Here is a 288358-nt window from a genome sequence, read left to right on the forward strand (position 1 = left end):
AGTCACCAAATCCACATACCTGACTTTTTCAACAGATTAATTTCCAGATGAGTCTCATCCCAAGCAGTGGAGTTAGCAGTGGAGTGTGGCCATGAGCTTTGTGGTGATTGTGGCTTGTGGAGGTTTTCAGCTGCCTGGTCACTGTTTCTCCATTTGGACGGATTTTGGACTCACCAGCACACTTTGAAAGTTCCCGGATGATTCAACCTGGCATGGGGTCGGAAGCAGCTCTGCCACTTGTATTAATATCGCCTTCGTATTAAGTTATGAGTCTATGGATCATGGGCAGTTTATGAGCTTATTTGGCACCAGAGGCAGTTCATGGGTGTGACTGCCTAAACATCCGAAAGAATAGGGAACTGGAGGGAGGTTTGTGAATTTGTGAGAGGCCAGAAATTTCAGTCACAAAACCCAAAAACCTGAGTTTTCAACAGATTAATATCTGAATGAGGCTCATCCCAAGCAGTCGAGTGCGACCGTGAGCATAGCAGCGATTGTGCAGTGTGGAGGTTTGGGGATCCTGGGGTTCTGTTACTCCTTTTGTGTGGGTGCTGAACTCAACTGATCCCAAACAGTGTGCTGTGGAATACTCAACTTGGCAGATGAATCATCCTGGTGCAGGGTCTAGAGCATCTCTACTCCTTGTAGATCTCTTTTAAAATATATTTATGAGACTCTGGATCATGGGTTGTTAATGAGATCATTTGGCACAAGAGGCAGTTTATGGACATGACTGTTGAGGCTGCTAGAAAAACAGGGGTGTGTGGGGAGATAGCCCATCCTTGATTTGGTGAGAACCTGTTATTTAGTCAAAATGTGTTATTTAGTCAAAATGTGTTATTTAGTCAAAATGTGTTATTTAGTCAAATAACACAAATAAATGTGTTATTTAGTCAAAAATAACACATACCTGAGATTTTCAACAGATTGATTTGTGGATGGGTCTCATACCCCTGACCCTGAAAGAGCCTCCAGTGTGGCATCGTTGGGAAGGATGAGTAAAGAGAGGCTTCTAAAATCTCAGAGCTAAAGAAAGCAGATGGAATAGAGAAGGGATCACTATAAAAATGATGGCTGGAGAAACCAGTTGGGATGGGAGATGCATGACAAAAGTATATAATGACCAAACATGAAGACCTCTCAGTGTCTGTGTTGCAAGCTATAATGCCCAAAAGTAGTGAGAGAATATGGGGAATATTGTCTGCCATAGAGGCATGGGGAGAGTAGGAAAGAGGGTGGGGGTTACCAGGGATATTGGTGGTGAATGTGCACTGGTGGAGGGATATGTGTTTGATCATTGTGAGATTGTAACCCAAACATGAAAGCTTGTAGCTATCTCACGGTGATTCAATAAAATTTAAAATAAATAAATAAATAAAATCTTAGGGCTAGGACAAATGGAGACGTTACTGAGACCCCTCAGAAAATTCAACCGTCAACGGGACAATGACTGATGATGACTGATGATTTCTGGATAACGTTTGTCCTGAGCAGTGGAATGCATCCATGAGATAGCAGCGATTATGAACTGTGGAGCTTTTTGGCAGCCAGGGCTCTATACTGCTGGTGCTGGGTTCATCCATTCCATTGCAGGATGCCAAGAAGAGTCAGCCTCATGTGGGTTCAAAGCAGCTACTTGTTAATCTGTTTTGAAATATATTTATGAATCTTTGGATCATGGCTGATTAAAGAGCTTTTTTGGTCTGCTGATGCTTCTGTAAGAACAGGGAGATGCCTATCTCAGATTTTGTAAGAGCCTGGAGATTTCAGTCACATACCTGCATAAAAAGTTTTTCAACAGATTAATTTCTTTATGAGCCTTGATATGAGCAGTGAAGTGAGACATGAGCATCACGGTAATTGAGACGTATATAGGTTTTTCGGCTTCTGGGGCTTTGTTTCTCTTTTGAGGTAGGTGCTTGCCTCAACTGCCAACCTCCAGTGTACCCTGAAGACTCAGGCTGACTTGATCTCCTGAAGCATTTCTGCTACTTGTTGATCTCTTTCAAAATTAATTTATGAGTCTCTGGGTCATATCCTGTTAATAACCATTTAGTGCCAGAGGCAATTGATGGGCATGAGAGCTGTGGATTTTGGGAGAATAGGGATTGTTGGGAGGTAGCCTATGTGAGGCTCCTTTACAGACTGGAGATTTTAGTAATAAAACCCACATATCTGAATGCTTTGAACAAATTTATTTCTGTGTGATGTTCATACTGAACGGTTGAGTATGAATATGATCATGGCAGCAATTGTTGAGTTTGGAGGTTTTTTGCTTCCGAGCTTCTATATATGGGCAGGTGCTCAGCTGACCCAGTCCTCTCTATAGTGCCCAGAAGAGTCAGCCTATTTCAATATCGGAAGCAGATCTGCTACTTTTTGATCTTTTTTGAGATATATTTATGAACCTCTGGATAATGGTCAGTTAATGAGCTCATTTGGCGCCAGATGCAGTCCATGGACATGAATGTCTAGGCTTAAGAATGAACAGGGAGATAGGAAGAGGTAGCCCATCCCAGATTATGTGAAAGGCTGGAGATTTCAGTCACAATACCTGCATAAAAGTTTCTCAAAACATTAATTTTCAGATGAGACTCATCCCAAGCAGTTGTGTGGAACAGTGGAGTGTGTTCATGAGAATGGCCAGGATTATGGAGTGTGAAGGTATTTGGCTACTATGCTTCTGTTTCTCTGTCTTTGGAGGTTTTGGTCCCAACCACCCTCCTCCAGAGTGTCTGAAAGACTCAGCCTGTCACGAGGTGGGAAGCAGCTCTGTTACTTGATGATATCTTTCAGAAATATTTATAATCCTCTGGATCATGGCTGTTTAATATGCTTATTTGGCACTAGAGACATGACTTCCTAGGTATCCAGAAGAATAGGGAGATGGGGGGTAGCCCACCCCCAACTCCATGAAAGCCTAGAGAGTTTAGTCACAACAACCATATACATGAGTTTTTCAACAGACAAATTTTTGGATGAGCCTTGTCCCAAGCAGTGGAGTGCGGCATGAGCATACATGAGCATGCAAGGTGATTGAGAAGTATGTAGCTGTTTTCAGCAGGTGGGGCTCTGTTTTTGTTTTTGGTGGGTTTTTGGCTCAACTAACCTCTTCCAAAGTGACTTGAAGACAGCCTTGCCTGGGATCTGGTAACATCTCTGCTAACTGTTGATGATTTTTGAGATTAATTAATGAGTCTATGGACCATGGCCAGTTTTTGAGCTTACTTGGTGACAGAGGCAGTTCATGTAAATGACAGCCAAGGCTTCTGGAAGAACAAGGAGTTGGATGAAGGTAGCCCATCCCTGACACTGTTAGAGTCTCTAAATTTCAGTCACAAAAGCCACATACCTGAGTCTTTCAACACATCCACTTCTGGATGAGCCCCATCCCAAGCATGACATCAATTCAGATGTCTAGAGGTTTTCAGCTGCCGAGGCTCTGTTTATCATTTTTGGCAGATGATAGACTAAATCAGCCCCTTCAGGGTGCCAGGAAGAGTCAGCTTCAGGGTGGAAAGCTGCTCTGCTACTTGTTGATATACTTCAAAATAAATGTATGAGTCTCTGGATCATTGCCAATTAAGGAACTTCTGGTTGGCAGAGACAGTGTTCAGGCATGAGTTGTGTGCCTTCTGGAGGAACAGGAATATGGGGGAAGGTAGCTTATCCCCAACTTCATGAGCAACTGGAGATTTCAGTCACAAACCTGCATACCTGAGTTTTTCAACAGATTAATTTCTGCATGACCTTGTCCTGAGCAGTGGAGTGCTTCCAATAGAATGGCAGCTATTATGGAGTGTGGAGGTTTGGGCTGCAAGGACTCCATTTGCTTGTCCAGGTGCTCGGCTCCTCAAACCCAATCCAGAGTGCCCCGAAGACTCAGGATGCCGCGGGTTCCAGAAAAATCTTTGCTACTTTTTCATTTCTTTCAAGATATATTTACGAGTCTCTGGATCATGGCTGGTTAATGAGTTTGTTTGGTGCCAGAGGCATTTCATGGGTATGACTGCCAAGGCTTTGGAAGAAACAGAGAGATAGGGGAGTTATTTCATCCCAAAATCTTTGACAGCCTAGAGATTTTAGTCACAAAACTCACATACTTGAGGTTTTCAATAGATTAATTTCTCGATGAGGCTCTTACCAAGTATTGGAGTGAGGCTGTGAACATGACGGCGATTATAGTATGTGGAGGTTTTCAGTTGTGAGGGTTCTGTTTCTCTTTTTGGACTGGTTCTAGGCTCAACCACCCACATCGAGGGTGCCCCAGATGACTCAGCCTGGCGGATGAATTAGTCTGCCTCGGGGTCCAATGCATCTCTTTCACTTGTTGATATCTTTCAAAATATATCTATGAGACTCTGCATTATGGCTTATTAATGAGCTTATTTGACACAAGAGGCAGTTCCTGAGCACATCTGCCAAGGTCTCTTGAAGAACAGGGATGTGGGGGGAGGTAGCATATCCTTAACTCTGTGAAAGCCTGAAGATGTCAGTCAAAAGAAGCCACATACCTGAGTTTTCTAACAGATTGATTTCTGGATGATGCTCACCCCAAGCACTGGAGTGCGGCCGTGAACATGGCTGTTAATGTGGAGTGTGGAAGTTTTGGGCAGCCGGGCTCTACATTGGAAAATGCTAAGCTAACCGACTTCCTTCTAGGTTACCCAGAAAATTCATCCAGCTGTGGGTTTGAAGCAGCTCCGCTAATTGTTGATCTCTTTTGAGATAGCCTTATGATTCTCTGTATTATGGTCAGTTTAAGAGCTTATTTGACACCAGAGGGAGTTCATGCACATGAGTACCGAGGTATCTAGAAGAAAGAGGTAGATAGGGGTAGTTAACCCACCTCAACTCTGTGAGATCCTGGATATTTCAGTCATGAAACTCACATACCCGAGTTTTTCAATAGATTAATTTCTGTGCGAGGCCCTTTCTGAGTAGTGGAGTGTGGCCGTGAGCATGCAGAGATTGTTGCATGTGGAGTTTTTTGGCTTCGGGGTGTCTGTTTCTCTGTTTTAGCGGGTGCTGGGCTCAACCACCCCCATAGAGGGTGCCCTGAAGACTCAGGGTAGCAAAGGGTCTGGAAGCATCTCTGTTGCTTGTTGATCTCTTTCCAGATTAATTAACGAGTCTCTGGATCATGGCTAGTTTGGGGCAGCAGAGGCAATTATTGAGCATGAGTGCAAAGTATTCTGGATTGAAAGGGAAAAGCAGGATGTGTACCCCATCCCTGACTTTGTGTCTCACAAAGTATTTCAGTCACAAGAACTATATACCCAAGTTTTTTGACAGATTAGTTTCTACATGAGGCTCATTCCAAAAAGTGTAGTGCAGCCTAATCATGGCAACTTTTGTGGAGTGTGAATATTTTTCATTACCAGGGTTCTGTATCTCTTATCTCTTTAGGGGAAGGTGCTGGTGTCAGCTGTCCCCATCCAAGGTCCCCGGGAAGTCTCAGTCTGGAGCATGAATCATACTCGCACAGGTTCTGGAAGCATCTTTGTTTCTTGTTGATCTCTTTCAAAATATGTTTATGAGTCTCTGGATCATGGCCGGCTAATGAGTTTCTGTGGCAGTTGATGGGCTTATGTGGTGCGAGAGGCAGTTCATGGGTGTGACTGCTGAGAATTCTGGAAGAACAGTAAGATGGAGGGTGGTAGTCTATTTCCGACACTGTTGGAGTCTGGAGATTTCAGTCACAATATTCACATACCTGTTTTTCAACAGATAAGTTCTGGATGAACTCCACTCAAGCAGTGGAGTGCTACATGAGTATGGCAGTAATTGGTAAGTGTGGAGGTTTGCAGCTGATGGGACACTGTTCTGTTTGTGAACTGGTGCTGGCATCAACCGCCTCCTTCAAGGATACCCCAAAGATTCAGAATGCGTGGGTTCTGGAACGGTATTTGTTATTTGTTGATCTATTTTCAGATATATTTATGTCTTTGGAGATGGATGTTTAATGAGCTTATTTGTTACAAGAAGTTCATGGGCACGACTGCCAAAGTTTCTGGAAGAATAGTAAAATGGGGGAAGTAGTCCAGCCTTGACTCCAATAAATCCTGGATACTTCTGACACAAAACACACTTGAGTTTAGCATAAATTAATTTCTTGAAGAAGTTCATCCTGAGCAGTGGAGTGTGGCCGTGAGCAAGGTGGCAATTGTGCAGTATGGAGGTTTTTGGCTACTGGGGCTCTGTTTCTTTTGAGGCGTATTTTGGGCTCAAAATCCCGCAACCAGGATGCCCCAGACTACCCAGCCTGGCAGATGACTCAGATGGAGTCCAGAAGCATCTCTGCTCCTTGTTGATCTTATTTTGAAATATATTTATGAGTCTCTGGATCATGGATTGTTAATGAGATTATTTCACAGTTAATAAGCTGGCTTGGGGTAAGAGGTAGTTCATGGGCGTAACTACAGAAAGAGATGGGGGAGGTAACCCATTCTGCACTTCGGGAGAGCCCGAGATTTCAGTCACAATACCCACATATCTGAGTTTTTAACAGGGTAATTTCTGGATGTCCCTCAACCCCAGCAAGAAGTGCAACATGAGCATGGCAGCAATTGAGAAGTGTGGATGTTTTTGGCTGTTGGGGATATGTTTCTCATTTTTGGGTAGGAAATTGGCTCAAACACCACCCTTCAGGGTGCCCCAAAGATAGCTTGATGTGTAGTCTAGAAGAATCTCTGCTACTTGTTAATCTCTTTTAATTTATTTATGATAAATTTATATGTCTCTGAATGATGGCCATTTATTGAGATTCTTTGGTTCCAGAGGCAGTTCATGGGTGTGACTGCCCAGGCAGAATAAGGAGATGTGAGGAGGTAGCACTTCCCCGACTTTGTAAGAGCCTGGACAGTTCAGTCAAAAACTGAAAATACCTGAGTCTTTAAACACATTGATTTCTAGATTAGCCTCGTCCTGAGACATGTAGTGCTACATGTGCATGGCCACAATTCAGGTATGTGGAGGTTTTTGGCTGCCAGGAGAGCTCTGTTTCTCTGTTTGGGCTGGATTGGCCTTATCCACCCCCATCGAGGGTGTTTCAAAGCCTCAGGCTGGCATAGATCCAGAAGTATATAGGGTACGTGTTGATATCTTTCGAGATTAATTTACAAGTTTCTGAATCATGGCCTGTTAATGAGTTCTTGGGCAGTAGAGGCAGTTCTTGAGCATGAGTCCTGAGGCTCTGGAATAACAGGGAAATTGGGAGTGGTAGCCTATATCTGACTCTGTGAGAGCCTGGAGATTTTAGACAGATTAATTTCTGGCTAAGGCTCAATCCAAGCAGTGGGGTTAGCAGTGGAGGGTAGCTGTCATCTTGAGGCCGATTGTGGAGTGTGGAGGTTTTTGGCTGCCGCAGCTGTTTCTCTTTCTGAGTAGGTGTTGGGCTCCACTGCCCCCATTCAGGGTGCCTGGTACAACAGCCTGGTGGATGAATCAGCCTGGTATGGAGTCTGGAAACATCTCTGCTACTTGTTGATCTCTTTCGAATTATATTTATGAGACTCTGGGTGATGGCTTGTTAATGAACTTATTGGAACAAGGGGACATTTCATGGGCATGACTGCCAAGGTTTCTGGAAAAACAGGGAGATAGGGGGAGGTAGCCCATCTGTGACTCTGGGAGAGCCTGGGGATTTCAGTCATAATAACTGCATTATAGTTTTTCAGCAGATTAATTTCTGCATGAGCTTCATCCTGAGCAGTGGAATGGAACATAAGCATAATGGCAATTTAGAAGTGTATAACATTTTTGGCTCTTGGGGTACTGTTTCTCTTTGGGGTGGATGCTTGCCTCAACTACCCCTCTCCAGGAGACTCAATCTGATGCAGGATCCTGAAGCATTTCTGCCATTTTTAATCTCTTTTGAAATATATTTATAAGTCTTTGGATCATAGCCGGTTGATGAGCTTTTTGGCTCTATAAGTAGTTCATAGGTATAAGTTCCATAGCTTCTGGGGAAACAAAGATGGAGGGAACTAGCCCATCCCAACTCCCTAAGAGCCAGGAGATTTCAATCACAAAACCCACATACTTGAATTTTACAAGAGCTCAATTTCTGGATGATGCTCATCCCGAGCAAAGGAGTGTGGGCATGAGCATGGCAGTAATTATCGAGTGTGGATGATTTTGGCTGATGGGGCTCTACATCAGCTCAACCACCCCTCTTTGGATGCCCAGACGAGTCAGCCTAGTTCAGGGTCTGTAGCAGCTCTGCTACTTGTTGCTCTGTTTCGAGATATATTTATGAGTATCTGGATCATGAAGAATCGTTCCCCTCAAGCTTTGGTGCTTTGCTGGATGTAGCCTTCATCGGGCTTCTCCCTTTCCTATCAGTGTCTCAGAATATCATCCCCACCTCCATTACATTAACGTTGGATGAAAGGACATGCTTCATGAAGTTCTTTGAGTCATAGTTCAAATCTTGTTGCTGAACTCAGAGAGTTGTAGGGACACAGAAGTGTTACTTCCCTCAAGCCATGACACTTTGATAGCCTCAGGCTGCAAGGGGCTTCTCCACCGCAAATACAAAGTGGACAGTGGGGTTGGTTTTCAGTGCTTCACAGAGGAAGTGAAAAGTGCACAGAGAAGTTTGAGGGAAACTTGAGGGGAACAGCACTCTTGCATCCCAGGAAGCTCAGGTAACAGAAATAGGATTTGAACTCCTACTCCAAGAACTCTGTAAAGCATGGCTACTCTGTCAAAGAATATTTGAAGCTGTGGGGATTACATTCCAAGCCACAGACAAGCAGCGTAGAAGCTCCCCTCCAGCAGACATCCAGAGGAGCACCAATACCTGAGAGGAATAACTCTCCTGAATCCTTAGAGGCAAGGAGAGCAGCGACGTGATATAAAATATGACTACAGAAACCCCAAAACACGTCGCCACTCACCTAAAGCAGATTGGCAGCGATGGGTATGGTTTTCAGAGTCGTAGACAAGCAGAGTCAAAGCTACCCTCTAGCAGGCATCCAGCAACGTGCCAAGGCATGAGGGAAACCACTCTCTTCTGTTATCAGAAGTGCTGAGAGCCTTGATGGAATTTGAACTTAGACCACTGGAGCTCCTTCAAGCGAGATACCTCCTCCACTGCTAGAACTGTGGCAGTGTGGTTGCTTCTCTAACTCTCAAACAGATAAGGTACAAGCAGTCCTCCAGTAAGCAAAGTGCCAAGGTTTAAGGGGCACAAATCTCCCTAGAAGCATGAAGAGCTGAGAAGGGGTTTGAACTAAACCCAGGAACTGAGCAATACATAGCCACTCCTCCTATGGAAGATTCACAATGATGGGGGTGGGATTTGAGTTACAGAGAAGCAGGGTAGAATCCCCACTCTAGCCATCCACATCGCATCCAACAATGTGCCACCGCTTGAGAAATACTTCCTGGCGTCCCTAGAAGCAATGAGAGCGGCCATATGATATGAACTTTGACTACAGAACCTCTCAAAAAGCATGACCACTCACCCAAATGTAGATCAGTAGCAGTGCATTTGGTTTTCCGAGTCTCACACAAGCAGCGTAGAATCCCATGTACATCAGGTGTCCAGTAAATTGCCAAGGCATGAGGGGAACTACTCTCCTCCGTTGCTTGAAGTGATTAAGGCTTGGATGGGATTTGAACTCTGACTCCAGGAACTCCTTGAACATTAGGCACCTTCTCCACCAGTAAAACGGTGGAATTGGGGCGATTTTGCCCAGCCACAGATAGGCAGGTTAGAAGCTCCTCTCTAAGAGGCATCCAGCAATACATCAAGTTGAGGGGAACTCTCCTGCATCCCTGGAAGCTCGAAGAGTTGCTATGGGATATGAACCCTGACTTAGGGACACTGTCAAAGACTGGCCCTCCTTTCACAGTGGTTTAAGGTGGTTTTCTGAGCCTCAGAGAGTCTGGGTAGAAGCCCCCCAATAGTCTGTGTCCAGAAAAGCGCCAAGGCTTGAAGGGAACAACTACTGCATCCTTAGAAGTCCAGATACTTGCAATGGGATTTGAATTCTGACTACAGAAACTCTGACTACATATGGTCACTCACTCCAAGGTAGACCAGCATTGTGGGAGTGGTTTTCCAAGTCACAGACAGGCAGGGAAAGAGGAACCATCGTGTAGGCATCAAGCATATTGCAAAGTCTAGAGGGGAACAACCCTCCTATGTCCCTACAAGCACAGACATCACTATGGGATTTGAACTCTGACTCCAGAAAAACTTCAAGCCGAGGGTTCTCCTCCACTGTAGAATAGGGGCGAGATGTGGGGTTGGTATTCAGCACACTGGAGAGGAGAAGGGAGAAGGGAGAAGCCCCACTCCAGCTGGCACCCAGCAAAATGTCAAGACTTGAAGGGAGCAACTCTTCTGCTTCACTAGAAATGTGGAGAGTAGCAATAGCATTTGACCTCTGACACCAGTAACTCCATCAATATGTGACCCCTACCCCACAGGTAGAAGGCTGACAGTGGGACTGGATTTCTGAACCATTGACAGACAGGATAGAAGGTCCACTCCAGCAGGCAACCAGCAAAGTGTCGAGGTTTTAGAGGACCAACTTTCCTGTCTCCCTAGAAGTCCAGAGAACTTAGATGAGATTTGAAATCTGACTCCAGGATGACCTTCAACTCAAGACACACCATGGCCACCCTCATAGTTAGGTCAGTAGAAGTGGGCTGTTTTTCCCAACCATCCAGAGGAAATGACTAGTGCAGGTAGGGGCCCTCCTGCTGGTGTCAGGCAGCATAGCGCTAAGGCTTGAGGACAACAATATTCCTGCCTCCCGATAAGACTGGACAGCTGAGATGGGATTTTAACTCTGATTCCAGAATGACCTTTAATGCGAGTCCCTCCTGTACAGTTATATCAGTACAGGTGAAGTTGTTTTTCCTAAACATCCAGAGGAAGTGAATAGTGTGGGTAGAGGCCCTTCTGCTGCTGGAAGACAAAGCACCAAGGCTTAAGGGGAAAAACTCTCTTGAGGCCCTAAAAGTGCAGAGCATCATTGGCATTTGAACACAGATTGCAGAAACTCTGCAACGTGTGGCCATTTCCCAAAAGGTAGATAGCGGAGGCGCTGGTAATTTTCCAGCCAGGGAGTGGCAGTACAGAAGCCCCCCTCCAGCAGGCGATCAGGAAGGCACCAAGGCTTTAGGGTTATGACTCCTGTATTCCTAGAAGCGTGAAAGGCAGCAGAGGAATTTGAACTCTTGAGTCCATGAACTTCATCAATTCAAAGCCTCTCCTGAGTCTCTAGAAGCATGGAGAGCTCACATGGGGATTTGAATTCCTACTATAGGAACTCTGTCAAGGGGTGTCCTTTACCTCCCCCCCCCAGTAGACGTATGGAGAGGGCAGTTCCCGAGCACCAAGAGGCAGGGTAGGAACCTTCCTATAGCCTGCATCTAGCAAAACACCAAGGCGTGATGGGAAAAACTCTCCTGCATTTCTAGAAACATGGAGCATAGTGATGGATCTTTGATCTCTGACATGAAACTCCTACAATGCGGGCCACTTTCACAAAGCTAAATTAGCAGCAGTAGGGGTGATTTTTTTGAACTGCACAGATGCAGATTAGCAGCTTCCCTGCAGCAAGAGTCAAAAAAGTGCCAATGCTCTAGGCGAACTACTGCCCTGCATCCCTAGAAGAACCGACATCTGTGTGGGGCTTTGAACTCTGATTCCAGGAACTGTGTCAATGTGTGCACCCTCACCCACAGGTAGACCAGCATAGACAGGATGGTTATAAGAGCTCAGAAAGGTATGGGAGAATCCCCCCTACAGCCTTCATCCAGCAAAGATCCAAGATGAAGGGACCAACTCTCCAGCATCCTGAGAAGCACTGTGAGTGACTGAGATTTGAAATCTGACTCCAGAAACTTGGTCAACCCGAGGCTCTTAGAACACAGGTAAAATGTTGGCAAGGTAGTTCATTTTCAGAGCCATAGTAAGGCAGTAAGCAAGAGGAGAAGCCCCCCTCCAGCAATCATCCATTCCAGAGCCAATACTTGAGGGGAACAACTCTCCTGCATTCCTAAAAATGCAGAGTACATAAAAGATTTGAGCTCTCACAATAGTAACTCCTTCAATCAGAGACCCCTGACCCACAGGTAGAAAGGTAGCATGGGTATTGGTTTTCTTTGCTACAAAAAGGCACTACTAGCTTGGGGAGATGCCCCTTGCAACCAGAGACCAGCAAAGCACCAAGGCTTGACAGGAACAACTCTTCTCAGTATCTAAAAACTTGAAATGCAGAAATGGGACTTTAACTCTGACTCTAGAAACTCCATAATCCCACAGCCATTCCCATAAAGGTGAACCAGAGGTGCTGAGGATTGATTTTCAGATCACAGATAAGCAGACATGAGGAAATCACAAATGCTCAAGGGGAACTACTCTCTTGTGTCCCTAGAAGCACAAATAGCTGAGAGAGGATTTGATCTCTGACTCCAAAGGCTTAGTCAAGGTGTGGTCAATCTCCAAAAGGTTGACAGGTGGCGGTGGAAGTGGTTTTCTGAGCCACAGATATGCATCCCTACAACTGTGGACAACAGCGAAGGAATTTGAATTGTGTCTCCTGTGACTCCTACCCCCACTGAAAGACTGATCTTGGTGAGGGTCATTTTCTGAGCTGCACAGAGACAAAGGAGAAGTCCCCATATAACCTGGGTCCAGTGAAGTACCAAGTTTTAAGGGAACAACTCTCTGACATTCCTAGATGCATGAAGAGCAGAGATGGGATTTCAACTCTGACTTCAGAAACTCTTTCAATGCGTTGCCCTTCACCCACATGTAGACCATGGGTGGGCAAGGTTTTCAAGCTGTGGAGCAGTAGCCATGAGCATGGGAAGAAGCTCCCATGTAGCTGCTGCCCAGACAAGTGCCAATCCTTCATGGGAACAACTCTTCTGAAACCATAGAAGAGAGGAGACCCAAGATAGGATTTGGACACCAATTAATCTCCCCTTCCGCATTCTCTTAGTTCTACATCTTGGCCCTTCATGCATAACTCTCACCAAGATATCCTTACTACCCAACTCACATTTGGCCAATAGTCCATTAGCACCTACCCCAATCATCATACCCCCCCAAATTCACCAAAACAATGGTGAATGCACGAATAGATATATAACCCCCAATCTAAAAATAATAGTAAGTTCAGGCTAAAGAACAGTTGAAAAGTTCCATGAATCAGCACTGGAGGTCCCACATATGTTATACAGGAGCATCAAAGATAAAGGCAATATCCTTGAAGGGAAAAGAAGAGACTGTCACCCACCAAGCTTCCTCAGACTCCTCTCTGGCTGTGACAAGAACGCTGGTAGTGTATTGAAAGGAACCACCTCCAGATCACAACAAGCACAATGAGAAAATAGCGCAGAACTACACCACAAAGGGTGGAAAAAGATAAAAGCCCTGAAACCCAACAAGAAATATCCAAATACATAATCTCTCCAATAACAAATTCAGAGAAGAAAAGGTGCGGATGTTAATGAGCTAAAAGAAACAGTGGAACAGACATCTAATAAGCCACAGGAGGATATGAGAGGAGGAAAAAGAAAGCTAGAAGCAAAACGTCATTAATAAAAAATTTGGTTGATGAATTAAAAAACTCAATGGGTAAAACTCAATGAAAAATTCAAGAGTAGAATAACAACATCTGAAAACAGAATCAGTAAGCTTGGAGATAAGATGCAGAAAACGACAAAGCTATAGCAAAAGATGGAAAAAAGACCTCAAAATAACTCAAGGGCAGCAAGAGAACTATAGTGTGGATTCAAGAGGAACAACATAAGAATCAACATAATCCCTTAAGACCTGAGAAAATGACCAACAAAAGAAGCCCAAACCATGAAAGAGGAAGAAAATGCTAAAACTTAGAACAGAAAATTGTTTAGAAAAAAAACTATCAAAAAGATCAATGAAACCAAGAGCTAACTATTTGAAAAAAATAAGATTTATAAACCACTAGCAAGATTCACAAAGAAAACGAAAGAACCATAATAAGCACAATAAAAAAGGAACGGAAGATCATTATACAGAAAGCACAGAAATTCAAAGGATCATCAGAGATTATGTTGAGAATATATATGCCACTAACAAGAGAACCTATAAAAAATGGATAAATTCATATAACACGTGACCAGACCTATCAATATTGAAAAAAATGAAATGAAATCAAAGATCTTCCCAAAAACAAAAGCCCTGTCGAGATGGATTCACTATGTGAATTCTGCCAATCCTTTTCAAGCTTCCCAAAGAAATTAAAGAAAGAGAAACACTTTCAGTTTTTAAGAGGCAATATAATCCTGACATAAAAAGCAGTCAGAAACACCAGAAAAAAAAGAAAATTACAGGCCTATATCCCTGAAGAATACAGATGCAAAGATTATCAACAAATTACTAGCAAATAGAATCCAACAATTCATCAAAAAGATCATACACCATGAGTAGGTAGGATTCATTCCCGGGATGCAAGGTTGATTTAACATTCAGAAGTCAATCAACATAATACACAATATCAATAAAAAAATGCTTTCAACAAAATGGGATTCAAAAGAACTTTCCTCATTATAGTCAAAGCTATCTACCACAACCCCACAGCATGCATTATCCTCAATGGGGAAAAACTAAAAGACTTCCCTCTAAGATTAGGTGTGAAACAAGGTTGTCCACTCTCGACGCTACTATTTGTCATAGTACCAGAAGTACTTGCCATAGCAGGCAAAAACAAAAAGATATCAAGAGCATCCAGTTAGGAAAAGATAAAGTCATGCTTTCAATATATGCAAATAACATGATATTATACTTAGAAAATTCTATAGACTCAACCAAAAAGTTCCTAGAAACAATAGATTTGTACAGCAAAGTGGCCGGTTATAAAATTAATAACCAAAACTCCATAGTTTTCCTATATACAAATAATGAAAAAGAAAGATATTTTTAAAATTCCTGTTCACAATTGTGCCTCAGAAAATCAAGTACCTCTGAATCAACTTAACTAAAGATGTGAAGGACCTGTACAAAGAAAATCACAAAACATGACTCCAAGAGATAAAAGAGGACATGAGGAAATGGAGACACATACAATGCTCATGAGCTGGGAGGATTAAAACTGTCAAAATGGCAAAACTCCTCAAAACATACAGATTCAATGCAGTCCCAATAAAAATACCTCTGTCATTTTTCAAAAACAATAAATCAAACACTCCTCAAATTCATATGGAAAAATATACCCCCACGATTAACTAATCCAATCCGTGGGACAAAAGAAGATGGGAGCATCACATTGCCCAACTTCAAACTGTACTACAAAGCAGCAGTGATTAAAATCGTATGGCACTGGAGTAAAGACAGACATGCAGACCAATGGAATAGAGTTAAATATTCTGGCACAAACCCTTACATATATGGTTATTTAATATTTGATAAAGGAGCAAGTAATATGAAGTGTAGCACGGAAAGCCTCTTCAGCAAGTGGTGCTTGGAAAACTTGGCAGCTAAATGCAAAAAAATGAACTCGGACATCTTTCTAATGTCATACACAAAATCCAGATGCAAATGAATTAAAGATCTTAATATCGAATCTGAATTCATAAGTTCCATGGAGAAAAAACACAGCCAGAACTCTCCTTGACATTGAAGCTAAAGGCATCTTCAAGAAGAAACACCAATGACTAAGCAAGTGGAAACAAAGATAAACAAATGGAACTACCTTAAACTAAGAAGCTTCTGTACCTCAAAAGAAACAGTGACTTCAAGTACCTTGGAATTAGCTTATCTAAGGAGGTAAAGGACCTGTATAGAGAAAACTGCAAAACACTACTCCAAGAAATAAAAGAGGACATGAGGAAATGGAGACACACCCCCTGCTCATGGAGTGGGATAATTAACATGGACAAAATGGCAACAATCCCTAAAACATTATATAGATTTAATGAACTCTCTATAAGGATACCTTTTTTTCAAAGAAATAGACCAAATAGTCCTTAACTTTATATGTGACACTAATCCCCCATGGATAGCCAATAAAACCATGCACAAAAGTCAGATCAAAACAGATTAACAATCTCAACCTGAATCTATAAGGTACATGGAAGAAAACATAGTCAAAACAATCCATGACACTGAATCTAAAGGCATCTTCAAAGATGGACCACCACTGAGCAATCAAGTGGAAGCAAAGAGAAACAAATGGGACTATATAAAACTAAGAAGCTTCTGTGCCTCGAAAGAAATGTTATCTAAGATACAAAGACAACCATGGAATGGGAAAAAACTATTTACCCAATACCCATTTGATAAAGGGTTAATAGCAAAGTTATATAAGACCCTGGTAGAACTTTACAAGAGAAAAATCCAACCCATAAAAAAATGGGGAGAAGAAATCAACAGAAATTTCCTCAAAGAAGAAATTCGAATGACTAAATGACACATAAAAATGCTCTACATCACTAATCATCAGGGAGATACAAATAAAAACAGCAATGAGATATCATATTTCACCACAGATCCAAAATAACACATCCAAAAGGGTAAGAAAAACCAGAGCTGGTGCAAATGCTGGGAGAAAGGAATTCTCCTTCATTGACTGGACAGCCTTTTTGGAAAACAATATGGATATTCCTCAGAAAACTAGAGATTGAGCTCCCATTTGACCCAGCAATACCATTTCTGGGAATATAGCCTGGGTTCCCAAAAACACACTGCAAAAACATAATCTGCACTTCGATGTTCATTGCAGCACTATTCACAATAACCAGAATCTGGAAATAAACCAAGTGCCTGATCACTAGATAAAGAAACTATGGTACAGGCGCACATATGCTACCTGAGTCCATGTGCTGTTTATGCCCAGGTGACTGAGCACATGTGGCACCCACATCTCACTTCTTGAGATGTGTAATTTCATGCTTTCATATCTAATTGGAGGCAAATGGTGCCAATGTCACTTGGACCCCTTGCACTCTCCCAAACCCAGCTCTAATGGCAGAGCCTGGCAAGCTACCCATGGCATATTCAACATGCCGAAAACAGTAAGAACAACAGTCCTCATTCCCCTGATCTGGAAAGAGCCCCCAATATGTCATCGGGCTACAATAGCATGTGATAGGGACAAATGGAGATGTTACTGGTGCCCACTCTAGCAAATCAATGAACAATGGGATGACAGTGATACAGTGATATCTAATGCTGGGATATGTGTAGGAGCTCTCTTCATCCTTGGAGAAGCCCCAGTTCTTTCTTGAATGCATTAATCTCTCTCATTTTCTCTCCATCCTTCCCCTTCTTAAAAGCCTCCAAATAAAACACGATTTTATTTCAAAATAAAAAAGTAATTCCTAGGACCCTGAGCACCCCAGCCTTCCCCCCGTCTGGACTGCCACCCTAGTGGCTGGCACGCCACCCCCACGGACCGTAGCCATTCTGTCTTCCAGCACAGGTGTGTGACGTCCCCTCTCACACTCTTCCCGCGTGCCAGCCTGCTCCTCAGACCCTGAGCACCCCAGCCTTCCCCCCTGTCCAAACTACCGCCCTAGTGGCTGGCAAGCCCCCAAGCACCGTAGCCGTTCTCTCTTCCGGCACAGCTGTGTGCTATTGTGGGGAAAGGGGCATGGCCTAATCTTCAGGGGCGTGGCCTAGGCAAAGTGGTTGTGGCCTTTTTTGGGCTGCAGATATTTTCCTAAAACCCATCAATATGTTGTTTCATCTCAACCTTCATTACCTATGTCATGTCCAAGAGTAACATCCTAGCTATCCGTAAACAGTAGGACAATAAAACACAAGACTTCACATAAGGAGTAAAGGAACATCTGAATGGGAGGCCATGTTCTAGAAGGGGAAAATAAAAATGGAAGCACCATTGACCGAGCCCATCCAGAATCCTTTTTCGTAACAAGAGGGAACAGGGATACTGATCTTCAAGGTCCCTCTTCCATACCACCACAACAACATGAAGAAACAGTGCAAATCCCAACCACAAGCAGAGGATGATGAAAGGAGTCCAGAAACCTCAATAGGCATTTCCTGCAAACTTGAGCTCTCTGATAAGGAATTCAGAGATGAAGTCCTCAAGATGTTCAATGAACTCAATGGAAAGATTGACAACATAAAGGAGGACCTGACAGAAACAATACAACAGACAACAGATATAATACGGGAAGAAATGGGAGCAGAAATTAAAAAAAAAAACTAAAAAAAAATGAAGGATTTGGTAGATGAAATAAAAAATTCTGTGGCTGCCCTCAATGACAGAATGACGGGCAGCAGACGACAGAATCAGTGTGCTTGAAGATGAGGTGCAAGAAGCCTACAGGCAACAACAAACAATGGGAAGAGACCTCAAAATAGCTCTAGGTTGACTCAGAGTCCTAGGGGATGATTTCAAGAGGAACAACATTAGAATCATTGGAGTAACAGAAGGACAGGGAACCAACCCCAACGAAAAAGTCACAGTCAAACAAATTATTGCTGAAAAGTTCCTAGAGCTGGAGAATGCAGGCATCCAGATTCAAGGCACCAGAAGAGTGCCAGCAAAAAGAGACCCTAACAGAAAAACCCCAAGACATATCATAGTTACAATGATGGATGTCATGGATAGAGACACAATACTGCAAGAAGCAAGGTCGAAGAAGGAAATTGCATACAAATGAGCACCCCTTAGTTTCACAGCAGACCTATCAGAGGAAACCCTCCAAGCCCGAAGGCATTGCTGGGATATAGTGAAAAAACTCAATGAAATGAACACTTCACCAAGAATACTTTATCCGCTAAACTCTCATTCAGACTCGAATGAAACAATATTTTGGGGATAAACAACAGCTCAGGAATGTCATAGACTCAAAACCAAACCTAAAAGAAGGACTAAAAGGGCTATTGTAAGACTAGAAGAACCCCTACAAGCACACCAAGCCCTTACACAGAGATGGTGCAAAATCCTATTACAATAATCTCTCTTAATGTCAATGGTCTAAATTCGCCAATTAAGAGAAACAGGGTGGCAAAATAGATTCAGAGACTGAGCCCAACATTCTTTTGCCTGGAAGAAACGCATGTGAATAAAAAGAACAAACACAGACTCAAAGTCAAAGGATGGAAAACAATCCTGCAAGCAAACAACTCTCTCGAAAAAGCTAGGCTGGCCTTACTAGTATCGGACAACATAGATTTCCAGCTGAAAAAGAGTAGAAAGGATAGAGAAGGCCATTTTTTATTAATCAAGGGATATGTACAGCAGGAAGAAATCACACTCCTAAAGGTGTACGCAGCCAATGACGGACCAGCCAAATTCCTACAACAACTGCTAACAGACCTTAAGAAGGACATCTCGAGCAAGACAATAGTAATTGGAGATTTCAACACTGCCCTATCACCCCTAGATGGATCAAGAAGATTAAAATCCACCAAGGAAATACTGGATTTGAAGGAAGAAATAGAAGAGATAGGGCTAATAATCTATACAGGGCTTTTTACCCCCCAAAACTGGAATACACATTCTTTTCCAGTGCACATGGAACATTTTCCAGAATAGACCATGTGCTGGGACATATAACATACCTCAACAGGATCAGGAAGATAGACATTGTATCAGCTATCTTTTCAGACCATGATGCACTGAAGATAGAAGTTAATCACACACAGATGCAGAAAACCAAATCAAACACCTAGAAATTAAACAACTTGATGTTGAATAATGAGTGGGTCAGGAAGGAAATCAAGGAATAAATTAAAAGGTACCTGGAAACAAATGAGAATGAAGACAAGAGCTACCAGAACCTGTGGGCCGCAGCTAAAGCCGTGTTAAGGGGAAAATATATAGCTCTGCAAGCATTCCTCAGGAAGGAAGAAAGGGCCCACATAAATAACTTGACTTCACAGCTTAAGATTTTAGAAAAGGACCAAAAAAAGGAGCCCAAATCAGGCAGAAGAAATGAGATACTAAAACTTAGGGCAGAAATCAATGAAACCAAGAGCTGATTCTTCAAGAAAGTAAACAAGATTGATAAACCATTAGCAAGACTCACAAAGAAAGAGAGAGCCCTTATAAACAGAATCAGAAATGAAAAGGGGGACATCACAACAGAAACCAAAGAAATTCAAAAGATTATCAGAGACTACTTTGAAAATCTCTATGCCATGAAACAAGAGAACCTAGAAGAAATGAATAAAAAAATTCCTGGATTCCCACAATCTCCCAAGGCTTAACCAAGAAGACCAGGAATACCTGATCAGTCCTATTAATATCAAGGAAATTGAAACTGTAATCAAAAGTCTTCCCAAAAACAAAAGCCCAGGTCCAGATAGATTCACTAGCGAATTCTTCCAAACATTTAAAGAGGACCTATTGCCAGTTCTTCTCAAGCTTTTCCAGGAAATTGAAAAAACAGAAACCCTCCCAACCAGTTTCTATGAAGATCATATCTCCCTAATATAAAAGCAAACAAAGACACCACAAAAAAAACTACAGGCCAATATCCCTGATGAACACGGATGTAAAGATTCTCAACAAAATATTAGCCAACAGAATTTAATATCTCATCAAAAAGATAATACACCATGACCAAGTGGGATTCATCCCGGGGATGCAAGGATGGTTTAACATTTGGAAATCAATCAACATAATCCATCATATCAACAAAAGAAAACATAAAACCATATAATCATATCAATAGATGCAGAGAAAGCATTTGACAAGATCCAGCACCCATTTATGATGAAAACTCTCGCCAAAATGGGTATAGAAGGGACCTTCCTCAATATAGTTAAAGCCATCTACTACCAGCCTACAACAAGCATCATCCTCAATGGGGAAAAACTAAGAGCCTTCCCTCTGAGATCAGGGATGAGAAAAGGATGCCCACTCTCTCCTCTCCTGTTCAGTATAGTACTGCAAGTACTTCCAATAGAGGTTAGGCAAGAAAAAGGTATTAAGGGCATTCAGGTAGGAAAGGAAGAAATCAAACTCTCACTATTTGCAGATGATATGGTACTATATTTAGAGAACCCTAAAACCTCTACCAAGAAACTCTTAGAAACAATAGATTTGCATAGTAAAGTTGCAGGCTACAAAATCAACACCCAAAAGTCCATGGCTTTCCTATACTCAAATAATGAGAGAGAAGAAAGTGACATGATAAAAGCAATCCCGTTCACAATTGTGCCTCAAACGATCAAATACCTTGGAATAAAACTAACTAAGGAGGTAAAGGACTTGTATAATGAAAACTATAAAACGCCACTTCAGTAATTGACATTGAAGCCAACGATATCTTCAAAGACGACACGCCACTGGCCAAGCAAGTGAAAACAGAGATAAACAAATGGGACTACCTTAAGCTAAGAAACTTCTGAACCTCAAAAGAAACAGTGACCAAAGTACAAAGACTGCCTACAGAATGGGAAAGGATATTATCCCAATACCCATTCGATAAGTGGTTGATATCAAGGATATGCAAGGCACTGGTTGAACTCCACAAGAAGAAAACTGCCGACCCCTTCAAAAAATGGGGTGATAAATTGAACAGAAACTTCCCCAAAGAAGATATCCGAATGGCTGAGAGGCACATGAAAAAATGCTCGACACCACTAATCATCATGGAGATGCAGATCAAAACAACAATGAGATACCATCTCATACCACAGAGACTGGCCCACATCCAAATAAACACAAGCAACCGGTGTTGGCACAGATGTGTAGAGAAAGGGACTCTTCTTCACTGCTGCTGGGAATGCCGACTGGTTCAGCCCTTTTGGAAAACAATATGGACGATTCTCAAAAAAATAGAAGTTGAGCTCCCATTTGACCCAACAATACCACTCCTGGGAATATACCCCGGAGAGGCCAAAAGGTATAGTAGAAATGGCATTTGCATGTCTATTTTCATTGCAGCACTGTTTACAATAGCCACAACCTGGAAAAAACTGGAGTGCCCAAAAACAGATGACTGGTTAAAGAAACTTTGGTACATCTATACAATGGAATACTATGCAGAGGTTAGAAAACATGAAGTCATAAAATTTTCATATAAGTGGATCAATATGGAAACTATCATGTTGAGTGTAATGAGTCAGAAAGAAAGAGACAGACATAGAAATATTGCACTCATATGTGGAATATAAAGTAGCAGAGAGGTACAAGCTAGCGATGATGCAACTTCTGGCAGAAATTCCTCAGAACTTAGTTACTAAAATACTAAAATACAGAAATCCAAAACCTCGTGGCCGCTATTGTGGCCACACAACTTCATATCTCTTCATTCTCAGCAGTGGAATACAAATTATCAAGTGCTTCCTTTCCAGCAGGTCCTACGCTGAGGGGAGACTCCAAACATTAATAGTGAGTTTTTTGTTTGAATGTAACAAAGTAAAGAGAAAGTAAAGTGAAATTTATCAACTACACAGGCTGGGCGGAGGCTGGGGGAGTGGGGTGTGTGTGGGAGGTTTACTGTGGTTCTTGGTTGTGGAGTATGTGCACTGGTGAAGGGATGGGTGTTCGAGTATTGTGTACTGTGACTTAAGCCTGAAATCTTTGTAAATTTCCACATGGTGTTCAATAAAAAAATCAATTAATAAATAAATTAATAAAATGAAAAAACTATAGTATATCTGGTCAATGGAGTACTACACAGCTGTTAGGAAAATATTAAGTCATGAAATTTGCTTATAAGTGGATGGACATGGAGCGTATCATGCTGAGTGAAATTAGTCAGAATTAGAGGGACAGATGTAGAATGACTTCTTTCATATGTGAAATATATATGTAATATATGAGACTAATATCACGACCAGAGCAAACAGGGAGGGGCAAGGAGGCCTGATTAATGTTTGGAAGCTTGCCACAAAATTAGGGGGAGGGGCGCAGGTCAGCTAGGATAGAGAAGGACAATAATACTTGGAGATTATCATTTTGGACAGGAACTGAGTGTTCAAAGTAGATAAAGGGATATATCTGATGACGTCATTATTTGTATTGCTATTTGTATTGCAAACTATAATGCCCAGAGTGGGAAGATAGAGGGGGGAGAGAGAGACAGAGAGAGAGACAGAGAGAGACAGAGAGAGATAAAGAAAGAAGGTACCTGCCATAGTGGCAGGTGGGGGGATGGGGGTTGGAAGTGAAACTGGAACCATTAGTGGTAGGAAAAGTAGACTGGTGAAGGCATGGGTGTTGGAACATTATATGACTGATATCTAATCACAAACAACTTTATAAATGTGATTCAATTAAAAATAAAATTGAGGGGCCGGAGCGATAGCACAGCGGGTAGGGCGTTTGCCTTGCACGCGGCCGACCCGGGTTCAATCCTCGGCATCCCATATGGTCCCCCAAGCACCGCCAGGAGTAATTCCTGAGTGCAAAGCCAGGAGTAACCCCTGAGCATCGCTGGGTGTGACACAAAAAGCTAAAAAAAATAAAATAAAATTGAAAAAAGAAACAGTGACCAAGATACAAAGACAGCGCACAGAACAGGAAAAATTATTTATTTGACACCCATCTGATAAGGAGTTAACATCAAAGATATTTAAGGCCCTGGTAGAACTTTACAAAAAAATCCAACCCCCTCAAAAACTGGGGAGAAAAAATGAACAGAATTTTCCTCAAAGAAGAAATACAAATGGCCCAAGGCATGTGAAAAAATGATCAAAATCATTAACCACCAGGGACATGCAAATCAAAACAACAATGAGATACCATCTTACACCACAGAAACTGGCACACATCAAAAATATCAGTAACAACAAGTGCTGACATGGATGTGGGGAGAAAGGTTTTCTCATTTATTTTTGGTGGTAATGCCAACTGGTCCATCCTTTTTAGAAAACAATATGGATATTCCTCCAAAAACTAAAAATTGAGCTCCCATATGACCCATCAATACCACTTCTGGGAATATACCCTGAAAATGCAAAAATATACAGTAGAAATGACATCTGCACTTGTATGTTTATTGCAGCACTGTTTACAACAGCCAAAATCTGGGGAAAAAAACCCGAGTGCCTGAGAACAGGCGACTGGTTAAAGAAACTTTGGTACATCTACACAATGTAATATTATGCAGCTTTTAGAAAAAAATGAAATCATGAAATTTGCATATAAGTGGATGGACATGAAGAGTATCATGCTAAGTGAAATGAATCAAAAAGAGAGGGACAGACATAAAATGACTGCACTCATTTGTGGAATATAAAGTAACATAATAGGAAACTAACACCTAAAAACAGTAGATATAGGAGCCAGGAGGATCACACTACAGCTTGGCATCCGGCCCCACTTGTTGGAAGTGGGTGGGAGCAGCTGGGATAGAGAAGGGACCATTAAGTAAATGATGGTTGGAGGGGTTGTTTGGGATGGGAGATATGTGCTGAATGTAGACTATGGACCAAACATGATGTCCTCTTAGTACTTGTATTGCAAATCATAACACCCAAAAAGAGAGAGAGAGTAAGAGGGAATGTGCCTACCACAGAGGCAGGGATGGGGTAAAAGAAGTAGGAGAGATACTGGGAACATTGGTATTGGAGAATGGACACTGGTGGAGGGATGGATACTCGATCATTGTATGAATGAAGCGAAACCATGAAAGTTTGTAAGTCTGTAACTATATTTCACAGCGATTCAATAAAAAAAATGATATCACTGTCACTGTCATTGTCATTCTGCTGCTCATTGATTTGCTCAAGTGGGCACCAGTAATGTCTTCATTGTGAGACTTGTTGTTACTGTTTTTGGTTTATCGAATACATCACGGGTAGCTTACCAGGCTTTGGTGTGCATGCAAGATACTCTCGGTAGCTTGCCGGGCTCCCCAAGAGGAGCAGAGGAATCAAACCCGGGTCAGCCGCGTGCAAGGCAAACATCCTACCCTCTGTGCTATCGCGCTCTAGCCCGTAAAAAATGATGTACATTAGAAATAATTATTTGCTATAGAATACAAATTTCCTTATTAAACACCAAAGTAGGCAAAATTGTTTTGAATCATATTTGAAATAAAGAACTATTTAAAATAATGTGGACAGGGGCTGGAGCGATAGCACAGCGGGTAGGGCGTGTGCCTTGCACGCGGCTGACCAGGGTTCGATTCCCAGCATCCCATATGGTCCCCTGAGCACTGCCAGGGATAATTCCTGAGTGCAGAGCCAGGAGTAATCCCTGTACAGAGCCAGGTGTGGCCAAAAAAGGAAAAATAAAATAAAATAATATGGACAGAAGGGCAACAACTAGGTATGGGGGTAAAAGATATTGGATATTTTTTGTAGGAGTTATAGAGCTTTCAGCAATTAAACTATTTTTCAAGAAAAACAATGAGATATCATCTCGTATCACAGAAACTGGCACACATCAAAAAGAACAGTAACAACCAGTGCCGGAAAGAAAGGGCCACATATGGACTATTGGTGGGAATGACAACTGGTTGAGCCTTTTTGGAAAATATCATGGGCATTCCTCAAAATACTAGAAACTGAGCTTCCATACATCCCAGCAACATCGTATCTGGGAATATACGTTGAGGACTCAAAAACTCACAACAGAAATGCCATCTGCATTTCTATGTTCGTTGCTGGACTATTCACAATAGCCAGAAACTAGAAACAATCTGAGTCTTCAAGAATAGACGATTCGATAAAGAAAATATGGTACATCTACACAATGGAATACCATACACAACAAGAAAAAATTAGGTTATAAAATTTGCTTATAAATGGAGGAACATGGAGAGCATCATGCTGAGTGAAATGGGTCAGACAGAGAGGGACAGACATAGAATGATAGTACTAATTTGTGGGATATAAAAAAACATAGTATGAGACTGTTAGCCAAGGACAGTAGAAATGAGAGCCAGGAGGACTGGTCCATGCTTGGTCAAGCTTGCCACATATGGTGTTGAGAGGGCAGTTAGGATATAGAAGTGACCAGCATGACAATAATATTTGAAAATAATTCCTCTGGATAAGAATTGAATTTTGATATAAGTGGATCAACATGGAGAATATTATGCTAAGTGATATGAGTCAGAGGGAGGGACAGACATAGAATAACTGCACTCATTTGTGGAATGTAAAGTAACATAATTGGACATTAACACCCAAGGATAGTAGAGATAAGGGTCAGGAGGATCACTCCATGGCTTGGAAGCCAGCCTCACATGTTGGGGGAAAAGACAGCTGAAATAGAGAAGGGACCACCAAGTAAATGATGCTTGGAGGGCTTGCTCGTGGTGTGAGATGTGTGCTGAAAGTAGACTATGGACCGAACTTGATGGACGCTTAGTGCCCGTATTGTGAACCATAACACCCAAAAGGAGAGATAGAGTAAAGGGAATGTGCCTGCCACAGAGGTGGGGGGAATGAGGGGGTGGCGGGAAGGATACTGGGAACATTGGTGGTGGAGAATGGACACTTGTGGAGAGATGGTTACTCGATCATTGTATGACTGAAACGTAGTCACAAAAGTTTGTAAATCTGTAACTGTGTCTCATGGTAATTCATTTAAAAATTAATAAAAATTTAATTTAATTTAATTTAATTTTTTAAAAAGATCGAATGCTGAAAGCAGGTAAAGGGATATACACAATAACCTTTCAGTACCTATATTTCAATCCACGAATCCCAAAAGGAGAGAGAAGACTGCTCTCCATAAAGGTAGGGGTGGAAGGAGAAAAACTGGGGACATTAGTGGTGAGCAATGTACTCTGGTGAGGGACAGGTATTGAACCAATACATAGTAGAAACCAAATCATTAATAATTTTGTAACTGTGTATCTCATGGTGGTTTAATTTTTTAAAAAAAGATTAATCACTGCACTATTTCCCAACAAAGTTTTCAAAATGTTCTTTCTTGTGGGTTGAATTGTGCCCCCCAAGTGATATCTTCAGGTCATGACCCCCATAATCTGATAATGTGATCATATTTGGAAACCAAGTCTTTGAAGATATGACTAAATCTAGCGAATAAGTAAGTTTGATACTAAACTTGTCAAATATGACTGTTCAAAAGTAATCAAATATGACTGGACAAATATGTCCTTCTGAGGGAAAAAGGCAGAGACACAGAGAAATAATTCTACATAATGATGTGAGGCAGGAACTGGAGTGATGCATCTATAAGCCAAGAAATGCCAAGATTTCTCACGGTAACTCAATTAAAATTTTTTTTAAAAAATTAAAAAAAGAAATGCCAAGGTTTGCCAACTATCATCAGAAACTACATTTTTCCCTGAAGCCCTCAGAAGGAACATACCCTGCTGATAACTTAAATCCAGACTTTCAGTTTCCGGAACTTTAAAATAAACAAAATATTTCTGTGGGCTTTTTTTAGCACCCCACTTTGTGGTACTTTGTTATGGTGGTTTAGAAACCTGCTGGCTCAAAGCATGCATTAAAGCCTGAAAATTTAATCCTCAGCATGATATCACCAGATGTTATTTCTAAGTAACTAGAGGATAATTATCACTCAATAAGTTGAAACTCACATTCTAGAGTGTCCAAAAATAATGATATACAAAGAAGCAGAAAAAAGAACCACAATGATTAATTGATCAAAACTAGCCCTAGAAATGACAGAATTGATAGTAGCTAAGGATATTTAAAACTTTAAAAACATTTTATTGTATTAAACCACCATGATTAACAAAGGTATCCATAGTTGAGTTTTAGACATACTGTTATGATGGAAATTTATGACATGCATCTTTAATTTTGTAATTGATTTATATCATGTACTTTAAAGAGATATTTTGATTGTGAGAAGAAATTTTTTAAATACCCACCCTGCTTGCACTAGAGATGAATTTCCCTGTTCCAAGCCAAGAAAATGCTGATTGTAGGACACTCTCTTTAACAATATTGATAAAATACTATCATGTACATGTGACCCCACATTGCTTGAGCATAAAGCAAAGTTATGATGAGTTTGCAGTGATGCCTTATAAAAACTGGCTCTTAGAGCCCTGAGCTTGGTCTAAGGCTTCAGGTGCTTGCTTAGCCTAGACACATCAGTCTGATCAGCCAGTGTAATAAAGACCTTCTTGTTCTACCACCATGGATTGTCTCAATGTCCTTGATTAAGTGAACCCCCCCTACAACATTTGGAGGCCCCACCAAGATATTGGAGACATTGAGGCATTCCCTGGCTCACTGAATGTATGAGACCTATAGGGGAGGCACCCTCCCACAGATGCTAAGAGCCCCAGGGAGTCCAGCTCCCCTGACACCTTGCTGATGACAGAAGAGGCCGCATCTGGGTCGTAATAATTAATTGGGGTGGGTGGAGTGACAGCACAGCGGGTAAGACGTCTGCCTTGCATGAGGCTGGCCCGGGTTTAATTCCTCCACCCCTCTCGGAGAGCCCGGCAAGCTACCGAGAGTATCCGGCCCACACAGCAAAGCCTGGAAAGCTACATGTGGCGTATTTGATATGCCAAAAACAGTAACGAGTCTCACAATGATGGCGTTACTGGTGCCCGCTCGAGCAAAAGACTGAAACTCAACCATGAAAGCCTTATAACTGTTGTAATTGTATCTCAATGTGGTTCAATCAAAAAAAGAAAAAAAAGGAACAAATCAAGGTTATGAACAATATTAATTGATAAAAAACTTGAATGCTGGGGGAAAAGAATAGAGACCTTGCCTTCCTTCCTGTTCTCTCTCTTCTGCCGCTCTTCCATGAACTGAAATTCTGAATGCCTATAAGTGTGCATTTGCAAACATTATTTGCCTCAGGCTTGATTTTGTAGCCCCACCGCTTCAGCTATCGGGTATGAGTGGGCTCTGAGTCCATCGCAGTGACAGTTTCTAGCATAATGGTGACACATCTGCCACCTATTCAGGGCTTATACGAAGGAACCTCAGCTAGACACACCAAATTCCTGCAAGAAAGCCAAATGGCTGAGCACCTGATTGTGCTGCATAACATGGCATCCCTTCCCTTGTCTGTCTTAACTGATCAGTTCATGGAAGTTCATATCTGCATATACCACTAACCATGTATTTTGCTTTACTTCCACTGCTTTTGCAGCCAGCTGTAGATGCTGCAGAGTGGGAACTGACATGCTTCCCAAATTGAATAGACGGGTGGAGAAAGACTGATGAAGCCAGGACTTGGTAAGTGTTAAGAAATAGCACAAAAGGAATGTGCTGCCACAGAGGCAGGGGTGGGAAGGGCCAGGGGAAGGAGGAGGGGTACTGGGAACATTGATGGTGGAGAATGGGCACTGGTGCGGTGATGCATATTAGATCATTGTATGACTGAAAGGTAATCACAAAAGTTTGTAAGTCTGTAACTGCATCTCACAGTGATTCATTAAAAAGCAGTAATTAAAAATTTAAAAAATAAATAGCATAAAATGCAAAATGTTTAAGCTATTAGACAACACCTGAGATTTTCTTATTTAAAAGTTTGTTTAAGGGGCCGGAGCGATAGCACAGCGGGTAGGGCGGTTGCCTTGCACGCGGCGGACCCGGGTTCGATCCCCGGCATCCCATATGGTCCCCCAAGCACTGCCAGGAGTAATTACTGAGTGCAAAGCCAGGAATATCCCCTGAGCATCGCTAGGTGTGACCCAAAAATTAAAAAAAAGTTTGTTTAATTATTATAGACCTTCACTGTCACTGTCACTGTCATCATGTTGCTCATCGATTTGCTCAAGGGGGCACCAGTAACATCTCCATTGTGAGACTTGTTACTGTGTTTGGCATATCAAATACGCCATAGGTAGTTTGCCAGGCTTTGCCGTATACTCTCGGTAGCTTGCCGGTTTCTCTGAGAGGGAAGGAGGAATCCAACCCAGGTCAGCAACATGCAAGGCAAATTAGCTACTTTGATAAGCAAAAATACAAAACTTCTTTTGGGCTTCCTCTATTTGGAGAGGGAAGCATCAATTGGGCTCTCAGCAGCCTTTCCACCCTGGTCCCACCATGGAGACTGTAGCTAACCTGAGTCATGGACCCTACCTTTCTTTCTATTAAGCTATGGTGAGACTGCCATTCAAAAACTCCTTGCCTAAAGAAACAGTGACCAAAATATAGAGCGAGCCCACAGAATGGGAAAGATTATTTACCAGTACCCATCTGATAAGGGATTATTGTCCAGAAATACAAGACACTACTAGAATTGTACAAGGAAAAAACCAAACCCCATCAAAAAATGGGGAGAGGAGATGAACAGAAGTTTTCTCAAAAAAGAAATACAAATGGCCAAAAGGCACATGAAAAAATGCTCCACATCGCTAGTCACCAGGGAGATTCAAATCAAAACAACAATGAGATATAATCTCACAATACAGAGACTGGCACACATTCAAAAGAGCAAAAGCATCTAGTGCTGGTGTAGATATGGGGTAAAATGGACGCTCTTTCACTGTTGGTGGGAATGTCTACTGGTCCAGCCTTTCTGGAAAACAACATGGACAGTCCTTCAAAAACTAGAAATTGAGCTTCCATATGACCACACAATACCACTTCTGGGAATATATCCAGAGGATGCAAAAAAGCACAGTAGAAACGACATCTGTACCTATATGTTCATTGCCGCACTGTTCACAATAGCCAACATCTGAAAACAACCCAAGTGTCCTAGAACAGATGATTGGTTAAAGAAACGTTGGTACGTCTACACAATGCAATACTATGCAGCTGTTAGGAGAGATGAATTCATGAAATTTGCTTATAAATGGATAGACATGGAGAGTATCATGCTAAGTGAAATGAGTCCGAAAGAGAGGGACAGACATAGAAGGACTGCACTCATTTGTGGAGTATAGAGAACATCACAGGAGGCTGACACCCAAGGACAGTAGATACAAGGCCCAGGTGAATTGCTCCATAGCTGGAAGACTGCTTCATGAGCAGAGGGGAGAAGGCAGATGGAATAGAGAAGGGATCACTAAGAAAATGATGGCTGGGCTAATCAGTCAGGATGGGAGATGCATGCCGAAAGTAGATAATGGACCAAACATGATTACCTCTCAGTGTCTGTGTTGCATGTCATAATGCCCAAAAGTAGAGAGAGAGTATGGGGAATATTGTCTGTCATGGAGGTAAGGGGAAGATGAGAAAGAGTGGGTATACCAGGTATATTGGTGGTGGGGAATGTGCATAGGTGGAGGGATGAGTGTTTGAACACTGTGTGATTGTAACCCAAACATGAAAGCTTGTAACTATCTCATGGTGATTCAACAAAAAAAATTTTAAATTTAAAAAAAAAAGAAAGAAAAGAGGACATGAGGGAAAAAGTATCCTTGCCTGCTAAGAGATTGTTTATTGAGTCATTCAGAACCAGATAAACTTAAAATGGTAATGCTTCTCACTGTGTTGATTGTCCATAATTTAGCTTGCTAGCTTTGTACCAAATGAGTTCTTTTCTGACGTACTTTGGCTGTACTTCCATTGTTAGAGGGTCAGAGAAACAGCCAGTGCAAATTGATTGATTTACTATGAATATGAGTGTGTGCGTGTGCGTGCATTTGAGCGGTCACTATGTTCATAGTCAATGTGTCTGTCTACGTACAGGAAAATTAGATTAAGAATGAAATCAGAGCAGGAGCTCTTAAAGCAAGTTGCATCATCAATAAAGGTCAGATGTGAATTCATGTGTACCAAAATTTAGAAATACCTGGTATTTTCGAGGATTTTTGAAATTTAGATTTTTAATGTTTCTAGTTTTTTAAGACCTCACCCTGATACTTAGTGAAAGTATAAAAGTAAAGGTAAAACCCCAGCCCCCTACCCTTAAGGACTTCTTTTTTTTTTTTTTTTTGCTTTTTGGGTCACACCCGGCGATTCACAGGGGTTACTCCTGGCTCTGCACTCAGGAATAACCCCTGGCAGTGCTCAGGGGACCATATGGGATGCTGGGATTAGAACCTGGTTCTGCCACGTGCAAGGCAAACACCCTACCAGCTGTGTTACTGCTCCAGCCCCTACACTGAAGGACTTCTTATTTGCATACTAGTGAACAGATTTTTCCTTGATGCACTGGGAGGGGGTAACTTTAAAATATTAACAACCTGGAAGTCTGCCTCCCTTGCAGACTTATTTTTTGTTAAAAATAACTAAAATAGCTAAAAGTGAAGATAAATAATTGCAGTCAATATTTTGGATTGAATTCCTAGTATATATGTATATTATTTGGAAGAAATTTAGACTAATTTAGTCTTATTTATGAGAGAAATAGGTTAATTTTTAAAGTTTTAAATTTTTATAGTAATTAAATTTAATAACTCTTGTGAGACAAGTTTTTCCAAGACTAAACTCTAAGAAAATTATGGATTGGAAGAAATGGAAAATGGACATACAGGGTCTTAGAATTGATCCATGAGACATTCCGTGATAATTAATCTTCTCCATATATATTTTAAATTTATACCTATTTGGTGTGTTAGATTTCATGACAAGCATTGTCACTAAAAATGTTTCTAGCATAAAAGTTATATGTATTGACTAGATTAATTTAGTTAAAGGAGAAATGAGTAAAAAACTTGGTATAGTTAGGAACTTTTGATTTTTGAAACTTTGGAAGTTCTTATTTTTAGTTATTTGGTATGTTTATATTTTAGACACCATACTTATAACATTAAGTTGTCACATTGTACCTTGGTAAAAGTTTAGAAAATATCAGGTCTTATGGCCGGAATTCCAGTTCAGTCTCAGGAATTTTTATCATGTGCTTATTAAATGAGTCTGCCCTGACACAGACAAAAAATGGACCATTGTAAATACTCAAGCAGCTAGCAAGTTCCCTATTTTAAACTTTAGTGGTTTTTTAAAATGGAAAATTGGATAAAAAGTGTGGGGAATGATATTTTTATTAGTTTTCATATTACATAAGATATACGTTATCAATATTTTGTTTTATGTCAAGTGATTTTTCTTTTATGTCAGTTTTATGAGTCTCAAACCTAGTCTTGTTTTTTTTTGCTTTCTTGATCACACCCAGATATGCTCAGGGGTTACTCTTGGCTCTGCACTCAGGAATTACTCCTGGAAGTGCCTGGGGGACCATATGGGGTGGTAAGGGTCGAACCCGGGTCGGCTGCGTGCATGGCAAACACGCTGTGCTATGGCTCCGGCCCCAAACCTAGTCCTGATATTAAGAGAACTTCATGGTAATCTATGTGAGTATTTAAAACCCTCTAATATCTGATTTTCTCAGAAATTAAAGCTTTACGATTAAAATGTATACCCCGGTTAATTTACATTGTGGAACAGACTTTTTGTCTAGTACTCTGTAGCATGAGATCTTTAGGCCATTTGCAGAATAGATCAGATGCCACATGTACAGAGAGGTGTGCAACAGTAATAGCAAAAAGAAATACTTTATCCAGTACTTCTGAGTTCAACTTAGTCATGCCAAAAATTTGAATGGTGTTTAAGACTTGACTTTTGTTATTTTTGAAATTAAGATCTGTAACTTCTGATTTACCAGTGTTTTCAGACCTGTTCATGTGCTAGAATTTGAGAAAAAGTGGCTCTTTTTGTAGGTCTTTAAGTACCAACATTGTTATAACTATGTTAAATCTCTGGTTAAAAAGATGAGTCCTTGTGTTCAGACTGTTATGTTACTGGACAACATTTCAACTTGGGCTCCTCACAGAATGGGCTCCACTTAATGAATAAAAGGGGGAACAGTATTACTTCCATCCTCAGGAGTAAACCCTGAAGGAAAGTTTGAAGTTGTTGCTCCTCTTGCATATGTATCTGTGCCTTTGTTGGGCACATAACAACCTCAAAACTGCCTTTCCCAGGAAAAGTGAGAACTGGGAATGGTGAAATGCTACTGTCTTATGCTCATTAGAGTTTTGAAGTTAGAAGAACTAAAAGTACTGAATGCTTTACGAATAGAGAATATCAGGAGAAGAAAATATGTATTTAAAGGAAAAAGGGGGTGAAAATTTAAAATATTTTGGTAAAATATTGGTATTTTGACTTTAATAAAAGAATAATATTTAGGGGCAGGAGCGATAGCAGAGCGGGTAGGGCGTTTGTCTTGCACACGGCCGGTTCGGGTTCGAATCCCAGCATCCCATATGGTCCCCTGAGCACCGCCAGGAGTAATTCCTGAGTGTAAAACCAGGAGTAACCCCTGTGCATTGCCGGGTGTGACCCAAAAAGAAAAAAAAAGAATCATGTTTGACCTTTAAGGTGAATTTAAGTAATTTTAAAACTTCCCCCCTCCTTCCTAGACTATGTTATTTTTATGGATTGTTTTAAAGATATAAACTTAAAATGTGAATAGAACTACCTGAGATGTGTATTGGAGATTGTTCTCACAATTTAAAAACAGAAGCCAGGACATCATCTGTGTCAGAATAGTCTGATGGACGTATGTCAACATGGTCCTGATTTTAAATAAGCATAATCTCATTTGCAAACTTGAGTGCTTTTGGCAATTGTGTCATTTTGATTAAATGTTCAGTTAAAGAATGCTTTGTTACTTAGAGAACCCAAACCTCTATGAAGAAATTCCTAGAAACAATGGACTTGGATAGTAAAGTTGCAGGCTATAAAATCAATACACAAAAGTCCATGGCTTTCCTATACAGAAAAACTGAGAGAGAAGAAAGCAACATGATAAAAGCAATCCTATTCACAATTGTGCCTCAAAAGATCAGGTACCTTGGAATCAAATTAACTAAGGAGGTAAAGGACTTGTATAAAGAAAACTACAAAATGCTACTTCAGGAAATTAAAGACAACATGAGGAAATGGAAAGATATCCCCTGATCATGGATAGGAAGAATTAATATTGTCAAAATGGCAATACTCCCCAAAGCATTATACAAATTCAATGTAATCCCTATAAGAAGACCCTTGACATTCTTCAAAGAAATGCAGCAAGCACTCCTGAAATTCATATGGAACAATAAGCCCCCAAGAATAGCTAAATCAATTCTTGGGAAAAAGAAAATGGGAGGAATCAACCTCCCCAATTTCAAACTCTACTACAAAGTGGTAATAACTAAAACAGCATGGTACTGGAACAAAGGCAGAGCCCCAGATCAATGGAACAGGGTTGAATATTCTGACACACTCCCCCCAAATATATGATCATCTAATCTTTGATAAGGGAAAAGAAATGTGAAGTGGAGCAAGGAAAGCATGTTTAACAAATTGTGCTGGCAAAACTGGACAGCTATATGCAAAAAATGGGCTCAGATCTCCACCTATCACCATGTACAAAAGTCAAATCAGAATAGATTAAAGACCTCAACATCAGACCAGAATCGCTAAGGTACATTGAAGACAAGGTCGGCAAAACCCTCCACGACATTGAAGCCAACTGTATCTTCAAAGATGACAGTCCACTGGGAAAGCAAGTGAAAACAGATAAACAAATAAAACTATCTTAAACTAATAAGCTTCTGCACCTCAAAAGAAACAGTGACCAAAGTACAAAGAAGTCTACAGAATGGGAAATGATATTTACACCATACCCATCCGATAAGGGGTTGATATCAAGGATATACAAGTCACTGGTTGAACTCCACAAGAAGAAAACTGCCAACCTAATCAAAAATGGGGAGATAAAATGAACAGAAACTTCCCAAAAGAAAAATCTGAATGGCTGAGAGGCACATGAGAAAATGCTCTACATCACTAATCATCAAGGAGATGCAGATCAAAACAACAATGAGATACTATCTCACACTACAGAGACTGGCCCACATCCAAAATAAAACAAATGTGACTGGCATTGGCGCAGATGTGGGGAGAAAGGGACTCTCCTTCTCTGCTGGTGGGAATGTCGACTGGTTCAGCCCTTTTGGAAAACAATATGGACGATTCTCAAAAAAATAGAATATGGACGATTCTCAAAAAAATAGAAGTTGAGCTCCCATTTGACCCAGCAATACCACTCCTGGGAATATATCCCATAGAGGCAAAAAGGTATAGTAGAAATGACATCTGCACTTGTATGTTCACTGCAGCACTGTTTACAATAGCCACAATCTGGAAAAAAACGGAGTGCCCAAAAACAGGTGACCGGTTAAAGAATCTTTGGTACATCTACACAATGGAGTACTATGCAGCTGTTAGAAAAGATCAAGTAATGAAATTTGCATATAAGTGGATTGACATGGAAAGTATCATGTTGAGTGAAATGAACCAGAAAGAGACAGACATAGAAAGATCACAATCATATGTGGATTATAAAGTAACAGGATGGGACATTAACACCAAGAATAGTAGAGATAAGAACCAGGAGATCTGCCCACAGCTTGGAAACTGGCTTCACATGCTGGGGGGAAAGGCAGCAGAGACAGAGAAGGGAACACCTAGTAGAGAATGTTGGGAGGACCCACTCGGGTTGAAAGCTACATACCAAATGTAGACTATAGACCAAACATGATGGCTACTCAAAACCTCTATTGCAAACTACAACATCCAAAAGGAGAGAGAACAAAAGGGAATGCCCTGCTGCAAAGGCAGGATGGGGTGGTGGGGGTCGGGGTGGGGGTGGTGGGAGGGACACTGGAATCATCGCTGGAGGAGAATGGGCACTGTTGGAGGGATGTAAACTAAATACAAACATGAAAGTTCATAACTTTTTAACTGTACCCCATGGTGATTCACTAATAAAAATTTTAAAAAAGAGAATTCTTTATAATCATTTTATGAAAGTTGTGTGAAAATGCATAAGATTATAAGGATTAATCTTCTAAGAATTATTGATAAGAAATTATAATTTTTGCATGAGAATGAGCAAACTATTAACAATGCATATAAATTTAAACAATTTTATTTGAAAGCATAACATGCTTGTTTTAAGTGATCTAAAAAACTTTTGTGTAGAAGATTGCATTATGACATAATTGAAATATTTGCTTTTCTCTCTCTTTTATGTGTTTGTATGTTTAAATTTTAGGGCAATGTCTTTTTTGCATAGACACAGAAAGACAGATAATGCTATGCTTATTTAATTTATGACTTGACTCCAAAAAATACTATTGTTCAGGCTTTGACATTGGAGGGTCTAAAGGCCTGAAAGAAAAATAATTGGTCAAGAGTCTAGTCATGGAACAGGCTCTGACGCAAAGAAAGCAACTGAGAAGAATTATCTGAGGTTGGGAAAAAGTAACCTGGCTTGAGTACTTAGTCTGGGAAATATGGCAAGATATTCTCAGAAAAAGCCACTTGCTCTAACTCTTTTCCTTGAGTCCAGAGGAACTGTAACTGTGTATCTCAATGTGATTCAATTTTTAAAAATTAAAGGCTATGGATAAAAGGAATCTATATTGGGAGCCAGAGAGATAGTATAGCAGGTAGGGTGTTTGCCTTGCACATAGCTAGCCCAGTTTCTATCTTCGGCATCCCATTTGGCCCCACGTGCACAGCCAGGAGTAATTCCTGAGTGCTAAGCCAGGAGTAACCTCTGAGCATTGTGACCCAAAGAGCCAAAAAGAAAAAGAATCTATATTTCCAACTGTTTATGCAAACAATTGTAAATATTTATCAATAGTAAATTTAATGTTTTTGTAGTTGTTCAGTAGATTACCAGTAGAGAGAGCAATCTTTCAGTAATTTGCCCTTTTGTATAAATTAGAGCCTGCAGGAATGATTTAACAAGTGTTACTTAGTAGGTTCATTTAAAGCACACCCAGCAGATTCACCGCTAAGGAGTTGTTATTCCTAAATGAATCCCACCAAATCCACAGTGTCCCCTCTGCCCAAGGATTTCCAGATGCCAGAGAGGCTTCAGTGCTACCCAATTAAGTCCTGGAAGCTTTCTAGCCAGCAATTCACAAGTGTAAGGAATGCAGCACAAACCACGAGTTCTGGTGTGGTGCCTCTCCATCTTTGTAGCATGTTCCCGTGTTCCCATTGACTTTAGATGTCACATTAGCCTGCTACTGGCACATAGCACATAGGGCAACGCCCCTGAGGATTGGGACTTGATAGAAAAGACAATTAACCTGATTTCTTTGACCGCCTAATTTCAGTTGAAATTAGCAGGATTAGCAAGACCATAAATTCTCTTGCTGCTTGGTTTTTAAAGTATAGATCTTATTTTTTTGTTAAATTGATGTTAATGCATACCCATTATAGCCCTATTCTGCTGACCAAAGATGTCAATGAGTCACTGAATTGATATCCACCTGAAAAGGGTTGGGAGGAGTGTTATGATGGAAATTCATGATATGTGTTTTTTATTTTATAGTTGATTTATAGCATGTACTTTAAAGGGATGATTTTGATCTTAGATGGAAAATTTTCAATGATGCCCACCCTGTCTTCATTTGGGATAAACTTTCCAGATCCAAGCTAAGAAAATGATGATTTTAGGAAACTCTCTGTAACAAACTGATAAAATATTACCATGTGCATTGCTTGAGGAGGAAGCAACAAAGTAATGATGAGTTTGCAGCAATCCCTTATAAAAACCAGCTCTTAAGACTCCTGAGCCTGTGTAATAAAGACCTCATTGTTCTCCAGCCATGAATTGTTTTGGTGTGCTTGATTAAGCAAACACCTGTTACAACAATACAATAGTTCAGAACTGATCTAACCACCAGTGCCAACTTCCCTCCACCATTTTTTCCAGGTTCACTTCCCTATCGTCCACCCCATGCCTGCCTTCTTTATCAGTGCCTTTTTAAGTTTGGTCATTAAAGTTTGGTTCTCATGGTCTCATTGTTATTGATTCTGTGGTTTTAATATTTCTCTCTACTACTCCTCAACACCATAGATTACCTGAATCCCCCTACTCTTTCCCCCATTGCTTCCCGTCTGTCTCTTCTCCTTCCTCCTCTCATTTTTTTCCTTCTCCTCCCTATGTTCTGGGGCCAAGAGTAATAGAGGCACTCCCCCTTTAACCATTGCTTTCTCTCATAGCTGTATTCCATACTTCTGAGAAATAAGAAAAAAAATTAAATGTATTAAATGCATTTATATATAAACCCAAAATAAAATTTGAAAGATAAAATTTTAACTGCCTGAGTTTAAAATAAACACACTGGACAAAGCCAGAGAGAGTACTGGGGTTAAGGCACTTGCCTCATATGTGGCAAACCTGGTTTCAAATTCTGGTACCATATCTGGTCCACCAGCACTGTCTTAGATGAATCCTGAGCACAGAGTCAGAAATAATCCTTAAGCACCACCAAGTGTGACTCCAAAACAAAACAAACAAAATACACTGGTTTGGTTCAGTACACAACATGATTTGTGAACTTATAGCAACAGAAACTTTCCATAATATATCACAGAAAATTGAAAAAAAAGGAGTAGAGTACTATTGAATTCTAAGTCACTCATTAGTGGCATTATAAGCATATATTTGGAGATCCCCAAAGAGAAAAATAAGGAGGGAAACAAAAAATGAATGTGGCAATTTACCAAAATAAAGCCAGTTGGATTAGCACCTTCCACCTCTGTCAAGCAGGGTCAGTCACAAAGAACGAGATAGACATTGTGGCTTGTCCAGCTTGCAGACTAGTCTCTACAACACCAAATATGGAAATAAGCTGTCCATTTAATAAACACACTTTCTGCTTTCCCACCTTGGCTTCCCTGACTCCAAACACATGAGCCACTGTTTCCATTAACAAGCACATTAAGAACAATTAACAGGTACATCAAGAGCAAAGGCTGGGATAGCTGTGTTCATAGGATGATAAACTATCAGTAAGCACATTTAATGTTCAACATTGAAGTCATAATAATCTCCTATTTTTGCCTTAGCACACATTTTCAGCCAACATTGTCCAAACTAAACTATAATATTAAAGTTATGGTAATATCTTATTCTATTCTTACCTAAGAACACATTTGCAACCCTCATTGTTTACACTTAACTAAACTTGTTTTTCCCAGGGAACTATCCCAGCAGTATGGTTTTTATTAAGGGAGGAAGACTTCCCACAAATAAAATTAATGGAAAATAATAAAATTTGATGACCCCTATAATCTCAACAAATCCAGAAAGCTAAAAAGTCAAGAAAACAATGCGTATTTATATAAAATAACATCAAATCGCCATGATGTTAACATTAAATATCTTACAATTTTGTCATTTACGTCTTAATAAAAGTAGGAGGGGCAAGGAAAATACAGTGCCAAGGGATATAATAATCAAGTTTCTAGCCATCCAAAATGAAAATATTAGAAGGCTATTTCTTTCTGACTACATTGAGGGAGAACTCCACCCCATGGCTATCTTTTAGCTTCTAACGATAGCCAGCAATCCCTAGCATTTCTTACCTTGTATACATTTCCGGTCTTTGTCATTTTTGCAGATCTTGAGAAGAGGTGTGGGAGAAGTCACTCTCAACAACAGAGTTTGAAGGACCATACCCTGGCAGGTATTGAACCCCAGGCTACTGCATGCAAAGCATGCATACCTACCCTTTGAGCAATCTCTCTAGTCCACCTTTCTGAGGTGGGGTGGGGGGACTGGGTCACACCCAGTGATGGTAATGGGTTATTCCATGCTCTGTGCTCAGGAGTGATTCCCTGGAAGTGCTCAGGGGAATATACGAGGTTGGCCACATGCAAGGCAAGCTCCTTACCTCCTATACTCCATTTTCTCCAGCCCACATTTCTTGCCTTGAAGATGTATCACTCCACTGTTGTCTGCATTCTTCACATCCTCTTGTTTGTGTCACGTATGCTTTCGTATATACACACTGTCTATTGTATTTAGGGTCCACCTAAATCCAAGATAATCTCATCTCAATATTTCCTAATGTAGTTACAATAGCAAAGACTACAAATAAGACTACATACAAAGATATTGGAAATTGGTACTTGGATGGAAGTGAGAAGGTGCGGGGGGTACCACTGAAATCTTACTACAGGTAAGGCTAAATAACACGGCACAGATCAAACTTTTAAATAGAATAAATTATTTCTATTAAGCTCCAGAGTGAGGGAAAAGACATCCAGGGGACTTCTAGTCGTTATTTTGCGGGGGAGGAGTCATTTTTAGGGATGCTTGGGGGACCACTTGTCCTATCCTTACTCAGGCACTACTGCTCTGGCCCAAGTCATGGGAAATTTGCATGTAATCTAGATGTTCTATGTTAGAGAAAGGTTGAGTAGTCAGACAATTCTACTGAAAGAACAATAAAGATCCTGTCAGCAGACCAGCTTCCAGAATTCAACAGGAGGGCATACTGAGGGAAGAGGCTAAAATTGTTAGAACTGGACACAAGTGCCAACAGCTAGGTAGTGTCAGTAATGAAGATAGTCTAGGGAAGCTTCAGGAGAAATATTTTAGGGGGTAAGGTGCTTGTCTTACATGTAGTCAACCTCTGTTTTATCCTCTGGTCCTCTGAGCACTGCTGGGAGTGAGTTGTGAGCACAGAGCCAAGAATAACTGCCTAGAATTGCCAGGTGTGATTCCTTCCAATTGTATGTGTGTATGTCAAGTATATGTGTGTATTTGGTGGTACAAAACAACATACATACAAGCATATGTATATGATACATATGTATAAAATATACATCCAGTGTATATATGCATATATGTGTGTATTTTGTGGCCCAAAAATAACCTTAAAAATGCCATGTAGTATTGTGAAGAAAAAGTCATAAATGGGAAATTTAAATCTCCAAATCTATTCATGACAGGGTGCTAAATATTATTGTAGCAGCTTGTCAGTCACTAGCAGTGTGACACTGGGGATATTACCAAGTTATATGCCTTGGATTCATCAGTGGAAAAATGAGTTTGCTAGGCTAATTTCCCAAAGCCTCAATGACTTGGTTCAGAGTATTTCAACTTTTTAATAATAGTGTTAACAGTCATGATTTTGGTGCACACAGTTATAACACCTCAACACACCAAAGTGCCCAAGTCCTCCATCAATGTCCTTATGTGCCTTCCAGTCCAACACATTATTCTCCTCCTAACCTCATTTGGCTTTCCTTTCTGCAGTCAAAATCCAAAGGATTCTTTTTCAGAGTAAATATTTGCACACCACACATCAGATAATTGGCTAATGTACCACATATATAAAGCACTCACAAAGCTTAATAACAAAGAATAACTCCATAAAATAAACCCATTTGAAGAGGACATAAATAAATATTGCCAGGAAAGGGACACATATTTCCAGTACACTATGAAAAAAGTGTTGTCACTTTTTAGGAAAGTGTAACTCAAAATGACAATGACAGGTTATCTCTCATTAGCCAAAAAGACTGGAAATGATCTATATGGACAGGGATGTAGTAAAAGAAAATGGACTCCTCATTCACTGCTGTTAAGAATTCTGTCTTGTTTACCCTCTATAGAAAATAGTATGAAGAGTTCTCAAAAACTAAGAATAGAGCTTACATATGACCAAGATTTGACTTCTTGCACATACCCCCTCAAACCAAAAATATTAATTTTAAAAGTTATGCACATGCCTATGTTAATTTTTATCCTTTGTAAACTAGCCAGAAAGAAGCCAAATGTAGAGCAGATGAATGTTCTTGCACATACCCCCAGAACACAAAAAAATTACCTTTAAAAGATATGCACATGCCTCTGTTCATTGTTTTTCTTAGTAAAATAGCCAGAAAGAACCAGAAAGAACCCAAATGTAGAACAGATGAATGGATAAAGTTGTATATATTGCAGTTTGTTGTAAATTGGATGGAACCAGAAGGTATCATGTTAAGTGAAACTAGCCAGAGGAAGAATACTAGACGACCTCACTGATCTATGGAAATACCATATGATCTGAATTATCTGTAAAAAACAAGGGGTACAGACAGGGGATTTCAACCTGACTTCTCACATCTGGAATCTCATCTCATAATTCCTTATTTTCACTCTTTCTGTAGGTATTGAATACATCTTACCATCTTCCGGATGGAACTTCTCCTAGCCTCCATCGTTCTATGGATGGGGGTGTGTCCTGCTTATTTTAGTACTTCCTCTGTTAACATAGTGGTTTCTATAGAGCAAATATTAATTAATGTTTGGCAAATAAAATGTCAGTGTGCAAGGTGTTTCACTTAATAAAATTAACTTGAACAAACCAAGTAAATCCAGTTATACAACTTTTAATTTTACATAGTAGATATAAATTGTTAAGGATATCCAAAACTTAATCTTCTTTTACACATTTTCTCTATTTTCTGATGAATTATTTTACATTTCCATGGATATTCCCAATCCATTCCAATGTTATCTTGTTCCAGAGATTCAAGATATATTTGTACCTCTGGAATACAATTAAATGAAAGGCCTAGCAATTTGTTTCATATTCATACCTCTTATCATACTGAATGAAGCCAATCAAAATGAAAGGGACAGATATGGAATGCTCTCTTATGTTGGATGAAAATACATAGCAAAGCAGCAACAACAGCCAAGGGCGACAAAACTTGATAATTGGTCAACAAAACTGATTTTACCTGGGGTGGAGGAAGAGAGGAGGATGAAAGATGCCTTTGGAACATTAGTGGAGGGAAGCAGGCACTTGGTGGTGGGTGTGGTGTTTGAACAAGGTATGCATGAAACTATCATTGACAGTATTGCAAAAGACAGTACCTTAATAAAATGTAGTATTAAAATAATTCTATCTTAAATTGATAAACAAGACAATAAATGTGTAAACAGTGTCACTCATAAGCTTGAATTCTAAAGTTGGTAAACAAAGGAACAGTAAAAATACAAAAAGGGAAAAAATCGTCTATTCATAACAGTAACACATCTTTATACATGCTGTTCTCCCTAGCCTGAACTTGACCCTGTTCAACTTAGAATATTTACTGCCGTTTTAAAGTAAATTCACTTGGAGGCTCATTCTTCAGTTGGGATAGGAGAATCTGACTAATATTTTACAATGAGCATGGCAGTAATTTTATCTTTGGAGCCACTGAAAAATTCAACTTACTTTTCCTCATCTTTTAAGACCTTCTCATACCAGAATGAGAAGGAAATAGGGTCAATCACTTTTATCTTCATCAAAAATTCCAAAACGGTTTTTTTTTTAATTTCAGCATAGGCTCTTGGGCCCCACAGGAATTCATAATGTGGAGGATCACTATTAAGCACCTGACGGTACTCTAGATAATTATCCAGAACCCAATCTCTCGTAAGGAGTTGCTTGGGGTCCCCATAAATGAAGTGCTCCCTCTCAATATGCACCCCAATAATATCAAGGAAATCCCAAATATTTTCCTCAGGGGCACAGTCGCCCTCTATGATGATAACACCCAAGATGATTGTCAGGAGACCATTTTTAGGCATAATTTTATGGTCACTGAGACAATCATCATAGGTGAGACTAAGTGCATTTATAAGGACATAGGAGTGAATAGTGGGGTTCACTTCCTTCACATCAATGCCAGAGATCACCTCTAAGCACTTGGAAGCTTTCTTAAAGATCAAAGGGAATCGCTTCTTGTAATTTTTAATGACAACCTTCAGCATTTCCTCCTTTGTGACGATCTCCTTCATTCGATACTTGAGGATCATGAATTGCACCAATTCTGTCACCTTCTCATATATTGGATCTTCAAACCAATATTCAGTGTGCGGTGATATCTGCAAGGAACTGGCATCCTTATCTTCTTGGCGGCTCGAACCTTCATCTGATGTGTCCAAAGATGGGCTGGAGGACAGGAGGTTCAGAGGACTCTGGAGGAGAATTTAAGGTCACAAGAGCAGGAATTTCCTGATTTCCTGCTTCTCCTCCTCTTCTTCCTCCTCCCCATCTTCTCCCTCTTCCCATTCTTCTTCCTCTTACTTCTCCCCTCCTCCTCCATGTTCTCCTCCCCCTCCTCTGCCTACTTCCTTTCTTTTCCCTCCTCCTCCCTCTATCCTCCTCCTCCACTTCCTCCTCTCCCTCCATTTTTCCTACTCTGCAGCCTCCTTCACCATCTTCTCCTCCCCCTCAGTGATTAGCATCACAGGAAAAGAAAGATGGGGGAGCGAGATCAGTGTGACTGAAAAAGGTGAATAAATGAAAGGAAACTGAGAAGAGGTCGTGCTCTTCCTCAGCTATGGGCACCTGTGCCATCTCCAGGTCTGATATGTCACTTTGGATCTGATAACTTGATGCAAATGTCCAGTGTGGATGCTTTGAAGAGTGACAGGATAACTCTTGCAGGAGGAAGCCAGTAGAAATGTGATCAGGAGACAGGATCTAAAGGCCTAGGGGTGAGAGAGAAAGGGTCAGTGGCCTCAACACAGAAAGGCATCTTTATCTCTGAGAAAGGTCAAATGACAAGCTTCTACTTTAAGGGATTCCCAATGGTCTCACAGAGCTGTCTTAAAGGATGGTTTGTCTTCTTAGAACCTGTAATATGAGAAAGCTCCTCATGGGAAAGCCACCCAGCATAGCCCCAGGCTTCCAGAATTGTCCATAGGAGCGTAGAATAATATTCTGTGAAGTCTCTTTTGTTCAGAGTTGAACAACGCTCTGTAGCCTCTCAATAAACCAACTAAACTAAAACTCAGTAGCAAAATACTTACTTTGAAGGATTAAATGGAAGAGAGGGAGTTAATTTATATATATATATATATATATATATATAGGGTTTTCATCCTCAAAACTCCAGATATATTCTTCTCCATTGCACATGGGACATTTTCCACAACAGACCACACACTGGGACACAAAATACCTCCACAAAGTCAAGAGCATAGAAATCATCCCAACTATATCCTTAGACCATTATACACTCAAAGCAGAAGTTAATCACAAACAAATGGAAAATCAACTCAAGACACCAGGAAATTAAATAGCTCGTGACTTAACAACCAATGGTCAGAAAGGAAATCAAAGAGGAACTAAAAAGATTCCTGGAAACAAATAAGAATGAGGACACAACCTACCAGAACTTGTGCACACAGTAAAAACACTGGTAGGAGGAAAATTCATAGCTATGCAAGCATTCATCAAAATAAAATGCCTACATAAATTACTGAACTGCACAACTTGAAAAACTGGAAAATTACCAACAAAAGGAGTCCAAACCAGGCAGGAGAAATAAATAATAAAACCCAGAACAGGGGCTGGAGCGATAGCACAGCAGGTAGGGCTTAATATAATTGGGAGGATTAATATAATTAAAATGGCAGTACTTCCCCAAAGCATAGTACAGATTCAATGCAATCCCTATAACGATACTCATGGCATTTTTGCAAAGAAATAGATCAAACACTCCAAATACAACAATAAGCATCCTCTCACTCCCAAATATCTAAAACAATGCTCTGAAAAAAGAAGATGGGAGGCACCAATTTCCCCAACTTCAAACAAAGCGGTCATAATTAAAACAGTATGGCATTGGAGTAAAGACAGACCCTCAGATCAATTAAATAGAGTGGAATCCTTTAGGTACATGATCAGTTGATCTTTGATAAGACAAGTATAAAGTGGAGCAAGAAAAGCCTCTTCACAAACTGGTGCTGGGAAAACTGGTCTGCTACATGCAAAAAGGAATGAACCTATAATGACATGCAAGAAATTAAATCAAAATTGATTAAAGACTATGATATCAGACCTGAATCAGTATTTGCATAAAGGAAAATATAGACAGAATTATCCATGACACTGAAGCTAAAGTCATCTACGAGTACAAAACACCACCAACCAAGTCAATGGAAGCAATGATAACAAATGTGACTACATTAAAATAAGAAGCTCCTGCACTTCAAAGGACATGATGATTAAGATAAAAAGATAGCCCACAGAATGGGAGAAGTTATTGATGCAATATTCATCTGTAAGTGGTTACTATCCAAGATATATAAGGCACTGGCAGAACTTCACAAGAAAAAAATCCATCCCATCAGAATGGGGGATAAGAGATGAACAGAGACTTCCTCAAAGATGAAATACAAAGCAGCCATGTCCACGAACCATCTTCGGCACCATATAAGCTCATCTATTTGCCTCGCTCCAGAGACTCATAAATAAATCTCAAAAGAGATCAGCTAGCCTCAAAAATCTTTCGAACACCTGGCTCATGGTTGAGACATCTGGAACATTCTGAAGGGGTCAGGACAGGGCCTGCCCAAGCAAAGCCATGGCAGACATTCTCTCCACACTCTAAAGTCACTGCACCCATCCAGATTCCATGTCGAGGTATTGAGTCTCACTGAGAAAGTTGCCTCTCCAGAACTCAGGTATGTGGATCTCTATTCCTATCCTAATGACTTTAAGCAAAGACATTATCAACTACCTTCTCAAACCACAATGCTTTGGAAATGGAACCGAATCACAAACATAAAGTAGGTCAAAACACAAAACACTTAAAAGTTAAAGAAATTAATACTAAACAACCAGTATGTCAAAGAAGAAATCAAAGGAGAAGTCAAGATATTGCTGAAAACATTTGAGAATGAAGACATGACTTATGACATGTAGGACATATCAATGCTGTACCAAGAGGGAAGTTCATAGGAATGCAAGTATTCATGGGGAAACAAGAAAAATCCTAAATAAATAACCCCCCACACATCTTAGGTTACTATAAAAGGGCTAAGAGAAAACCAAAACAAGCAGAAGAAGGGAAATTTAAAAAATAGACCAGATAACAAAGAATTAGAAACACACCAAAAGAGATCAGTGAAATAGTGCTGTTTTTTCAAAACAATACCAAGGTTAACAGATCAATACACTCAGAGAGAAAACTCTAAAAACTGCATCAGAAATGAAAGGGAGACAGGAGACATTAAAATACCATAGAAATTCAAAGAATCATCTGAGATTACCATGTAAACCTTTATCCACAAATTGGAGAGCATAGACAAAAACTATTACTGGGAAAAAAAGACATGTATTCTTGGGCTAGAGAGGTAACACGTGGGTAAAGGCGATTGCCTTGTATGTAGCTGAGGCCGACTCAATACCCAGTACATAATCTGACTAATGCCAGTAGAGATTCCTGCCCAGGGTCAGAAGTAAGTTCTGAGAACCTGGGGTGTAGCTCAAACAACCACTCCCCTACAAAAATACCCAACAGGCCAGAGAAATAGTACAGGAAGTCAGGAGTTTGCCTTGCATGGGCTGCCCTATAAAAATATATGGTTCAGGGGACACCACCAGAAATAACCCTTAAGCACAGAACCAAGAGTACACCCTGGGCACCAATAGGTGTGGCCTGCCCCACCCCACCCCCCAAGTACTGCCCCATGTTACTTAACATTGCCTATAGCTCCTCAAAGCTAAACAGGCCTGGGGTCTGTCTTGCCTGCCATTGCTGGCAGCTCCCCTACTTACCTCAGGACCCACGTGTCCAACCAGAAAGTTTGAGCACCTGTGATTCCGAGGAAAGTATTTCTCCACCCAGCAATGCCCCTGGAAAAAGCCTCCTCAGTGGTGGGGGGGGGGTTCCCCAACACTTACCACCACGACTTATACTTCAGAACCTTCCTTTTTTTTCTTTTTTTTGGGTCACACCCGGCGATGCACAGGGGTTACTCCTGGCTCTTGCACTCAGGAATTACTCCTGGCGGTGCTGGGGGACCATATGGGATGCTGGGAATCGAACCCGGGTCTATCGAGAAAGTTTGGGCTCCTATGGCTACTAAGGGAAGCGCCCCACCCCCTTGGGGAAAGTTTCCCTGGTGAAAGCCCCACTCTTAGCTCAGGTTTCTCAGTTTGAACCCCAGTAAGTTTTACTTTTGTCTAAGTTCTGACATAAGCGCCCTCTCGCAGAGAAAGCCTCTGCGGTGGGAGTCCCATATTTTCACTTAAGGTCCTCGCTTTGTAGCCCCCTAGTTCCAGCACTCCCATTGTTTTTTTCTTTTTTCTTTTTGGTGCTAGCATCACATCCAGAGGTGCTCAGGGATCACTCCTGACAGGGCTCAGGGACCATATGGGGTCCCGGGAATTGAACCCAAATCAGCCACATGCAAGGCAAAAGTCCTATGCGCTTCGGCCCTCCTCCCCAACTTTTAACATACGCCCCCCTCACAGAAAACCTCTGCAGCGGCCGGTCACTCACTTCTACCTCCGCGTCCTCACCTTCTAAGCCCAGAAAGTTAGGTGAAAATGCTTCGGGCAGAAGCGTTTCTGGTTCTTATGAGCATAAATATTTTAGGTTTCGTTTTGGGCCACACTGGCTGCGACGAGGGGTTTATTCCTGGCTCTTCGATCCGAGGTCGCCACTGCTGGTCTAAGCTGATCCGACGTGGTGCCTGAGAGGAAGTTCCCGACGTCAGAGAGACAGAAGCCACCATGTTCACCTCCAAGGCCAGCCCGTTTGGCGCCCATGGTTTCCCGCCTCACGGAGCGCCCCTCCCCCACCCCCACCCCCACGCTCCAGGGTTTCAACATGTCCCCCTTCTACCTCGGGGGTCCTCGCCTCGAACCCAAGCTGGCATAAGCGCCTCTCTATAATGTGACAGAGGGGAAGGGGGAAAGCCCCCCGCTTCCACCTCTAGGGCAGTACCTGGCTTGCGCTCCTCTGCCTCTGAAGAGAAGCGCCCCAAGAGAACGTCTCGGGGATTATGGCGCCTTATATACCCGGCTGTATCCGGGTATCCGGCTGGGACATCCCAGGGTGGTAGGGACTTCACGCGCGACCTTAGTTCCCCCCCACACACCCTCCTCTTCTGCAGTGGGAGGGTCCGGAAACCTTCTTCCTCCCCATTGGCCAGGCCTGGGATCCTCTCGCAGCTGATTGGAGGCCCCAGCATGGAGACTCCAAGACCGAAGTCAAGTGACAGAAGTTTCTATGGAGCCTGCTTGGGCCTCCCCTGGTGGACGATAAGGACACGAGAGAGAAAGGACTGTCCGTACTAGGAGCTCCTTGTGCTTTCACTCGTCCTTCACCCTCCTGCCAGGCAACACCTGCTGCCAGTCTCACTTCTACAACTCAAGTGAGACGCCGCAGATAAGGCGTCTCCTCGGACTTCCAAATGGCTCGCAGGGACCGCTAGCCCTTGACCTGGTTTTGAAACTGTATGCAAAATCTTAGCAGTGTCTAAAGTTTATCTATGTATACCGGACAGGAGAAAAAAAAACTAGATACTACGCCATTCCGTCTATTGTTCGAAACTCCATCAGAGCACAGAGAAATTCTTAGAATTCTCTGCACAGCTAATATGATTTCCAAAGAGTATTCTTTTTCATAACTAATGAAAATGTTGCTAATAGTTTCACATTACAGTGTCCTTGCTATCGATTTTTAGAAATCAAAGTTACCTTAGAATCTTAGTTGATAAAAATATTTGCCATCTTTTATACTGATGTTTTTCCTCATTTTTGCATCTTTGATGCAGGATTTTTTCCCTCTGCATTTTTTCTCTGCATTGTTTATTCTCAAATTCATATAGTTAAGCCTTAAACTCCAGTATCTTATAATTGGACTAAACTTGGATATAAGATTTTAAAGGAGGCTAGAGCGATAACACAGCGAGTAGGGAATTCACCTTGCACGCGGCGATCCGGGTTCGATTCCCAGCATCCCATATGGTGCCCCCGACACTGCCAGGAGTAATTCCTGAGTGCATGAGCCAGGAGTAACTCCTGTGCATAGCTGGGTGTGACCCCGATAAAAGCAAAAAAAAGGCTTTAAAGAGAGATACTACAGAAAGTAAGACATTTGCCTTGCATGCAGTGGACCCGGGTTTGGTTCCCAACACTGAATGTGTTTCTCCAGTACTGCCAGTGGCACTCCTGAGAACAGAGACAGGAATAAACACCTCTCGGTGTGGCTCAAAAACAAACCCCAAAAAATTAAAAGAAAGAGGTAATTAATTGAAATAAAGTCCAAAGGTTGGGTTCTAGAGGTGTTCTGCTGCCGGGGCTCCGCTCGAGGCAGGAAGGGAAACTCAACTCACTCCCCTCCAAGGGGCTTGGGTGAAGACAGCCAGGAGCGGGGGCAAGAGTCTCTGCCTCGCTCTCTTCCAGGAGCTTTATTTTAATCTCTGGATCGTGGCTGTTGATGGGATTACATGGCTGGCGGTGGGGGGAAGGTAGCTTGTGGGTGTGGCTGCCAAGCTACTAGAAAATGGGTTATCTGGGTGGAGGAGGCCCAGTCCGAATCCCAGCAGGCTTGGAGATCTCAGCCCTGGGTCCTGCACACCTGGGTTTCTGTGCTAGTTCTTTCATGCGTGAGGCTCGTCTGGACATGTGGAGATTGGCCTTGAGCATGGCAGTCTCTTGCCCGGCCCTATAATCCCATCAATGGCCAAGATTCAGAGACTGTAAAACATCGCTCCCCGGAAACAACCTCTTAAAGCCTAGTTCTCCCTCTCGGAGAAACTGGCAAGGTACCGAGAGCATCCTGCCAACACAGCAGAGCCTGGCAAGCTCTCCATGGCGTACTTGATATGCCTAATACAGTAACAGTGATGGGTCTCATTCCCCTTACCCTGAAAGAGCCTCCAATGCAGCACCACTGGGAAGAGTGAGTAAGGAGAGACTGCTAAAATCTCAGGGCTAGGACGAATGGAGACATTACTGGCGCCTGCTCGAGCAAATTGATGATCAACGGGATGACAGTGATACAGTGATACAGAAAGTCCTAAGAATGGACTCTGGTCCACCATGACTGGTGTCCTTATAAAAAGAGATTGGGGCATAGATTCACACCAAAGAAAGTTTATTTAGGAGCTGGAGAGATGGCACAGTGGGGAAGGCATTTTTCTTGCACACAGCCTAGCTGGGTTTGAGCTCAGGCATCACATATGGTCCCCTTAGGCCAGCCAGTGCTGACCCCAAGGATAAACCCCAAGAATAAAGAACCAAGAATAAACCCTCATCACAGCCAGTGTGACCCAAAACAAAACCAAAAAAGTTCATGCACAAAAAAATGCCACCTGAAAGCCTAGGAACCTGAGAAAAAAATCAAACATGCTCACAGCATTTATCTTTGAGTTTCAGCCTCCAAAATTACAAGGATATAAATTTCTTTTTTTTAAGTCCCTCAGTCTGTGACATTTTGTTACAGCAGCCATAGGATACACTCCTTTAGTTTTATAATGTAAGAATTACAATGAAAATTATTTTCAAATGTTGAACCATGTTTGCATTCTTCACACAGTATGTTGAATATGCTATTAATTTAAGATATTTACTATATGAACAAACTTGGCTCAAGTGTTATTTTATGGGCAGTCCTCATATGGTTTTAGAATGGAGAGCAAATCTAGAAAAAATATTTGAATGAATATCCATCTTGCATGCTATAGAAGAAATTGCATAAAAGACTGATTTACTTTTCAGTCACCATTAGGTATATTTGACCTTCAAAGTTACTTTTCTTGAAGCATTCAAGAGTAACTTGAGTTTGGGTTTCATGTTTTGTTTTTATTTTTTATTGGTCTTCTGTGGTTTATAATGCTATTTTAACAATGGTTTCTCATGAATATAAAGTCTTTAGTTTGAGTTTATTATTCAATTAAATTTCTCTACTTCTTTATAAACCAATTTTGTCCATTTTAAAAAATAGTGGTCAATTTCACTTACGATTTCAAATTTAAGGCATGGTATCTATGATTTAAAAAAATAGACAAATACTATAAAACATACAAATGCTATAAAACATACTCACCAGTAACAATACCAGTATCATGAATCTGACAGCATCAGCAATCATTAATGTATGTATGAGCACTCTGATTCAAAGTATACCTTCATAACCCACCCATCACTGCTGGTTGAATAAGGCAAAGTAAATTCCAAAACATCACACCATTTATTGTCCAAACATTTCTGTATGCATTTTTTAAAAGATAAGGTCAAAGATGAAACTTCTGGCCCACACAGCTGGGACAGGATGACAGGAACTGCTGGGGTACAGCTGGCATGTCGAGAGAAAAGTACAGAGTACAGGGATCTCATCCATGCGCATCTGGCTATGGATGGAGATTATGGAGGGATAGAATATACATGGGACAGAGAGAGTGTTGCAGGGACAAAATCTGGCCATCATTTTTGGGAGGCTGCGTAGGACAAGACAGGGAGGTTATAATGGGACTGGGCAGCGTCAGAGACAGGACTGGGGACATCATTCATGGGTAAAGGAGAAGCCTAGATATCTGGGGAGGAACCTGGACCCATCTAATTTTTCTGTATGATAAACTTATTTTTAAATCTTCTGAGTTTTATATGAAAATCTTTTATACAATTCTCAAGAAATCAACCAGCGCAGGAAAATCCACTTTTGCACCAACATAACAAACAAACTTAAAAATGTTCTTGTCATCAGAATCCACTCTCTGTCCAACACAGCAACCAAACTTAAAAATGTGCTTGTCAGGCTGGAGCGATAGCACAGCAGGTAGGGCATTTGCCTTGCACACGGCTGACCCAGATTCGATTCCCAGCATCCCATATGGTCCCCTGAGCACTGCCAGGAGTTAATTCCTGAGTGCATGAGCCAGAAGTAATAGCTGGGTGTGACCCAAAAGCAAAAAAAAAATGCTTGTCAAGGTGGCAGGCTAGGGATGGAACAATAGCAGAACAGGTACAGCACCTGCATTGCAAATGACTGACGCAGGTTTGATATCTAGCATCCTACTATGGCCTCACAAGCCCTTTCAGAAGTGATACCTGAGTTCAGAGATGGGAGTAGCCCTGAGCACAACTGAGCATGGCCCAGAAAATAAAACAACAAGTAAACAAACAAAAACAAATTGGTGTCAGGCTGGAGATGATGATGAGGGAGGTGAGGAGTGGGTAAGTGCACCTGGGAACCCTAGTGGAAGGAAATTAACACAGGTGGTAGTATTGGTACTAGAACATAGCACTGTAGCACTATTGTCCCGTTGCTCATCAATTTGCTCGAGTGGGTACCAGTAACCTCTCCATTGTGAGACTTGTTGCTACTGACTTGGTCATATTGAATATGCCACTGGTAGCTTGGCAGGCTCTGCCATGTGGGCGAGATACTCTCAGTAGCTGTCCAGGCTCTCTGAGAGAGATGGAGGAATCGAACCCGGGTTGGCCGCATGCAAGGCAAACACCCTACCTGCTGTGCTATACCTCCAGTCCAAATTAGAACATAGTAATTCTAAAACCTAACTATGAATAACTTTGTAAATCAATTTTTAAATAAAATTTAAAAATGTAATAATCTTTTACTAGAATATAAAAAGATGAAATATAAGTAATTTGGAAGAGGTTTCACAGCCTATGGGTATTTGTTACTAATTATAGAGGATACTTAAGTACTGGTGTAGTTGAATATATTTATATTTAAATCTATAAATTCATATATACAAATATATTTTATATATTCATTTACATCCATAATAAGCAAATATAGTTAACTACTGGTGAGAGAATTTAGTGTATTCCAGAATGTGATGAAGTTTAGTACTAGAAAATCTGTCACTGCAATTGGCCAGGCATATAGCAGCGAGGGAATATCCAGGAAAATAAAAACCATGATACATATTTAACCCAGAGACAGTTTAATATGGAGAACTGGTTATACAAGTGATGGAGAAACTATATAAGGAAGGCTTGGGAAACACAATAGTTAGCAACCAACACCAAAAGCCACTTCTATGTCTAGGCATATAGGACAAAGAGATGAAACTTTTAAACTTCTTTTTTATTTTTGCTTTTTGGGTCACACCTGGCGATGCACAGGAGTTCCTCCTGGCTCTGCACTCAGGAATTACTCCTGGCGGTGCTCAGGGGACCATATGGGATGCTGGGAATTGAACCTGAGTCAGCCGCATGCAAGGCAATGCCCTACACACTGTACTATCGCTACAGCGCCAAGAGATGAAACTTTTAATTGAGACTAATTGTTGGGTTCAACAGAGCTCGATGGGGCTGGAGCCAAGAGGATATGTGGCTATTAAGGAGAAAACTACTCAATGCAGGGGAAAGAAGAGAAAACTGCCTACTTTATTCTCCTGAATTTTATCCTCCTTTTGACTGTCATATTCTCTGAACACAGGTGGCAGCAAAATATTCATCAGTATTAATTTATAATATTATATTAAAATATAATATATTACATACTATAATATTTAATATTATATAATAGTATAGCTTATATATTATCGTTTATATATAAATATCACTGTCACTGTCATCCCATTGCTCATCAATTTGCTCGAGCAGGCACCAATAACATCTCCATTTTGAGATTTGTTGTTACTATTTTTGCATATTGAATACACCACGGGTAGCTTTCCAGGCACTGCTGTGTGGGGAGATACTCTCAGTAGCTTGCCAGGCTCTCTGAGAGGGGCGGAGGAATCGAACCCGGGTCAGCCGTATGCAAGGCTAATGCCCTGCCGCTGTGCTATCGCTTCAGCCCATATATATATATTTAATATATAATATATATTATATATTATATATAATATATTATAATATATATAATATAATATATATTATAATAATATATTAATGTATGCTATATATTATAGTGTAATATAGTATTTTATAGTATATATAATATAGAGCACACAACAAGTGAGGAATAAACTCAAGAAAAGTATATCACACTTCCATATTAAATGAGAGAAAACATCTACATTGATACAAAAAAAAGGGAACATTCAGAAATGGATCCTGTCCCCATCCTTAACCTTCCAAGTTTAGGCAAGTTTAGATACTCTTCACTATACTCTTATACTCCTATGTTAATTCTTTCACCATAGCACAAATTCTCAAGTTGCAATTGTCTGTCTTCTCCATTTAACTGTGAGCTCTCTGCCCAAACCATGCCTCCCACTGTAACTATAATAGTTTCTGAACTATACTTGGATCAGTATGTACACTGTAAGTATTTTGGATTGAATCTTTTGATTTACCAATGTATTAAGTTATTAAATAAGAGATTTAATTATTATAACTTTTTAACATGTAATTCAATTTTTTTAATTTTAATTTTCCTGATTTCCATAGCACTCAAAGGACATGACTGCACAACTATAAACACAGAATTTGATTATGGTAACTACTTCCTTCCATCTAGTCCAATTACTCTTACCTGAAGTAATTAGCATCAATTACTCTCTCACCTAAGATCTGCATCATTCTCATTATCAATCAGTGTATTAGGGACCTAATCTTAGAAATGTATGAATACTGTAAAGTGAAGAATCCATGGAATGTATATGTTGATAGCCTCAAGTAAAAGGTCTTGAAACATTAGTTTTGTTTTTCTCCACAAATCATTTTAGTAATGGAATTTTCTCAAAAACAGTGAGTAGAAAATAGAACCATTAATCTCTGAGATTGACAGAATATATTTCACTCAGGATTTAATAGAAAAATAGACAAGACTACCTAGACTGGGTGTCCTAAATAACCTTAGTATTACATGTCTATCTAGCTGGAATCAAATTCTCTCCATAATACACTATTCTCAACATTTACATCATGCAATCATAGGTTCACAGCATAGAAAAGGAAGCCTGAAGGGCATCGGTATACTCATCCATTGCAGTTTTAGACACACTGTTAGAAAGTTCTTTACATGAATTCTATGCTTGGTCTCTGTATAGACACTTATTCATCGGTTTTAGTTCTACTTTTTGTGGGGGTCACAATAAGTGTATATAAACAAAAAAACATATGACTATCCCTTCATATGTTTGGAAAAGGTCAACAGATCCTCCTTACGTCTTTCTTTTCCAAAATAAATAAATGTCTATCAGATATCATAATGTCTGAGTAAAAATTTACATTAGCACTGTAGCACTGTCATCCCGTTGTTCATCGATTTGCTCAAGCAGGCATGAGTAACATCTCCATTGTGAGATTTGTACTGTTTTTGGTATATTGAATATGCCACGGGAAGTTTGCCGGGCTCTGCCATGCGGGCGGAATACTTTCAGACCTTGCAAACTCTCCGAGAGGGATGGAGGATTCAAACCCGGGTCGGCCTCATGCAAGGCAAACACCCTACCCACTGTGCTATCGCTCCATTCATATTTACATTATCTGTGATTAAATATTTATTTCTGTGATAGTAGCTACATTTCAAGTGTTCATAGCCATGTGGAAGCTAGACGCACTGAACTGGAAAGCACTAATAGGGAACAGTTTTCATCTTCATCAAAAAAGTATCATTGGTCCAGGTTTAGACCTTTTATTATCTAAATATCTTCTTTCTGGAAGCACCATCGTTTTGAAAATTTTCACATTTTTCATTGTATTGCTCACTATTCAACCAGAGAAGCAGAAATACTATGATCCAAGTCTTCACATGGAAAGAGTGTCCTTTTATGTGAGCTGTAATGATTTGTAAGCTTAATTTCTGCTTCTAAGCCTAAGGATATTTTCTTAGTGTTGCTACAGCAGTTTTCAAGACCAGAAATTCTAAATTACTTTAAATAACTATAATAATGGTCTAAAATGGCTATTATAGTGTCCAAGAATATGCTTCTATTTTCTAAAAAAAATATGATAAAATTATTGCTAGCACAGTGGGTAGGGCATTTGCCTTGCACGCGGCCAACCCGGGTTCTATTCCTCCGCCCCTCTCGGAGAGCCCGGCAAGCTACCGAGAGTATCTTGCCCGCACAGAAGATCCTCGCAAGCTCCCCGTGGCGTATTCGATATGCCAAAAACAGTAACAACAAGTCTCACAATGGAGAAGTTGCTGGTGCCTTCTCGAGCAAATCGATGAGCAACAGGATGACAGTGACAATGACAGTGATGGCTCAGACAGCCTCTATCCTGACATTCAAAGAAGAGAATTTCTATCTATGCATAAAATAGGGCTAGGCTGTGAGGACAGATGGTTAAGTCCACCTACTTTATACAAAGTACTGCTGCTGTTGCTGCTGCTACCACAGCACAGGTGTTGCCATACCACATACCCAATCTGAGCCCAGATTCCAACTCTCCAAACTATTGGGTACCTTAAATACATTAGACATGTGTACATCTATATACCAGGCACCATGACATACTTAATGCCTGTCAACCACTAAAGCACTAGTTTGGAACGCACGCCTAGCACATCTATACGGCTCATGCACATGTTTTATGGTATCTCACATTCACTCACAGAATACGAGCAAAGAAAAACCTATTAAGAAGTTTGAGACATCAACGAGAGATCATTGAACCAAGAACAGGGCCTTTCTTTTAAAAAATGGGGATCTATGCATCTGCACATATCAGATATGAGAGAATAATTAAATATTCACTTCATCAGAAAATATAATTATAAAATCTGTATTAAAATTCTGTAGTTTTTCTGTATGTAAATAATGGACAACAAGGAGAAATTAAGACAATATCATTTAAAACTGTGTCTCAAAGAATTAAATGTTAAGGGGGCTGGAGTGATAGCACAGCGGGTAGGGCGTTTGCCTTGCACGCAGCCGACCCGGGTTCGATTCCCAGCATCCCATATGGTCCCCCAGCACAGCCAGGAGTAATTCCTGAGTGTAGAGCCAGGAGTAACCCCTGTGCATAGCTGGGTGTGACCCAAAAAGCAAAAAAAAAAAAGAATTAAATGTTAAGTATAAATTTAACATGAAAGGCAAAAGATACAACTGAAAACACAAAATTCCATCACGAAACCTAGAGCAAGAGATTAAGGTATAACAAGACATTCCATGTGCTTGGATAGGGAATATTAAAATAGTCAAAATTTCCATTTAATCAAAAGCAATAACTAGCTTTAATGCAATCCCAACCACAAAAGAGTTAAAATAGCTGAATCCTGCAGTACAAAGCAAATAGAGTTGATGTCACCTGACTTAAACATTCATTTCAAAACAATGATAATTAAGGAAACTATTTATTATTGTAATAAAATAGGCATGTGAATCAATGCAAAACAATGAAAAGCCTGAAAATGACTCCTCCAGTCACACACATATCAACACTTAGTCTTCAACCAAAGAGCCATGACCAAGCAGTGGAGGAAGGAAAATATTGTTAACAAATGTTTCTGAGAAACTGAGTAGCCCCATGCAAAAAGATGAACTGGTTGACTCTATTGAACCATATAAAATTCAAAATAGATTAAAGAGCTGGAAAAAATATTTTATGACATTGGCATTAGGGATGATTTGGGAAAGTCAACCCCCAGGGCAACGATAATAAATTCAAGCATAAATAATGGATACTATATCAAATTGAAAAGCTTTATCATAGCAAAGGAAGATTTAAGCTATGAAAAATTAGACTATGAAATGGGAGACGTCTGCATACCATGGATCCAGTTAGGGATTAGTGCTCAAGCTATACAAAGAGCTCATACAATAGTCATTACCAATGACAAAACTCTATTAAGAAGTGAGCAGAAGAATATTTTTTTGCTTTTTGGGTCACACCCGACGATGCACAGAGGTTACTCCTGGCTCATGCCCTCAGGAATTACTTCTGGCTGTGCTTGGTGGACCATATGTGATGCTGGGAATTGAACCCACGTCAGCCATGTGCAAGGCAAATGCCCTACCCGCTGTGCTATCACTCCAGCCCTGTGGGCAGAAAATTTGAATAAATCTACAGAAGAGTTGAATACATTGAACATACACAAATGACCAATAAGCATGTGATAAATGCTCATCTTTACTGATTATTGGGGAAATGTCAATCAAAGTACAATGAAATACCCACCTCCAACCTGTGAGAATGGCTTATACCAACATGAAAGAGTGAGGATTTGCAATAAAAGTACTCTAGCACATATGGAGTTCCCTTTTGTTTATTTTTGGTTTGTTTTTATGCTATATCCAAAGGTCTGAGGAATTACTCCTGGCTCTGTGCTCAGAGATCACTCCTTGTAGAAGTCAAGGGATGATATGGGGCACCGGAGATCAAAACTGGGTTGAATGCATGTAAGGTGAACACACTATACTCTTTACTGTCTCTTCAGTTGTGAGGTTTTCTTAATAAGATAAAAATGGAGTTGCCAAATCCCAGGGAGATAGCTCAAGGAGGTGGAGCACATGATTTCCAAGCAGGAATTCCAAGTTCAATCCCAGCACTGTATGCATACAAAGTACAGTCAGGAGAGACTCCTGAGCACTGTTCCAGGAGTAATCACTGATCACAGAGTGGTGTGGCCCAAACACAAGCAAAAAATTAAAGCTATGTATACCATATGATATAACAACCCAACTTCTATGTATTTTTCTGAAGAATATATAAAATATATCTAACATATTTATTGCAGTATTATTTATATTAGCTAAGATACAGAATCCACTAAAGTGCTGCCCATCCGGATGACTGGATATTGATTATATATACAATAAAATACTGTTCAGCTATCTGTCAAAGAAAATTTTTCCCTTTGCTACACAATGCACGGAACTCAATATGATTATTCAATATAGAATGTTAGAAAGTAAAAGACAAGTGTTGCATGACTTTACTTCTGTATGCAATATAAAGTAGCAAGATAGTGAATTAATTAATAACATAAAATAAAAATAAATCAGTGGATAATGACAACAAAACTAAAATTAACTGGGAGAAGTTTGTAAGGTTTGGGAGAAAGGATAGATGAGGTTTGAGAAAGGGAAATGGACTTTGTACTTTTCTGACTAAAAAAATGACACTATCACTGTCACTGTCATCCTGTTGCTCATCGACTTGCTTGAGCAGGCACCAGTAACATTTCCATTGTGAGACTTAATGTTACTGTTTTGGGCATATCGAATACACCTCGGGTAGCTTGCCAGGCTCTGCCATGCAGGTGAGATACTCTCATTAGCTTGCCGGGCTGTCTGAGAAGGGCGGAGGAATCGAACCTGGGTTGGCCGTGTGCAAGGCAAACGCCCTACTGCTGTGAAAGATGAAATAAAATATAATATTTCCAAGTAAATAAAATGTACATATACTGCTTTTTTCATTTAATGAGATGGAAGAATTAGTGAATTATACTTTATGACATGTAAAATTAACAAATAATGATTCACATCATGAAAAATTGTGACAAGAGGAGACCAATGAATCTCAAACTCTCAGCTAATTACAAAGATAAAAAAATGATTCTAAGAGTGAGCATGATAGGATGATTGCAATCCACTTTTTATATTGACCCCCTTTGTTCACTTCTAATAAGGATCTAATTACAGACATGAAAATGATTCAAATAAAACAAGAACCCTAATGCTCAGCAACAGACAAGTGAAAAGGAAATTGTGTTATGTGTGGGTGTATATATGTACATACACAATACAATACTAACCAGCTATAATAAGCAATAGTCTTTCATCTTGTAGTTTGCTACAAGTTTAATGGACCTGGAGAAATTAGAACTTCATTTTAAATGAAGTGAGTCAAAAAGAAAATGGCAAATATCAGATGATCTCTCTCATATATGAAGTATAGAGAAAACAAAGCACGGGATTAGATGATCCCCAGTGGAAACAATTCCTGAGATATGGTCAATAGAATGTGATCCGAAGATGTTAAGGGAAGGAAAGGAAGCTTGCAATAATGATCAGGGGGCCCTGGAGCTCTGCTAGTGGGCACTGAGCAGCAGCACTGCAAGAAAACTATCATCATCATCATCATCATCAACATCATCATCATCATCATCATCATCCCATTGATCTTCGATTTTCTCGAGCAGCCTCAGTAACGTCTCGTCTCCATTTATCCTAGCCCTGAGATTTTAGAAGCCTCTCTTTACTTGTTCTTCCCAACGGTGCCAATTGGAGGCTTTTTCAAGGTCAGGGGAACATGACCCATCATTGTTACTGGTTTGGGCATATAAATATGCCACGGGGAGCTTGCCAAGCTCTGCTATGTGGGCAGGAAACTCTTGGTAACTTGCCAGGTTTTCCGAGAGGGTGAACTGGACCATGAAGAGATAGACATCTTATAGCCTTATCACAACAAAATAATAGATGAAAAGCTGGAGTGGGTGTGTGAGCATTAGAATCCCATGCCTGACCCTTTAACAATCTCCCAGGCAGCACCACAACTAAAACCTAAATAGAACAAAACAAACAGGGACAAAAGTGGCCTCAGACAGTCAGGCAGTCAGTCACCCCTGCCAGGAACCCTATCTTAGGGTTCCCTCCTAAAACAGCTTGAGACAGATGGTCCTGGAAGCCTGTGCACTACTGTCACTGCATCGTGTCATCCAAAGAATTACCGTATATTCAGAAACCCACATGTACTTTCAAGAATTATTTATATTTCATCAGTTTATTTATACATAAGAAATATGAAGGTTGGTTTTGAGTCTATTGAATGTAATCAAAGTAAAGAGAAAGTAAAGTGAAATTTATCAGCTACACAGGCGGGGTCGGGGGCTGAGGGGTGGGGGAGGTTTACTGTGGTTCTTGGTGATGGAATATGTGCACTGGTGAAGGGATGAGTGTTCGAGCATTGTATAACTGAGACTTAAGCCTGAAAGCTTTGTAACTTTCCACATGGTGATTCAATAAAATAAATAAATTTTTAAAAAATTTAAAAATTAAAAAAAGTAATATGAAGGTTGGAACCAGAAGCTCTGATCTTCCTGATACCTTTGTAAAGTATTTTAATTATAGAGCCCACAGACCTAAGCAAATGAGAAGTTAAATAATGTCTTAAGGACAGTATTAAATCAAGGATTTAATGTTAAATGGTACAAGACTTTAATGCTTATATTTTTGCCCAAATACATGCCTACTGGAGGACTGGTGTGTTATGATAGGGAATTAACCAAATAATATGTTTTCTCTAGTCTTTCCTTTTTCTTAACCAGAGACAGAACATTCTTGTTTTCCTCTAGCACAAAAGAATACATTCTGAGGCTCGAGCAATACCACAGCGGGTAGAGCATTTGCCTTGCACGCGGTTGACTCAGGTTCGATTCCCAGCATCCCATATGGTCCCCTGAGCACCGCCAAGTGTAATTCCTGAGTGCAGAGCCAGGAGTAACCCCTATGCATCGCCGGGTGTGACCCAAAAAAGCAAAAAAAAATTGTTCAAGAAAACAGAAAGGTGGATATTGCTTTAACCTAATATATTCTTGGAACCTAATTCCCTTCATAAGCAAAATATTTTGGCCGTGTGTTATTTGTGGCAAAGTAAATGGGGCATTCCTAGTAGTTATACTTGGTGATGTTTCAGGAGATGATTAGATTCCAAGTCATTTTGTTTCTTTTTTATTGGGAATGGGACACATCCAGTAGTGCTTCAGGATTACTTGTGTTACCTGCTCTGGGTAAGGGATCAGTCATAGCACAGCTCAGGTTGCCCAGGACAAGCAGGTGAAAAGTGTAAGCAAGCATTCAACCTGCTGTACTATGTCTCCAGTCCCTCTTCCTTTTTAAACTGACATTTATGTACCATGCTTAAAATAGTATTAAAATTTATGCTTTGAGAAAACAAAATTGTTTTACTTCTACCACTGCCAAAGTGCCAAAGACCTCTTTCTTATATTAAAATATTCCTTTCTTGTGCCAGAGACACACTTCAGGCATTCGCCTTGCATGTGGCTAATCCTGATTCGATCCCAGACAGGCTAAGTAACGCAAACACCACAGGGAGTGACCCCTGAGCACAGAACTGGGAGTAAACTCCAAGTACTGCCATGTGTGGCCCCAAATCTCCCAATAAAGAAAAATAAAGTAAATTAAAAAGTAAAATTCCCATTCCTGTGTTGATGGTGGAGGAATCAGGAAAAAAATACTTTTCTTAAGCACAACTCTTGCTAGTTAAAATCAGGCTTCAAAAATACCAAGCAACTTAGCACGGTGTGATAAGCAAGCCCAGGAAGAAATAATGTCAAACAAAAATGGACTGCTCATCAGACTCCAAATGAACATCATCTTTCAAGGTTCAGCTCAGATGCCACTACTTCCCTCTCCATTCTTTATAGTTCTTCCTTACCTACATGCTCTGGCAGTACTTTGTCTTTCTAGACACTTACAGTTTGCCTGGGCTTGGCATCGTTTATTGATCTGTGAGCATTCTCTTCTAGATTACACATTTATCACATCATTCAACACATGGTAAGTACTCCAGGGTAGAATGCAAATAAAATAGGAACACTAAAGATTGCTCTCATCATCAGAATGTCAGTGTCTCCTCCACACAGGAGTCACTGTGCTAGAAATCTGGCTTGCAGGGTGCTGGTCAAAAGTGACTGATGGAGAAAAGTCAAGAGCAAGGAGTCTTAAGGAAGAACACATCCTAGCTTCATTCTGTCACGGGCATTCTATCAAAAGCTAGTACAATCTTAAAAATTTGAACACACTGGTTGTTTCAATCTTTGAACACTTCATTCCTGAGTTTCCAGCTCTACTAAAATGTGACATTTCCTATTTCTTAGAGCATAGTGTGAAAAATCTGCTCTTTTTGCCTCCAAGTTTAGTTTCTATAACACACTTATATAACTATAGCTAATATATTTTCTTTAAGTGTACTCCTTTCAATTTGTAATTATTTCTGATATTTTATATAAAATTACTTAGTGATGAAACACTCTATTTCCAACTCTATCTTTAGGTAAAAGAGGAAGTAAATGTACAGGCTGCACATAAATCCAACATTATGAATATCTTCTGACAAACTGAATTTTCAACAAGCAGGCAATTTTGCTATAGGTACCAGAAAACATAAAATTTTCTAGAACCCCTAACACATCACATAGACAACAGAAATGAACTCTGGGCAACTATTTCCTCATGAGGACAGCACACAAAAAGTATAAGGGGACAAGGCAACAGCTCCAAACTACCTGAAATATCAAAGCAGCTATATTGGGACAGAATAATAATTTCAACTCCTACAAGTGTCAGAATAATAAAAAAGATTATTGAGGTAATTATTAAATAATCACTCTACTTTTACATCTCCATACTATTTTCAAGATTTCAGGATAAGACTTTAACTCATGAATGCTATTGAAGATAAGAAAAGTGAAAAAATGTAAGGAAAGCAAAGTAACCCAGAATATACCTCCCAGGGATAAGAATCTGTAAAATAATTGGACTGGAAAGATAGTAGTGTGGGTAGCTTACTTGTCTTGCACTTGGCAGACCTGGGTTCTATCCCTGGCACCACACATGACGTCCCAAGCCCCCGCAAGGAATGATCGCTGAGCCTATAGCCATGAGTATGCCCTGAGGACTATCAAGTGTAGCCCTGAAAAGAATAATTAAAAAATAAAACTTTTGTCATGGGTATCATTATAGGGACTGTAGGTGAAAGGATATATATGATAACCTTTCAGTGTCTGTGTTGCAATCAATAATGCACAAAAGGAAAAAGAGAGAGAGAAAGAGAGAGAGACGAAGGGAGGGAGAGATGGAGAGAAAGGGAGAAGTCCCTGTCATAGAGACAGGTAGGAGTGAGTGAAACTGGGGACACTGGTGGTGGAAAATGTACACTGGTGAAGGGATGGGTGTTAGGACATTATATGACTGAAACCCAATCATAACCTACTTTGCAATTGTATCTCACTGTAATTCGATTTTTAAAATCTAATGTCAAAACAAAATATATTGCTGTAGTTCCTCTGGTTTTTGGTCCATTCAGCTGCACAAAATCTCATACTGAATGCATCAGTTGAAACAGGAATAAGGGGGCCTGGAGAGACAGTACAGCAGGTAAGCCTTGTAAGCCTTGTAAGCCTTGCCTTGTAAGCCACTGACCTGGGTTCCATCCATGACATCCCCTGTGGTCTCTTGAACCCACCAGGAGTGATGTCTGAGAACAGAGCACTGCCGGGTGTGAACCAAAACCTGGTTAATAAACAAACAGAAATGAGAAAAGTAGGAATACAGTCTGCTCCAGTGCCTGGGGAGCACATTGACGCCTGGAAACCTCCCTGTACATGGCACTGCCTGGTAGGCAGCACTGGCAGCCTCTGCCAGTTTAAATTACTTCAGGCATGGTGTGCTGATTGGCCAGGAAACGAGGACCCTGCCAGACTCTGCCAGAGAAAAGTCAGCCCCAGCACCCAGCCAGCACAGACGCATTAGTATCCCGAAACTATAGTCTTCACACACCTCACTGTAAGGAAAGGTGGCAAGCTACAGGGTCATGATTCAGTGCCAGGATAACCCCTATTAAGTCCTGGCAACTAAAATTGAGAAACTAAATCTACACCTGCGTATCCCACTGCAATACCTTTTACACAATAATGGAAATAGTCTGAATAACAGAGGCATCAACAACAGCCTGCCTGCTAATGTAAAATAGTGAGTCAGATCAGTATTTGGATCATTGGGGATTTATAGCTTCACTGTCAGTACCTACACAGCTCTAATAACAGTGGGAAAACCAAGGAATTCAGCTGTTTGGGCAGACAGGGACAGAAATCCACAGAAGAACTTAAGTTACTCAAAGCTCTCAGGCCTGAAGGAGGAGGACCTCAAATCAACACTCCGTGTAATGGCAATGGAGTGGTGGAGAAATTCAATCAATTCAAGATATCCATACAAATGGAACTGGAGGGTCAGGAAATAGTACAGCAGGTAGGGTGCTTGCCCTGCCTGAGTTTGACCCTGGTTGAATCCCCGGTATCTCAAATGATCTCCTGAGCACTGCCAGGAGTGATTCTTGAGCACAAAGCCAGGTGTAGATCCCTGAACATCAACAGGTGTGGCCCCAAAACAAACAAACAAATAAAAAAACAAGTGGAATTGGAGGAGCTAAAGAATACTGTAACACACCACAGAAACAGAATTTGAATGCAGAGAAACATATCAGACATCTTGAAGACAAATCCAACTCATCAACAACAATGAAGCGGCAAAAGTAAAATAAAAAGTAAAAGAATTATTAAAAGAAAAAAAGTAAAAGAATGAAAGTTACTTAACAGCAAGGGGAATAACCTCCAAATTATAGGAATACTAAAAGGAGAGGGAAAAGAGAAAGGGAAATAACAATTTGTGGAAAAGATAATAGGTCAGAACTTCCTAGTCTCTGGAGGGAAGCTTCTGCACAGATTCAAGAGGCTCAAAGAGTAATAAAAAAATAGACCCAAACAAACAACACCATCACTCATTGTAATAAAAATGGCAAGACCCAAAAGAATGACATACTACTTAAAGCATCAAAAGAGAAGAAAAACCCCAGGTACAGAGAATTAACATAAGAATGAGAACAGACCTCCCATATGAAGCTGCAAGTCAGAAAAGAGTGAAATGACATATTGACAAATACTGGATGATGTCACTTATCTGTAGTATATCCAAGAATAACAGGAAAGGGAAAACAGTTCTCCTGTTTACGTATATAAATTACAGGTTTCCCTACTACCCCCAAATAGAGAAATCTCATTCTAATTTGGTATTATTATTAAATTATATGGAAAGTTTATTTTTGCCAGACCAAAATAATACCTACTAAGTCACAGAAAATGGGAATGTTTAATTTTTTGGTAGTGTGGGAAACATACAGCACTATTTATTTCACTCTCTCCTCCTTCTTCTACTTCTCCTTTTACTGTTACTTTTTCTTTTCTCTTTCCTCCGTTTGGTTTTTGGGACACACCTGGTTGTGTCAAAGACTGCTTCTAGTTTTACATGTGAAGGACAGTGCAGTGCCCAGGATGGAAAACGGGCCTCCAGCATCCAAGTATGTAGCCAGACTTGAGCTATCTCCACAGCCCTTTCTTTTGATTTCTTTTATCATGGTCTTGCTGCTTTCTCCATATTTTTAATATAAAAATTAAAAGTGTACAATCATTACCAGTACTTGTGTGTGAAGCTGAGATGATTTTTATTTTACATATATTTAAGTACTTTTGTTGTAGTCATTTTCTTCTTTCTTATTAAATGCATAATGAGAGCCTGGAGTGATAGCACAGCGGGTAGGGTGTTTGCCTTGCACGCGACCGACCCGGGTTTGATCCCCAGCATCCCATATGGTCCCCGAAGCACAGCTAGGAGTAATTCCTGAGTGCAAAGTCAGGAGTAACCCCTGTGCATCGCCGGGTGTGACCCAAAAAGCAAAAATAAAGAAATAAAGAAATGCATAGTGAACCCTCTGACAAATTTCTAGTTACCCTTGATTTGAATTAGCATGATACATTTTTTAAAATTAACAATCTGAAGAAATGCTTCTATTTTTTTAAGTTTTTCCAATTTTTTTCTTTTCTTGCTCACACCTAGTAAGAATTTTTAATATTTTGATACTTCATTTTATTTCCTCCCTCCTTCTCACCCCTCTTCATTGTTGTTATAATTATATGCCACCACACAAACAGACACACATACACACACAGACACACCTGGATGTGATGCTTACACACTTTTACATGTGGCACTTGTCTTGGGTCACACATCAGGTTATGGTGCTTACATATTTAGATTCAGTGCTGAGCCCACTGTGTGCTCTTTTAGTTTCAGTGCTTGCACACAGGTTTTGCCTCAGTTTGCTGTCTTTGTTGAAGCACCAAGTTATGACTGATGCTTCCTGTCAGTTGCTTTGGTGCTTACACATGTGCTCATGATTCCTGGCCACGTCACTCACAGCCCCTTTTGTGGTGCTTACCTCCACCTGACTGCAGTGAGGCAAGAAATTTCTTGTAGCACTGGGAATGGCAGGCAACAGTGCTGTCAGTATTATACTCTGCACATGTGAGACACGAGAGATTTGAACTCATAACCACATGCTTGCAAGGCATGTGTTATGATCCCCTGTGCTATCCTTTCAGTCCCAGTAAGATTTATTTAATTTTTCTAGCAGTGCTTAGGGACTATGCTGTGCTATAAATCACCTGGAAGTTCCTACATGTTCTCAACTTTTTTTTGCCCTCCTTCTGGTCAAGTGTGATTTATTTTAGACACATTTATTATATCTTTCTAATGCTTTTGATTGAATAATTTTACAACAAAACTTTCTTTTTGCATTTATATCTCATTTGTTTCCATGACACTTTACTAAATAATTATAGTAGACTTTATTAGAATATAAAATATTTGTGAACTGAGATAATTTTTGATAAGCACACAGTTAAATCAGCTGGGAAAAATACCTGTTAACAAACAGGTATGAGCTTTCCAGCCATGAGCTTTACATGTGCCATGACTATTTTGTTTCATAGAGGAATGAGAAACTATCCAATCAAAGAGCACCTACTAGAACTACTCTTTCTTTATGAAATTAAGAAAAATAAATGCAAGGCATAGAAGCTACCTTTAAGTATCAGGACTTCAGGAACAGTCATTGTACTATGTATTTTGAGAATGGCATTTTAAAGGCTTTGGTGGGGTAAGAAATTGTGATAGTAACAATATGTTTGACATATTTTCTGCAGTTTGTTTTGTAATTGTGAAATATTTTATATATACAAAAATAAAAGTGTTTATTATAATAAACACTTCTGTACCGCAGTTCAGGATATAAAATAAACATTTTAGATGTAAGTGATAGCCCCTGTCTATCTTTATGTATCCATCTGGTTCTAAGAAAGAATCATGGTGTGACAATCAGTGTGGGATCATTCCAGGAAAGTTTTAATTTAAAAAAGACTATTTACAAATATGTGGGTGTCAGAGAACCAGAATGGGTAGTACAAAAATTCATAGCTAGTTCCAACCACACTGGTACCCACTCATAGGTATAAAAGGAAAAATGGCCTGGAAGAGGAAGAATAATCATGTAGAACTGGCCACTTTGACAATGTTAGAGTCCTCTGATCAAGGGACATAATTAGAGTCCCAAGGATGAAGCCAGGAGGATATTGTCTTCTCTCTCTCTAATCTCCTACTTCTGTCTCCAGTGTCTAAATCCTGTCTGAAGTCACAGAGTGTAGAGAACCCATTGAAGCAATTTATCCATGCTCATCTCCCCAGGCAGAGAGCAGAGTGGAATGAACAGAGAATTAGCTGGAGTGAAAGACACCAGCTAACTCTGAACTGAATGAATTATTACCTGTTATAATTGCCTGTTACATTTCTTTATATGCTATAAATATGAAAGTTTTACATGTTAAATTATTACATGACATTAAAATTTTTTTTTGGCTTTTTGAGTCACACACAACAATGCTCAGGGGTTACTCCTGGCTCTACACTTAGGAATTACTCCTGGAGGTTCTCAGAGGACCATATGGGATGCCAGGGATCAAAACGGGGTTAGCAGCATGCAAGGCAAATGCACTACCAGCTCTACTATCACTCCAGCCCATTATATAGTTAACTTATCTCATCCCATTTCCTTCCTCCTTTCACTCCAGGTATCAACAATATGGATTTGATATTCAATATTTCCATTCCAATCTGTATACTTTTATTATACTTGTTTATGTCAATATGCAGTACTAAAAAGTCCTATTTTATTGGTTTCTGAACATCATAATCATACCATATTATTGTAATGATTATAAAGTAAAATAGAATATTATCTAACCTGAATATTATTTAACCTGATCTTTACTAAAGGTACTTGCCAAATATTTGAGAGTGATTTTTGTCCTCAAAGCACATGGTAAGATTGACTTTCTAGTGCAATTAAAGTTCAATATGACTATGTGATTTTCTTTGAGTAATAAAAAATGAGTGGAAATAATATATGTCATTTGCAGCCAGAAAGATTCAAGAACTTCTGTGCAAGTCACTTTATTTGCTCCCCATTGTTGAAGGGATAGGTGAGGCATGTGATGGAATGAAGCTTATAGCAGCCTAGGACTTTGACTTTCCCGTAAACAGTAGTCCCAGTGAATCTGTGCTAGACATATCATGGCTTTGATCCAGTGAGATTTGACAGTGTTTATTGAAATAGCCTACAGCCTACATTATCCAAACAAATACACTGCTGTGGTTTGAAACTGTGTATAAATGGTATCCTATTGGAGGTACAGTGCCCCCCAGCAGGTCAATCTGTACCTGCTTGTACCTGCAGGGACAGTGCATCAGCAGCCTGGTGGTGCTTTTGATACCCCAGAATTGCCACTGTGCCTCTGGTCAGACCCCAACAACTTGGGACCAAATTTCCTGAGAAATTAAACAGCCAAAAGTTAGATATGTGAGAGTAACACCTACAAACCACCTCCGGCTCAGCTACACAAGCTCATTTTTCAGTCTTGCTTCAAAGACCCATAAATAAATCTCAAAAGAGATCAAAAGTTGATCTCAGACCCGTGCAAGGCTGAGCAGATTGGGGTAAGTCAGAGGTGGGCAGGTTAGTCTGGTGCCTTCCCAAGCAGAGCCGCCAGCAGCCGCTTGCTTCCACAATCCAAAATCGTTACCATACCCCTGGAGTGACTCCACCATTTCAGGATGGAACTCAACAAGATATAATCTGCTGAAAATTCGGGTATGCTGGTTTTGTGAATGAAATCTCCAGGCTTTCTCAGATTTGGGATGGGCTAACTCCCCCAACTTCCCTATACTCCTGGAAGCACTGGCAGTCACACCCATCAACCAACTCCAGTGCCACCATTGAAGCTTTTCTACTGGCCTTGCTTCAGAGACCCATAAATAAATTCTCGAAAAAGATCAAAAACCGCAGTTAATCTCGGACCCACACAAGACTGAACAGACCAAGGTAAATTGGAGGGGCTAAGTTAGCCTGGTGCCTGCCCAAGCAGAGACCCTGGTAAGCGTTTGCTTCCATGTCCACACCACAAAGCTTATACTTCATCCTACCTACCATCCTGATAAAAATATTGAATGGTGGAATATTGATAAATACTGAACAAACACTATGACCTCTTAGTACCTGTATTTCAAACCATAACGCACAAAAAATAGGGGGAGGCTGGGTTTGGGGCAGTGGGCTATTGGGGGTTAGTGGGAGGGAAATGGTGAACACTGGTGGTGGAAAATGTACACTGATGGAGGAATGGGTGTTGGATCACTGTATGGATGAAACTCAATCATGAACAGCATTGTTATGGTCTATCTCATGGATATTCACTAAATTATTTTTATTTTGTTTTTGATGATTCCTTTTTATTTTTTTATTTTTTAGTGTTTTTTAAATTTTTTTAAAATTTATGTTATTGAATCACCAAGTGGAGAGTTACAAAGTTCTCAGGCTTATATCTCAGTTATACAATGCTCAAACACCCATCCCTTCATCAGTGCCCATATTCCACCACCAATAAAAACAAAAACAAAACAAAAACAAAAAAAACCCAGTATACATCCCACCCCTCACCCCCCAACCTCCCCCCCACCGTGCGTGACTGATAATTTCACTTCCTTTTCTCTTTACCTTGATTACATTCCAGATTTCAACACACAACTCACTATTGTTGTTGGAGTTTCAAAACAGACTCACTATTTTTGTTGGAATTTATCCCCCAAGAATACAGCTCAATTGACAAGGAAATATTTGATAATAAGTTTTCCACTGATGAGAATGAAGAGATAAAATTTTTTTAAAGTAATGTGGAGCTCATGCTTGCTTCTGTCAGCTTATTCAGTGGCTGAATAAATTGTAGTTCTCTTACATTTTAAAAAACGGTATCCTACTATATTTATCATTCAGTAATTTATTTTTACTTAAGAGTTTTGAGAGTCTCCATGTTAATATACGTAGCTTTAATTTATGACATGTAATAATTCATTTAGTTCAGAGTCAGGGAGATAGTACCAGGGAAGGTGCTTGAATGTGGCTCACCCTGATTTGATCCCAGGTATTCCGTGTAGTCTCCCAAGCCTGACCAGGATTGATCCCCAAGTGCACAGCTGGGAATAATCCCTGAGCACCCCCAGGTGTGGCCAAAACACAAACAAAAGAGAAATCAAGGAATTTATTAATCTGCTCATTGAACACATCAGATACTATTTTTTCAGTAATAATGTTAACAGGAATCTTCTGGTACTTTTGTCTGTGCAGGTGGGCAGGAATTTCTCTAGGGGATACACTGAGGAAGAATAATATACTTTTAAGCTTTTCAAAGAAAAAGATTGATGGGAGACTTTGAACGTGTGAACCATAGTTTCTATCAAAAAGGTTTTCAAAAATCTTTGTCCCTCAGAAGTGTGACTTTCCAATTCTCTGAGAAAACTAAAAAATGTGCCAGACCTTGAGAATACCAAAGATAACCTTCAAAACTAGAGAGTCCCACTATAGAGAGCAATGGTTACACAAAATAGCACCAGTTATTTTTAAAAAACACTTCTTAGCCAAGATGTAAGAACTTTCCAGGCCCCACCAAAGATAATTGCTCTGTTTCTTCTTAATTTACGGCAAATTGGAATTTCTTCTTTATTAAAGATCTTCTGCTTGTCAAGGTTACATACATTTGAGGCCTGTGTTTTAATGGAGGAAATAGCAAAATAGGTTCTGCCTGACTTGTTGATGAGTTCCTTTTTCATAGATGTGTTGGGAAGTAAAATTATATTCTTAGTTGTAGGATAGCATTGGTTTGTCCTTCCTTGCTTGACACAGGGACCTTCGGTTTAAGTGCTCTGGAGATACTCCTGTTTCTGTTTATCTGTAAACTCTTCTCCCCAACGAGTTAATCACCTTTTCCCCTGATCAGATTCTGTTAACTTGTAAGATCAGATCCTTCGAAGGACTCTTAACTTGTATTGTGAGTTAGTGTCTTTTGCATAATTTACCTTAAAACAACATCCTTTCTGTATGGACACAGGAAGACAGTTAATATTATGCTTTGTAACTTGGGAGTTGATTGACTCCAATAATATTTACTCTGGGCATCTGCTTTCTCGACTCAGTTGCCTTAGTTCCTAAAACCCCAAAAGCAGGGTCCTGATGAGGGACTGAAAGGACCCAGGACAAGCTGTGAGCTACCGTGGCATTGAGATGGGTCAGGCCAAATCACCACAATACTCAACTATGAGTTGAGGGCATGATCATGGACAAATGCTGTCATAATCCAAAGGCAACGACGAGATTAGGACCCTGCTAGGGTTAAGACTAACCTGGCCTGAGGACTGTGGTCTGGGTTATATAGTTAGATATTCTCAGGAAGAGCCAAACTTTAAGTCTAATATGTCTCTTACTGTGCTCATACAGAATGACATTGTTAGAAATATTAGAAGTAGATTTACTACAACTATTTAAGTGGATTACTGGCTGAGGAAAGAAGAAAGCAAGGGGCTGGAGCAATAGCACAGCAGGTAGAGCGTTTGCCTTGCATGCGGCCAACCTGGGTTCAATTCCCAGCATCCCATATAGTCTCCTGAGCACCTTCAGGAGTAATTCCTGAGTACAAAGCCAGGAGGTAACCCCTGTGCATTGCTGGGTGTGACCCAAAAAGCAAAAAAAAAAAAAGAAGGAAGTGACACACCCTTTTTTGGATCCCACCCTTGAGCTGATCTACTAGTAATCTAGAGTAATCTCCTTAGATGAGATTTTGCCCTTGAGAAGTGGTTTTACCTCTCTTCGTTGATGTGTTAATGTTCAGACACACCTTTGTGTTACCATCCTATGTAATTGCTATATTAACTAAGACTGTAGCAGAAGTAAAGGGAGAAGAACAGAAGCAGGGAAGACATAGAAACAGAGCACAAGGCAAAAGAAGTGAGAGCGAGAGGGGCTTGGGAGAGAGAGAAGCAGAAGGGCTGAGAGACAGAGGCAGAAGGGAAATGGAGATTGGAATAAACTGCAATTGATACCGACCAGCCTGTCACTCATTCCTTCCTTCACCTGCTCATCTCCATCAGCCTCCCTGGGTGGGGGAAGTGGCATGAGACTATCGAATACGGGCGGGCGGGAGAGATAGAGCCCCACTGCCTCTTTAGTGACACACTTAGTCACTAGCAGATTTAAAAGTATTATCAGCAAAAACAATTAGTAAGTAAACAGTGAGTTGTCAGTCATAGGTCAGAGACTTAGAACATGGAATTACCCATATTATCCTTCTCATTTTCTACCTAGATTACTAATATTAAACAATCACTATTGATAAGAACCATATGAATAATGGGATTGATTCTCTCACCCCTACCACATTCGTTACCAGAGAAACAGAAGCATTCTGAAAATACTTGAATGAGAAAGAATCCTTCAGTGTATGTCTTTGGTGTCTTTGGAACCCACCATAGAAATATCCTAAAGTCAAATGTGTTGTTTGTGTAGGTAGCAATTATTCCAGTTTAAAATATCAAGGACAGGGGCTGGATCTATAGCACAGTGGGTAGAGCTTTGGCCTTGCACATGGTCGGGTTTGATTCCCAGCATCCCATAGAGTCTCCAAGCAATTCCAGAAGTAATTCCTGAGTGCAGAGCCAGGAGTAACCCCTGTGCATCGCCAGGTGTGACCGAAGAAGCAAAATAAAACAAAATAAAATAACAAGGACATAGATATGATATGTATTTGATTGGCACATATGATTCTAGAGTACAATTATAAACATGCCTATAGCAGTCTCCAAAAATGGGAAAAGCAGATTATAAAATGCTGTGGTGGCCTACGTAGGTTTTATAGTCTGCAAAATGGCAGAATCTAAAATGATATATATAAAAACAGCAAATGTTGTCCTCTAAGTACCAGAATCAAGGATGTTTTTACTTTTTTATTCTTACATATCTAACCTACTGTTTCTACAGAATTATTTCAGATTCAGAACATTTGAATGTGCTTATCTCCTTCGAGATGGGAAGGCCCGCGTTCCAGATATTCTTTTCCTTCCCTCCCTCTTCTCCTCCCTCTCCAAATAATAAAGAAGGTGAGTTAGAAAGTTAGCAAGTGGGGAATAAAAAAATTGTTTGACAAAGGTGAACTCATACAAAGGCTTTTCCCTTGAGAGCCAAAAAACGTTTGAGTACAAAATCACTGAGATAATTCCTATGCAATTTACAATTCCAGTTGATGGCATTCTAGGAACTAGACAAGACCAGTTACAATGGGGTCCTGTGCCTGCATTTTTTAGCATATTGTATGAATGTCAGATTCTTCTCTCAATGATTGTATTAATGAATATTTCCAACCTCCTATCTCCAAAATGCCAATGCGGTCTTTGAGAAGTCAGAATGTTAGAATTTTCTAGGAAACCACAAAACAGGAATGTTTTCTTCCTACTTAATTTACCGCTAACTTACATTGCTTCTTTATTGGTAACATCATTCTTATCAAAATTGCATAAACTTGAAATATGTGTTTAAATGGGGAAGGAGTGGCAAAACATGTTCAGTCTGACTTTTTTAAGACCAGCTTGAAACTCTGGGGGAAAAATTAGTTCTATCTTTTCTACTCCAATGCAGAAATGACTTGTTTTAGTTATCAAAAGTACAAATGGGCCAGAACTAGAAGACAAGTTCCTCTTACAGAAAATGGGTGTCCATGCCAGCTGCAAATCCCTGTTTGTCCTGCACAACCTCTTCTCACTAACTTAATCCCCTCCCTTTATGTCTCTGATGACATGCCTTCATCGAAAATGTCTGCATGCCATTTCCCTAAACAAAACCTTAGAGGTAGGAAAACCCATGCACAAATCCCCTAACGGTACAGAAAACCAGATTTCCAAAGAAGGAATATATCTTGTGCAAGGTCATGTAGTAGTAAATGTTTGATCTGATTTAAGACTCATATAATAGCTGAGAGTTTAGAAAACTCGCCTTGGGAATAAAAGACAGGCTTCAAACCCCAGCTTTTCATTCCCTTTGCCTTTGCTTGATCAGCAGTAAATGGAAAGAGCTCATGTCGTTGAACTATGGACAATACAATAAGAGAATACATGTTTGAGCTTTAGCACCCATTGCCTGGCTCTTAGTAGAACCCCCAAAATGGCAGCAGCTTTATTTTTGCTAACACTTTGTTAAGATCTTTTTACAGCTTTTTTCCTCTAGACCCTTGCTGTAAGCAGATATTTTCTAAGAGGAGCTCTGATCTTTGAAGATTTCTGGTCACTCTGGTGCAATGAAATATCACTCATTAACCTTAAGCGCATTCGGTAAGACCTGTCTCTTTGCTGCTGACATACTGACACTCGTTTTAATTGGAGTTGTGAAGTACTCAGTGCAGCTCTTCTCTTTCAAAGCATTTCAGTTGTAGTCACTCAAGTATATTCTGACACCTTGTGATTTTTAAAGCCAATAAATAATTGCTCAATTTCCTCCTGAGCTTTGATGAAATGTCAAAACCATTTTAGAAATGAAAGAGAATTGTGTGAAGGGTTTGTCAGTAGCCCACTGCATCAACATTACCTTGATTTCTAGTCAAACTCAGGGTGATTTAAGGAGTACATTTTAACCTAAATTTATATTTTAATTATAGTAGTTGGAATATGGTGTTTTCAGTGACTGCTTACTCTTGTCTGAGATTAATTTGGATGACACAGTCCATAGTAATTAGAACCAGGAGAATATACAATGGGGAAGGGTTACTTAAAACCAGGTAATTTGAAAAGGTGTTTCTAATAACTTCAACATCTTCTCTAAAATATTTTGGGTAGGGTAGTGAAAAATGATCACATATTAGAAAAATTCCCTCTCTCTGTCTTGTTAGATTGCTTTCTAATTGGAATTTTATATCACTATAGCCATGTACTCAAAAGTATGTAGCAAAGGAAAAGGAAAAGAACTGCCAACAGAGAACCTGGAAACTCCAGCATCTCAAAAAATTAAGAACTGAATGCATTGAAATGCAGAAGCCCCAAACCACACATCACTCCTGGCATCCCCCCATGTGCTGTCTCCCCTTGCTGTTATAATGGCAGAGAAAATAAAGCTGTCAAAGGCACAGGTGCAGCCAGCTATGATGTAGAGAATCAATAATGTCACTCCCAGAGGAGTTAGGTAGTTTACAAAGTCAAATTCTTTCTACATCAAGGACTGCATGAAATAAAGCACCCTCTTTGTAAGTACTCATAATATATATATATATATACATATATATGCATATATATCCCTACATGCCACCCACATGGCAGAGCCTGGAAAGCTACCCGTGGCATATTTGATATGCCAAAAATGGTAACAAAATTGGACCTCATTCCCTTGCCCTTGGAAGAGCCCCCAATAAGGCAGCTTTGAGAAGGATGAGCAAGGAGAGACTGCTAAAATATCAGGGCCGAACTAGGCTGCCCAAATGAAGGACTAAAATGACTCTCTACACTTTTAACGCATGAACGCTGGCATCAGAAGTATCCATCGAGGACCTGATGGTGCAAGCACAGAAGACCAAGTAAGAAGTCATTGGATTGGCCAAAACGAGAAGGCATCAATCACATCACATCGTTTTCAACACTGGAGAAGAACTGTTGCTCAGGATACATGACAGTAGATGTGTCAGTGGTGTTAGTGTCCTCGTGAACACGAACTTGGCCATGAGCATTGATTCATTCGAATGCCTAACAACCTGAATCAGACGCTTACATTTGAATAGGTGTGGCTCATTGTTGGTAGTTTCTATCTTCATCATATACACACCAGCATCCAAGTACAATGAAGAAGAAATTGAGAAGTTCTACATGGAGCTAGAGAAGTTTTATAAATAAGGCCACACCTTCTACAAGGACATTGTTGATGATTTTAACACCAAGAGAAAACCGAGACGTTCGCCTGAAGAACTTTACATCAGGACCGATGGCCTATAATGGAATGATCAGGGTGAGAGACTGTCTGAGTTCATCATGTTGACAAAGAACATCTATGGTAACGCTCAGTTCCAGAAGGCCGTATCTAAATGTTGGACATGGGAATCTCCCAGTGAACAGTTCCACAATAAAATTGACCATATCATATTCAATCGACAGTTTTGCCTGACCAGTGTCACTGTTGTCCCAAAATTCCATAGGAGATCAGACCACCATCTCCTTCATGTGAAATTGTATTTCACGCAGCAGGGAGAAAGGGATGCAAAGTTTAAGAAGAGAACTCCCAGAATGAATACCAACCGGGAGCTCTTTGGCACTATTGCGGCAATATGTGAAGAGGCCATCATTGACAACATCGACGAGGAATATAATCAACTGCTTCAGCACCTCCATGATTGTGTGAGAAATGCCGAGAGAGAGAAAGCAAAAAAAAAAAGATGCCTGTCTTCGGAAACTCTTGAGCTCATTCAACAACATGGTTTTGCGCGAGCCTCAGGCAATCACAAGATAATGTCCGAGCTCGCATAACTGTGCAGAGAAGCGATAAAGGAAGACCTCAAAGAGGGAAGAGCAGCAGTGTTGGCCAATGCGACAGAAGCTGGCCTGTCCTTGGATTTATCACATCTTCCAGAAGGGCAATGGAAAAGGTTATGCACTATTTCAACTCTGATCTCTTTGATAGCCACGTCCACCTGCCCACATACCAAATTCCACAGGATGGATTTGTCATTCTCAGCATTCTCCCTTCTGAAATCCAACAGGCCATTTCATCAGTAAAGAAGTGTACAGCACCCGGTCCAGTCAAGGTCAGACCAGAACACTTGAAGAATCTGTGGCCAGTACTCCTCAATACGAGTGGCTCAGCTCTTCACAAGCTACCTGTCAGAATGCAAGGTTCCGCCCCAATAGAAAACCAGCAGGACCTTCCTGTTGTACAAGAAAGGAGACATCCACGACATCAGCAACTATTACCCGATTTGCCTGTTTTTCATCATCTACAAATTATTCACTGGAGTCATCCTGAATAGGATTGGCAGAACACTAGACAAAGGACAACCTTGCCAACAAGCCGGGTTCCAAAAAGGATTCAGCACAATCGACCATATCCACAAGGTCACCAAGCTCATTGAGGTTTTGCCAGAATTTAAGATGTCACTCTGTCTAACGTTCATTGATTTAAAGAAGGCCTCTGATTCTGTTGAGATTGAAGCGATCATCGAAGCTCTAGCCAAACACGGCATTCAAACTCAGAACATCAGGATCCTCCATGAGCTGTATTATGGATTCACCACCAGGATCTCACTATTCTACAAGGAAGTGATCATTGACATTAAGAGAGGGGTTCAGCAGGGTGACACCATTTCACCAAAACTCTTCAGTGCCACCCTTGAGAATGTCATGTGATGACTGGAATCGGAAGAGATGGGAGTGAAGATAGACGGTCAGCAACTACTCCACCTCTGCTTTGCTGATGACATGGCTCTAATAACACCATACATTAGCCAAGGGGCACGAATGCTGGCCGACTTCCACCATGAATGTTGAAAGGTTGGACTACATCTGAATCTCACGGAGACAATGTTCATGAGAAATAGACTAGTTCTTGATGTTCCATTTTCTCTCAAAGGAATGAAAATCTCCAAAAGCAGCAGTTATGTGTACCTAGATCAAGAACTCAACATGACAAATGATCTGGAACCTGAGCTGCGCAAGAGGGAGAGAGCGGAGTGGAATGCCTTCAAGAGTGTCACAGATGTTGTTGAGAGGATGAAGAACCTCTGGTTCCGTGCACATCTTTTTGACTCCACCATTCTTCTTGCACTAACATATGCGTCAGAATCCTGGACCCTAAGAAAACAAGATAAGTCCACTATTCGGGTCTCCCAAAGAGAAATCGAAAGAGCCATGCTTGGAATATCACATTTCACTCGAGTGAGAGAAGGAATTCAGAGTTCTGACCTTCATTGGCGATCAAGGATCAGAGACGCTGTCTCATTTGCCAAGGCGTTGAAAATGAGATGGGCCGGACACTTAATGCGATTTGGAGATGACAGCTGGACTAGAGCTGTTACGGACTGGATTCCATGGGACATCAAAAGAATGCATGGCGCCCACCTATGAGATGGTCAGACTTCTTTGTCAAGACTCTGAATGAAAGGTTTGAGGCTCTTTGTGTTCCTGGAGCCAACAGATGCCATTACGCTACACTAGCACACAACAGTGATGAGTGGAGACATTACTGGCCCCCGTTAGAGCAAACTGATGAGAAATGGGATGACAAGTGATGCAAATTATATATTTATATATAATATGTAGTTAAATTAGATATAAGAAATCTAATCACATGGTAAAGAGAGCCAGAAACTGCAAATCTTCAGACCTAACAATTCACTAACTCTGTGATTGTTCTAATAATTTCAACAACCACGTGGCCTTGGAAAAGTCACATTGCCTTCCCAAGTTCATTATCTGGCACACAATGGAAATACTTCATGGGTTGAAGGGTATGTGAAGATGTTTTGGCAATTTTGAGGCATTAAAAAGAGTGATCATTGTAATAAACATTAATTCCCTAAATATTATATGTTCAGCATTAAAAGGAGACAAGGAAAATGATTCTTGTTGAACCCTGGCTTCCTGGTGCTTACAATACCGAAGGGAGAAAATATGGCTAATGTCATTGAAACAAATAATTGTCAATACTCAACAGTATATACTTAGCAATCTGAGTTTCTGAAGTACATTTGCAAGAATCCTCTTGTTTAAGCCTCACAAAAGAATGATGAGGCAGGGATAATTATTATTGTCATCACTGCAGGTGGGGTAAAAGAAATTATTTTTGCAATACTTGCCTAGTGAAAATGGGTAGGGGAGACTCTGGCAGAAAATAAAAATGACATCTTCTAATTCCTAATAAAGTACACTTTCTTTATTCATATGGTTTAGTCTCCTCAATAAGCTAGGTTAAAAGTATAGGGTCTTTAATATCTGTAGAAGTTAAGAGAAGGGATTAATGAGGGATGAAAATAATTGAAAATAATAAGAAAGGTCAGAGAAATCAGTAAGTAGGGACAGAGCTGAAAGCTAGGTAGGTTTTCAGCATGCAGAGAGACCAAGAGAGAGCATTCATATTAAAATTCCCTGAGAAAGGGAGTGGGGGGATGCCTTTCAAGTTACACACAAAAGGCCCTTTAGAATTTTATATGACTCTATTCCCACTCTGCTTCAGAATCACTGCCTTGAGAATCACAAAGAGAACTATTTGCCTCAGGTCTGTAAAGGCAGAAAAAGGAAAAACCACAGAACCACAGTCTAAGTTCCATATCTGTCTTTCATAAGTGTTTATTTGCCCTTGCCCACAAAACAGGCTTTCCTTTTGTTGTCAACCTGAAGTCATATTGGCTACACTTAATACCAGTAAAAATTTTTGGTAGAATTGAGAAAATTAGCATACAAGTCATAAGTGACATCTTCCTGATAAATTATTTATGCATTATTAAGTTAATGAAACCAAATGATCTAATATGATCACATAGCTAACAGTTGTTGAAATTCCAGAACTTCCGTTTACAGCCTGATTATAAGCAAACTGGAAAGAGAAACAATATTAATCACACTATAAAAATTTTCTTCCATTTCTCAACTAAACTTTGATAAACAGAGCAATTACATTTCAACTGGAGAGACATGGATTATAGATATGTTTTCTAGAGGCTGTTTAAGGTAGCACTGTATTGTAACACTGTCGTCCCTTTGTTCATCATTTGTTCGAGCGCGAACGGGCATCAGTGACATCTCTATTGTGAGACTTGTTATTGTTTTTGGCATATCGAATACATCACAGGTAGCTTGCCAGGCTCTGCTGTGCGGGCGGGATACTCTCGGTGGCTTGCCAGGCTCTCTGAGAGGGACAGAGGAATCCAACCCAGGTCGGCCATGTGCAAGGCAAACACCCTAGCCGCTGTGATATTGCTCCAGTTCTAGTTGGCAAAATGTACATCTACCTCTTCAACATTGAGAGAAATTCCCACAATGCCTCATTCCTGGGATTTGCCAAGCCAAACTTTCAACCTTGCCATAAAGTGAGACTACATCAATGAGAGTAGTTTTGGTGTAGAGAGTCAGGTAGTTAGGATGTATTTCCTGGGAAATAATGGTATCAGTAGCTCTGAAGTTGCAAAAAGTCAAGCCTGTGGAAGACAGGAACCAAAGCCTGATAAGACTTTCACCTGGCCAGCAACAGACCCAGAGAAGGCTGGACACGCCTCCCACCCCAGTGAAGCTCCAGTAGAAACAAGAAATCAGGAAAGGAATTTCAAAGAAGAGCATCACCACTCCAAACCCTATCCACCTTGGCAATCCCTTTAGCAATGGACTTTGACCTAGGTAGAAGCCCCTAGTGGGGTAGGTGGGAAAAAACCTATAAAGTCCACCTTGAACAAAGGAAGGGAGAGCATATGCTGCCCAAGCCCATGTGCTGCTTGTGCCCAGGTGGCTGAGGACATGTGGATCCCGAGCACATGTGTCACCCACATCACCCCTCTTGAGATGTGTACTTTCCTGCTTTCATGTCTAAAGCTGGGGTGTGTGTAGGGGTCTCTCCACCCTTGGAGAAGACCAGGTTCTCACTTGAGCATGTTACTCTCCACTCTCTCCCACTTTTCTCTCCCTCCTCCGCTTCAAAATCTCCAAATAAAATCTGTTCAAATCACTGCTTGTCTACTCCTGTAATTCTTTTCTGTGAGGCAAGACAAGAACCCAGTAAGCCTCAGTCCTGGGGTGGCAGAGGTGGATGGGGAGAAAGTGACCCTCTTTCTCCTCCCCAGTTCACATAAGCCAGCCGTGGGGCTCAACATCAGTTTGAGGTGAAGCATATTGATGTATGGCCCGGACTGCAAGCAGTCTCAAAGCACTCTTCATGTGCTCTCTAGTGTTTCAATGGAACAGATAATTCAAACTGAATTTTTGAAAGGCATGCCAAATTGCTAAATGACAGTAAAAGTCATTTGCTTGCTGAGATGTTCCATATTGGAGCACATCGAAAGTCTGAAATGTAGTACAGACAAGGTTGATGGCAGAGTTCAGAAGATAGCTCTCTTGTTTGAATTAGGTATGGATGTGAACCTGGACAGAAGTTGTTGATTTCAAAAGTGAAAAGACAGCCCTCACTATTTTGTTTCAGGCCTATACAGGTTCTCTCACACAAAACTGTACCTATGTGGGGCTGGAGCTATAGTACAGCGAGTAGGACATTTGCCTTGCATGCGGCCAACCCAGGTTCAATTCCCAGCATCCCATATGGTCCCCTGAGCACCACCATGAGTAATTCCTGAGTGCATGAGCCAGGAGTAACCCCTGTGCATCGCCGAATGTGACCCAAAAAGCAAAAAAGTAAAGCTGTTCCTATGTGAAAAGGATCACAGAAAACATGTGCCAGACACAATAACATACTAGACAGTTACACTATCACTGTTTTTTCTTTGTTTCAATCTGATAGTCAGCTGCACAATTGAAAAGGTGCAGATAGCATGACCATATGAGCATATTAAGAAGTACTGCAATTGACTTTTTATAAGGTTTTTGTTCAGCTTTTCTATTAATACCATAGTTTAGGAATTTACAGATACTGTTAATTATTCAACTTGAAAATTAAATTGTTGGGCTGGAGAGCTAGTGCAGTGGGTAGGGAGCTGGCCTGGGATGCAGCGATCCAGTTTCAACCACTAGCACCCCATATGGTCCCCTGAGTCCCACCAGGAGTGACCTGTTAACAAAGAGTCAAGAGTAAGCACTGGGTGTTGCCCAAACCTTCCCCCTCAAAACAAAAGAAAGAAAATGAAAGTAAAATGCTCTTTCCTTCTCTTACCTGTTTCAGGAAAAACTGAGATACTGTTCTGAGGTTTCTGGTATTCTATTTAACATTTGGTGCAATTTGCAACTCCTACACTTCTTAGGATTTATTTGGATTTTCTCAATAGTTAAAAATCAGAAATATTTATTAATAAATTAGATGGTGACATTGTAATAAGATTGATAGAGACATGATGTCACCCAGAGTTCTGATGTATAATCTCTATGTTCATCAAAGTAACTTTAATCATTCTCCTTTTCTGGCATCATCTAACATCATTTACTTGCCATAGTCAAGTAAATAAAACTTTGTTTGAAAATGAAGTTCTGGAAGGAAGGAAGGAAGGAAGGAAGGAAGGAAGGAAGGAAGGAAGGAAGGAAGGAAGGAAGGAAGGAAGGAAGGAAGGAAGGAAGGAGAGAGAGAGGGAGAGAGAAAGAGAGAAGGGGAGAAGTAACTCAAGAGGGAAAGAGACTTGAAGATCACTGGCAGATTACAATACTAGTCTAAGTCATTAGTGCTATGAATTCTAGTTGATTCTGCTATGGATATGCTATGTTCTCTTTACAGCTCTTTGTCTGCCCCCTCTTGCCCCATACTATCAGACCATAAAGTACTACAACCAATCACTCCAAGTCTTAAGCTTCCAACCCGTATATTCATGCGTTTAACAAAGATTTACTGAGTATGTCTTTTAATTCAGAGCTGTACCTGGTGCTGAAGGTATAGTGGTAGAAGAAGAGGTATGACTCATGTTTTCATAAGGCTTATCATCAGAGGGAAGTTCAGGAAATAATCTGGTTAAATAAGCATAGTGGTGTCAAAAATAAAAATGCCAAACAAGATAAACTTGAGGAACAGAAACAAACTCTAACACTTCATGAAGTAGAGAGTTCCCATTTGGGGAACTGCAACATTTGTCAAAAGGCAAGAAACTTTGGGAGGAGAGAAAAGAACAAGGATTTCCTTGTATGTGGGTGACCAGGATACAATTCTTAGCACTACAAATGGTCCCTTGAGCACCTTGAGAGATCCTTGAGCACAGAACTATTAGTAAGCCATGAACACAGCTAGGTATGGCTCCAGAAATCAATGTCCCAAAGAAAGAATTGAAAAGGACAATATCAATAAAAGTGTTAATTAGCTGTCATATAATAAATTTTATCTGGAGTATAGAGCCCATGGTTGGATTGGTGGTCAGGGATTGCCGACTGGATATACTGTTTTGGCCTAGTGGAGCATAACAGGGGGATAGAAACATTACCTAAGGTTAGTTTTTGCTGACGTGACACCACAAAGTGCTAATTTGAACCTAGAAATATTTTTCAACTATAACAATAATCTCCTATCTCACAAGATAGGTAAGTTCAAATAATATAATTCCGACAAATAAGATTTGAAAATTTGAAGCACTGGTCAGCTTTATGTGTTGAGCATAAAAGTTTAGTTTTTCACTAACATTAGCTGTTTTATTTTTTATGTAACTCAAAGTACCCTGAAAATAGAGATCAATTTTAACCCTTTTTAGAGTCTCTTTATAGAGATAGATATAATGAATAACTTTTAAGTTTTCTCTCTCTCCATAATGATATTTGACCTCTGGCCTTCTTTTATACCTGGAGAACACTAGCACTTTACAGCCTATAAGTTTCTTTTTTTTTTCATTTAGAATTTTTTAAATTTATTTTTTAATAAGTGAGTAACCGTGAGGGTACAGTTACAAATTTACCCATCTTCGTGCTTGTGTTTCCCTCATACAATGTTCGAGAACCCATCCCTCTACCAGAAGTAATGAACTTTGCATATAAGTGAATCAACATGGAAAGTATCATGCTAAATGAAATGAGTCGGAAAGAGAGGGACAGGCATAGAAAGATTGCACTCATCTGTGGAATATAAAATAACAGAGTAGGAGACTAACACCCAAGAATAGTAGTATATAACACAGCCTATAAGTTTCTATCCAGTGTTACCAAACCCTGCAATTCTATTTCTCCCTGTCTACCCCTCCCCTTCAATCTTCATATGGCTTATTCCTTTTTATCTTGGATATTTCAGTATAGGTGTTATGTCTATCTTTTTTTTTTTTTGCTTTTTGGGTCACACCTGGCAATGCACAGAGGTTACTCCTGGCTCGTGCACTCGGGAATTACTCCTGGCGGTGCTCAGGATCATATGGGATGCTGGGAATTGAACCCGGGTCGGCCACGTGCAAGGCAAATGCACTACCCACTGTGTTATCGCTCCAGGCCCTGTTACATCAATCTTTAGTCAGAATTTCCCTGCCATCCATAAATGGGTACTTTCCTGGATTTTTCACCAAATCTGTGTCTCGAGTTAGATAGTCCAAGTCTTAGTACATTTCATTTCTTTTATAATGTTAACATTCAGCTGAACTCATTTCCGTGTGCCCTGCACATCTGTGATTCAGTCAGAAATGTAAGTTGTGACTGCGCAGGCAGTACTCTAATTCTTTAGGTTAGAAAGACAACAGTTATTTTCATTACACTTTCAGCTACTTTATGGTACTCTAGTTAGCTGATTCTGGGGCTAAAACCTGCAAAGATATATTTACCCCATGCCATGACTTCATCCAAACTTTAGCTCCTCCACTGAAAGAGTACTCTGCTTATGTTCACTTTCTTGTACTTCCAATTACCCACAAACTTAATCAGTTTATTATTGTTGTGGGGTCAGTAGGGACTGCTTGGATCTAGCAGAAGTAGCATTCTCAGGGTGACTTTTTTCTCTTTGAGTCTGAACAGAGTGTGAAGAGTATTGATTCCATTAATTCTGAAGGTTTGTGGCATGGGTACTATAGCTCAATAATGGGAAAATACAGTTTATTTATGGTTAACATTAAAAGAAAGTGTGTGATTTTCTCACTTCTGGTATTCTAAATAGTATGGTGTTATTGGAGCCTGAACAATAGTTCTTGAGTAGGGTGTTTGCCTTGCATGCAGCTGACCTGGGTTCACTCACTACTATCCTCCCAAATAGTCCCTAGAGCACTGTCAAGAGCTATTCCTGAGTGCAGAGGTAGGAGTAACCCCGGAGCACCACCGGGTGTGACCCAAAACCAAACAAAAAGTATAATGTTATTAATTTCATTTTATTGAAATCCAATGGAGTCATTCAAGAACTTTGTAAGCATACTGTAGCTTGTTATATGTTATGTACTTGCAATCACTCAATCTTTTCTATGGATATTGAGTGAACAGATGATTATACTTTTTGATATTTTGAGATTTATCATTAATATCAAATTGGATAATAATCCATTATTGATTTAGTAATTTAATGACTGTGGGTACTTATGTAGCCATTCCCAGTGTTGGACAAATTAGAATATTCCCATTATTTTTCTATCTGTTGCATTGGCCTCACCTCTGCATGTATTTTCTTTTTGATCTCTTAAAAACGATTTATATAGACACAAATATCTACCCTTATACTTTAGTTCAGTGAGAAATTGATTAGTGATGTCTGCCATTGATATATAATCACAACTGATTAGTGATGTCTGACACTGATATATGATAAGATACACTTATGACATGCTAACCTTATTATAAGACTGGAGAGATAGCACAGCGGGTAGGGCATTTGCTTTTCACGCGGCAGACCTGGGTTTGATTCCCCCGTTTCTCTCAGAGAGCCTGGCAAGCTACCGAAAGTATCCCACCCGCATGGCAGATCCTGGCAAGCTCCCCATAATGTATTTGATATGCTAAAAACAGTAACAACAAGTCTCACAATGGAGACGTTACTGGTGCCCGCTCAAGCAAACCGATGAGCAACGGAATGACAGTGATACAGTGATACAGTGAATAATTCCTGAATAGTGTAACAAAATGTATTTTAGGGAGAGGAGAGGTAGTATAGGAGTACAAGAGTTAAGGCACTTGACTTGCAAATGGTCAACCCAAGTTTGATCTTCTGCACTACATATGACAACACCCCTCTCACCACCACCACCACCAAGAGAGCATTGCAAGGAGGAATCTCTGAACACAGAGATTGCAATCAGCCTTGAGTAAACCGGATGTGATTCAAAAACCATATATATTTATATATATATATATATATAGAGAGAGAGAGAGAGAGAGAGAGAGAGAAAGAAAGAAAGAGAGAGAGAATCTTCCATCCACCAAGGCAAGCCAATTTGGGATATTTCTATTCAAATAATTCATGGTCATTTTTTTCTATAAAATATATCATTCATAAGACTTAATGAATCTGAGCTCTCAGTTGCCCTCCTTAAATAGTTTCAGTATTAGAACTTTATGCATTACCTCTGGGCACTGTAGAACACACACCCTCATATATATGACCATCTAATCTTTAATAAGGGAGCAAGAAATGTGGAGTGGAGCAAGGAAAGCCTCTTTAACAAGTGGTGCTGGCAAAACTGGACTGCTACATGCTAAAAGATGGGTTCAGACCTCTGCCTAACACCATGCACAAAAGTCAGATCAAAATGGATTAAAGACCTCAACATCAGACCACAATCCATCAGCTACACTGAAAACAAGGTTGGCAAAACCCTCCACGACATTGAAGTTAAATGTATCTTTAAAAAAATTATTGAATCACCGTGAGATACAAGCTTTCATTGCTTGGGTTAACAATCACACAATGATCAAACACCCATCCCTCTACATGTGCACATTCCCCAACATTCCCCACCACCAATCTCCCTGGTATACCCCCCCTTTCCCCCTCCCCCTACCTCTATGCCAGACAATATTCCCCATACTCTCTCTCTTCTTTGGGGAATTATGGCTTGCAACACAGACACCGAGAGCTCATCATGTTTGGTCCGTTATCTACTTTTGGCACATATCTCCCATCCCGACTGATTCCTCCAGCCATCATTTTCTTAGTGATCCCTTCTCTATTCCATCTGCCTAAAGGCATCTTTAAAGGTGACACACCATTGGCCAAGCAAGTGGAAACAGAGATAAACAAATGGGATTACATTAAACTGAGAAGATTCTGCACCTCGAAAGATGCAGTGACAAGACTACAAAGACTGTCTACAGAATGGGAAAGGATATTCACCCAATACCTATCTGATAAGGGGTTGATATCAAGGATTTATAAGGCACTGGTTGAAGTCCACAAGAAGAAAACATCCAACACCATCAGAAAACAGGGCAATGAAATGAACGAAAACTTTCTCAAAGAAGAAATTCGAATGGCTAAAAGACACATGAAAAAATGCTCTACATCACTAATCATCAGGGAGACGCAGATCAAAACAATGAGATACCATCTCACACCACAGAGACTGGCCCACATCCAAAAGAACAAAAGCAACCGGTGTTGGCACGGATGTGGGGAGAAAGGGACTCTCCTTCACTGCTGGTGGAAATGCCGTGAAGCCCTTTTTGGAAAACAGTGTGGATGCTTCTCAAAAAATCAGAAATTGAGCCCCCTTTGACTCAGCAATACCACTTCTGGGAATATACCTTGGAGATGCAAAAAAAGTATAGCAGAAACTACATCTGCATGTATATGTTCATTTTAGCACTGTTTACAATAGCTAGAATATGGAAAAAAAAACATGTGCCTGAGAACAGATGACTGGCTAAAGAAACTTTGGTACATCTATACAATGGAATACTATGCAGCTGTTAGAAAAGATGAAGCCATGTAATTCACATATAGGTGGATCAACATGGAAAGCATCATGTTAAGTGAAATGAGTCAGAAAGTGTAGGACAAACATAGAAAGATTGCGCTCATTTGTGGTATAAAGTAACAGAATGGGAAACTAACATCCAAGAGTAGAAGCCAGCCTTACATGCTGTGAGAAAGACAGTCCAGATAGACAAAGGACCTCTATGTACAGGGTGCTAAGATGGGACGCTCAGGATGGGAGATGTGGGCTGAAAGTAGACTATAGGTCTATAGTCTACTTTCAGTAGAACATGATGGCCACTCAATACCTCTATTGCAAACCACAACACCCAAAATGAGAGAGAAAGAGCAAAAGGGAATGCCATACCACAGATGCAGGGCAGGGTGAAGGGATGGGGTGGGAGTGGTGGGAGGGATGCTGGGACCATTGGTGGTGTAAAATGAGCACTGGTGGAGGGATGGGAACTCGAGCATTGTATGACTGAAATGCAAGCACGGAAGTTTGTAAGTATGTAACTGTACCTCACGGTGATTCACTAAATAAAATGTTTTTTTTTTTAATTGGCAAAAAAAGTACAGGGCCTGCAGTGAGTTCATAGCTTAGAAAATCTAAAAGTATTCTTGTCCTCTTTCTAAAAATAGAGATAAACATTCTTGATAGTATGGGCATACATGCTAATTAGTCAAAAGTATCAAAATATATTGCTTCCAAGAAAAATACTGATGGCAGTTAATAAATAATAATTAAATTATCCTTTTCAGTAATCAGGAAAAGTTTGAATAGAAAAATGAATGACTTCCCACAGTTGACTGAAAATGAAAATAAGTAGCATAGTAAAAAATATGTTTGCTTTAGAGTCAAGCTATTTTTAGGACTCCGTCCTTGCAAATATCCTAAGATCTCCTAAAAAAAAACTATAAAAGGAGAAGAAAGAAGGAAAAACTGCCAGGCATAGCTCCAAGTACTTAATATGAATAAGAATAAAAGATGTTTGAGCTTGGAAGAGATAGAACAAAAGGCCCCCTCAAGTCACTGTCTACATAATAATACTTGCAAAGCAACCAAACCCAAAAGCCAACTCTTGAAGAGCCCTGATTCCCTTAATTCAAAATATTGTCATGAAGTCCTGGTTACCTGATTCCCTAAATTCAAAATATTGTCAAGAATTCCTGGCTAATTAAAAAAAAACATAATAAGTGTCCACTACAACTTGAAAGATCTAAGGAAGTACATCTTCACAGAAAGAATAGATTTCCTGGGATCAGAGATATAGTACAGGACTAGGGCCCTTGCCTTGAATGTGGCTGACCAGGATTTGATCTCCTACATCTCATGTAATTCCCTGAGACTGGCCAGAAGTAATACCTGAGCTCCCCTGAGCCTGACTACGAGCGCTAAATCTGAGCACAGAGTGAAGATGAAGCCCTGAGCACTGCCAGGTTTGCCCCCCCGAAGAACAAAAGAAAAAGGGATAGAGTTTGCTACTTTGCTGTCTTCTGAAGGTAGAAGTCACCTAAGTTTAAAGATTAAATTGCTTAATTCTAAATAAAAATTGGCATTATCAAAGAGAGTGACATGGTTCAAAATTTAAGACAAATTTGAATAATGAAAATAAGATATCAATTTTCCAAAATAAGTGGCACACCCCTTGTCTATTAACAAAAAACAATTTTTATAAAACTACTTAGAATTTGGCTCACATGTTGACAATATTGTTGATTCTTATAGAGATTTTGTTTTTGGTTTGGGGGCCTCACCCAGCTGTGCTCCAGGCTTACTCCTGGCTCTGTGCTCAGGGATCACTCATGGTGAGACTAGGGTGTGGTGCTGGCAACTGAACAACTGATTCTTGGACACATCTGAGTATCCTAGTAAGGAGGGTCTTACCTGCCATGTCTCTGAAATTGAAACTTAAAGCTAGGCATCCTTTCTGGAGGAACAGTTGGGATGGGAGATGTGTGCCGAAAGTAGATAATGGACCAAACATGATGACCTCTCAGTGTCTGTGTTGCAAGCTATAATGCCCAAAGGTAGAGAGAGAATATGGGGAATATTATCTGCCATAGAGGCAGGGGGAGGGTGGGAAAGGGGGGAATAACTGGGATATTGGTGGTGGGGAATGTGCACAGGTGGAGGGATGGGTGTTTGATCATTGTGAGACTGTAACCCAAACATGAAAGCTTGTAACTATCTCACGGTGATTCAATAAAATTTTTTAAAAAACTGTAAAAAAATTAATAAATTCCATTTAATATTTTTATTATTAAAAAAGTTAGACATCCATGGAAAGTATCATGCTAAGTGAAATGAGTCAGAAAGAGAGAGACAGACATAGAAAGATTGCACTCATCTGTGGAATATAGAATAACAGAGTAGGAGACTAACACCCAAGAATAGTAGAAATAAGTACCAGGAGGTTGACTCCATGGTTTGGAGGCTGGCCTCACATTCTGGGGAGAGGGCAATTCAGAGAAGGGATCACCAAGTATAATGCGGTCGGAGGCCATGCGGGGAAAGGGTGATGCGGGCTGAATGTAGAGTAGAGACTGAACACAGTGGCCACTCAACACTTTTACTGTGAACCACAACACCTAATTAGAGAGAGAGAACAGAAGGGAATACCCTGCCACAGTGGCAGGGTGGGGTGGGGGGAGATGAGACTGGGGAGGGTAGGAGGGATGCTGGGTTTACCGGTGGTGGAGAATGGGCACTGGTGAACGATGGGTTCTCAAAATTTTTATGAGGCAAACATGAGTACAAAAATGTATAAATCTGTAACTGTACCCTCATGGTGATTCACTAATTAAAAATATATAAATTAAAAAAATAAGAACAATAAAAAAAAAGTTAGGCATCCTTTAAAGAAGCATTTGCTAGTCCACTTCAATCACCCACCAATGAAAGAAGACTGTCCAAGGTTTTAATGTTGAAATTTAATTTTGACACATCAACACACAGTTTCTTTTATGAAAGATGACAATGGTAGAAAGTCTTTGAAAAGACAAACATAATTACGTTCCTAGAAGCATTGGAGAAGGGATGGGGATAAGGGTATCCTGTCATTATTTTCAAAACTTGCAATACAAGTGAATTTTTAAGCTATGTAATGAAATATTTGATTACAAGCTCATTTTATAAAATCAATGTCAGACACAATAATCTCTCACTGCATGATCAATAATGAGCATTCACCCCATCATGATGAACAACACCTGCATAGCCCCAAGAAACACCTTAATGTCTGATTAGGAACCTGAGTTAAAATTTTGATTCTGCCAGCTATTGGCTTCAAGCTTTACTGTATCACTAAATCACTGTCGTCCCGTTGCTCATCTATTTGTTCAAGTGGGCACCAGTAATGTCTCCATTGTGAGACTTGTTGTTACTGGTTTTTTGCATATTGAATACACTACGAGTAGCTTGCCAGGCTTTGTTATGCGGGCGGGATACTCTAGCTTGCCGGACTCTCTGAGAGGGACGGAGAAATTGAACCTAGATCGGCTGCGTGCAAGGCAAATGCCCTTCTCTCTGTGCTATATCATCATCATCATCATCATCATCATCATCATCATCATCATCATCATCATCATCATCATCCCATTGATCGTTGAGTTTCTCGAGCGGTCTCAGTAACATCTCCATTCTTCCAAGCCCTGAGATTTTAGAAGCCTCTCTCTACTCGTCCTTCCAACGATGCCTTACTGGAGGCTCTTTCAGGGTCAGAGGTATGAGACCCAGCTTGTTACTGGTTTTGGCATACTAATAGACCATGGGGACCTTGCCAGGCTCTCCCATGAAGGCAGAAAACTCCCAGTAGTTTCCCAGATTCTCCCAGAGGGAGAACCCACACACCTGGGTTCGTCTGCCAGTTCCTTCATGCATGAAACTCGTCCGAACATGTGGAGAGGGGCCCTGAGCATGGCTGTGGCTAGGCTCCAGAGGTCTTTTGCCACCAGGAGCTTTGCTCGGGGTGGGGAGGGAAGCTGGAGCTCATCCCCCCTGAGGAGGCCCCGGGGAAGACAGCCAGGCGCACGGGCAAGAACTCTGCATCGCTCTTATTAGCATTGGTTTTATTACATCAGTGGTCAGCAGTTAGACAGCAGGTACCAGTCACAGTTTGGGGTTCTTTTCAAGAAGGGTGAGGTGACCCCTCATGACAGGCCATATCCAACTGCCCAGTTTCTTATCTAGGTGAATCACTCAACTGGGAGTTTACCAGAACCTGCAAGTCCTGCCTCAGGGAAACAGAAACTGAGGTCCAGTTGAGACTTAATGTTAGCTGCAGATTGTCCTGGCATCAGTTTTGCCCTCACATAACCATCACTGGAAATGCAGTGACTATTCTAGAGAGCTTGAAACTTGGGGACTCTGGGGGCCAGGGTTGTGGCTCAGATAGAGGGGACAGACCTTGTGTGGGGGAGATTGTGGGTCCTATTGCCAACACCATCAGGTGTGGCCCTGGTATCTAGCACTGCCAGGAGTGCCCGCTGTCCTGCAAAGTGGAAACAAAGAGGCTTTATATGCAAGTGACTCCAATTTACGTAGTTAAAGCAAAGCTCAGAGCATCTACTTGCAATTCACTGTGAGATTGGGTTCCTGTCTTGTATACGTGCACATTAAAGAAACAATAGCCAGTACAGACTGTGACATTTTGCAAAGGGGGGGAAATAAAAGAAACAGAAAGTATTTATGTGAAGAGTACTGAAAAAAGTGTCTCCTTAGCATAAAGCCTGCAACTACAGTACAAGTGAACTAAAAATCTAAAGCCATCTATTTATGTAGTAGATCAGCTTTAGTAAAGCATAAGTAGTTTTCTACTTATGCTTCAACCTTAGGCAAGGAATTTCATTACTCAAAGCCTCAGTTTCTTCAACTGTCATATGGTATTATTAGTGAAAATAAAGGCACGAATGCCATGCTCTTTAAATTATCTTCAAGGCATATGAAATGAAATACACCTTCAAGGAATACCACCTTCTAAACTAAGCCTCTTTGTGGGAACTTGTATCTCCCACAATCCAAGCATTTTACAATCCAGGTATATCGGATTCTTTGCCATGTCTCAAATGCTTTCATACTCTCCTTTGACTCGTTAACCCTTCCCATTTTGCCTCTTCACACCCCATATCACCATATCCACCTATGGCAATCCTGCCCATTTCTATTTGCTCTACTCAAACCACACTTCACTTTGCAGGTTTCTCTAGATTTTATCAGGGACAAGCCATCTCTCCTTCCCCTAAGCTCCAATTGGGCTGTGTAACTACTTTGATTACATTCCTTTGAATGAGTCTCCTGCAGACCAGTTTTTTAAGGACTGTGAAGCAGACTCAGCTTGAGTGCTTGTTGGCAGTTCAGACCCCAGACCTATGAAATCAGAAGGTCTTCAGGTGAGTACTGACAACTGGCCTTTTCAAAAGCTCTTCAACATATTCTTAGGCTAATTGAATTTCATTCAGAATATCCATTCTGAACTGAGCATCCTTCTACAACATGCATACCTTATTCTTCTTCCCCCTCTATATCTGTTGTCCCAAATACAGTAATTATACAATGAAAGTGTGAAATAACAAATTAATGTAGTGTTAAGTGGATATTGGAAGACAAGCCATGACTGTAAATAACAAGAATTTTATAATTCTTCAATAATTTGGTTTTCAGTGAATTTTATTTTAAAGCCATGGGAAAGTGCCCAGAGTTCCTAAGGATATCACAATGTGTCTTCCTTCCTTCTAGTCACACTTCCTAATCCACTATTGAATTTTTGGAAACAGATAATTAAAGGTGTAGCTTTTAAAATCCACTATACTAGAAAAGAAACCCTGAGTAGCAATTTGTAATCAGGGTGATAATGTCCCTGCCTTTTATACCTACAGCTTTTAATATCTGTGCCTTATACTTAATTATGTGCTCCTCCTTAATTTACTGACATTTAAATGGTCTCAAATTAGATTTCCTGGAGCACTGTTCCAATAAGTAACTTTTAAAGATAATTCAGGGTTTCGTTAGTCACAAATCATGCCACCGGTAGCCACTTGCAGCTTCTACAACTTTCTGAAAAATTATCCCATTTAAAGAATGTTTTCCATGTGGCTAGATTCTTTGTAAGCATGCACATAGCCATCTAAGAGTTTATAATGTAGAATAACATTTCTTAAGTATAACATAATAGGTAGGAGGCCTCTTTTTTATCCTTAGCGAAAAGCAGGCTGGAACACTTTAAACAGATACAAAAACGCTTTTAGATATCTATCTTTTTGCTGTTTGTTTTATTTTTAAAGAATCAGATAGAATTTTAGATTTCTAATGTAGAGATTTTCCCCCTTACCTGAAAGTACAAGATTGCTATGGAAACTTCAATAAGCTAAAAATGTGTAAAGCAAAGAAGCACGTTCCCTTCTTAGACATAGAAAATATGGCAAAGGGGGTGTCAAACGATAGTATATATTGTAGGGTGTTTTCTGTGCATGTAGCCAACCCAGGTTTAATACCCAGCACCCCATATGTCCCATTAGTTACACCAGAAGTGATCTTTGAGCTCAAAGCTAAGAGTAAGTCCTGAACATGGTCGGCTGTGTTGTTCCCCTCTTCCCACAAAAAAGAAGAAAATCTGGAGCAGGATCCCAGATCCAAACACTAACTTATCAAATCATACCACGTAGCACATCCTAAAATCATTCTCATGCCTAGGGATGATCGCACAGATACAAGACTGTATACAGTTGTTTCAGGGAAGGAGAGCTTGGTAGTGTCAAAGCATTCTCCATGGCCCTGGCTGCAGTGAAACCAAGCAGGTTTAATGTTTTATTTGTACTTTCCAACTTCTGTCCTAAAAGTAGAAGTTCTCTTCCAATTTCCTCCAATTAGCAATAATAAGGACGAGTGTAGGTCTGGTGTAAAAGTGAAATGTGGCAATGTATATTTTCAAAAGCAGGGAAGGGCCATCAAGGTAGTATAGGAGTTAAGGCACTTGCCTTGCATGAAGCCAACCCAGGTTCAATCCCTAGCACTGCATTGGGTCCCTGGGCACAGAGCCAAGAGTAAGCCTGAGTACCTCCAGAGTGTGTCCCAACCCCTCACCCAAAGAGCAGGGGAGATCTATATTCTTTTTACAAGTGTCATTACATATCATCCTCAAAATATCCCTATGAGCTTAATAGACTTATTATTATTCATTTTTATAAAGGAAGGAAACATTCTTCTCAAATGATTTAGCTCAAAGCACACCATTAGGGCTTTAATCCAAATCTTCTGGTAGTAGAAAGCACATTTGTTGATCTGTACCAGAGGTTCTCAAACTTTTTGAATGACCAAAATTAGAACATATGTTGTTAGGGCCTAATTAGGCACTGGTCTACACTGTTCAGGAACATAATTTTATACACTTTGGCCATTCCAACTCCTTACATGTGCCATTATATCTCTCTTACAGAGACAGTGAGATCACATGGTATAAGCAGCACCAACTTCACACATGTATAAACCAGACCAACCTCCTATATACCCATTTGGAAAGGGATGACAGAGTCCAAGTTTGCTGTTAGTAACATGCCAAACCCAGAGCCTTCTCTCCAATCCTACAAAGGTAGTATCCACAAGCCCTGACCTGCATAGAAGGGGTCCTCTAGCGTAGATAACATCTAATTACTCTAAAATATGATAAATACTCATTTGTGGAATAGAAAATAATATAATGGGAGACTAACACCCAAGGATGGTAGAGATAAGGGCCAGGAGGATTGTTCCATGACTTGAAAACCAGCCTCACATGTTGGGGGGAAAAGGCAGCAGAGATAGAGAAGGGACCACCAAGTAAATGACACTTAGAGGGCTCACTCAGGATGGGAGACGTGTGCTGAAAGTAGACTATGGACTGAACATGATGGCCACTTGTACCTGTATTGTGAACCATAACACCCATAAGGAGAGGGAGTAAGAGGAAATGTGCCTGCCACATAGGCGGCAGGGGGAATAGGAGGGGGTAACAGGAGGGATACTGGGAACATTGATGGTCGAGAATGGGCACTGATGGAGAGATGGGTACTCGATCATTGTATGACTGAAAGATAATCACAAAGGTTTGTAAATCTGTAACTGTATCTCACGGTGATTCATTAAAAAATTAAAAAGTGAATAAAATGTGCTAGATAATATATCTTCCTCAAAACTCATGGATTTCATTATATTGCAATTTCATCAGGATTCAATGCACTAGCTACCCAAAAAGAACACTAACTCATCCTGATTTTCTCTAAGTGAAATGATCAGATCCAGGGAAGTGGTGGTCTCAAGGCAAGTAATCAAGCTTTCAGAAAACCAGCTAGAGAATTTGGCATATATCCCCTAGAATTTGAAGAACCTGGTGCGTGCTGTCTACCATGACAAAGCTACCTCAAAAGTAAATACTTCTGCTATACACAAGAAACAGGAAATGTGTGAAAGAAGAGAAAAGTAGTCAGTTCAGAGGGTTTATCACTTATGGTAGACAAGGTACAGAGGGATGTCCCTGTGGAAAGAGTGACTCCAGAGAACCCTGAAAACCACTTCTCAAGAGGAAGTACAAGCTTTAAGTCATGGAACACACCCAGAGCGTGTCAGTGCAAATTTAACATTGTCCCAGTCAAGTAAGATATTGCTCAGTTCCTTCCAGCTATCATGTCTGGAGCATCCAAGTAAAGCCAAAAAATAACATAGTGGATAGAACAGGAGGAGGGCAAGAAAACAAGGAGAACAAGGAGAAAACGCAATCTATGCCCCTGGTGAAATCTATTCTGGACTGTCCAATTCTTTATTTAGGAAAGAAGGACTTTCTTCCCCAAACCTTCCTCCTAGCTCCTTACCCTTCTCTCCCCCACCCCACTGCACTGCCCCTACCTAATGCTGCCAGCTGATGGCCCATAATCAAACAAAAAATATCTAGCCTCTTCATCTAACATAAGACAACTCCAGTTGGTAAGTTATTTCAGCTTCAGACCTCCCATTCATATACAGTTGACTAAGAACTTCACTCCAGGGTAGAGCAGGTCAACTCTTCCCTATCCAATCCTTCTTCCCCATCCAAGCTCACCTTTTCTAGATTTACTTGCTTGGTTTATTTATTTCTCCTCAGTGTTTCAGTTATCAAGTCTACGAGCCCATTTTGATTTCCAGATATATAGATGATATCAATATAGCTGTACATATAGATATATAGACACAGAATTATATGTAGGCTCATTCTTCCTTTCTAATGAACTTTCCTCTTAACACCAGTTTTGCTATGCCCCACATGTTCTGTTAGCTTGTGTCTTTATTCTCTTTTGTTTCTAGGAATCTTCTGATTTCCTCTCTGACTTCCCCTTTGGCCCATTTTATGTTCAGCAGTGAAGTGTTTAATTTCTAAGTGTTTGAAGGTTTTCCTGTTTTCTGTTAGTGAGGAACTTCCATTTTCAGTACATCTTGGTGGTCTGAGGGGATAGTTAATATAATGTCTATCCTCTTGATTTTACGGAGGTATACTTTATGATTTAGCATATATCTTGGAGAACATTCCAGTGCACCGGATAAAAATATGTGTTCAACTTTTCACAAAAGAAGAGCCCTGTGTGTGTATATCTGCTACACACACAGGGATTTACATCTCTTCCATTTCTTCTTTAAAGTGAGTGTTTCCTTATTCAGTTTTAGTCTGACTTATCTATCTAGGGGTGACAAAGTAGTGCTGAAGATTTCAACTACTAATATGTTGCTGTTAGTATGTTCTTTAGGGTCTAAGTATTTTTATGTTCCCTCATTATGTGTATAAACATTTAGGTGTGCAAGTTCCTCCTGATATATATTATGTACACATACATACACATAATACATGTATATATATGCCTTCTGATCATTAAGAAATACCCATGGTTGAAGTTTGTTTAATCTGAAGTTTATATGACATAAATATGGCCTATGGCCATGACCATCTTTATAAGGGAGTAGTTTGTTTGAAATATTGTTTTCTAGCCTTTGATTTTGATTTTGTGTTTGCTGTAATTGTTCAAATGTGCCTCTTGTAAGCGGCAGAAAGTTAGGTTCAGTTTTATGATTCATCCTGCCCATCTGTGTCTCTTGTCAATACATTTATGCCATTGGCGTTGAGTAAGATCACTGACATATAGCTATTTGCCATCTTTCTGTAGAAGTTAGGTGTGTTTGAGAAATTTATCTTATCTTAAAGAAGCCCCTCCAATGCTTCTTGTAAAATTGAATTCAAGGCTATAAAGTTCCTTAGCTGTTGTTTATCCATGAAGCTTTGTATCCTGACATCAAATCTGAATGATAGTCTAGCTGGATAGAGTATTGGTGAGGTGTTCATTTCACTGAGTTTTTAAACTACATCCCACCATTTTTTTCTAGCTTACAGTATTTCATTTGATAAATCTGTTGTACTTTAGGCAAGGATTTATTTTTTAAAGTTGAGGCAATTTCCTTAAAGGACTGATGCTGTGGTATGGGGAGAGAAGGGTAAGGGACCAGTATGAAGGTCAGGGGGAGAAAGTCCTTCATTCCTAAATGAAGAATTGAACAGTTTAGTATAGATTATACTGCTGCCAAGGCCTTTCACTGATTTTTTAAGTTCAACTACTCAACTCTATTTCTGTCACTTCTTATTATCATTTTTTCATTTCTGACCTCATGCTTTCTTATATTTACATCATTTTTTTCATTTCTTTTTACTGAATCACCATGAAACACACAGTTACAATGCTTTTCATGATTGTGTTTCAGTCAGACAATATTCCAACACCTAGCCCTTCACCACTGTACATTTCCCACCACCAATATCCCCTAGTTTCGCTCAGGCCATCCTGCCCCAAAACCTGCCTCTAAGGCAAACACTTTGTTTTCTCTCTCTTGCTCTCTGCCCTCTTTCCTTTGGGGAATTATGGTTTGCAATACCGGTACCAAAAGGTTATCATGTCTATCCCGTTATCTCCTTTAGCACTCAGTTCTTGATCAGAGTGATTATTTCCAACTATCATTGTCATAATGGACTCTTCTTTATCCAAACTGCTCTCCCCCACCCCACTTGTGGCAAGCTTCCAACCATGGGCCAGTCCTCCTTGCCCTCATTTCTACTGTCCTTGGATATTAGTCTCATACTTAATTTTTTATATCTCACAAATGATGCACCATTTTTTGTGATCATCAAATATCCTCAGTATCATCCCTAAAGTACATATCTCATAGGTCATGGAGCTGGTTAATACTGTTTGAACCTTCTGGACTACTATATTCATTATCTAAGCATGGTGCTGTTCTCCATTGCTTCCCACTCTGTCTGTTGCAGTGGGAAGCAATGGAGACTCTTTCTAGTTCAACAGTCATGCTCTCCTGCCAGAGAACTCTGAAAGAAACATCTGGGTGTTGCATCTTCCTTCCCTATTGGAACTATCCCAAGCTCTATTATTGTTTCTGACTAGTTGCTTAGTTTCAAGTGAGAATTGCAGGTGGGCTTTCAGTGCCATTAACCCTAATCAGCTGTAGTTTAGGGTTCTGTGATTTCTTACTTCCACAATTATCTTTGTTCCTTTTGCAGAAATAGGTGATTGGAGTTAGCAATAAGCTAGTGCTAGTGCAGAGTGGTTGGGGGCAGCCAAACCATTCTGTTGTGAGTTCAGAGCAAGAGTCCAAATTGTACACCCTGGGGAAATGAAGGTATAAGAAAGCAGTGCCAGAAGCCAGGCCCCCTACCGGTTCTTTGTGCTGGGCTTTCTGAGAGAGGGCTGGAGCTTGGGGAGGAGGACACGTGGGCCAGGCCAGGAGCTGAGACCAAGGTTCCTATCTGGATGGTGCAGTTCTGACCTGTAGGAAGTTGTAGGCCCCAGTTCTGGTGAGTGTCTGTGCAGCTTGAGGTCCAGGAGGGGAACCCCACTGGTCAGTCAGCCAGTTAGGAAGGCTGCTGACTGGATAAGATACTTCTGACCTGTTGGAGAGGGGAGGTGTGGGCTCGTGCCCAGCATGCATGGGGCCTTTCTGTGGCACGGCTGGAGCTTGGAGAGGGGAATGTGACTCATCAACTGAACTGAAGTTCCAGTTTCTGGTACTGTTGTACAAAGTTACTGCACATCCCCACCAGCAACATGCCTATGACTCTCCTCTGCATCACTTATGTTACCTCTAACCCAATGTTTCTTCCCTCCCACCCATCCCCAAGTGCATGTTAATTGATAGTTAAGGTTTTAGTGCACATTTTCACCTATGTCCTGAATTACTACCAGTCAACCTATTCATTCTCCACACCCACTCCCTCCAAATTCAGCACGCTCAGGTCTGTATTCCAGTATCTGAGGTGTATTATGGTTGATATTGTCTATACCTTTGATGTTTCTCAATACACCATGGATAAGTGAGATTTACCTGATTTGTCCTGCTTCTGGTTTGCTTTGATCAGCAAAATAAACTCCAGCTCCAGTCTTGGATCCATCATGAAAAAGACCCAACTATTAGGCTGAAGTGGGTACGGCACTAGCCTTGTATATGACTGACCTAGGCTGGATCCCTGGCACCATATATGATTCCCTGAGCACTGCTGCAAGTAATACCTGAGCACAGAACCAGGAGTAAGCCCTAAACACTACTGATGTGGCTCAACCCTGTACCACAAAATGACCTAGCTATTGCAGCAACATAAATGAAACTGCAGGACATCAAACTAAGTAAAAAAATAAAGACAAACACCATAATGACAGAAAAAGACAAATACTATATGATATCATTTATATGTGAAATCTAGAAACATAAAAAGAGCTTGGAGAGAGGATAGACTGTTCATTGTCAGAGGCAGAGGGTGGGGAAAAGAAATAGGTGAAGGGAGTCAAAAGATACGTTTTTATACTGCATAAATTTAAAGTTATAAAATAAATGTCATGCAATATACATCATGGTAACTAATAGAGTATTTAAATTCCCTATTGTATATTTAAAATTAATAAGAGAACATTTAAAAAGGTTTCCATCACATGAAAAATATTTGGTAATTTTATATGGTGGTGAAAAAATACTTTATATAGTATTCAAATATTGAATCATTAGGTATATACCTGAAACTACTATAATGTTAAATATCAATTATGTCTTATGAAAAAGGACTCAAGCAAGCCTGATGTATATATGTAGAGCACTGCATTGCTGTCCCGTTGTTCATTGATTTGCTCTGGTGGGCACCAGTAACATCTCCATTGTGAGACTTGCTGTTACTGTTTTTAGCATATCAAATACACCACGGGTAGCTTGCCAGGCTCTGCTGTGGGGGCTGGATACTCTCGGTAGCTTGCCGGGCTCTCCGAGAGGGACGGAGCAATCGAACCCAGGTTGGCCGTGTGCAAGGCAAATGCCTACCCGCTATGCTATCATATATTGTACTTTAAATCCAAAATTATAAGAAATATATCCTCACTTGATAGCATAGCTACCTCAAATTGCAATAAGAATTCTGAGCATATTCTCAGTAATGGGATCATCTGCAGAAAGAAATGCATATTCTCAGCTGGCACCTAAGTTCTGGTATGTTTGTTTTCCAGGCATTATCTGTCCTGAAAGGGTAACTGCATTATCTGAGGGCTAACTCAGGAAGTCTATGAAAATGAAATAGTCTATGAAATGGGAGGCACACCTGGTAGTGTTCACAGGCAATGATGCCAGAAGAATAGCAATGAAAGTATTTGAGGCAAAGAGCATCACACTGGGCTATATGCTATACGGCCTCTGTGAATTATCAATTGCCCAAAAAGACATTTGGGAGCCTGTTATGCTCATGCTATTGGAACACATAAAATATCACCCCATTTCCAGTCCCATAAAATGCACTTGTTTTATTAAAATTATATACATATATAAAAGCTTCATATAAAGCACAACAGATGTCTGCTTCCGGAAGCAACAAAATGTGGTTTAGGCTGAAAATTATTTTATATGCACTATCTAGAGTAGAGCAGAAACCTCAACAACCAGCAGAAAGGTACGGAGGGTGACAAAGAGCAGAGAATTGGATGAGTTGACAACCAATTGTGTCACTCTTTTTCCCAGGGAGAACCTAGAATACCTAAATATTATTCATATTACTGTGGCTCTAAAATATAAATCCAATATACACAAAAATAAATTTATAAATGAAAGTATATTTACAGTCATGTACCTTTCCTTCCCACAAACATGTATGGTTTAGAACAGGATGGTGTCTATAAGTGAAGTCTTGAGTACCTACTAGAAAAAGTGGGGCTAGGTTGTAGATAAACAGTGTCATCCAGGGTCATCACCAACTCATAACCATGACTTTCACTTTTTTTTTCTTTTTGGATCACACCTAGCTATGCACAGGGGTTACTCCTGGCTGTACACTCAGGAATTACTCCTAGTGGTGCTCAGGGGACCATATGGGATGCTGGGAATCGAACCCAGTTTGGCTGTGTGCAAGGCAAACGCCCTACACACTGTGCTATTGTTCCAGCCCCAACTTTCACTTATTTTATTCTATTTTATTTTTTTCGCTTTTTGTGTCACACCCAGCAATGTGCAGGGCTTATTCCTGGCTCTGCACTCAGGAATTACTCCTGGCAGTGTTTGGGGAACCATATGTGACTGAACCTGGGTTGGATGCATGAAAGGCAAATGCCCTACTTGCTGAACAATTATTGCTCCGACCCCATTACTTTTATTTTTTGCTTACCAATTACTGTCCTAAGTTACCCCTAGGCAAACCACTCCTGTATTTTTAAAGTGTTCTGATTCATTAAGAAACAACATTGTTCTAGAAAGCACAGTACAATATTTAATATCTCCATTGTGTGTAAAGCTTTGTAGGAGAGCTCAAAGATGCTCTTACGTTGGCTGCAAAGAGAAACTTCTGAAACTAAACTACAATGATAATGAATAGAATTTGACAAAGAACTAACAAAAAGGAGGTGTTTGTTTTTCACAGAAATGTGACACTGGGGGGCTGGAGTGATAGCACAGCGGGTAGGGCGTTTGCCTTGCACGCGGCCAAACTGGGTTCGATGGTCCCCCGAGCACCGCCAGGAGTAATTCCTGAGTGCAGAGCCAGGAGTAACCCCTGTGCATCGCCGGGTGTGACCCAAAAAGAAAAAAAATGTGACACTGTACCATCAATTTACCCTGTCTCCCAGGGGTTCCAAAAAGCAGCTAAGATGTCAGAATATGCCATTACCTCTTACTATTTCTGTCTCCAAATAATGAATTCAGTTATTTCAATTATATTCTTCTCTATTGGGCAGGGTAACTAATGTATTATTTTAAAAAGAAATTCAAATTAAAATACCATCATTTCTATAATTTTGTATTATTTTTCATCATTGCAAATAATAAAATTTGCAGAAAGTGAAACACATTTAGTCTCAACCACTTAACTTGCTCAATACCAATACTAAACTTGTGGACACAGTAGCCCACTAGAAGGCTGATTCTAAATAACAACTTAATTTTATTACACGGTTATTAAGAAAAATCACAATCCAAATTACAAAACTCATTTTTTCACATTTCTGAAAGATAATTGTTACTGGTCATTTCAACCTCAAAATTTGAGAGAATGGGATAGTCTGCACACTCTAATAGTAGTTGCACATAGATCCCAAGAGAACAATTATAAGAGAAACTCATTGTGGTAGAAATGATGGGTACTTCTTGCAAACTCCCTTGGTGTCATTTTTGATGTGATATGTACTGACTATAAAAATTGTGAGGCATGATTGCAAGCCCTCAGAAGGAATCTTCCTCTGCCTTTCCACAGTTTTAGAGCTTAGTCTAAAGAGGTGCTAATAGTGTTAACCTACAAATTCCAGGAAAACACAGCTGTCCAACAGCTTTCAATATGGTTTGGAAAGCTGCTTCACAGCTCACTCAACCAGGCATCATGTTCAAACAGTTTATTTCCTACCCAATGAGACCTACTTAAAGTGGGAATCCAAAGGTGTGTACAGGGACAATCTACTTCTTCCTCAGATTCCACAGAATATGTGCTGAAGCAAAGAGTCAGGTAAGCTCTACTCCCATATACAACCTGAGGCATGTACTCTGAATTTGATGTGCCTTTAGTCTAGCTTTCATTCATTGCCTAAGCAATTCTCTTTCTGCTTTGAATTTCTGTAACTTGTTATCCTATTTAGAGTATCTCCTCACATTTTGGACCTAAATCTTGATATCATTTTCCCAACTCTGAAACCTTGCTTTTCTCAACTGATATTTGGCTATTTACTCTGATTCTGCTACACAGAAGTGTTAGCTAATCCCTTGGTCTATGTAGGTCTCAAATGTCTACAAGTAGTAGACCTAAGAGTGAAATATGTGAAAGAAATATGAGAGCTGAGGGCATGAAAAAACACACAGTTTGTATGTAATATGGGTAAAATAATGTGAAGAAAGCACATTTAAGCTCAATGTTGGTGCACATAGTGATACCGTATGGCTATGTAGTTGTTTCTAAAAGGCAAACGAAAAAAATTTTATGGAAAGTCCACTAGAGGAGAACAAAAGATATTGAATTCTACCAACCTCATTCTCAGTTTCCAGAGACAAAAATTTCAATAATAATTAAATAATTTCTGATGACCTCTCAGTGTCTGTGTTGCAAGCTATAATGCCCGAAAGTAGAGAGAGAGAGAGAGAGTATGGGGAACATTGTCTGCCTTAGAGGCAGGGGGAGGGTGGGAAAGGAAGGGTATACCCAGGATATTGGTGGTGGGGAATGTGCACTGGTGGAGGGATGGGTGTTTGATCATTGTGAGATTGTAACCCAAACATGAAAGCTTGTAACTATCTCACGGTGATTCAATAAAATTTAAATTTTTTTTAAAAAATAATTAAATGATTTCTGTTCTAAGAGAAATGTATTTTGCCCCTCTAATTTTAGTTTGGAATTACTTTAAATGTATTTGTTTATCATTACTCATTTATAACATCATAGAGTTCCAGGGGTTTAGCTTTACATATCTATATATGTGTAACTATCACCACCTCCACATCTACATGTTTATTCTACCCTTCTCCACTCTCTATATATGTGTAACTGTCACCACCCCACATCTACACATTCATTCTACCCTCCTGCAACTTTCCTCTGGATTTCAAGATGAGAGAATATGATTGAAGATTATATTTGAAGACAAAAGTCCAGTGGCAAAAGAAGCAGAGACACAGATAAACAAATTAAATTAAATCAAATTCCAAAGCTTTGGCATTGTGAAAGGAAGAACCACAAAAACCAAAAAGAAAGCCCAACAATGATGAAAATATACATGCACATTTTATGCGAGGCAAGGGGTTCCTCCTCAAAATGTATAAAGAGTTCACACAATTCCTCAACAAAACAACAAGCAACAAAATTCAAACTAGGCCAAATACAATAATAGACCCTTTTCCAATGAAAAAAATATATGTGTGTGTATTTCCACAGCCACGTCACAAAAAATGCTTATCACTTATCAGAGAAATACAAACCAAGTCCACAATGAGCTATCACCTCATGCCAGTGAGAGCAACGAATGTCAAAAAAATTGGAAAGAGGGGAAGAAGATTTCCTAAGCAAATTTCTAGTGTTTTGGTAAATCTCTATCACTGTAATCACTATACCATTAAGGATATGTAATGATTCATCTGGTTGATAAGTTTGGAAAGCTCAAACTCACTTCTAGCCTCCTTCCTTGCTTCTAACTGTGCTTGGCTGCTCCAGGAATTCTATCTCTCTAAGCAAGTGGAATTTTTAACCTAGTATTGCCATGACTGGATGGGTAATCTATTATTTCAAGGGATCACAATTAGTTGGCAGGGGCCAAGCCATAAAAAATATTACAAAATTCAACATAGTTCCTGAAGGTTATAGAGGTTCTGTTTTGACTTGACATAGCGTTTCTTTACTTTCACAAATTGTCCTGAGCCTCGTGGGGAAGAGGTGTATGTTCTTTGAGAATATAAAAAATATTATTACAAAAGGCAAAATTTCTACAAAGGTCCAGAAAATTTGTCTCTCCTCACACATCATTTATCTATTAGTCAGTGAAATGTGGAAATGATGTGGGGCGACTATTTCATGCTTAGAAAGAGACTTGGAGAGAGAATGTCTCTTCTCAGGCTTCTCAGTGGTATCCAGTGCAGCTGGTAGTCTAGAAGCAACTTGAAACCATCCTTCCCCCAAGAAAAGACAAGCCAAAAGGTGAAGATGGTCAAATGGAGAGGAAGAAAAACCCTAGATCCTTAACAGTATTGCTAAGTCACTAATATACCCAGTATGATAACCCCTTGGAACTTGGGCTTTATGTAATATGTAATAATAAATTTTAGGATGTAAATCAATCTATATTTCCCTGAATTGAAAGTCTGCTATGCAATAAGCAATAAAATAGATTGTTACTAGAGACAGGGATGAAGTATGTGCCTAGTACTTGCAAAGCCCTGAGTTCAATTCCAAGCACAAAATGACTCCCTGAATACTGCTTAGGGATAACCCTAAGGCACCCTGGACACATGTGGGCCCTGAAGCCCACAGTTCAGAAACAGTTAATGAACCAAATAGTCCCCAGTTCTGGTCAGAGCAGTACTGGGAATAACTGTAGGCCTCTGAGCACCCTTGAGAATGGTCCCTCTATGTACTATCTTGAGTGATCCCTGAGTACCACCAAATGTAGCACAACACCCCCTCCAAAAAAAATCAAAATTAAAAGACTTTTAAAGAGAGTTGTCATTTATACTGCAATGAGGAGAGGAAGGTACTTGAGCAATAGCACAGAGAATAGGGTACTGTTCTAAGTTCTTGCACGCGGTCAACCCGGGTTCGATTCCTCCGTCCCTCTCAGAGAACCCAGCAAGCTACAGAGAGTATCCCGCCCGCACAGCAGAGCCTGACAAGCTACCCTGGCATATTTGATATGCCAAAAACAGTAAGAAGTCTCACTGGTGCCCGCTTGAGCAAATTGATGAACAACAGGATGACAGTGCTGCAGTGCTACAGAGGAGAGAAAGGACTCAGCATGTCCACATGAACATATTAAATAAACATCTTAGATAATATTAAAAAAATAATGACTATCTAGGGGCTGGAGCGATAGCACAGCGGGTAGGGCGTTTGCCTTGCACGTGGCCTACTCGGGTTCGATTCCTAGCATCCCATATGGTCCCCTGTCCGGAGTAATTCCTGGGCTCAGAGCCACGAGTAACCCCTGTGCATTGCCGGGTGCATTGCAAAAAGCAAAAAATAAAAAATAAAATAAAATAAAATAATGCCTGTCCTGAAGAAGACAAAGTGTGACGATATCCAGAGAGGGACTAGCTAAAAGAGCTGCTTTCACATGGTGGTCAGAAATGTCTTTGTTATAGATAAAAAGATGCTTGACGTGAGACCTGAATAGTGATGAGAAGTCATTCACCCAGAAAGATAAAACTATGCCACATATAAGTAACAGTAAGCTAAAAGGCTCGAAGGTATGAATTTTCAACAGTAAAGGAGAAAATCATTATGATAAGATCAAAGTACATGTAGGAGAGAGTAGAAGCAAATGATGTTAGCAAGGTAGAGGCCAGACCACAAAAGCCTGGTAGGCCATAAAGAGAATAGATGTTCTTCTGGCTGTGAACAGCAAGTGGTTCCAAAATTCCAATCCAAAGAATAGTAGGATAGATTTATTTTTCAGACATTCACTTTGGTTGCTGTGTGTAGGATGAATTTCATGGGAGGGAAGGTTAAGTGAGGACACATTGACACTCACTTTGACGCTATTGCAATAATTAAAGAAGAGATGATGGGAGTAATGGTAGAAATGATGAGATGTGACCAAATTTAGGATAGATTTTTCAGCTTGAAGTCAAAAGGTTTACTGATAGATTGAAAGTGACATATAAGAACAGAGGAATCAAAGGTGATTCCTACGTTTTTAGTTTGAGCAACTGGGTGCATTGTGATGCTGATTTCGGAGATGGGAAAGACTTTTGGGTTGGTGGTAAGGGGACTGTTCATAGGGTTTTGGAAAATATTTAAGATGAAATATGTGAACAATAAAGACTTTTATATTGCTACACAAATATTCACATTCAGATTTATCATATGTATGTCTTAAAATCTAATTTTCTCAAAGCATTGGGACAAGCACTAATAATGCAGCCACAATCTTTTACACACTTTGGAGATTAACATAAACACAACAAATTAAATTGGTAGTTATGGAGCTAAACCCAAAGTATTAAAAAACTAAGATCAAAAAACTATTTTTTAAAAAGCTACAATTAACTGAGACAATGATGATAAGCAAGAAAAGCTACTGAACCTGGTGTACTTCCTAATACCCATGGGTTCTCCAACAGCTATGGAAGGTATGCCCAGTGGGAGAATCCCTAATATAAGACACATCAGCAATGTGTCCATCTTTGTCTATTGAATTTCAACCTTCAGTAAACCTTAAAATCTCACTTGGAAAATTATTATAAGTAGGGTTCCTAGCAACAAGATAGTGGATAAGGCTTTTGCCTTGCACATGGCCGTCTGAGGTTTGATCTCCAGTGCCACATACGGTTCCCCAAGTCCTGCCAACAAGTGATCCCTGAGTACAGAACCAGAAATAAGCTCTGAGCACCACCAGGGGTGGCAGAAAGAAAGAAAGGGAAGGAAGGAAGGAAGGAAGGAAGGAAGGAAGGAAGGAAGGAAGGAAGGAAGGAAGGAAGGAAGGAAGGAAGGAAGGAAGGAAGGGAGGAAGGAAGGAAGGGAGGGAGGGAGAAAGGAAACAAAGAAGGAAGGAAGGAAGGAAGGAAGGAAGGAAGGAAGGAAGGAAGGAAGGAAGGAAGGAAGGAAGGAAGGAAGGAAGGGAGGGAGGGAGGGAGGGAGGGAGGGAGGGAGGGAGGGAGGGAGGGAGGAAGGAAGGAAGGAAGGAAGGAAGGAAGGAAGGAAGGAAGGAAGGAAGGAAGGAAGGAAGGAAGGAAGGAAGGAAGGAAGGATGGAAGGAAGGAAGGAAGGAAGGAAGGAAGGAAGGAAGGAAGGAAGGAAGGAAGGAAGGAAGGAAGGAAGGAAGGAAGGAAGGAAGGAAGGGAGGGAGGGGAAGGAAGGAAGGGAGGGAGGGAGGGAGGGGAAGGAAGGAAGGGAGGGAGGGAGGGAGGGAGGGAGGGAGGGAGGGAGGGAGGAAATTATTATGTCACCTCTGTTGCTCAAAAATTTGAAGCTCTGGAATTTGAAGCCATTTGTTTACAGTAATTAAAGGAAAGATATTTTCTCTTTAATTAAAGGGAATTCATTCAAGTTCTACCAAAAGGATTCCTACAACCCAATGTTCATCCTTGGAATCTATGAAAACATCTACTGAAACGACTATACTTTCCCAAATTTTGGGCTGAACAGGAAGAGAAAATTCAGCATGTAAAAGGCTGTTACATTCTGTTTGTAGTCATTTCAAATCCCTCATGTCCAGGACCCACTCATTCCTCTAACTCCTCTTTGACTTCCTTCTTAAGTCACTGCTCTGCCTCCTGGAATTGTCATGCTCTGCTTCATATATATCTGTCCAACTCCATGCATCTACAATAGCCCTCAAGGGCCCACAGGACATGCCACACTTCATGAATGTCTATTGATCTAGGTTTGTAAATGCTGTTTAGGAGAATAGCATCAATGGCTAGACTATAAATAAATTCTTCTGTGCATGTACATTTTAATGATAAAACAAGTCATATGACTTGCTTATGAGTAGTTTTGCAATCAGTTAATACCTTTATTTTGCTAATATTAAAAAATATCAGCATGTGATACCAGAATTGAAAATACAACATCCTCATACAGAAACTGATATACTGGGTGCCAAACAACCGAATGCTGATTCTGTGTATGAACTGTTCAAATGTTTTAATGAGGAAGACTGAATAAGTTGCCATGACATGTTTCTAATTTGAGACTTAATGGTTACACCAATATTCCACTCCACACCTGCCATATCTGCCTAAATCTAAAACTATGAAATTTGTTGGAAAGGATTTAGACCAGAACTTTGGAAAGGTTTGTGAAAGAAAAAGTATGAACTGAATCTAGTTCATGTTTCTATCATTAAAATTAGAACTCAGTATTGCAATAGCAATTTAGGCTGGTTTTAAGAAGGAAAGTTCTGGCACTCTATAATAATTCTTTCCCTGACTCTTTCTACTGTGCCAAGTCCTCCTAAAACTGCCTTCAAGTAGCTAAATTAATACGTTGATTTGGGGGAGGGGAACACCTGAAAGTGTTCGGGTCTTACTTGATTTTTTGGGAGGAGAAGGCCAGGGGAACACCCGAAAGTGATCAGAGCTTATTCCTGGATCTCTGCTTAGGAATCACACATGGAGGTGCTCCTGGGGCCACAGAAGTGCCTGGGATCAAACCCAGCTTGGTTACATGCAAGAATGACAGCTGCTTACCAGCTGTATTATCTTTTCAGCCCACAAGTAAATACTTCAAAAGTGAAATAACTAAATAACTCTTTATGCATCGTATTTATTCTAACAATAATGGACAGAAAGTTAAGCACAGCAATGTCAAAGGAGCCCTTACAAAGAAGTAGAAACTCTCAAAGCTGTAACTGTTGGAGAGCTAAAACAGAGGCTGTCAGTATCTGCCTGACTAAAAAATGGGCCTCTGTCTTGCCGTTTTAAAAGCCTTGTCTGCCATAGAGGCAGGGTGAGGACTGGGATTGGGGGTGGGGGATACTGGGGACATTGGTGGTAGAAAATATGCACTGGTGGAGGAATGGCCATTGTATGGCTGAATCTCAAACATGAAAATTTTGTAACTGTATCTCACAGTGATTTAATAAAAATAATATTAAAATAAAATAAAATATAAAAAATTAAAACCTAAAATGAGATGACATGGATGATGATAAGGAAGGAAACAAACACTACTGATAAAACATATGCACCACAACATAGCAACTGTTAACATTAAAAAGCAAGGAAAATGGTCATGGCAAATCACAAACTACTCAAAAGCACTTTGAAAATGGGCTGCAGTTCAAATCTCCTTCCTGAAGACTGTGAGAATGCCAGCAGCAATCTATGTGAGCATGCCCCCAAGGGAGTTTTACAATCCTGAATTTGAGTTGTCAGTAAACTGAAGCCATGTGTTTATTTTAGCTTATGAATATCAATTAAAACCTGGGGACCAGAGAAGTTGTACAGGAGGTAAGGAGCTTTTCTTGCACTTGTCAAAACTAGTTTGAATTCTCAGCACTGTATTTGGTTCCCTGGGCACTACCAGGAGTAATGCCTGAGCATAGAGTCAGGAGTAAACCCTGGCATAACCCCTCATCCCGACCACAAAACACTTTTTATTCTCACTCTTAGTGATAGAATAGACTAGGATAAAAGTCAAGGACATGGAGTCTGGACTCAATTGCCTAGGTTTGAGCCTTAACTTTACCAGGTTCTAGCTGTGTGTCCTTAGGAAAATTACCTAATTTCTCTATGCCTCTGTTTTTCATTCACAAAATTGGGACAATGTGAGTGTCATCAATCTACAGTGTTGTTATGAAAGATAAACATATTTGAACAGCATTTATAAATTGGTTACAGTAGGACTAGGCATGTAGAAAGCTCTATATGGCTGCCTATAGAACAAAAAAAATCTACTCATGTACATAATGTGATATTCTCCAGAATTATGTCTTACTTTCCTATAATAATCATGAAAAGGTCTCTAACTTTGAAATTCAATTGTATCTGGTTAAAATGTCTTACCCAGGAGTGAACTCAGCACCATATACCCATCAATCTTTAAAGGGTGTTCATCTAATGTATTCATGTTACAAATGAGAAATGTGAGGGACACAGCAGGTTCGTGACCTGAACAGGGTAGCAATTGGTCAACTGTGGTAGCGTTAGAAGTTGAAGCCAAGTCACTGTTCTCTCTAACAGCTGATTCTCTGCCTTCCTAAGGTTGAGTCTCAAATATTGGTATCTCTAGTTTTCTGAAAGTAGAGCTGTGAAATATTTCTTAAGTCAAATGGCAGAAATCCAAGAAGCAATTACCATTCATTTAGGCAGGAAAATTTGAAAAGTTTTCAGACACCAGTAACATTCCACCAAATTATATCAAATAATAGAGAAAAACTAAAATCACACTCACCTTTCCTTTCAAGTAGAGACACAAGTGCTAACGTAGGTCTTTGGTAAGAGCAAAGTGACGTAGCCCCAACTTTCAAGTGGCAGTGGAGGGCCAGAGAGGTGACTCAAAGGACTGGTGCAAATGCTTTGCATGCAGGAGCCTCAGGTTTGACCCCTGGCAATGCGTAGTCCCACTGGTGATAGGAATAACCCCTTAGCACTGTGGGGTGTGGCCATCTCCCCCAAATAGAAAAATGGGTGGATACCTGTTGATTTGTAAAGAACTTATTATATATGATCTTACAAAATAAATCATACTAGTCAAAATGATATTTACTAACATTCACTGCAAATCATGTGGTTGGCACATTATAATCATTGGTTTTGCCTAAGACTGGTTCTTGGTGTCACTGTTACTGCTTGTTTCACAAACCATTTTTTCAATGTGGCTCTCCCCTAAATCAAGACACAGGATTATTATTGCCTTCCATGGCTGGCTTAGTTCACTCAGGCTGCTGGAGCAAATTACTGTAGACCAGTCGTTTACAGTTCTGGAGATTGGGACGTCCAAGTTAGAAGCAGCGGCAGATTCAGTGTCTAGTGAAAACTTGCTTTCTGGTTCACAGAATGCAGTCTGTCTATCTGCTTGTCTGTCCTTTTATTTCCTTACGAAGGCACCATGACTTACAATCGTGTTAACATTACTGTTTTAGGAATGCAATACCACTGTACCACACCCACCAGAGTGCTAACTTCCTCCCTCCACTGACTCTAAGGCCCTTTCCACCACTGCCACTCCTCACTCTACCCCACTGCCTCTGCTTAGCTCAAGATCTGTTATCCTTTATATTATTATCTTATGATTTATTTGGGTTCTTTGGGGTGGGAGGGTGGTTGGAGTCACACCTGATGATAGTCTGGGATTACTCCTGATTCCGGGCTGGAGCGATTGCACAGCGGGTAGGGCTTTGCCTTGCATGCAGCCAACCCAGGTTCAATTCCTCCGTCCCTCTCAGAGAGCCTGGTAAACTACTGAGAGTATCCTGCCCACACAGCAGAGCCTGGTAAGCTACCCGTGGCATATTCGATATGCCAAAAGCAGTAACAAGTCTCACAATGGAGATGTTACTGGTGCCCGCTCAAGCAAATCGATGAACAATGGGACGACAGTGCTACAGTGCTACTCCTGATTCTGCACTCAGGGATCACTCCTGGCAGTGTTAGGGGACCTTATAGAGTAACAGGGATCAAATCCAAGTAGCCTGTGTGCAAAATCAGTGCTTTACTTGCTGTGCTGCCTCTCCAGTTTCCTTACTATGATACTTTATACTCCGCATAACAAGTGGAACCATTTGGCATTTGTCCTTTTCCCTCAGATTCACTGCACTTAGCCTGAACCCCTCGAGTTCCATCCAACTTTTAAGTGCAGTATATAGGAGGCAGTCCTCTGAATGTGACCTCACATGGCAGAAGTGGGTGATGAGACTCTCTGGAATCTCTTTTACAAGGCCACTGATTTCTTTCATGAAGTTTTTACTTTGAAGACCTAATCATCTCCCAGAGGCCTCACGTACTTATGTCATCCCAGTAAAGACTGAGTTTGGGAGAATGGGAGAGGGGGGAGACAAATCTATAGCCATTGCACATTTAAAAACAATTCCATTGTAGTCAAATAAATCGAACCTGTTGAAAGACACCCCTAAGGTGATTTTATTCTTTGTAAATTAATTCTTCAAAAGATTTCTCCCCATTGAGTGACTCCAATGACACTTTAATTGCAACTTTGATTTCCCATATCAGGTTTTCTGTCTTTATTATACTTCAAATATTAAATTATTGAGAATGTGAGAATGTATACAAAATATGAATTAAACATGGAGGCCAATTTTTGAGGCAATGAAGTAGAAAAACTGAAACTGCTTCTTAATTCCTTAGTCAATTAAAAGAAAATAAAACTAAGTGAAGAGAGCAGCCTTATAGTTCTTAAAAAGACATTGCTGAAAGTCACAATTGTGAATCCTTATGCTGTATTCCTAATAACCAGGGATCCCTTACAAAACAAATTTACTGAAAATCAAAGCAGATATTCTGGGGTTGCCTCCTAAGAAGAAAACCTCTCACTAAAAATTTGTATTTACTTTATAATTATCACCAATAAAACCCCAGTGATTTAACACTTGTAGCATGAAACATCTAATAGCAAACCCATCAATTTTAGTCTTTTCACAATTTCATTGCAAATCATGATTGTTTGAAATGAACTCTGATCACTAACTTTATTGCCTCCCATGAAGCAGTTATTGAACCTTGTCTAAGCCTGTGAATTGTACATAATCAAACGTTTGCTCTCATTAATTTTGACGCTCCTCAAGCAATAAGAAATTTCAATGTACTATGTATGCAATGACCCTCCAAAGCATCACTAAGGAAGGGGGCAGAAAGATAGTACAGCAGATAAGTAGATTGTCTTACACACAGCCAACAAATGCAAGCTCCCAGACATCCCCTTATGATCCTGAGCTCACCAGGAGTAATCCTTGAGCACAGAACCAAGAGAAATCCCGGAGGACAACTGAGTGTGCCCCTACTATGGATAAAAACAGGAATTGTTACAGTAGTAGTGGAAGGAATAGCGGAGGGCCAACAGATAATTTAATTAATATAATTAATCACTTTAAATGAGTCTTTAAAATCTCCTATACCTGAGAGGTAGCCAGTCAGATAAGCAAAGGAAACAGCTCAGGGGTAGAGATAACAAACACTTAAAAGGGATCCACAGGTGAAGAAACCTCCTCGATATGGCCATGAGAATAGTAGGAAAAGCAACACTTCTATGGACTGGAACAATAGCACAGTGGGTAGGGTGTTTGCCTTGCACACGGCCGACCAGGGTTCAAGTCCCAGCATCCCATATGGTCCCCTGAGCACCGCTAGGAGTAATTCCTGAGTGCATGTGCCAGGAGTAACCCCTGTGCATCACTGGGTGTTACCAAAAAAGAAAAGCAGCAGTTCTCAAGCATGTGGCCTAAGGTAAAAAGGACAAAGACCAGCAGGGCAACAGGCCTCAAGAGCCAGGCCCTGGAGCTTCAGAAGCAAACTTCAGAGCAGCAGACCTCAGACTAGGAACACAGTAAGGAACAGGACAAGTTATATCATACACTGGAAAAGAAAAAAAAAGAGAAGGGACAGGATGGACAGGATATATGATGTCATACATGGCAAGAAGAGAGAGAGAGGTGCCAGGACCTCCGGAAGATCTAGGACTACCTCCTTAAACTGTAAAATTAAGAAACTTGGAGACCATAACCATCTAGAATTTTGTACGCTACTTTTCCTTCACTTACTCAGGAGCTAAATTCAGTTTCACAGTAAGATAACAAATCTCAGCAGATTATGAAGTATCTGAGATTCATTTTGTCAGAACTGGAAGATCTCTTTCAGATTATGCAGTCAAACCCTGACAAAATCAAGGAAACAGTGATTTAGGTCAGCAAATTAACTTTGGAATTAGGGGTCTTTGGGAACACTGTCCAATAGTGTTTGCAAACATGTTTGTCTGAAAATCTGTTTTCGAACATTAAAATTGGACTTTTTCCAATGCATTTCTTTGGACTAAATCATAACCTGACAAGGTTTTATTGCAATTATTTCTCATCTATGAATATTAATATTTATGGATATTAACTCATTAATTCTTCAGCCATGACATATTAATATTTGGATGAAAAAAGAACTGTAATCTGGGATAACTTTCACACTAAATGCATTTTTCATAAGTCATAAACGTGGTTTTTATATATGGTTTCTTAGAGTTAGGTCAAAGTGTCTACCTACTAAGAAATAAGGCATAAAATAATTTCTGTGGTCTTCTAAAGACAATTGTACCATTTAACTCATTTGGGGAAAAATAAGTATCTAGGTAACTAGGAAAATCATCTTGACCAAGAGAATGTATAGCAATGACAAGGTCATGTGTATTTTTGGTGATTTCATACAAATCCTTAGCCATATCACAATCTTCTGAACTCCTTATGACATTATTTAATCACATAGGTATTTATACTTTGGTTCTGGTTTGGGTTCAAGACCGCTTATGACACAATGCTTTCCTTGAATGACATCTTAGCCTTGAATACATCTTTCCTTAAAATTTTACATGAAGCTAACCATAATGCAGCACATGCTTTGCTGTCAGACCCTGAGTTCCATGCCTGATCAGAGACTGCACTGGGCCCCAAATGACATAACAACAGCAACATGAAAAACACTTGATATAATGCCCAGTAAACCAAGTTCAAACTCATCACCCTTATCATGAATGCATTCTAGTCACTTAGACTTTCTTAGCTTCTAAACCTGCACCTTGTTTCTACTTCGCTTGCATATCCCATTCACTCAAATAAATGGACATGTTGGCCCATAAGCCAGATTCTACCTAATGGAATGCAGAGGACTTTTCCATACTAAGTCATTCAGTGACAGCTGTCAGCTATAAAACTTCTTAGTTGTGCCATGGAATTGGACCTTCAGCACCAAGGTACCCTACTACTCATATTGTTTGTCACTAGTCTCTTTCATTTCAGTGTCCCCTTTCGGTTTGGCTTCCTATTTCAGTACTAAATTGTTTAAATATGTCACAGATGGTTTGTTTTCTTGCGGGGAGATCTTCCAAGTGATAATCAGAATCAGTATTTTCAACTAACCAGGTCAGCAGGTTAATGCAAATGTCTGAGATAAGGATGGGATTCTGCTCAATACCTGTAGTGCCATGAATCCTCCAGCTACCTCCACAGTGCTTGGAGGTCACAGGCCAGTGCTCAGGATACTGTGTAGAGCCATGGATCTAGTTGTGTTGGATACATGGTAGGCAAGCACCCTAAACATTGTACTATCTCGCTACCCCTGGATTAATGGTTTGGTTTGGTTTAACCAGAGGATATGTCAGAATATTTGACATAGAATGTATAGGTAAACATCCCAAGTTCTAGAGAAAGATAAGCTGAGTAGAAAGCCCAAGCTTCTCATGTATGATCTTGGGACATAAATTTTATGACCTTGATTTCTTTGCATCATCTATTATTACCTTAGTCTCCATTACAGTAAGAGAGCAAGTTTACTGTGGCAAATAACCTCAGTGGGAATACAATCAATATTTCTCTCTTTTTTGCTTTTGAGCCATATCCAGAGATGATCAGGGGTTACTCCTGGCTCTGTACTCAGTAATTACTCCTGGTGGTGCTCAGGGGAATGATATGGGGTGCTGGGGATCAAACCTGAGTCAGCCACATGCAAGGCAAGAACCCAACCTGCTGTACTATCACTCCAGCTCCTACAACCAATGTTTTTCCTATCTTTTAATCACTATGTTTTAGTAAGTCATAGTTGTCTTTTCTAAATATCCAAGAAATGCATCAACAATTTTAATTGGAAGGAGTTAATTATCAAACTTATTATAAACTAACACCAAATACAGTATAAAGAAATGAGACTTATTTTTTCATCTTCCATAATTTTCATGACACTGCATTTCTCTGCTTAGGAAATAATATAAACTGATCAAGAAAATTTGAAACTATATGGAATTGTCTATAACACTGAGGTAAGGACTAATAACATTTTTCATTTTTGTATGCACTTCTCATGTGCTAATATTGCATAATTTTCACTTTAAGTAACATTCTACTTTTCAATTCTAAATGTCTAAGGAAGGAAACAAAAAGTTAACACAACTGCTATCAGATTATCAGATATTTTTAAAGTTATATGTGTGGGGGCAAGGGGAAAAAAGAAATAAGAAAAGGAAAGAAGGAAGGAATAAAGGAAGGAAGAAAGGAAGGAAGGAAGGAAAGAAGGAAGGAATAAAGGAAGGAAGGAAGGAAGGAAGGAAGGAAGGAAGGAAGGAAGGAAGGAAGGAAGGAAGGAAGGAAGGAAGGAAGGAAGGAAGGAAGGAAGGAAGGAAGGAAAAAAGGAGAGAGGAAGGGAGAGAGAAGGTAAAGGAATATAGGTCAGAGATGGAAGGGAGAGAAGGAAGGATGGAAGGAAGGAAGGTAAACAAAGGAAGGAAGGAAGGAAGGAAGGAAAGAAGGGAAGGAAAGAAAAGAGGGAGAAAACAAAGGAAGGGAGGAGAGGGATGGAAAGAAGGGAAAGAAAGAAGAAAGGAAGAAGGGAGAGAAAAGGGAGAGAGAAGGTAAAGGAAGGGAGGTGAGGGATGAAAGAGAAGGAAGGAAGAAGGAAGGAAGAAAGGAAGGAAGGAAGGGACGAAGGAAGGAAGGAAGAAAGGAAGGAGGGAGGGAGGGAGGGAGGGAGGGAGGGAAGGAAGGAGAAAACAAAGGAAGGGAGGAGAGGGATGGAAAGGAAGGAAAGAAAGAAGAAAGGAAGAAGAGAGAGAGAAAGTGAGAGAGAAGGTAAAGGAAGGGAGGTGAGGGATGAAAGAGAAGAAAGGAAGAAGGAAGGAAAGAAGGAAGGAAGGAAGGAAGGAAGGAAGGAAAGGAGGGAAGGAAAGAAGGAGAGAGGGAGAAAACAAAGAAAGGGAGGAGAGGGATGGAATGGAAGGAAAGAAAGAAAAAGGAAGAAGGGAGAAAGGGAGAAAGAAGGTAAAGGAAGGGAGGTGAAGGATGAAAGGGAAGGAAGAAGGAAGGAAGGAAGGAAGGAAGGAAGGAAGGAAGGAAGGAAGGAAGGAAGGAAGGAAGGAAGGAAGGAAGGAAGGAAGGGACGAAGGAAGGAAGGAAGGAAGGAAGGAAGGAAGGAAGGAAGGAAGGAAGGAAGGAAGGAAGGAAGGAAGGAAGGAAGGAAGGGACGAAGGAAGGAAGGAAGGAAGGAAGGAAGGAAGGAAGGAAGGAAGGAAGGAAGGAAGGAAGGAAGGAAGGAAGGAGGGAGGGAGGGAGGGAGGGAGGGAGGGAGGGAAGGAAGGAGAAAACGAAGGGAGGAGAGGGATGGAAAGGAAGGAAAGAAAGAAGAAAGGAAGAAGAGAGAGAGAAAGTGAGAGAGAAGGTAAAGGAAGGGAGGTGAGGGATGAAAGAGAAGAAAGGAAGAAGGAAGGAAAAGAGGAAGGAAGGAAGGAAGTAAGGAAGGAAGGAAAGGAGGGAAGGAAAGAAGGAGAGAGGGAGAAAACAAAGAAAGGGAGGAGAGGGATGGAATGGAAGGAAAGAAAGAAAAAGGAAGAAGGGAGAAAGGGAGAAAGAAGGTAAAGGAAGGGAGGTGAAGGATGAAAGGGAAGGAAGAAGGAAGGAAGGAAGGAAGGAAGGAAGGAAGGAAGGAAGGAAGGAAGGAAGGAAGGAAGGAAGGAAGGAAGGAAGGGACGAAGGAAGGAAGGAAGGAAGGAAGGAAGGAAGGAAGGAAGGAAGGAAGGAAGGAAGGAAGGAAGGAAGGAAGGAAGGAAGGAAGGAGGGAGGGAGGGAGGGAGGGAGGGAAGGAAGGAGAAAACGAAGGGAGGAGAGGGATGGAAAGGAAGGAAAGAAAGAAGAAAGGAAGAAGAGAGAGAGAAAGTGAGAGAGAAGGTAAAGGAAGGGAGGTGAGGGATGAAAGAGAAGAAAGGAAGAAGGAAGGAAAAGAGGAAGGAAGGAAGGAAGGAAGTAAGGAAGGAAGGAAGGAAGGAAGGAAAGGAGGGAAGGAAAGAAGGAGAGAGGGAGAAAACAAAGAAAGGGAGGAGAGGGATGGAATGGAAGGAAAGAAAGAAAAAGGAAGAAGGGAGAAAGGGAGAAAGAAGGTAAAGGAAGGGAGGTGAAGGATGAAAGGGAAGGAAGAAGGAAGGAAGGAAGGAAGGAAGGAAGGAAGGAAGGAAGGAAGGAAGGAAGGAAGGAAGGAAGGGGAAGGAAAGAAGAAGGGAGGGAGAAAACAAAGGAAGGGAGGAGAGGGATGGAAAGGAAGGAAAGAAAGAAGAAAGGAAGAAGAGAGAGAGAAAGTGAGAGAGAAGGTAAAGGAAGGGAGGTGAGGGATGAAAGAGAAGAAAGGAAGAAGGAAGGAAAAGAGAAGGAAGGAAGGAAGGAAGGAAGGAAGGAAGGAAGGAAGGAAGGAAGGAAGGAAGGAAGGAAGGAAGGAAGGAAGGAAGGAAGGAAGGAAGGAAAGGAGGGAAGGAAAGAAGGAGAGAGGGAGAAAACAAAGAAAGGGAGGAGAGGGATGGAATGGAAGGAAAGAAAGAAAAAGGAAGAAGGGAGAAAGGGAGAAAGAAGGTAAAGGAAGGGAGGTGAAGGATGAAAGGGAAGGAAGAAGGGAGGAAGGAAGGAAGGAAGGAAAGAAGGAAGGAAGGAAGGAAGGAAGGAAGGAAGGAAGGAAGGAAGGAAGGAAGGAAGGAAGGAAGGATGGAAGGAAGGAAAGAAGGAAGGAAGGAAGGAGGAAGGAAGGAAGGAAGGAAGGAAGGAAGGAAGGAAGGAAGGAAGGAAGGAAGGAAGGAAGGAAGGGAGGGAGGGAGGAAGGAAGAAAGGAAGGAAGGAAGGAAGGAAGGAAGGAAGGAAGGAAGGAAGGAAGGAAGGAAGGAAGGAAGGAAGGAAGGAAGGAAGGAAGGAAGGGGAAGAAAGAAGGGATGGAGAAAATAAGGAGAAGGGAGAATGAAGGTAGGGAGGGGTAAGAAAGATTGAAGGAAGAAGGGAAGGAGTAAGGGAAGGAAGGTAAAAATGAAGAAATGAGGAAAGAAAGAAAGGAAGGAAAGGTGAAAGGAGAAAGGAAGGAAGCAAGGAAGGAAAGAAGGAAGGAAAGAAGGAGGGAAGGAAAGAAGAAGGGAGGGAGAAAACAAAGGAAGGGAGGAGAGGGATGGAAAGGAAGGAAAGAAGAAAAAAGGAAGAAAGGAGAGAGAAAGGGAGAGAAAGGTAAAGGAAGGGAGGTGAGGACTGAAAGAGAAGGAAGGAAGGAAGGAAGGAAGGAAGGAAGGAAGGAAGGAAGGAAGGAAGGAAGGAAGGAAGGAAGGAAGGAAGGAAGGGAGGGAGGGAGGAGGGGAGGAGGGAAGGAAAGGAGAGAGGGAGAAAACAAAGAAGGGAGGATAGGGATGGAAAGGAAGGAAAGAAAGAAGAAAGGAAGAAGGGAGAGAGAAAGGGAGAGAGAAGGTAAAGGAAGGGAGGTGAGGGACGAAAGAGAAGAAAGGAAGAAGGAAGGAACCGAAGGAATGAAGGAAGGAAGGAAGGAAGGAAGGAAGGAAGGAAGGAAGGAAGGCAGGAAGAAGGAAGGAAGGAAGGATGGAAGGAAGGAAGGGAAGGAAGGAAGGAAGGAAGGAAGGAAGGAAGGATGGAAGGAAGGGAGGAAGGAGGAAGGAAGAAGGAAGGAAGGAAGGAAGGAAGGAAGGAAGGAAGGGAAGGAAGGAAGGAAGGAAGGAAGGAAGAGGAAGGAAGGAAGGAGGTTGGAAGGAAGGAAGGAAGGAAAGGAAGGAAGGAAGGAAGGAAGGAAGGAAGGACGGAAGGAAGGAAGGAAGGAAGGTTGAGGAAGGAGGGAAGGAAGAAGGAAGGAAGAAGGAAGGAAGGAAGGAAGGAAGGAAGGAAGGAAGGAAGGAAGGAGGAAGGAAGGAAGGAAGGAAGGAAGGAAGGGGAGAAAGAAGAGATGGAGAAAAATAAGGAGAAGGAAGAATGAATGGAGGGAGGGGTTGTAAGTTTGTTGTTTGAAGGAAGGGTTGTGTAGGGAAGGAAGGTAAAATGAAGAATTTGTGGGGAAGAAAGAAGGAAGTAAGAAAGGTGAAAGGAGGAAGGAAGGAAGGAAGGAGGAAGGAAGGAAGGGAAGGAAGGAAGGAAGGAAGGAAGGAAGGAAGGAAGGAAGGAAGGGAAGGAAGGGAAGGAAGGAAGGAGAGGAAATTAAGAAAGGAAGATTATAAAGTAAGCACAGGGCCAGAGAGTGTTAAGATAGCTCTGGAGCACATGAAAGCTCCAGAGGAGGCCCAAACTCTAATTCCCATAAACTCTATCCTTTAAGCACTGACAGGATTGACCCCTGAGCACTGAGTGAGGGATGTGTCCTAAAATACTGCAAGTGTGCCCTGACAAACAAAAAAATAAAGTACATGTTCTTTGAAAATTCAAACACCTTAATTATATTCCTTCTACTGCACATAAGCCAGAATATACATGTATGTATGCAATATACTATGCCAAAGAGCATCAAATAGGTTTTCCATTATTTGAAATTATAAACCATACTGCCTTTAATATTTTTATGTACACATCACTATCACATTAAAGTGGTGGATAAATTTTCCTAATATTTCAAGCAATATTTAGGAAATTTTGATTGAAAATATAGTCTATCTAAAAAACATGAGCCTAATTTGGAGGCCAGAAGGGAAAACATCGCCAAACATATGGGTCAAAGAAGCTATAGCAGAGCTTGAGCAAGACGCTTCTGTGACTACTAAGCATGAATCTCTGGCACATTCATTAAGATGCCAAAAATCAAGCACTGTTTAAGCAGAAGCCAATTTTTCAAGTCACTACAAATCTACTACAAATCACAAAACTCCCAATGACACGCACTGCTTTTCTCTGAAATTGTTTCTCAAATAGATCACTCACTGTTATGTTGTCCAGAGTTAACAATGGAGGCAGTATTCATGTTGTTGTCATTGACAATTACCTTGAGCAACTTAGAAGAAGCCAACTGAAAAAAAAATTCCTTTAAATTAAAGGCAATGAACAGCATGAAATCATGCTACAAGCTGAACAGAGGAACAAACTCCAACGAATTAATGCATAAAACCAAAGAAAAATTTTAAATCCTCAGAGGTTCCAATGGAACAGAACATGGTGAATGAAATTCTAAAAGAATGGAACATAGAATTAAGCAATAAAAAATAAAGGTCAAGCACAATTTACTTTGTTAAATTATACAAGAAATATTTTTGAGCATTACAAATGTAACTGACAAATGAAAATAAATAAATATATCACTAAAATGAAAGACTACCTAAAAATAAGACCATAGTTGGTAATAAGCATAAACATCTGGAAGATCACCATCAAGTTTTCTCTTAAAATGTACTTGAGAGGTATGGAGGGAAATAGAGAAAGCGTTTAAAATATTTTAGCTTTTAAAAAATTGTGTGGAGATTAGATATAGGAGAGTCAATGTTTTCCTAGTACTGCTTTGAAAAGGCGGAGTGAAAGGAGATTAGAAAATTAAAGGAGTAATGGTTGGAAGCCTGCCTCATGAGCTGGGGGAGAAGGCAGCTGGGATAGAGAAGGGATCACTAAGTGAATGATGGCTTGAGGGATCACTCATGATGAGAGATGTGTGCTGAAAGTAGATAAAGGACCAAATATGACGGCTCTCATTGTCTGTATTGCAAACCATAATACCCATAAGTAGAAAGAGAGTAAGAGAGAAATTGTCTGCCATAAAGTCAGGGGGAAGGGGAGGGAAACTGGGAACATTGGTGGTGGAAAATGTACACTTGTGGAGGGATGAATGTTTGATCATTGTATAACGTGGAGGGATGAATGTTTGATCATTGTATAACTGAAACTCAAACACGAAAGCTTTGTAAGTGTAGCTCACAGTGATTCAATAAAAAAGAAAAGAAAAAATGTACATGAAAGATGAAGAATAAAAAAAAGAAAAGTAAAGGAGTAACAGAAGGTACAGGAACCCAAACTGGACTATTGTCTAGAAGGAAAATACTTGAAGGTGATACATTTTGTTATGCTAATTGAAACAATGGCCAAAATTTTTCGCCACCCCTTACTATACTATTTTCCTTTGCAATACGACTTCTTGGGGTATGTGGGTGAAACTCCCAAAGGTGCTCAGGCACCTTCAAGTGCTGGGGATGGAACCCCAGACTTCAGCATGTCCAACCCTCTGAGCTCTCTCCCAGGTCCTGGAATGTGACTTTGAAGCCCCTGACATTGCACAGCGGAATTATTTCCCATGTTTGAATTAGTCTTGGCCTCATGACTTACTGTGGACAATATGATGTGGTGGAATTGACATTGTGCTAAATCCAAACTGTCAGTAGAGGCTTTCCATATTTCTATTCTTGCTAAGAAAAATACCCTGTACTATGTGAACAAGCACAGAATGAAGACCTGGTAGGTGAAAAGTAATACAAAGCAGATACATGGCATTATTGCTTAAACATTTTTGACACCCTGATTAATGATAATTATAAGCAATGAATCAGTGATCAAACAGTTACTCATTTCATTTTAAATTGTTATATATTTAAGGTGTATGTTTTTATTATTTGATAGATATTGAAATAATCACAATAAGGTTAATTAACAACTATATCACCTTGGATTATTACCACCTCTTTTTCCATTTTCTATGTGTCTGTGTGTTGAGAACACTTAAGATATACTTTACTAGAGAATTCCAAGTATACAATAATGTACAATTAACCAATCATGTTTTCCTTTATCTTCAAAATGTATTCATCCTGCATAAGTGATACTTTACATCCTTTGATCAAAATTTCCCTATTTCTCCAACCCCCGAACTTCTAGTAACCACCATTTCACTCTTTAACTCTGAGTTTAACTAATTTTTATGAATTTAGGGTTTTAAATTCTTCAATTGTTTTTTTAAATTTTGGAGCCATACCCACTGTTCTCAGGGGTTATGCCTATCTATTTGGCCAGGAATCACTCTGAACAAAGCTCTGGGGACCATGTACTGTACTGTGGATCAAACACAATCAGGTGCCTAAACACTTAAGGCCAAGTACTTTTATTAAAGAACTATGGGAGAGAAGAAAGCTCCCAAAAGGAAAGCGATAAATTATACATCCTGAATTAGAATGTGCGGAGCCCCAGAATGAACCGCACCCTGTGTTAAACTATTTTAAATTTCATGGATTATTTGTATTTTTTTTTAAGGACTGGAGTGATAGGACTGGTAAGGCGTTTGCCTTGCACGCGGCTAACCCAGTTCGATTCCTCCATCCCTCTCGGAGAGCCAGGCAAGCTACAGAGAGTATCCCATCTTCACCGTAGAGCCTGGCAAGCTACCCATGGCATATTGGATATGCCAAAAACAGTAACAATAAGTCTCACAATGAAAGACGTTACTGGTGCCTGCCCGAGCAAAGTGATGAGCAAAGAGATGACAGTGATACCGTGATACAGTGATTTGTCTTTTTATTTCTAGCTTATATCTCTTTGTATATCTTCTACATTCATCCATGTCCTTGCAAATGGAATTTTTTCTTTTTTTTTCTTTTTTTGCTTTTTTTTGGGTCACACCCGGCTATGCACAGGGGTTATTCCTGGCTTTGCACTCAGGAATTACCCCTGGCGGTGCTCAGGGGACCATATGGGATGCTGGGAATCGAACCCGGGTCGGCCGCATGCAAGGCAAACGCCCTACCCGCTGTGCTATTGCTCCAGACCCGGCATTTTTTCTTTTTTAAGAATAAATAACATTTCATTGTGCTTACACTTGAATACATCCATAATTATGTGTCACACCTTCCTTTTCCAGTCATTCATCGATGGGCTCTTGAATTGCTTCCATCACTGTATCACTGTCATCCTGTTGCTCATTAATTTGTTTGAGCGGGCACCAGTAACATCTCCATTGTGAGACTTGTTACTGTTTTTGGCATATCGAATATGCCACAGGTAGCTTTCCAGGCTCTGCCGTGCGGGCAAGATACTCTTGGTAGCTTACCAGGCTCTCTGAGAGGGGCCGAGGAATCGAACACTGGTTGGCTGCGTGCAAGGCGAATGCCCTACCCGCTGAGCTATCGCTCCAGCCAACTGCTTCCATACCTACACTATTATGAATGAAATGGAAATAATTGTGGTAGCGTAGGTAGCCCTTTGAAACCCTGGTTCTATTTCCTTTGGACACAAAACCAGAAAAGGAATTTCTAGATCATATAATGGTTCTGTTTGTAAATTTTTTTGGTTTGTTTTGGGGCCACAATTACAGGGCTCTGAGCTTAGGGATCACTGCTGGAGGGCTCTGGGGACCCTATGGAGTGGCATGGATCAATTCTAGGTTAGCCACATGCAAGGCAAGCATCCTAACCATTGTACTATGACTCTGACCCGATTTTTAGGAACTTTGAGTTGTTTTCTCTAGTGGCTGTACCAATTCATATGCCCACCAATACTTGTTGCCTTTTAGTTTTTGGATAATAGCCATTAGTTATTCTTATAAAGAGAATAGAGTGATAATTCATTGTGTATTCATTAATTCTATTGCATAATATTGGTCTACAATACTGTAAATGTTTTAGGCAAGTGGGTCTAATTAACTGTGGCAAAGAGTTACTGCAACATTATTGGTAGGCATGGCATAGAAACCTATACTCGTTTTCATTTGCATTTCCCTGATAATGATACATTCTATTACCCATCTTATTATTTGTTTTGTTTTTGCTACTGACTTTTATAAGTTCCTTAAATATTTTGTAAATTGACCCTTTATTAGATATAGAATTTAAAAATATTTTCTCCTATTCCATAGATTGACTTTTCATTCCATTGTTTGCTATGAAGTTTTTCTGTTTAATCTAATTTTATTTGTCTATTAAACTTTTGCTGGCATCATGTGCAAAATATTGTTTCCCAGAAATAAGCTAAGAAGATTTTTCTTATTTTTTACTGATTTTTTGGGGGTTACACCCGGCGATGCAGAGGGGTCACTTCTAGCTCTGCACTCAGGAACAAGCGCTGGCGGTGCTCAGGGGACCATAACGGATGCTGGGAATCGAACCTGTGTCAGCCGCGTGCAAGGCAAATGCCCTACCCGCTGTGCTATGGCTCCAGCCCCTTTTTTTACTGGTTTTTATGGTTCAAATCATACATTTAACTCTTTAAACCATTTTAAATTATTTTTTGGGCTCAAACTGACTCTTCTGAATGCAAATATGCATTTTCTACAATACTATTTATTAAAGAACTGTAATTTCCATATTTTCTGTTGTTTTCACCTTCATTAACAATCAGTTGACTATAAATTTATGGTTTTACTTCTGAACTCTCCACTGTAATTCATGTACAGTATTATACTGTTTTGATTATTGTAGTTTTGGCATATTACTTTTCAAATTTTTATTTTATTTAGTCACTGTGAAATTAGAAAGTCATTTATGATTGGGTTTCATGCATATAGTATTTTAACACTGATCTCCTTACCAGTTCCCATTTCTCTCCACCAATGACCCTCCACATTTGCCTCCCACCCACAAGTCTGCCTTTTTGAGAGGCACTTGTTAAATACATTTTTGCACTGTGGTTTACAGTATTGTTACTAATAGTGTTCTATGCATAACACTACCACCTTTCAGCACCACCCCGTTCTCCAGGCTGAACGCTTTCTTCCACCAGAGTTGTTGCTCCCTTTCTGTCCTATCCTCCTAAGCCCAAGTGGCATGTTTCCTACTGAAGACCAGGTCTCATGTTCATTGTTCCCACTGTGTGTGGGCAATCATTATTCCACCATTACATATCTTTATGTTCCAAATATGAGAGAGACCATTCTGTGTTGCTCTCTTTCCCTCTTATTAACTTCTCTCAGCATAAAGTTAATCCATATAGCAGCAAATTGCATGATTTGCTGCTATATCTTTTCTTATGGCCATCTTTTCTTATGGCCAAGAAATAGTCTGTTGTGTATACGAAACAAAACCAGAAGGAACAAAGCCGGGAGTAACACAACTTAATTTCAAAGTAAAATGCCCTATTCATTGTTGTTTCTTTGTTGTTGTTTCTGCTAAAGATTGATTTTAGAATTTAGGAATTGTAGTGTTCTCATTTTAATTTTAATTTTTAAATTTCTATAAATAGTGCCAGAAGAATTTAATAAAAATTATGTTGAGTCTCTGTGCCACACCAGGCAGCATAACCATTTGAACATTATGAATTACTTTAATCCACTAATGGGTATGCCTTTCCATTTATCTATTTTCTTATTAACTCACTTCAATGTTATATAATTTCAGTGTACAAGTCTTTCTCTTCTTATATTAAGGTTATGCCTAAGTAGAGGTCAGCAATATAGCTAGGCAGTAGACCTCTTTGCTTACATGTGTGAGACCCATGGTTAAATCTCTGGCACTGAAAACTATTTGTTCCTATCTTATTTCTTTGCTGCTATTGTGAATGGGATTGCTTTCTTAATAAATACATTTTTAGAGCTGTACTATGCACAAAATGACAGTGTTTATTTTAATTCTGTAATCTACAAATAATTGAAATCATTTATTAGTTTCAATTTATTGTTTTGGGGCCACACCAGGCTGTGGTCTGGGCTAACTTCTGTCACTTGCTTAGGGACCCCTCAGGGCAGTGCTGACAGGATCATATGCTATACCAGGAAACAAACCTTAGATGGCCTTGTGAAAGTCAAGTGCCCAAACCCTTGTACTATGTCTTTGGTCCCATTTATTAGTTCTACCTGTATATTTTGTTGTTGTATTTTTAAGATTGAAATAGCATTTATGGGTGAAAGATTCACTGGTGGTCAGGTGAAGTGTTCTGCCCTCAAAAGACAGCCAAAAGAGGCAAAGCAAAGCACCTCCACTCTCCATTTGCCCAGATTAATTAGAAGATGGAGAATGTGAAACCACTAAGCACAGGGGATAGATAAAAAAGGAGGGAGACAGCACCAAGCCAGCAATGACAAGCCTGCAGCTTTGGTAGTTTAGGCAGTATGTTTCTAGTCATTGATCCATTTATTTGCTTACTTTTTTGCTTTTGTTGTTCTGCATTGATTTGGGCTCCAATACTTACTATTCCCTTAATACTAATGTTGGATTTTGTTTTTATTTTTCTGGTTCTCAAGCTATGAACATAGATTGTTTATGACATTTTTATTTCTAAATGTAGGCACTGATTACTATAAACTTCCCCTTAGTAGGTGTGTATGATGCATTTTCATTTTCATTTGTCTTGAGATACTATTTAAAATTATATTGTAATTCACTTTTTGATTCAATGTTTGTTAATGAATGTGCTGTTTAATTTAAGCAAACTGTGAGTTTCCTTATGTTTATTGATAATGATATTTAGAGCTATATCAGTGTATAGTTATAATAATTTCAGTTTTCTTATAAGGCATGCTTTTCTGGCCTAACATTGTTCTAGATCATTTTTGTGCATACTTGAGAATAATGTGCATTTTGCTGTTGTTAGAAAGTTCTGTATACATGAGTTATGTTAATTTTGTCTGTAATGTTCCTCAAGTTATCTGTTTATTAGTTTTATGTCTGGGTTTCCTAGCTATTGTTTTAAATCAGATATTGACTATATGAAGCTATATGAAGCTATTATTATTATCATCAGTTTCTGCCTTTATAATGGCCAATATTTTATATATTTTGGTTATCTGGGTCCATATATAATTGTTACATCCACTTACTGAATTTATCCTTTTATTATTACATAATGACCTTCTATGTATCCAGAGACAGTTTTAAGGTCAATAAATAAATATAATCACCTGTGCTTTGTTATGGTTTCCATTTGCAGACATATGTCTCATTCCCTTCACTCTCAGGATTTTGAATTATTTCATTCCATACACTATGTATACAGCTAATTCTCAAATGAATATCTTGTTAACAGCCTAACATTAGATTAAATGTAATTTATACTTTCAGTCATTCTTTAACTTTAAATTGACCTAACATATGCACTTATTTTTATAGATAAGGAAATATTTATTGCTTTGTTTTGTTTTATTTCTCTTAATTGTAATCTTTATTATATGTTTTACTGTACTCTGTATTCTAGAGCTCTTCTCATCAGCATGTAGTTGATTAGTAATTGTTTATGTTACTATCTCTTTGACCCTTGCACTATAATTTTAAGCATTTCTTATTATCTTATCTTTATAAGACAAAGACATGTAAGCAATGTCACTATCTGGGGTTGTGGGGGAAAGTAAGATAAAGAGACATAACTTACATATAAAACTGCAGTTGAGGTTTGCGAATGTGATTTTTTGTGTTTTATATCTTGACACTTATGATAGACAAACAAAAGTATAATTTATACAGATGTGCAGAATAAGTTTGCTTAGACTTTCTCATGAAACATTCGCAGGCTGGAGAGATAGTACAGAGAGAGCATAGGATACTTGCCTTGAGCCTGGCCTACCTAGCTTCGATTCCCTGGTTCCCCATGTCCATCAGGAGTGATCCATGAGTGCAGAGCCAGAAGCTCTGAGCACAGCTGGGTGAGGCCCAATGACAAAATAAATTTACTTCTCTTGAAATTGGCTACATTTTTAGCATTCTTCATTTCTATTTGTAAAGATACAAGTACAACACAAAAATAATTAATATATATTTATCTAACAGTCCTTAAGTAAATAGAGCCAGCACTCAAACTACCTGCAATAAAAACAAACACTTGTTCCCATAAAAATAAAACAATGATGATAACTGTGAAGCAACTGCCTGATATTCTAGTTGACCTATTTATGCCTTACAACTTTGAAGATCCCTGAAGAGGGATGAAAATATTTTTTGCAATTTAATTAGATTATGATGAATAGTGATGGAGATTGTTGGTTTCGGTACATTATACTTTATGCTCTTTTTTGTTCATTCTATTATACAGTTTTGAGGTATCATAGTTTACAATAGTGTTAAAATTATTATTCTTTTATACTTGCAGAGTTTTACAACAATCTCCCAATCAGTGTTCAAGATTGCTCTGCCATTATTTTATGGTCCTTTCCCCTACCCACTCCTTTCCTATTAGTTCCCAATTCTATTGATCATGTATCAGTGGTGATTATTTAATTCTTTTCTTTGTTTTTTTTATTCTCTGCCTATGAAAAATATTATCTGGTATTTATCTTTTACTTGCTGACTCACTTCACTAGCATGACACCCTCCAATTCCATCTAAGCTTCAGAAAGCTGAAAAATCTTTCTCATACCTGAATAATTTTCCATTATATATAAATGGCATAATTTAATTTATAGCAATTTAAAAAATATATAATATGATAGATGAATATTGGACGCTGGAAAATTGAGAGTGAGGAAAGCAATGCTCTCAGTTGAACACCTACGATAGTTTCAAAACACAGCATGGCATAATAAAGTCAGTAGAAAATGTTAAAAAAATTAAGCATAAAATCAGAAGTGAAAAATTGAATTTGAAGCCCTCATTAAGCCAGGAGAAAAGCAATGGTGTCTTAAAATCAATAACATGATTTTTTGGCCTTTTTTTCCTCAAAAAGAATTTTGTCTTTCATGAAAGTAGGTAGTAGCCCATATGTTACCGTCTTCAACATCACACAATGTCATGAGTTTAGTATTTCAAATTTTCACTAAAACCTCCTAGGGTGCCTAGAAAGTAGTATATTTTATAATAGGTCCGGGATATGAAAAGAAGGACACTTACAAAGATGTGAGTTGTAACAACAGGGACAGTGTAAAAGCATGCTCAACTGGTGCGTGACATTTTGAATGTTAAAAAAATAGTTGCTTATAAATGGATGGATATGGAGAGAATCATGCTGAGTGAAATGAGTCAGAAAGGGAGAGAGATAAATAAAATAACTGCTCTCATTTGTGGGATATAAAAATAGCATGAGACATATCCGCGGCCAGGAAAACAGGAGCAAGGAGGACTGTTCCATATTTGGAAGCTTGCCACAATTGGGGTGGGAGGTAGGGAGGGTGAAGGGCCATTAGAATAGAGAAGGGACCAGTATGACAATAATAATTAGAAATGATTGCTCTGGTCAAGAACTGACTGTTGAAACTAGGTAAAGGGATATACATGACAAGTTTTCGGTATCTGTATTGCAAACCACAATGCCCAAAAGGAAAAAGAGAGAGAGGGAGTGAAGTGAGGGAGAGAGAGATAGAGATAGAGAGGGGGGAGGGAGAGAGGGAGGGAGGGAGGAAGGGAGGGGGAGAGAGGGAGGGAGGGAAGGAGGGAGGGAGGGGGAGAGAGGAAGGGAGGGGGTCGGGAGGGAGGGAGAAGAGAAGGGAAGGGAAGGGAAAGTGAGAGGAGAGGAGAGGAGAGGAGAGGAGAGGAGAGGAGAGGAGAGGAGAGGAGAGGAGAGGAGAGGAGAGGAGAGGAGAGGAGAGGAGAGGAGAGGAGAGGAGAGGAGAGGAGAGGAGAGGAGAGGAGAGGAGAGGAGAGGAGAGGAGAGGAGAGGAGAGGAGAGGAGAGGAGAGGAGAGGAGAGGAGAGGAGAGGAGAGGAGAGGAGAGGAGAGGAGAGGAGAGGACAGTGGAGGGAAGTGGAAGGAAGGGGAGAGGAGGGGAGGGGAGAGGAGGGGAGAGAAATGCTTGTCATAGAGTCAGGTGCAAGGGGATAGAGAAATTGAGGACATCGGTGGTGGGAAATGTTCACTGGTGAAAGGATGGGTGTTGAAATCATATATGACTGAAACCCAATCATGAACAACTTTGTAACTGTGTATCTCACTGTGGTTCAATAATAATAAATAAATAAATAAGAAACCATCAATAAGAATTTTCCAGATTAGAGAATTATAAGCTCTGATATCCAAGAGGCCAAAGGGTCCCAGCAAAAATAGACTTAACTAGAAAAACTTCAATACACACTATATTCAAAATGACGAAAGTCCAAAGGTAGAGAGAGGACAGTGAATGCAGCAATATCAATTAAAAAAAAACTTATGTAGAAAGGAAAACCCATAAGATGTACACAAGACCTATCAAATGAAATTCTGCAAGCCAGATTATGGAGGGATATCTGTCACTGTCACTGTCACTGTCATCCCGTTGCTTATCAATTTGCTCAAAGGGGCACCAGTAACATCTCCATTGTGAGACTTGTTGTTACTGTTTTTGGCATATTGAATATACCACAGGTAGCTTGCGGGCGAGATACTCTCGGCACATTGCCGGGCTATCTGAGAGGGGTGGAAGAATCAAACCCAGGTCAGCCACATGCAAGGCGAATGCCCTACCCGCTGCGCTATCAAAAACCAAAAAAAAAAATTTAACTTAAAAAAGTAATTTGGGGGCCAGAGCAATAGTACAGTGTGTGGGGCGTTTGCCTTGCATGCGGCCAACCAGAGTTCTAATCTCCGGCATCCCCCATATGGTTCTCGAAGCGCTTCCAGGAGTAATTCCTGAGTGCAGAGCCAGGAGTAACTCCTGAGCATCGCTTGGTGTGACCCAAAAAAGCAAAAAAATTAGTAATTTGGACTGTCTTAAGCCAATCGAACTGGAATCTTCAACATCTGTCCAACAGCAGTTACTCACAAAGAATGAGACAAATCCATGCAGACTGTCCAACCTTCAAGGTCTCCTGGGCAGCCATAAGTGAGCAAGTGTGTGCACAGGCTTATTGCTATATATTCAATAAGATATTACTCCCACATCTTGATTCCCAAACCATGAGCCATTATTTAAGTTGATAGAGACATAAAGAACAGTTAGTAAGCACATCAACATTCATGGAGAGCAGAGACTGGGTATTTCACAGCCAATCAGTAGATTCCCTAAAGTATAGAACAAAGATGCAACAGCTTCCTATTCTGTTTTTGTCTGTTTCCTCTACATCAAGAAGACCCTAAACTGATTTTTCTATTCTTTCCTGAGAATATTTTTGCTTTCCCTGCAATCTATTTTATTCTTTCCTGAGCGCATGTATGCTGCCTGTATATATTCTAAGACCTATGCTTTTTTGCCCAAAAGACATTCCTAACTTTGGCGATAGTTTATGTTCGGGGGACAATCTCCCACAATCGTCCCCTAGAACCAGAGAAGTCTAGGAAGGTCTAAATCTGTGATGCTGATCAAAGGGACCAAAATGTGAGCCAAAGCAATTCGTATAAAATGCATATATGATTTGCAATCCTGCTACAAATTCTGTATCAACACCATCTAAATCTGGGTTTTAAATCAAATGTTTTTTTGCTTCTTTAGCTACAAGGAAATTGGCAGCAAATATTACAGGAGAAAATACTCATTTTTCAAATTGGTTATGAACACAGGACCTTTTGATGATGAATTTGATTCAAAATGGATGATATAAAATGGAAGAACATATATTAAGTTCTTTTTGAATAATGATAAGACCTACATATAAAAAGGTACAATACAGCAGTGAGTTTAGATATTCCAGGAACCCACCTTATGTAGACATTTATATGTTCCCAGGTATTCTAAGTACCCATTAAAAGCTTTAAAACTTAAATGTTTCTGCTCACTGAAGATGCATGTCTGCTCAATGAAACATAATAACAGCAAAAGAATAATTTTCTGCTACAGTAGATACCTAGAATCTTTGATATTGGATAGAACTCTGAAGAAATGTAGAGAAAGAATAAAACACAAGGATAATGAGGGTAAAGGAAGGAGCAAATGCTGTTTTATTAAGAAATTAAGAAACCAAACTTACTAGAGTAGGCAGTCTATGGGAGAATAGAAATAGTTATATAGGTAAGGGCATAGAGAACTTAGGTGTTAAGTACAAAAGTTAGTGTTTAATGAGGAATTGAATAAAATGTAGAAAAAATATTTTAAGGAGATGCTTTGGTATCAATAAATGGATTTGGTATCAATAAATGCAGTGGAGTAGTGAGGAATTGAAAGATTGGAAGGAGGCTCTCAAATCTAGATGATGAGGGACAGATCAAGAAAGGGACCACCAAGTAAAGGGTGTTAGGAGGGCCCATTTGGGATGGGAGATGCGGGCTGAAAGTAGACTATAGACCGAACATGATGGCCACTTAATACTTCTACTGTAAATCACAACATCCAAAATGAGAGAGAGAGCAAAAGGGAATGCCCTGCCACAGAGGTGGGGTGGGGTGGGGCGAGGACAGGGTGGGGATGCTGGGAGGGTTGAAGGGACCATTGGTGGACACTGGTGAAGGGATGGGCACTCGACCATTGTATGACTGAAACGCAAGCATGAAAGTTTGTAAGTCTGTAACTGTACCTCATGGTGATTCTCTAATAAAAAAAATTTTTTAAAAGAAAGTGACACTGGAAGAGAATGGCACGTACTGATCATATTTAGAAGTATATCTCTGGAGGGCCGGAGCGATAGCACAGCAGGTAGGGCTTTTGCCTTGCACGCGGCTGACCTGGGTTTGATCCCCACCACCCCATATGGTTCCCCAGGCACCGCCAGGAGTAAATCCTGAGTGCATAGCCAGGAGTAATCTCTGAGAATCGCTGGGTGTGACCCAAAAAGAAAAAAAAGAAGTATATCTCTGGCTTCATTTTTTAGTAAAAAGATACTATATTCTAACTTTAAAAGTTGTATCAATTTGAGGGGCTGGAGTGATAGTATAGCGGGTAGGGTGTTTGCCTTGCACGCAGCCAACCCTGGTTCAATTCCCAGCATCCCTTATGGTCCCTCAAGCACCGCCAGGAGTAATTCCTGAGTGGAAAGCCAGGAATATGCCCTGTGCCTCTCCGGGTGTTATCCAAAAAGAAAAAAAGATGTGGTATCAATTTGAAAGTATTAAAAAGTTATATATGTGTATACATCTACACACCAGTGAAACAGCAATTAAAATAGAGATGTATTTTAAACACGATCACAATGGGAGATAGGAGGACATATTTGTTGAAAAACCAAGCAGAAAGAGATAAAATAATAAAGTAATATAAAATTAATAGATATATCAGTTGTGTAGAGTGTGGCATAGGTAAATATCTAAACTACAAAATCAACAACGCTGTAAGCAGCAAACCTAAACTACAATAACAAAACTACAAATGTGCTTGTCAAGAAAGCAGATTAGAGGGGAGATGGGAATCTGGGGACCTTGGTGAACGGAAGTTAACACTGATCGTGAGATTGGTATTGGAACAATATATTCCTGAAACTCTACTAAAAGCAACTTCGTAAATCACTGTGCCTTAATTAAAAATTTAATAGATATTACTGAAGCGAGACATGTCTTTTATAAAAGTTTTTCTGGAAAGTTATATTAATTGTACTTATATCATTTACATTAAATTATTTACTTCTGAATATGACATATGAATTATGCAGTCCATTTTATTTTGTTTCCATACTGACACACCTGGTAATGGCAATTTTTTGACATTGTTATTGTTGGTAATGGTTATTTTTTCTTCTTGTAAAAAATAAAGCAGTATAGGGCCGGAGTGATATTACAGCAGGTAGGGCATTTGCCTTGCATGCAGCCGACCTGAGTTCAATCCCCGGCATCCCATATGGTCCCCCAAGCACCACCAGGAGTAAGTACTGAGTGCAGAGCCAGCAGTAATCCCTGAGCAATGCTGGGTGTGACCCAGAAAGAAAAAATATGTATAATAATAAAGCAGAATAAACATCTATATTTTAATATATGCTATGGTGACAATACTTAAGATGTACAAGTTTAGTTATCTATTAGCCTTAAAGTAGGTTTTATGAAAAGCTATTTTAATTCCCATATTCTCAAATAGTAGTAACTTCACTTTGTGCAGAGCAATATAATTTATGTAGATAAATTGAGTTCATTTAGAATTTAATTGTGGGAGTGCCCTCTGAAGACAGCAAAACTTTGCACATGTTTTATATTGAGATTTATGTAGTAAAATCTCAATTATGAATCAAAAGGGAGAAATTCTGAGATGGAGTAAAAATGTTTCATCATAGGGCAGAGACACAGAACAGTGGTTGAGATATTTACCTTGTATAGTCAACTCCAGTTTGAAACCTGACCCTGCATATCATACCCCAGAACCACCAGGATAATCCCTGAGCACAGTCAGAAATAAGCCCTGTACACAGCTGGGTGTGGCCCCAAATACCCTCTTTCACCCAAGCATCCATCATGTGCTGTTTTGCAAAGATACATTTAAAACACAGGAAAGTTAAAAATGCTGAAATGGGTTGAGACCAGATAGACAGTACAGGGGTTAAGGAACCTACTTTGCATGTGGCTGACCCCATTTCGACTCCCAGCACTACGTTTCATGCTCTGAGGACCTCCAGGAGTGACCCCTGAGCACAGAGACAGGAACAGTCCCTGAGGACTGTCAGGCATAGCCCTCCCCCTAAAGAAATATTACAATAGGTAAAGACACACCAGACAAATGCTACGAAAAATCAGGAAGGGATGGAAACAAATTTCAAGGCAAAAACCAATGAATGGTTCAAAGAAGTTATCTTTATATTGTTAATTAATATAAACCAATAAGACAATCACGAAATTGAACGCACTAAAAATTTCAAATATGTAAATCTTAAACAAATTAGAAGTCCTGGATTATGATAAAATAGTAAAGTGAAAGATTTTACATACATTTATCAACAAATTATTTAGATAAAGCAAATGAAATGGGAAATCTAAATAGCGGTTAACACGTTTTATTTCATAGAAATATTATATTATAAAGCACCCAACCAAAAATAAAATGCATTTGCTTCGAAAGTTTTGTGGAGTATTTATAAAAACGTATTACATCAGGACACAAAGAAAGTATTCCAAAATGCTTAACTTATACAGATATATTTTCCATTCATGAGACATTGTAAGAGAAGGAGGAAAAGGAACAAAATCAGAACAATGAACTCCTGACCACTTTGAAATCTTTGATTGGAAAGAAAAATAGTGTTCAGGATATGGCTTAAGTAATAGAGAACATGCCTAGCAAATCCAAGACACTGAGTTCAATCTCCTGTACTGCACGGCCCCCAGCATCACTTCATGTGTCCCCTATAAAAAAAAAGAAAACTAACTATAGATGAAGTGATTTTTAACAAACTTACATAGAACTATGGAGTATAGTTATGGTGGTCATACATGCATGCAGAGAATTTTTTTTAATTTTGTATCACACCCGGCAATGCTCAAGAGTTACTCCTGGCTCTACACTCAGGAATTACTCCTGGCAATGTCGGGGGACCATATGGGATGCTGGGAATCGAACCCGAGTCAGCCACGTGCAAAGCAAACACCCTACCCACTGTACTATATCGCTCCAGCCCCACATGCAGAGAAAATTTTACAATTTAAATATATTAAATATAAAACAAGAAAGATTGAAAAAGAAATTGAGCATTTACCAAAATAATACAGAAATAAGTTAAATAAAATCCAAGTATTTCTAGAAAGGGAATTAATAAATGCAGAAAGTAATCTTAAAATAACATGCTCTAATAGTGGGCAGAAAGTAAACCATACAAACCTATGGAAAGTCCTATTAAGGCAAAAGGGAGTATAAACACATATAAACAAATTAAGACACGTGGGAAAATATTATGTCCAACTTCCAATCAACACATTTGAAAATACAGAGTAAATGAAATTTTACAGAAAAATTGACTAAGCTCGCCCAAATAGAAGTGGCAAACTTAAATATACTAATTATCAAGTTCATTTAAATGGGACTTATGTTTCTACCCTTCCTTTCACCAATCACCAAGACAAAAATGGTTTTATGAGTGACAGTTACTAACTGTTCAAGGAACAGTTTATGTCTAACTTACTTTTTCTATAAATAAGAGGAGGGATGTCAAGTTCATTGTGAGGGTAACACAATTGTGATTATCAAATGAGGAAAAGGACTTCACACAAAGGAAGACAATAAATGAGCATTTCCCAGCAAATGTACCTTGGCATATCTGTGACCCAAGGATGAGTGTTAAGAGTATTTTAAATTAGGTCCTAACACCTTGAGGGCAGACAAGTAGAGTGTAGGAAGCCAATTGTCTCTAAGAGGAGTCATTTGTCCATTTGATGTGTAAAAGCTAAGGAAGCAATTTCTCTAGCCACTTGTTATATACTAATTGAAACATCTACGTAGCTAAATCATCACTATCACATCAGTCTTATTCCAAACACGAAATACCACCGCATTACTATTAAATTTATTTGTATAACTACATTAATGGATTAAAAACATTAGCTATATTTTTACCTTGATAGATGTTCCCCTGAGTAGATGTTTTCCCAAAAAAGCATTTAAAATATTCTCTGTCTATTTCTGAGAAAATTATAAACATCTACATAGTTAAATCACCACTATCAGACCATCTTATTCAAAAAATGAAATATCACCTCATTATTATTAAATCTATTAGTATAACTACATTAATGGTTTAAAGACATTAGCCATATTTTACCTCGGTTGATGTTCCCCTGAGTAGATGTTTTTCCAAAAAAGCATTTAAAACATTCTCTATTTCTGACAAAATTATGCATCAATCAGGAATCAGAACGAGAAAGTTATCTCCATAACTTGAAAGAGATTATTAAACAATGGTAATCATCAATTATAGTGAAATAATGAGGCATTTCTATTAAAATTAAAAAGTAGATTATCCCTGACCTTTTCTTAATCTCTGACCTTTTTTAAAATACAAATATGCATACCCTAGAAGCCAAAAAATCTTTACCAATGTGCTAAAAGGCAAAAAAAAGGATACTAACCTTAACAAGAAAAAATACAAAACTTTTCATTATTTACAGGAGCCATGATTGTGTACCTAAGAATTCAAGATAAAAAAAACTGGACAAACAGCAGAGTTACAAACAGAATGTAATACTATGGCTTAATACACTAGATAATTACAAAATTCCATGTCATAAATATGTCAATTCTTGACACATTTCTCAAAGATCCCGAGAATCTTCCTGGTACTTTTGAAAAGAAGTCGGTTAACTCATAATAAAACTCTTCTAGAAATCAAAAATATCAATGGATAACCAAGTAGATTCTGAAAAGACATTAGAGAAAGGAGAAGGTCCTAATTAGATTTCAAAAGACAAAACAAAGCTATGTTTCAGTAAACTAGTGAGGCACCGGATCATCAATAAAAATCAAACTAAAAAGAAATATTAAAAGCTCACTCCGAACTAGAGCAAGGCTCTTGACTTGCACACATCAAGCCAGGGCTCAATCTCTGGCACGTCTTACGGTCCCCCAAGCCCCACCAGGACCGTCCCTTAAGTGCAAAGTCAGAAATATGCCCTGAGCACCAGAGGCTGTGACCCTAAAACAAAACAAAAAAAACCCTAAGAAGCTCAACCATATTGTTCATGATAAAAAAGGGAATTTCACTGGGCAACTCAGAGAAGGGAACACCAAGTAAAATGTGGTTGGAGGTCATGTGGGGGAAGGGTGATGCATGCCGAATATAGACTAGAGACTGAACACAATGGCCACTCAACACCTTTATTGCAAACCACCACACCTAATCAGAGAGAGAGATCAAAAGGGCCATAGAGGCAGTGTGGGGTGGGGGGAGACGGGACTGGGGAGGGTGGGAGGGATGTTGGGTTTACTGGTGGTGAATGGGCACTGGTGAAGGGATGGGTTATCGAACTTTGTATGGGGGAAACATGAACACAAAAATGTATAAATCTGTAACTGTACCCTCACGTTGATTCACTAATTAAAAATAAATAATTTCTTTTTAAAAATAAATAAATAAATAAAAATAAAAAAGGGAATTCAAAGCTGTGTGTAGTACAATACAGTAAGTTAGAAAAGCAAGTTAGCACTTCTAAAAGAAATAAACTTAATTCCGTGTTTTCCACTACACACAGGCACAAACACACACACACATGGACACACGCACACACGCATACACACTATATGAATAAAGAGCCCTAAACAATAAAAATATATATAATATTAGAAGAAAAGAGAGGTGAGTATGGTTATAATCTTGGTATATAGAAGTCTACTCTAAGTATGGGAAGAGTTAAGAAACACAGAAAGATTTAAGTGTTTGCTATAAACAGAATATCTGGAACAGATTTATCATAAGTAAACATTTCTTGGTCCCTTCTCTCCCCCCTTTCCTCATTTGCCGTTGTTAATATCACTGATAACATACAAGGGATTCCACACACGCCCTGGCTGTGACACTCACATGTTTTAATTGTGAGAACAACCAGTGGATGCACACCAAGTTTCGGTTCTCACACACTTGGCCACCAATGAGGCCACGTGAAGTCTTCACTGTGTTACTGGTGGTGCTTGCACACATACTCATCAGGACTCACACTCAGTTGAAAACATACAAATTCTGGTTGCAGCACTCACTGGAGTTAAGCGGGACTCCCACACGGACTTGCCAGGATTGCACTTCCTGGTCATGGTATTCACACTTCTTTTTATTATGGTATTTGAGGGAGGGGGTCACATCCCGTTCTGTGGTTTTCACACACATGTGGCTGTGATGTGATTTCGTCAGAAATCCCTTAGGGTAGCAGGGGCCGCAAACAGCATAACTGCCGGGCTCTGACATCAGGCCTGCCAGGATTGCACTTAGCACTTGTGGATCATGGTGGATTCAAACTCATGAACAATCACTTACAAAGCAGGAACTCTAAGCCACTGTGCTATTTCTAGCCCCATAAACATACTTATATAAAGAAAAATGGCTGATACTTGCACTATACAGGAGACAGAAGAACACCAGCTCTAATATCCAGAGGTCTCCTACAAATCAGGAAGGGAACAAGACAAATGAGTCAACAGGAAAATAGCAATGGACACGGATGGAAATCTCCAACAGAAGTATAAAGGGCCAATGATTATAGTAAAAGGTGCTTAACTTTATGTGTGATAAAGGAAAACTGATTTACAGAAATGAGATAATATATTTTCCATAATGCGACACTTATTTTAAATGACAAATGTCCAAGAGGCATCAAAGTCTTTGGCCATTATACTTCTGAGATAGTTGCCTATAGGAATACTTCTAAACATGCAAAAGGGAAATTTGAAATGCTTTAATAGCATTATGTGACAGCAAAGATCTAAAGTTATGAAAAGACCCTGAATAAATTACATAATATATCCTATTATTGAATTTCTGTTACAAGAAAGGCTTTCTATTGGGAGGTGAAGAAGGGGAAGAAAACTAAAATTTTATGTATAGGACAATGTTTTGTAAAGCACACAAGAATATATACACATAAACAGGAAAAGCAAACAAGAGATACCAAGTAAACAATCAAAGTTCTCTTTGGGCAATGCAACCAGGAGATATTTTCATTCACATGTTATATATTACTGTATTTTTATTACTTTTATAAAAAGAATATATTGTTCTTCTGACAGAAATGAGAGTTCACCCTAAGAAACTGAAAAAAAAATCTGATATCTTGATAAAAGGACCAGCAATATTAAATCTTAGCATACAGAGGCAATTATTGTCAATATATGCATTTTAACCTATTTCAGATATAACTCTAGGTAATTTGGGGCTTGCATTTTATTAATACAGAATTGTATTTTCCTATAGGAAATTTATATCCAGCCACAAGAGAACTTAAGTAAATGTATTAAAGTAAATGTATTCCCACCAAACAGAGATAATTATCATTAAACATGAGTGGCCAGAATTATATTATGAGTAATCTATGTATATTCATAGATAGGGCACTATTGCTCATTGATTCATGCATAGAGCTCTTATTTTTACCCATTGACCAGAGAGATAGCCCAGCAGGTAGGGCGTTTGGCCTGCACGCAGCCGACCTGGATTCGATTCCTCGATCCCTCTCAGGGAGCCTCGAAAGCTACCGAGAGTATCCCGTCCGAACGGCAGAGCCTGGCAAGCTACCCCTGGCGTATTTGATATGCCAAAAATAATAACAACAAGTCTCACAATGGAGATGTTACTGGTGCCTGCTCGAAAGAATCAATGAACAACGGGAGGACAGTGCTACAGTACTATAATCATGTAACTATTAATCCAAGATGTTTCTGATTATGTAATGAAAACTACTTAACATTATCCATTAAACCTAAGTGCTAGGATACTGAAAACAACTTCAATCTACTTCTAGATCCTCTCCTATTCTTAAAACCTTACCTTAACACCAGTGACCATTGCCCTGAATTTTAAAAAAAAATTTCAGTTGCCCTGAATTTTTAATTGGTATTCTTAGTCATTTTATAAAACTATCTTACATATGTATGTTTATTTTAGCATGCTTTTTAATAATATAAAATAGTAGTATTATACATGGACTTCTGAAACTTGGTAGAAATAAAATCTACCCATATATTCATGTTTAATTGTATCATTTTTAACTTCACCTCTGCATAATATTCTATTGTTTAAATACACATGATATAGCCCTTTTCCTTTGGGGACTTTCACTGACATGTTAGTATATAATCTTTTGTTGGTTTTTTTTCTGATAAGTGTATATACTCTCCTATGTACCAAATATGAATATTTCATGGGAATTGTTTCTTTCACTAATGGGATATTATGAACCTATATATCCATCAGTAAATATTCTTCTGGGGTATAAATTGTAATTGGCTGCAGATATTCCATCTTGTAGTTATAAAATACAATCTTATTTAACCACACCCAATTGTTGGACATCAGATTGTTTGTCATTTCATTGTCTGTGGTGAGCATTGTAATGTACACAGATTTTGGTCCAGACATTCTTCTTTTAAGACTTTATACTAAATAATATCTGAACAAATCTGAAAACTTTGGTCAGAACAAATGAACAAACATTTCATGTGCCTGATGTAAGGCACATCACACAGCATCATTGTTCTGTACAACTGGCACATCACAGTCCTTCTAAAACCAAAACTGTAAAGATTTTTTTCCTATAAGCAAGACATAACATAAATTAGTTATGTATTAAAATTATAATGTAGGGACCAGAGAGATAAAACAGAGATTAAGATGCTTACCCTGCATATAGATGGCCCCAGTTTGATCAATGGCACAAATGGTCCCCTGATTACCATTGGGAGTGATCCCTGAGTACACACTGCTGGGTGCGGCGCAGTAAACCATAAATAAATAGTCAAATTATAGATACACAATTACTGACGCATAGATGCAATTTATTCTTAGTGGAAAATATAGACTAAATGGCAGTATGATTCCATTTTGTGAAATAAATTAACATAGCTGTGAAAGAGGATAGAAGAACACATACTACAAATTTTACAGTGATTATCTTGGAATATTGACTGAAATTTACATTTTTCTGTTGTACTTTTATATTGTGTAGTCCTTTCAAAAGTAAAACCTGATTATATGTACAATAAGATGAATAATCGCATGCAAAATCATTTAAATATTTTCTGAGTATGAAATATGTTCACGCCTTAAAAACTTTAAATGAAAACAAAAAAGAATGTGACGAAAATAAAAAGGACGCAAAATCCTACACAACTAGAGATAATTAGTCCACACTCTCAATTGTGTTTAATTCCTTTATTGTTGAAATAACTACATTCACACATTATATAAACTTGTAAGATTTTACTAAGCATTATACAATAAAAATATGCCAAGAAGTTTTTAAGAGCACATTCTATCATATGTTAGTGTTAATATCTACTTAATTATGCCCTTGATATTAGGTTCTGAAAATCTTGTTTTCACTACACCAAATAATGATGCAAAGAACATCTTTACACCTGAATTAGCAAAGTTTTAGATAATTTCCATGAAGTGAAAACATTATATCAAACAAAAGTAACATTTTTATATCATTTCATATATATTGCCATAATTGTTCTTACTGTATTTAATTAAGAGTGTCTGGAAAATAGGGGACGATGTTAAGATAGTGAAGCCCATGCTTATATTTAGTCTCTCTTTTCAATCTCTGATTAGGTAAAACTGATATAAAAATATCTGTTTTAACTAAGCCACAAGATTTTTAAGATTATCTTTTTGAAAATAGATTCTTCAGTCACCATCAATGTCACTTCCACAAGAATTCTTTCCTGTAATGTTTTAGACTCTCACAGCTTCCTTTCTTTTTTCTTCATGAGTATTCTAATATCCATTAAAATATGCCTAGCACAGTTGGACTTCAGCAAACATAAATATTGACATTCAGTGATTGGACTTCAGCAAATACTGAATGGCAATATTTATAAATGAAATAATTAGATATTTGGAAGGAATTTCTGTTCTTGTTGTCATTTATTTTTTTCAATTTTATTTATTCATTCATTCATTCATTCATTTATTTTTATTAAATAACCGTGAGATATACAGTTGCAAAGTTGTCCATTATTGGGCTCCAGTCATACAATGTTCCAAGATCTGTCTCTTCACCATTGGACATTTCCCATTACCAATGTCCCCAGTTTTCTTCCCAACTCCTCCCACCCCAGGCTGCCTCTATGACAGGCCGTTTTTCTTCTCTCTCTCTCTCTCTCTCTCTCTCTCTCTCTCTCTCTCTCTCTCTCTCGCTCTCCTTTTGGCACTATGGCACTATGGTTTACACTACAGGTACTGAAAACTTATCATATTTGTCTCTTTACCTACTTTCAGTATTCAGTTCTTGTCCAGAGTGATCGATCATTTCCAACTATTCTTGTTGTAGTGGTCCCTTCTCTATCCTAACTGCCCTCTGCCCCCATCACTTGTGGCATGCTTCCAATCGTGGACCGGTCCTTCTGACCCTTGCTTCTGTTATTATTATTATTATTATTATTATTATCATTATTATTATCATTACTATTGTTAATAGACTGGAACGATAGCACAGAGGGTAGGGCATTTGCATTGCACGCAGCCGACCTGGGTTCAATTCCTCTGTCCCTCTCAGAGAGAGAGACAGGCAAACTACTGAGAGTATCCCGCCTGCAAAGCAGGGCCTGGCAAGCTACCCAGGCATATTTGATATGTCAAAAATCAGTAACAACAAGTCTCACAATGGAGACGTTACGGGTGCCCACTCAAGCAAATCGATGAACAACAGGACGACAGTGCAGTGCTACTATTGTTAATAATTTCCTTACCATGTACATGATTCTAACTATTTAAAAAAATTTTGCCTGTGATAATTTCAATGATATGGTATTAAATCTTGTCATTTCAGTCAGCGGCTAAGAAAATTCCTTGAAGTACCTGGTAAGAGCTAAGGTTAGGAAAACCAAGAATTAGTTCTCTAGTTCATCATGCTGGTTGTTATTATAGTGTTAGTTTTATTAGTAGTATTATTGTTAGTCAAACACAAGAGATCAGAAATCCAGGAAATTACTTATATTTGAAAAAGTAGGTGAAACTGGGAGGTGAGAAACAAACTAATATTGGAACATCGCGTTTCTGAAATAACTATATTATGAACAAGTTTGAAAATCACAGTGTCTCAGTAAACAGTACTTGGAAAAAAAGAAGAAAACCAATGGTAAGTGGCCTTAATAGTAGTTAGGTAAAAACTGAAGACTGATCAGTTTCATAAGAGATTATATTAAATGGGAAAGCTAAATTAAATACCAGTACTCAAAGCACAGAAATATGAAACCAATTTTAAAAAAAGTTTACTTGAAATCAGTGTTATGTTATTTCTGTCCAACCCAAAAGTGATAGCATGAAGTATTTGTGTCTAGTTCCAAATACATAAGAAGGATATGATAGTAGTTGAGGGATAAGATCTGGGAATGCAAATAGGTTCTGACAATGATATGATAAAATGAGACCATTTGTATATAAAATCTTATATATTCTGTACATAAACTAGGAGTAATTAAACTTTGGATCCCATTGTTCTCATCTTGGTTTTCAAAAGCAGCTGTTACAATGTAGCCATGAACTCTGGAAATAGTCTAGTTTTGTTTTTAAGTCCAGTGTTGTGTCCTTTGGGCAAGTTAATTCACCTCTGCATGTTTATTTTCTCATCTGCCATGGGGTTGGTTCTACCTATGTCACTGAATCTTGTGAAGAGAAAATGTATTAAAGACCTTCTGACAGTGCCTGGACATAGCAAATGCTATTTTAAGAATTTTATTGTTGCTATTAACATCATCATTATTATTAGTCACATAAAAACAAATAAAATTGTTGTTCTAAAAATGAATAAATATATAAAATTTTAAATTATCTAAAGTAATATAAGTAGGAATTTTATTTCTAAGTAAAATGTTATTAATTAAATTTTTCTATTAAACTGAAGTATAGTTGATCAATGAGATAGTCAATAAGAAGGTATGCCTTGTTAAATTTTTTAAGCTAATTGTACTAAAAGCATAAATATCTTATTTGTAACAACTGTTTTGGGAAAAAGCTGAACATGGAAAGACTCAGTCATGGGGAGACAAACTTTGAAAATATTGAAAACCTAAACTATGAAACATTAGAATACCTGGATACTGCAGACACTGGAAACCTGAATTAGAACACCTGTACACAGGAGACGTTGGAAGGCGTGGAGATGCTGGAAGATCTGGAAATACAGGAAGACCTTGGAGATGCTGGAAGATGAGCAGATTCTGGAAGCCCTGGAGATGCCGGAAGACGTGAAGGTAGAGGAAGACATGGATTTTCTGGAAGACGAAGATTTCTGGGAAGATGAGGCTTTTTTGGAAGTCACAGAGTTTTCTGGAGGGTGAATGTTTTTCTGGAAGATGTGACTATGTTGTAAGACATAGGTACACTGGAAGACACAGATTTTCTAGAAGACATGGATATGCTGGAAGACCTGGAGATCACTGGAAGACGTAGCTTTGCTGGAAGACACAAATTTTCAGGAAGACCCGAACTGTCCAGAAGATGTTGAATTCTTTGGATGACAGATTTGCTGGAAGACCTGGAGATAACTGGAAGACATGGATTTATTGGAAGACATGGATTTTTTCCAGAAGATATGGGTTGACTGGAAGATCTGGATTTGGTGGAAGATAGAAGCATAATGGAAAACCTGGATTTCTTTCAGGAAGACATGGACAGACTGCAAGACCTGGATTTTTCTGGAAGACGTTGATTAACTGGAAGATCCAGGTTTTTGTGGAAGACATAGATTTCTTTGGAATACACAGACATACTGGAAGACCTGGATTTTTTTTCAGGAAGTTGTGGATTGACTGGAAGACCTGCATTTTTCTGGAAGATGTGGATTGATGGGAAGATCCATACTTGGTGGAAGACGTGGATTTCTCTGTAAGACACTGACACAGTGGAAGACCTGGATTTCTTTCAGGAAGAATAAAGATTGACTGGAAGACCTGGCTTGTTCTGGAAGATTGGAAGACCTGGATTTTGTGGAAGACGTGAATTTCTCTGGAAGACACAGATACAGTGGAAGACCTGGATTTCTTTCAGGAAGACATGAATTGACTGGAAGATCTCAGATTTTCTGGAAGATCTGTATTGATTTGGAAGTTCTGGATTTGGTGGAAGATGTAAATTTTTCTGGAAGATGCAGAAACTGTGGAAAACTTGGACTGACTGAAAGACTTGGATATATCTGGAACATATGGATTGATGGGAAAATCTGGATTTTGAGGAAGACGTGGATTTCTCTGGAAGACGCAGACACAGTGGAAGACCTGGATTTCTTTCAGGAAGACAAGGATTGTCTGGAAGACCTGAATTGTTCTGGAAGATCTGGATTGATTGGAAGCTCGATTTTGTGGAAGATGTAGATTTCTCTGGAAGACGCAGACACCTTGGAAAACATGGATTTATTTCACATAGATATGGGTTTACTGGAAGACCTGGATTGTTACCATAGGTTGGAAGATCTGGATTTGGTGGAAGACGTGGATTTCTTTCAGGAAGACGTGGATTTACTGGAAGACCTGGATTGTTCCAGAAAATTGGAAGACTTGGATTTGGTGAAAGACAAATTTCTCTGGAAGATGCAGACACTGTGGAAAACATGGATTTCTTTCAGGAACACATGGATTTATTGGAAGACCTGGATTTTCTGGAAGGCTGGAAGATCTGGATTTGGTGAAAGTCATGGATTTCTTTCAGGAAGATACAGATTTTCTGGAAGACCTGGATTGCTCTGGAAGGCTGGACGATCCGGATTTGGTGGAAGACATGGATTTCTTTCAGGAAAACATGGATTGATTGGAAGACCTGAATTTTTCCAGAAGGTTGGAGCAGCTGCATTTGGTGGAAGACATGGACTTCTTTCAGGAAGAAATGGGTTTGCTGGAAGACCTGGATTCTTCTGGAGGGTTGGAAGGGCTTGATTTGGTGGAAGATGTTGATGTTGATTTCTATCAGGAAGACACAGATTAACTGGACGATCTGGATTGTTCCAGAAGTTTGGAAGAGCTGGATTTAGTGGAAGACATGGATTTCTTTCAGGAAGACATGGATTTGCTAGAAGACCTGGACTGTTTTGGAAAATTGGAAGACTTGGATTTTGTGGAAGACATATTTCTCTGGAAGACGTAGAGTGGGAGACTTGGATTTCTTTCCGGAAGACAAAACTTGGCTGGAAGACCTGAATTGATTCAGAGACTTGGATTTGGTGTAAGATAGATTTTTTTTCAGAAGACATGGATTATCTGGAAGACAATGAAATTTTTGGAATACATGGATTTTCTGGAAGACCTTGAAGTCACTGGAAGACATGGATTTTCCTGGAAGACTTTTCATGGCTGGAAGACTTGATTTTCTGGAAGATGTGGATTGTCCCGGAAGATGAAGATTTGTGGATGACTGGGATTATCAGGAAGACCTTGATGGTGTTGGAAGTCTTGGGATTACTTGGAAGACCTGGAGTCCCTGGAAGACTTGGAGCTGTTGGAAGATGTCGACACCGGAAACCCTGGACATTGGAGACATTGGAAGCACAGGATGTTGGATATATTGGAAGCCTTGGATTTTGTAGACAGTGGTTATTGGAGGCATTGGAGACTTTGGAGGCCCTGAATGTTGAAATTTGTGGATACTGGAAGTCATGAGCTGGAATTTTGGAGGCCCTGGATGTTGGAATTTGTGGATACTGGAAGTCGTGAGCTGGAATTTTGGAGGCCCTGGATGTTGGAATTTGTAGATACTGGAAGTCATGAGCACTGGAATCCCTGAACACTAGAGACAACACATATATAACCTATCTAGCGTGGTAGCCAAAACATTGGAAGATAATAGAATATTTAGGCATTTAGAAAACCTAAAACCACATGTTATGGATATTAGAGACATTGAAAAGCTGTAAATTGATATTTCCATGTTAATTGACATAGAATTGGAAAGTTATAATTTTCATGATATTGAAAGTAAAAGCTGTTGTCTTCCTGGAATTTCAGAGTCCTGGACACTAAAAGACACTATGAGATCAGGATGTCTTAAAGATCTGTTCATATATTGTGAACTCTGAAATACATATATATTGTAAAACCATGTTCTTAGAGATTTTGAAAGACTTTTATATGATATTAAATATTATATACAGAATATGGTGAAATCAGGATTTAAGAGACACTAAAACTTAGAGTAACTGAATGCTGCACATGCTAAAAGATATTGCACAAGTTAGATTTGGACACAATGAACTCAAAATGACCTATACTTAGGAGATACTGTGGCACTGGAAAAAGCAAGAAATAAAAGTTATAACTATAAACCCTAAAAACAAGACTTAGACTTGAAGATTGTTAGAGATATTGAAAAATCGAGACTTTTTTAATAACCCCCAGTTGGGAAATTACAAACAGTAGAAATGCTTTAGTTTAGAGATTAGAAACATAGATATTGTAACATTTAGAGAATCTGGCAGCTGAAGATGCTGGAAATTTTGGAGCTCAGAATATATGATGTTAGAGACAATTAAAATATAAAAGACCTAATCTTAAAGATATTGGAAAGGCATGTTAAAAGTTGTTGGCAGTGCTGACTTTCATATTAGGAGATGGTTTTGCATTAAAATACATATGGTAAGGCTCTTCTGATAGTTTTTGTGACCATGTCAACCTTTCACTGAAAAGCAAAATATGGGAAATGTACATTTTAAAAAGATGACAAAGGGAAAGTCATTGTAAAGACATATAATTTGAATGGGAACCTTATCTTCATAGTGTTAATGAAGTGACAACACCACTGGATTTGTACTAGTTGATGGAATGAGAACAAGGAATTAACGAAGAATAGTAAGATACAGTACAATGCTAAGTTACTGGTCTTGCACACAGTTGAACAGAGTTTGATCCCTGGCATCACACATACATATAGTCCCCTGAGCACTGCCAAGAGTGATCCCAAAGCATTGAGCCATGAGTAAGACCTGAACACTCCTGAGTGCAATCAAAACAAAACAGAAATAATAAGTATCAAATGTAGGGGAATCAATTAACTTTAGATTAATGGTCAGCAAATGATTTTTGTAAAGAATTGAATAATAAATACTTAAGTCTTTCAGGCAATATAATTTCTATTGCAGCTACTCAACTTAACTATTGTCATTCAACTATAAACAATATGCATATAAGCATAACTATGTTTTGCAATACAACTTTCCTTAAGTAGTTGGTTCAGTTATGCCACAAGGCCCTTAGTTTTTCAGACCCGCAATTTTTTTTTTAAATTTTGGTCTTGGGGCAACACTTGGTGGTGCTTAATGATATTTCTTAGTTCTGTGCTCACGGTCACTCCTGTAGGGCTGAGGGGGACCACATGGGGTACCAGGGATCAAACCAAGGTCAGAAATGTGCAAGAACTAAGACCACTTTTAGATGCCATTTCTAGTACATAATGAACTGAAGTTACACTTCGTGCTACCATTCATATGCAATAGAATTGAAAGAGCACTGTGAAGCAGAATTGTGAATAAAGACACTATGATTGTACTTCTATTCAGAAGATAATGACAAGAATCCAAGAACAGAGTTTAAATCGCCAATTAATTATTTTTGAACCACAAATTGGGGCTTTATATTCGGAGTCAAAGTGAAATAGGTAGCATTGAGGGCCCCAGTTCAGGGGCACTTGGGTTTAGTGACATTGCCTTTTATGCAGTAGAAGTTAGAGAAGAAAATTAGAGAAAAATACACCCCTACAGGTTGGAGCTCTCCTCACTGGACTGAACAGCTGCCATCTAAAAAAGGAGACCACAGACATATACACACAAACACACACACGCACACACACACACACACACACACATACCAAAGCCAGTACAGACAAGTCAGTGCCAAAGTCTTCAGTATAAGCCCAATGTTCTTATATGGCACTCACCATACCACTTCTAATAATCGCGAGCCAACTAGAGGTGTTCATGCTGATGGAGAAGAAAAAAAGGAGAGCTCGTTAGACTTATTACCTTTACCTCGGGTAATAAGTCTAATTTCTGAATTTACTAATGATACCAGAGTTTAAGTGATGAATTTAAGAAAGCAAAGTTTAATTATAGGCTAAAGATTATTAGTATTTAGATTAAAGTTGAGGAAAACAAGAACTATCATGTGTGTATATGACAGAGAGATCTATCTGGTTCAGGAAAAAAAAATCTAGTTGAGCTTCACTGGGACTGAACCATGATTTCAAGACTGAACAGTGAAATATGTACAGAAAACAAGCAACCACAAGTTTTTTGAACAACAAAATACCATCATCAGAACTGCGTATCAAGCAAGTTAGTCAAGAAGCAAGAGGATGGAATGTCAACAACAATTAGCTATATATACTAGAACACCAGATACTTCAAGTAGAGATATTTAAGGATTGTGTATGAGTTATGAGGTCACTATAATCATACATATTATGTGGAAGTGAAGGGTTTGGGTTAAGGCAGTGCAGTTCTGTTGTTCAGTACACACCATTAAGTGTCATGATGAACAGTCATCATTCTGAATATCACTGGTTTAAATTAATCATATGTCATTAAATACATAAAATACAGAAAAATTCAGAAACTAATTATGAGTAATTGTCCTCAACTAGCAAGGCATCCAATTTCTCTCAAGGGTAGAAGAGCTAGTATGGGTGGTGGGGGTATTGGGGTAGGTTTAAGCAAAGCAGGTCTTATATGGTTTTAGCTTATATAACATGGATAGACCAACATTAAACATTAGATCAACTTGGTCATATTATTTTATAGAGAATAGGATACATGTATAGTAAAATATGATTACTTCTAATAAACATATTAAAATATCATACAGTAGTAACAACATTAAAATATAGACTAACTTTAGGTCACAAAGTAACAAAGGCACAAAGGGATTATAGATTCATATATCTCTCATAGATAAATAAAAATATTTCAGTTCTCTTAAAATCACCATGCATACCTTCTTTTGACAAAATTTGTTAAAATACAAAATCAGTAAACCTTTCCAAAGACAGGAGTAAACTATCATATTCAAGCTCTATTATGCTAGTTCATAATAATTATGCATTGATATAGTAACAATTACTGAGCAGTTACCATGTACCAGGCACTGTATAAGCATTTCATGTAATCTCACAGAAATAGTTTAATGCAGGTATTTTTGAACCCCATTTTACAAGTTAGAATGAGATGATTAGGATGGTCAAGTGAGAGATGGTTAAGAAACATGCCCACAGTCACATAGCTGGTAATTGACAAGAACAGTATTGAATGTAGGCCTGTCTGGTTCCAAAGTCTAGGTTATATGCTGACTTCTCTCAGCACAAAGTTATTCTGCTCTGGTAGGACTAAACACCACTCATCCAAAGGGAGGGAGTTGTCAGGCAGACAAGAAGCCAAGAACTATGCTTTTACTATTTTCTTTCTTTTTCTTTTTTTTTTGGCTTTTAGGTCCACAAAGCTATGTTCAGGGGTTACTCCTGGCTCTGCACCCAGGAATCACTCCTGGCATTGCTCAGGGGACCATATGGGAGGCCGAGGATCAAACCCGGGTCCATTTACCTTGCATGCCCGAGGATCAAACCTAGGGCATGCAAGGTAAATGCCCTACTTGATGTACTATCACTCTCACTTTAAACCCCAACTTTTCTTCATTATGGTACTCATCATACCACTGTCAGTTAATTAAAAGTTGGTTTGAGATGTTTGTAATGATGTATCACATATCTTTGACTTTATGTAGTAATTCAAGAGAGATGGAGTGCAATGTTTCAAATACATTAGATTCATATTTAATTTACTATTTGTTAACCATGCCAATGAAATGTATTATTTATCCCTTTGTTCTTTGCCTATTTTATTTCAAGGTTATTAAGACCATGCATGTTCTGTTAGTAGCATATCAATTTATTTATAAATTCTTAAATCACTACACACTGACATCTAAGGCCATCCAAAGGTAATACTATGTAAAGTTCAGTGATTGATGTATTTCACAACATGAACATGTTTCACACAACCAGAGACAATACACAGTGTAAAAGCCCTTTATCAGCACTCAGATGGTGGTGGCAATGTAATCCAAATGGTGTAGTTTGAAAAACTGTCTCTGCATTTTAATCTTGAAAGTTTTAAACAAACAAAAGTTTCTTTTAAAATGCAATGGCAGTATTTCTAATATTTTCTGCAAATTTCAGCAACCTGAAATGTCCTTTCTCATTTCACATTTTTTTTTATTTTTGCCAGTGGTTAAATATGTGAAAAAATAGGGTAAACTTCCATGGTCTTCATAATACTAAAGGAAAAAAAAAACTAACCATATGACAACAGAAAGATTTTTTCCACTCAATGTGTATATAAAATATACTCAAAGAAATTTTTCAACCATTTTGTTAGACTTAATTTTCACATGTTCCTAAAATTTCAGCTAGGGGACAATATGTGATACCTGACACTGAAGCCGTGTGCAAGATAAGCACCTATACACTATATGATCTCTCCAGCCCTTTCCCCTTTCATTGTACTAGGATCTCTTTACTAGGAGGAAGCAATGCATTACTCCAAACCACACATTACACCACAGTGATAATTTTTTAAATAATAACACATATAACACAATAAGGCAGTTTGTAGAAATCTGTACTTTTCAAAGCCCTCTTCATGATTGTAATGTGCATTGAGTGTTGAGAACCACCGTGGCTTAGAGCAAGACCATGAGCTCCTCTGGTACTGTGGCATGTCACTAGAGCCACAGTACATTTTGATGGGTTTCAACTCTCATCAGTCTTTTCAACTTCTTGAGGAATGTCTGGCATCTCAACAGCAACTATGTAATCAACCCTTTTGACTTGCGTGGATTTTCCCCCTCTTCTCTCATCATTTAAAACTTAAGAGAAAGGTGACTGCCATTCAGACCTCCAGGCTGGGCTGGTGACAGAAATCACTGTATCCCCAATGCATATCAATATCCCTTTTCTGGAATATATCCAACTGCACAAACCACTGAGGAAACCAAATGTGAGAACAGAAATAGTCTACTTAAATGAACACTAGTAGCTTCTTCTGAATTAGCAACCAACAAAAATGCAGAAAACCATTACAAACACACTGCCTTCCAAGAGCAACCAGTAGGCACTGTAAAACAAAGTGCTAAAAGACAAATTATCTTTGAAGCTAATGTCAAAAGAGCTTCACTTATCCTTACTGTTGAGATATTAAGTTTGGCTTAGTAAGAATTGAAGTATTTGTCAACCCTAAGAAAAAAAATCAAATAGTCCATTCAAGTAAAATAGCCCTTTCCCTAAGGTACTAGGGTTCAAATATTCATTGTAGGAGAATTTTCTTTGAGGAATTGATAATATTTGGGGAATATTATGAAAGCCAAGAGAATTTTTTTATCACTAAAATAAAATACTAAGTGTATCTGAGTGGTATTTCATTAGATTAGCACAGGCAACAGTGACCAGCAATTAATTTCTATTTCTCTATTTCCCTCTGATATCTAGGTGGGACAATCATAACTTTTGTCTGAAGGAAAGTAAGGTAGACTTTTCTGTTCTACTTCCATGCTACTTCACATGAATCTTCACAACATTAGACCTGCTGGAATCAGAATCGGCTATTTGCCTGTGGCCATTGTGTCTGCACTTCGTAGACTGGGCTTGAATGATACACCTGATAAGTTCAGACTCTTCACCCCTATTGAAATAAGCAGAGATAGGGCTTTATTGTTCTGCCGTTGAAGGTTTCTTATTACTACGTAATAGGAGTGTAAATTATCATTTAAGCCTTGTCTGAAAGTCAATAAATTTTCCATGGAAGGGTCTCTTTCCTCTGACTCATCGTGGCATTTTGATTTGTTAAGTGATGCTTCAAAATCTTTGAGTTCTTAATGGTAACCTCTGCTGACCTCCTTTACCAATATTTGATGCAATTACATATCTGAAATATTTCTCACTTATCTTCTAAGGGGAGAATCGAACAGTTCAGCAATGTCACTTAATTCAATGTCCTTAAAACCTTCACCCAAACATTTTGCAGCAGCTAGAAACCTTTCCATTTTTCTATCACTCGATGGAAACTTCTAAATCAGTTATAACTTCATTTCAAAGTTTCCACCAGGCTCAATTAAGAGTGGATTGTTAGGTTTCTCACAAGGATTCTCCTATCACTGGTAAAGCATTACAAATGGAGAAGTTTTGCCAAGATACTTTGACAGTAAGATCTGGAGTCTTCCCTCTTAAGCCCTGCAAGTGGTCAAATATATGCCAAGTATAGTACACTGGGACAATTCTTAGCACTCCTAGATATAATAATTGAAAAACTGAGGTTGTATTGGGGGAAGGGAAAATGGAGATTCTTTAACACAAGGATCATCACTTACTACGTTACCCTTTTGCCAGTGGGAGATGAGAGCAGAATCAGCAGCACTTTGAATTCAAAATGGTTTAATCTAAATACTACCTAAACTTAGGAGCAAGACACTTCATACACCACCGCAAAATAATTTCTCAGTGATCCATACTTTATGGATTACCTTCAATTGATAGAAAAACATTCCTGGCATTCTCTTATGAAAAGGCATGGATGCACTTGACTTGCACATGGCCAACCTGGGTTCAATCCCCGACCTCCTGAGGATCTCCGGGAGTGATCCCTGAGTGCAGAGTCAGGAGTCAGCCCTGAGCACTGCCAGGTGTGGCCAAAAACAAAATAATAAATAAATAAGTAGATAAGTAGAAATTTGGACAAGGCTTTCAGAATCTGTGAAGCAACATGGCTTTAAGCATAAAGTTGCCAGAAGCACTGGAACAGAGAAATTTGAGCATGTCTTTTCCAGGCTTGAAACCTCTGTTTTTTTTTCCATTCTTTGTAACATGTGCAAGTAGGTATGTGCTTCCAGAACAAGACATTTCATCGGCACTGAAGACATGTTGGGGCAAGTAGCTAATTTCTTCACTTTCTTTGGGCATCCAGGATACTCTTTAGCAGCCTCATGATCTGCTTCATCTGCCAGACACTTCTTTTCATACAGACTGCAGCATTTAGTGTTTCTTAAACCTATGTTACCACCTATTACTTGCAGTAAACGATAGAACTTTTCTTCCAGAGAGAAACTTAAGCTTGCAAGGTTTTGACGCTCACTGGCAGATGACACACATAGAAAGAGGTGTACGCAGTGTCTCTGTTTTAGAAGTCGCAGAGGCAAATCTTTTCCCATTTTCTCTACGTTGGTATTTCAAGTTATGAGTTATTTTGTCAAAGATATTGGTAGGCCCCTTCATGCACTGGCCCTAATAACTTTCTCATTGTTCTGTATTATATGAACCATAGATTCGTTCAAATCAAAGCAATGCCCTACACAGGTCTTGCTTTCACCACTTACAAAACTTTCAAGAATTCTCATTTTGTTTGCTCAAGACATCACCTTTCTTGCCCTCTTCACCATTCTTTCACTGCTATCACCGATTTTTTACACTTTTCAGCTTGGATGCCATTCTAACTCAAACTCTTGCAAATGTATGATTGCAGAAAGGTTTATATCCATGAGCAGCACATAAGGCTAATTGGTAACCTATAAGAAGCAAGTGACAACATTCACAAGACAAATTTAAAATGTGCAAAACAGCTGTTGTATGACTACATATATATATGGTGCTCAGCGGTTGCAGGACGAGCAACAAACAGAAGGCTATGAGTAGAAGCAAGAGACCCAAATGCTATCCTTGTCACACGAGACAGTCAGCAAGACAACATGATGGTGACTTGAATTTGCACATTGTTCCGAAACTCTCAATGGTGCAGAAAAGGCAAACTCGTTTTTCGTTTGGTATGAGAATGACTTGCTGTTTTGAAGGCATCACGGAACTCGGGAGTCAAGGTCAGGCTACAAGACTGAGATATGAGAGGCACAATTTCACCATCTAAGAGAAAGCAAAAATAGGAAATCAAATCAGGAACTGATCCTGTTTGCATAAGTATCTAGTAAGCTAGTAAGAACAGAAATTTGGAATAATAATAGTGTATGCAAAATTGCCCTTACAGAGGCTATAATGATTTTGCATACACACTAATTGTGAAAGAGAATTTTTTTTGTTCCATATGTTCACCAACAGGAAATATTATCAACCTTCTTTCATTTATGCTAAGCAGAAGGTGAATCACCAATCTCCTTATTGTTGTAATTTCTTATATTGTCTTTCATATGCTAAGCAATTTCTCCCTATCTTTACATGGTCTACTGATGAAATTTACCCACTTTTCCATTTTTCTTGCTGATCACAATTATGGCATTAGAGGTCTCTATTTTGAATTCTAAGCTGCAAACATTTTCCTTTTCTTAAATTTTGTCTCTTGCCATTGAGAGCTGTCAAATATTTATATAGTCAAATGTTTCACCAATGCTTTCCCCCTTTTTGAGGTAACAGATATATATCCAAAAGATATATATTCTTTTGTTGTTATTTATTTTTTGTTTTGGTGGCCATACTAGGTAGTATTTAAAGCTTATTCCTGACTCTACTCAGGGACCACTACTGGCAGGGCTCAGGGAACTAATTAGGTGTGGTGCCATGGATTTAACCCAGAGCAGCCATGTTGTTTACAACAGGTTTTCAGGCATACAAGGTTCCCACATCCCATGATTCTATCTCTCCACCACTGACCCCCAATTCCCTCCAACCCTTAGCCCAATTCCTTACTCCCTGACAGATTTTTAAGTTTAATTGTTGCAGTTTGGGCCCCATGCTTACAGTAGTATTGGGTCTAGTGGATTAGACATGTAGAGATAATTCACTTCACCACAGAGAGCCCAAGACCCCTGATCCTATGTTAATTCCAGACCTCCTACTCTTGTTCCCCTTTTCATTTATATCTTCCCTTGGCATTTTTGTTTCTGTAATCTAGAGCCAGTTTTGCCGCCTATCATTCCACATCATGTTATTCTATATACCACAGATTATAATTTGATAGTATTATTTCATGTATTGGAAAAGGTAGTACTACTCAATCAATGGTGCTGAATAATGGCCTATCCATTTACAACAGTGTCTAGCAATCTCTCTTGAGACTACATTCACTCTCTACTAGAGTCCCAAGAGTTCAGGAGAGTCAGAGAACCAGAATGACCAAGTTGGGGCTCAATATAATTCCTTGGTTTCTCTAGGGGCAAATGAAGCTGGAAGAGGACCAAAATTTTAAGTGAATACATTAGCACTGTACATTTTCCACCCTAAGCTCTGTTCTGCTCTCACTCAGTGTTCCTGACATATAAGCCCAGGCTCAGCTCTGAGAGCTTCTGATCTGTTAATAGCTTCACTAATGAATAATAATCAGTCACAGTTTATGGTTTATGCATTACTAGAGAAATCTGAATATGATCTAGTTATTAGATGAGATTAGATGACAACTTTCACTTCTACTGGGTAAATAATGAAACTGTAGTATCATAAGCAAATACTCTTCTGGATGAAATTGAAACAAATACATATAAAATCCATAATTTATTTTATGAGAAAATGTTGAATGAGAATGAATGGTGGATGAGCATTCACCGCACTACTTTTCTGTTTCTCTATTGCTTTGAAATTTCTCATCATAAAAAAGTGTGCACGAAACTTAGGCAAAGTGCAACAACAGTCCACGTGTCAGGATGGTTACTTAGGATCACCATCTTACCCCCAAGTCAGGGTCACCCCAACCCACAAAGTGAAAAAAGAAGAGGAAGGCTCTTAAGCACCCAGGCATGGCTCTGCCCAGCCCCGGGCCCAGGAAACTGAGGCTTGTTACTCAGGATCAGCATCTAGCCCCCAGGTCAGGATTATCCCCACCCTCCAGGCACAGAACACCACCAGGTTTAGTGAGTGAAGGTGGTAGCCCATTATACTCAACAAGTAACAATAAGTTTCTAACCTCTTTGATAAGGAATTTTGAGAGGACATGTAGAGGATGATTAAGGAGATCAAAGAAACAATGAAACGGACCTCCAACAAAACACAAGAGAATATGAGAACAGAAATGAGAAAATTATGAACAGAAATAACAGACCTGATAAAACTTGGCAGGTGAAATGAAAAACTCCCTTGATGGCCTCAGCAGCAGAGTAATAGCTGCTGAGGACAGAATCAGTGTAATTCAAGACAAGGTGCAGAAAACATCCAGACAACAGCAGAAGATGGAAAAACACTAAAAATAAACAAACAGCTGACAAGAGAATTTAGGGCGTAACACAAGATGAAGAACATAAGAATCATCAGGGTCTCAGAGGGCCAGTAGGGCAACCCTGATAAAGAAGCAGCAGCCAAAGCCATCATTAATGAGAAGTTCCCAGAGCTGAAGAGTGCATGCACCCAGATCCAGAAGGCCCACAGGGTACCCAATAAAATAAATCCAACTAACCATACTCCAACTATAAGTACATCCTTATCTGAATGATGAAAGCCATAGATAGAATACCAAAAGCATCAAGATCAAAGAAGGATATAATATACAAAGGAGCGTCCCTAAAATTTACAGTACATTGACCAATTGAAACCCTCTGGGCCCAAATTGTGGGATGTAGTGAAAACACTCAGTGAAATTAACACCTCACCTAAATACTTTACTCAGAAAGACTCTCATTCATATTTGAAGAAAGAATACACGACTTCACAGATAAACAATAATTCAGGAACTTCATAGATCCAAAACCATCTTTACAAGAACTAAAGGGAGTATTTTAAAAAGAAGACGAATCCCAAAAACACACCTGATTCCTACTGAAATATGGCATGAATCTCCATAACAACAATCTATCTCAATGTCAATGGGCTAAATGAACCGATTAAGAGACACAGAGTGGCAGGATGGATGAGAAAAATAGAACCCAACATTCTGCTGCCTGCAACAAACACATCTGATGAATCAGTGCAAACAGACTCAAAGTGAAATGTTGGAAGACAATTCTTCAAATAAACAATCCCTTAAAAAGTCCAGGTGGAATACTAATATCAGATGACATAGTCTTCAGGCTGAAAAAGGTTATAAGAGACAATGAAGGTCATCTTTTAGTGATCAAGAGATATGTACATCAGGAAGAACTCACACTCCTAAATGTATATGCACCTAATGAGGGACAAAAAATACTTGGAATAGCTGTAAATAGACTTTTTTTTTCTTTTTGGGTCACAGCTGGCAATGCACAGGGGTTACTCCTGGCTCTGAACTCAGGAATCACCCCTGGCAATGCTCAGGAGACCATATGGGATGCTGGGAATCAAACCCGGGTTGGCCGCGTGCAAGGCAAACGCCCTACCCACTGTACTATTGCTCCAGCCCCCTGTATATAGACTTTTAAAAAGGCATTGATAGCAACACAATAGTACTTGGAGATTTCAACACCACTGTTACCTATAGACAGATCAACTAGACTAAAGCTCTCTAAAGTAATACTTTCTTTGAAGGAAGAAATGGAGGATACAGTATATATGTATACATGGCTTTTTATCCTCAGAGTCTAATGCACATTTTTCTTCAATGCACATGGAACATCATCCACAACAGACCACATCCTGTGACACAAAACATACCTCCACATAGTCAAGAGCATAGAAATCATATCACCTACCTTCTCAGACATGATGCATTGAAAGTAAAAGTTAATCACAAACAGAAACACAGAAATAACTCAAGCACTTGGAGATTAAATAGTTCATTACTAAACAAACGTCAGAGAGGAAATCAAAATGGAAACTAAGAGATTCATGGAAACGAAAAAAGTGAATATAATACCTACCAGAACTTGTGGGATAAAAAAAAATCGGTGTTAGAGCAAAGTTCATAGATATGCAAGCATTCACCAGGAAAGAAGAAATGAACCACATAAATACTTGACTGCTAAGTTAAGAAACAGTACAATGACAACAAAAGGAGTTCAAAGCAGCCAGGAGGAAGGAGACAGTAAAATTTAGAGCAGAAAGTAATAAACTGAAATAAATACAAAACAATGTAAAATATTAATAAAACCAAGAGCTAGTTCTTTGAAAATATAAACAAGATCAAAAAACACTAGCAAAACTCACAGAGAGAACCTTAATAAATTGAATCAGGAATGAAAGAGGGCATGTCACAATAGACAACACAGAAATTCAAAGGATCATCAGAAATCTCTGATGATCTTTGTGAATTTTTATGTGACAAACAAGGGAACCTAGAAGAAATATATAAATTCTGGACTCCTATAACCTCCAATGGCTAAGACAGATTATATGGAATACCTGAGCAGATCTGTAACTGTCAAGGAAATTGAAATGGTAATAAAAGGTCTTTTCAAAAACAAAAGATTCACCAGTGAATTCATTCGAACCTTGAAATAGGACCTACTGCCAACTCTTTCCAGGCCCCTTCATAAAACTTAAGAAACATTAACAGTCCCAAAAAGTTTCTATAAATCAAATATCACCCTGTACCAAAAGCAGTCATAGACACCACAGAAAATCAGAGAGAATTATAGACCAATATCAGTGATGAACACAGACACAGAGATCCTCAACAAAATACTAACAAATGGAATCCAAAAATACATCAAAAATGTCATACACCATGACCAAGTAGGATTGATTCATCTCAGGGATGTGAGGAAGGTTTAACATATGCAAATAAATCAACATTAAACGCCATTTTAATAAAATCAAAAATAAAAATCATATGATCAAATCAATAGCAGCTGCAGAGAAAGCATTTGACAATATCCAGCATCCATTTGCGATAAAAACTCTCAACAACATGGGAATTGAAGGAATTCAGTATATCCAAAGAAATTTACCAAAGTCCACAGCAAACATTATAGTCAATTCAGAAAAGCTAAAAGCCTTCCCTCTAAGATCAGGCACAAGACAAGATTGACCCTCTGGCCACTTCTATTCAATTAAGCACTGGTAGTACCATAGCAATTAGACAAGAAAAAGATATCAAAGGCACCCAAAGAGGAAAGGAAGTCAAGCTCTCACTATCTTAAGATGACATGATAAAATATTTAGAAAATCCTAAAGATACTACAAAAAAGATCCTAGAAACAATATATTTGTATAGTAACGTGACAGTCTACAGAATTAATATGCAAAATCCCTTGGCTTTCCTATATACAAAAATTGAAAGAGAAGAAAAAGATGCTAAAAAGATCCTATTCGCTATCTAAAAATCAGCTTAATTAAAGAAGTGAAAGACATACACAAAGAAAACTATGAATCACTACTTCAAGAAATAAAAACGGACACAAAGAAATGGAAACACGTCCCCTGCTCATGGATTAGGAGGGTTAATATCTTTAAAATGGCAGTACTTCCCAAAAGTACTGTACAGATTTAATGTAGTCCCTATAACAATACCCATGCTATTTTTCAAAAAAAATATATTAAACACTTATTCATTTGGAACAGTAACCCCACCCCCAGGAATAGCTAAAGCAATCCTGGAGGGGGGAAGATGCGAGGTGTCACTTTCAAACTGTATTACAAAGTGGCAGCAGTTAAAACAGCATGGTATTGGAATAAATCCAGACTCTAAGATCAATGGAATAAAGTTGATTATCCTGAGACAGACTCACATGTGTATGATCAGTAACTCTTTGATAAAGGAGCAAAAAAAATGAAGTGGAGCAAAGACAGCCTCTTAAACAAGTGATGCAGGGAAAACTGGTCAGCTACATGCAAAAAAACAAAAAAAGAAAGAAAGAAAAACTCATTCCTCTTTTTTCCTCACAAAAAAAGTCAAATCAAAATGGATGAATGACCTTGATATCAGACCTGAATCCTTAGGGTACCTAGAGGAAAATATACACAGAAGTCTCCATGACATTGAAGCAAAAGGCATCTTCAAGGATCAAACATCACTGATCAAGCAAGTGGAAACAAGATAAACAAATGGGACTACATTAAGTTAAGAAGCTTCTACACCTCAAAGGAAACAATGGCCAAGATACAAAGACAGTCCACGGAATGGGAAAAGTTATTTACCCAATTCCCGTCTGACAAGGGATTATCACAGTTGTATAAGGAACTGGTATAACTTTAGAAGAAAAAAAACACCCAACCCCATCAAAAACTGGCTAGAATAAAATGAATAAAATGAACAGAAATGTCCTGAAAGAAGAAATACAAATCATCAAAAGTCACATGAAAAAAATGCTCTCCATCACAAATCTCAGAGATATGCAAATCAAAACAAAAACGAGGTATCATCTCATGCCCTGGACACTGGCAAGCATCAAAAAGAACAACAAGTGGGGCTGGAGCAATAGCACAGCGGGTAGGGCTTTTGCCTTGCAGGCGGCCAACCCAGGATCGATTCCCAGCATCCCATTTGATTCCCTGAGCACTGCCAGAGGTAATTCCTGAGTGCAGACCCAGCAGTGACCCCTGTGCATCGAAGGGTGTGACCCAAAAAGCAAAAAAAAAAAGAACAACAAGTGCTGCCACGGGTGCAGGGAGAAAAGGACTGTCATTCACTGCTGGTGGGAATGCTGACCAGTCCAGCCCTTTTGGAAAACAATATGGACATTCCTCTACAAAGTAGAAACTGAGATTCTTTAGGACCTGGCAATACCACTCCTGGGACTTACATCGTAGGGTTCCCAAAACACAAGGCAGCAAAGTCATCTGCATGCCTATGTTCATTGTGGCACTATTCACAATAGGCAAAATCTGGAAAGAACCCAAGTGCCCAAATATAAATGAGTGGATAAAGAAACTATGGTACATCTACTTAATGTACTATTACGCACCCATTGGGTAAAATTAAGTCATAAAATTTGCTTTCATTTGCTTTTATTTAATTACTGTGAGATATACAGTTAAAAAGTTGTTTATGATTGAATTTGAGTTCTACAATGGACATGGAGAGTATCATGATGAGTGAAATGAATCAGAAAGAGAGGGACAAACACACTCACTTATTGGATATAAGAAATAGGATGAGAATAATAACCAAAGACAACAGAAACAATGGCCAGGAAGACTGGTTCATTGTAGGAATCTTGTCACAGGGGAAGGAGGGCAGTTAGGACAGAGAAGCTACCACTATGACAATGATGATTGGAAATGATCACAGTACCTAAAAGGGAAAAAGAGGAAGAAAAAGAAAGAGGAAAAAAGTGTCTGCCGCAGAGGCAGACTGTGGAGTGGGAATAAGAGGGAAACGGGGGAAACGTGGCAGGAAAAGTACACTAGTGAAGGGATGGTTGTTGGAACATTGTACAACTCAAATTCAGCCAGAAACAATTTTTTTACCTATGTATCTTACAGTGATTCAATGAAAAAGAATTGAATTTTTAAGTTTTTTAAAAAGTGTTTCTGGGCGCATATGCTGCCCAAGCCCATGTGCTGCTTGCACCCACGTGGCCGGGCACATGTGGCATCTAAGTACATGTGTCACCCACATCTCCCCTCTTGAGATGTGTACTTTACTATCTAATGCTGAGGTGTGTGTAGGGGCTTCTCTGTCTTTGCGAAAGGCCGTGCTCTCTCTTGAACATGTTTACTCTCTCTCTCTTCCACATTTCTATTCCTCCTGCCATTCAAAAACCTCCAAATGAAATCTGTTTTACTTCCAAAAAAAAGAGTGCGTGCACATGTACATGTACATTTGCATAATCTTGTGTTTCATGGCTGCATTGTAGTTTACTTACTATATTGTAGTGTTTTTCTCCACTAGCACTGTAGCACTGTCGTCCTGCTGTTCATCAATTTGCTCAAGCGGGCACCGGTAACGTCTCCATTGTAGGACTTGTTGCTACTTTTTTTTTGACAGATCTAATATGCCACGGGTAGCTTGCCAGGCTCTGCCGTGCAGGCGGTATACTCTCAGTAGCTTGCCAGGCTCTCCGAAAGGGACGGAGGAATTGAACCCGGATTGGCTGCATGCAAAACAAACACCCTACCCATTGTGCTATCGCTCCAGTCCTTCTCCACTCTATATAGTATAAAAAGTTAAAATAGAAGAAAAGCAAATCAATGATAGGAAGCTACTCTAAATGAAATACAGTGCTTAAGTCAGGAGGTCAAACAAAAAAGCTTGATAAGTCCCAAATTCTAATAACAATTTAAAAGAAAAGTTGTCTTTTCTCTTCCAAAATTGTTTTGTTATTCTTACTATCTCGAAGGAGCTTCTCAAGACAACACTGTGTTATGTCGGGGAGCAGTACTCCAGTGATATTGGGCCACTAGCACTGGCAGTTGGATACTAGCACTCGAAGACTTGGTGCTACTTAGACCCTGCGGTACAGCAGGCCTCCGGAGTGACACCCAGTGATACACAGTGGCTATGACATGCTGCAGAACAAACCAGTGGCCATTCCGGCCCTTCTCTTCAAAACTGAACAGAAGATTCAGAGCATTTAGGCCCAAATGAAAAGTATTTGAATTTTGACACTGTTCAGTTTTGTAATATCATTATTATAAAGCACCTATTTTCCATACCGTATAAGTGATGGGGAAGTTAAAAGAAAACAAGAGAGCTGTGAACAAAATAAAAACTGATCATTCTGGGTATAAAAATGTCTCCCTAAATCATTGATTCAAAACTTCATTCAATTGACCTTCAAACACTAGAATATAGGTCTACCCATCAAATTCACTTGGGGTCAAAGTTTCCCCCTGTTTTCTCAGACAGTATTGAAGACACGTCACTTTTGTAAACTTCTGGACATCACTTTTGTAAACTTCTGGTTCCTAATGAGTGTGAAGAATAACATTTATGAAATAACTTCATGGTACCTTCCAGTTCAGTCAGCTGTGTAAACATATGAAGTCATTAGAATGCTCATAAATAGTGGTATTATCAAGGGTTCCAGTTCTCATGGTATTTATTCAAAGTATAAATTTATCTATATGGTTGAGAGATATAATTCACAATAATCATATAATTATATTATTTCATGATAATCTCATAGTTCTGCTAGCTCTGGAAGTCAAAGACTGCCTTGCCAGAGAGAGTACAGTGGGGAAGGCACTTGCCTTGTAAGCAGTTGACCTATGTTCCATCCCTGACACCCCATATCGTCCCCCTAACCTTCCAGGAGTGATTTCTGAGTGCAGAGTCAGGAGGAAGAAATTCCTGAGCACAGCTGAGGATGGCCAGAAAAAAACAAACAAGAAAAGAATGTTTTGCTTCCTCTAAGGGGAGAAATAATGCTTAGTTGGCTGAGTTCTATACTCCTGAGTGGAATACAAACTGGCCAGATGTCTGAAAAGGCAGGAGGACCTCGGGGCTGTGTTTCCCGTTTTATCATCATTTTAGCATTGAACAATGAAAAAATTTTAATACCACGCCCTGGGAGAATTTCTATGGACAAAGAAGATTAAATTCACTACAGCTCCTGTTACAAAAAAGCCAGATATGGCTAAAGGGGGTTGTTTTTTAGCAAGCTGGGCTAAGCTATCAATTATACTATCCAGAAAAATCTCAAAACTCACACATGTACTTGAGTGGTGAACTAGCAAAATATAGACTATGGGAATCATTAAATGAATTATAAATCCACAAATATTAAGCAGTGGTAAGGTTTGGGTGAGCCATCCGATTCCCCCTCCCCCTTAAATTTATAAACTACCCACATAGAATTTGCTAACAGGATAAACAAGAGGTCATTCAACTGACATTTTCTTAGAAATTAATGAAGGATGGGGAATTTAGATCACACCTGGCTATGCTCAGGGCTTACTCCTGACTCTGTGCTCAGAGATCACTCCTGGCAGGACTTGGGGGGGACCACGTAAGAGCAAAGATTTATAGTGGAGTTTCTTAAAAGTTAAGATTTAAAAAGAGATGTGGCTGGAGTGATAGCACAGTGGGTTTGCCTTGCACGCAGCCAATCTGGGTTCGATTCCCAGTATCACATATGGTCCCCTGAATGTCGCCAGGAGTGATTCTAGAGTGCAGAGCCAGATGTAACCCCTGTGAACTGTTGAGTGTGACCCAAAAAGCAAAAAAAGATTTAAAAACAGATTTTCAAAAGACCAAATAGCTTAGCAAATACAAGGCCATGTAAAATGAGGAATAAAGCCATTAACTGAACATAAACTTTTGATCTTAAGGAACTTAGTCTTCTACAAAAGAGAAATATAGCAATTTGTACATAAGACGGAAATTCCATTCCATGAATTGCAAATAATGAGTTGTGGGGGTAATCTGCCCTAGTCTGTCCATTCTTACTTTACATTCTCTTATTCTTACTTTACATCCTCTTCTGTCCTTTCTTACAGGTCTTCTCCTGGTTCAGACCCTTCTTGTTCCTCATCAGAACATATTGAGAGGCCAGCTGCCTGCAGCTCAAGCCTATGGCTGTCATTGCCTCAAAGCAACCATTCCAAACTAAGAATTGTATCTAGTCTTCCATTTAAAACCCTTCCCATGAGTCCCCTGGCTCACTGGATAAACTCCAATCTGTTCTATCTACTTTTCCCCATCTGAGCTTTCTTTTCTATTTTTGCTTTTATTTTTAAAAGAAATTCATCCATATAAAACATGCTCTCTAATGATACTTATCTTTCATTACTTTTTCCCTTTCTCTGACAGTTAAAGGGCTATTTCAATCATCCAGATTCCCTGAATCATCACATTAACTCAAGCACCACCTCTTCCAGGAAGTTTTCCTTGCTCCCTCCAGCTGACTCTAAAGCCTAGATCAGAGCTTTCAGTCTCCCTCCCTTCCAGATTTCCAGTGAATCCAGCCTTTATGTTAGTGCAAGGTCACACCATCTGTTTTCCCAAGATGTGAGACCTTGGCATGTGAAACAGAATAGAGCAGCCTGATTGCAGAAATGCTTCGAGTAGACAAACTAAGGGCTACATGCCACAGTTACAATGGGGTCAGTATTTAAATTCGACTAGGATTTGTTGTGTGTGGAAAAGGAGCAAGCAAGGGGGAGATAAAAGTAGGGGGGAGTTCCCAGGGGACAAGGACAGAGGTAGCAAAGTGTTGGGTAAGTTGGCATTCGATCACATTGAAGCTAATGCATGAGATGGCTGAAGAGAAGGGTGAAAAACAAAATAGAAAAGTCTGTTGGGTAAAATCATGGAGGTTGTCAGACACCATAGCTCTCTGGTGAGATAGAGTTATATCTACATGTCTTGATATTTATGGAAGGGCTTGTGTTTGCAATGAATAAAAAAAAGCACATGTTTAGGATAAATCTAAATCTACTCCCATTCTCATTCCAAAAGAAAAAGTCCTAACTATTGGTATTTGACATAATTTAGGGTTCTCATGCAGATAATTTTTATCACATTGCTGTCTTGTTCTTGCTGTTTTAATCTTTGACAACAATGGCATGAAATATTTTCACTTTCCTCCCATGGTTCAAGTGGTTGTTAATCAAGCAGGCATCCATAAGTTCTTAATAATAATCTTTTTTTCAAATTAAAGTTTCAAGGGAGACCTGTGTACTTTATTTTTTATTGGATTGAAGTACTTTTTTAATAGCTCGGTAAATCTCAAATCCTCCCCCCCCCCCCCAAAAAAAAGCAAAAGCAAAATGAACTCTATGTGGCAATAGTGCCCTCTGCTGGCAATCTCAGAACAGATAAAACTCAGCGCAGTTTATCTGTTCTGAGGTAAAGCCAAACACAAAGCCTAACCCATTCGGCATGATAAAACCAGCAATGTCCACGTAATAAGTATATGGAGGACCATCTCGGGTTGGGAGATGCGAGCCGAATGTAGACTATAGATCAAACACAATGGTCACTCAATGCCTCTAGTGCAAACTACAACACCCAAAAGGAAAGAGAGAATAAAAGGGAAAGCCCTTTCACAGAGGCGGTGGAGTAGGGGGGGAAGGGGTTGGGCTGGTGGGAGGGATACTGGGATCACTGGTAGTGGAGAATGGGCACTGGTAGAGGGATGGGTACTCTATCATTGTATGACTGAAACGCAAGCATGAAGGTTTGTAGGTCTGTAACTGTACCCCATGGTGATTTACTAATAAAAATTTTTTTAAAAAGCAACGTCCATACTTTCTCAATTTTCCACTTTCTGGAGCAATAGCACAACGGGTAGAGCGTTTGCCTTGCATGCAGCCGACCCGGGTTCTATTCGTCCGTCCCTCCCAGAAAACCCAGCAAGCTACTGAGAGTATCCCGCTCACCTGGCAAACTACCCGTGGTGTATTCAATATGCCATAAACAGTCACAAGTCTCACAATGAAGACGTTACTGGTGCCCGCTGGAGCAAATAGATGAATAAGGAGACTAAATAGATAAACAAGGGGACAACCGTGCTACAGTATGACAGTGCTTAACTAGAAGAAAGACGTAATAGCTCCTGGAGGGAAGCAAACTCCTCTTAGAAAGCAAATGTTCCAACAAATAGCCCCTTTTTTTCCTGATCTTTAGGGAGACTAGCCACACCCAAAACTTCCAAAACTTTTTAAGTAAAAGGACATAAGCATGAGTAATAGTTTCTTTACAACTCCCTCCTTTGCTTCTCCTCTTGATTGTGTTTTCACTGGCCTGCATAAGACACATGGAAGGAATTAGGAAGAGTCCAGCCGGGGTCTTATTGGCTGGCTACATTCCAGCTTGAATTACGACCAGGCCTCCTAAACCTGCCACTGGACAGACCCCCTCCCTTAACATCAGGGCAACAAACAATACGAAATCAACAAAAATTGCCTCACGAGAATGATTTGGGGAACTTTTAGCCAGCGCCTCGTTTAAGTGTCAGGCCGCCTGCTGGTTGACTTAAACTGGGACACTAAAATTACTGAGCGCCTGAACCCCTTTAAAAGTGCATCACTGACTTTGCATCATCCCAAAGGCAGTCCCGCCGTTGCATAAATTTTCTCCAAACTCCCTACTGTGTGCAGGGTTCTGGCTGCTCTCCTAGGAGCACAGAGAAGCTGCAGTCCAGTTCTCAATCTGCGCAGCGAGGGAGCGGAGGAGGGACAAGGAAGCCACGCCAGGAATCCACGCCACGCCAGGCCACGCCACGCAAGGCTGCATTCTGAGCAGATGTGTGCTGTCCAGGCCTTGGAGCCACGTATGCAAGATCGCAGTGGCCGCGATGTGCCAAGGCTCCGGGATTAGGGCCGAGTGAGTGTGGCCCAGAAGGGCTAGGTCAGGGACAGTTTCCTATTTGCTTCATCGCTGCGGGGGGGGGGGGCGGGGGCGGTGTTGGAGGGGGTGTTGCATTATCATCTCTGAATTTTCAAGATCATGCCACAAGAGCTTTTCTCTCGCTGATTACCCCCGTTGAACTTTAGTCCCTCTTATGGAGCGCGTCGGGGAAGAGCTTTGCTTGGGCCCCAGTGGGGGGGGAGTGTCAAACGCAGCCGGCCGGAGGCGCCTGGGGCTAAGAAGCCGCGGGCGGAATCTGCGGCGGGCCACCAGCCAGCCAGGCGATGCTATGCCTGCGGGCGGTCCCGAGGGAGGGTGGGGGGACAATCGTCGGGCTTAAAGAGAAATACCGAAAGGCGATCTGCTTACCTGCGCTCCGGCTGCTCCCGGGCCGCGCAATCTTTTATCCCCTAAGCCTCGGGTCTCTGCCGAGCACCCCTCCACGCCGGCCCCCTACTCACGAGCACCGCCTGCGGGAGCCCCAGCCCAGTCTCCAGGCCCAGAGGGCCCGCCCCCCGCGCTCGAGGCTCTCGGGAGGTCCCGTCTCGGCGGGCTCGGTGGGCTGGCTCCCATCTGGGGGCGGGGGCAGACGGGGACCGTCCCCGGCGACCTTGATCGCCGCGTGCCACCCAGTCGCGGTTGCCGCCCACCGCACCCGTCCAGGCGGCCGCGACTGAACCATCCCGAGACCCTCAAGGAGAGACCTCAGAGGATCTGTAAAACTAGGGGACAGTCGTGCTCCGAGTCCCCCGGAGCACGGGCCGAGGGCAAAACGCAGAACTGGAAGGCAGTGCCCCGTTGGGAAAAGGGTTTTGTGTTGGAAGGACTCGCGCGCCGCCGCTACCGGGTGCGTCCAAAGCGTCGCTCCCCTTCCTAAGTGGCGTGCGTGCAAAGCAAGCTGCTCAGTGCAGAAGCCACCGCGGCCTGAGCACACTAGGAATCTCCAGCAAGACGCCTGGAAAGAGTTTAAGGGCGAGTAAGCACCGGGGTGGCGACCGGCAGATCCAAGCCCAGCTCCCGGGAACAGCTGTCTGCGCAACGGCTCCTGCTTACCCCGTCAGAAGGAAGCAGACTGCCAAAAGCTGTAGCGAGTGCTGTAGAGTATCTGAAACCGGCTACTCCGGACTTCTCACAAACCCACCCAAACGGTTTGGCCAAGTAGGAGTGGCAGTGGAGAAAGCTAAAGAAATCCTCCAGGAAGGAGATAAAGGACCAAACGTGATAGCCTCTCAGTATCTGTATTGCAAATCATAATGCCCCAAGTAGAGAAAGAGGATGGGCAAAATTGTCTGCCGTAGAGGCAGGGGGAGGGTTGGGTTGGGGGGTGGATACTGGGGATATCGTTGGTGGAAAATGTGCACTAGTAGAGGGATGGGTATTTGATCATTGCATGACTGAAACTCAAACATGAAAGTTTTCTAAATGTTGCTCACGGTGATTCAATTTTTTTTAAAAAAAAAGGGAAAAAAGAAATCCTCCAGGAAAAGTATGTAAAAGACCACCACTGCCTCCCCAGCGGCCCCTGTTCAATCAGTACACTAAAAAATAACCCAGGCATGAAGACCTGCATCTCCCACAAAGCTCAGAAACTGTCTGGCTTCCTGTGTCCAGATGCCAGGTCTTTGGTTATTTGTAAGCTTTTAGCAAATAAAGAATGAGCCATATCCATAAATCCAAGAACAAATGCCTGATGACAACGCAGGCCCTGCTGTTAATATGGAATCCAAGATAAAGAAAGGCTTTTAAAACATCAGGACACACTATGAAATAAACGGGACACAATGTTCAAAACAATCTTTAGTCTAAGAATGTTCTTTACTTCTTAATGGGTGAAAAGAGCCAAAAGGAAAATTTTTTTAGCAAGTCAAAATTCAACATACTTCAAATTTCATCGTTCAGAGAAAATTTTAGTCCTGTCTAACCATGCCCACACATGTTCTTATTGTTTCAGACTGATTTGAGGATCACTGGATCACTGTCATCCCGTTGCTCATCGATTTGCTCAAGCGAACACCAGTAAGGTCTCCATTGTGAGACTTGTTGTTACTAATTTTGGCATATCGAATATGCCAAGGGTAGCTTGTCAGGCTCTGCCGTGCGGGTGAGATACTCTCCGTAGCTTGCTGGGCCCAGACAAATTCAAACCATGCGGTAGAGCCAGATTAACCTGCAAAGTGGGGGAGAGTAGTTATCTGATGCTTTAACAAAGCAGTATGTGGACCTCAGTTGATACAAAAACCTTTACTCGAGTATTAAGTCTGTTAGCCAACTGAGTGAAGCAAGCATGTTTCTTACTTGCGAAAATTATTTGCTTCGCTGTCTTAGAGTCAAAAGAGACCTCTATGATTTTATAGATACAAAACTGCAAACCAGTGGTGTTTGAATGAGAGTTTTTAAAAACAATAAAGGCTATCTTTGGTCACAATTTCTAAGTCTCCATCCCTTGGCTGCTTGCTGTTCCCTCACAAACCTGAAATCTCTGAGGCTTTTAACATCCCTAAACTGCCACCTAGTGGAGAAATATCAGAGTGCTTAGTTCGTTTGTTCATTTAAATGCTGTAGTCAGACCACTTCCTTACATCAATGAAAGGAGGTCAAGTGACAATGCATAATACCCCATCAGCAACAGTCAACCACAGTGCCTAACAGGGGGAAAAGTAAAGAATAAAAAGCAAAAGAAAATGGTGCTTGCCATAGAGGCAAGCTGTGGGGGTGGGAGGGAAACTGGGAACATAAGCCAAGGAAAAGGGACACTTGTGACAGCATGAGTGCTCAAATAAATATTGTACGTCTGAAATTCACTCATGAATAACTTCTCTCTCTGTCTCAGACTGAGGGGTGGGGGTAGGGTGATGGGAGGGAAACTGGGGACTCAGGTGCTGGAAAATGTACGCTGGTGGAGGGATGGGTGTTGGAACCTTGAAACCTAATCTTGAACAGTTTTGTTAGGGTCTATCTCACAGTGATTCAATTAAAAATTTTTTAAAAGGAAAACATAAGCAAATAAGATGAAGTGGAGGTAGAGAAAAGCAGGGCAGAGACTAATTGGTGAGAAAACTATTTTAAACCACAAAGCATATTTCAGTCCTGACACAGCTATACATAAGATACTTATAAAATAAGTCCTTGGGAAAAGATCCACCTGAACACAAAGTCACTGCATAATGCAGATAAAATGTCTCTTAGCATTTCATATCTATATATAATAGTTCAAATAAAAATGAAGTTTTTCCTTTTTTAAATTAACAAAAGAAATATGCATATACATGCATGATTTTGAAAGGTAAACTGAGGCATTCTAGGTATGTCTACATGAATGAATTTACCTAGCATATTAAGAAAAGAATTTTAAGGGTCTTACAGTTTTTTAAATATTATATAAAATGTCAATATTAAATAAAGGATAATACCACTTCTGGGAATATATCCCGAGAATGCCGAAAAGCACAGTAGAAATGACATCTATACCTATATGCTCATTGCAGCACTGTTCACAATAGCCAAAATCTGGAAACAACCCGAGTGCCCTAGAACAGATGCCCCGAGTGCTAAAGAAACTTTGGTACATATACACAATGGAATACTATGTAGCTCTTAGGAGAGGTAAAGTCATGAAATTTTCTTATAAATGGATAGACATGGAGAGTATCATGCTAATTGAAATGAGTCAGAAAGAAAGGGACAGACATAGAAGGACTGCACTCATTTGTGGAGTACAGAAGAACATCACATGAGGCTGACATGCAAGGACAGTGGATACAAGGGCCAGGAGGATTGCCCCATAGCTGGAAGACTGCTTCATGAGTGGAGGGGAGAAGGCAGACAGAATAGAGAAGGGATCACTAAAAAAATGATGGCTGGAGGAATCAGTCGGGATGAAAGATGTATGCCGAAAGTAGATAACAATCAAACATGATGACCTTTCAGAGTCTGTGTTACAAGCCATGATGCCCAAAAGTAGAGAGATAGTATGGGGAATATTGTCTGCCATGGAGGCAGGGGAAGGGTGGGAAAGGAGGGGTATACCGGGGATATTGGTGGTGGGGAATGTGCACTGGTGAAGGGATGGGCGTTTGATCATTGTGAGATTGTAACCCAAACATGAAAGCTTGTAACTATCTCACAGTGGTTCAATATTTTTTTAAAAAATTTTAAAAATAATGGATAATGATTGAGATTTATTCTATATAATAAATAGTATTTATTAATAATTTCAATGGGCTGGAGCGATATCACAGCGGATAGGGCATTTGCCTTGCACACGGCTGACCCGGGTTCGATTCCTCCACCCCAGGTTTGATTCCTCCGCCCCTCTCGGAAAGCCCAGCAAGCTACCGAGAGTATCTTGCTCACATGCCAGAGCCTGGAAAGCTCCCTATGGCATATTCAATATGCCAAAAATAGTAACAAGTCTCACAATGGAGACGTTACTGGTGCCTGCTCAAGCAAATCGATGAGCAACGGGATGACAGTGATACAGTGATACAGTGAATAATTTCAATATAAATTCATAAATTAATTTTTATTTTAAATCATTAATAACTTTGTAACTAATTCATTTTGATTCACTTAAATTTTTTCTAATTTTTTTTCTAAATTCTAACTAGCCATGATGATAAAAGTAATTCCTTACACGTGAGTAACACTTTACCCTTTACAAATCATTCCCCTGTAACATTTTAATTAATCTTCCTTAGGATAGAGCTGAGTTACAGTGGATCTTTCTGTTCCTCCTTTCAGATGCAGAAACGGAGTTAGCACACAGACTTACTGAAGGTTACACAAGTAGGGTCTCAGGATGGAGTGCCATAAGCTTTTCTCCAAATCTAGCCTCTGTATGCCACCTCTCTGAACTCGTACCTCCTCATTTCTCCAATCTTATCTCCACTCCAAAAGTTTCAGACTCAAGTACTTTAGTAGAAGACTTACAGGGGGAGTTGTTTTATTTTTATTTTTTAATTGAATCACGGTGATATACACATTTACAAAGTTGTTCATGATTGGATTTCAGTCATATAATTTTCCAACACCCGAACCAGCCCTTCACCAGTGTACTTTTCTCACCACCATGGTCCCAGTTTCCCTCCACCCCCTACCCCCGTTCCCACCACCTGTCTCTATAGCAGGCACCTCTCTATATATCTCTTCCTCTCTCTCTTTCTCTCTCTCTCTCCTTTGGGAATGATAGTTTGCAATACACATAATAAAAGGTTATCAAGCATATCCTTTTATCTATGCCCTTCACCCCAAAAACACTTTTATGGAAAGCTTCCACCATTGGCATGTCCTTCTGGGCCCTGTCTACCTTCATCGTGAATATTAGCCACATCATATATATATATACATATATATGTATATATATGTATATGTATATGTATATATATGTATATATATGGGGAGGAGTTTTAAACATATATGAGCTGTTTAAACTATCCTCTCTCTCATAAGAAAAGAAACTCTGAAGCAGCAACTGGCATTTTTCCCTTGATAAATGTTCAGTGTTTTTTCAATAACAGAATATTGGTTAAAATCCATTTTCTGATGGCAGATGCATAAGTCAGATTTAAATCTTTGGTCACTGTTTGATTACTGTAGAATACACTCCATGGGCCATATTTTAATCCTGTTTTCAAAAAGACACATAAAAATAACTTTCCAATACAATATGATCCCCTCCTTATGCACTGTAGCACTGTCATCCATTGTGAGACTTGTTGTTACTGTTTTTGGCATATTGAATACGCCACGGGTAGCTTGTCAGGCTCTGCTGTGCGGGCGGGATATTCTCAGAAGCTTGCCAGTCTCTCTGAGAGGGACGGAGGAATCTAACCTGGGTTGGTCGCATACAAGGCAAACACCCTACCCGCTGTGCTATCGCTCCAGCCCCCCCTCCTATAGGTCTACAAAATGGTATTGGCAAAAAGCTTTGAGACGATAAGGGCAAGAAGTTTCAAAAAGAGATCCATTTTAATTTGCTCTCTGTCTCAAAAAATCACAAAAGGGGCTGGAGCAATAGTAGAGTGGGTAGGGCGTTTGCCTTGCACGCGGTCGACCCGGGTTCGATTCCCAGCATCCCATATGATCCGCCAGGGGTGATTCCTGAGTGCAGAGCCAGCTGTAACTCCTGTGCATTGCCAGGTGTCAGCCAAAAAAAGAAAGAAAGAAATAAAAAGAAATCACAAGAGCTTCTTGTTAAACTGCAAAGGGATCTTGGGATTCACTGTGATAAAGTTCATTTGAGCAGGGAAATGTGTAGGTTCCACCAGAACCAAGAAAGGCACCTCTGTCTTATACCAACAACCTGTGGGCTTAGTTTTGACCACAGATCAGATGAAGTGAAGCAAAGGCTACAGCAAGTCAGAAGAGTTACATTGATGCTGACACCCATCTGCTAAATCTGCAGTTGGGCCCACAGTGGGAATATAGGGAATTGTGGGCCACCTGATAAATGCAGCTGTACTTGTCAAGTGTGTCCAATAATGCACAAATGGTCAGTGGGAGAAAAAGCATTTCCACAGCTTTCCAAGTTCATTGTTCTTGGGATGTAACTGGTGTTTATAAATACGACCCCAGTGGAAACACTTACATATTACTTGCTAATGGCTAGTTTCCATATTAAAACTTTGGCTTGAGGTAGAGGTCTGGAAATTAAGGCTCCTGAAACACGGGAATGAAATTCTTTCTTTACAAGGCCTTCAGCCTTCAGCTCCGCTTTAAGTTGACCACACATGATTCCTACTGTTTGTAAACTTTGCTGCTGATGTGATTTATACCACAGATGGCAACTCCCCCAGAAGCTCTCTAGATTGGACACAATCCTGGACCCGTTTCAATGGCTGCCCCCATTGTCCTGGCAGCCAATATTCCGGTTGGGCCATTACTACTGAGAACTGGTTATTTCCGTGGCTATTTTATGGCCCAAATCCTTGATATTTATAAAAAAAGGATAGTACTGATCATTTAGATATATGGCCTGTGGCTCACTGCTGGTTTCCACAAGTGGGTCACGTAATCCTAACCAGTTAATACACCAGTTCACAACACAAAAATTTCTGGAAGTGCTACATTTTTATATCACTATCATCATCATCATCACATCTACTATTACTCCTGCACTAACAACTGTTAGTATTGCTGCTTGCGAAGAACTTTCTTTAGAGCTTCATGTCCCATACCCATGGGGTATGGTATTAATCATGACAGCCCATTTTTAGATACTAAAATCAAGGCTCGGAGAGGCTATACTATTTGCTCAAGTTCACATAGCTAGTGAGTGTGGGTTAATACTTGAACCCAGGTAAAATTCTAGCTTTTAATGAATAGAGCCTAAATCCCAAAGCATACTTAGAGAAAAAAGGCACATTACCTACTCAACAGAGTCCCAGTCGTACGTGGTACTCACAACCTTCCATGATCTAGATACAGCTTCCGTTTATCCTCAGACTCTAATACTGCCCAGCTAAGTTCACTCTAGCCACTGTAAGGAGTCTCTGGAGCAAGTCACATGTGTTTCTTTGTGCAGCTCCTCTGAACCATCCCCTCCTTCACCAGTAGACCTTCATGCCGGTTGAACTTCTACTCATCCTTTAATAATAAATGCAGGGGGCTGGAGCAATAGCACAGCGGGTAGGGCATTTGCGTTGCACACGGCCAACCTGGGTTCAATTCCCAGCATCCCATATGGTCCCCTGAGCACTGCCAGGAGTGATTCTTGAGTGCATGAGCCAGGAGTAACCCCTGTGCATCGCCAGGTGTGACCAAAAAAGCATAAAATAATAATAATAATAATAATAATAATAATAATAATATGTACTGTAGCACTGTCGTCCCATTGTTCATCGATTTGCTCAAGCGGGCACCAGTAACATCTCCATTGTGAGACTTGTTACTGTTTTTAGCATATCAAATATGCCACAAGTAGCTTGCCAGGCTCTGTCATGTGGGTGGGATACTCTCAGTAGCTTTCCAGGCTCTCTGAGAGGGATGGAAGAATTGAACCCGAGTCGGCCACGTGCAAGGCAAACACCCTATCTGTTGTGCTATCACTCCAGTCCAATAATAATAATAATAATAAATTCAGGTTCAAGCCAACGTTTTCGGTAAATACATTCCTGAGGCCCCAGGTGGAAGCAAACACATCCACTCTGGGTCCTCCTTCAGCCCTTCATCCAAATTTCTCGTAGGGCACTGAGCACCCAGTACCTGGTATGGGAATGATTACTGTACTGGAAGTTGCATTCACAAGATTACAAACTCCCCAAAGGAAATGGCTCAACTTGTGGTGCAACCAAGACTCCGTGCTTTGCATCTCCCAAAGTATCACCTCCTAGACTCCCTCAGCTCTTTGTTCTGAATTAATGAGCCACTTAGCCTCACCTTGGCTTGCTCTCATGAACATGGGTATTGCCTTCCTCTAGAAGCTAAACTCTTTCAGGGAAGATTATGTTTTAGTTGTCTCTGTGGCTTGTCTCTGTTATAACCTCTTCCTCAGGTGCTTCTTGAATGAATGATGAATACAGGAAGACATTCCTAAATTCCCTCAACTAGAGATATTCACTCCCTTCTCTGAACCTCAATAACTCTATGTTCTTTATGACACTTTTGGTCTCTATCTAATGTGAGAGCTCTCCTTAGGCACCCCTCAGCTCCTATGAGATTATAAATGCATTAATATTGTAGTGGTGACTGAGGACCATTTCTATGTTCCATCACCTAATAGAATTCTTTGCCAAGTAAATGGACTCAAGAAATATCTTCTGGCTAAATGCTTTATCATACTGAATGCAGCCTTTAAATGAGGGGATCATAGGTAGTCCCATCGACTAAATGAAAGAAGGTCGACCTGGGTGGAAACAGCCATCCAGTCCAAGGTGAGCTGTATTCAATGGAAGAGCTTATGTGTATGAGATGTGTCACTCATACCTATAAAAACAAAGAGTTATCATTTATCACTGTCAGTACTGTTATTAAAGGCAATTCATTATTCTATCCTTTGCCACTGAAGAAATTAGGAGAACAAATGTTCATGTCCAGAGAATAGGACAACATAATGAAGAGCTAAAAAGAAAAAAAAAACATTTTTCAGGTTTGTACACTAATTACAACATGCTCAAACAAGCCCAGTGCTCATTTGCCAGTATAATCATATTCCAGTCCCAGAATTCCTTTCATATCATAAAAAATAGCTTAGCAGCTGGTGATATACAAAAAGTAATAAATTGAAGACTTTGAATTATAGTGCTGTGGTAGGAAGCACTTCAAAAATCATGGAAAAATTATGAGTCTATAAGTCAATAATAGACCATCCTCATACCACCACTCGATAAGAAAAAATAAAAATTCTTGAAATACAATGAACTGAAAATATGAGTTATTTATAGAAAAACACAACTCTATGATTAAAAGAAAAATGAAACAGAAACTACTTTGCATCAGGTAATTATGCAATTTGATTTGCAATTCTGAAAAAACACGAGAAGCTGCATAATTAATAAGCACTCAAATAGGAATTGGAGTCTATATCATATGAGTCCTGATCTTTATTCTGCCCCCTCTTATTAAAAATTTACTGCAATTCAGAAAGATAGTATAGTGGGTAGGGCACTTGACTTGCATTTGGCCAACCAGGGTTCAAACTCCAACACCTCATATCCCGGGAGCATTGCCTGAGCACAGAGCCAGGAGTAAGCTCTGAGCACAGCCAGGTGTGGCCCACCATATACACCCCAAAAGCGAATTCACTCCAGAGAGAAGAGAGGTGCCTGCCATAGAGGCAGACTGGGATGGGGGTTGGTTTGAAAGGGTGGGAGGGAAACTGGAGACACTGGTGCTGGGAAACTACACTGGTGGAGGGATGGGTGTTGGAGCACAGTATGACTGAAACCCAATCACAAAAACAATTTTGTAATGCTCTACCTCATGGTCATTCAATAAAAAAAATAAAGAAAAGAAAAATATGGACAAAGGAATATTCTAGAACTCACCTGATTCCAAGAAATAAGTAGTACCAATTGTTTTTTTGTTTTGTTTTGTTTTGTTTTTGGGTCACACCTGGCGATGCACAGGGGTTACTCCTGGCTCTGCACTCAGGAATCACTCCTGGTGGTGCTCAGGGGACCATATGGGATGCTGGGATTTGAACCCGGGTCAGCCGCGTGCAAGGCAAACGCCCTATCTGCTATGCTATCACTCCAGCCCTGAGTACCAATTGTTTTTACACAGCTACATAATTCAAAAATAGACAATTCAATTTTTTGTTTGTAAAATTCTGGTTGATGGGTGTTTTTGTTTCTTAAAGATTGAATGTCCTTACAACGAGAGAAAAAAGAATTCACCCTGAATGTAATAATGAATTCCTCATCTGTATTGCTTACATTTATCTCTCCTCCTTATCAACAGCATTTCAGGTGTTCTCTGGACCATTTAACTGAAATCAGAGATTCATTTAATACATATAAGTAAAAATGGTCAGTTTTTCTCCCATTTCACTACCTTCTTTGTAATGCCTAGATATTTAAGCCTGGTAAGTTACACAAATTAATGGTCTTTGTTCCATCTCCCCCTAAACACAATTTTTTCAGCCTGGTAACAGAAAGATAATCATGGCCATCTAAATTAACTGAATTCCAATGGCTCAATAACTCAATTTGTGACTGCTACAAAGCTGCCCAAAACTTGCCATCAAGGGACTGGAGCAATAACACAGTGGGTAGGGTGTTTGCCTTGCACGAGGCCAATCCGGGTTCGATTCCCAGCATCCCATATGGTCCCATGAGCACCACCAGGGGTAATTCCTGAGTGCAGAGCCAGGAGTAACCCCTGTGCATTGCCGGGTGTGACCCAAAAAGCAAAAGGTATAAAGCCCAATTATCTTCCAGGTTGCCATTTATTAAGTGAGTTTACTCTTTATCTTTGGTGGTAGTAACAGTTCCTTGCAAGCAATCACAGGTGTTAGAGGTATTAGACCACAGATTCAAAAGAACTTCTACCAACATGTTCAGATTGGGGAAAAGTTTGTACAAGTACATAACAAGTTTAAATCACGGAGTATTCACAATCAGATCTGAAAACATTAAGCTCTTGTCAAAATGGCACCACTAATTTCTTTTGAAATTAAATGCAAATGAAGGAACAATAATTAGACATGTAATTGCCCATAAAAATATTTTTCAGATTTTTAATCACAGTTAATTGCTATAAAACATCATGTTGATTGCAAAAGCTGCTAACTAAATTGAAAATAAAGCAATGGCATAGTCAACGCACAACAACCCTTATTTCAGCCAAGGCACACGGGCTAAGTTAAAACTCCAGCTGACCTTGGAACCCAGCTCACTGCAGTCCCTACTGCGTATCTAACCTTTCTTACTCTTACTGAACCTTTTTGTCTCTTTCTAACTTTGTCCCTGGACACTTAAGAACTTCTGATAATCTCAGCTCCCTCTCCCCCATTCCAAAGAATCCTCCTATGGCCATGCTAAAAGAAACTGATGCATGTAAGTTAGAAAAAAAATAAAAGGTAGCCCTGTGGGTGATCTGGCTTTAAAACTAGAATTCCACGGAATTCTGCCAGCACTGAAACTTGCTGCACTTAACCTCACTTCAAAGCACACATCACATCTTTCATTCCCAGCAGACACCACTACATAGCTATTAACTTAAGATCATCCCTATGTTGTTTCTTCCCAAAGTTTCCTTCAGATGAGATTTAGATGATAACTGCAGTATGAAGATGAACTTTCAGAATATTGTTGCTGAGTTTAAAAAAAGCATGGTGTTCTCTTTGCAGTCTTTACCTTACATGGAAAAACGTCTAAAGCCACGATCCTAGGTTATACCTCTTGTTGAGTTATTATACTCTGTATTTGCAGCTGGCTCTTTTTATTTTAAATGTTGTCACTGTGAAATTACAAAGCTTTTCATGACTGGGTTCCAGGCACACAATATTTCCACACTGATCCCTTCACCACTACCCACTTCCCTCCACCAGTACCTCCCACTCCACTTTGCCTCCCACCCATCAGTTTGCCTCCATAAGAGGCGCTTTTTTAATATCTGCTTTTGCATTGTGTATTATAGTACTATTGCTGAGATGGTTTCATGCATAACACTTTACCATTTTTACCACCACCTCCTCCTCCTGGTTGAACACTTCCCTCCACCACAGTCCTTCCCTCAGCCCTGCAGCTGTTCCTAAAGAGAAAATGTTGGCTTACAAGTCACCTATGTGTTCTCTGGGGGTTACAGATGCATTTCTGAGAATTCTACATGACTCTTCAAACACTTTCAGCAATCTATAGCTCTAACTTGTGCTTATCCATTTTAACAGTTCCTTGTTTCATATAATTTACATTTAGTTAAAAATCACTGCATTTATTATATTCACATTTTAGAACAGTGTGATCCCCTAAAAACTGTAAACATGAAGTGTATACTATGGCTAGTTAAGATTCGAAGCCAATGGGAAGAATATGAAGTTTCTAACTCGCCATCTGTGTCTGAAAACTATTTAATGAATAAAAAACACTGAGTATTAATGCTATCGCTCCAGCCTGAGCACTGGAGCGGAGAGGACGTTTGCCTTGCATGCGACCAACCCGGGTTCGATTCCTCCGCCCCTTTCAGAGAGCTGGGAAAGCTACCAAGAGTATCTCACTCACACAGCAGAGCCTGGCAAGCTACCTGTGGTGTATTCGATATGCCCAAAAGAGTAACAACAAGTCTCACAATGGAGACGTTACTAGTTCCTGCTCAAGCAAATCGATGAGCAACGAGATAACATTGCCAGTGACAGTGACAGAGTATTTATTGAGAAAGAAATGTGGCTCTGGTCATTAGCTCTCATATTAAACCTTAGTGCTTTTATGTTACTATAGAAAGAAAGAATATCTTTCACTGCAATATCAATATTCATGAATTCATCTGTCCATTCATTCCACAGACCTTTCCTCATCTATTATTTTGGGTGTGTCACTATATAAGATGCTAGAGATATGTAGAGTAACTCATTCAATTTTCAAAAGAATACGAGCTAAGTACTATTATAATTCTTATTTTACAAATGGAGCTTAGAGAAGAGTTTAGTTAGTGGTCCAAGGCCACATAGCTAGGAAGTTTCAGAGCTGTTCCAAAAATCACTTAGACAAAATAGACAAAATATCTGCAACTTAAATTTTTCACTCAAAGAACTGATATTTTTATTTTGGCAGTGCTCAAGGCAGTGCTCAATCCTGGCTCTGTGCTCATGGATCACTCCTGGTGGGCTTGGCACCGTATGTGGTATCAGGGATAAAACCCATGTTAGCCACGTGCAAGACAATCACCTTGCCCACTATACTATCTCTCCTTCCCAAGAAGTGAAATCTAATTTAAGAAAACACAGGTAGACAATTGGCAAACTCTCTGGGCACTGTGTACACATGTGATTATTTACTATAAACTTTATCTCCCTCTTTCACTATTATCACAACCTATTTTTAAGTAATGTCACCACATTTTTAAAAGAATCACATAATGGTTGCATCCCACTCTTTTGTAAACATTTTAGTATGAAGTTTGCAATTATTATGCAGTGAACTGCAATAATTCTCCACTGCTTAATAAGATATTGCTGCCACTGTAGGTGATACCGAGTTTGGACATTCATATATCATCACAGCTCAGCATCGCTGGACTTAGGAAGTGCTCTGACTTCCCAGGACCCAAAAGAGTTATCAGTAAAGTCTGATTTTAAGGTATAGGATTTCTGGTTAGTTTTGCAAATCTGTTCATTGTCCATTATCAGGACTCTAACTTTAGTCATCCACAAAAGTTGGGCAGGCACCTACAACTCTGAGAATCAAGGTCTCTCAGAAAAGTGGAGTCACTATTTCCTTATCTAAGACCAAAGCTCGGGTCAAACAACAGGTGTGGATCTAGTGAGCAACCGGGGATCAGAAATCAGTGGGAAAGACCCAAAAATGGAGCCTAGGGAAAAATCAATATAAAATTGATGGCTGCTTACACTACTCAAGAGAGAAGTCAAGTTCCAATCATTGCTGTGTTCCATTCCTTAAAGACAAAAGAACCACCCTCACACACATGCACACACACAATCAAAATAACAAAAATCTGGTGGGATCCGCTTAACTAAGATGGTCACATTCTTTGAGCGCCAATTTTCTCTCTAAAAACCGATCAAGTATTTACCTGAGAGGTTAAATGGAATGCATAATCTGATTGTCATAGTCATAAATTAAAGAATTTTAATTCAAATAACTATTCCCTGTCTGTTTGCTTCATTTTCAGTAATGGAAGAACAAAAAAGACCCTTCATCCTTGATGACTTGGTAAAGGTTTGGCTTAGTGTTGCACCCCACTTTATCTAGCAGCTGTGCAATCTCTGGTTATATCTGTTTCTGGGATTCATATGACAGAGTTCTGTATTTCTTTATGATCAGAACATGTGTTTCCTTATGGAAGAAACTCAAGGCACAAAAGAAAGGTCGCTATGAGTTGTATCTGATGAATCATAATCACAGGATGTAGAAAATCATCCCCCTAACAAATAACCCTGGGCAAAAGAGTTTTGGTCTGTAGGGTTGCAAACATGCACCCTGGAAGGAAGAGAATAGTATGAAAGAATACACTAGATGATTTCTGCAAATGTGCGCCCAAGAAAGAATAGAATAAAGTGGATTAGTGTGTTTTAGATGTAGAGGGTAACATAGGTAAGAATAGGATAGGAAGTTGTCAGAATTTGATGCTTTAAGGGTGTTTGTTTGCCCATGACTGGTTATGTGAAATACCCCAGCCTCTGCTCTTCATGTACTTACTGAATATTGAGGTGCTCACTAACTGTCCTTAGACAAAAGGCTCTGTCAGCTTAAACAAAAGGGAGTGATATCATGCTCAATAAATGGCCAGTCTGTGAGACCACTGACGGCTGAGCAGGTAACACTAGAGCTTGCACAGTCCATGGGTGTTTGTCTCCTTATGTGTTTTATTTATCTCATACTCTGCAACCAGCCCCACGATTCATGGCTGTAGAAACAATCCGGCAGGATTCACGACCATAAGAAGAAAGATATCGTCATTTGTAAATGATCTCCATGAGATTTTAAAGTGTATCCAAAACTGAGAACCATATCCTTGGGGTTCCTAAGTAACTGGAACTCGGTGACATGCAGTAGTGATCTAATGAGTTCCAGATAAAGAGAAACATAATGTAAACCACGTGTAGAATTGAAAACTTTCCAGATATATGAAGAATTATAAAGTGGTCAATTAATTTCATAACATTTTATATAACCAAATATATCAAAAATATTACTTCACAGTACATAATCCAAAATGAGGTTGTTTTCTGTATTAAGTCTTGAGAGTTACCAGTATAATTAGACTCGGTATTAGACAGCAGAGATAACTCTTCTATCATGGGAATGTGGGCTATGAAATATCCTCTAAATGGGCATTACTTTTATCTCTCCATTGGCTACCATTCCAAGCTGGCACTTTTATAAAGCAGTAAAGGCAAAGAGGTCTCAGAGAGTTACATACACTCAAACTGGAAGGGTACATCTATGTTTAGGACAACTCCTTTATCTATTAACAAGGTAATTGGTGCCAAAGGATGGAAGGTTTAACCAAGATTAAGCTTATAATTAATTTGTGGCAGTGCAAAGATTCCAGACTTCTAGGCTATTCTCACTCTCCTGAAAGTGATTGGTAGTTGAAAAGAAATTGTTTGTCCTAATTCTCCTTTTTTATGTGCCTGCAGAGTGGGGGAGGTTCTGAAAATCAAATGCAAGGCCTCATGTCCTTTACACTGAGTTAAATCTCAGGAAATCATTCTCTTTTCCTGACTAGTAATTAAGCATTTTCTATTATTTCTGAATAAAATAACTGATTTTTTCTCTAATGCTGTAAATAAGGAAATTTTTATCAGCAATTAAATTTATACAAGCTTTGTGCGTGTGTGTGCATGTGTGTGAGTGTGTGTGTGTGTTTAAATCCCCATTTTATGGGATTCTTTGTAGTGTAGTGGGCTTTAGAGAGCTTGTTTGATGTTTGCTCAACTGTCCATTTCAGCACACATACAAAGAATGAAGTGCTTAAAGGACCAAATTAACTCAGGAGGTTCCAAGATGAATGGGGTGATTTCTCGAACAATTGAAACATCTGGTAGGAGCACCAAGAGACCTCATTAACAGACTACCTTAAAAGAATGTTTTAAAAGGGGGATATAAGGTGTTAAAAGTCAGTGGTTGCTTACATAAAGAGTTTTAGTCTCTCATCTGCTTTTTGAGAGAACACGAGTTAGTAAGATTCACTTAAATACTAATGGCAACCTGCCTGAGTGAGATTCAGCAGTGAGTGCTAAGCTAAAATGTCTTTCGAAAAATCATGCAAATCAACACATAAGTAAAAATTAATTTCTGTCCTTTTTGCATTCAGTCAGTGTGCTCTCCTAGGCCCTCAGGGAAACAAAAATATGTTCAAGATGTTTGGATGCAGGAGAGGGAAACATAGACCAGTGAACTATATGACAACATCTAAATGCACAAAGACAAGCATATGCAGTATTATGGAGCTAAGACATCTTTTTGCATATTTATATTCATTTTAATAATTTATAGATCTTTCTGTCTACATCTGCATGGGCCACATAGGTGAAAGAAGAAGAGATGGGCTGAAGAGTGAATGCTACCGTGTTAGCTTACACAACAAAAATTGTTATTTTCTTCTTTTTCTTTATCCTGCTTTAGTGACATAGTGACAGAAGCATCCCCATTTAAGTAGAAAAGTATGCATTTTTGCTTGCCTAATGACAGGGTGTGAATTTTGACCCCTCAAAATGTGAAATAAAGCTTTCCTAGTCACTGGGTTTCTATAAGACTTGCAGAGAGAAAGCAAGAGAACCTTTACTATATGGGGCCAGCACAGAGCCTAGTTAACCTGACATGAGCCATGTTGGGAACATACACACAAACACATTGCACATTGGGCTGTTGGAGCCATAGACATGGTAAAGGACTGTAGAGACAGAGGAGTTCTTCTCTACAGGAAGTTTAAGCCTAGGGGGTGTTGTCTCCACTTCATCCTCTTGACTTTGGATCTGGTAAGACTTCGAGAACATGGGAATACCATCATCACTGAAGATTTTGTTTGTTACTTGGGGAATATGAGAGGACGGTATTTGAGATGTGACTTGAAAGAGGAGATGAGTTCTGAAGAGCAAAACTGACAAAGAACATTCTAGACAAAGGCATGTAAAGAGTAGGAACAATACCTAAAGAATGAAAAGGACCTGCACCTCAAAGGAAATGGTGATCAGAATACAGAGACAGCCCACAGATTGGGAGAAATTGTTTGCACAGCATTCCTCCAATAAAGGGCTAATATCCAAGGTATAAAAATCATTGGTAGAACAAGACAAGAAAAAACAATCATCCAACACTATCAAAAAACGGGAATAAGGAATGAACAGAAACTTCCTCAAAGAAGAAATACAAATTGCAAAAGCCATTTTAAAAATTTTCATTAAAATAAAAAACTCTATATTGCTAATCATCAGGAAAATGCAAATCAAAATAACAATGAGATATCATCCCCTACCACAGAGACTGGCACTCATCAAAAATAAATAACCAGTGCTGGTGAGGATGTGTGGGAAGAGGGACCCTCTCTCACTGCTGGTAAGAATGTCAACTGGTTCAGTCTTTTTGGAAAACAGCATGAACATTCCTCAAAAAATTAAAAGTGAGCTCCTATATGACTCAGCAATTTCACCTCCTGGAATATACTCCAAGGGCCTAAAAGCACAATACAGGAAAAACATCTGCACGCCTATGTTCATTGCAGCACTATTCATAATAACCAGAATCTGTAAACAATCCAAGTATCCAAGAACAGATGACTAGATAAAGAAGCTATGGTACATATACACAATGGAATACTACTCAGCATGAAAAAAGATGAAGTTATGAATTTTGCTGCTACACAGACAGATCTAGACAGTATCTTATTGAGTGATGTTAGTCTGAGGGAAAGGTACAGACACTTTTTCAACAAATAAATATTGTTTATCTCTCTCATACGTGGGATATCTCTCTTATATGTGGGATATTAAGATCGCTCTCTCATGTGTGGATGATCTCTCTCATATGTGGGATATGAAGAAACTTCATAGGGGAATAACAAATGCTCAAAGGCAAGCAAAGCAAAGACCAGGAGACCTGGTCTTCAGTAGAAAGTTTGGTAGTGGAGCAGGGATGGGGGTAACAGTTAATGAAGGGACCACTCAAACAATGGGGGAAGAGGAAAAGTATCTGCCACAAAGGCAGGCTGTGGGTGGAAGAGAAACTGGGGGCACTGGTGGAAGTGGACACTTATGAAGGGACTGGAGTTGGAACACTGTACTCCTGAAACTTAATATTAAATAACTTTGCAACTCAGGATGCTTCAATTTTTTTAAGGAAAAGGTAAAAAAAAATTATAGAATGGAGAGAAGACTCGGGATTTTCTTATTTTGAAATTTTTCTGCTCACAGATCTTCCCTGACACATTTTTGTTGCATTTCCTGCCTTTTGTCTTATCTGAGTTACCACTCTCTAGAATTTTCTGTTTCTTAAAAAAAAATATGAGGCCGGAGCAATAGAAGAGCGGGTAGGGAATCTGCCTTGCATGTGGCTGACCCGGGTTCAATCCCTGGCATCATATATGGTCCCCCAAGCACTTCCAGGAGTAATTTTTGAGTGCAGAGCTAGGAGTAACCCCTGAGCATCGCTGGGTGTGACCCAAAAAATAAAAAAAGAAAAGGAAGTATTAATTTTCTCATTTTCACCAAGAAAATGTAAGGTCTAGAAAAGCAGAAAACTGTCATTTTTTCCCCTCAAACACTACACATGTAAAAGAGTACCTGACTGACAGTGGGTAATTGATATTTATTTGTTGAATAAGTCAATAAGAGAGTATACTTTTCAAAAATAACTTAGAGGAGCCCACACAAGAAGATTGCACAGTTCCTGCAAACTTATGAAAGAGACAGAGCTACAGTGCCCCTTTGAGTCTAAGTAAAAGACTCTCTATCTAAAATAGAGACCCAGGAGGAGGGCTGAGAGAATGATACAGCAAGGTGAAGGAAAAACTGTAGGCATCTCTTTCCCCTTGGCAGAGTTCCTCTCCCAATGCAGTTTCAGTTCCCCTTTGATTTCTTTAGCCCCGTTGAAGTGATGAGTGTGGTGGCAGTAAATATGCAGAGAACTTTCTACTCTCCTGCTGAGAACTAAGCAATAGGGCTTTGCAGACAAGGGGATTTAAAGTCTTTCATTCCACCCACCCACCCCCAGTTTAATAATATTCACAAACACACGTTTAAATGAAAAACCTAAAAAGTAAAAATGTCTGCTACATTAATAAAGCTTTACTAGATTGTAATAAGGTTTTGATTTAATCTCTTTAGAAATCCCTTAAGGCTCTGCATCAAATACAGAGCTAATCTGTTTCCTCTGAAATTCCAGCTCGCAGCAAGTCATTCAGCCAGCCTGCCATGGAAGAACACTAAAGTCTCTTCAAATTTTATCCCGTCCATTGGGAAACTGGTTCATGTTGGCAGGTCTGATTTTCAATCACATGTTTCTCCTAGGACTCGTGACAATTAGATGATTTGAGGATAGGGTGAACAAAGGGTTAACCAGAGAGCAAGGGTCCTGAGAACTGGATGTTACAAGGCGGGAATTTGAGGGCACAGATGTTAACCATCGGGCCCTACTGGATATCAGAGCATGACCCTCAGACAGCTGCAGAGAGGCACCTTTTGCCTTACAAGCAGAATGACTTTGAAGCTAAACCAGCCACATCTAAGATGAATGAAAGAAGAATTTTGTTAAAAGACAGAAAGACTTGTCCAACTTGTTTGAGAAGCACTGCAAGAGAGAATAAACCACTCTGCTCTGGAATTTCATCTGGAAGACCCCTCCTGCTACTACAGGGAAACTGCCTGCTGTACTGCTTGCTTTTTTGCCTCTGATCAACTCTGAGCTCTAAGAACACCCAATTCACCCTTGCCTCTGAGTCTCTGGTGACGGGTGACAAAAACTTATCCCCAATATCAACTACTACATGAATCTAGTGTTTTTGCCAAGCCAACTTGCTGGCCAGCTAGTCTCTGTACTGAATCAATCACAGGAAGGATGTTGGCACCTTACCCTTGGTTTACAAGATCTGCTTCCGGGCTGATGGTTGAACATCAGTCACAAATTCAGAAAGTTTAGAAAAAAAAAACCCTGAACATAATGCAAATCCACCACAGCCATCTCACCACCTACATTCTCACACAACACAGTAACCCTCTTGTTTCCTATTAAAGATTCACTGGCTATATCATTGCAGCCGGGCAACAAACAGCCTTCTCCAGAATGCTCATGAGTGAAAAGCATGCATAAACATTTACATTCCTGGGGCGAGGAGACAGTCCAGGGATTAGGGCATGGGCCTAGCATGCTGAACCGATTTCATTCCCAGCACCACGTGGTCTTCTGAGCATCACCAGATGCAGCCTTGGAGGCTTCCAGCACTGTCAGGAGGAAGTGCTTGGAGTGCTTGGAGGCCCCCAAGCACGGCAGGGATGGTCCCGGGTAATCCCCTGCACTAAAAGGCCTGAGCAGCATCACAGCATCCTTGGGTTGCTGCATTAAATTGTTGGCCTGGTTGGGCAAGAATCACAGGGGGGAGGCCCCAAGAGATTACCAAAAATAATGTTCATAAAAATAAACATTCACACTTTTGTGAACTAATGTTTTCTCAATAGAAAAATGAATTTTAACCCTTCTGCCATCAACAGGAAAGTCCTCATGGGTCTCTAAGGTAAAATAGGTTGCCTCTCCCACTGGTGACAGAGGTCATTGCCATGATATTCCCAGTGGCATTTTCTGTGGCCTTATCAAAATACTACCCTCTCTATTACATTATGGCAAATCATCTGCAGTTGCTTACATAGGACTCTCAGGATCTCGACAGAGGCCACTGACAGTCTAGTACTTGAAATCCATATGATAGTCCCTGGTTTTCTCGTGGTATCCATAGTGTTACTTTCCACCCCCTCCACAACCAGAAAAATGAGCTTCTTTATGTGTGGAGACACAAGCTTCTGCTCTTGTTTCTCTTCAGGTCAAGGCCAACCCTGAATATAGTTGCATCTTTGAGAGTCAGAAAACTTCTCTGGCAGTCTGGGGCAGTGGGCCTGGCACCTTCCACCTTTCTCTCACCAGCGACACATAAGGATGCTGAAAATAGTACTTTTGACTACACCCAAGGTACCTCGAGATGGATATTTGGGGGACCTTTTTCAGGGGGAGGGGTGTTTGAGTCACACCCAAATGTGCTCATGACTCACTTCGGGCTCTGCACTCAGGGATTACAACTGGCATGGCTTATGGGACCAAACAGGGTGCTGGAGGTCAAAACTGTCAGCCCCATGCAAAGCAGGTACCCTGCCTGCTGTATTCTCTCTCTCCTGCTCGAGGGGATCTTTATGGGTTGTGCTTCCTCTGCACTCTAACCTATATCCCTGTCTGCTAGTTCACCCAGGTGCCTTGACCCAGCCTTTTAAAAAAGAGCAGCATAATGCCCTGTTTGACATCTCAAAATTTCAGGGTACTGATTTCCACTGTGAGGGTTCCCTACCACTCCTGTTCTATAGTCATGGACCAGAGCAACCTCGCTGCTGAGCTTAACTCAGAATCCTGGGTCCTCAGGCAGGTGGCTGTTACCCAGACTCTATATTACAAGGTCAATAGATTATCTTTTACATCTGTTTCATCCTTGGGGCTGGAGCCCATATAGTACAGCAGATAGGGTATTGTCTTGCATGTAGCTGACCAGCAGTCAGTCCCTGGAACCCCATATGGTCCCTAAAACCACCACAAGTGAAGAGACAGAAGTAATCTCTGAGCATCACTGGATGTGGCACAAAACCAAACAAAAAATACAACCGTTTTATCCTTCCCAGATCACAAATACCTCCCTGAGAATTCCCATCTCATTCTATGTGCGACCTTACATGGAGTTAAAGCCAGTAGAAATAATGGTACTGCCATCTTTTATAAAAGAGAAGCACCAGAGATAACCCAGCACATAGGAATAAACAGAGGAGTCAATACAAAGTAGTGTTGGATGATACTCCTACCCTTTGGGCTGGAGTGACAGTACAGTGGGTAGGATGCTTGCTGATCCAGGTTTAATTCCCGGCATCACATTTGGTCCACCGAGCCTGTGAGGAGTCTTCCCTGAGCACAGGGCCAGGAGTAAGCCCTGAGCACCACCCAGTATGACCCCAAAATGGAAAAAAATTACTCCTACCACTATTTCTGCTTTTACACCTATTACATGTAACAATAGCAGTGATAGTAGCCTATAAATTCTATTTATGATTACATACAGAAGAATTAAGGTCACAGTGGAAAACCTAAGCTTCTCATTAAATTTTGCAACACCAATTAATTGCTCGGTGGCAAGATTCATCTTTTCAATAGAACATGTTCAATTTCTTTTTCAAAATCACAAATCATTTACAGACCCTAGCAGCAGAATATTAAACTAAGCACGATGGTCAAAGCACAGGGCCTGATGTCCACCAGTATGAATCCCTTCCTGCTTTTGTGTCCCCGTGAAATACAGTAAGACTTAGTATCATGTTCAACTGTAGAAACCCCAAAGAAAACATGTTACCAGTTCACTCATTTTCTCATTTCATGAAAAGTTTTGGTTTAGGTATCACTATATCACTGTCATCCCGTTGTTCATCTATTTACTCGAGCAGACACCAGTAACTTCTCCATTTGTCCCAGCCCTGAGATTTTAGCAGCCTCTCCTTACTCGTCTTTCCCAACAATTGGAGGCTTATTTCAGGATCAAGGGAATGAGACCTGTTATTATTACTGTTTTTGGCATATCAAATATATCACGGGGAGCTTGCCAGGCTCTGCCGTGCGGGCAGGATACTCTTGGTAGCTTGCCAGGCTCTCCAAGAGGCATATATATTTACTTCCCTCTATGATGATGTGTCATCATTAATAACACTGTAAACTACAGAATCTCAAAAAAAGTTGATATATCTAAGGCATGCAATTTGGTTTGGGTATCCCATGTAAAGAACATCAACCATCAAGGTATGATTAGAATCAGCAGTGCCCTACTTCCAGAATAACATAGCTATTTTTCATTTCATGAATTCCTGAGATAGCATACTTTCTATAGAAATTATATCCATATTGCTGACCCTCCCTGATAACTATATAAAATGAAAACGAGGAAAGCAGATCAATCGTTATTTCTCTTACTTATGCCCTTCAGTCAAGAAGTGGTACTTGGACTATATATCAAAACAAAATTCAGCCATCAGAAGAAGAAACACTTCCTCTGCTAGCCCACTTAAAGAGAACAAATGGTACCATTGAAAGCACACTCTAATACACCACTCTGCTAAGTGGTTTTGACAACAAAGATACCAGACATTTTTATTCTGCAGCGAGCTGGTCTGACCCTTGCCCTAGTACTATCCCTCACTATTCTTCTCTAGCTCTCCAGCTTTCCAAGCCAGAAAACTAAAAACTACTAAGAAAACAATCAAATAAAGTGGAATGTATAAGGTGATGTTACTTAAATTAGTTAAGTGCAGTATTATATATGTGTGACAGCTGTTATTTTCTTTTGTGTAAAATACTACATTAAACATGGAAAAGGTGTTTTTCCACCAGGCCTTTCATGATCCTAATATCTTGACTTACCGTATTTATCTGCTTCTAGAAGCATAATATCTTCATAGTTTCATATTTCTGGAATAAGAATATACCTTACAATTAGTGACAATCTACAATCACTATCAAAAGGAGTCACTTGGAGAGGGTTTTCATTGCCTGTGCACACTCAAACTTGGCATTCAAACTTGGCAATGAAAACCATAGTCTCACAGGATATGATAAAATCCATGTCTAAATGAACCAAAAAGATATTTTTAACTAAGTTAAAAATTAAATTTCGATGAAGCCTTACATCATCATTTACTTGGAATTATATTTTTCTTTCATGGTTTTCAAAAAAAGTTACATGAAAACCTCTGAAATATTATGTGCTGTTTCTACTTCCTATCATCAAAAATAAAATAAGATAGATGCCACGACCATTATTTTAGCCACATATATGCCCATATATATGGCTATATAGTATCTGTGATAAAATTAGTTAAAATTTTGCTTATAAATGGATTGACATGGAGAGTATCTTGTTGAGTGAAATGAGTCAGGAGAAGGATAGGTATGACTATATTCATTTGTGTTACATTATATATATATATATTTGTATGTATATAAGACTAATATTCAAGGGCAGGGTAACAGGGCCAGGAGGAAGGTCAATGGTTGTGAGCTTACCACAAGAGTGTGGTGGGGTGAAGGGCACAGGTAAAGGCATATACTGCATAAACTTTCATTATCTGTATTGCAAACCATAAGTCCCAAAAAGAGAGAAAGGAAGAGAGAGACAGAGAGAGACAGAGAGAGAAGAGATAAGTGCCTGCCATAGTGGCAGGCGGTGGGATAGGGGGTGGGGAGAGAGAAACTGGAACCATTGGTGGTGGGAAAAGTACACTGATCCGCTGGTGAAGGGCTGCGTGTTGGAACGTTATATGATTGAAATTCAATCATGCACAACTTTGTAAATGTGTATATCACTGTGATTAAATGAAAAAATAAATGGAAAAATAGTTAAGATTTGATTATAAAATCTAATAAAATTAGGGTTTTTTTTTCCTATTTTATGCATTATTTTTAGTCACTTCCAAAAAACCAATCCCAGAGTCACAAAAACCAAAGCATGTTGGGGACAGAGAGATATTGCAGCAGGCAAGGTACTCTGCTTGCACACAGCAGACCCAGGTTCGACCCCAAGCACCATATACAGTCTACCGAGCACCGCCAAGCGTGATCCCTGAGCACAGAGCCAAAAGTAAGTCCTGAGCATAGCCAGGTGTGATCCAAAAACCGAAAAAAAAACACCATCTTTTTAAAGACACTATGCCAGCCATCAGATTCGCAAATTGCATTGTCAGGTCACATTACATTGTTTAAAATGATATGTGATGATGCCCAAAAGTAGAGAGTAAGAAGGAAGGTGCCTTCCACAGAGGCAGGGGATGGGATGGGGTGGGTGTGGCAGGAGGGATACTGGGGACATCAGTGGTGGAAATGCCCACTGATGGAGAGATGGGTGTTCCATAATTGTATGACTGAAAGCTTTGTAATTGTATCTCACGGTGAGTCAATAAAAAATAAATTAATTAAATAAAATAAAAAATAAAATGACATGGGGAGGAACTGAGGAAATGGTATAAGTGCTCGTACCCCCTGTACCACATGACTCCCAGACTGTGCAGGGATGTCTATGGAAGCCCCCCAGGCCCCAGCTATGACTTTGGGACACCTCAAGCAGGGATGGCCCTGCAGGTCCCCAACACTGAAGGGCCTGGGCAGCACCTCATATTCAGGCCTGAGCCTCATATCGCTGAGAGTGTGGCCTCTAGGGCCCCCGAGCACCATTTGGGAGCATCCGCACTCCGACCATCACACATAAGAAAAAATTATCGTATCAGTCCTAAGTTCACCTTGAAGTGAACAAAAATACCATTTTCATCTTCCAGGTACTTTGGGAGTCAATTATTTAAGTAGGGGTGTCCCATAAATGATTTCCTCTTATTTGAATGATGATCCTGAGAACACACACCCGTTATTCCATTGGAAAATGAAGTCAGACAGATTTGCGGGAAGCACTTCTGTATTGGCTGATTATTTTCATATGAACATTCTTTGTTCAGTAAATAATAATTTAAATATCTTCATTAAAGTATACAAATACATAGGCTTAAATTTTTCTGTTTAAAGTTTGGTCAGCTTCTTAATTATTAAAATACTGGAAAACGAGTATTTACCTAAATATCTGGATTTATCCTTCTAGAGAAAACAATACCTCAGAATAAGCATAAAAGATATAGTAGTCTACTGTTAAATCTTAAAGTATTTTGGTAAACTTCCTGGAAATTCAGAAATAAGTTATTCAGCAACAAATAATCTTGTAGATTAGAGTGTTTTGAATTAAACACTCTAATTAAAGATAGCCTAAAAACTGCTTGTTTAAAATTTATTTTTTTCATTAAAGTATCATTAAAACTATTTTAATATAAAAGCATTTTAAAATATGTCCAAAAAATTTATGTGTGAATTTTGACCCTTAACTTAGAAATCCTTCCATTCCTTTCTACTTATTTATGAGATCAATACAACCATACTCACTTTGGTGATGCATTTCCAACTAAATCCTACTTAGTTCATAATTACTAATCAAAATGTGTGATTTTTATAAGTATACACTGATAAAGTATATATTATTAATTATTTTATAGGAATTTAATACTTGGGGCTTGTGACATAAAAATATGTATTTCTGTATATATCTTTAAGAAATATATGATAGGTTGACCAATAAAAGGTCTGTAAAAATAAAATATATGAATTAGGAAAAATTATGTGAGGAAAGGTGAATAGAATGTTAAGAAAGAAACATGATTTTTGTTTTTGCTTTTGTTTTGTCTTGGTGCCACATCTTGTGGTGATCAGGGATTACTACTAGTTCTGTGTTCAGGCATCACTCCTGGCAGTGCCCAGGGGACCACATGGGATTCCAGGGATGGAAACTGGGTTGGCTACCTACAAGGCAAAAACACCCTACCCACTGGACCTTGGCTCTCCCAGATGATGTAAATTTCCTGATTGTCCAATTGTCCAAATTGTTTTCTTTATTTGTTAACATTTAAATTAGTGTTAAGTATCAAGTTGCTATAGTCAGTTTAGCTAATTGCATGCAAAAATAAAATCATTTGTTAAAAGTATAGAAATTATATGCCATAAGTAGTAACTCTACAAACATTAGCCTTATCATAACAAAGCTAACTTCACACTGTTTGATGGAGTTCCAAGTTTTCAAATTAATTTTAGGCAATCATAAATTAGAAAGTTTGAAGACCATTGCTCTGGAAACAGTTTCAGTGAAGCCTGGAGGAAAACCAAGTAGAGGAAAGAAAATCTGGAACAGCTGGAGTTTTATTTTATAACTATATTTAAGTTTGTAGATATAGCAGAAGCACTATAACTTGGGATACACTAGCTTATCTATCCCCCAAAGCAGTTACACAGTCTTGAAATGGGTGGAATTTTAGTGACTGAGAAATCCGAAAATCTAGTACTTACTCCACAGGTTCAGGTTCAGTGAACACGAAGTCTTCAGTCGCTGGGCTCCGCTTTCCCCACCTTCCATCTCCTTCTGCAAAAGAAAATGATTGTTCAACTGAGACTGTAACCTCTCCATATCTGTATTGCAAACCATAATGCCCAAAAGTACAAAGAGAGAGAGAGAGAGAGAGAGAGAGAGAGAGAGAGGGAGAGAGAGAGAAGTAAGTGCCAGCCATAGAGACAGGCTGGTGTGGGGGTGGAGGGTGGTGGGAGGGAAACTGGGGACACTGCTGGTGAGAAATGTACACTGATGGAGGGATGGGTGTTGGAACATTATAAGATTGAAACCTGATAATGAACAGCTTTGTAACTGTATCTCGTGGTGCTTCAATTAAAAAGAAAAAGAGAAGAAAAAACTGAGACCTCCACCATCAACCACAGTAACAAAAAAAAAATTGGTTGTATGTCTCGCCATTTTCCAGTGGGCAATAATAATCCTTTATTACCTCTGAAATTTTCAGAAATAGCTTTATCTATGAACATTATTTAAATTTATAAATTTCATTTTCACATAACACTACTGGTGATCTCAGTGAGTGGTATAGCCACACTTCCAAAAATACAGTCCACAATACTGAAAACATGAGATCTAAGTTGCAACCACTCAAACTTTGTAATGTACCTGTCCAGTTGACAGATGAGGATGGGGTGGGGTTAGTGGTTGGGAGGTAATATGGGAACACTGGTGGAGGGAAGTTGACACTGGTGGTGGGATTGATGTTAAAATATTATATGCCTAAAACTCACTACCAATAACTTTGTAAGCGACAGTTCTTTAAGGATAAAAATAAGAGAAAAAATGCTGATGATTGCATCTCCATGATGATAAACCAGTTTGTCTATAAAATCCAAATCCAACCCAAATTAAAAAAAAAACAGCGCTAACTAACAGCAGCAGCATCCATTCCAAGGACTAGGCGAAACAATTCTTTCTTCTTTCATCACCGAGGTGCCAATATTCCCCTCATGTTACAGGTGGAAAAGCGAAACAATAACCCAAAGGCATAAAGCTGATAAGTTCTGGAGCTGGCATGCAAATACAAATTTGATTTGGATTTTTTCAAATTAAATAGCCATGCTTAAATTTTAACATTTTGTGATATTTCCATGATTTCTATGGGTGTATGTGCACGCACACGTGCTTCTCCATATCTTTCTGCATGTGGCTATCATTTGAATATATTTCTGTGATTCTACACCATTATGTGTCTGTAATTATGTGCATGTGGAAGTACGTGCATGTGGGTGTACATCTACACACATTTGCACACACAGAAATCTTTGGGTAATTTCCCTGTCTGCTTGTATATTGTTAGTTGAAGGAAATCAATAATTTTCCTTTTCTTGAACAGAGAAAAGGATACATAAAAAGTTCCAGCTAATTTCAAAATGTTTTTGTGTCTTTTTTACACAGGGCCAAAATATTTTGTTTCTGTGTGTTGACAGGGAATACTTTACTGTTTTTGTATATTGTTCTATTCATAATAGGATCCAATCCACTTAGGCCACTATATGCCTATGTCTGCATTCATATAATTCCTGGACACGTAAGGACTGAGTGTTCTCATGGACAGGGGAATACACTTGTAGATCTGTGTGTGCCATGTTGTAAATGCTGACATGTGAGGATGCATATCTGTGCAGCAGTGTATCTGTGTGCCTGTGACTATGTCTATTACTATTTTCTTAGATCTACATTGTGTATTATTATACATGCAAGTCTCTTACCTTTATATGCTCAAAACATCCTGTGCTTGCATAAGTTTGGTGGGTCCACCTAGCATCTGAATCACATTTATGTGCCTGTATAAGCAAGTTCACTTATAGAGCAGTGTGTACATGTGCCTGTCCTGGGTGGGAGTATTGGTCATGCCACCATCTGGGTATGAATATCTTTCCTTCTGTGGCAGCATCTTCCATGTCTAGATGTACACATGTGAGTTTATTGCCCTGTTTCTACAGTCTCATGTATGTCTATCCAGATGTCCATGTGTATAATATTGCATGTATGTCTATATTTACATGTTTATTCCTTCTTCTTACTGCTTGTGAATATTCATTTCTGTGAGCCTCTGCGTGTCTGTATACATGTGTTGGGTGTATCTATGTGTCTGTACCCATAATTTTTTGGTGCTTTTGTGTCATACACGGTGGTTCTCAGGACTTACTTCTGGTTCTGCGCTCAGGTCACACCTGGTGGGGCTCAGGGGACAGACCATATGGGGTGCCAGGGATTGAACCTGAGTCAGCAGTATGCAAGGTAAGTGCCCTACTTTCTGTACTAACTCTGGCCCCAATGTTCCCATGGTTTCTTGCCTCTGTGTCTCTTTACCTGCATATAGGTGCTTCTCTAGTTAGATGTTCACAGCCTCAGTGTTTAGCAACAAGTTTACATGCATATGTCTGAGACCTCACATGTCTGTAAGGGCATTTCTGGGCAGCAGCATAATCTACGTGCACGTGAATCAATTCCTTTGGATGATGCTCTGAGTTAAGTGCAACCATGTGTATGTGCTCATGTTTATGTTGCTATATGTGTAGCAAATTTTTGCATGTTTGTGTATATCTGTCAGTACTTATTCCTGTGCCTGTTTGTCTTTGTGATAACGTATGCTCATCATGTTTTGCATGCCTACACATGACTCTATACACAGATGTTTGCACAAGTATGTGTCTGGGAAAGTGTGCTGGCCTTTGACAATGTGGTTGCCTACATTTCTATGTCTATGTGCACAATTCAGGAGATTTTCATGGTCCTATATGTGTGTGTCTGCATTTGTTCAAGGGTATTCGGGTCTCCACATCTATATGTGTATCTATTTGGAATGCCTGCACATGCAAAAATCCACGGGTGTATTTAAAATCTGCACAAGCATCTGTGTGCATGTTTGTGAGTCTATATGTGCATGGGTCTGTGTATTCTCATAAGTGCAACTTTGCACTCTCTTCTTATGCATCTGAGTATGCAGGAGTGCAAATGTGTTTCCCTGTGTAAATACTATTTTAAGTTTTCACATCTGTATCTACAGGTGTAGATAGGTATATGCTTCTTCATATAAAAGCATCTCTACTAAATCTGTGTATGCAATGCATTTTCTATATCAAATCATATGTCTCTCAAGACATATACCCCATATGCACATAAATGTTCAATTATGGATCTATCTCTGTTTTGTCTATGAGTCAGTGCAAATGTTTTCATATACAAAAATTACATTTATATTTTCTCCCCTGTGGCTTTCCATAAATACACCTACATGCATGAGTGCTCACAAGTATATTTTCAAAGATGTATATTTAGGTGCCTTGTGTTACATGTGCTGGCACTAACATGTTTATGCATATGTGATTTAATAACTATGTCTCTATGTCTATATGTATGTGACTGTGAATAAAATATTGCCAATATATGCATGATTAATACTACATTAGCTCACATCTACCTCTGGATCAGTATTTTTTCAATCTTTGTATAATTGTCTTCATGTCTCTGTGTATCAGTAAAATCCTACTTATGTCTATAGATGAATAACTTCATGTATCTATGGGTATGTATACACACATACAGCCCACACATGTGCTTGTGTGGAGTTCAAGTTTGTTTGTCTACATTTATGCATAAACATCTGGAGATGTCTAAAAATACGTCTGCGTTCATGAACTTCTATAAGCATTCATGAGTTTGTGTGGGCATCTGTGTCTACATCTCTGAGGTTATGAATCTGAACATACTATCTGGTGCCACGGTTGGCATATATGTGTGTCTGTGTAATTTTGGGGACCTGTGTAAGTGCAAAGTATATAGCTATGACTGTATGCTGTTATGGGCTTGCATACAGACCTATGGACATATGTGCAAATAAGTGCCTTTGGCTGTGACTATGTGAACATACAGTCATGGGGTTCTGATTTGACATATGTAGATCTGTGTGTATTTGTGGCATTACATGTGTGTATACACATGCATTCTGTTGTGTATAGAGTTGTCTATGAAGAATTTGTGTGTGCAGATATGAGAACTCTCTTTGGGAAAGATACTTCTAGTCACCTATTTTTCTGTGATATAGTCAGCAAGAGAAAGATTTTCTTCCTTTTCTTGAAGTAGTCACAGAAATAAACATTAAGAGTTATTTGATAATATTGGTTATTGAATATAATTATGGTCTAGTAACACAGATTTTTGTCGCCTAAAAATAAAAAGCAACAACTGCTCATATATTCAAATCCCACTGCCAACTACATTTCTGTCATAACTCCCCCGCTTTTTGAATCTAGGCACTTGGTGCCACTTGGCTGTCCAAAGCCCATACTACAGTCCTCATCCCATCTGCTTCCCAAGCTTGCCTATTTCTCCAAAGTTCCGCCTGTATTCTTACCACTCAGTTTCCTTGGCTGGAAATTGAGAGTAAGAAACCTGGTGTTATTTAATCCATATGACAGTAGACAGCAAGAACCACTGTTATCCTGGTTCACAAAGAGAAAGTAAGGGTGAGTGGAGAGTTTTGAGTGTATTTTCTCAGGTAGAATAGCCAAAAATTCACAGAGGCCAATTCAAAATCAGCCCTGACAAACACCAGATGCATATTCTTTCCACTCAACCACAGGCCATTTTAACTATCAAATGTACCCAGTTCCTAGAACCAATAAATTGTGGAACTAGAGCTAGATATATGTACAGCTGTCTCCAAAAACTGTGCTCTGAACCTCTGGTGTGTCCTGTAATTATATTATTTAATCTTGGGATAGTCTAAAGGAAAGCATTCTGTTTGTGTTTACAAATGGCACACAAACTCAAAGAAGTAGTTACTTGCCAATGTTCTGTATGAGCATGTAAGACCTATGCCCCTATCCTATTCAGTAACATGTGTTTTGAGACTTAAGTGTGTTAAACTGAGTGTGGGCTTCATGAAGTGAATGTGAATGTTCTAGAATGTGTTGATTTTCTCTGAGTCCTGGGGCCTTCTGAAAATGCTGTAGCAATTCTGGGTAAAATGAAGAGAATCTGTAAAGTCTGGAGCAGGTCAGAATATTGTGGGATGAATGTGTGTAGTGTGGTTTGCATGTTTCAGTGTATGGATCTCCTCTTAAGTTGTGAGATGACTCTATGAAGACCACAAAGCAAGTCTAAGTGCTTGGGAGCCAATGTCTGGTGGAGATGGCACATGTGTGTGACCTGAACTAATAATATGCATCTGTGCTGTGGCTTAGGTCTCTGGTGTTATACCAAGTCTCTACTATATTGTGAGTTGAAGTGCTGTAAGATGAGTCTGATAGAGAAAAATCATATTGAAGTAATTTTGTATTCACTGTTGATTCTGTGTGCTTTAGGGTGATAGGTCTTAAGTTTTGAATTTAGTCATTTGAAGGAAGATAGATGGGTCTAGGGATTGCGAAGCAAGTAAGCTGTTTGAAACATTGTTAAATTGTAAGTTCATGGGAGAGTCTTTTGTGGTGCTGATTTTGGACTGATAAGATACCTGTGCTCACTGTGAAGTTTTGCCTACTTCAAGGGATAGTTTGGGAAGTTGCTGATCTTCAGTATTCTCTACAAATAACAGGTCCTGTGAGTCTTGAGAATATGGTTTGGAGTAACTGTGTTTGGTGGTCCTGATTAGGTTTGTGAGTTCTATCACTGCAATTTTTTAGCATCAACTATTGTATTAGTTCATAAACTGTAGAAGTATCCTCACATTATGGGGGATGTCTGTGGGTTGCAGTCTATACATTGCAATTATCTGTCAAGGAATATTTAATGCGGTGAGGCTGTGTGACCTGGTTGGTTCTAGAGATTCTGTAGTAAACAACTGTGTCATAGGAACTAATCTGTAGATTGTAGGGTATGTCAGTGCCTTAGAAGTAATCTACGTGGACTTCTTTAAAGGAACCACATCCAGCAGTGTGCCATAGGCTCAGGCTCACTCCAGGCAGTGCTCGGGGATAACCAGGACCACATACAAACAGTACTGGGGAGTATAAGGCTCCAGGGATTTAACTAAGGGCTTCACACATGCCAGGCACATGTTCTACCACTCAAGATGTCTCTCTGGTCCTATGTGGGTTCTATTTTAGTGATAGAGAGTAATTAAAGTGTGGGTTGTTGGTACATAGCATGATACTGCAGGCAATTGTAGTCCAGTGATATGTGTTGTGAAGCCAACCTATATAACATAAACTAATTCTGATTTGGTGTTACATATAGTTTGATATAATAAAGAGAATGCGGATGTGGTAAAATCTGTTTTTGTGTTACGGGACTATCCACTGTGCTATAAGGCCTACATGCCTCTGCTGTAATTATGATTGATGTGAGGTAAGTGGGGATCTTTATGTTGTATGATTACTTGGCCTGTGGGGTCAGTTTGTATGGTAAGACATGACTAGTCCAGAAGTTAAAGAGGGATTTGGGGTCCTATAGGGTAAATTAGGTGGAGTGGATACATAATACCCTTTAAATCTGTTATTTTTTCTTTTTCTGTGTATTAGTAAACATTTCTTAGTACACTGCATCAACCCTTTGTTTATGGATGAGAAAGGGGATTTTCTAGGGGTAATCTGTGTTGCATGGAAAGTTTCCATGTTCCAATAGAAATGAATGGTATGGTGTGACTAGGGACATTTGGGGTGAGTATCCATGAAAACTCGCTGTGGAGATTTGTGACTTAGTTTAGAAATATGCACAAGAGTTTTGCATGTGTTTTGCCTCATATTCCTGTGTTATGAGAGGAAAGTCTTGATGTAAGGACAAAATATTTTCCGGGATGAGTTTTGTGTGGTGTGACGTATTCATGTGTTTTACTATATATTCATGTTGCTGGAATCGTGGAATTTGGGGAAGGTTTGGCATGTTCTGGGTTATATCTGTACACTGTGGAGTTTGATTCTGTTTCTATGAGTTGTGATACAAACACTTGTTTTGAGAAAGCAATAGATGCGTTAATAGGGAGAATTATGTGTTACTGCATATAACTATGTATTTTCCTCATGTTTGCATATTGTGAGGCATGATTGTACAAGAAAAGGTTGGCACCAATTGTCTATGTTATCTCTTGAGCCTGGATGTTGGAGGTCAAGGCTGGGTGATATGGGGTAAGCAAGGGTGATCTGGAGCAAATCTGGTGGTGTGAGAACAACTTGGATGTTGTGGAATGGCACCTGTTGTTACATGGTGTATAAGTGTGATGCACACTGACTATCAGGGGAGAAGTTTATCATATGTTGAGACTGGGTTTTTCATAACAAGCTTTCATGTCCTGGACTAGCTATGTATCTGGGGGATTGTCCATATGGTATCCAGTATTTATGTACAATGAAAGGCAAGTCGTAGTGTTCCAACTGCAAAAAAATATAGATAGCTCTATTCTGCATGGTACAAGAGTGTTTACGTGGTGCAAGTTGGAGAAAGAACAAGTCTTAGTGTCACAGGGTAGGTTTGGCTATCAGGTTACACATACTCTGGAGCTGCTTTAAGTATTTTACAAGGCTTTGCAAATCATGAGCCTTGAAAGTATTTAGTGCAACATTTCTATTTGCTCTGAGGAAGTTCTTGCTACTGGAGAATTTAAAACGTATGCAAAGAAGTCAGAATGTTATGGGTAATTCCTATGTGTAGGTAGACTACATTTTAGGTAGTAGTGGAAGATTGACTACTAAGAGGTTATTATGCATGTCATAGAGTGAGACTGGGTGTTTTAGAGCATACCTGTGTATCAAAGCGTTTGTCTCTGTGCTGCCTGACATTATCTGAAGCAAGTCTGTTTGTTATGGTATCATTGTGGGACAAAAAGTGTGTTATATGAAGAGTCTGAGAATGTACAGAATGATCATATCCAATGGAGCATATCCAGTAATTAAGCCAGTGTGGAGGTTACCTCATACTACAAAATTCTGTGTTGCAAGTATGTTGAGGCAATTCTGGATGTTGGTAAGGGATCTATTGGTATGTCGTGGGGGCATGAGTCCAAGTATGAAAATATACTTGGTGTCATTGGATAAACAGGAGTGCAGCAGAGTGAGTCTAGGTATAGTATATCATGTATGTCTATATAGATATTATGTGTTGTACAGCATCAATGTATACTGAGTCTAACCTTGGTGTTGGATAAACAAAAAGGGAATTTTGGGGACCAGCAAGTATTGGAACAAATATACTCATATCAGAGGGTATGTTCTTTAAATTCTTAGCCATTTGGAGTGTTCTTCGTCAGTTCTGGTTTGATACTATGAGTCTTGAAGAAGTAAGTGTAAAGAATATTCTAGTTGTCGTAGAACAAGTGTAATTTTGGTGAAGCAAATTTTGCAATATCTTCATATACAACTCTTTGTTGTGTAGCATTAGTGAGTATTGTGATACAAGTCTTATTGAAGTAATGTGCTGTGTTATGTGAATTTGTGAGCTGTATGAAGAATCTGGATATTATAGAGATGGTTCAACTGTTGTGAGATATATCCAGAAGGTGAGGCAATTCTTGAGGTGCTATGGGGCATATTTGGCTGCTAGGGATCTTTTCTGGGTGTTGACCCACATTTCACTGTGTGTATTTTGAGGCCTATATTAACATCTTGTACGCAAGCAGGTTTGTGTTCAACCAGCTGGTGTATTTAAAAATATGATGGTATAGTAGGATCTGTGTACTAATATTTTATGTATGGATGTTGTGGGTTGAGTCTAGATGGCAGGAATAAAAGTTGGCAAATCTGGGTGCTGTGGGGACATTACACTGTGGTATTTGCCTATGGTCCAGGATTTCTGCATATAAAGAAGAAATTCTTGGTGTTACTGAAGCAAGGTGTTTTTTAATGCTTGCTTCCACTATGTGTTTTGGGGTGCTAGCCTGTGATGTGGTGATAATCTCTAAGTTAAGATACATGTTCTTAAAGTTTTGGCCCAACAAAATAGTTGGAGTACAAGTCTGGCTGGTGGCTTGACTGCAATGTGGAGCAAGTCTATTGTCTAGTAGTATTTGGTGTCAATGTCAGTGCCTTCGGGTTATTGTTGGTTATGAAGCAAATGAGGGAATTAGGGGTTAGGAAGTAGATTGACTCCAGGATATATGTGGCAGTTGAATGCAGAATATCTGTATTCTCTGAGAATAGTTTTGCCTGTTCGTTGTGGACATTATTTCTAAATTTTAAGCCAGTCTGTGTCTTACAGGGTGAATTAGTGCTTTAGTGTCAATAAAAGTGTTATATAGAATATTTTGCACCATATAAAGTCTTGTATTCATTCCACTATTTCTATGCAGCATGAGGCAAGTCTTGATGTCTAAAAGTAAAGAAATGATTCTTACAGTCACCGATACGTGCTACACAGTTGTAGAGAAAATCTGTTTGTTGGGAGTTGTCTGGGTGACAGTTGAAGTTTCTGATTTTGTCAAACAAATCTAGTGCTGTACAGTTGATCTAGGTTTGAGGTGAATCTAGATGTTACTTGTGATTGCGTTTTATGAGGTATGTGTGGGGCATATTTGTGCCTTATATATTTTTCTTCATGTGTCATCCAACATGTCTACGGGTTTTGAGGCATTTCTTAATGTTCCTGAGGTATTAATCCATTGGGAGAATTTGTGTATTATAGAGAGTGCCATTGACATAATGTGTGTTCTGGTGTTGCCAGGCATGTGTGTGTTATGGTGCATGTATGCATTTTGCTAAATTTTTGTGGGTGTTTTGTTATCAATATGGGTATAAAAGGGGCATATTTGTCATTGTGTGTTTTAGCTGTGAACTTTCTGTCATTTCTGAGTAATCAAAAAAAAACTCTTAGTGTTGTGGAAATAACTCAGTATTTGGGAAGGCCTTTTTATATGATGTGTGAATAGCCTAAATATTGTTGTGTCAGTCAGAGTATTATGAGACAATCTGGCTTTTACAGGAGAAATATGTTTTTTGTAAGACAAGTTTCAGTGTCATGGAGCAATGTTTTTAAGGGGTAGGTCTGGATTCCGTGTGCTGGTGTAAATGTCTTAGGGTAAGTGTCTAGGTTGGTATGCTTGGGTGAGATTGGATGTTACAAAATGACTTGACTATGGGATGCCATGCCCTTGAATACTTGCATATTTTGTTCATAATTTCTTTGTCCTTAGGCTCTCAACTAAGACTTGGTGCTGTGGGATCAAAATTGTGTTTTTCAGGATGAATCCACAATGTTAAGAAAATATAATATAATGCCAGAACAATAGGTAGGGTGCTTGCCTTGCATGCAACCCACTGGAGTTCAGTCCCTAGCATGGTCTCTCTAGCCCTCCAGGAGTGATTTCCAAGCTTAGAGCCACAAGTAATCTCTGAGCACCACTAGGTGTGGCCCCAACACAAACCAAAACTATATACATATTATGTGATATGTCAATATATTGGGGCAAACCATGGATATCATAAATTCCATTGCCACAAGGTGATTATGCTTGACTTAGTTAAACCTGAGTGTGTTAAAAAGTCTCCATTGTGAAGCATATCTGTAATTATATGGAGTGTTTATGTATTGCCAAGCATTCCTACATGCTGTAAGGTAAGTGTTGGTATTGTGAAGCAAGGGGATGTTTAGTACAAAAACTACATTATAGGGGAAATGTGTACTTAGGAGTATGTCTGTGTACTATGACTTCTATTTGCACATTCTGGGGCTATTCTGGATGACACGTTCACTATCCTGAGTATAGTGGGATGAATCAATATGACAGATGAATATGGGGCAAGACTCAATGAGATGAGGTATGTCTGTGTCTCGTTGATTCCTTGTGTAATTTCCTGCATTTCTGGTTTTGATGCTAATTGAAGTTTATGAAGTTATAAAATTATATTATGAGGCCAATCTCTGTGCTGAATGTAGATTGTGTGTAGGTCAATGTAGTGTGAGGTATGCTGCATGGCAGAGGGGTTTACCCATGCATTGTGAAGTATGACCATGGGCTGTGAGTCTACCATGGTATTTGGAATATGAGTATGCAGGTTTTGAATCTTAAATCTCTGGAAGAAATGTTTTGTCTTGTGAAGTAAAATTGTGTGTTCCAGATCATATCTGTGTACTGTGCCCTCAAATGTAAGTTCCATGTATTTTAGAACTTGCTACTCTGAGAAAAGTTGAAGAGGAGGAATTTCTTTTGTATGGTTAGTGGTAAGAGAGTGTTGGTTCTGGCATAGTGCCATTTTATATGGGGCAAGAATGGTAGTTGTGAGTCAAGTGTATGTGATAGATATGGAATGTGTTGTGCTGAGCTAGAGCAAGTCCGTGTGTTATAGGATGCATATATATGTACAATGAAATGTCTGGGGCTATTGTCCAACAAGTATTTGCTATACAAGGCAAATCTCTGTATTACCTAGGTAAGACAGTGATTTACTACTCCAATGCATCTGTCATGGAGAAAATTTGTCTGTTCTGTGGTGTGCCCTGATTCTTATCTTATAGGCTAATGTAGCAAAACTTCTGAGGTGTGATGACCTGTGTATCAGAGCAGTCCATGTTGTGGATTATTTATAGGAATTTTGAAGTGAATTCTTCATGTTGTGGAGCCAAAGTAGTGTTCTGTGTTCTATGGTGAGCATATTAAGTATATAGTAATGTGTACATGTATGTATATAACAAGGTACATTTAGTTGAATTGAGATAAGTTTGAGTGGATGGAAATGCCTGTGTCATGGATCCATTTGTGCACTATAATGTGTATGAGGTGTCATGTGCTGAGTCTAAGTGTTTTGAAGAGATTATGTGTGCCAATTGCTTTTGGGTGCTGTTGGCTAAATTCAGTTAATACAAGCATGATGAGGAAAAGGTGATGTGTGAGCTGTGGTTTCCCTGTGTTCCTGATAGGGGTGTACTTTATGAATTTGGAATTCATTCTACTTCAGGTAGTCTTACCATTATGCTTGAGTTCCATTTGTAGTAAGAGCAGCAATAAAAATAACAACAGCAGCAACAAACATCAGTAACATGAGTTCTGTATCAGGCACTACTTTAAACACTTTACAGGCATTCACTTATGTATTCCACTAAAAAACCCTATAAAGCAAGCATCATAACTAATTGCAATTTATACCTGAGAAAAACAAGGCACAGAGAGAGTCCCTTTCTAAGATCACATAGTTTGTAAATGGTACACACAAGATGGGAACTAAGGCAGTCTGAACAGAAGTGTAACTTTCGAACTATCATCTGTAATGCCCTTTTTATGTATTTTCTCTGGACTTCAGGGGTTATGTCTAGATATCGTGGTATGTCTTAGGTTGGAAAGCACCTGGGTACCTGGAAATCATCTTAGATAAAGTATCATAGGACTTATCTGCACACTATAGTATAGATCTTGTTGGAAGGGCATTGTTTTATAATATTTGGAAGTTGTTGTAGTTGCTAATGTTTACACTGTGTGGCAAGGCTTCCTACTGTGATTAAATTGCATAAGTTGTGTGTCAAGTCTCTGTTTTAAAAGAAAGAATATATTGATGTAATCCTTGACCTGTAAGAAAATTTGTGTTTGTGAAATGCTCATTTTTAGGGATATATTAGCTTGTAATGAATCTAGTCCCTAGGTTATGACTTGTCTCTATGCCTGTGGAATCAATCTGGGATTTTTTGCTCAAGTCTCTGCTTTATAGAGGAAGTTTGTGAATTACAATATAATTTGTGAGTTGTCAGACAGCTGTGTGTGTTGTGGGAAATGTGCATATGTTTTAAGGTAATATGAATAATTTGCTAATATGTCCACATTACTAATTAATTCTGTGTTTTGATCATGCAGGTATTCTGAAACTATTTACTATTTGGGGGTGGGAACGTGGATTATAGGAGGCCTCTTTATGTTGTCTTGGGAAGTATAATAAATATATAGTGTCCAGGTGTCTTGGAAGCTGTAACATAGTGTATTTAGTGTATTTTTATTTATTCATGAGGCAATTTCGCCTAGTTTATGGCGAAAGACATCAAGTTGTTTTTTTTAAGTCTGCATGGGATATTACAATTTCACACATTACACTGAGTTATGTCTGTGTATGCCTCTCTGTTTAGATTGTACTTATGTACTGTAGAGCATGTTTGGGTGTCTGTGAATGAGTTTATATTGTGGTGAGTCTTAATAGTGAGGAATCCTGACTTTGGGGGTGAATCTGCATTCAGGATGAGTCTGAGTATCAGAGTACAATGTAAATTTAAGATAATGAATTTAGGAGCCCGTTTGTGAATATTAGATATAGCTACAGATTATGAGACAAAACTATGTGATGAGGTTCGTTTTGTGATATGAAACATATCACTGACTTTTACACTGTACATGTGTTGCTTTGTGGGTGTGTACCTAGTGTAGTTAGATGGATGTTATGCAACCCATCTGAATGTTTTGCAATGAGGACTGTGAAGAAAGCTTGTGCATTGCAGAGCAAATGCAGTTCTGGAAGTTACAAATGACATATACTTTAAGGTTCTATCCCTTTTACACTTAAGGTTCTATCCCTCTGATATGTGAGGGTGTTAGAGGTGTGCTATCTGTGTGTACCACAAAATGTTTCTAGAGGTCCTAGTGAAAGTCTATGATAATATGCTGAGCTTTCGTGTTGTCATATAATTCTAGGTCTCTAAAGTAGGTTTTCTTAACTTTTCTCATCATGGTAGCATTGGGATGTCAGTGATATTATTATAAATTAATGATTTACATAGTTTCTAAGTTTGGGGCACTATCCTAAGCACTTGACATATCTTAATTCATCTAGTACTCACAGGTACCCTTTTGAATAGGTACTACTGTTGTCTTTGTTTTACAGATAAACAAACTAAAGAACAGATAAATATACTTACCCATGGTGATAGAATTTAAAAGGGGTGGAATCTGGATTCAAACCCAGGTTGTTTGTCTCCAGATTCTTAAACCGTTTCTCTTAACCTTTTGCATAAACAGGTCTCTGTGGTAGGTTGGAGCTGGAGCTCAATTATGTACATAAGACAGGTCTGTAACCTAAGAAGTCAATATTTGTGTTGCAGAGGGAATATATGTGTTATGTGACTACACACTGGAATTTTTTTTCTGTGTATTATCAGTTTCATTTTTTTAGTAAGTCTGTGCTGTAATACAGTTCTGTGTCTTGTGGAGGAAATCTATATGTTCACAGCATGCTATGGAAATGCAAGTTCTGTTGGGGTGATTACATGGGGGCAAGCCTGAAGGGTTTGTTTGTGTATTTAGGTGAGTCTCAGTGTTCAGTGGTGTTTTGTCCATTAGATATGTATATTAATGCAAGAATCTGTGCATGCTGGCAGAGTTTTGTGTGTAGTTAAGAATAAATTACTTATGGAGTATGAGCTGTGAAGCTAGTCCATGTGCTTTGAAGGTACCTCTGAGGTAAATGTTTTCACAGGTATGGGTGGGGGGTATGCGTGACAATATAATCACAGTAGGCAGTGTAGTTTTTGTGAAGCCAATCTGCTGTGTTCGCATTGCACATTTTATGCCCTGCGGATGTGGAATAGTGTGCTATGTGATGCATTTTTATGTTGTGGAAAGAATGAAAGCACTATGCAGCAAGCCTATGACTGTATTCTAAGGGATCAAACTGAACAATTAGGAGAAAAGTTAGGTGTTTAGGTGTTTCTGTGATGAAAGCATGTCTATTCAGAAACATATCTCTATCATAGATCCAATTCGCACAGTGTGAAGCAATATTATGCACTATGAGGTGTGTTTATAACTGGATCTCTGAGGAACATGGGGCATAGTCTCTTAATACATCACCACAGTGTATTGTGCAGTAACTATCTCTGTGACAAATGCACACTGTTTGGCAACTGTGCAGTGAAAAAAATCGGTGTACTGCAGAGTTTGTGAGTTGTGCCATAAAGCTATGCATCAAAGATATAGGTGCAACAATATATGCTATGAGGTGACTTTGTCTGAGTGCCATGAGGAGAGTCTAAGTTATGGATTTAATCTGTGTGCTGTGGCATGAGCCTTAGGGGTATGTCTCTTTCTATGCCATGCAGCAAGTCTATGAGTCTTGGGAAGAAGAAGTGGGTTCTGGGGCCAGTTCTCATGAAGTGAGAGTCTCCATATGCTCTGAGGAGGAGTGATGCAGGGAAGGCAGTTGGTGTCTGTGGGGTGAGTCTGCATCTTGCAGGAAGACTCTGTGTGTGCTGGATTTCACATTGGTTTGTGGCCTCTTAGTTGTGAAGAAATAGTGTGATGGTTTTAGTCTGTGTTTTATGGGGTGAGTCTGCATCATCTGGACAGTTTTTACGTATTTCAGGGCAAGTCTGCGCTTGTGGGGGGCAAATCTATATCTTGTGCTACTTATCTGTGTGCTATGGGATAATGCTCACTGATAAGAGTTCCTGTTTCATGCTGTGGCTCTTCGGGCTGTGTTATTAACTGTGTTCTGGGAAGGAAGTGTGTGTTCTATAGAGTGTTTGTGCTAGGGGAGAGGCTGTGCAACCTAAGGAGGGTCTTCATGCTCTTGGAACTGTCTTTGTGTCATAGGATGGTCCTCAAGTTCAGTGGGGATCTGTGTAATGTAATGTCTGGAATGTAATAACTATGTGCTTTGGCGAGAGTCAGTGGGTAACAGGGAGAATCTGCATGCTGTAAGGCAAATGTGTGTGCTGTCGTGGGTGTCCATGTGATCTTAGAAAAATCTGGGCCTTGAGGAGAATGTCAGTCAGGGATTTAGTCAATGGAACATTACAGAGACTTTGTGCTGTGAATAATACCTGTGTGCTGTGGGGTGTGTTTGTTTAATGGGGAAGGACCTGTGCCCTGGGCCAAGTCCAGTTCTGTGAGACAGTATCTGCATGTCATTTGTGTGCTATGAGAAGAATCTGTGTGCTGTGGGGCATTGTTATGGTGTTGTGGGTAGATCCTCAGTAACATCAGAGAGAATATGAGGCATACATCAAGTTCATATTTACCAGACAGTTATGAAGATGCCATTATTACCCCCATTTTCATCTGAGAAAATCAAGACACTGTGAGATTAAATCATTTGACTATGGTCATGCAACAAGCATACAGCAGAGGTTTGAAACCAAGCAGTCTGTTTCCTGTGCCCAGAATGCCATAAATCCCAGGGGTCCCAGAGGCATGCGTGATTTCAAACACTGGGCAGACTATAGGGTCACTGGTAAACATATTGAGAAGCAGTGATTTGGAAGGAGGGAAAGTTGAATGGCTCAAAACCTTCCAAGTTCTTGTAAATACAATGCTCTTTTTAAAATGACAACTGCATCCTAGTGTGGGGGGGAGCAAAAATAATATCACAAATGCAAAATAACTTCTCCAGCACCTGGGGTTCCCCAAAACCCATCCCTTGCCTCCACAGTGGCATTCTGCCACTACAGAGCGACTAATGTGCATGTCCTGGCAAGCTACAGTTGCCTGGGAAACCAGCCTCTAGTCACAAACAAATCATAGTCTAATGCAGCAAATAAAAAAAATTACTAAGGCTGTGATTGTGGGCCAAAGAAGCCCCTTGTGCTACAGGCTAGCGAGGCATCTTCTCACCCCTGCCCCTACCTCTTTTCCTCTTCCAGAATCAGCAAAGGCTAAAGGCCACAGTCAGAAGCCACAAAAAAATAAGATTGGGATGAGGCTGATTCTGGGCTTAGAGATGTCAACAGTTGGTGACAGGAGGTTTTAATAGAAAATGGTTTCACTGAGCAAAATTGAACACAATCTCCCACTAAGAGACTCCATGCTTTATGCTTAAGCCTCCCCCATCTAGTGCAAAAAGGTGAATTCCTACTTACAAGAGATGATGGCAGTGGTGGCGTGGAGGGGAACTCACTCTGCCTCCTTTAACTCCTTAGACAAGACTATGACAAGAAATATCATTTATTTCCCCTTCCTAAAGTTACATAAAATTCAAACAATTGAATGGAGATAAATTCTCACTGCCTGAAAGGTGGCGGGGAACGTGGGAGAGTTTGAAGTAACCTGAGGAATAACACTAACCCCAGGGATCTTTTCTAGATTTTAACACACAGTGAGGGTGTCAGGTTTGTCCAAGAGGAACAGCACCTCGGGAAGCATGGTTCAATACATTTGGATTCCTTGATTTTAATCTGTACACAGCACCTCGTAAAATCTCAATTTTTAAAAAAAACTTTCTGGTTGCAAAACACTGTCCTGACTGTGTGTGCCTAGAATTCTTGAAAGACATTAGTACCAACATGATGCCTCCTAAAGCTGCTGATAGCTGCAAGACTGTAGGAGTACTATTGTGAAATGTAACCCTCCTGCGTAACAAGAAAATGGCTGACTGGTGCAAAGCTACGCCCTCTTTAATGGCAGAACAGCTGATGTCATTTCAAATCAGTGGAAGGTTGGATTATTCAATAAATGTTGCTGAAACAATTGGTGACCTATTTAGAAGAAAGACAAAATTAGATCCTACTTCATACCACATGCTCAAATTAATTCCAGATGAATTTAAGTTAATTGTGAAAAAGGAAAGGCAATGAAATGAAAACAGTGAAACTTTTTTTATAAAAAATAATATATATACAGGTGAACATATTCATCAAAAGAAAGAAATCACAGAATCCAAAATTAATACCTGTGGATATCTGAAAATGCAAAGCTGCAAAATGAAAAGACAGCACTCCACCAAAAATGATAAACAATTAAGTCAAATGAGAACTGGAAAATAACATTTACCATATGTGATAAATAAAGTGATATGCATGGGGAGAGGGTGGGGGAGAAGCCTTAAAATGGCTCATACCATTTGATCCAAGAATTCCACAGCTACGAATTTACTCTAAGGGAAAAAAGAAACAGAAAAGCACACAGAGATTTATATAGAAATACATATCTTGAATTATAACAGCAAAAACTGCATATATAAATACTTATGCATCAACAAGATATCACACTCTAGTTAAAATTTTTAAATATGAGGAATTACTCCCAAATTATTAAATCCAGTTAAAAAGCACATTTACACATTATATTTACTTGAAGTTCATATACATATGCATACGTATACATATATATAAATTTCTATGTATTTCTTTGTATATATCCAGATAAGAGGGACTCAAAGTAATTACGTCATTAGTAATTCACTCTAAATTACTAGATTATGGAACATCTTTTACAGTTATCTTTAGATCTTTTCAAGTTTTCTACAATGAACATTTGATTTTTACTCTAAAGGGGACAGATATCTATTTTAACAACAATTTTTAACAAGTGCTATAAAGTGGCAGGAGCACAGAGGAAACGTCTAGAAAGAGTGGCAAGAGATAAGAAGCACTAGACTAGAAATAAGAAGCCCTGACTAAGTGGACCGACGCATGCCAATGGAGCATCAAACAACATAAACGCAGTATGAATTATATCAAAATTGCGGTCCTATTTGCACGTTCGTACATATAAAATTTCTCATACAAGATGGACTCCTGGAAAATTTTACTTCACCACGCCAAAACAGGTCACGTGTTCCTGGATGCGTCAGTCATTCTCTTTGCCGCAGTGCTCTGCACAACACACTCCACCTTTGCTCCCCGCAGCCCCCCCGAAAAAGACGCCATCAGCAGACATTTTCCATTTGGAAAAAAATGGCCTAGCTACCTATCTTTTCTCTTCTCATTCCCGAGCAAAGTGTCAAACCAGGCTGAATTTCTGAGAAATGTTTTAAAACCATTTTAGCTTCCTGGTCCTTGCAGAGAGATCTCTAAGAAAGTAGTTTCCAAGCTGAAAGAGACACAAAACGCTAACATCTTTTTCTGGCCCTCCTCAGAAACAAACGTAGAAGCTTTGTTGATTAGAATCTCTGCTCTCTTCTCCCATCCCTTGCCAAAGAAAGGAGCACGAGTACACTGCGTTTATCCCACACCACGATGTCCACGAATACAAAACAAAAATTCTCAAAATAAAGGCACAAGTGTGATATTCATTGTGTCTTTCTCGAGATTTTCTCATCCTACAATCAGGACGTACGTTTATCTCTCTCCTTAAACAATCACACTGAATATTCTAGGCTGCCCCCCCTTTCTCATTTTCTCCCCTGTACAGACATTCAGACAGTCACATGATTTTCTGAATTCGAAAAAATTAAAAGGATGAGGCATGGTATCCTTCTCCCGGTTCCAATATGACATTTTCTTATGCTGCGAGAAGAAACAGACCTAACATCTTAAATCAGAACCCATTCCATCATGTTTAAGCTCAACAGCGTAAATCTGACACACCAACGAACCATCCTGAAGGCAATTTCCAAGTAGTAACAGCTTCATCAGATCTTATTTTGGGAACCAGCTTCCCGGAGTCACAAGGGACCTTTCCGTTCTCGCGTCTAGCAGCTTATTCACCGTTTAACAAGTTTTGAACTAGGAAAGTGACCGTGGAGTATTTAGGATTGATTTAATCCATCTTCTACATACAACTTAATAGAATCAGAAATTCCTACACAGTTCTGAGCTATTCTATGCCACCAACATGTGTCACTAGCTTCGGAAAGCTTATTTTGGATAAGCTCTTTTATGAAATATTTCTCAGTTACTTACCGCTGTACCTGCGCTGCCTTCCACCAGCTCTGCCGCTGTCACACTGAAGGGGTGGGGAAATGCAGCGACTTGAAAATGAGCCGCGCTCTGAAGAAGGGGGTGGCTCTGTGGCAAGAAACAAAATGCCTTGGAATTAACCTCAAAATTCCTCCCCAAACATAAGCCGTAGTAAACATTACCTATTAAAAAGCACTTGCGCATCAGAAGACAAGTTTCACAGCTAAATCTCTGATCTAAAATATCTTTAAAAATGCCCTGATTTCCTGTGGACCCCTTCAATGCCATGGGTTTTGGGCTCTTCCGTCTCCTAGCAACAGTCTCATTAGTATATTTTTCCTGCAGTGGTCCTACTAGGCATCAGAGAACGTTGGTAAGTTCGACTCTGGGGTAATGCATATTTTGTTTGCTTGAGTCTTTCCCCAGAGAATGATAAGGAGACTCAGGAATGCAGTAACAAGTTCTGCAGAGAAAGAGTTCAGATTCCAATAGCATTCCCTTCAAAGGAAACATATTGCTCATGTCTTCTCCCTTGTAGGAATGCTATTATCAAACCCCTGACCTAAAGCTGAGCCTTAGTAAAAAATGACCAATCCCGTCTTCAATCCCCAGGTTACACATAGTTCCACAACTAGAAATACTAGAAATCTGGGACCTCAGCCAGTATTTTTTCCCCAACGTACTCAGAGGGATAAATGCACAGAATTCATCTATCATCATGGTCCTTACTCATCAGCAAGGCTACAAAAAGTCTAAGCCATTAAAAGAAAAATAGAGAGGACACAGAACCAGATTTTAAATATCCCGTTTATCAACTATTGTTAACATAGAAAAAATTGGCTACATGTTGTAAAGGCAGATTACTATATGGTATGATTACTCTGATCTATATCACATGTGGCTCAGAATAAATGTGCAAAAATGATTTAAGTGAACAGTAAAAAATCTAAATGGATGGCAACAAAAGTTTAACAGCAATTATTTGTGTGCTTTCTATAGCACTGTAGCACTGTAGTCCAGGTGTTAATCGATTTGCTCGAGCGGGCACCAGTAAAATATCCATTGTGAGACTTGTTGTTACTGTTTTAGGCAAATCAAATATGCATGGGTAGATTGCCAGGCTCTGCCATGCAGGCGGGATATTCTCGAGTTTTTCTGGGCTCTCTGAAAGGGATGGAGGAATCGAACCCCAGTCAGACACATGCAAGGCAAACACCCTACTCGCTGTGCTACCGCTCCAGCCGGGTTTTCTATAGTGACAGAATTTGAATTCGAGTTAAAAACATTTTTCTCAATAATTTTTCTGCAATTATTATATAACCAAGAGGTTACTAAAAGAGAACAAAGCACAACAATGCAAATGTATACTTACTGCCATTGTTTTGTTTTGATTTGGAGGAGACATAACCAGAGATATTCAGGAGTTATTCATGCCTCTTCATTCAGGATTACTCCTGGAAGAACTGGTAGGGAGTGGGGGGGGGCAAAAGCAGTTCTGGGGATCTAACCGGGGTCAGCCTCATGTGATGCCAGTCTTAGCCACTGTCCTATTTGTCCAATAATACATGGATGTTTAAGCTATGTATATTTTACTAAAATAAAAGAGTCATTAACTCCACAAACATATCATTTACTTCACTGCATTCAAAATGGACTGGAGTGGTAGCACATCAGGTAGGGTGTTTGCCTTGCACCGGGTCAACCCAGGTTTGATTCCTCCGTCCCTCTCAGAGAGCCCGGCAAGCTACCAAGAGTATCTCGCCCACACGGCAGAGCCTGGCAAGCTACCCGTGGCATATTCAATATGCCACAAACAGTGACAACAAGTCTCACAATGGAGACATTACTGATGACCGCTTGAGCAAATTGATGAACAACGGGATGACAGTGCTCCAGACACTGCATTCAAAATACTATACTAGATTGGGAGTCAAGGGGGGTGGACAGATAGTAGAGAAATTAAGCCAGCTGCCTTACATGGAACTCATCCTGGTGCAACCTCTAGCACAGCATATAGTCCCCCAAGCACTGTCCATAGTGACTCCTGAAAACAGAGCCCTGAGCACCGATGGGTGTGCTCCAAGTCCTCCAAATAAATAAAGAAAGAGAAAGTAATGCAAATGTTTTCCAATACTACACTGGGAAGAGAGATTTTGAAAGTGAATAAAAGAGTTTGTCCTCCCAAAGTGTGTAATATAACAAGCACCTATGTGTTTTTTTTTTATTATACATGGCATATTCGACTACTGCATTTAGAAATAGAGGTATTGTTGCTAACATGCTTTTTTAAAACTTCACTTTTGGGTCACATTCATAATTAGGGTAACTATATTATCTACCGAAAGTATTGGGATCGCAAGTAAGTGAAGGTAGTAATTAAATGCATATTATAATCAGTGTATATATGTATGTGTATGTGTGTGTGTCTTTATAAAGAATTGTATCACTGTATCATTGTCATCCCATTATTCATCGATTTACTCGAGTGGCACCAGTAATGTCTCTATTACATTCAGCCCTGGATTTTAGCAGCATCTCCTTACTCATCTTTACCAACAATTGGAGGCTTTTTCAGGGTCAGGGGAATGATACCTATCGTTACTATATTTTGGCATATTGAATATGCCACGGGTAGCTTGCCAGGCTCTGCTGTGTGGGCAGGATACTCTCGGTTGCTTGCCGGGCTTTCTGAGAGGAAAGCATTGTAAGGTTTTTTAAAGAGGAGAAGGAAACTATCCTAGATTGCAATTAAAGCACTGTAGCACTGTCCTCCCATTGTTCATCTATTTGCACCAGTAATATCTCCATTGTGAGACTTGTTACTGTTTTTCGCATATGAATACGCTCCGGGTAGCTTGCCAGGTTCTGCTGTGCAGGCAGGATACTTACAATTAAAGGGATGACAAAAATAATAGCGACGACAAATGTAACGTGTGCTCTTTGGTTAGATCCTGGGTAACAAAACAGCACCCAAGACATCCTGGGAACAATGGGGACATTTGAATATAAAGAATATAAAGACATTTGAATATAAATTTATATAGCACTGTAGCACTGTCATCCCGTTGTTCATCAATTTGCTCAAGTAGGCACCAGTAATGTCTCCATTGTGAGACTCATTGTTACTGGTTTTGGCATAGAGAATATGCCATGGTAGCTTGCCAGGCTCTGCCGTGTGGGCAGGATACTCTCAGCTTGCCAGGATCCCGGATAGGGACGGAGGAATTGAACCCAGGTCAGCCACGTGCAAGGCAAATGCCCTACCCACTGTGCTAAAGTTCCAGCCCATTATTACTTTTTACTTTATAAAAAGAAATATTTTTTAAAATATCTCTTTCTTCCTTTGCATATTTAGGGGAAAATTTCCCAATTCCCTTCCAGAACCTTTACCCAACTTTAACCAACTAAAATAAAATAATAGTTTGAATGTTGTACTATGAGGTCCATTTTCTGACAGATCAAGTGGGTTTCATAAACCATTTTGGCTTTCTTTACAATAAGAAAGCTTTCCTGGTTTGGCAACTGCTGCATTTCATTGATCCTGGTTTTATAAAAAATAAAAAATATTACTCAGTTTCTCCATACTTTATGAGACTAATACACTTCCAGCAGCGTTAGAGGCAGCTCAGTTGCTTCCTATAATAGAAACACTATGAAAAATAAAAGCAGCTTCTTTTATGCTCCCCATTTTATGTTTATCTTCCATATGATAATTGTAGAGACCTACAATGTGCTTAAAAAGCATTCTGTTGTTAAAATCAAGCCAGACCAAAGCTTTGCTTCTCCAGTAAAGGACAGCTCATGAGGAATTTATATAACAGACTTTTTGGCAAAATCAGGTAGAAAATTCTTTCACTCTAAGGCTGTACTGCCTGGGCCTGAAAGCAGGATGGTATGTCAGCCTCATTTTAAGACATTCCACTAGAGGATTATTAAATCTGGAAGACTTTTTCCTTCTATTTCATTAGGGATAGAATCAAAATTCCTGAGAGGCATATATAGTTGTTAGTTTTTTTTTTTCTGGTCCATTGAGATGAAAAAAATACATTTCGATCAAAATTCAGGTCTAGGAACTGAATTCTTCCAGTTAATAAGTAGTTAAATTCTTTCTATATTTTTTGTTTGTTTTTTATTTTTTATTTATTTATTTTTATTTTATTTATTTTTTTTAATTTTTTATTGAGTCACCATGTGGAAAGTTACAAAGTTTTTAGGTTTAAATCTCAGTTATACAATGCTCGAATACCCATCCCTTCACCAGTGCTCATATTCCACCACCAAGAATCCCAGTATAGCTCCACCCCACCCACTCACACCCCTAACCCCCCCACGCCCCTAGCCCCCCCACCCTAAGACCCCCCCGCTTGTGTAACTAATAAATTTCACTTTACTTTCACTTTGATTGCATTCAATATTTCAACAAAACTCACTATTATTGTTTGGAGAGTCTCTCCCCTAAAGTCAGACCTGCTGAAAAGAAAGCATTAGATAATTTGTTTTCCATTGCTGAGGATGAAGAGGTATGAGGTCCAGTGACCACACTTAGCGGCCTCTCAGTTTTGGGTTTCTGTATTTTAGTATTTTAGTAACTAAGTCCAGAGAGATATCTGCCAGAAGTTGCATCATTGCCAACTTGTACTTCTCAGTTACATTATATTCCACATATGAGTGCAATATTTCTATGTCTGTCTCTTTCTTTCTGACTCATTTCACTCAACATGATACTTTCCATGTTGATCCATTTATATGCAAATTTCATGACTTCATGTTTTCTGACGGCTACATAGTATTCCATTGTGTAGATGTACCAGAGTTTCTTTAACTAGTCATCTTTTTGGGGGCACTCTGGTTTTTTCCAGATTCTGGCTATTGTAAACAGTGCTGCAATGAACATAGAAATACAGATGCCATCTCTACTATACCTTTTTGCCTCTCTGGGATATATTCCCAGGAGTGGTATTGCTGAGTCAAATGGAAGCTCAATTTCTAATTTTTTGAGAATCGTCCATATTGTTTTCCAAAAGGGCTGAACCAGTCGGCATTCCCACCAGCAGTGAAGAAGAGTCCCTTTCTCCCCGCATCCACGCCAACACCGGTTGTTTTTGTTTTTTGGGATGTGGGCCAGTCTCTGTGGTGTGAGATGATATCTCATGGTTGTTTTGATCTGCATTTCCCTGATGATTAGTGATGTTGAACATTTTCTCACGTGCCTCTGAGCCATTCGGATTTCTTCTTTGGGAAAGTTTCTGTTCATTTCATCACCCCATTTTTTGATCGGATTGGCAGTTTTCTTCTTGTGGAGTTCAACCAGTGCATTGTATATCCTTGCTATCAACCCTTTATCGGATGGGTACTGCGTAAATATCCTTTCCCATTCTGTAGATTGTCTTTGTACTTTGGTCACTGTTTCTCTTGAGGTGCAGAAGCTTCTTAGTTTGAGATACCACAAGCCTACGGCAAGCATCATCCACAATGGGGAAAAACTAAGACCCTTCCCTCTGAGAACAGGGACAAGACAAGGATGCCCACTCTCTCCTCTCTGTTCAATATAGTACTGGAAGTACTTGCCATAGCGATTAGGCAAGAAAAAGATATTAAGGGCATTCAGGTATGAAAGGAAGAAATCAAGCTCTCACTATTCGCTGATGATATGATATTATACTTAGAAAACCCTAAAACCTCTACCAAGAAACTCCTAGAAACAATAGACTCGTATAGTAAAGTTGCAGGCTATAAAATCAATACTCAAAAGTCCATGGTTTTCTTATATGCAAATAGTGAGAGAGAAGAAAGCGACATGATAAAAGCTATCCCGTTCACAATTGTGCCTCAAAAAATCAAATACTTTGGAATCAGCTTAACTAAGGAGGAAAAGGACTTATATAATGAAAACTACAAAACGCTACTTCAGGAAATAAAAGAAGACACGAGGAAATGGAAAGACATCCCCTGCTCATGGATTGGAAGAATTAATATTGTCAAAATGGCAATTCTCCCCAAAGCATTGTACAAATTCAATGCGATCCCTATAGGGATACCCTTGTCATTCTTCAAAGAAATGGAGCAAGCGCTACTGAAATTCATATGGAACAATAAGCCCCCACGAATAGCTAAAGCAATTCTTGGGAAAAAGAAAATGGGAGGAATCAACCTCCCCAACTTCCAACTCTACTACAAAGCGGTAGTCATTAAAACATCTTGGTACTGGAACAAAGGCGGAGCGGCAGACCAATGAAACAGGGTTGAATACTCTGACACATCCCCCCAAATATATGACCATCTAATCTTTGATAAGGGAGCAAGAAAGGTGAAGTGGAGCAAGGAAAACATGTTTAACAAATTGTGCTGGCACAATACCACTGCTGGGAATATATCCCAGAGAGGCAAAAAAGTACAATCGAAACAACATCTGCACATGTATGTTCATCGCAGCACTGTTTACAATAGCCAGAATCTGGAAAAAACCCGAATGCCCCAGAACGGATGACTGGTTGAGGAAACTTTGGTACATCTATACAATGGAATACTATGCAGCTGTTAGAAAAAAGGAGGTCAAGAATTTTGTAGTCAAGTGGATGGGCATGAAAAGTTTCATGCTGAGTGAAATGAGTCAGAAAGAGAGAGACAGACATAGAAAGATTGCACTCATCTATGGTATATAGAATAACAGAGTGGGAGACTAACACTCAAGAACTGTAGAAATAAGTACCAGGAGGTTGACTCCATGGCTTCGAGGCTGGCCTCACGTTCCGGGGAAAGGTCAACTCAGAGAAGCGATCACCAACTACATTGTAGTCGAAGGCCATGTGGGGGAAGGGAGTTGCGGGCTGAATGAGGGCTAGAGACTGAGCACAGCGGCCACTCAACACCTTTATTGCAAACCACAACAGCTAATTAGAGAGAGAAAACAGAAGGGAATGCCTTGCCACAGTGGCAGGGTGGGGTGGGGGGGAGATGGGATTGGGGAGGGTGGGAGGGACACTGGGTTTACGGGTGGTGGAGAATGGGCACTGGTGAAGGGATGGGTTCCAAACTTTGTATGAGGGAAGTATGAGCACAAAAGTGTATAAATCTGTAACTGTACCCTCACGGTGATTCTCTAATTAAAAATAAATAAATTTAAAAAAAAAACAAATTGTTCTGGCAAAACTGGACAGCTACATGCAAAAAAATGGACTTAGACCTCCACCTATCACCATGTACAAAAGTCAGATCAAAATGGATTAAAGACCTCAACATCAGACCAGAATCCCTAAGGTACATTGAAGACAAGGTCGGCAAAACCCTTCACGACATTGAAGACAAAGTTATCTTCAAAGCTGACACGCCACTGGCCAAGCAGGTGAAAGCAGAGATAAATAAATGGGACTATCTCTCTATATTTTTAAGGGAAAAAAATAAATCACTTCACTAGGTTGAGACCACAATAGGTGCTGAAATACCAGACATTAAGACATCTGTTAAGCACACTGATTCTGTCTTTGGCTGTAGCCATTCTATTGTTGGGGAACTCACTGCATTTTTTAATTCATTTACTGAATCCTTTATTTGTGACATTTCTTTTTATAGCTTTTAATTATTTCTGCTCTCACATCCTCCTGTATTTTCTGGGCTGTCCTCTCCATTGCTTCTCTCAGGTCCTCCTTTAATTTAATGGATACCTGGTCAATCTTTACACTGAGCTTCCATTTGACCCAGCAATATCATTCCTGGGAATATATCCCAGAGGAGGCAAAAAGGTATAGTAGAAATGACATCTGCACTTGTATGTTCATTGCAGCACTGTTTACAATAGCCAAAATCTGGGAAAAAATGATGTGCCCCCAAACAGATGAATGGTTAAAGAAACTTTGATACATCTACACAATGGGGTACTATGCAGCTGTTAGAAAAGATGAAGTCATGAAATTTGCATATTAGTGGATCAACATGGAAAGTATCATGTTGAGTGAAATGAGTCAGAAGAAAGAGACAGACATAGTAAGATTGCACTCATCTGTGGAATATAAAGTAGCAGAATGGGAAACTAACACCCAACAGTAGTAGAGATAAGAACCAGGAGGTCTGCTCCACAACTTGGAAACTGGCCTCAGATGCTGGGGGAAAAAGCAGCAGAGACAGAGAAGGGAACACCTAGTAGAGAATGTTGGTAGGACCCACTTGGGTTGAAAGCTGCATGCCGAAAGTAGACTATAGACCAAACATGATGGCCACTCAATACCTCTATTGCAAACTACAATATCCAACAGGAGAGAGAACAAAAGGGAATGCTCTGCTGCAGGGGCAAGGTGGGGTGGTGGGGGTTGGGGTAGGGGTGGGGGGAGGGATACTGGGAACATTAGTGGAGGAGAATGGGCACTGGTGTAGGGATGTAAATGAATGCAAACATGAAAGTTCATAAGTTTGTAACTGTACCTCACAGTGATTCACTAATAAAAATTTTAAAAGAAAAACATCTGTTAAGACTCTTACAAATACAGCACCTTGAAGACCCTGAAATGTCTGTAACTAGAAGTACTGCCCATATCTCAGCGCTGTATCCCATCTGGGCATGAAGTTAGGGGCCTCATCTCTCAGTTTCTATTTTCTCTGCACTTAAATATTTGGGATAAGTTCACTCAGAAGAAATGCAATGCATTTGAGAAGTAATGTGTGCTGTTTGTTTAATAAAAAAACAAAATCATAAAAACACATGTCCTTCCACAGAGTTGTTTGATTCTTGCTCTTAAAACACCAGATGTGTTTTACAAAACCTCAAACTCGCATTTGACACTTTTAAAGTTTTGTTGTGCCATGTTTATATATGCCATGTGCCTTATATAAATTCATATATGAATATAAATTAGATAACATCACACCAATGGGGTGGTTCTGTGGTCTAATAATGCAACATGTCATGAGATACACGTTGAAGTCCCGAGAGGTGAAATGCCATGATGCTGACAAACAACTCTTGAAATGCTTTTGAAAAAAGTCAGGGAGCTACATAAAGTAAGTGCAGATACATTAATAAGTGGTAAATCTAGGTTAACTATATGCAGGTATTTACTTGTGTAATTAGAGACCTAAAGTATGGAAAATAAAGAGAGAATTTAGTGTATATAATAACTACATCACAGTTATACTTTGAGTCAAAAATCCACATACATTTTAAAATTAATTCCTGTTGGACTTCACATGCTGTTCGAATGATTAATATTAGTCACGTGTCATCTAGTTGTAAAATCCTGACTTTCCGTGGCTGAGGAAATTGTCAAGAGCATATCTTGACAGAAATGATGCAGTAAAAATTACTATAGGTTTGGATGTATCTAAAATTGGACTATAAAATAAATAGCAGTGCTCCTATATTAAATAAATAAATAAACAAATGATAAGGATTGGAGGAATTGTAAGTTTGTACAGTGGGGAGAGCACTTTCCTTGCATTGCAGCCGAGCCTGGTTTGAGTCCCAGCACCCCAGATGTTCTCCCAACCACCATCAGGAGTGATTTCTGAGTGCAAAGTCAGGCGTAATCCCTGAGCATTGCTGTGTGTGGCAAGATAAAAATAAAACTCAACAATGAACAAAACTTTGTAAATCAAGGTGTCTTCATGAAATAAAATTTTTAATTACTATAAAGTTTAATAATTGTGAAATAACAATTACCGTGAAATCAATGAAACAAAAACATGAGAACTGGTATTTAGTAGGAAACATGCCAATTGAGGAGGCTGGGGAAGAGGAAAGTGGGGGGCAACGTCTATGGTGGAGGGAAGGTTCAATCTAGAAAAGGAGGTGGTAAAAGGTAGTAAAGTGTTATTTATGCAACCGTATCAGCAGCAGTACTGTAGAGTACAGTGCAAAAAACATATGCTTTTTTAAAATAACCTCTCATAAAAGCAGACTGGTAGGTGGGAAGCAAATGGGGTGGGGGAAACATCGGCAGAAGGAAGTGTGGACATTGGTGAAGAAAAGGATGTTGAACCATTGTATGCCATGCCTAAAACCATGAATAACTTTGTAACTTCATGGTGACTAAATACAATTTTTAATTACTAATGCCTTGCACGCGGTCGACCCAGGTTCGATTCCTCCACCCCTCTCAGAAAGCCAGGCAGAGAGTATCCCGCCCGCATGGCAGAGCGAATATACAAGACTCTAGTAGAATTGTGTAAGAAAAAAACCTCCAACCCCATCAAAAAATGGGGAGAAGAAATGAACAGAAGTTTCCTCAAAAAAGAAATACAAATGGCCAAAAGGCATATGAAAAAATGCTCCACATCGCTAGACAGTAGGGAGATGCAAAACAAAACAACAATGAGATATCATCTCACAGCACAGAGACTGGCACACATTCAAAAGAACAAAAGTAACCCATGTTGGTGTGGAAGTGGGTAAAAGGGACGCTTTTTCACTGTTGTTGGGAGTGCCAACTGGTCCAGACTTTCTGGAAAACAATATGGACAGTCCTTCAAAATCTAGAAATTGAACTTCCAGATGACCCTGCAATACCACTTCTGGCAAAATATATCGAGGATGCAAAAAACACAGTAGAAATGACAACTGTACCTATACGTGCATTGCAGCACTGTTCACAATAGCCAAAATCTGGAAACAACCCAAGTGGCCTAAAACAGATGACTGATTAAAGAAATTTTGGTACATCTACACAATGGAATGCTATGCATCTGTTAGGAGAGATGAAATCATGAAATTTACTTATAAATGGATAGACATGGAGAGTATCATGCAAAATGAAATGAGTCAGAGAGAAAGACAGACATAGAAGGACTGCACTCATTTGTGGAATATAGAATAACATCACATGATGCTGAAACCCAAGGACAGTAGATACAAAGGCCAGGAGGATTGCCCAAGCTGGAAGCCTGTTTCGTGAGCAGAGGGGAGAAGGCAACTGAAATAGAGAAGGGGTCACTAATAAAATGATAGCTGGAGGAATCACTCGGGATGGGAAATGTGTGCCAAAAGTAGATAATGGACCATGATGACCTCTTAGTGTCTGTGTTGCAAGCCATGATGCCCAAAAGTAGAGAGGGAGTATGGGGAATATTGTCTGCCATGGAGTCAGGGGGAGGGTGGGATGGGGGGTGTATACCGGGTATATTGGTGGTGGAGAATGTGCACTGGTGGAGGGATGGGTGTTTGATTTTTGTGTGATTGTAACCCAAACATGAAAGCTTGTAACTATCTCACAGTGATTCAATAAAAATTTTTTTAAAAAGAAGAAATTCTACCTGTGTAATAAAGCATCTGCTCCTTCTCAACAATTTCCAGCCTGCTTTACAAACTTCAGACTTGCCAATTTAGTCTCCACACTTATTACACATATTCCAGAATTCCCATGGATAGAGGATATAATTTGACATTTCACGCATATTACATATACATATATAATATCTAACATAAAAGATAGATCCACACCATAGATATCAACTTCTTCATGTCCTACTGGTTCTGCTTTTCTGGCATAATTCTAATATAAACACTACTAAAACATCAGTGCCCACAAGGATATTGACAAGCTAATAAAACTAAATCCAAAGACAGCAAAGAACAGGATAAGTTCAGGTCCAAAGAAAAACCAAACTGGAAGGAATGAGTCAGAAATGTAATCCTGAGATTCAGGCAGATGCACTGTGAGGTCTTGGCCTGAGAAAGACAGGAATGAGGTGTGGAAATAAAGCAAAAACCTGCTCTACCCAACTCTTCACAGAACTCACAAAAGCCAGCTGGTATGTGGCACTCTCACACAGGGTGGGAAAAAATTGAAAAACAGGCCCCCTTTATTCTATGTTACTGTGTAAAAGAAATAACCTGATACCATCATTGGTGGAGGTGAATGGGCACTGGTGGACAGATGGTTAAATGATCACTGTATGAGTGAAATGCAAACATAAGTTTATAAGTTCATAAGTTTGTAATTGTACATCACAGTGATTTTCTAATAAAATGTTTTTAAAAAGGAAATAACCTGAAAACACATGTGCATAAATAAAACTTAGGGACAATGACAATAGGACCAAGAATTCCAGCCTCCATGTATGCTGTCTGCTTTTCACTCACAATTTCACAATTTGTGAATACCCGATTTTTCTCCATAAACAAAAATATGAGACAATTACTTAGGTCTGGCTCTCCAGAGGTTTATGAAGGTGGTTTACTATGGATGCAGAGACAAGTATCTGTCACAGCAATAGTTGACATTTGTTGACTGTCATATAGCCTTTTATTTTTTTCTATTTTTAAATTGAGATAAACATTATTTACAATAGTGTTTGTGTCTATGCTTTTGGTGTACAATGTTATTCACCACCAGCACCTAAGTGAAGTTGCTTTATGATCTTTAATTATCACAACAGTCTTTAAAAAGAGCTTGTTCAAGGTCACCAGGCAGTGAGGAAGCAGAATGGGAACCCGGAAATTCTTTAATTAATCTCATTCGCCCCAGTATGCCCAGGTCCTCTACTGTGGGACCTCTAAGCTAAACTCTAGGTCTGCCCTTTTAACTCTCTTAATCAACTCAGAGGCTTCATGAAGTAACACCATTGTGACATAAGCTTGACCACAACCTAGCAACTCACTCTAGAATCTTGGAGATACACAGAATATCTAGTAATTTAGTGCTAGAGAAAAGGCAGATTGCAATTAGTTATCCAATCTGTCTTTTTATTTGTACATTTCACTAATGGACACTGGTACCAAGTATGCTTATCTTTTTATTTTGGTTCTGTTAGTGGAATACCAACTTAATTTACATGTTGGATATGCTGGTAAGTGAAATCATTAACCAATAATGGGTTTAAAGAGCAACGTTAGTCATTGGGGAAGTAAAGGCCCTGTATATGGATAATTATATTCTCTTGTTAACATTTTAAGGATATTAATGGTAAAAATATTTTTCAGCACCCGTAAAACTCAATGGACCTCCAGTGAATGGAAATGGCATTGATCAAAATAGAAGATATGAATCAAAATATTCAGGTTAGCCAATGAGCTATTAAGTTTCAATAATAAATAATGTCTACATCTGTATCACTGTCACTGCCATCACTGTCATCCTGTTGCTCAACGATTTGCTTGAGTGGGCACCAGTAACATTTCCATTGTGAGACTTCTTGTTACTGTTTTTGGCATATTGAATATGCCACGGGTAGCTTGCCAGACTGCCATGCGGGCAAGATACTCTTGGTAGCTTGCTGGGCTCTCCAAGAGGGGTGGAGAAATCAAACCCGGGTCAACTGAGTGCAAGGCAATCACCCTACCCACTGTGCTATCGCTCCAGCCCAATGTCTGCATATGTTGCTAAATTTAATTAGTGTTAGTTTTGCTCCTTACCTGGTACTAACTTCTATCTTCTGAAGAATTGACTTCCTAAATTGTACTGCAAAGCAGATCAGAAACCCAATGGAATCTATTCTTTATGCTAATTAAATTAAGTATCCAGTATGAATAGATACTCAGCATTTAAAAATATAGCAAAGTTATTACACTGGAATTAGAGTACTTAATTTTATTAAGTAACCTCGCACAGTAGAGCCTGGCAAGCTACCCGTGGCATACTCGATATGCCAAAAACAGTAACAACGATGGTTTTCATTTCCCCGATCCTAAAAGAGCTCTCAATACGCCATCGGGCTACACTAGCACGTGACAGGAACGAATGGAGATGTTACTGGCACCCGCTCAAACAAATTGATGAACAATGGGATGACAGGGACAGTGAATTTTATTAACTTTTAATGTTTTAATTATTAAACGTGAAATCTTAGGATCTGTGAATACAAAGTCATTTCCATTTTTATTTGTTTCGTTTGTTAAGGAATTATTTGCTTTCTTACAAATAAGAAACATATAAGTACAGTTAAAATAAGAAAATGTGTTAGCAGTAATCTGGTATTAGAGAACTTTCCTATAGCCCCCTTCCAAGGATGGTAGAATCACTGAAGTCATAATTGTTTATAATGGCAATGAGTGTACACTGAACTGGTCACCAAGCCATTTCTGTATCTTCCTAAACGTCACTAATTCATCACCCACGACCACCTCTTTCTTCAGTCTTCTACCTAGACACCAAACTTTCAGTCATTCCACAGCACTCTTGGGCATTATAGGAAACTGACCTGGGAGAGTTGGGTAAGGATGCACAACCGTCTCCAGGGATGTTGTGCTGTATGATCCCAAGGGTCCCTAAGGCCTACACTAGCCTACACAGCACTTTTGTGCAAATAAGAGAAATGTGTCTACTCAGTACAAATGGATTAGAATAAATCAGTAAATTCCCTTTCCTCTGGGTATAGTTTAATTAAGGTTAGAGTCTTCGGCTTTGGTCTTACCTAGCACTGTGGGCTCAAAGCAAACAGAGCATAAGGTAAATGTCAGGTCTGTCGCTCACACCCACCGAGTACCTTTGTGCAGCTCAGAAAATTATACGATTATACATGGCAGCTCCCATGAGCAGCACTTTTGGCAGGTTTTTTCTTCTCTTTTGGCTTTCTCTCCTTGAGTCCTTCTAAAAAACCCTTGATCCCGAGAGATAGAACCGGAAGGACAGTGTTGTGTCTTGAAGGTCTCTCTCTTTGAGACAAGCTCCTTTGTCAGTCTCTTTTATCTCTTTCCTAAGTGACGGCTATAAACAAGCCACTGGTTTTCATCCACAATTGTTTCACCACCCACTTGTTCCAAACCTTTGCCACCCCACAAGCACCAAACATAAGAGCAACAGCCTGCATTGTTTTTTATTCTAACTTGTTTCATGTGAGAAAAATAAAATCTATGCAAATTCAAAGTATACCAAATATGGATTTTCAACAACTCTTTCCCTTTAGTATTTCAGTAAGTCCAGGTTAATGGCAATTGTTTCTTTTAACTGTTGTTGTTTTTCATCTGAGAATCTCTTTATCACCCCTTCAAATCTTAATGGTAACGTAGTAGGTTAGATTAGTCTTTGTTGAGGGTCTTTTCTACTCAGTTCTGAAAATGCTATGCCAATCCACTCTGCTTTGTAGAGCTTCTGAGGATCTGCTGAGAGTTTTATGCTGGTTCCCTTATGTTTTTCTTGCTGCTCTTAGGATTTTATTTTTATCTTCAATTTTTTACCATAGCAATTATGATTTGGGTTGGTATAAGTTTATCAAGCTTATTTTGCTTGGAACACTCTTTTATTATATATATTACTTTTATAAAGTTGTTCACAATAGTTCATTACAGATAATATTCAAACACCAATCCCACCACAAGAGGAAAGTGTGCGAAGATATTTGTATTTCATTCTGGAGCCATTTAAGCCCTTGCATAAGAGATTACAAGCATGTATGTTAAGCCCAAACAAATGAACACTACTTTTGTTTTGTTAGTGGGCTAGAGCATAAGAGGTCAAACAGCTTCAAATGCTGCCGCACTGCTCCAGGACATTCTGTAATGTTCTCTTTCATGAGCTTTATTTAATAGTCTATGGATCTTGGCCATTAATGAGATTATATGGCGCCAGGGGCAGTTTGTGGGTGTGCCTGCCAAGCTACTGGAAAACTGGGGAGCTGGGGGAAGGAGGCCCAGTCCCATTCCAAGAGAGCTTGGAGATTTCAGTTACGGGTCTCGCATACCTAGATTTTTCTTCAGGTTCCCTCAAAGATGAGGCTCGTGTGAGCTTCTGGAGAGTGACCTTGAGCATAGCTGCAGCTGGATTCTGTTTGGAATATTTTGAAATTCCTCAATTTGGATAACTATTTCATTTCCTATTTGAGAATCACTTTTCCCCCTGGTTCAAGTTCCACACCTAATAAATCTCTTCTTAATTGAAGTTTGTTTGTTACCCCATAGTAGAATTTAATTTTCAGTGAAGGTATCTCTCCATCTCCTATATGTATTTCTGCTGTCTTTTTCTAATTGTATCATCAGGAACTATACAATTACAAAGATGCTCATGATTGGGTTTCAGTCATACATCATTTCAACATCCGACACTTCAGCACTGTACACTTACCAATGTCCCCATTTTCCCTACTGCCAAGACCCCTTCACCCCGCCTGGCACTATGGCAGGTACAGGCCGCTTTCTCCTTCTTCTCCTTTTTCCTGTTATTCCCCTTCTTCCCCTTCTCCTTCTCCCGTTTATCCTCCTCCTCTTCCTCCTTCTCTTCTTCTTCTTCTTCTTCTTCTTCTTCTTCTTCTTCTTCTTCTTCTTCTTCTTCTTCTTCTTCTTCTTCTCCTCCTCCTCCTCCTCCTTCTCCTCCTCCTTCTTCTTCTCCTTCTCCTTCTCCTCCTCCTCCTTCTCCTCCTCCTTCTCCTCCTCCTTCTTCTCATCCTCCTTCTACTCCTTCTTCTTTTCCTCCTCATCCCCCTACTTCTTTTTCTTCTTCTCCTTCTTCTTCTTCTTCCTCCTCCTCCTCTGCCTCCGTCTCTTCCTCCTCCCCCCACTCTCTCTCTCCCTCTCTTCCTTTTTGGGAATTGTGGTTTATAATACAGGTACTAAAAGGTTTTCCATTCTCATGTGTATCCCTTTACCTCCTTTCAGCACTCAGTTCTTGTACAGAGTAATAATTTTCAACTATCACTGTCAGAGTGGTCCCTTCTCTATCCTAACCCTAAATCCTCCACCCCACCTGCCCCCTCCCCCCACACATACACACTTGTGACAAGCAAACTTCCAGCCATGGAACAATCCTCCTGGCCCTTGTTTCTACTGTACTTGGGTATTAGTCTCATACTACTTTTTATATTCTGATTTATGCTGTCTTTTTCTGAGTTAGAAAAAGTTAGTTATTTATGCTGTTATTTCTGAGTTTCCAGTCATTTTCTTTGTACATTAAATGTAATTTTGGAGTCAAACTATTGTGATGGCAGGAAGAAGTAGGCTTATTCTGCTTATTCTACCATTTTTCCTCAATCCCATATCTGTTTATTCTTTCACTGAGGAAATGCAAATACACAAAGGAGAACTTGCATTCGTTCCCACAGCAATCTCCTGCATCCATGCTCATATGTAATCTCTGCCTTTCCTCCTAATGTTACAGATAAGCTATCCATGTAAAGGTCACACTCCACCTCAGCGCAAAATTCCATGCACACCACCAGCACAGGGATATCACTCTTTTTCTTTCCCACGTTGGGATTTATTTTTTATTGGATAATTCCTATAATCATATGAGCTATTTCTTCCATTCTCCTTCCCTCAATCACCTCAAGCTAGTATACAACTTATAATAACTTTTCTGCCTTTTACAGAAAAGCTCCTGAAAAGAGCAGCTAAAATGTCCTGCCTTCTGTTGTCTTTTACCCCTTCTCTTGAATCCATTTCAGCCAGATTTACACTCTTACCACTTTATCAAACTTCTCCATATAACCATTCTATGATCATTTGTAAAGGTTAATCTTGCCTGAACCACATTTATTTCTTAATATTATATTATGGAATTTGGGGGGCTGTTTGTTTGGGGGGCACACCTGATAGTGGTCAGAGGTTATTCCTCTGCACTCAAGGATTACTCCTTGCAGGGTTCAGGGTGCCATCATATGCAGTGCCAGGGATTGAATCTAGGCTCACAGCTTCAAGGAAAGTGCCAAACAACTGTATTATTTCTCTGGCCCTCATGACAATTTTTAAATCTGCTGAAAAATGGGAAAGTGTGCATTGCCCATAATCTAGATAGTAACATTAAACAATCAACTATACTTGCTTTTCATTGTTAATATAATTTTTATCATGTAGTTGTTTCTAACTTTAAGATATGAACCCTTCAGCATTTTTTAGCTATGGTCTTCATCCTGTAGTAAAGTAAAGAGTGGAGCAAGGAACAGTTAACTCAAATGGGCACTTTTAAGGAATGAATAATATAAATCATGTTCTTTTATTCAATGCATATCAGTGTTTTTTATTCAATGCATATCCATGTTCTTTTATTCAATGCATACCAACAAAAAGTTTTCTGGGGCATTTTGTATTTCAGATGCTGTGAAAAATAAGAGCACTACAGAAGAAAATATAGAAGAAAAAGAACAAGATATAGCCTATGCTATACCTAAAAAATACATCAAATGGGATGTCCGGAATGCAGATTTATAAAACACAGTTCAAATTTTCTGCAGTTCCATATTATGAAGACCAAATACATTGTGGCAATAAATACATCATTTAATTAGCAAAGTTTTTTTTACTCTTGTTTCAAACAAATCAATTGTGAATGTCATTGTACTGAATCAGTAGCTCAGATTCTCTACAAGGCACTGTGATGAGGGACAGGAGGAAGAAAAAATATGGGAGTCGGGCATTCAGAGAATTGAATTTGATATGATAAAACATACTGGGCAACCTAATCTCATTTCCTTTTCCCCACATTATTTAAAATTATATTCCTGATTTATTTAAATATATCTCATCTTCTCTTCTTTCCTCCAACCCAAATAACAATATGATTAACAAAGTGTCACTGATGCCAAAGTTAATACAAAATTATCATTAGAATATTTTCTCCTCTCACTTTCAGCAGTAAGTTTACATAGATCCTTGTTAAAGCAATTTTAATTGTTCAAATAGATACCACCACTCCTCTGACAGATGAGATAAATATTTTTTGCAGTATATAAGAACACACTAGCCAGCATATACTATCCAATAGATGAGATAAGACCTGTCACTTATTTAACTCATGATGACAATAATGACTTTTAAACAAGCATATTTGACAAATATTTCAGATTAATGTTCTTCAAAATGTGAACATATGTTCCTGTATTGACTGTAACAATTATTTAAAAATAAATAGGAACAGGGACCCTCTGCGCCTAAAGACTTTGATTCCAAAGATGTAACACATTCGGGCACCCAGCGCAGCATCCGAGAGCGATGCACTGGGACACCAAACTGGGCTACAACTCGGTGCTGCCGGGGGTGGATTTTTTTTTCCTCCCCACCCTGTCTTCCTGCACGGAAAGCGGCGGGCTGGCGGCACCCATGTGGCAGGCGCCATCTTCTGTGACTCCAGACCCACAGGTATTCGGATTTTACTTTGGGGGCTTCCAGGAACTCATGGGAAGGGGGCGTAACCGGCACGCCCTCGGCCCAGATAAACCCGGAGCCGCTGAGCGCGAATCGGACCCTCTGAGCCTAAAGACTTTGAATTCAGAGACTTCTTACAGCAATGCACTGGGACTGTGAGCTGGGCTATGTAATTTCTGGCAGAATTTTCCCTGGACTTTATACAGAAATCCAAAACTTAACATTTATAATTGTCAGCAATGTGAATCGGTTCCATTTGAACAGGTCTGACTTGGGGGGGAAACTCCAAATAATAACAGTAAGTTTTTGTTGAAAATATTGAAGGTTTTTAATGTAGCAGCCACCTCTGGACTGTGAACTAAGCAAAAGCCCCATGCTGGCCGACGCGGCGTGGTGTACATACTATGAGGCGATACTATGAGGCCATACTATGAGGCGCAGGAAGGGGGATGAGGGGGAAAAAGAAAAAAAAGAAAGGAAAAGGAAAAAGAAGAAAAAAAGAGAGAGAGAGTTATGTCAACTATAGTGACTTTTGTGTTGAATTATGGAATGTAATCAAGGTAAAGAAAAAATGAAGTGAAATTCATTAGTTATACAGTAGGGGGTAGGGGGTGGGGGCGGGGGGTATACTGGGGTTTCTGGTGGTGGAATATGGACACTGGTGAAGGGATGGGTGTTTGAATATTGTATAACTGACATATAAACCTGAGAACTTTGTAACTTTCCACATGGTGATTTAATAAAAATTTAAAAAAAAATTTAAATTTAAAAAAAAAATAAATAGGAACATAATACAACTTAGTACCAAAGAAACTATCATAATGCCTCACAAGTATATAATGTTTTATTACACTCACACACCTCCACATATACATACTGGATTGTGAGGTAAAATGCATTTCCAATAATGAGTCATGTTCAAGAGTTTTGAAAGCACTATAAATATCAAAGCCACAGATACTGTCGAGCATTCTCAATGACCTACCTAAATTGTGTTATCATGAAATGAATGTATTATTCCAGTAGAAGTCTCAACAAAAGAAATCAAAAGGGAAAAGCCACTCGCAGTTTTCTCTAGGTACTTATCATTTTTAGCCCAGTGGCTGATAATATTAGGTGTTTATTTTTTAGTACACAAATTAAAATTTTACACATATCAAGGTTGTGGTCAAACTCTGGTAGTTTTGTCAAACTAAAATTAGTGTTAGGCAACATAAGTACATGTACATCTTTATACTGCTAGTAGGATGAGGTAGAGATCCAAAAAGAGTCCAGCATTCAAATACAATTCTCATCAAGAATTTGAATGCTTGAGAGAAATCTCAAAAGACTGAGCATGTGCTTTGCATTGTAGTAGGCCCAGATTCAATTCCCAGCACCACTTGGTCCCATAAACACCACAGGAAACTACTAACCCCCCAGCAGCACACAGCCATGGGTAGGATCCAACCACCATCAGGTGTGTCCTCCAAAACAAAAACAGAAATTAATTAGAAGAATTATAAATTTATTTATTTTACTATAATTTATAACAAAAGGAATACAGTTCCATGTAAGGGTGTTTTATTTCATGTAGGCATTTTAGGGCCACTTTAAAATAAGGACATATAAAAATGATATAGAGAATAAAACAAAAGTAACTGTTACTGAGAAAAATACTGGAATGATAATAGTTTATCTAGTCTGTTTATCTGGGTATCTGGATTCTCTAAAATGATAATAATTCAATTTGTTCAATTGTGCAGAGGTGTGTTTTTTTTTTGGGGGAGGGGTTGTTTTGGAACTACACCTGGCCATGCTCTGGGCTTACTCCTAGCTCTGCACTCAGAGATCACTCCTGGCAGTGCTCAAGGAACCCTATGGGATGCTGCAAATTGAATCTGGGTCAACCACATGCAAAAAAGTGCCCTACAAGCTCTGTTATGATATTTGTGAACACTTAGGAATTACAGATAAACTATGTTGTTTTCATGTTATTTATAAGTTCACACAAATATCAAAACACATAAATTTTTCCAAGGTAATTTTATAATTTTTTAAATGTTATTTATTATAGCTTAGAGAGTTACAATAGTTAAAATTTATGCTACTGATTTACAAACATGATATATCCCATTACCCCCAAAGTACCTATGACCACTGTGCCTGAGTCTCTTCTCGTCTGTCTTTAAGTAGAGTATCCCCTGGTCATTCAATACTTAATTAAAAACTGAATGAAAGAAATCCTCATAGTTTTCACATCAACCACCCGCTTCGAGAGTTTCCCTCTTCCTCTTGGCTTTTGGAATACAAGTAAGTAAAACTAATTTTATGACATAAGTAAAATTGAACTAAGAAGCTCAATATAGCAGGAAAAATTAAAATGTAACATATTCATTTCCACATCAGAAACAACTGTTAGATAATTCACTCCTTAGTATTATCAAGCTACTTCTCATGTCAGCTTATACATTTGAATGGGAAGGGTGGCACACTGGTGGTACTCAGTGATTATGCCTGGCTCTGTGCTCAGAAGTGCCTCTGGAAGAGTTTATGGGACCACATGTAGTGCCAAGAATCAAACCAGAGTTGGACAGAGCATGCAAGGTAAGGGTCTTACATCCTGTACCATGCTTCCAGCACTCAGCTCTTACATTTGAGAACAGACTATAATGGTTTTAAGATCCATGTTTACCTTCTTTCCCCACTAATCCTCACCCACAAGAGACTAATCTTCACTCAGACTGAATAGCTTTGAGTGAAGTGGTTACCTGACAGCTCCCAGTTAAAATTTATTCCTAGGACCAAGTATATGGTTCAAGTGGTAAAGAACATTTATCAACTACCCCAAGTCTGATGCCTGGTACTACTGACACAGCTATCTAAGCTATCTATGATTCCTAAATGACATTACTTGCAGACCCCAGCGCTGAAAAATAATTATTCATATATACAAATATATACAATATATAATATCACTGAGCGGGCACTAGTAATGTCTCCATTGTGAGACTTGTTGTTACTGTTTTTGGCATATCAAATACTCAGGCTGAAGCAGTAGTGCATTCACCTTTCACGTGGCCGACCCGTGTTTGATTCCTCCGCCCCTCTCGGAGTGCCCGGCAAGCTACCGAGAGTATCGCGCCTGCACGGCAGAGCCTGGCAAGCTACCCGTGGCGTATTCGATATGCCAAAAACCAGGAACAATAAGTCTCACACTGAGAGACGTTACTGGTGCCTGCTCGAACAAAGCGATGAGCAACGGGATAACAGTGAGTGACAAATATGCACGGGTAGCTTGCCAAGCTCTGCCATGAGAGCAAGATACTCTTGGTAGCTTGCCAGATTCTCCGAGAGGTGTGGAGGAATCAAACCCGGGTCTGCCGCATGTAAGACAAATGCCGTACCCGCTGTGCTATCACTCCAGCCCTATTATATAATATACATTATATAATATATGAACATTATTCGCTGTCAAGAGCAGCTTATGTGAGGACTTTATCCTTAATTTGGCTCTACTAAAGTGTCAGAATATCACTAGTAGTGATAAGATAGCTGGGAGAACAAAGAAACGCCCATAGAAACTGAGAAGATAATGGCAAAGTTTATTCTTTCAAGCAGTGAATCTACCAATGTAGTTGGTCACATCCAAGTTTGCATAAAAAGTGAAGCTAGCAGTGATAATTTAATTTCTAAGGACAATGCCAAATAGGACATAATGCCGTTACAAATAAAAAAGAAAGATATCCACTGCCACATCTACAGGAGTGGCAGTTTTCATGAAATTATACTGCTAATTTGGGTACTTGCTTCATTTTTCAGGGAAATTCCAGGCGTCTCGAACAGAGTTCTGTGAACAAAGTGTATCCTTAGATAACATGTTCCCTATAAACATACATATTGATGTAATGTTTGTTATCATTCTTGTTAGAACACAGATGGGTGCTTCCTCCACCCACACCAACTGTCTCAATCTGATGTAGAAACAAATTCCAAACCAATTCTTGAGCATCCCTATTCAAACAGCACCAGGGAATGTTCGAGAAGATAGATATTCACCCTAGAGAGACCTCTCATATGGAGGGGAATTTGTAACGAAAACATGATTTTTATAAGCAATAAGAATATTACATACATGACTGCATAAACCTAAATCTATCAAAGCAGTAAGATTTCTGGATAGCTGATTAGGATACTCTCAATTTGACCTGGAGGTAAACCAAATGCATTTTTGAGACACATTAACCAGGAAACATATTAATTATAGCTGAACATTTGAGGCATAAACAGAGTAGTCTGTGCGTGAGGAGATGGATGAGAGGGAAAGTGGAAACCCTGATGGAAGAAAGATGACACTAATTCAGGTATCCGGCCCTTGTATCAGGACTCCTTCCCGGAGCCACGATTCTAACTAGAACCCAGGGAAGCCTGTTTTCATCCTTGATCTGCAAGGGAAGGGAATTGAGGCACACCCCACTCACCCAAAGCTGCAACGTTCCGGGCACTCTCTGCTCATCCCATTCAGGTACCCAGCCCTTGTCAGTGATCCTTCGACAGCGAGTTATTCTCCCCCCGCCCTCATATCCCATAAGTACTGTAAGTTACCCTCTTAGTTGGAACTTTCACTAGGTTAGTTTAACCACCAGGAAGGAACACAATAGCCAATGACTCATAAGCCCACTTCAATTAATACTGCATCATAAGCAGAATAGTAATGGTGAGCGTAAAGGGCTAAGCCACATAGGTCACTATGGTAAAGCAATGCAGAACCCCACCAAGCCTATTTATTGAAGAGGCTACCCCAGAAGACCCCAACAGCAATGAAGTGCTAGACAACCTCTCTGACAAGGAATTTAGAAGGGAGCTAGCGAGGATGCTTGGGGAGCTAAAAGAAACAATGGAAAGCAATGCCAATAAAATACAAGAGGATTTGAAGGAAGAAATGCGGAAAATGCAAACGAAATTACGAAAGGAAATATCAGGCCTGAAAAACTGGTAGGTGAATTAAAAAACTCAGTGGAAGGCCTCCGCAGCAGAGTAACAGCTGTTGAGGACAGAATCAGTGAGCTCGAAGATGAAGTCCAGAGACTCTCTAGAAAAGAACAGAAAATGGAAAAGAGACTCATAATCCGGAACAGATGGCAAGAAAAGATTATGATGAAGCCAAGAGGAGTAACATAAGAATTATTGGAGTCCCAGAGGGACAGGAAGAAAACCTGATGAAGAAGAAACTGTCAAAGACATCATTGCTAACATTGAAAATATGCGACAGCATTCAGGAGGCCCGAAGGGTATCAGCTAGAATAAATCCAAATAAAAATACCCCAAGACACATCCTGATCAAAATGATCAAAACCTTAAAGACAAAATCCTGAAAACAGCAAGATCAAAGAAAGAAATTGCGTATAAAGGAGCATCCTTAAGATTCACAGCCCACTTGTCTGATGAAACCCTCATGGCCCAAAAACATTGATGGGATATAGTGAAAAAACTCAATGAAATAAATGCCTTGCCAAAAATACTTTACCCAGCTAGACTCTCATTCATAACAGAAGGAACAATACACAGTTTCACAGATAAACAACAGCTCAGAAACTTCATAGACTCAAAACCATGGTTACAAGAACAACTGAATGGGCTACTTTAAGATAAGAGAGGCCCTTCAAATACACCAAATTTCAGCAGAAAAATGGGACAAAACCCCATAACAATAATTTCTCTCAATGTCAATGGGCTAAACACACCAATTAAAAGACACAGAGTCACAGGACGAATTACAAAATTGAACCCAACATTCTGCTGCTTGCAAGAAACACAGCTCTACGTCAGAGCAAACACAGGCTCAAAGTCAAAGGCTGGAAAACAATCCTACAGGCAAACAATTCCCATTAAAAAAACTGGGTTAGCCATCCTAGTATCACACCAAACTGATTTCAAACTGAAGAAGGTCAGAAGAGACAGTGAAGGTCATTTCTTATTGATGAAGAGTTGTGTACAACAGGAAGGACTTATGATACTAAATATATATTCACCTAATAAGGGACCAGAAAAGTACTTAAAACAAGTACTCATAGACTCGAAGAAGGACATCAATAGCAACACAATACTAGTGGGAGACTTCAACACCACTTTCTTACCTCTTGATAGATCAACCTCACACAAGCTTAGCAAGGACATACTTCATCTGAGGGAAGAACTGGAAGAAAGGGACTTAGTAGATATATACAGAACACTTCTTCCTCAAAAAGCTGAATACACATTCTTCTCAAGTGTGCACGGAGCATTCTCCAAGATAGACCACATACTGAGCCACAAAACATATGTCTATAAAATTAAGAAGTTAGAGATCGTATCAACGATCTTCTCAGACCACAATGCACTGAAATTAGAAGTAAATGACAACACAAACAGGAAACTAAATCAAACACCTGGAAATTAAACAGCTCACTATTGGAAAATGAGTGGCTTAGAAAGGAAATCAAAGAGAAAATCAAAAGATTCCTGGAAACGAACAAAAATGAGGACATGAGTTACCAAAACTTATGGGACACAACAAAAGCTGTGTTAAGATAAACGTTTATAGCTCTACAAGCATTCCTCAGGAAGGAGGAGCAGGCTCACATAAGTAACAGAACCTCACAGCTTAAGAGCTTGAAGAATGACCAACAAAAGGAGCCCAATCTGAACAGGAGGAAGGAAATAATAAATTTAGAGCAGAAACTAATGAGATGGAAACCCAAAAAACAATTCAAATCATCAATTAAACCAAGAGCTGGTTCTTTGAGAAAATAAACAACATCGATAAACCTCTAGCAAGACTCACAAAAAAAGGAGAGAGAAAACCCTAATAATCTGAATCAGAAATGAAAAGGGGAACATTACAACAGAAACTACAGAATTCAAAGGATCCTCAAAGATTACTTTGAGAAACTTTATGCCACGAAACACAAAAACCTCGAGAAAATGGATAAATTCCTAGATTCCTATAGCCTTCCAAAGCTGAGTCAAGAAGACCTGCAATACCTGAACAGACCTATCACTATCAAGGAAATTGAAACGGTTATAAAAAGTCTCCCCACGCACAAAAGCCCTGGCCCAGATGGATTCACTAATGAATTCTTCCAAATAAAGAGGGCTTATTCCCAATCCTCTTTAAGGTTTTCAAGGAAATTGAAGTATCAAAAACACTTCCAAACAGTTTCTATGAAGCAAATATCACCCTGATACCAAAAGCAGAAAGACATACCACAAAGAAAGAGAACTACAGACCGATATCCCTAATGAACACAGACGCAATGATCCTCAACATAATATTAGCAAATAGAGTCCTCATCAAAAATATCATACACCATGACCAAGTAGGATTCATCCCAGGGATGCAAGGATGGTTTAACATTCACAAGTTAATAAACATAGTTCATTATATCAATAAAAGAAATAATAAAAACCATATGATCATATCATCAGATGCAGAGAAAGCATTTGACAAGATCCAGCACCCGTTTATGATGAAAACTCTCAGCAAAATGGGCATCAAAGGAACTTTTCTCAATAGAGTCAAAGCCATCTACCACAATCTCATGGTATGTATCATTGTCAATGGGGAAAAACTAAAAGCCTTCCCTCTAAGATCGGGCACAAGACAAGGTTTCCGGCTTTCACCACTCCTATTCAACATAGTATTGGAAGTCCTGGCTATAGCACTTAGACAAGAAAAACATATCAGGGGCATACAGATAGGAAAAGAAGAGGTCAAGTTATCACTATTTGCAGACGATATGATACTATACTTAGAAAACCCTAAAGACTCTACAGAAAAGCTCCTAGAAACAATAGGTCAATATGGTAAAGTGGCAGGCTACAAAATCAACACCCAAAAGTCCATATCTTTCTTATATACAAATAATGAAAGGGACAAAAGAGACATTAAAAAATCCTGTTCACAATAGTACCACAGAGAATCAAGTACCTTGGAATCAGCTTAACCAAAGAGATGAAGGACCTATACCAGGAAAATTACAAAACACTACTTCAAGAAATAAAAGAAGACACAAGGAAATGGAGACACATCCCCTGCTCATAGATAGGGATAATTAACATTATCAAAATGGCAATACTGCCCAAAGCACTATACATATTTAATGCTGTTCCTTTCAGGATACACATGAACTTTTTCAAAGAAATAGACAAAACACTCCTGAAATTCATATGGAACAATAAATTCCCACAAATAGCTAAAGCAATCCTTGGGTAAAAGAAGATGGGTGGCATCACCTTCCCCAACTTCAAACTGTACTATAAAGTAGTAGTAATTAAAACAGCATGGAATTGGGCTAGAAACATCCTGCAGACCAATGGAACAGAGTTGAATGTCCTGTCACAGACTCCCAAATATATTGCCACTTAATCTTTGACAAAAGAGCAAGAAATGTGAAGTGGAACAAGGAAAGCTTCTTCAACAAGTGGTGCTGGGAAAACTGGATAGCTACCTGCAAAAAAAAAAAATGAACTCTGACCTCTGTCTAATGCGATGCACAAAAGTCAGATCAAAGTGGATTAAAGACCTCAATATCAGACATGAATCTATAAGGTACATGGAGGAAAATGTAGGCAGAACCCTCCATGACTGTCACTGTATCACTGTCATCCCGTTGTTTGTTGATTTACTCGAGCAGGCACCAGTAACGTTTCTATTACACTCATCCCTGACATTTTAGCAGCCTCTCCTTACTCGTCTTTCTCAGTGATGGAGGATCTTTCAGAGTCAGGGGAATGAGACCTATTGTTACTGTTTTTGGCATATCGAATACAACACGAATAGCTTGCCAGGCTCTGCTGTGCAGGTGGGATACTCTAGGTAGCTTGCTGGGCTCTCTGAGAGGTATGTATACATCTGTTACTATATTTGGCATATGAATACACCAAGCGGAGCTTTCCAGGCTCTCCCAAGTGGGCAATAGACTTTCAGTAGCTTGTTAGGTTCTCCAAGAGGGAGAATGAGGCTATCAGATGTCGAGCAGCCGCGGGCTTCTGAGAGCTTGGTTTTATAGTCTCTGGGTGTTGGCCAGAGACTATAATAATGGGATTACATGCTGCTGGTGGCAGTTTCTGGGTATGACTGCCTACTAGAAAATGGGGCATCTGGGTGTAAGAGGCCCAGTCCTGATCCAAGCAGCCTTGGAGATCTCGACCCCGGGTCCCGCACACCTGGGTTCCTCCAGTTCCTTCAAAAAACTACTGTAGATACTTAAAACAACTGGCCAAAATACAATCTTCAAATTGTCATATCACAATACCAATGCCATTTTTTTAAAATCCGGGTTTAAGAGGAATCTGAATATGTTTATTTTTGTGTGCTTTGTTGTTATGCTGAACATTCAAGCTAAAGGCATCTTTAAGGATGAAACAGCACTGAGCATGCAAGTGGAAGCAAACATAAACAAATGGGACTACATCAAACTAAGCAGTTTCTGTACTTCAAAAGAAACAGTGACCAAAATATAGAAAGAGCCCATGAATGGGAAACAATATTGATCCAATACCCATCTGATAAGGGATTAATATCCAGGATATACAGACAAGAGTAAAATTGTACAAGAAAAAAACCTCCAAACCCATTTAAAAATGGGGAGAAGAAATGAACAGAAGTTTCCTCAAAAAAGAAATACAAATGGCCAAAAGGCATATGAAAAAATGCTCCACATCGCTAGACAGCAGGGAGATGCAAGTAAAAACAACAATGAGATATCATCTCACACCACAGAGATTGGCACACATTCAAAAGAACAAAAGCAACCAGTGCTGTCATAGAGGTGGGGAAAAGGGGATGCTCTTTCACTGTTGTTGGGAGTGCCAACTGGTCCAGCCTTTCTGGAAAACAATATGGACAGTTCTTCAAAAACTAGAAATTGAGATTCCATATGACCCCGCAATACAGCCTCTGGGAATATATCCCGAGGATGCAAAAGAACACAGTAGAAATGACATCTGTAACTATATGTTCATTGTAGCACAGTTCATAATAACCACAATCTGAAAACAACCCGAGTGCCCTACAACAGATGACTGGTTAAAGAAACTTTGGTACATCTACATGATGGAATACTATACAGCTATTAGGAGAGATGAAGTCATGAAATTTGCTTATAAATGGATAGACATGGAGAGTATCATGCTAAGAGTCAGAAAGAGAGGGACAGACATAGAAGCAGTGCACTCATTTGTGGAGTATATAATAACATCACATGAGGCTGACATCCAAGGACAGTAGATACAAAGGCAAGGAGAATTGCCCCATAGCTGGAAGCCTGCTTCATGAGCGGAGGGGAGAAGTCAGATGGAATAGAGAAGCGATCACTATGAAAATGATGACTGTAGGAATCAGTCGGATGGGAGATGCATGCCGAAAATAGATAATGGACCAAACATGATGGCCTCTCAGTGTCTGTGTTGCAAGCCATGATATCCAAAAGTATAGACATAGTATGGGGAATATTATCTGCCATGGAGGCAGGGGGAGGGTGGGAAAGGGCGGTAGACTGGGGTATTGGTGGTGGGGAATATGCACTGGTGGAGGAATGTGTGTTTGACCATTGTGTGATTGTAACCTAAACATGAAAGCCTGTAACTATCTCAGGGTGATTCAATAAAATTAAAAAAAAAAAAGATGACACTAGTGCTAGAACACAGTATATCTAAAACCCTCCTATGAATAACTTTGTAAATCATGGTTCTTTAATACAATTTTAAAAATTAAAAAATAAAAGGATGACTAAAGGGCGCAATACACTGAAATAATGAATATTTCCTCAAGTAGATAGCACTCTCCTCCCCAATAGAAAAGCGTATTTTAAGTATGTATAGCACCTTCTAAAAACTAATCTACAGTCTTTGCAAATTTTGAAAAAAGTGGGAAAGCAATTTTAAAATTCAATTTGAGCATTCTTCTTAGACAATTAGCCTATTTTAGTCTTTTGAAATCTCACTGTTCAAACCTTTCTTTCAATACTTTTCCCTAACCCTTTGTTTCCACTTTTATTCCACAATCAGTAACTCCAGAGCACCTTGTCTAAATATCAATTATAAAATACAAAGGAGAAAATTCATATTAAACAAAGACATTAGGTTGAAGTGGAAAAAAATTTAGGATTCTTTTTAAAGGAAAATACAGAGTTTGGGGTCCCAGAGCAATGCAGAGATTCAGGTTCAATAACCAGCAAGCCATAACTTCCTCCAAGCTGCACCAGAAGTGATTCCTGAGTGCAGAGTCAGAAAGACAAGAGTGGTCCACCATTGGAAGCTGCCTCAAGTGCTGTGATAGAGGGCAGGTGGGATATAGAAGGAACCACTACGGCAATGATGGTTGGAGGGATCTCTCTGGATGGAAGTTGTGTGCTGAAAGTGGGTAAAGGACTAAACATGGTGGTGTCTCAGTATCTGTGTTCCGAAACATAATGACCAAAAGTAGAGAGAGTAAAAATAAAGTACTGCCATAGAGGCAGGTAGGGGTGTGGGGAGTGGCGGGAGGGATACTGGTGACATTGATGGTGGGAAATGTACATGGGTAGAGGGATGGATGTTGGACCATTGTATGACTGAAACCTGATCATGAAAACTTTGTAACTGTGATTCAATTAAAAAATTTTAATTACACAAAATAGAAGTAAGCCCTGTGTGGGAGGGGGAGAGGGAAGGAGAGGCAGAGAGAGAGGAATAGGGAGGAAGAAGAGAGAGAGGGGGGAGAGGGAGGGAAGAGAGTAAGACCAGGAGAGGGAGATGGGGAGGAAGAGTAAGAAGAAGTAGGAGAAAGAGAGGGGGAGGGAGAGGGGGAGGGAGAGGGAGAGACTGAGGAAGAGGGAAAGAGAGAGAGAGGACAGTGTATAAACCTTGAAAGCTTTTTTTCAAATATACCTTTCAGGGGCTGGAGCAATAGCACAGCAGGTAGGACGTTTGCCTTGCAGGCAGATGACCCGGGTTCAATTCCTCCACCCCCTCTCGGAGAGCCCGGCAAGCTACTGAGAGTATTCCACCCACAAGGCAGAGCCTGGCAAGCCACCCGTGTCGTATTCGATATACCAAAAACAGTAACAACAAGTCTCACAATGGAGACATTAGTGGTGCCCGCTCGAGCTAATCGATGAGCAACGGCATGACAGTGACAGTGACAGTGATACCTTTCAGAACTCCAACTACAGGATTGTCCTGGCCCAGGCGCACTGATGTCTATCATGATATTTGCACTGATGCCAAGCTTTGTGTGAGTTGCTCTGAAACAGTGAATGAACAGGGCAGGAACACCGACACAGGTTCATTCCTGGCATGCAGGACCTTCCTGAGCACCAGCTTCAGTTCAAGGATTACCCAGTGAACCTGCCAAATTTTTTAACACAGAATCAAAGTCACTCTCTCTTCCTTCATTTCTTCTCTCTTTCATAGGAGCCCACCTGAATCAGGATCTTTCAGCTCTCCCAACAATTAGATAGGATTTTAGACTGGTTCCCTCAAAACTCAGTAGAAGACACTGAACCCATTGATAGCACAAAACCATTCTGGCACACAGTGGTGACGCAGTTGCTAAAGATTCCCCCATGCTGATCTGGAAAATTTCCTAATAGAGAGAAATGCTATTGCGGCAATAATAATTCAGATATCTGAGACACATTATCAAATAATGTCTGTGGGACTGAGAACTAAGCCACAAACCCATGCCTGCCCAGGAGGGGAAAGGTATTTCTCTCTCTAGCCTCTTCCTTGCTGGGGGTGAAGGGCGTGGTGACCGCCATATTATGACGACCACAGATGGGAGTTACGAACTGCAGCAATAGGATAAGAGGGTGCTCTTGGGAAGGTGGGCAGCACCGGCCCTGCCTGCCTGCTGCCGAGATGTGATCCTGGGGGCCTCACGTGTGGGGCCTCTCCGAAACTGCAGGAGCATGACTCTACAGGCCAGCTAAACTATTTTTGCTATGGGCAGCTCCTTGCAGAATGTCTCCAGACTGAGAACTAAGCCGCGGCCCCATACCCGCCTAGGAGGGGAAAGGTATTTCTCTCTCTCTCGCCTCTTCCTTGCTGGGGATGACTGGTGTGGCGACCGCCATATAATGACGACCACAGATGAGAGTTACAAGCTGGCAATGATCCAATATCTGGAAGAAATCTCCCTGGACTTAGTTGCTAAAGTACAGAAATCCAAAACCAACCTCATATCTCTTCACAACAGGTCTGACTCTAGTGGGGAACTCCTAACAATAATAGTGAGGTTTTTGTTGAAATATTGAATGTAACCAAAGTAAAGTGAAATTAATTAGTTACGTGGGGGATGGGGGGTGGAATGATAGGTGTACTGTTTTTTTTTTTCCCTTTGGTGGTGGAATATGGGCACTCGTGAAGAGATGGTTGTTTCAGCATTGTATAACAGACTTAAGCCTGAAAGCATTATAATTTTCCACATGGTGATTCAATAAAATAAAATTTTTATTTAAAAAAAAAGAAAAAATAATAATGTCTGTGGGGGGAAAGCATAAAAACAGAGAGTTGACTGGTTGTTGATGTTACATTCGTGCCCTACTGTGAGATAATAAGAGTCTGGGGGCTCTAATAAGGAGTTCATGATAAGTGTGAGGACTAAGTTTAGGTAGCTCTTAAACAAGGTCTTTATCTCCTGTTTTAGTTGCAAAAAATAAACAGTTTTAGTTGTAAGCACACTAGAGATCATCTTACTGTTCAAGCTGGAAAGGTAAAGTCGCACAGTCTAGATGAGAACTGGAAAGGCTGACAACCCCCACTGTAGCTCCCTCCCCCTCCAAATCCTGGGACACTGACTCTGCAAACACAGCATTTGAATGGCAGCCATTGCAGGTGTTCGCTCTGCGGGTCCCAGTTAAAGACACGGGATTGCAGAAGGATTGCACAGAATTGCACAGGATTGCATCCACCCTAGAAAATTGTGCAGAAGCTTCTCCCTTGAAAGGTAATAGATGTTCCACTCAAGAACTACCTTCACCTCCTCTCGTAATAATCAGACCAATCATTGAAGCTAAAGCCCAATCAAATCCAAGATGAGGTTTGCTGTGTCTGACTAGCAAGAAATGTGATTGTATGCTAGGACAATTTCCAAAAGTAGTCTCAGATTGCATCCTGAGCCTATTTGTTGCAGAAAATTGAAACATCCAAATAATCAAGAATTCATTAACTTGGAGGAGACTGAGACAACACCTTAGCAGGGTCATCATGGGTGACCCAGGCACATAAGTTAATTTTGAGCCATCTTAAGAAATGGGATAAAGCGATGTCGATTTTCAACAAAAAGGAAATGTGTCCAAGCAGCTATCAGAGGAAGAGGAATAAAGGGGTGTGGGAGGGAAATAGAAATGTGGCAATAGCAGAATAAGAAGTTCAGCAAATCTCCCAAAGGCAATGACAGGTTAGACAAAATTGTCAAAAACTATTGTTTCAGGGCTCTGTAAATTGGTCAAAGCATCAATAGACTAAAAGCAGAGACAGTACAGAGGTGAAGGCACTTGCTTTGCATGTGGCTGATCCTAGGATACTACTTAGATCCTGTACTACATAAGTTCCCCGGATCATTTCCAGGAATAACCCATGAGCACAGAACCAGGAGTAAGCCTTGAGCACCACGGAGTATGGTCCAATCAACAAAAAAAAATTTACATGAGAAAATAGACTGAATGTTGGGAAAAAGAGTGTGTTCAGCTCTTGTCACACAAACTCTGCAAGAGTAAGGAAAACTAGGAAAGGCAACAACCCTCTGATTTGAGGGGAAAACTGATGCCAGTTGCAAACAAATTCTGCAGGGGCTGGAGAGATAGTACAGCAAGTAGGACACTTGTCTTGTACACAGTGACCCAGTTTCGATTCCGTCTATCCCACATGATCCTCCAGGAATATTCTGCAAGGAATAATTCCTGAATGCGGAGTCCAGAGTAACCCCTGAGCTTCACTGAGAGCTCCAATGCCCCCATCCCTCAAAATAGATCTTAATGATAAAAAGAAAATCAGAGAAATCCAATCACAACCTTCTTGAGATTATAGTACTCCTTTGAGCAAGCAAGATACCAGGCAAAAATTGAAAGATGAGCTGGAGCAATAGCACAGCTGGTAGGGCATTTGCCTTGGACGCGGCCGACACAGGTTCAATTTCCAGCATCCCATATGTTCCCCTGAGTACCACGAGGAGTAATTCCTGAGTGCATGAGCCAGGAGTAACCCCTGCACATCACCAGGTGTGACCCAAAAAGAAAAAAAATTGAAAGCAAAAAGCCAGAGTGAGCCTTGGTAAGCTATCAGAATATCACTGGACACCAAGAAGGCTATCCACATGTATAAGTCTGTTTACACATAGAAGAGACTCAAATACAAAGTGGTGGTTCAAAGGTTTGGAGGGCATGTGATAAATGCCCCAGTTTGATCCCCAAGACCTAATGGACCCCAAGTACCACGGAGTATAACATTCATGGCCCCAGCACCACTAGACTCTAGTAGCACTGTTTTGCCATGAGTGAATTTTGAACCGCTAAGATTTTGTTTGTGTTTGTTTTTTTACATTTGAGCCACTCCTGATGGTCCACTCGGGGACCATTCCTGCATCTGTATCCAGGATCACTCCTTGCAGATTTCAGCGGGCAGTATGGGGTGCCAGGGATTGAACTCAGATTGACTACATGCAAGGCAAAAACCTAACCCACTATACTATCACTCGCCCCCCTCCCCAGAACTTAGGATTTTCTTTAACAAAAATAAAAGGAGAAAATAGAAAAGACCCTAGATCCTTACCTGTCAAGGTATAATACTAGGTTTCCCAAAACAGAGACGTTAGAGAAGAAGCATAAAACAAACGTGGTGGTCGGATTATCAACTGCCTGAATATCCATTTTCAAGTATGTTTGTCTTAATGAAAGAAAATGACCTCTCAGTGTCTGTGTTGCAAGCCATAATGCCCAAAAGTGGAGAGAGAGTATGGGGAATATTGTCTGCCATGAGGTACAGTTACAGACTTACAAACTTTCGTGCTTGCATTTCAGTCATATGATGGTCAAGTGCCCATCCCTCCACCAGTGCCCGTTTTCTACCACCAATGTCCCCAGCATCCCTCCCACCACCCCCACCCCGTACTCCCCGCACCCCACCCCACCTCTGTGACAGGGCATTCCCTTTAAATGCAGCATTTTAAAGGGGGAATGCCCTGATCAATAGAGAGGAGAAGGGAAGAGAGAGTGGAGGGGAGGGGAAGAAGAACCAGATGAGAAGCAATGGGGGCCAGATCAGGGGATCAAGGTACAAAGGTGGTGTTAAGGAATGATGGAGACAAATATCCAAACCACAGAGTCAACAAAACTGAAACCAGGAGACTCAAACTTTAACAACTGAATGTAGAAAGCTGCACGGCAAGAGGGCAGGCTGTAGTGGGTGGGGCTAGTGTAGGGGACCTGGGAAACTGGTGAAAGGAAATTGACAGTGGTGGTGGGGTCGAGGCTGCAAGATTGTATGATTACAACTTAATTATGAATAACTTTGCAAATCACCATGCTTCAATTTTTTTAAAAAAAACAACAGAACAGAACAGAGAGACCCAGCAGCCAAAGCACCTACCTGGCAAGAGTGAAGCCATGGTTTGAAGCCCCTATCTCCTGTGTGTTCCCAGTGTGGTCACAGTAGAACTGCTCTGAAGGACCCCTGGTGCCACAATATTGTGTGAGATCTCGAGTGCACTGAAATCAGGTGTGTACAAGTGGCGCTAATCAAGTGTGTGACCCCACTGAGCACTACAACCAAAATGCATGTGAGCACCATGACTAAAGAGCACAAATCCCAGGATATACCTGTGCAGTCACCGCAAGTAGTGTTGTACCTTTTGATGCCTAGTTATCACAACAGCAGTAACAACAAAAGGGCAAAGACAAAACAATTAAACCAAATGAAAATTCAATCTAATCAAATACAGTACAGACACACACAAAAAAAATTAAATTAAACCAAATGAAAATTCAATCTAATCTAATACAGTGCCACCTGCTGGATAAAATAGGGTAGTTCAACTCTAAATCACCAATAAAGAGATTTGGAAATATCAGTGGGAGGGGAAGAGGATTTAAAACAGCAACATAAGCAATCAAATGAAAGCAAAGTAGCTATTTAGGACTCATCATCATCATCATCCCATTGATCATCGAATTTCTTGAGCCATCTCAGTAACCTCTTCATTCGTCCTAGCCCTGAGATTTTAGAAGCCTCTCTCTACTTGGCCTTCCCAACAATGCTGGATTGGAGGCTCTTTCAGGGTCAGGGGAATGAGACCCAGCTTGTTACTGGCTTTGGCATATGAATACACCATGGGGACCTTGCGAGGCTCTCCCATATGGGCAGGAAACTCTCAGTAGCTTGCCAGTTTCTCCCAGAGGGAGAAGTAGGTTATAAGATATCGTGCGGCCACTTTGCGGTCGAGTGCTTCTGGGAGCTTGCTTTTAAGTCTCTGGATGTTGGCCATTGATGGGATTACACACACCTGGGTTCCTCTGCCGGTACCTTCATGCGGGAGGCTTGTCCAAACGTGTGGAGAGTGGCCTTGAGCACAGCTGTGTCTAGGTTCCTGAGGTCTTTGGCCGCTAGGAGCTAAGCTCAGGGTGGGGAGGGAAGCTGGAGCTTATTTCCTCTGAGGGGCCCCAGTGAAGACAACCAGGTGCACTGGCAAGAGACTCTCTACATTTAGGACTAGGCCATCACAAATATAGGGCAACACTCTATAATTCAACCTCAAAGACATGGAAAATTGCATCTCCCTATACAATCCTCCCTAGGAGCTTTAAAGGTTTAAATATACAGATTCAAATAGACAACATAAATATAATCAAAAATTCAAAGTGATATATTATAACTTAGAAAAACTAAGCTAAAGATATGTCAGAAATCAGAACAACAAATGAACTCAGTAATAAAATCCACAAACAAAAGGTAGATACTTGCATCTTTCAATTAAAAAACTAAAGATACAAGATGTCAGAAATTAATTAAATGAAATTAAAGCAGTCCCTGGGTGTGACCGCTTAGCTACTGGAAAATGCGGAATCTGGGCAGAAGAGGTCCAGTCCCGATCCGAGCAGGCTTGGAGGTCTCAGCCCAGGGTTCCACAAGCCTGTGTTCCTCTGCCGGTTCCTTCATGCGTGAGGTTCGTCCGAGGGTGTGGAGAGGGACCTTGAGCATGACTCTGGCTAGTCTCCGAAGGTCTTAGTTTGCAGGGGCTCTGCTCAGGGCGGGGAGGGAAACTGAAACCCACCCCCTCTGAGGGGCCCCGGTGAAGGCAGCCAGGCTCGGGGGCAGGAGACTCCATTAAAGCAACGGAGACATATAAGGAAGGCAAATGGCAAGCCAAATCAGTGGCCTGGGGGCAGTAGGTGGGGCACTTGCTTTGTATGTGGTTGAACCAGGCTCAACCCTCAGGATCGTATAAAATGGCCCGAGCCCACCAGGAGTGATCCATGAGTGTAGAGTCAGGAGTAAGCCCTGAGCACTGTTTGGTGTGGCCCCAAAACAACAACAACAAAGTCAGTGACCTTGAAAATAGTAATGTGTAAATGGCTCAGGTGGCAAATCAATTAATGAACTATATCAAATAAAAAAGGAAACATAGGTTGCAGGGAGAAAGGGACTCTCCTTCACTGCTGGTGGGAATGCCGAATGGTTTAGCCCTTTTGGAAAACAATATGCATGCTTCTTAAAAAATTAGAAATTGAGCTCCCATTTGACCCAGCAATACCACTTCTGGGAATATAACCCAGAAAGGCAAAAAAAAGTATAGTAGAAATGACATCTACACTTGTATGTTCATTGCTGCACTGTTTACAATAGCCAAAATCTGGAAAAAACCCAAGTGCCCAAGAACAGATGACTGATTAAAGAAACTTTTGTACATCTACACAATGGAATACTATGGAGCTGTTAGGAAAAATGAAGTCATGAAATTTGCATGTAAGTGGATCAACATGGAAAGTATCATGTTGAGTGAAATGAGTCGGAAAAAAAAAGGGACAGACATAGGAAGACTGCACTCATCTGTGAAATATAAAGTAACAAAATAGGAGACTAACACCCAAGAATAGTAGAGATAAGGACCAGGAGGTTTGCCCCATGGCTTGGAAGCCAGCCTCACATGCTGGGGGGAAAGGCAGTTCAGATAGAGAGGGGAAAACCAAATAATAGTGTTGGGAGGATCCTCTCGGGTTCGGAGATGCTTGCCAAAAGTAGACTATAGACCGAACACGATGGCCACTCAATACCTCTATTGCAACCACAACACCCAAAAGAAGAGAGAGAAAAGGGAATGCCCTGCCACAGAGGTAGGGTGCATTGGGGTGTGGGGGTGGGAGGGATACTGGGATCATTGGTGGTGGAGAATGGGCACTGGCGGTGGGATGGGTACTCAATCATTGTATGACTGAAATGCAAACACGGAAGTTTGTAAGTATGTAACTGTAGCTCACGGAGATTCACCAATAAAATTTATTAATTCAAAAAAGGAAACATAAAAATTATATGGTCCTCTCAGATAGGGGAGGGAAGACCAAGTAGAGGATGTTGGGAGGACCCATTCATGTTGGAAGATGCGAACTGAAAGTAGACTATAGACCGAACATGAAGGCCACTCAATACCTCTACTGCAAATTACAACACCCAAAATGAGAGAGCACAAAAGGAAATACCCTGCTGCAGAGGCAGGGTGGGGTGGTGGGGGATGGGGTCCGGGTGACAAGAGGGATACTGGAATCATTGGTGGAGGTGAATGGGCACTGGTGGAGTAATGGGTAAACGATCACTGTATGAGTGAAATGCAAACACAAAAGTTCATAAGTTTGTAACTATACATGACAGTGATTCTCTAATAAAAATTGTTTAAAAAATTATATGTTCCTATCAACACATGTACAAAACTGTGTTTACATATTCAACATTTTGCAGTGGGGGCTTTACACAGTGTTGCTTGGGGGTTATTTCTGGCACAGTGTTTGAGGGTTGCTTCCAGCAGTGTTCAGAGGAAGATGCGCTGCCAGTGATGAACCTAGGCCTTCCCAATGCAAAGCACATACTCTAGCCTTTTTTCTTCTTGGATTCTTAGCTTTTTAAATTAATTTATTTATTTCCATTTTTACTTTCTTAATTTTATTTTATAGTTGTTCGCAATAATTTATTACATTCAATATTCAACACCAACCAAAATTCAACACCAATCCCACCACCATTACACCTTCCCACAACCATTATTTGAAGTTTCCCACCACCGCACAAAGTTTTTCCAAAAGCAGTTCCTACATGATTTATTTTGTATTGCTTGTTAGGAATAATCCACTAAATCCAATCCAAAAAAGCACCCTTAGAGAAAAATATGTAAAAACTGTTGCATCTCACCCTGGAGCCATTAAGCCCTTGTATAAAAGATTGCTGACATGTTGTTACAGGTTAAGCATTGTGCACTACTTTTTTTTCATCGAGATGAGTTGCCTTCTACTTTACACCCCATCAAATGTGGTTTGCTACTCTTGGTATATCAGTGGGGTGGAGTCGGGGATGAGAAACCACCCCTCATCTCCCTGTTCTTCTGGTAGCCTGGCAGTGACGCCCATGAACTGCCTCTGGCGAGATATAAACTCATTATCGTCCATGATCCAGAGACACACAAATTCTCAGAAACTCACTAATTTCTCAGAAGAGAGCAACACGTTGCAGAGATTTTTGGTTTTTTCGGTTACACCCGGTGATGATCAAGGGTTACTTCAGGCTCTGCACTCAGGAATTACTTTTGGCAGTGCTCAAAGGACTATATGGGATGCTTGTGATCAAACCCTGGTTGACCACACGCAAGACAAATGCCCTACCCACTGAACTATCTCTTTGACCCACACTCTAACCTTTTACAAGCGTCTCCATGGCCCAAATTGAACATTTATAATGAAGCTCTCACCAAACAGGAATAGATGATACAACAAAGACTAAATACAATAAACCCACATCTAGCATCGTACTCGATTATAAAAAATATAGAGCTTTTTATCCAAGATCAGGCATGAAATATTTTCACTCACACCACTATGATTTAACATATTGTTATAAGTCCTAGGCACAACAATTAGCCAATAAAAAGAAATAAAAGGTACCCAAATTGTAAAAGAATAAATTAAACTATCACTGTTTGCAAGTGGCATAATATACATAGAAAACTCCTAAAGACTGCCAATATTGAGGAGGAAAGGGAGTACAGAGGTTGAATGCAGTTGACCCCAATTTTATCCTCAGCAATGTATATAGTACCCTGAGAATTTCCAGCAATGATTGTGAGCACTGAACCAGGAGTAAACCCTGAGCACTGAGCCAGGAGTAAACCCTGAGAACTGAGCCAGGAATAAACCTTGAGCACTGCTGGATGTGGCCAGAAAACAAAAAAGAAAATTGAAAACAGACTTCCAAGTATCTATTAAACAAAAAAACCTATACAATGAGGTGTTAGGATACAAAATCATCATATAAAAATTAAAATAGATGATATTTCTATGTGCAAACAATGAGCTAGAAGAGAAAGAAATAAAAAGAAATCCTGTTTACAGCTGCATAAAATCAAGCACCTAGGGCCTAACAAAAACAGCATTTTCAAGATTCAACATCTATTTAAGTTTTTAAATGATTCAAAATTGGTAGAGAAGGAATATTTCTCAACATAATAAAGATCAAATATGATAAATCCATAACCAACAACATAATAGCAAAAAGAAAAACCAAAAGCTTTTTATATAAGATCAGGAACAAGATACAAATATTCACTATCAGCACTACTATTCAATCGTGCATTGTAAATCCTAGCAAGAGCAGAGACAGGAACCAACACAAAAGGAGCCCACACTGGAAAGAGTAATTTTTCTTATGACATGATAATTCCTAGATAATCCCAAAGGCATAAATATAATATTAGAAATAATAAATTAAAATAGTAATTTTGTATCAGTTTGTAAATTTATATACTGAATAATATATGAAGTTTATTGTCTTTCTACAAGCAAATAATAAACTAAAAGAAGAGAAATCAGCTAAATAATCCCATCTACTATCATTAAAAACTCGATTGCTTTGGAAAAAATTATCAAAGAAGTAAATACACAAAGAACGATAAGGAATAGGAGACAGAAAGTTCTTTTTTGCTCTAAGGTTGCAACATCATTGATATGGTATCTAATCTGAAGCATTATGCAGAGTCAACACAATGTTAAAACCCCAATTTGAAATCCCAGCATCAGGGCTGCAGAGCTAGTATAGGGGTTAAAGAGCTTAACGTTGCATGTAACCAACTCCCTTCAATCCCCCAGAATCACGTTTCCCAGAGCACCAAGAGGAGTGATCCCAGAGCAGAGTCAGAAACCTTGATCACAGCTGAGTGTGGCCCAAAACTTCTTCCCACCCTCACCCCCAAAAGAGATTCCAGGATCATTTCTCACAGAAATAAGGGGGGGGGATCATGAAACATAGACTGGAGAGATAATACAGTGTCGATAGGGCATTTACCTTGCATTGGCTGACCCAGGTTCCATAGCCAGTATCCTATACTGTCCCCCGAACAGTACCAGGAGTGATCCCTGAGCTCAGAACCAAGAGTAACTCCTGATCATCTCCAGGTGTGGCCTAAAATCAAGCCAAAAAGTTATAAAATGTATCTGGAGCTATAAGATATCACATAACCAAAAAAAAAAAGAACTAAGGGAAACAGGGAATAAAAATGGTGGTTTCATGCTCCCCAACTTTAGATTTCAAAAATAGTGATTAAAACAGCGAGGGGACACATCTCTCACACGCCTGATTGCTCCAGCCATCATTTTCTTGGTGATTCCTTCTCTATTCCATCTGCCTTCTGCCCTCCGCTCATGAAGCAGGCTTCCAGCTATGGGGCAATCATCCTGGCCCTTGTATCTACTATCCTTGGTGTCAGCTTCCTGTATTGCAAGCCATAATGCCCAAAAGTAGGGAGAGAGTATGGGGAAAATCATCTGCATGGAGGTAGGGGGAGGGTGGTTAAAGGGGTTATACCGGGGATTATTGGTGGTGGGGATTGTGCACTGGTGAAGGGATGGGTCATTGCTTGATCATTGTGTGATTGTAACCCAAACATGAAAGCTTGTACCTATCTCACAGTGATTCAATAAAATTTGAAAAAAACAGCAAGGGGAGATGTTGCAGGTCGTAGCTGGATGACACAGGACATGGCTACATGAGGCAAGGCAGAGTTGGATGACGCAAGATGCATACAGTGTTATGTTGCCAATCAGAGTTGGATGACACAAGACTCACTTGGATGACGTAGGGTGCAGCTAGATGACACCCAGCATGGCTACCATCTAATCTGTATGTCCTACTTAGGCCACCATCCCTCCAGCTGGGAGTTGTTGATGTTTCCTGGGTATCCCTGTGTACTATCAACAGAATTTTAAGGGTTTTTGCACGTTTTCTCCCTTTTTCAGACATCTCCTCAACACATGCTGCCAATCTTCTCAAAGCCCAATAGCCGTAGGAGTGAAGCAAAATAGCTCTTGCACATTTTTTTAAAATCTCACTAAGTAGCCAAAAAAAATTCTTCTGAAACATGCCTGCATTTATTGAGAATATTAACATGAAAGAAAGCAAAACTTAAGTGACTATTCAGAAGAATATCAGAAGCGAAAATTAGGTGAAGGGCTAGAACCAATACCAAAATGGCAAATGAAGAGGAAAATGGGAAGAGCAATGAGAACTCAGGAAAGAAAATTCAGGAAAGAAAAGTGGAAAGAAAAATCTGCAAGAGAAAGAAATTAGAGCAACATTATCAACTGGAATCAAACACAGGTGGAAGTGAGAGAAAACGTTATTCGAAGAGATATTCACTGTATGCTCCATTCTATCTTCATCTGTGGCTGCAGTTCTGATGACTTGGTGGTATTAAAGGATCTAAAAAACTATGCAGGGGCCAGAGCGATCATACAACAGGTAGTGTCTTGCACACGGCCGGCCCAGGTTCGACCACCGGCATTCCCTATGGTTCCTTGAGCCCACCAGGAGTAATTCCTGAGCCCCACTGGATGTGGCCCAAAAACAAGGAAGGAAGGAAGGAAGGAAGGAAGGAAGGAAGGAAGGAAGGAAGGAAGGAAGGAAGGAAGGAAGGAAGGAAGGAAGGAAGGAAGGAAGGAAGGAAGGAAGGAAGGAAGGAAGGAAGGAAGGAAGGAAGGAAGGAAGGAAGGAAAAAGGAGGAAGGAAGGTCATGCAGATTCAACAGTTATGTCTTTATCTTATGTGAATTTCTAAAACACGATTTTTAAGCCCTTATAAGAAATACTTTTTCTTTTGTTTGTTGTTGTATAAGCAAAGTGGAACTTCTCAAGAATTTGACTGTATTGGTAAACCTTCATTCTTTTGACTACTGGATTGCATCCTTCAGAATGTACCATCTGACTTTTCAGTTCTATCCTCATGTTATTGTCATTCTGATTTATTGCCTACTCATTTGTGGAGACAGATTAGTCACAGTTCTACTCTAAGTGTAGCAGAATGTTCTGAATGAGAGGTTGCCTTTTACTTGCAGTTTTTATATTCCGTTTAGTTATTTCAAAAGATGATAATGATTGTAGGTAAACATTTTCAATTGAAAAATCAGCTTATTGTTTTGGGTAATCAAGGCTATCTTCACTTCATGATGCCTTTGTAGTTCTAAAACAATCACTGAATAATTAATAATCTTCTTCAATATATTTTCCTAATCCAATAATAATCATGTTCTTCTAATTAAAACCTTTAATTTTTTTCAGTCTAGTTTATTTAAAAAAACAATTGAAAGATCAGTTGTGTCTTTATTAAATTTTAAAAATTGACCAGGAGTTTTAAAAATCTCATTCAGGCCAGGAAATAATATAGTACTTAGACACTTAATAGAGCCAGATCCAGGTCTGATCCCCACACCATCTGATCTCCTGAACATCTCCATGTGCAACCTTTCTGAACTCTATGCACCACTTGGGTGGTCTTTGGTGGCCCCCAATACCACAAGGCTGGAGCAGCATTGCAACCTTAGGCCCTAGCACTGAACTTTTAGACTGAAGTGTGGCAGGGCCCCTGGCCTAAGCACTATGTGGAGTCCCTCTCCAAAAAAAGAAAGAAAAGAAAGAAAGAAAGAAAGAAAGAAAGAAAGAAAGAAAGAAAGAAAGAAAGAAAGAAAGAAAGAAAGAAAGAAAGAAAGAAAGAAAGAAAGAAAGAAAGAAAGAAAGAAAGAAAGAAAGAAAGAAAGGGGAGGGAGGGAAGGAAGGAAGGAAGGAAGGAAGGAAGGAAGGAAGGAAGGAAGGAAGGAAGGAAGGAAGGAAGGAAGGAAGGAAGGAAGGAAGGAAGGAAGGAAGGAAGGAAGGAAGGAAGGAAGGAAGGAAGGAAGGAAGGAAGAGCTCTTAGCCACTATCCTTTTTTTCCACATACAATTCTTGTTTGTAGTGCCAGAGATTAAAACTCCAGCCTCACAGGGCGGCTCAGCCTGGTGTCCACCCAAGCAGAACCTCTGGAATCCACATACTTCCACAGTACAAATTCACCACCGTGTTCCTGGCCAGACTCCATTCTCTCCAGTCAGACCTCACCAAGAAATAATCTGCTGAAAATTCTGGTATGCGGAATTTGTGACTGAAATCTCTAGATTTTCTCTGGATAAGGATGAACTACCTCCCCCAACTGGAAGCCTAGGCAGTCATGCCCACACCCCAAAGCTGCCACCCAGTTAAAAAAGCTACTCCAGTCTTATCTTCCCATTAAAAATACTGATTGCCCTGAACAAACATGATGACCTCTTAGTACCTGTATTGCAAATCATAATGCACAAAAGGAGAGAGAGAGAAAGAAAAAGTGCGCCTGGGGGATGGAGGGTATTTGGGGATGATGGGAGGAAAACGAGGAACACTGGTGATAGGAAATGTACACTAGTGGAGGGATGGGTGTTGGACATTTGTATGACTGAAACCCATCATGAACAGCTTTGTAATATCTATCTCACAGATATTCAATTAAAAATTTTAATAATGTTATACTAAAATATATTAATAATAAAATTTATGTGTTAAACATGAAAAAATCTCCCACCTCACACATGCATGACATGTGCTCAACCATTTAACTATATCCCCAGTCCAATATACATTTTTAATAAAAAAAACTATTGGATTTTTTTGTACGGTTTTACCAGTACTTATATAGCTTTCATATTGACCCTTTCTCAGTAGAATGTTGGGTAAATAATTCCCTTCCCGTCTTTGTCTCCTGCTCATCATTTCTTGTGAGGTGCAGAAGTTTCTCAATTTCATGTAGCCCCATTTTTTATCTTTGCCTCCACTTGCTTTATCAGTGGTGTTTCATCCTTAAAGATGCCATTAACTTCAATATCATGGAGAGTTCTGTCTACATTTTTCTCTATGTGTCTTATGGGTTCAGGTCTGATATAAAAATCTTTGATCTATTTTTATTCCACTTTTGTGCATGGTGGGGAGGGGGCGACTTTGTGGTTTAGAGAAGCCCTCAACCATGAAGAGGAAGTGGACTGAAAAGCGATAACATGTTATTTATGAAACCCTAACCACGACAGTACTGTAAATCACACAGCAAAAATGTATTTCAAAAAAAAACACCTCTTGAGAGGAGCAGACTCAAAATGATCTCTCTAGTATATGGGATACAAAGAAACTTCATGGAAGAATATCAAATATCTAATGGCAATAGAAGCAAAGAACAGGAGAACTGGTCTTCAGTAGGAAGCTTGCCACTGAGGCAGGAGTTGAGGATAAGTTAGGGAGGGAACACTAGGACAATATGGGAGAGGGGAAAATGGCTGCCCCAGAGGCATTTTGGGCACCAGAGAGAAACTAGGGACATTGGTGGAGGATAGTGAGCACTGGTGAAGGGTCCATGTAAAACATGTTGAACAATGTACACCTGAAACTCAATCATCCTAATCTTTATAGTTCTGCAATTCATGGTGATTTGATTAAAAATAAATAAGATGAAAGCTTACCAATGCACCTCTAATAGAAGCAGACTGATGAACTGAAGACAAATGAGGGTAGGGGATTGGTGAAGGGAAGTGGACATTGGTGAAGGGGTTTTGAAACAATATATGCCTGACACCCAATCATGAATAACTTTGTAATTTCGTGGCCACTAAATGTTTTAAAATCTGCTGGTCCTAAGAGTGAATCAATTTAATCTCATATGTTCATCTGCTTACTACCACATACTATTAAATGAAGAGATATGTGCTTCTGTAAATAATATAAGCACATATAAAATGTATATAAATGTACACATTGTGGAAGAGTCTGCTACTAATTGGCAATAACAGGATTGAATTAACATACACCTATATTTGTGGGGAGGGGCTGTGTTGAATAACACTAAGAAATTAGAATTTATTCAAGCACAAAAATCGATAAATGGGGTCTGAAGCAATAGAATAGCAGTTGGGACATTTGCCTTGCATGCGACCGGCCGGGATTCAATAGACAGCATCCCATATGGTGCCCTGAGCAACTCCAGGATTAATTCCTGAGTTCAGAGCCAGATGCAAACCCTGGGCATCTCCAGGTGTGACTTCAAAACAAAAATAATCTATAAACATTTGTGTAAAGACACTGGCAAGAGAACTTGGGTCTAACGGGAGATGTTTTACATGGACCCATAAACGCAAAGCAGTTAGTTCTCTTGAAGTGAGTGAGTATTGTTTTTCAGAGCTATCAAGATCTCAGAACCCCTCACTGAGTTTGGAAAAACTAAGTTTCTGTTTTTTACTCATTGCCCCTCAAATTATATAAACACATTTAGTAGAATGTTTACTGGATTCAGTATCAACATTCATTGTTTATTATTGCTTTGGTGTTATTATAGTTATTTAGTTAAATTAAGGTTTGTCATCAAGATTTACAAATAAAGAATAGTCCCTACAACTAAAAAAAATCCAATGTGGAGCTAGACAAAAAGAGACCACAGATTTATGAACGACAGTTGAATAGCTGGAAGAAAACTAACTTTTGAAAGAGTATAAGAAAGTCCCTCAATAAATGGTGTTAGTAAAACTGTGCAGCCTTGTACAACAAAATAATGAAAAAGTGCTACCTAACACCATACACAAAAATCAACTTAATACATTGAAAAATGTTTCACAGATATGTACTTAAGATATGCAACTATTGAATGTTAGGTTATATGATCAATATTAAAAAACAGGTGATGTGATCCTTAATTTCAGCCTTAGAGAAGTGTTTGGGAATTTGACCCCAATGACCAAAAATAAAGTGACAATAAACAGATGAGACTAATTTAAACTTAAAGGTTTCTGCAGAGCAAAGGAAATATGCATCAAAATAAAGACACATCACTCAATGGGGGGATATTGCATATTGTATGTCTGATAAATGGTTACTATCCAAAATATAAAGTCATAAAATTCAACAATAAAAACAAATAACGCAATTAAAGTGGGAAGAAAATTCTACATCTATGCTGCCCTTCATTTTTTCTTTAAGAATTATAAGAGAACTCTAATCTGCTCTTGGGATTGAAGTCTAAAGCCACCATCTGAGTGATTACCTTTATCCCCAAATAAAGTTATATGCTTTGCTCCTTCTCTTAAATTGCTCTTAATCTGCCACTACAAGAAAATGGGATGGGGATCTGACTAGATTCTTCCTCAAAGAATACCTACAAATAGCCAACATACATATGAAAAGATATTCATCAATACGCATTATTTAGGAATTGAAGATCAGAGCAACAATGAGCTAGCATAATAACAGCTGTTATCCAAAACACACACACAAACATGGAATGAAATGGAGACAAGGAAAACTTATACATTATTTGTGGGACTGTACGTTAACGCAGTAATATTAAAGGCAGTATTGAGATACCTCAAGATATTTAAAATTGAAATTCCATATATCCAGTTACACACTTCTGGGTATTTAGCCAAAAAATATTAATTTGAAGAGATAGATACACTCCCATACTTACTGCAGCATTACTTATAGTAGCCATGAAGTTGGAACTGCCTAAGTGTCACATATGTGTAATAAATGGTTAAAGAAAATGCAGTATATTTACACAGTGGAATGCTACTCACATATAAAGAAGGTGAAATTATGCAATTTACATGGTCAAAACCAGAAACAAACAAAATGTAGTATAAATATAACCTTTGCCTTTATCTCATACCTTAAGACAACCGTGTAAATGTGCTGCTGGGTCCTTGCTCAGGAATTACTCCTGGTGGTGCCTGGGGACCATATGCGATGCCAGGGATCAAACACTGGTTGGCTGCATGCAATAATTTTATAATTTCATACTTGGGCTGATAATAGATAAAGATGGATAAAGATATGTAAAGAATTCACAAGAGAGTCATGAGATAATGGAAGGGTATTTAGTATTTATATATAAATATTTAGATATTTATCTATATTTTATAATTAAGTTAGTATGAATGAAACTAGTTAAGATGCATATTATAAAAATTATGAAAGCATTTAAAAATATAGTAATATTATCTCCCTCAAAGACAAAAACATTCATCGAAAAGGATGTTTGTGCGCATATGGATCTTTGTTGCTACCTTGCCATAAGTCGCACATATGAGAGATCATTCTGTACCTATTTCTATCCCTGATTTTTCCTGTATTTAAGCACTTTTGATTAGACTTTGTTTTGATTTTTCTCCTTTTCTGTCCACCCTTTGGATTTTTTTAAATGGAGTCTCACAAACTGTGCTCAGGAGTCTGGGCTCCACTCCAGATAATATTCACCTGGTGATGGGGACCTGATAGTTCAGTGTTTTGGCCGAGTGTTGCTGTGCTGTTTAGGGTCAGTGTTGCTCAGGGAGCCATGTGGTGCCAGGATCGCATCTGGTCTAAGACATGTGCTATTTAAGACATGTGCCTTTAAAGCATTCTGCCTGACCCAGACTGTCTGATATTTTAACTGATAACTTTATAATGATTTTAGAATTTATTATTCTTAAATTAGGAACAGTTATAATTATACAATGTCTTTATCTCTTGCAAATTTTGTCTTCAAGTATTTTTGTGTGGTATTGGTATAGAAACTTCCATTCTCTTTTGGTTGCTGTGTACATGGTATATATCTTTTCTAACCTTTTGCTTTCAACCATTTATTTCTTTGAATCTACAGTGTGTTCCTTCAATGGAATGCTACTCCGCTATAAGAAAGACAAAGTCATGAAATTTTATACTATGTGGATAGATCAGAAGAGTACTATGTTGGCTGAGGTTAGAAGGAGAGAGACAGATACAGAATGGTCACTTATATATGGGATTCAAATAGCATAGTAAGGTAATAACAAATAGTCAAAGGCAACAGAACCTGAGAAATGGTTTATATAACTGTGTTTACCACATCAAGGCGGTTGGGGAATGAGAGGGAAATTTGAGTGACAGAACACTGAAATATTGGTAGAGGAAACGCTGGTGGGATCTGTGGTGTGGGAACGTTGTACACCTGAAAGCCTATCATTAATAGTATTGAAACTCACCATGACCCCACAAAAATCAATTTAAAATATGCTACAAGATGACTGGTGGAAGAAACTTTGGTACATCTACAAGATGGAATAATATGCAACTGTTAGAAAAGATGAAGTGATGAAGTCATAAAATTTGCATATAGGTGGATCAACATAGAAAATATCCTGTTAAGTGAAATAAGTCAGAAAGAGAGGGACAGACATAGAAATAGTGCACTCATCTGTGGAATATAAAGTAACAGAATGGGAGACTAACACCTAGGAATACTAGAGATAAGTACCAGAAGGATTACTCCACAGCTTAGAAGCCAGCCTCACATGCCAGGGGAAAAGGCAGCTCAGATATAGAAGGGATCACCAAGTAAAGGGTACTAGGAAGGCCTGCTCGGGATGGGGGATGTGAGCTAAAAATAGACTATAGACCAAACAGGATGGCCACTTAGTACCCATATTGCAAACCACAAAGTCCCAAAAGACAGAGAGCAAAAGGAAATGCCCTGCTACAGAGGCCGGTAGGGTGGAGGGGACAGGGTGGGGGTGGTGGGAGGGATGCTGGGACCATTGGTGGTGGAGAGTGGGCACTGGTGGAGGGATGGGTGCTCGATCATTGTGTGACTGAAATGAAAGCATGAAAGTTGTAAGTCTGTAACTGTACCTCACAGTGATTCACTGACTAAAAAAAATTAAAAATTAAAAAATTAAATGTTACAAAGGTCCAAAGAGAACACTCTGGAAGAATTGATGAACAAAACTGAATTGGGATGGGGACTTGGGAGTGAGGAGTCTTGGAGTCCTTAGTGAGGAAGGGATACACTGAGAAGGCTGTGGTTTTGGAGATAAGTTCATGAGAAACTAGTATTAAGAGTATTGTAGAGAATCTAGAGAGTGTCAATTAAAAATATTTATTAAAACATTGGCTTGTGGGGCTGGAGTGAGAGCACAGCAGGTGGGGTGTTTGCCTTGCATGTGGCTGACCCGAGTTCGATTCCCAGCATCACATATGGTCCCACGAGCATCAGCAGGAGTAATTCCTGAGTGTAAAGCCAGGAGTAGCCCCTGTGCATTGTCGGCTGTGACCCAAAAAGCAAAACAAACAAACAAAAAACATTGGCTTCTTTAGTATCATTTTATTAAAAAACTAATTACAGGGCTATGAGAGAATATAATGAAAAACATACGCAAACCAATAAGAATATTTAGATGAAATAGAAAAACTTCTGGAAAGATGCAGACTACTGATGCGGGCCAAATATAGACTAGAGACTGAACGCAATGGCCACTCAACACCTTTATTGCAAACCACAACACCTAATCAGAGAGAGAGAACAAAAGGGAATACCCTGCCATAGTGGCAGTGTGGGGTGGGGGGAGACGGGACTGGGAAGGGGGGGTGGGATGTTGGGTTTACTGGTGGTGGAGAATGGGCACTGGTGAAGGGATGGGTTATCAAACTTTGTAAGGGAGAAACATGAGCAAAAAAATGTATAAATCTGTAACTGTACCCTCACGTTGACTCACTAATTAAAAATAAACTATAAAAAAAATAAAATAAAAAAATCTAAAAATTTAAATATACACATACATATTTAAAAAACAAATATATATTTTCAGAAAGATAATACAAGACTTAAGGTGCTTGCCATGCATGCTGTTGACTCCAGTTTGATCCCCAGTACCATGGCCCTTCCAGTACTCTCAGGAAAGATACTTAAGCACAGAACCAGAATAAAACCTGAGCACTACTGGGTAGCACTGTAGCACTATCATCCCTTTGGTCATTGATTTGCTCGAGCGGGCACTAGTAACATCTCCATTGTGAGACTTGTTGTTACTATTTTTGGCATATCGAGTACGCCACGGGTAACTTGCCAGGCTCTGTCGTGTGGGCGGGATACTCTCGGTAGCTTGCTGGACTCTTCGAGAGAGATGGAGGAATCAAACCTGGGTCAGCTGCATGCAAGGCAAGCACCCTACCTACTGTGCTATCACCCAAAATACAAAATAAAACAAACAAACCAAAAGCCCAAACAAACAAAAATGCAAGTATGTAATCATTTGCTCTGGGAAAGGGAGTCTAGATTGTGGGATGGGGCAGGAGGCTATTTTTTCTGCTCCTTTGAACTTTGTGGTACGTGCATATTTTATTTATTAAAAATATTAAAAAAGCTTAACCTCATGGTTGAAAACATTTTGCTACCTGGCTCTGACACTTAAATTTCCTAATCTGGTTTAATCTCACTAATTTACCCTGATTTGCTTGCCTAATAAAAACTGTCTTGTTTTAATGGAAAAAGAAGATGCAGACTACTGATAAGAAATGAATAAGAAATCTGAATCTAGGAGGCCTGAAAGCACCTCGGTTACAAGCTTGAGGTCACAAGTTCAATCAGGTGCCACAGACATGTGCCAACCAGAGGCTCTGCTGCTGGTTGGTTTGTGACACCAGTTCCACCACAGTTTGCAAGCTCTAGTTCACTGCTACCAAGTGTATCTGAGCACTAAACTAGAGTGGGCAGCCCCTGTTGAGCACTACAACAAAAAGATGTGTGAGCAGCGCCACCAGGAGTGAGTAGCATGTATGTGAGCACCACGATGAGTTCGACAACGAAAATATGCTTGGGAACCACAACTGAGTGTGGACATGCAACCAGCACCATGGTCAAGAGTTCAAGCACTGCAAACATGCATGTCACCCCCAGCAAGTACCCAACCAAGACTACAAAGCACCACAGCAAGCAAAAATATAATCCCAAATCATGGAAATAGCCAAAAAAGGAAGGGAAGGAAACACATCTGATTTGACCCATGATCATCGAAACCTGATTATTTTTTACTTTTTGCTCACATCTGGTGATGCTCAGGGGTTACTCCTGGCTCTGCACTCGGGAATTACTCCTGGTTGTGCTCAGGGGACCATATGGGATGCCGAGGATCGAACCTGGGTCAGCTGCACATGAAACAAATGCCCTATCTACTGTACTGTCTCTTCAGCCCCAAAGACTGAATTATTAATTCAAAAGTTTCCTTAAAACTAAAGTTCGAGTTGAACTAACTGTCTTCCCAGGACTTTGGAAGAATTTCTTCTCTGAACAAATCTCCTTAATAATTCAATGAGAGACTACTCCTAAATAATTCTAGGTCATAACCCTGAGACCAAAGCCAAAAATATGACAAGACCAGGCCCAGAGAGCAAGTACAGAGATACTAGCACATAGCTAACACCAGTTCTAACACATCACTGCGTATAAGCCCCCTACGCTCTGCCAGGAGTGATTCCTGAGGCCAGAGCCAGGAGTAAGTTTTCATTCAACACAGCCAGATGTGGCCCCACAACAACAAAAATAATAATACAGACCAATATTCTATATGCCTTCAGAAGCAAAATTTCTCAACAAAATGCTCACAAACTGAATCTAGCAGCATGCAGATAGGACTATGCTCAATGGGATTTATCCCATATTACAAAGTTAGTTCAAAATACAAAATAACTCAATAGAACAAAGCATATTAGCTGAATAGAGAGAAAAATTAAATCATCTCAATAGGTACAGCAAAAATATTCAAGAAAATCGAAGCCTTTCTCAGATTAAAAAACGCGAGAGAATATATAGTATTGTTAACATGTCTGAATTTTCCTATTAACAGTTTAGCAATCTAAGAAGTCAAAAAATACTATTCATGATAATTAAAAATAAGGGACAATTGTAGAAATGTAAGACTTGCATGTTGAAAACTGCAAAACAGTCTTAAGAGAAATTTTTAAAAAGTGAAGAAGTGGAGAGCCGGATTAGAAAACTCGGTATTATTACATGGAAATTTTCCCCAAATTTATGAATAAATTACTTGCAATTTCTATCAAAATTTCAGTATATTTTTGTTCTACAGAAATTGACAAGTTACCCCTAAAATTAACATGAATATTTAACACAGCTGTGATAGGCAAAATAATCTTGGAAAAGAACATATTGGGCTGAGGAGAAACCTCCAAGGACTGAAGGGCTGCTTTGCACGTGGTAACCCTAGATTCAATCTCCAGCACCCTATGGTCTCCTGAGCACTAAGCTGGGAGCAACCCTGGAGCACAAAGCAGGGAATAGTCCCCAAATACTGCTGTCTCTGCCACTGTCCAAAAAAAAGAACAAAGTTGCAAACTTTGTATTTTTATCTACAAAATTTAATTACTTTTCCTATCAATTATAAAAGGAACATTACCAGTCAACATTAACTGTCCCTTGTCAGGAGCCAGCGAGAACTGTCAGGAGACCAGTGACAAAGAAAAAGATCGTACATGAATCCAGCAGCATGAAGTTCCACTAATAAAGGTTAACTATTGCTATGCTCACTGCCCAGCTCTGTGCTCTGGTTTATCAGTAGTCCTTAGAAAGACCCAATGGTCACTAGCTTTCAAGTTGAGTCTACTCTTACCTTCCTGTGCTGGATAGGCCAGTGATTCACCATCACAGGGATAAATAATTATTCTGCAAATGAGTTTTTCTTTTCATTTGACAGAGCCTCAAGCAGCATCGCTGTCCTGGAGCTCACAGATCCCATGGCATACAACTAGTTAACTCACTGTGAAGGAAGTGTGGGAGTGCGCCTGTGATCACCACACCTATTGGTATTGTGATAACCTTCTACATCGTTCCAAAGCAGTCAGCCATGTGGAACCACCTCGGAGACTGCTGGGACTGCTTTCTAAAGGCACATCTGAAGCACTAGCTTTGGAACAAGACTCAAAAAAGCATCAGGTGCTCTCCTGGCAAATGCAGTATGTATGAAATTTTAGACCTCCATTCAGTGATGTCCTTACCAGGAAGATTATGTGGGTCTGACCACTAAGGAGTGGAATCAATAGTATTCCCACTTTACCTGATCTCCAGTACCCAATCAGGAATTTTCTATCACCTCAATGCTGAACTGCTACAGGGTCCTAGATCCTATATATTTCCCAAAGGTCTTGCTCTTCCCAGATGATACAGCAGGAATCCCATTGAACTCTAAACCAGAGTTCATGCAACTCAAAATCAGAGCACTAGGTTCCTTGTGCCGAGGTTCAGCAGGAATGATGATTCCTAATACTAACAGGGATTATCAACCTTATCAGCAGAATTTAGAATCCTTGGGGCCGGAGCGATAGCACAGCGGGTAGGGCGTTTGCCTTGCACGCGGCCGACCTGGGTTCGATCCCCGGCATCCCATATGGTCCCCCAAGCACTGCCAGGAGCAATTCCTGAGTGCAAAGCCAGGAGTAACCCCTGAGCATCGCTGGGTGTGACCCAAAAAGCAATAAAAAAAAAAGAAAAAAGAATTTAGAATCCTTTTCCATAATGGAATCAGGAAGAATTAACTATGGAATGAATCTAAATGATCCAGTTGGATACACTTGATCCCATTGTAACCGAGAATGCAGAGTAGAAGCCAATACTGCTATGAGAAAGTGAGATTGCAAAGATTTGTGACCGTTGGAAATAGGTTTGGAGCACAATACCGGATAAACCACCAAGATCTGCTGAGATGAATGGGAGTGAGGAGAAGTTCTGAAATGACCATGGGCGATCTCCCTCAGATGTGAAACCTAAAGATATTCAACAACATTCAAAGGCAATATAATGAAAGAAGTGACCCACACAATTAAGTTGTAGGGGGCGGAGATTTAGGGACACTGGGGTAGGGAGATAGGTACATTGGTATGGTCTTGGAATTATGTCCATGAGAATCCATTATAAGTAGTACTATAAGCCAAAACTTATTATTATCAATTATAAATTATTATTATTTAGTGATCGCAGATTGCAGCAGTTGTGGCCACCTCATCAACTGCAATAGGTAGTAATGGAACCTCCATCTCCTCAGCTCTGCTCAGAAATCAAGCACTTGAGAACCACGGAGCAACTGCTCCCTAAACCTGAGTGGAGAAGTCAAGCTGTGCAAAGCCATGGGAGGAATCTGCTGATCGTGGAAAATAAACTATTCACCTCCCATCCCCAGAAAGTGAGTTAACCCCAGTTCCTGTGCCCTGGATCAATCTCTATATTTCGTACGAGGCTTCGCTAATAAAGACTAAGCAGGTCCACTGAGATAGACCCATTCCTGGAAATTGCAGGCCTTCTTGGGATACTAGCAAGCCTCTGAAGGGCTTAGAAAATAATCTAGTTTCCGAATGCTTAAAGTGTTGACTGTGTCAATTGCACTGGGACACAATGACTACATTTTTGGGGAATCATGTTTTGACCACTTTTAGGAGCATCCGTAAATCAGCACTTCTCCTCTCTCTCACCCGAAGGAAATATTATCACTATCCCCCAAAGCATAGACACATAAATGACTAAAATGCCTCAGACAAGGGGCTGGAGTGATGACATAAAGGTAGTGCCTTGCACATGAAAAAGTGCTCTACATCACTAATCATCAGAGAGATGCAGATCAAAACAACCACAAGATACCACCTCACACCACAGAGACTAGCGCACATCCAAAAGAACAAAAGCAACCGCTGTTGGAGAGGATGTGGGGAGAAAGGGACCCTTCTACACTGCTGGTGGGAATGCCGACTGGTTCAGCCCTTTTGGAAAACAATATGGACGATTCTCAAAAATTAGATATTGAGCTCCCATTTGACCCAGCAATACCACTGCTGGGAATATATCCCAGAGAAGCAAAAAAGTAGGGTCGAAATGACATCTGCACATGTATGTTCATCGCAGCGCTGTTTACAGTAGCCAGAATCTGGAAAAAACCTGAATGCCCTAGAACGGATGACTGGTTGAGGAAACTGTGGTACATCTATACAATGGAATACTATGCAGCTGTTAGAAAAAAGGAGGTCATGAATTTTTTATTTAAGTGGATGGGCATGAAAAGTTTCATGCTGAGTGAAATGAGTCAGAAAGAGAGAGACACACATAGAAAGATTGCACTCATCTATGGCATATAGAATAACAGAGTGGGAGACTAACACCCAAGAATTGTAGAAACAACTACCAGGAGGTTGACTCCATGGCTTGGAGGCTGGCCTCACATTCTGGGGAAAGGTCAACTCAGAGAAGGGATCACCAACTATAATGTAGTCGAAGGCCATGTGGGAGAAGGGAGTTGCTGGCTGAATGAGGGCTAGAGACTGAGCACAGTGGCCACTCAACACCTTTATTGCAAACCACAACAGCTAATTAGAGGGAGAGAACAGAAGGGAATGCCCTGCCACAGTGACAGGGTGGGGTGGGGGGAGATGGGATTGGGGAGGATGGGAGGGATGCTGGGTTTACTGGTGGTGGAGTATGGGCACTGGTGAAGGGATGGGTTCCCGAACTTTGTATGAGGGAAGCATAAGCACAGATGTGTATAAATCCGTAACTGTACCCTCATGGTGATTCATTAATTAAAAATAAATAAATTTTAAAAAAATGAGAGGTAAAAGTAGAAAAATAAAAAAAAAAAGGTAGTGCCTTGGCCTTGCACGTAGCCAACCCAGATTCTCTTACCAGTAACCCATACAGTGCAGAGCCAGAAGTAATACCTGGGCATCCCTAGGTGTAGCTCTATAGTAGCACTGTCATCCATCCCGTTGTTCATCAATTTGCTCCAGCGGGCACCAGTAACGTCTCCATTGTGAGACTTGTTGTTACTGTTTTTGGCATATCGAATATGTCACAGGTAGCTTGCCACGCTCTGCCATGCAGGCGGGATACTCTCGGTAGCTTGCTAGGCTCCCCGAGAGCTCCATAGTAATAACAATAAAAAACTAATAATAATAATGTCCTCAAACAGAACATCAAAATGATAGAACAATGTCTCTCTTGGAATTAAAATAATAATGTTTTAATTATTTTATATAATTATACTTATTTTGTAAGCAGTAACTGACATACTAAAAGAAATAATAGACAAGAAACCAGAAACATTAATCTTATCTTTATTATTAATCAGGTATGTGATCTTGGACAGTATCAGTTTTCTCTCTAGACCCAACTTTCTTCGTGTATAAAATAAGAAAGTTGGATCAGACTATCTCTACCTACATACCCTTTCATTGAATCTAAGTATGATTCAGTGAACAATTAGTAAGCTTCCCATCCAACCAAGTGAAACGAATTTCATTTCAGCAACATCACTCATACTCTGCAATGACCACAAGGGGTCAGAATGTGCTCATTTAATAATTCAATGATCCTCAACAATTTTGTTCATTTGGCATTAGATTTGAATACTAATACATTTTGCATATAATTTTCACATATTTCACGGACCTCCATAACATCCCTATCAAGGCAAATATTTTCAGCAATACTTCTGGAAATAACAGCTATTCATACATGTGAATCCAACAATTTACTTTCTTCTTCCAGATACCATATACTTTACTTCCTTCACTAAAACTGTTGTACCCTTTTTGTCCCCAGTTACAAAGTTTATATACCATTAAAAATGAGCTCTACATATGCATGATGGCTATAATAACAATCTCTAGAAATGAACCTAATGCCAGATGCATAAGACCTACTTGATCGAAGTTATAATTTACTGAAAGATATGAAAGATAACAGGGATGGACAAAGACTTATCCCACTACATGTACTCATTGGTTAATCAGAAATAAATCTTCATTCAATAAAATTTTCACGTTGAACTTGAAAAGCTCTGCCTAATATTCATCCAGAAGATAAAATAAGCAAGAACCGTCTGAATTTTTTGGGTATGTGTGTTTCTAGAAAATATAAAACAAAAATAAAGCAAAGATATATGCCTTGCAAAATTACAAAATATTTGGACTATAGCCATTAAAAGTGGGAAGCAACACAGAACTAGGAAGACTAAATGACCGAGAATAAAGTCCAGAAGCGCATATGTATATCACTGTATCACTGTCACTGTCATCCCATTGCTCATCAATTTGCTCGAGCAGGAACCAGTAACGTCTCCATTGTGAGACTTTTTACTATTTTTGGCCTAGAGAATAAGTCACGGGTAGCTTGCCAGGCTCTGCTGTGTGGGTGAGATACTCTCGGTAGCTTGCTGGGTTCTCCGAGAAGGGCAGAGGAATCGAACCTGGGTCTGCCGCGTGCAAGGCAAATGCCCTACCTGCTGTGCTATCGCTACAGCCCATATGCATATATAAGCATATACATATATATACACATATATATGGTATTGTATTTATAATGTTGGATTTAAAATAATGATAAAAGATTTCAATAATGGTCTTATCAGAACCACGTTTATTTGAGAAACTGAATTAACTGAGATCCTAATGGCATGTAATCATGGATTTTAAATTAAAGTCTTTATAAATATCTTGTAATAGGCCTATAGAAATAGACTAGTGGCATAGAGCACCTATCTTGAAAGTGTGTGGTCATGAGTTCAAATCTCCAGTGTCCCACGTGTGCTATGCACAATTCTAATAGCTCTTCTGTCTGTAATCCCCAGTACCACAAGTGATTTCCAGCTACACTGCAGTTAGGTGTGGGTATGTACCCCAGAAAGGGGTTCAACCCCCAATGAGCACTGCAAATTTAAAAGATGAATGAGCCCCACAATCAAGAAAGGCAACTTCTGGCAGGCACATTTGAGCAGCAATACCATAATCATAAATTTATACCTCAACCAAGAGTGTATTCCCTTATAAACTTGTGCCAATACCTCAACTAAAGGAGTGCAAACCTCAGTGAGCACTGTGACCAACTGCGTGAGCACATAATCTGATGTGTGATACCCAGCTCATACTGCAATAAAAATGTATAAGGGGCCAGAGCCATAGTACAGTGGGTAAGACACTTGCTTTGCATACAGCCGACCTGGGTTTGTCCTCGTATGTTCCCCTGAGCACCATCAGGAATGATCCCTGAGCACAGAGCAAGGAGTAAACCCTGAACACAGCCAGGTGTGGACCCCAAACAAACAAATGTATAAGCAGCACAGCCAGGTGTGTGCAACCTCTGATCATTGCAGTGATCTCAGTAATATCAACATCACCGAAGGAGAGGAGATGGCGAGTGGGAATTAAAAAAGTAATGAAATCATAATATCTGTTTCATAGCGCTGCCAGAATGCTTTTACAAGTCTGATGATTGACATCATTATCAGTTCTGAATGTGTTTGAAGTATAATAGAATCTCGGTAACTACTGAGCACTGAATACTGCTTTTGGCTGGGAAAACAGTCCTAGAGAAGAAATCATCTGCTCCGGTCCAATCAGAATGGATTCAGAATTTATAAAGGAGGCACAATTGGAACCTGGGTCCTATGACATCCTGCTCAGTTCTTTTGCTATAGCTTCTCCTTTCATTTTTCTAAACAAAATTAGATATTATCTTGTTTATTTATTTAGGGGAAGTTAGCCACATCCATCAATGCTCACGGGGCTATTCTTGGCTCTGTACTCATGGCAGTGCTTGTGGGGAGACATCACCCTGTGCAGTGCTGGGGATCAAACCAAAGTCAGCCATATGTGAGGTAAGCACCTTAATCCTGTACTATCTCTCTCTGGCCCCTGGGGTACCATTGGACACTGAAATGTTCCACTGGCTATCACACAAAAGTAATATCTGCTTATTTGGAGATATTACTTATCTGCTCTTTGCTTCCAAAATTCAATTATAAGGTCCATATTTTCCCATCAATTTTCATTTAAGTTTCAGAGCACTTATCATACATTAAAACAGCTATAGTTTGGTTTCTTCAGAAATATTTTTTGTTCTGCCCATAGTAAATGATTGTGATAGTCTCCAGGCAGCAAGCATGGTTCTGTGGACAGTGCTCTAGTTTATTACAGAAAAGGAAGTTAACAGATCAAAGGATTACTTGCAACTTCTCAAGGAACAACTGTCTAGGAACATACAGTTCTATGTTACGTCTCAATAGGAACATTAATCTCATAGTTGAAAAGTTGAAAGCTATTTGGAAAGGAGATACATCTTACAGGCAAACTATTTCTGCTTATGGTCTCAATGCCACAATTTAATGATCCAAAGATGCATTTGTTGGAGGATGAGCAACTCTATGAATTTCTACAGATGAAAAAGGAATATCAGGGCCAAGGCGATAGTACAGCGGGTAGGGTAGTTGCACGCAGCTGACCCAGGTTCAATGCCCAGAATCCCATATGGTTCCCTGAGCACAGCCAGGAATAATTACTGAGTGCAGAACCAGGAGTAACTCCTGAGCATTGCCAGGTGTGACCAAAAGAAAAAATAATTTTAAAATAAAATTAAAAAGGAGCATGCATGAGAAATTAGAAGGCACATGCTTCTTGGTTCTAGTCAAGGGAAGATGATTTGATCGTAGGTGTCCCGGGAGAAGCAGGGACATTGTTACAGTATCAATGTGAAGATTTCATGAAGATTTCTTACTTCAGTGTCTTCTCAGATCTTAATGCCTTTGATTCATGGGTTCTGCTTCTATCATATTTCAGTCCAGTGACTTTTATCCATACCATTTAATTTCTATACTACCTGTTTGCTCACCTGCAAAACAAGCAAAGTCAAACCTGTTCCCACCAGAGACTCACAGATGAATCTTGGAACCGAGAAGCTGACTGTAGAGATGGCTCTGGACCTTGCGCCAGGCTGATTTCACTGGGGCACCTCAGATGGGAGCAGGCGTCCTCTCTCCACCTGACCTAAAGGAACCCCTGGCAACCGCAAACCTCCAGAATGCAATCACCGCCACCCTCACAGCCCATCTTCATAGGCTCGTCCTGGGCCCTCCACACAAGAGAATAAATCCAATGAAAAACCCAGGTATGCGGGACCAGTGGCTGAAAACACCAGGCCTCAAGGGATCAGGACTGGGCCACCCTTCACATCTCCCCACCCTTCCTGGGTCCTGGCTGTCATGCCCACGAACTGCCTCCAGGTTCCATTTAAGCACATTCATTAATGGCCATGATCCAGAGACTCACAAATGGGGGTCTGGAGCGATAGAACAGCAGGTAGGGCGTTTGCCTTGCACGCAGCCTACCCGGGTTCGATTCCCAGCATCCTGTATGGTCCCCTGAGCACCGCCAGGGGTTAATTCCTGAGTGCATGATCCAGGACTTACCCCCGTGCATCACCGGGTATGACACACACACACAAAAGCAGAGACTCACAAATGAATCTCGGAACTGAGCAGCTCGCTTCAGAGATGACTCGGGACCACAATTATTTAAAATTTTAGAATTTCAGGAGTGCTCAGCCACTTTCTCAGCCATTCAGCATTTCATACTTTTTTTCACTTTTTCATTGAATCACTGTGAGATAGACCCTTACAGACATCTCATACTATTCATAACAAGCAATGCAAAATAAATGATCTCGCATCTACCTGTGGGGAAGGCTTGAGTGGTGGTGCGAAACTTCGAAATTCTGGCGGTGGGAAGGTGTAATGGTGGTGGGGTTGGTGTTGAAATATTGAACGTCATCAATTATTGTGAATAACTTTATGAAAATAAGATTTAAAAAGTATAAAAAATAAACTGTTTCCACCACTTCACAGGTTATTTGATAATCTGTGTAGACCTATAGTGCTATACAAATGGAAGGAACTGCTGTGATTCAAAGCTGCTGCCCACCATGGGTTATGTTGAAACAGGAAATAGAGCCATGCCATGTCCTATTTCAGGATTATGCTTGAGTGGGCAAGACAGAAACAGCTCTTCTTGGCTCTGTTTTTTGGCATGTGGAAATGTGCAGTGCCAACATAATAAATGGGTGCTACAGAGTTTATCCCAGAATCTGCCCTGACCTTCCTTCACCCTGATTTGTGATTGTTACTGGAATTCACCCATGGGTGGGAAATTATTGACAATTATCTTGAAGAAAATTCCAGGGCTGAAGAGATGGTACAGTGAGTAAAGTGCTCGCTGTGCTCTGAGTACAACTGAGTGGTGGTCAAACACACTGTCCCTGTCCCTGTCATCCTGTTGTTCATCGATTTGTTCGAGCGGCACCAGTAACTTCTCTCATTGTGAGACTTATTGTTACTGTGTTTGGCATATCCAATGCGCCACAGATAGCTTGCCAGGGTCTGCCGTGCGGGCACGATATTCTCAGTAGCTTGCCGGGCTCTCCAAGAGGGGCAGAGGATCAAACACAGGTGGGCCTCATGAAAGGCGAACGCCCTACCACTGTGCTATCCCTCCAGCCCGGTCAAACAAACATATATGAAAATCCAACAAAAGGAAAGCATGACATGCCTGACAACTCTTGGTCACCAATTATTTTATTATATTTATAAAAGGTGTGTGGGCTTGCTTCCTAAATGAGACTGGCATAAGTGATGTCCTCCAAGAATTCTCCATGTGCTTGTGATACCATCAGCCCTCTCTCTCTCAATTCCATTGCTTCTTAGTAGAACAAGGTTCTCCGTCCTTTCTGGAAAACAACGTTGCTGGTAGAAAAACCACCAGTGCCTTGAAAACTAGACAGCAGAGGTCAGCAAAGCCTAGTCCACTCCTCTACTCCTGGGAAGTTTCCCCACACAACCTGCATTCATATTGCAAATTTTAGGTCCATTAGCAAGCAACCCGCTCTTAGAAAGGTCCGCATGATCGATCACTGAGAGAAGGTTGCTTCTACATGTAGCGAGTGAACAGTAATCATTTCAGTATTGGTAAAATGAGGACGAACAAAGCCATGGCTCCCCTGATTATGCAGTAAACACAAACGACATAACAGGCTTCAGGAGACATTGTTTTCAAATGAATAGGCTCCTCACAGAATCAGTGAGGAGCAGGTGATATACAAATAAACACAATGCATATACATCTATATATACATGGATGATATGTATCACACTTGAATATGAAGGCCGCAATTAAGGAAAGCCATTTAAAACTATAATTGATAATTTTTAAGTAAATATACCCCTTGTAACTGAATGCAGATGGCAAACTCACTATACAACTGACCCCTGGGCATGAAGAAGAAATAAACAGGAGGTGCATTACATGCTATTAATTATTTTCACGGCTACAGTTGTTTGCTATATAATACAGGTCAGGGGGTTAGCCTGAAGCTTCTTCTAATATATTAGTAAATAAATTTGAACAGATTTTAATTTGCTAATGGAAAGGTCTGGGCCAGTTGCAAATAAGAGTGAGGCTACGTTGTCTCCCTCATTAGCATGCAACCAGCCTTATCCTTCCCATTCATACAAAATGTTACATTTCCATAAAGTGTAGTGTAATTTGTCAGAAAAAAACTCTGTAAACTATATTAGAATAAAGATAAATTTGTATCATGTGGTCATCCTCCTCATAGAGTCTTTATGATAATTGCACGCTGAACACCTGCCTCGGAATAATGCTGCCTGCCAAATAATACCACTTTGACTCTTCTGAGTGTGGAAAAATGACAGGGAACAAAATAGCTATTCTTCTAACTTATTTCTAAGTAGCCATACTTACAGCTATAGCCTTTATTAATGTTCACTGAGTCCCAGTTTGGATGTGGTTTGGTTTGGTTTCACGGTGCTTTGTTTTCTTTGCTTGCATTTTATTTCGCTTCCTTCGGTTTTCTACAGGAGTCTCTCCCTGCCTGGCTATTTAATATACCCAGTATCCATTAGAGATTTACAATGTTTTCAAAATGCGGACATGAAAATAACAGGACAAATTGTTGTGTGTTATGTAACAAAAGTCCTAATTGGAAATGGAATGAGAATTCTAAGTTATATATTGCAGTTTATTCTCATCATAGTTCAGACCTTCCAACCACCTCCTCCCTATCTCCATGAAATGATTTCGTCCCCTGGGAAAAAAAGCACTAAAATTTCTAAGAGGAAAGAGTGGAATAAAAAGCCAAATCTAAAGTTAAGCACTACTGAGTGGATTTTAATTCTCCATTCTCCATTCTTCCTCCCTACGTGGACCCCCAGAGGACTGCATTCCCCTTTCAGACACAACCTCCGCAGGGGTCGCCCCAGTCCCTTCGTAAGGCAGGGATCCCAGCCATTGTTTTCCATCCTCCTAGAAAAAGCCCAGAAACAACTGGGTAGAACAAGAGGGGCTTGGCTGGCAATGAAACAGCTGCCTTCCAGCTTGAACTGGGGAACAGCTTCAAAGAAAGGCAGTCGGGGTCTGGCTTGTGCTCAGCAGAGATGGGGGGACATAACATACGCACAATATAACATAGCTTAACCATATTCGAGTGTTTTTTCAGGAAACTCATCTCTATTCATGAGGAGAAATGGTGAGCATACACAGTTAGGGAACATACAATGAACATACGTGTCATATGTACACAAAGTGGCAGACAAATGTCATGGGGGGTTGTTTTTAATGGTAGTGAAGAGCATAGAGACAAGAGGTCAAGAATAATTCTACAACATCGTTTCCACAGACTGCTCTGGCCGGCCTGAGGTCCTTAGCAGAGCCTAGGTATTCTTAAAGTTCTGCTTTGGTCCCATCAGAGACTAGAGAACAGCACAGTTTCCCCGAGGGAGAGATTGTCACTCTCTCCAAACTACATGCCTCAGGCTGAATTAGCTTTTCTTTCTAAGTTTTAGAGGGAAAGGAGAAGGCATAATATTACGCACACACACACACACACACACACACAGAGTCAACATATCCAAACACGATTGCAGAGTCCCAAGTCCTCTTGGGGTATTTCACTTCTCTGGTGCCCACCAATGTTGGAAAAGCCCTTTGAGATTTCAGTGCTGAGAAGACCAGCTGGCCTGGCCTGGCTTGGAGACTGAGGGACAAAAATTAAAAATATTTATCCTCCTCCCCAGGACTCAGCAGCAAAAGCCCATTTTTGAACAGATAAATGTCAGGTCTACTAGCAGGAATGTGACTTTGTAAGGGAGGATCCATCGAGGAGAGAGATTATAAAGATTATAAAGAATGTCCACACCTGGGTAGCTCTAAGGACCAGAGAATACCTGGATTGACAAAATCCCCTAATTTAAAGAGCCCAAGTGACAGGGAGTTCTCAGAAGAAACAATTCAAGCGTTCTTTCCCACAGATATACATAGACAGGGCTCAAGCCTACATTTGAATTCTCCCATAAATGATATTGATCTAGTGTGGGGAAATTTAGGATATTATTGGTGGAAAACTAGAGGCTCAGAAGGCATCTTCCGTTGCTTAAATCACACAGCGAGGACTGAAAGACTAGCCTAGTGATTCCAAGTCCCAAACTCTTCCAACTCCTGGGTGCTTTCACGGAACCTTCAGTGTTTAAAAGCAGTGACATTCCCCACACCAACAGCCCTTGGCAACAGCCAGGCTTCAGAGAGCAAGGTAACCCAAAATTCCTCCCCGCGTTTTCCCCACACCTTCCTCCCCGCGATTCAGATCAGTCAGCCCCATCCAGATGCTGCCCAGGCTGTTTGGGTGATCTTGACTCAAGAGTGACCTCCCACGTTCACCCCCTCCAACGTTGGCTCTCTGCCTGCTGGGCAGCAAATACCCTCTCTCAGCAGGTAGCAAGTAAGTGTCTTTCGCACCTGGGATGAAAAAGAGAAAGTATTTTTCACAAGATTCTGTTTGGGAAGTGGGTGGGGGTGGAGAAGGAAGGGAAAGTGGCTGGGGTGAAAATGGCTGGGTTTTGCAAAGGCTTGGAGTCCAACAATATCTAAAAGACGCTTCATTTGATGTTGAAGTGAATTAAACTGTTCCATCTGGATGGCAACGTAGACCCAGCATAGGCACGCTCTAGGAGCAAAGGTTTTAAAACCCACATCTCTTTAAGAGGAAGAGAAAGGCACCCATGATATCAATAAATAAAAGAACGCATTTCAGCCACATCATTTGGATGAGTTTAGATGTCTTAATATGGATTAGAAAACCAAATATTGTTCAGTAGATAGACTGAACTTCTGGAGGTAGGTGGGAAGATTGGAAAAAGAGGACAATGTTCCATATGATAATTGCAACACAGACATAAACATTAAATTAATCTAGGTAACAAATTTTACTCAACAAACTTGGAGCATTCATCTCTGAGTTCTCATCTGTTCAATTTTTAACACCTCCAATCAATACCTTTATGGACTGTCATCATCCTCACATTGAACGCATACAATGTGCTTAAAAAGAAATCATTGCAAGCAGAAACATCAGTATCTGGAATATTAGACCCTTCCTTCTCCATCTTCCTCATACAGTGTCATAGTGAAATAATCAGAAGAAAAACTTCCCCCATCACTAGGAACTGACAGCTCTGCTCCAGAAACTACTTGCCTGCATGCAGAAGACTATAGATTCTAGATTATTAAGTTCAATGTTTGTATCTTTTTAGAGATACTTCCCTGCTTTATTCATGCAGTCCTTTGGCAAATGGCCCTAAGAAAGGACAGGAAGAAGTGTACATGTTAATCCTTACTAATTTCCAAACCTTCTGCTTTCTTTTGTGATGTAAAAAGAAGAAAAGAAAACCCTTACTTGGAAAATGGGAGGAATGGAGGAGAGCCAAATTCTGCTTCCTTAATTACAACAATGCCTCAAGGATTATTCAAACACAGGTCAAAATCGGGTAATTCTAATTCCAAATACTTTCCCTCTCTTAGGTTAGAGAATAAAATAAAAACAAATTGAAACTGGCACCTTGTACCTTGTTGCAACAACATATGGGTTGTTTTAAAATTCTAAGTGTGCTTGCAAATCATAATGCCCCAAAAGGCGGGGGGGGGCGGGAAACAGAGACAGAGACAGAGACAGAAAGAAGGAGAGTGCCTTCCATAGATAGACAGGCTAGGGTGGGAGTAGGGGGAAAATGGGGACATCGGTGGTGCAAAATGTGCACTGGTGGATGGATGGGTGTTGGAACACTGTATGACTGAAACCTGACCATGATTAGCTTTGTAACTCTGTATCTCATGGTAACTCAATAAAAAAGAAAATCTGAGCGTGCTTTTCCCCTCCTAGAAATTCAGGCTGGGGCTGGAGCAATAGCACAGCAGGTAGGGCATTTGCCTTGCACGTGGCTGACCCGGGTTCAATTCCCAGTATCCCATATGGTCCCCTGAGCACCGCCAGGAGTAATTCCTGAGTGCAGAGCCAGGAGTAACCCCTGTGCATCGCCAGGTGTGACCCAAAAAGACAACCAAAAAAAGAAAGAAATTCAGGCTGATATTGTGATCTTTGCTAATCACTGCCATCCCGTTGTTCATTGATATGCTTGATTGGGAGCCAGTAACGGCTCCATTTGTCCCTGTCATGTGCTAGTGTAGCCCGATGGTGTATTGGAGGCTCTTTCAGGGTCAAGGGAATGAGGACTGTCATTATTACTGTTTTTGGCATATCAAGTACGCCACGGAAGCTTCCCACTAAACATGTAAAATACTGAAATAGAACTGGGAAAAGCAGCGAATTCAAAATTACGAATGAAGGGCACAGAAGTAAATTTGGCCTTGAACAAGGGAACCCCTGATCACGAATAACACTCAAGGAAGTGAGGGGCAGGGAAACCTCTTTCCACTACCAACCTTCACCCCCGTCCCTGCGTTCTCCAACTGGACAGTCAACAAATCAGTATCAGACAGATTCATAGGAGAAAATAGCAAATTGAATTACTATACATGTGCATTTGGGCTGGAGCAATAGCACAGCGGGTAGGGCATCTGCCTTGCACATGGCCGACCCGGGTTTGACTCCTCCATCCCTCTCAGAGAGCCCGGCAAGCTACGGAGAGTATCCCGCCCACACGGCAGAGCCTGGCAAGCTACCTGTGGTGCATTCAATATGCCAAAACAATAACAACAAGTCTCACTTGGAGAGGCTACTGGTGCCCGCTTGAGCAAATTGATGAGCAACAAGATGACAGTGCTACAGTGCTACAGTGATGGGGTTGGGGATGTAGTGGTATAAGCCAGGAGTTTATATACTGAGCTAAGGAATAGGGTGGGAGCATCTAGGAAACAGTTATTTAAATTCTGGGTGGACACCCGATATGGGTAACAGAACTGAACGGGGAGGGAGTGGGGGGGGGTCACAAAAAATCTGTTTTAAAATGAATTTGCTTGTGGTTTAATCTCAATAAATGTTTTGTTTGTATAGCATTTTTGGGTTTTGTTTTGACAGTGCGCAGAATTCAATCCTGGCCCTGTGCTCAGAGAAGACTCCTGGAGGGTTCGGGAATGATCCCTGAGTACAGCTGCCAAGGATTGAACAGAAGTTGGACACATGCAAGGGAAGTTCATAAACCCCTGTACTGTTTTTTCCCACCCCTGTATCACTGTTTCATATATCTACATGCTCAATGTCACTGTCACTGTCATCCCTCTGCTCATCGATTTGCTCGATCGGGCACCCGTCATGTCTCCATGGTGAG

The 288358-nt window shown here is 39.9% G+C and overlaps 1 protein-coding gene across 13 annotated transcripts; it reads right to left on the bottom strand.

Annotated features, from left to right (window-relative positions):
* Positions 1-42987: 42987 nt before the first annotated feature.
* Positions 42988-219599, bottom strand: LOC101543559 (melanoma-associated antigen 10-like). 13 transcript variants are annotated; one of them, XM_055122257.1, is made up of 8 exons: positions 219555-219589; positions 217769-217804; positions 216792-216857; positions 200033-200105; positions 196523-196570; positions 48904-49076; positions 44902-45080; positions 42988-44564 (listed from the first exon to the last, which is right to left on the bottom strand). In XM_055122257.1, exons 7-8 carry the CDS (start codon positions 44944-44946, stop codon positions 43815-43817), a joined length of 795 nt encoding a protein of 264 aa, XP_054978232.1. In that variant the 5' UTR covers positions 44947-45080; positions 48904-49076; positions 196523-196570; positions 200033-200105; positions 216792-216857; positions 217769-217804; positions 219555-219589; the 3' UTR covers positions 42988-43814. The 13 variants fall into 13 exon arrangements, 4 of the variants coding, with proteins under 4 accessions (XP_054978232.1, XP_054978233.1, XP_054978230.1 ...); XM_055122258.1 differs by lacking the exon at positions 216792-216857 and having other exon boundaries at positions 44938-45080; positions 219555-219599; XM_055122255.1 differs by lacking the exon at positions 216792-216857 and having other exon boundaries at positions 219555-219599.
* Between the last annotated feature and the right edge of the window lie 68759 nt (positions 219600-288358).

This window comes from Sorex araneus, chromosome X, assembly GCF_027595985.1.
Source record: "Sorex araneus isolate mSorAra2 chromosome X, mSorAra2.pri, whole genome shotgun sequence".
Classification (NCBI taxonomy): Eukaryota; Metazoa; Chordata; class Mammalia; order Eulipotyphla; family Soricidae; genus Sorex; species Sorex araneus.

Excerpts from the sequence above, each read along its gene's own strand:
- LOC101543559 (XM_055122256.1), bottom strand. The coding sequence starts at position 44,946 with ATGGCACAGGTGCCCATAGCTGAGGAAGAGCACGACCTCTTCTCA. Across the intron at positions 44,565-44,901 it reads AAGAGCACGACCTCTTCTCA|AGTCCTCTGAACCTCCTGTC; the intron begins GTTTCCTTTCAT and ends ATTCTCCTCCAG.